The 237,814-nt window shown below is 43.8% G+C and overlaps 2 protein-coding genes across 2 annotated transcripts in view; one reads left to right on the forward strand and one right to left on the reverse strand.

Moving 5' to 3' along the window:
* The window catches only part of LOC147623124 (uncharacterized), a 2,332-nt gene extending 1,299 nt beyond the window's left edge, over positions 1 to 1,033 (forward strand). The window contains exons 3-4 of the mRNA XM_086821188.1: positions 87 to 257; positions 489 to 1,033. Coding sequence (XP_086677314.1) covers positions 87 to 257; positions 489 to 572 — 255 coding nt within the window. The 3' untranslated portion in view covers positions 573 to 1,033. The remainder of the gene's footprint in view (positions 1 to 86; positions 258 to 488) is intronic.
* Positions 1,034 to 32,954: 31,921 nt separating this feature from the next.
* On the reverse strand, positions 32,955 to 182,866 carry LOC147623125 (uncharacterized). The gene is made up of 13 exons (XM_086821189.1): positions 182,529 to 182,866; positions 167,236 to 167,309; positions 159,134 to 159,217; positions 158,777 to 158,860; positions 134,551 to 134,631; positions 89,734 to 89,826; positions 87,567 to 87,746; positions 53,522 to 53,589; positions 53,091 to 53,142; positions 33,934 to 33,987; positions 33,739 to 33,831; positions 33,461 to 33,527; positions 32,955 to 33,388 (listed from the first exon to the last, which is right to left on the reverse strand). The coding sequence occupies exons 1-13, from the start codon at positions 182,665 to 182,667 to the stop codon at positions 33,297 to 33,299; spliced, it is 1,161 nt and encodes a 386-aa protein (XP_086677315.1). The 5' UTR covers positions 182,668 to 182,866; the 3' UTR covers positions 32,955 to 33,296.
* Between the last annotated feature and the right edge of the window lie 54,948 nt (positions 182,867 to 237,814).

Here is a 237,814-nt window from a genome sequence, read left to right on the forward strand (position 1 = left end):
TTGCGGTAGAATTTGCGTAACAAACTAAACCCATATGAGCTGAATGAGACTCATGGGGCTTTTGATGTTGTTTGGCTTCTTTGCAGTTGGAGGTTTCCAACATGGAGGAGAATACTTATCACCTCCGAATACATTGCAAGAAGGGCCCCGGGGTCCTAGTGCAGCTGACAAGGGCACTTGAAGCCCTGAAATTTGAGATTGTCAATGCAAATCTCACTGCAGTCAATGATCACATTCTCAATACGATTGTGGTGAAGGTACGGACCGGGAGCTGTTAATAGTGTGACTAGCTTTATATTGTGCTTGTGATCAAAGAGTGTGATACATGCATGCATATGCCTCATCCTCATCCACATCCACATCCACATCCTCATCCTCATCCTCATCCTCATCCATGCATGCATACATATGTAATGTAATCCACACATATGTGTGGATGTGAACAAATGGATGCTGACATGTACGAGCCTGTGTCTCTATACTTGCAGGTGAATAATGAAGAAGTGCTGAAGCCAGAGGAGCTCAAAGAGATGATGTTAGAGATTGTTCCCATGTTTGGTTTGCACTTTTGATGCTCACCCTTCTGGCTTGAGTCAGAGCTGATGGTTTTGTGAAAGAAAAGGTTGTAAAGCCTCAATTCAACACCATATAGTGTTGGATGATCTACTTGTATGTTGATCTAGGGAGAGGTAAAGCAAGCTGAGGTGACAAATAAGGATGGGAAACTTGGTGTTCAGAAGAGTAGTGATGGCTATCTTAGATATGCCATTAGTAGGACTAAAATCTTCAAAATGCAAGGTTTTAACCTCTTGATTAGTAATGATGGGCTATCTTAGATTTGTCATTATTAGCACTGAAATCTTTAAAATGAAGTGTGTTAACGTTCTTGATTAGTGATGGGCCATCTTAGAGATGTCATTAATCTTCAAAATGAAGGGTCTTAACCTCTTGATTAGTTAGTATTCCCATGGTAATGTTGTAACTTATGAAGTATGTGAACTTTCTCCATCCTAGAAGTTTTCAAATTCTTGCATGTCTTTGCATGGGTGGCTTTACTCTTAAAAGGTGTTTTAAATTGAGCAGTTCTCCACCATCTTTGAATGGTACGTGTTTCCAAAAGCTGTTGGTCTTAAGTCTGGCAACCAATATTAACTGCCATGATGACATGATCTTCACAATAATGAATGCATGTGATGTGTAGATATGCATATATGTACATACATGTACACAAGTATGTACATGCATGATCTTCACAATAATGAATGTATGTGATGTGTAGATATGCATATGTACATATGTACGTAAGTATGATGTGTATATTATGTACACAATTCCTCCTCTTACTTATACACTCACTATACAGTACTTCCCCAGGTGTAAGGTGCAAGGGAAATTTATTTTTAGGAACAACATACATGCATGTCCTCTTTTTTGATGAAGCTGAAAATTGATGAGAGTAGGAATGCTTTTAAGGTAAGAATAGCTCCTTTAGAAAAGGTAGGGACTTAAATCTATTTTTAGATTTTATATATAGGAATGAACTAAAGCTGCCTTCACGAAAGGCATTTAAGGAGCGAAGGATGTACTAAATGTTTTAAGAGGCCTATTTAGGTCAGAGTCACCAATTTTTTCCTTAAAGTTCTCTATGATAATGAATGATGTGAGCGCACATTCCCGATCTCCCAATATACCAAAAATCTCCCAATATACCAAAACAACTCACAGCTACATCTATTTTTTTCATATACATCATATGCAATATGGTCTTCATGATGGGTGTGAACTTATTTTAACTAAGGCATTACAGGCACCATTTTCAAAATTTTCAAAGCGAACGTGACTTAAGATGCGAAGGCTTCGTAAAGTTTATATGAAAGTATTGATATTATCATATAAATTACCATAGATTCAATTTCACTTAAAGGGGCACCCTCTTTTTTTCTTGGAGTTAAAGTCTATGCCCATCCTTGCATCTATAGGGTTTGGGGTCCTTGTCTCTTCAAGTATAAGGGATGTGCCTAGTTATATTCAAACCTAGGCCTCTTATTTTGTTGGTAAGTTTAGGTCTATGCCTATCCTCGTATCTATAGAATTTGGGGTCCTTGTGTCTTCAAGTATACGGGATGTACAATTATACTCAAACCTAGTCCTCAACTTTGTAGGTTTGTTTAATAAATACTTCATATTCTATTTGTGCTCCAATGGAAACTTATACTTCGTATCTATCTTCAAGTTTGACTTATTAATAAATATGCTATATCGGTTATGTGCTCCATTGGGCCATGATGAGGAGCGACTCACTCATGTAATTGAGAGCCTTGGGTATTATTGAAGCTATAAATTCTCAAGGGTTTATACATAAACAAGGGGTTAGTTTTAATAGTTATAACTTGGAATCTTTTGATGCATGCATGTGCAATAGGGTTTTGGTGGTTATCTTGTGATCACTTTTACCATCGTTATGAAGTGTTGATGGAAGGTCACTTCATAGTTGGAGTTTATAATTGAAGGGCCAAAATTCGGCCAATGAACTAGAGGAAAGGGGGTGATGGTGTGGCAAGATCTATGTATGCATGTATCCAGCTCAGGTTTTAAAATTAGAGAAGCTTAAATATTGGGGTTTCAATGACCTTGATTCATGGGCCTTGTGCACAAAGCTATTTATTATGCATACATGTACTTTTAAAAAGGCAATAATGGTGCACTCTTTGAAATTAAGGCTTGTTCATGTATGGAATTTTTATTTTCACTCTTGTTAAGCATATTGGGAAGGATGCTAGGTGTAAATGTAAAGCCAATAAGATTAATATGTTTTAAGCAGTTTCAAATGTGGTTTTAGAAGGAGAAATATTTGTGAATTGGAATTGAATTAAGATTGAAAATCTGGTCTTGAATTTAGTTATAGCAACAAGGGATTTGTGATATCTCTTGATATATTCTAGATGCAACTTAAAGTGCATGATGGTGTATGTATATACGGTGGCTTTATGAATTGTGTGAATGTTGCAAGTTAAGTATATGGTTACTGTTATGGCCCATTTCTACCCCTTTCAAGAACTCTCTCTCATTCAAGGAGGAATGAAAATAGACAACCGTCGTGGGGATACTTACGTTGCTTCTAAGTCCATGATCTCCATAACCTCCGAGCTTCACTAGTGGTAGCTAGCTCCAATCTTTCAGGCCTCCCTCTTGCTATCAACTAGAGGTTTGCTACACCTCCTTATAGTAGGGACACACCTCTCTCACTCTCTACACTCTCTCACAAACTATAAAGAGGCACATATATACTAAGAGCAAGCAAGCAAGCATCTCCTCTCAACTCTCTCTCGAGCCCTATACTCACGGCTCTGCATACAAGAGCCTTGGGAGCCATCACAGAGCAGGAGTCGAGGAGAGAGATGAGGAGACTTACTCGCCGCAAAAGGCGGGCCCTCGCAAAGATACAGGAGCTAGAGATCTTCCATTTCTTCATGAGTAGAGATAGCCCTATCTCATGGCGGCACTTCAGAAAGCCCCGGACACCGACACCCATTGCAGACCCACATACATGGCACACATATGCAGAGGGCCTATACCACACGCCCCACAGTAGCCACCTATACCTCGGCCACATGAGCCTCGACCTACCACCCCACAGCTAGCTTTTCGATGGTAAAGGAAGCTATCCGTCGCCTACAACATGGACGGGCCGCCGACCATATGGGCCTACAGGGTGAGCATCTCATATATGCAGTAGATTCTTTGGCTTCTTTTCTTGCACACTTGTTTAACAGGGCACTAGCAGAGGGTTTGCATACGGAGTGGACGATGCACACCATTGTGCCGATTCACAAAACAGGGGATATGCTCGATCCGAGCAACTACAGGACGGTTATGGTTGGCCACGTGTTGGCCAAACTGTATGGTGCAGTGTAGCTTAGATTATATGCTGAGCGAGCAGGTTTATGCTCATCAGGGTAGGTAGGCTTCAGGAGAGCTTTCTCTACCATTGACCATGTATTCACTTTGAGATGTATGATTGATCAGGCCAGAGTGAGGAAGAGAAAGCTCTATTGCTGCTTTGTGGATTTCCACAAGGCATTTGACACAGTACCACGAGAGGCTCTTTCAGCGCGCGCGTGCAGTCTCTTGGCATACCAGCAGATATGACATGGGGCATCTATGCATTATATGAGCAGGTTTTTGGGCGAGTTAGATGCCCAGGAGGTATGTCCGGAGACTATTGCTAGCACCATTGGCGTGAAGCAAGGATGCCCACTTTCCCCCCACGCTGTTTGGGTTATACATTGATGAGGTGGTGGCTGACTTCATGTTGGAATTAGGGTTGCAGGAAAGCACACAAAGCTTGGAGAAGAAGAAGCAAGAATGCACACAACACAAAGTGTATTAGATTGTGTCAATGTACAAAAGATGAGTTAGCCCTAGAAGGATGGGCATATATACAAGCCGGGGGAAAAAACCTCCTAAAGAGGGAAAAAGTGCCCCGGCGGTCCTAAGTGTGTTCACACACATCACTGCCTATATATATATAGCAACAAATCCCCCCTGGGAGTGATGGTGTGAACGAGAGGCTGGCACTCATGTATAGGGGAGTGCCATGCCCGAAGTAGATCAGTCCACAAAGGGGAGCAAGCCCAAAGCTTTGCGGAAAGCTTCAAACTTCTCACGAGGAAGCGCCTTTGTGAAAAGATCGGCGAGGTTGTCCTGTGTTGGCACATAGGCCAAGCTGATCTCTCCTGCTGAGAGTCTCTCCCTGACATAGTGATAATGCACCTCAATGTGCTTTGTGCGAGCATGAAAAACTGGGTTTCTCGCAACTGCCAGTGCGCTCTGACTGTCAGTGAAGATAGAGGTGGCAGACTCCTGTCCAACACCCAAGTCAGCCATAAGCCGTCTGAGCCACACACACTCAACCGTAGCTGTGAAAGCTGCCCTGTACTCAGTTTCACAACTAGAAGTGGCCACAGTAGGTTGCTTCTTGCTCAACCAAGATATGCATGAGCTACCGAGCATGAAACAAAAACCACTTGTGGACACTCTTGTGTCATAGCAACCAGCCCAATCTGAGTCCGAAAAAGCATGTAAATCTGGCGGCAACGATCCCCCCTTGGGATAAAACAACCCAAGATGTATGGTGCCACTCAAGTAGCGAAAGATGCGTTTAACTGCCTTCCAATGCTGAGACCCTAGGCTATGCATAAACCTGCTCACCTGTGAGACTGCAAACTGAATGTCCGGCCTCGTAATGCATACATAAATGAGGCAACCAACAGCTGTCTGATAGAGTGTGACATCAAAGTGATCTCCAGCATCATGAAGACTCAACTTCAAACCTGTCTCCATTGGAGTAGCAATAGGCTTGCAATCTTCAAGGCCAAATCTCCGCAACAATGTCTCAATATACTTTGTCTGACACAAAGCAATACCTCCATCACACTGCTTAAATTGTATCCCAAAATAATGATGCAAATGTCCCAAATCTGACATCTCAAAAGAGGCATTCAAATCAGCCTTAAAATCAGCAATATGACTCTCATTTGGTCCTGTGAGCAGCATGTCATCGACATAGAGAGCAATGATTAAATGTACATCATCCACACGTTTAACATACAAAGTGCTTTCTGTTGGACTATTCTGAAACCCATGTGCAGTCAAATATGCATGTATCTTTTCATACCAAGCTCGTGGAGCTTGCTTTAAACCATATAAAGCCTTTTTCAACCTGCACACTTTGTTTTCCTGTCCTCTTTGAACAAAACCACGAGGCTGCGATACATACACCTCCTCATGCAAATCTCCATTCAAGAACGCAGTCTTTATGTCCAGCTGATGTACATTCCAACCATTATGAGCTGCCAATGCACAAATGCTACGAATGGTAGTCATACGACAAGTAGGAGCAAAGGTCTCATCAAAATCAATGCCCTTTTCTTGAGCATAACCCTTTGCAAAAACAAGTCTAGCCTTATAGCGATCAACACTGCCATCTGGCTTTCGTTTCAACTTAAAAACCCACTTACATCCAATGGCCTTTTTACTAATAGGCAAATCACACAAAGACCATGTACCATTCTTGATTATAGCATCATATTCACTTTGCATTGCAGCCAACCAATTTTTTGATTTTTGTGTCTCATTAAATGAAAGAGGTTCTTCCTCTTCACACATACTAGACACAGCCAAAGCATAACAATCTGATGCATAAGAGGCATGCTGAAAACCTGAACGAGTATGACTAGATATAGGTGCATCAATTTTACTATCACGCAAGGTTTGCACCAGCCATTTAGGCATACCTCTAGCCTGCTCATTTTCAGCCCTATCCTCAGAAATTACATCCTGTAAATCTGCATCAGAAATAGGCTGATCTATGATGTCGTTTGAAATTTGCATAGGCTGAATATTTGTCTCATTAGGACTTACATTTGAATTCCCACCTGTAAACAGAGGCAACAATGTATCAAATACATCCCGTGAGCTCACACCTGTCTCTTTGGTACATGATAACAAAGGCTGCACAGCATCTTCCACAAAAATAATATCTCGACTAATCAAGATACGCTTTGACAGCGGATGATACAATCTGTAACCCTTGCTCTCAGCACTGTAACCAACAAAAATGCATTTGACAGCCTCATCATCCAATTTTTTGCGTTGTTGCACAGGCACTAAAGCATAGGCCAAGCAACCAAAGACACGTAAGTGACCAATAGAAGGCTTCCTGCCATGCCAAGCTTCGTATGGAGTAATAGACTACAAGGCCTTAGTGGGACACCTGTTGAGTACATATGCAGCACACATGACAACCTCAAGCCAAAACGCATGTGGCAAAGCTTGGCTCTTGACCATACATCGTGCCATCTCCATGAGTGACCTGTTTTTCCTCTCAGCAACACCATTTTGCTGAGGGGTATACAGCACTGTACATTGGTGTTTTATCCCACGACTAGCCAGAAATGCATCAAACTCTTTAGACAAGTACTCCCCCCCTCGATCAGAATGGAGGGTGCCCACAGTACAATTGGATACATTTTCAACCATAAGAAAAAACTGTTTGAAGCACAAAAACACTTCGGACTTTGCCTTCAGTGGATATACCCATGCATGCCTCGAGTAATCATCAATGAAAGTCACGAAGTACAAGTATTTACCAAATGACGGAGTTTGCATAGGCCCACATACATCACTATGTACAAGTTGCAATTTGCGAGTGGCCCGCACAGAACCATCCTTTGGAAACGCAGAACGCTGCATTTTGCCCAAAATACAGCCTTCACAAACATGTTTCAATGGTGCCTCAAGAGGGGGCAATGAAGCAACCATATCAAATTTCAGCAAACGCAGCAAACTAGCAAAGTTCAGATGACCAAAACGAGCATGCCATAGTTTTGCATCAGAAACTGCCTTTTCATCAGAAACTGCATTTGCTGAATCTTCCACACACTTGTCATAAGAATTGAGCCTATATAGCCCACGAAACAAGGTGCCAGATGCAATAATCATATCACCAGAAGTCAAATCATGAACAGTACATCTGTCATCCACAAATTTGACTACAAATCCAAGTCTAGCAAGCGCAGAGACAGACAATAGATTCTTCTTTATCCCTGGCACATACAAAGCATCTGAAAGTGTGAAAGCGCTGCCATTTGCAGCAGCAAGCATAATTTTACTAATGCCCTTCACTGGGTAAGAAGCATTATTGGCACATGTGACAGTATTCCCATTAGAGACAGCCTCAAGACAAGTAAACATATCACGATGCGAGGTAATGTGTTTTGTAGCACCACTGTCAAAATACCATACATTAGAGTCAACAGAAACTGCCAAACATGCATCATGTACAGATGGGTCATACTAGCAATACACGCTAAACGCCCATTTTGTATCCTGTAACATTTGCAGAATCTGCATTTGTAGAAGCATCCGCTATTGTGGCTGCATTTGACTCTTTCTTCTTTGCCTCTTTAGCCTTTAGCTTAGGATAATTCTTAATGACATGATCATTTGCCTTACAATAGTTGCACCTGGTCTTTTTCTTGCCTTTATCAAGAGCCTTCTCAGACTTATTGTTGCTACCTGTGGAAGGAGAAGAAGTTGCAGACCTACTAATAGGAGAAGAAACAGTGGAAGGGGCTGCCTTACCACTTCTTCTCTGCCTGCTAGGCAGCAATAAATGCTTGATCAACTGCACGCTGCCTGGCCCTGTTTTGCCTGGACTGCGCTTCTTGCAAGAGCTTGTTGACTAAAGTATCATACTTGACAGCATCACGTCTGTCCTCATTAAGAAGTCTCCACGTGGAAGCAAAAGTCTGATATGTCTCAGGTAAAGCATCAAGAACAGTCTGCACAAGAGAATGATCAGGAATAATCTCACCTGCTGCAGAAATCAACTGTTCTTTGAGATCTTTAATCTCAGCAAGAAAAACATTCATGTCATCATCTTCTTGCATAATCTTCAATTCTAGCTCTTTACGCAGGTAAGCGATTTTTGCCTCGTTACGACCTGCATACAAACCAGCTAGAATATCCCAAGCCTGTTTTGCTGTTTCAGCTGAACGAATATGTGGGGTGATGTTACGTTTGACAGAAAGTGCAATCAAGGCATGAGCCTGCGCATCTTTACCATCCCAACAACGAGCTTGTTCAGCAGTGGGTAAAACAGCAGCAACAGTAGAGCTGCTAGAACCTGCAACATCCTCACCAGATCCTACATCCACAGAACCTGGACGTACATCCATACCCTGCACAATGTTCCACACTCCTTTTGCAACCAAAACATGCTGCATCATGTATGCCCAAAGTGGGTAGTTGCTGTCTCCATCCAATTTGTCATCAGCAGATAACATGCGAAATACATCATTGCTGTTATCAGCCATGGCCACTGACTGAAACTGATGCAAAAGCTACCTGTAATGAAGCAAACACTGAACAGAAAACAACTCGTGCTATGTAGCACGGTTCACAATAGAGTACGTATGCCTGTTTTGCAGAAAACTGCACTGTCGAAATTTCTGCAGAAAATGACGAAAACACCTGTGCAGAACTTGAAATGCAAAAAACGGAGCCCGAAACGACCTCAGATGCGATTTCTGAGAAGGGACCTGGAAGCGCTCGTGAAAGCTCACCTCAATCGAAGAACGTGAGTCGGAGGGTGCTGGCGGCGTAGCCCTGGGAGCCGATGCTTGCTCTGATACCAATTGTTGGAATTAGGGTTACAGGAAAGCACACAAAGCTTGGAGAAGAAGCAAGAATGCACACAACACAAAGTGTATTAGATTGTGTCAATGTACAAAAGATGAGTTAGCCCTAGAAGGATGGGCGTATATACAAGCCGGGGGAAAAAACCTCCTAAAGAGGGAAAAAGTGCCCCGACGGTCCTAAGTGTGTTCACACACATCACTGCCTATATATATATAGCAACACTTCATTACACGGGGAGGCGGAGAAGGAGTTGATTTAACAGGTACCTCAGTACATATTATGCTTTATGCTGATGATATTGTATTAGTGTCTGAGTTTCCAGGAGGTCTACAATAGCATCTACATGCACTCGATGATTTCTGCACACAGAGGGGTCTTACTGTGAACCTTGGAAAAACCAAGGTTATGGTCTTTCATACATCGAGACAGGGCAGGAGTCAGCTGACATTCACTCTCGCAGGACGCCAGGTGGAGGTGGTGACATCATACGTGTACCTAGGGGTTACCTTCTCTGCACAGCAGCCACACGCTTCACCATGGTTTCAGCACAGCCAGAGCTAGATTGACACGGGGATATGCAGCATTGGCTATGCTAGAGAGACAGTGCCACCAGGCGCATTTTCAGGACCCCTGGACGAAGGGGTGGCTATTTGACACATTAGTCACACTAGCGCTGATGTATGGAGCAGCAGTATGGGCGCCAGGCCTTGCTATCCATTGGTGGACATAGATAGAGAGACCACAGGCCCTCATGATGGCACGCATGATACGCAGCAAACTGTCAGTACCTCATGACATTATCCGAGCAGAGTTTGCTGCGCCTCCTATGATGGTAGAGGCCATATTCCAGACTATATGCCTACTAGACAGATTCAGAGAGATGCCACAGGACAGATTGTCATACAGAGCTTTTGAGGCATCTAGACAGCTGGCTGAGGCAGGAGACACAGGATCATGGTATGCACAGGTCGTCACACATTTAGACATGGATCATCTACCACCATTCGAGTATGACAGGGATGCACCACATATCCGTCTCTCTCATGGTGAGAGGAACAGAGTATTGAGACAGGACCTATGGTAGCTCTATACACGAGAGACATGGATATCACCTACACAGCCTCTTCCACCGAAGATGTACTACAGAGATCACTTCATGAGTATCACTAATGATGGATTTAAAGAGAGGCCTAGATACATGGAGGGTTTTTTACCACACGGCTCCCGAGTAGCTATTGGTTAGCTTAGAGTCTCATCACATCGACTAGAGATCGAGACTGGCAGAGCAGCACGGATCCCCCGAGGAGAGGGTATGCATATTGTGCAGAGAGGAGGTAGAGAGTGAGGAGCATTATGTATGTAGATGCAGAGCATATACAACCATCAGAGAGAGATATCCCATTTTATTCAGAGAGCCACATTCCCTACGCCAGCTCTTTGAGGCAGCAGACCAGCGCATATGGGGAGATTCATTCTAGACATACAGCGTCACACAGAGAGACATCATTACAGGCTTAGACAGCTCCAGAGGGGGGACGACAGACACAGATTACTACATTTTTTCAGAGATCCACCCCACTCCCAGCCCCTACTACACAGCAGAGAATTACTCTCCAGAGAGCAGAGACACTCACAGCCCGCAGGAGATAGAGGACACCTGGCTTTCGGACACCACGCCTATACCTGAGAGAGATGACAGAGATTAGAGCTCAGTTCCACACAGAGAGGGTGCGGAGCGACTAGCTCGCTTCAGAGTAGTAGACCCAGGCATGTTCTTTAGGGAGCTATGGACACCCCCTTCATTGATGTATACCATTTTATACCCCCAGTATGGTACACGATGGAGCTAGCTAGGTTGCATATCATGATTGTATACTCCATGCATATAGCTTTGCATTCTCCTAGTAGTAGAGCTCCATCCCCTCCCCCACTCATTGTAGTTATTGCACACCTAGATTCAGCTTTTTAGTTCAATACTTTTCCATTTTGTTGGGATGACAGAGGATACCCCATACAGGTACACTGATTTGTCTCATAGGCCGAGTTTGGTCTTTTGGAAGACGTTAATAAAATATTTCTTTCTTTCTCTCTCTCTCTCTCTCTCTCTCACACACACACACACACACACACACACACACACACACACACAAGAGCAAGAGCAAGGAGATAACAAGATCTCACTTAGCACGAAGGGGGATTGTGTGTTTGCATTATGGAAAAATGTCTTATATACATTTGGCCCTTATTCACATTCGAGCGCCCAAAGCTTAAAAACTAACTAGTAAGCTTGGTCATGGCTAGCTTTTCTCATAATATTACAACTTTTATAGTGCCTTTTCATGACATTTGTTGCTACTCTCGTATGTGGTAGAGAGTGCTGCTCAACCCCAATTTGTCTCCTCCCCTTCCCTACATGATGCAAGTTCTGTCCTAACTGTGTTGAAGGGCTTAAGGCTTGGTTGCCAAGTTTAAATCTGTAATGGTTTCTTCTAGATTGAAGCTTTCATAGTGCTCGCCTGAATTATGCATACGGGGTCGAAAATGTTGTATCTATCATGTTTTGAAATGTCACATACATAAGCCCTGGGGGCAAGTAGCAAAGACCATGATACTAATACATGATTTGTTCCTCTTCGGGGATCTTATTTATGTCGACGAAGCATAGAATTTCTTTGCCATAATTCTCCACAACCTCTTTTTTTTTGGTTGAGGAGTAACACGATTAGCTTCATAAATCTGCATGATGATGCTACAATTCCTAGATTGGGTATCCTCGAGGCTCCATGCTCTTATACATAGTATGAGATATTATCGTTGGCTCTCTATGTTATTAAATCTTGCTGGCTCAAACAAGGGGAAACATCTGAATCTTTCTTTATTGTAGTTGGATCGGGTATCCTTCTCCATGTTCTTATCCATAGCATGATATATATTGTCGCTAAGCTCTTTATGTTATTCAATCTTGCTAGCTCAAATAATGAGAAGTTATAGAAAACATGAGAATCTTTCTTTGTTGTACCTTCTTTTCATTAGCATGTATAGTGGGTACAACAATGGTGAGGCAAGTCCACTCTTATAAATCTACCAAAATTCTCAAATTGTTAAGAATTCTTTTCTCCACTCTGGCTAGATACCAAATTCATCTATCTTGGGGTTGTCATCATTAGGTGTTGCTTTTTCCACCATCAGTGAAAGCTATAAGCTATCATAAATGTAACCATGTGTATTTCTAACAAGTCATGTAACTATGGATTAACTAGCTTCATCGCTGCAATTTCCCATAATGTACCCTCACCACTCACCGCCATAGGCATCAGCTCTTCCCATTCTAGAATCAGGGCCCTGATTGGATATGGCATGTATGGGACTTCATCTAGATTTAGATGTCGACTTCATTGCCACACGAGCATTAAGAATGGGGGTTGTCAAGGTGGCAATCAAATATTCCCTTAAAAGGGGGTATAAAGTTAAGATCCCTCTAGTACAAGAAAAGTACATAGAAATCGGCACCAACTACCACCATTAATGCACTTTTGGATCGCTGATCTTGAATTCAAATTATGAGCTTGACCTACATTCAATCCTAATTATCGCAGCTCGAGTCCGGATTGCCGATCCGAATCAAAGATCGTCCTAGTAAATCAGACCGTTTCTTGTTCGAATAGGACGATTCCATTTCAGATTGTGGACATTTCTCGATGCCGTCGATCTTATCTATAGATATTCAGATCATCAATCCAATTCTTAGATCATTAAAATATTTACATTACTAGATTTTGACATCAGCTTGTTTAGATCCTTGACTATGCGACCGTTCAACATCCATCTGTCATTTAGATTAGTGAGATGATCTGATTGGATTCCAAAGAGAGAAAAAAGCAAGAAAAGACAAAAAGAGTTCATAATTGCATTGTTTATATGCATCATGCATGTTCCTTATTCTCTTCTATAAGTTTATTTCTTATCAAAAAATCTTGATACAAAACATTTAAAAAGACCATAAAAACCCATTAAAAACTCAAAAATCAAAAAAATCAAAAAAGTCCATAAAAACCCATTAAAAACTTAAAAATCATAAAATCGTCATAAAATAAAATTTTCAAGCGATTTTGGTACTGGATCAAGTGCTTGTTGCAATCAAGTCAAATCATTGCCCAATCATAATCTAACCCGGCCTTTAAATATGAGACTTCATTTCACGCTCTCCAACTTTATGCTTCAACTTTAGTACATAGTGATATGAGACTGTAGTAGAATCGACCTTCCTCATTATGCCAGACAAGAGTCCTTCATAACTTAGAGCTTCCGTAAATGAGAATGGAGCCAGGTGAGCGTCAAGTATTCATGGGTGAATCATCAAGAAGGGCTAAGAATCTTGTCATACTAGAGAGAGACGAGCCATCAATGAGAAGGATGGGAAACAAGTTCAAACTCAAACGATAAATGACCTATATGATATAACGCTATGAAACTATAAAAGTTCCCATATACATTGACCATAATGGGGTGCTCTTAGAGCGATGGTGACTGTCAGCTCTACTATGCCAAGGCATAACTAGAGATCTTGGTTAACCCAAATGGATACGAGTTCAATGTAGACCGAGAGGTAAATATGTACATCCCAATGGAAGACTCCTCCAATATCTGAATGTTTTGTGTGCCAATAGGGGCACAAGGACCTCATAGAGTCCTTGAGAGTTCAACAGCTTGCATAGAGCTAATTGTGACTCAACCCTCCAAATGTGATAGATAGGTTATTTTTGAGGAGAGTTAGTGTTAATCAAGGTGATATAGGCCAATACAAGGATGCCCATGGAAACTTCTTTAACATCACCAACGTACATAGGGATGTAGAGAGAAACCACAAGTGTCTGGACGTACCTCTAGTTAGTAGGTGTTATCATCCTGCCATTGATACATACATACCAAGAGTGGCGAGGAAGTGAGAAGGATGGAAAGGTCTGGGCAAGGGGGAGTTTTTCCATCAAACATGATCCTAGAGCATAGGACTTCAAGGCCAAGAGAACTGAGGTTTTCCCATCAAACACGAAACTAGAGCATAGGACTTTAAGGCCAATTGAAGTGAAGAACTCTCCTGAGGAAATCACCTTGAGAGTAGAAAGACAAGATTTTTTTAAAAACTCCAAAAGGGAAACAAATTGTAGACCTGAAGCTGAAGTCAAAATTCCCTCCATGTTAGACCCAACACAAGAGGAACATTTGGCTTCCACCAGGGATGAGAACCATAAGGTGAGAGCCTTTGAAAAGAATCATATCGAAAACCCCAATTGAACCAATAGTGCCAATTCAATTAGGATGGGGAACCATGAGGCTTGAGAGCCACAACAATAGGGCCTCAAGGGTACCAAACAACTCATGGAGCACCATTATATCCAATGATGCATATATAATGACGTATTTAGACTTGGTATCCCCTGAAGAACAACCAAAAGAAGCATCTTTTGGGGTGCCATCCTATGGATATGTGGGATCATTCTATACTCAGGTACCTCCCAAAATGGAACTAGGCATATGGCCACAATGGCCCTTCAACTGACTAGGTTGAGAACTCACATAACCCAAGAGATAAGAAGAAACATTGATGTTATTCTAGCATTAATCAAACCAATCAGGGGATTGAGGGAGGTATTGAAGTATGATTATCCTAGGATAAGACTCTCTCTCATAGCAAAGCTGATTTTGAAGTTTAATGGAATGGGAGATCCCTACAGCCATCTAGCTACTTTTAAAAACAAGTCTATACTATAGAAAGGGTGATTGATCCTCAAACTAAGACATACGCTTTTGGCTTAACTTTAGAGATAACACCTTTCTCTAGTTTTAATTACTATAAGCCTCCTAAAGAGAAACCATGGAAGATTTAGAGAAAGCACTTATGACATGATTCTCTAAGAGGGGTGTCAAGTATAGATAAATAACTCACCTTCACCAATTTAAGTAGCTTGAACATGAAATCATGAGAGATTGCATCAACAACCATATCAAGAATTTGAACAATAGGTGCCCTACTGAGGGAAAACTGTGCCAAACCACGTTGATATTTTGCTACTCTTGGAAGGGTTAAGGAGCAAGCAACTATATGATGTGTTGTATGCCACAAGCCATTGAACTCTAATGGAGTGTTGCTTGGATTCCATAGAATTTGATGAAATATTTACTCGTATCCCTACCACAAATAGTCTAAGGTCAAAATCAGTGACCAAAATAGAGCTCGATGTTAAGAGACAAGGTTTAAAGAAGGATGAGGGACCCAAGGGTGCCGAAGACATAGTGACATTGTGAAGCTGAACTAAAAGCTAAACCAAGAGAGTTGAGTGTTAAAACCCTAGGATCTCTCTAGATAATTGTTATGCATAAACATGCATAAATCAGGCATAAACTCATCCACCCAAGCACCCCCGAGCACCCAAGGGATGCACACATGAATTATAATGAAGTACATCATACCTTTACCTTGATGTCCCATACCATCAAGAGGTATAACTCCAATCCAATAGCATGAAGATATAGTGTGAAATGGTAGGTGAATAGTTATGATTCTCTACACAAGAGAGCATAACATTAGCTAGCCTCAAGATAACATCACGAGACCATAGCCTAGGCATCCCTTGAGAGTGTGCCCCATGCCCCTGTTATATAAGAGGGCCCTCAAGTGACTCTTGACTCTCCATCTCCCATGTGTGACCCTTGGATGCCTGACCCTAACCTTAACCCTTAAGGTTAGTCCTAACCCATGCTCACAAGCCTAATGTGGGTTAGCCTCCTAGTATATGCACACATAATGTGCATATAACATACTTTCCCTCTCTCAAAACATTCCACTCTTGTAATGAAAAGAAGGAGAATTACGCTAAACAATCTCAACCGACTCCCAAGTCGAATCCTCTATTTCCCTATCTTTCCACCTAATTTTAACCTCACGGATTAGTTAACTACAAAGTTTTCTTTCCTTGAATTTAAGTACCTTATCAGGTTCATGTGGAACATAGGATAATTCTTCAACTTCAACGAGTTCTTGAGGAGTAACTATGTTATTCTCACCTCCCAGTTTTCCTTTCAATCTATTGATATGAAAGACTGTATGAATTCTAACATGTGGAGGTAGTTTAAGTTCATATGCAACCGTGCCAAATCCGATGTATAAATCGAAATTAACCGTGCCAATCCGATATATAAATCGAAATTAACCACAATATCTAGGAGATAAATTCAAGCATTTTCCTATTGACAGTCTGAGATTATTTAGGAATATTTAAATAAACCAACTCCTGGTTCAAAAGACCAAGTTGAGCGTCCTCTATCAGTAGAACCCTGCCCTATCCTCAGCACTCCTGATAGAATCCTGAGCTTTGGTCAGCATTTCCTGCATATCACGCAAGAAATCTCTCGATGCATTAAGCTCGATGTCTTTAAGACCGACATCAATAGGTACTTTGGGTTGATACCTATACATAAGCATGAATGAACTAAAACCAATAGCTGTATATTTAGAACTGTTATAGGCAAATTCCATCATTAGAAGATACTTTTTCTAATTTGATGCTTTCTAGAGGCATATACACAAAGCATATCCTTTACAATCTGATTCATACACTCTGTTTGCCCACCATCAGACTGTGGATGATCAGAGGAATTCATACTCAAAGTAATTTCCTCATTGTAAACCATTCGCAATAAAGTCATGGCATTATAACAGCAGGTTCCATGTATCCATCGACGGCCCGATGTACCCCACATCTTCTCATAGAATTATCGGCGTCCTGAGTTACCCATATCAACATAGAGAGTCATCAATGTCTTGATGAGTCACAAATGCACATCCATAAACCATCAGGTTGACTGCATAAATCACCTAAAGTACGGGACTAGAGAAAGAAATGCCAACAAAGGAAGAATCCAAATTTCCTTAATCCAAACACAACAAGATAAACTCGTTGAACTCTAAAGAAAGAGATTTCAACAAGTGAAAATGTCGACGAGATTACACTCATCAATACATGCAGGCTATAGATAAAAAGAAGTTTATCTAGAGAGAATGCCTACACTATAACTTCTAGTGAATTCAGAAAATGAGACTATCTTTGAATGTTGAGGTCAACATGCCAAGTGATGTAAGCAAAGCAACAATCCTGAGCCCAAATTATCCCATAAGATAATATATGTGAGGGATCGCTAGCATCCCATACCACCATGATACCCCCCATACATACCTTAACAATTTAAAACTCCCTAGTATGTCGTCTAGGAAATATAAATAAAATCCTGTATAAAAGGAATAAGATGACCTTATTCTAGACTTTCACATAGTAAAACCTGTCTCTATATACCTGAGACCACATCAAGGAATAACTCTTTCCGAGTACTTCATTAGAAAAGAATTTGAATTATTGGTACCTTTCTAATGATAACTATCCAAAACACAATAAAGTTAGGGTAGCTCACCTAGACACATAAGCAACTAGGTATCCAAGTTGGAATATGTACAAAAGTACAAGCAATATACTCCAAGATTAAGTGCAAAAAACGAAGGCAAATGCTACCTTCAAAGCACATGATATTATCCAAAAGATCAAAAGATCCTTATAAAACCATGGATAAAAGCATAGAAGCTCCTCAAATCCATGAAAACCATAGTTGATCATAAAAATCAATGCATACCATCTAATGGACATTAATCATGCCAAAAGAAGCATTAAAATTGGTGGCCAACTCATCAATCCAGAGTATATGAACGTGGTGTCGTTCAAGCAAAACTCCAAAGTAAGCAAGTGAAACACGTGTGTAGCACTCATTAAAAACCCCTAGACACAAGTGATGTAGGTAGAACCTAATGAGTCCAAATAAAACTTGAAAAATATCTAATCATATCCACCAAAACAAACAGATCAACTAACCCATGATAGAATTTGTCTTAGGCTTAAGAAATTAAGCATAGACCACACTTAAACAAGTGCAAAATAAATTATGGGAAAAGTATCAAAGGTGAAACACACTTTGAATGCAGATTCTAGCCATCATTGAAGAAATTAAGGAATATGTCCAAAAAGAACCGCTAAACAATGGTGAAAATATTGTTTAGAATTAATCCAAACAAAAATAACTACTATAATACGAGATACAATCGTATTAATAATATATAAATAATCCACAACAATCTAATGTCAACAGTATGAGAAATGTACTTCAACATTAAATAACCCTCGAAAATATTAAATTCTTGAGAAAAATAATTATCATGATTTTTCTAAAATTTTTCTTAATTTTATAAGGCCTCAAAATACGATAATTTTGAATACCGCCAAACTTATATTATGGCATTCTAAACCTATATTTTTTTAGAAAATTTTTAGCAATTTAATTTGCCAAAATACCATTGATATTTTATAAATACTAATTTTTAAGATTTTTAAAAATAGTTTCTAGAAAATTCCTAATTTTTTCTGAGAATCCCATCGTTCACGAAATTTCCGATTCCGCCCAACAATTCTCAAATCCAGTGAAAATTTATAATTTTAATGGATTCTTTAATTTTTTGGGTCAAAAAATATATTTTAAAATGAATTTGAATGGTCATGGGTGCCCGGGTCAAAAAATATATTTTAAAAGGAATTTGAATGGTCATGGATGCCCTAATGGATACACCACATGCCAAACACCAACCCCACATTTTTCAAAAATTTAAAATAACCTTTGTATATTTTTTTACTAATTTTTAAGAATTTTTAATTTACCCCGAACGCATTTAGAATATGAACGGTCAAAAATTTCAGAATCCCAACGGTCTTCTCGGAATACGGAAAGCCAACAGTTTTGGGAAAATGAAAAGACAAAAAAAATCAGAATGTGAAGGATCAAAAGTTTTCGGAATCCGAAAGGTCAAAAGATTTTCCGTAATTCGGAAAGCCAAAAGGGTTCCAAGGAATGCGGAAAGCCAAGAGATTTCAAGAAGATAAATTGAGAAATTTTTCAGAGATTTTTTTTCTCCCAAATCTCATATTTTATCTATTTTTCTAGCTTTTTTTTTTCAAGCTTTTTTGAAAGCATTGAAAAGCTTTTTAATAAAAAAGAAATCTCTTTTTTAAAGATTTTTTAAACTTTTTTTTAAAAAATAATAAAGCTTTAATACAAAGCTTTACAAAAATTTTCTTAGGGGGGAGGGGGTATTTTTTCACCCGACGGCTGCGCGCAGCCTCCCCCCCCTGGCGTGCGTGCAGAATTGAGAGAGGGAGAAGGGTCTCCCTCTCCACTCTCCTCTCTCCTTCTTCTCCAAATTAATCTTCACTCTCCACCTCTTCCTTCTCTTCTCTCTTCTCTGTTAATTAGAGAAGTTAACATTGGATTTAAAAAAATTAATCATAATTAATAATATTAATTATGATTAAAGTTTAATCAAATTATGCCAACTAAGAGGTGTTCTCTCACGGGTGGGAGGAAAATAGAAGAGAAAATTCAGGTTTGAGAGACGAAGAGGATCCCACGCACACGGGAGAGCATTTCATGCATCAACATGCTGCCCCTACTGCATTCCAGCAAAAAATCGACAGAAAATGGGTAGAACATCCGTGGAAAATAAAAAAGTATATTGAAACCATAAAAAAGTACATTTAAACCATAAAAATGCTTAAAAAATTTCTAAAAAATTAGAAAAAAATTTCTAAAAATTATAAAAATTTAGGGAATCCATTCTACCAAAAATATCCACAATAAAATATGTGGTATTTTGATAAAACTTTCCATTAATGCTTATTTTAAACCACAAAAAATAGCATAAAACTCACGAAATTCTCCCGCAACGTCGATTCATCCATTGAATAGTAGTAACACGCGTGCCAACCGCCATATCGATGATCCACGTGCAAATCATCAACACAAATCTATAAAATAATATTTTTATTTAGTAAATATTAAAATTTACTTCAAAAAATGCTAAAAAATTACAATAAGAAAGAAAAAATAATAACAATTAACTAGAGATTGTTTTGATACCACTACTAAAACCCTAAGATTTCGCTAGATAATTGTTATGCATAAACATGCATAAATCAGGCATAAACTCATTCACCCAACCACCCCCGAGCCCAAGGGATGCACACATGAATTATAATGAAGTACATCATATCTTTACCTTGATGTCCCATACCATCAAGAGGTATAACTCCAATCCAATAGCATGAAGCTATAGTGTGAAATGGTAGGTGAGTAGTTATGATCCTCTACACAAAAGAGAGCATAACATAACCTAGCCTCAAGATAACATCAAGTGACCATAGCCCCTTGAGTGTGCCCCATGCCCCTATAATATAGGAGAGCCCTCAAGTGACTCTTGACTCTCCATCTCCCATGTGTGACCCTTGGATGCCTGACCCTAATCTTAACCTTAAGGTTAGTCCTAACCCATGCTCCACTAGAGCTTGTTCCCATGCTCCCATGCTCACAAGCCTAATGTGGGTTAGCCTCCTAGTATATGCACACATAATGTGCATATAACATTGAGCCACTCTCATTTAGCTTCTAGATAAGAAATGATGTGGTGTGCTATATTTATATTTATAGAAGCAACCACAAATCCCATGAATGACCAATCCTTAGACAGAGAGAAAATCAATGGTGTGGTATTGTGAAAGATAGGAAAATCATGAATCAACCAACTACTACCACACCCAACAAATGATGAGGATGACTAGAGTGCCATCATTGCTGACACCCCCACAACCATTAGCTTTGCTAGCACCACCTCTCCTAGTGGTCCTCTCAGTGGTGTGTAGATGCAAGCTTACCCAAGCAAGAACTAGATTACTGTCAGGAATCCATATAGGGACATGGAGATTCCACCTCCAGTGTTACCTTCTCAACTAGCCCTGCCAAGAACCACCACTCCCTACCATCATTCCTATGAGGGTAGTCTTTAGATTTTTGCCAATTATCAATGAACCTCCTAACACACCTAAATTCTATGTTGAGTACCTTGGCTGTACGATTGATGGCACCACATGGCCCAACTCGGACATTTATTGACGCAGCTGACCACCTTAATGCAAATAGTATTAGAGGAGCTTACATAACTGAGGGATATCAATGCACTAAGGTGAGCTAACCACCTTAACGCAAATAACATGAGGAGCTTACCTAGATATCCGATGCTAGACACACGTCATCGAACCATCTTAATGCAGATAGCATCAGAGGAGCTTACTCGACTCAGGGATATCAATGCACCAAGGTGAGCTGCTTTGTTAGCCTGCTTTTTAGATACCAAGGCTCTCATTGAGTGGCCAAATGCCCAATGAGAGCTAATCTAGAAGAAACAATTGCTAACCCACCAAAGTTGGGTTATGAATAGATGGTGTACAAACTGTGGCATTGATCATTTGATTAGACTACCCTCTTGAACAAAAAAATCTAAATCCCTCAATGAATACATCATTTCCTGCCAATGGGGTTAGGGATAGTTAGTGTGTCATGTCTAACATCTTTTTCAGATGACAAAAAGAAAGTCCCATTGAAGATTGTGATAAGGGCCCAAGCCAAGAAATTGAAAGATCAGACAGCTTTGTCTATAAATTTTTCCACATCAGAAACCTAAAAAAGGAAAAAAAAGATGGAAAAGAAAGAGTAGGTAACAAAGGGAAGACACATGCAAAGGAGTCTACAATAGGATCTTTTGAGCTAAAAACTTCCCAAAGTTCTAAGGCGTGGAAAACAATACCAAAAAGAAAGACCCTAGGGACCTACCGGGCTATCTTGAGATTGCGGATGTTCCCAATTCCTCAACTCAAATCATCTTAGAAGAAGAGTGGGGAGTGGGGAACCCTGACGAACCAATACTCATAGATAAAAAAACTCATGGAGAAAGCCCATAGAGCATTGCAAGAAGCCCATAGGGACGAGAGGCATAAAATAGGCTAGGAAGATCCATAATATATTGAGGTTGAAGATGTTCCAAAACCTTGTATTCAAATCACTTTGGACAAGGAATGAGGGATGAAAAGTAGTGATGGATCCATCTTGATGGATAAAATGGACAAACTCTTGGTAATGGCCAAGAAAGTTATGAAAGGACGATACAAAATGAGACCAAAATATGAGGACCCTCCCCAAAAAGCTACAAGAATACCCTAACTTGAGAGAGGATATCTTAAGGTTAAGTGAAGCACATGACTCAATATTGGGGACTCAATTAGAAATAGAGGGGCCAATCATGATATTTTCACAAAAATTCCTACACCAAGACCTCTAGAGGTAATCCTAGAAGCATCTCATGAAGTTATTGTCTTGATCCAGGAATCACAAAATGATCAACAATCAAAGGACCACTTAGGACAACAAGGGGAAAATGCAGAGGTGCTAAGAGAACTTTAAACCAAAGAGGAAAGCTTAATGAGCCTTTAGGGTGAGAAGACATAGGAAAATTGAGACACTACGTGGGAAATGGGAGATTCATGAGAGGTCACTTGCACTCAAAGAATCCATCCTGATAGTAAAAGTTAGTGTCAAAGGGAAATGAGTCAGAGTGGGTGTTGGTGTCACCACTACAGCCATAGTGGGTGCTGGTGGCATGATAGTCAAAAGGAAACTTATTAAGGACCATGCCTTTATACATCGGCTTAGAAGAAGAGTCAATGACCATAGCCACAATAAGGCCAGAACTTAAAGAAGGAACAGAAGGCTTGAGAGTAATCCTCTTTGCCAGTGTGAGTATCTCTATGGATGAATACTTAAAAAGGTAACCAAAAGATTGGAATAAGGTCCGCTAAAGGTGAAAAGTCAACTTAGGTCATTAGGTGATGCGAGTGAGATCGACTAGGAAATTAAGAAAAACTTGGTGACTATATACAAATATGTGCTTGGTTAGTGTAGTGGGTAAATACTTTGAAAGTGATGATATGAGTGCCACCATTCGAATCAAATTGGAGGGGCGTGACCCCATGACTGTATACCTAGATGGAGGGGAAGGAGTGAGCATAGCTACCAAAAACATGCTCAAAAAACTTCTGACCCCGGCTCGAAAAACAAAAAAAAACTACCCAAAACATGTGGCAAAGATGGGGAAGCAAGCCCCTCAAACCTTCAAAAATAATCCTCAAATTAGGTGATTGTAATTTAGGAACGTCTCTATAGGAATTTTGAAAGGAGTGAAAGTAATGTTGTGCGACCTAGCCTACAATCACACATTTGCTATTATTGACTTTGGAAGAAGGCCCACCAATTATGATAGCGTTATTATCCATGACTAGGGAAGAGATGACATCTACCTCCCCACAAGGACAAAGAAGGCCCACCAATTATGTTGTGCAACCTAGCCTACGATGAGCATAAATTTGCTATTATTGACTTTGGAAGAAGGCCCACCAATTATGATAGCGTTATCATCCATGATTGGGGAAGAGAGTCATCTACCTCCCCACTAGGAGGATAGTACCATCAAGGTGGTGAACCTAAAGAACCATTCCTATAGAGATGTGACCACGACACTTATCAAATTTGATATGATAGTATGTTCATAGAGCTTAAACATGAGAGATGAATCAAGGAAGAATCACAAGAAGCAAGTTCCAATGATAGTGACTAAAGATGAGGACTAGAGAGACAAGTCTCCTTACATTAAAGGAACTACAAGATAACCCCTGAGGAGGATACTGATATAATAGAGTTACTCAAGGAGTACACGGATGTATCTGCTTGGAGCTACTTAGATCTCAAGGGAGTCCCTCCAAAAGCCTGCCAACATATGATTCCATTGGTGTGGACAGTGCAAGGCTAGTTAAATAAAAACCTTACACATGTAATGAAACTTATTCCACTTATTTCAGTAGGTTTTATATACGAGATTGAGTACACAGATTGTGGTCAAAGTACCAAAAAAGAACGATAAGATCCACGTATACTTGTACTTGAAAAAGGTAAATGTGGCCACGGTGAGAGATCATTACTCATTGTACTTGAAAAAGGTAAATGTGGCCACGGTGAGAGATCATTACTCATTGCCTTATAATAAACATGTGCTTGAAAGGGTGGCAAAAAAAAAAGCATACAACTTCTTAGATGATGGATTTTTAGGATACAAATAAGTATCAATAGATCCCAAAAACTAACATAAGACCATCTTGGCTAGAGGAGGATGGGACCTTTGCATATAAGGTAATGCCATTTGGACTTACAAATGTGCTTGCTCTACATTTTAAATGAATTATATCCATTGCATATAAGGTAATGTCAGTTTGACTTATAAATGCATGCAAACGACTAATATCCATTTCATATAAGGATTTGCTCTATAAAAATTCTTAGAGGGCCTCATGAAACTCTTCATGAACTTAAAGTTGAGAAGACATCATATCCCTCATTCTGCAGAAAGTGTTCATAAAGAGATGTAGATACTATAGGCTGTGCTTGAACTCATAAAAGTGTAAATTCATGGCTAGGAATGGTAGAGTCCTAGGAAATGTGGTGTCTAAAAATGGGTCCATAATTAATGAAGGAAAGATCTGAGTTAGAACTTGTGAGACCAGAAAGTCCAAAGGCTATCCAAAGGTTTATGGGGCACATGGGGTATTATAGAAGATTTATATTCATGTATGCCCAAATTGCTAGACCTCTATATGCTCTGTTGGTTTGTTTTGTTTGCACAGAGAAATGTGAGGAAGCACTCCCTAATCTAAAGTGACTAATCTTAGCTCCAATTCTAAGAGCACCAAGATGGGATACTATCTTCCATGTGCATAACATTGACACATTGACTTATGCCATAAGATACATATTAACTCAACCAAGAGAAAAGAACATGGATTTCCTAGTTTGCTACACCAGTAGACAATTAAACGAGCGAGAGAATAACTATACAACCACAGAGAGAGGGTGTGACGATGGTTTATGCCATAAAGAAGTTTCCATTATCCTTTGAAAAAATGGTTTGTATTTTATGTTAACCATCGTGTTGCTTCTTTTTAGAGTTTGATTTTACTGACTCACTAAGAAAAGATTCAACACATGTAAGAGCTTAACCATCTATCAAGGATCTTGAGTGGAGAACCACCAATGGGATTTGAGGACAATATTCTGGATGCTCTTATATTCCAAATTAGTTTAGTACCAAGATGGAGCTATAAGATTGCTCAATTCTTGAGCCATGGTGAATTCCCATTGAAGAAATCTATATCCTTAAAAAAGAAGAGATAATAAGTCGAGGTAATAGAACCCTATGTTAAATTTGCACCAATGTGATGAGTTATGGTGGATCAAATGCTAGAATTAACATCATTAGAAAAGAGATTAGATGATAATTAAGACATGATTAGTGAGTAATTAATTGATAGCTTAATGTAGGCATGGATAATCAAAAACCAGCAAATTCTCATTAGGCCAATGCCTCAATTTATAGAGTCTACATCCAAGCATCTAATCCCACTGATTTCTCCTTGATTCACTTCATCTCTTTTGCTTGATTCTCTCCACCTCTCCCAGAATATCTCCACACCTCCTAAATCTCCTCATGCTACCCTTTATTCTCTCCCAGTAGATACTTCTCATCTTTTCACAGCTTCTCTCACATTTACAGATTCTCTTTTACATCCTCTTGCTAAGGGCTTGTTCCCGCACACACCCTATTCACTGGTATATTTCAACACCTCCCCTCAAGTGAATACTCCTAGCACACCTGGAATCTATACCAAGTTTTCCTCTTACTTGATAGTCCGCGACCAGTGCCTCAAGTCCCTAAACTCATAGTCCTTGACACACTATGTGTTCAAGGCTACTACAAATGCCCGTGACCTTGACTAAAGTACTCACACATACATCTACCACATGGCCTACATCATCGGTGGTTTTACTCTGTTGGGGCAGGTTACATTGGGTTATGGGGTTTCTCTGTCTCTCTCCCCCTCTCCCTCTCCCTCTCCCCCTCTCTCTCTCTCTCTCTCTCTCTCTCTCTCTCTCTCTCTCTCAGAAAAGATGATCTGACTCCACTTTCTTAGGAGCCTCCATGAAGTTTGCCGATGTCGTTTTCCTGCTCCACTGGGTTTGCTGTAGCAGTCTCTTGCCATGTGTCCTGGCTTTCCACAGTTGTGGCAAGTGAAGGTCCTTCCTCCTACTCTGCCTCTTCCTCGTCCTCGTCCTCGAGAGAATCTTCCTTGGGTGAAGAATTCTTTTTCTTCTCTTGCTGTTGAGTCCAGCCATTTCTTCTCTTGCTGTTGAGTCCAGCCATTTCTTCTCTTTGCCTCTGGTCTCTTGCTCTAGTAGAGCTCCTTCTATCTCGTGTAGCTTCAATTCAGGTACATTCTTTAATGTTGCTACAATGTTTTCTTCAATTCAGGTACATTCTTTGTCCACACTCTTCAGAAGCACTGCTAGTGCCTCATCATCTTCTACCTTTTTGCTAATAGCTGCTAGTTGTTGCTTAATGCTTTTATATCTGTTCAAGTGTGTGATTAAAGGTTCACTTTCCTTCATGTCCAATTTGTAGAATTGCATTAACAGATTTATCTTTGAATTTTTAGCTTGTGTGCCAAATTAAATGCTTAATCTCTGTTTTACCAAAGTCACCTGCTGTGCAGATTTGATGAAGAGCTTGGATCTCACTGTAGACTTGATCAAATCAAAATCTTTCTTCACCAGCTTGTAAAGCACCCTTGAAAACCCGAGCCAAGAGAAATTAGAGCCATTTCATCTAGAGCAGACAAGATCTCATTTTTTCCTCAAAAAAACGACGCTGAAAAATTAGCAAAAATCAACAGATGTAGACGGCGGTTTGGCGATTTGTTTGAATGGGCTGAAGCCTTGGGAGTATGACTATGTATGGCTAAGAGCTTGGAGGCTATTATTAAGCCTCGAGGGAGATCAAGCCCCTCCACCAGCTGGGGGTACAGAAGCTCTTTGAAAAGAAGAGGTAAAATTTGATTATCTACTAATCTTGATTAGCTAGGTGATTAGCAAGATAATGGGCTCATAAATTTGATGGATTCTAGGCTAGGCTCTGATACCATGTTAAATTTGCAGCAATGTGATGAGCTATGGTGGATCAAATGCTAGAATCAACATCATTAGAAAAGAGATTAGATGATAATAAAGATATGATTAGTGAGAAATTAACTGATAGCTTAATGTAGGCATGGATAATAAAAAACTAGCAAATTCTCATTAGGCCAATGCCTCAATTTATAGAGTTTACATCCAAGCATCTAATCCCACGAATTTCTCCTTGATTCACTCCACCTCTTTTGCTTGATTCTCTCCACCTCTCCCAGAATATCTCCACACCTCCTAAATCTCCTCATGCTACCCTTTATTCTCTCCCAGTAGGTATTTCTCACCTTTTCATAGCTTCTCTCACATTTACGGATTCTCTTTTATAGCCTCTTGCAACGGGCTTGTTCCCGCACACACCCTATTCACTTGTATATTTCAACACCCTATACGTTTATCTTGGGACATCTTTATAAAAACAGAGAGATAATATTGTGTGTGTGAGCATGAGAGAAAGCAAGAGGGAAGTAAGAAGAAACAAGTAATTAACACTAATCATTCGCAAACCCTAATTCTAAGCACACCACACATGCTAGATTCGAGTTACAACAGAGAGGGAGAGAGACAACACTCCACTTCTATTGCAAACAAGAGAAATTGGCTTTTACAATTCCAAGCCTTCTCCCACTAGGCGGGCCCGGGAGTAAGTGACCCAGGATGCCCAAAACATAATTACAAGGCCTTTCTCTATGGATTGGCCAATTGACCAAGATCCTCTTGTCTGTCCTTCGAAGCTCACTACCTTGGAGCGTCTTTAGGGAGTTTCCTTCATCAAATGACGGGATTTATATTATATAGTGCCAGTGCCCATTACATAACTGTGCAGACATAATTGTCGTAGAAATGTGTTAATCAATGTGGTTAAGTGCTTGGTGGTCTGTTTTGACCGTGAAAAACTTTCCATAAAGGAAAGGCTTCCAATGTTTGAGCGCTCTGATCACACCCAAAAGCTCTTTGTCATAAACCGAATAATTATATCGGTGACATCCAATTTCTACTATAGCATACCATGGGTCTATTGTCCTGCTAAAGAACTGTACCTATGGCTACATTGGTGGCATCAGTAATGCCCTCGAAAGGTTTATCCCAAGATGCCAACTTTAGAACGAGCACTTCTGAGGTTGCTTTCTAGAGTGCACGGATTGGCATTAAGCGCCTTACTTGTGACTGTGACTTTTTGTCTACGAGTTTTCACTCCCTTGAGCAAGTCGGTGAGAGGTGCTCTGTAAGATTGAAAAACTGGTGAACATACGTACTATAGGCTTAGTAAATACCTTTGAAAAAACAGATCATTTAGACAGTCTGAGGGATGTCCCAATCCAAGATCTCTTAAACCTTTGAGGAGTCCAATCGAATCCAAGCCGAACCGATGATATAGCCCAAGTATTAAACCTCTGTAACGTCAAAGATCGACTTTCTGGCATTTATATAGAGCCATTATCTCGCAAAAGTTGCAAGACTTTCTCCACATCTTTCTCATGCTGCTCCGCAGAGTGGCTTAGAATATAAGTATGTCATCAAGAAATATGAAAACACACTTACCAATGAGGACTGCGAAAATCTTAAACATCACTTTATTGAAGGTTACAAGTGCATTGGTAAGCCCAAAGGACATGACTACGAACTCGTAGTGACCATGCTCTGTCCGAAAAGTTGTTTTTAAAACGTCAGCTTAAAAAATGCGGACCTGATGGTAACCACTCTTGAGATCGATCTTAGTGAAAAGATTTGTACTGTCTAAATGCTCCAAAATGTACTCAATCCTTGGCATATGAAACTTATTCTTAATGGTGAGTTTGTTTAATGTCTTGTAGTCTACGCAAAGGCGTGCAAACTTGTTTTTGTTTTTGATAAATAGCATGGATGCAACAAATCATGAGAAAGATGGCCGAATGAATCCGGCTCGGAGGATCTCAGATAACTACTTTTCTAGCTCGCCCTCTAATGTCTTGAAAAGATGATAGGGGAACCTACTAGGAGGTTCTGATCGAGGGACCAAATCGCTATGATGGTCCTCAAGATAGGATGGAGGGAGGCTGGACGAGAGATCATCCCTAAGCATAATGTCCTGGTGTCTAGATAGGAGGTCTTTCAGTTGTGGGACCGGAGATGAGATAGCCGCTATTGATAAGGTAGAGGCTGTCTGAGCATGAACATAAATTAATGCTCTTTCTGCTCCCTTGCAGATAGCTCGTAAGGCCTGGAGATGAGAAATCAATGAGATGCCAAGAATGCTTCTATCCCCACGAATCATGACGAGCTCAGCAAAACCTTTATAGATAGTAAAAGTGTCATGCTCCCAATTGGAAATAGGCTCATATTGACAAAACCATTGGATTCCTAAGATCATGCCACACCCCAAAAGAGGCAAGACAATAAAATCTCGTTGGAATGAGGCCTTTTGAACTACAAACGAAAATTGTTGTGCCTTTTGAGATATGTGGTGCGAAGACCAGAGGTGTGAACCTGTCCACATCCAAATCATAGGGCACCAAGCTCTTTGTCATAAACCGAATAATTCTCTCGACGACATCCAACTTTCTACTATAGCATGCCACAGGTCTATTGTCCTACTGAAAAACTGCACATATGGCTACATTACTGCCATCAGTAAACCTCGAAAGGTTCATCCCAAGATGCCAACTTCAGAACGAGCGCTTCTCAGGTTGCTTTTTGGAGTGCACGGAATGCACCAAGCGCCTTACCTGTGACTGACTTTTTGTCTACGAGTTTCCACTCCCTTGAGCAAGTCGGTGAGAGGTGCTACAATGTTGGAAAATTGGTAAACATACGTACTGTATGGTCTTTGAAAAAATGGATCATTTGGGCGGTCTAAGCGATGTCCCAATCCAAGATCTCTTTGAAATCTCTTTGAACCTTTGAGGGGTCCAATCGAATCCAAGTGGAACCGATGATATAGCCCAAGTATTGAACCTCTGTAACGCCAAAGATAGACTTTTTGGCATTTATATAGATCCCATTATCTCGCAAAAGTTGCAAGACTTTCTCCACATCTTTCTCATGTTGCTCTGCAGTGGCTAAGAATATAAGTATGCCATCAAGAAATATGAAAACACACTTACTAATGAGGATTGCAAAAATCTTAGACATCAGTTTATTGAAGGTTGCAAGTGCATTGGTAAGCCCAGAGAGCATAACTACGAACTCGTAATGACCACGCTCTATCTGAAAAGTTGTTTTTAAAATGTCAACTTAAAAAATGTAGACCTGATGGTAACCACTCTTGAGATCGATCTTAGCAAAAAAAATTGATACCGTCTAAACGCTCCAAATTGTACTCAATCCTTGGCATATGAAACTTATTCTTAATGGTGAGTTTGTTTAATGTCTTGTAGTCTAAACAAAGGCGTGCATACTTGTCCTTTTTTTGGACAGATAGGATGCGTGCAACAAATGAGAAGGAAGATGGCCGAACGAATTCGGCTCGGAGGAGCTCAGATAACTGCTTTCCTATCTCGCCCTCTAATGTTTTGGAAAGATGATACGAGAACTTGCTAGGAGGTTTTGATCGAGAGACCAAATCGATATGATGGTCCTTAGGATAGGATGGGGAGAGACTGGGCAAGAGATTGTCCCTAAGCATAATGTCATGGTGTCTAGACAAGAGGTCTTTTAACTGTGAAACTGGAGATGAAGATGAGAAAACGACTATCGATGAGGTAGAGGCTGTCTGAGCACGAACATAAATCAATGCTCTTTCTGCTCCGTGGAGGTGGGAAACTGCTACGTGGACTTTGTCTTGATGATCTGTTAGCTCTACCAATGGAAACTAAGTATTAAACTGATTAATAAATTGATTGACAACTAAAATGATCACACTTATCATCATACTTACTAAAATTTGGTTGAGTCTGGATAACGGTTGTTGATGTCACGGGATTCTCGTTGGTGACGCTTATGGGTGGAGAAACTAAAGAGAGGTGCATTTGATATTTCAGATACACGGCCTCCTTTTTCCGTTGGTATTCGAGTAACATGCGCTCTCGATCGAGCTCTCGTTGGTGCTCCCAAGCGATGAGTTCAACTTGACACCAATCGTGTTCACGCTTGCGTCGGCCTTCCTTAGTCCCATCTGTCTGCTTTTTCTTCCCGTCGTCTTGCTTCATTCTCTCGTCTTGTTCTTCCATCTGAAAGAAGAGGGTGACGAAATCCAAGATAATTGGAGGAATGGACTTTGTTGTTGTTGCCTCAAGAGTTGGAGGCACTCCATAAGAAGCTAGTTCTGTGCCCGGTGTAGAGCTGTAGTATCTGTAGTAGGAGGAAGAGCAAGGTCTCCTTCAAGGGAGACTTCCTATTGCTGATGTGTACTCTCCTCTATAGACATGTTATTTAAGTCGATGGTCATGCCGGAGCGAAGTATGGCCATCCAAGGATGCTCTCACGCTAGGATGTGGTGTGTGTAGACAAGCTAATTCTGATACCAATGTAACATGCATTAGAATTATACGTAATGAAGGATCATGACGAAGGATCTTGTCACACAAAGTCACACCACCTTATTTATCTTAAGTTTTGCAAGTCTTCAACAATCCACTTTATCACTTCAAAATTTAAGAGATGAGAGAGAAAGAGAGATAGATCTGTATACCTTATTGAGTCCCAAATTACTCACTGAAAGACTCCCTTCTATTGCTAGGAGTATTTGCTTTGTTATCTTTGAAGAGAATGAATGAAGGACTGACTTGGAACTATAGATAAGACAAACACAAGACCTTTGAAAGACCAAGAGTCGGGCCAAACTGTACATGGCTGTAGAAGCACCAATCTCAAGTCTATGCACTCTTCCAATGGAATATAAGAAGGCTGCAAATCTGAGGCTAAGATAAGGGACTGATCTAGGCTGTGTTATGTACTATGAATGAATGAGAATTTTGCGTTTTACCTTCACCAAAGTGGTTATAACAAAACGATGAAAAAATATAAAAAAGTAAACATATATATAGTAATGTATTATAAATATAATAATTTAATATAAAAATAAAGAATATATATATATATATATATATATATATATATATATATATAGAGAGAGAGAGAGAGAGAGAGAGAGAGAGAGAGAGAGAGAGAGAGAGAGAATATATAATAATATTATATATAAGCACATTCACACATACGTACACGTAAACAGTCACACGTGCATGTGGAGTGTGTGTGTGTGTGTGAGAGAGAGAGAGTTATATTAAAATACCATGTGGGTCTACGAGACCAAAAGTGATACAATAGTGTCCATGTCATCTCATCATGGTACAAAAGAATACAAAGACGAGAGCTATGAGCGTGGAATGTCAAATCCGGGCCATGCGATACAAAGTGGGACAATCATCATCATATAATCTATGGAGCTAACCCCCCGGTATGGGGAGGGGGCCGTCAAGGATATCGAGCATGGGGTGCGAGAAAAGAGAGAGAGAGAGAGAGAGTTTTTGGGGGTGTGAAGAGTGTTTGTGAGACAAGTATGAGAAGAGAGAGTGCATGTGCACGTATGTGTGTGTGTGTGTGTGAGAGAGAGAGAGAGAGAGAGAGAGAGGGTTGTGTCTGTGCACGTGACAGAGACAAAGAGAGTGCATGTGAGAGAGAGACACATATATGGGTCTATGTGAAAGAGTCGTGCTAATCTGTATGAAGGATGCAAACCATAACAGCTAGCAAATCAACGGGATCAATTGGAGATTAAAAACAATTCAGGATTCTAAAAGTTGTTCACTCTTTTTAGAACAAACAGATTGTCTTTCTAACTATGGCACAACATATCCCGGAATGGGCCAGTTTATGTCTCTTGCCCATATAAGAAGGCAAACAGACGGCATCAGCAGATGCAACAGTGCATGACAAACAGAGATTTTTTGCTAGGGCTGTTCAAGGGTGATTCCACTCAGAACTCAAAATTGCTTTTTGATGCGAATGGTATACACCCGACTCTTGAAGACTACTTGCAAGACCACATTCTGCCTTTTTATATGTGCAGCCAGACAAGTCATCCATCTGCTACCTTGAGTCAACGCTTGATTGCAACCCTTTACCACTCAAAATCAACTAAATTTACCTATTTCCATCTTCTTCTTGATTGCTCTGTGGCCATGGTACACAAATGCATCGATAATCCCAGAGACCGTGAAAACTCCTGCAAAGAGATAACCCACGTTAAGCTCTCTTCTCAACTGTGTACAGTTACACTGGAAGGAGGAGGAATTACCTCCAACAATCGCACAAACATTGGTCAAGAAATGCAGAAAGGAGGTTTTTGCCTGATCAAAGTTCACCTGCGCATGCAAACAAATTGAGTCCAAACAAGTGGCTATCATACGCTGTTTCCTTTCTGGAGTGGGGGGGGAGATTTTCTATCTTTCTTAACTAATCTTTAACTTAGCAAAAAACAACTATCGCTTACACTGCCTTCTACAAGGCAGAAGGTCCACACAAGAAGCTCACGTACCACCAGACACATCTACAGTAACTTAGGCAGAAAATCACCTTGATAGGAGATAAATCATAGAAAAAGAACACTCCTGGCAGAGCCCGACTCATCCCAAACTCTACTGGCCGAAAGTGTTCCGTCACTGAGAACTGCAAGCTCAAAGACAGAAAAGAGACAATAGATCAGTATTCAGCACACAAGCCAGTCAAAGATTGTCTACGTTTCTGTTGAATCTTATGGCCGCAGAATACCTGGTTCGTTTGGATCTTATGGCCACGGATATCTCTGTACACGGTAGGAACCACCTGACCATACAAACAAGCAGTCAGCATACTACTGATTTGCATACCCTTTAATAAGACCATTGCAATTTGTCCTCTATACGAGATAAATGTAGCCCTCTAGGTTATTCTCTGGATGTCTCTAGCTAAAGCAGAGGAAGAGTAGACCCAGACCAGGTAAGAGGAAGGGTGGAGAACATGTGAACTGCACGACAAAACCAACATCATCGAGCAAGATGGGCAGTAAAGATTTGCAACAATACTGCTTTCAAAGACAAGATAGTCTTTCCCCTGCTCCTTGCAACATGGCATTCATCAGCTCCAGCAGTTACATGCATGTGTCACATGCCAGGGCTACTTGCTAGGGGGGTTTAGCAGAGTAATCAGCACTATGTATGTTAGGGGGGGGTCTTACTATGTATGTATATCCCTTAACAGATTCTTAAAAATTGGTGATTGTCTTCTTGCAATTAGACACCTAACTTCCAGCCTTGTTTCACAATACAAATTTTTTCACCTTTTGGGCAGCTTGTTTCTCTACTTAGGCTGCCACTGGTAGTTTGGTCTACTCTCATGAAGCAATGCTCAATTGTTCCTGTTTTCAATTTCTTAAGCTGCTTATTTGGTGTAATCTTTTCTGTAAGACTTTCCAGGAGTCCATGGGAAAACAGGAGTCCATGGGAAAATCCTCCATAGCTCCCCTGAAGCAACAAGTAAACCTAATCCTAGAAAATTGAAATGTGCAACATCTTATATGCTCTAAATGAAGCTCCCTGTATGCAGCCTGAGACTGCCAGCTCACAGAGGCATTAGTTTAGGTACAAGTCCACCTGATTCATTTGACAGTCTTAAAAAGAAAAAGTATTAGCTTTGTTTTGTAAATACAACTATTGTAGTAGTTTCAGGTTATTTCTGTGTGCTTGTGTTTTCGTTAAGATTCATTGCATTAATCATCTTGTTAGCACCTGTAAATGACCAACAGCATTACATTTGGTATCAAAGCCTAAGGTTTTAAAAAAAATATTATTTTCCACATTCGGTTTGTGTCGATTGCATGGTTAGAGGTCAGCCCGAGAGTTTGGGAAAAGTTCTCCTTCGGGTTCCCTTTGCTTCTTTTTTTTTTGAGTTTTCAACATTTCTTCATCATGGCCACAGGAGCAGATAGTGGCCGTGGCCTTTTGGGCAGCTTGTTTCTCTACTTAGGCTGCCAATGGTATTTTGGTCTACTCTCATGAAGCAATCCTCAATTTTTCTTGTTTTCAATTTTGTAACCCATTGAAGCTGCTTATTTGGTGTCGTCTTTTCTGTAAGACATTCCAGGAGTCCATGAGAATCCCTCCATAGCTCCCCTCAAGCAACAAGTAAACCTAACCCTAGAAAATTGAAATCTGCAGCTTCTTATATGCCCCAAATGAAGCTCCCTGTATGCAGCCGGAGACTGCCAGCTCACAGAGGCATTAGTTTAGGTACCATGTCCACCTGATTCGTTTTACAGTATTAAACATAAAAAGTATTTGCTTTGTTTTGTAATACAACTATAGTAGTAGTTTCAACTTTCAGGTTATTTCTGTGTGCTTGTGTTTTCGTTAAGTTTCGTTGCATTAATCATCTTGTTAGCACCTGTAAAGCCTAAGGTTTCTACAAAAATATTATTTTCCACATTCCGTTTGTGTTGATTGCATGGTTAGGGGTCAGCCCGAGAGTTTGGGGACAGTTCTTTGCGTTGTTTTGTAATACAACTTTAGTAGTAGTTTCAGGTTATTTCTAAGTGCTTGTGTTTTCATTAAGTTTCATTGCATTAATCATCTTGTTAGCACCTGTAAATGACGAATAGCATTAGATTTCGTATCAAAGCCTAAGGTTTCTACAATAATTTTCTTTTCCACATTCAGTTTGTGTTGATTGCATGGTTAGGGGTCAGCCCGAGAGTTTGGAAAAAGTTCTCCTTCGGGTTCCTTTGCTTCTTTTTTCGAGTATTCAACATTCCTTCATCAGTCAAGAGTGGAGAAACCTCTCCTGAACCCTGCCTGCCCTGATGCACGTATGACCTCTCTCTCTGCCCATCTACTCAACTCCTGCTCAAGAATAGATGCATATAATCTAGCCAATGTGTGACCAATCATGATGGTACGATAATTCCCAGGAAGCATGGGATCCCTTGACTTGAAGATAGGCACAATCGTGGACATATTCCAAGTCTCAGGAAAACCCTCACACATGGCTCGGTTAAACATCATAGCAATAAGCTCTGCAAGCATATCTCTGGCATGAATAAAGTGCTCTGCTCCCAAACCATCATGATCATATGCTCTCCCATTCCTCATCATGTCAAAATAGCTTTCCTTACCATCTCAGCAATAAAGAAAGCACATGTCTCAGGGCATGGCTCCGATGGGTCTGGCAGGGGCGGCTGTCCTGGTGCTGTGTACAGGGATGCTGCATACTCACCCCAAATCTCTGTGGAGGTAATGGCTGGTGATGGTGAATGCTCATGGAATAGTCTCCATGCCTCGCCTGAGTCCTGACTCATAAATAATTGATACAAATCCCTCTCTAAACTGAGCAAGATAAGCCCTCTTCTTCCGTCGCACTAGGCGCCCGAAGGTAATCCGTGACTGTCTGTGAGTGGTAACACCCATGAGCACCTCTCTCTGTAATCTGATCCTCATCTCTCCGCACTCCTCATCATACCAAGTGTTCTGGGGCATGTTCCCAGATCGTCTCCGTGTCGGCTGACTATGGGGATATGCCTCTGATGCTGCAGCATGAAGCATCTCTATCAATATCTGAGTGAGCTCATCTAATGGCCGTCCTCGCTCCTCGGCACATAAGTGTCTGTATATCTCATCCGTGTACACGGTGTCAGTCTCCCTTGTAAAGGTATAACGAGTGTGTGTGGAGACATGTCCCAATGGAGTTGGGTTGAACTGAAATGTGAGAGTGAAGGACAAGATAGCATGATCCACTCCTACTCCAACCGGCCTAGTGCCTACCATAAAATCCTGAAAAGAGGGAATGAGATTGGGCTGAGCCATAACATAGTCCACTGTACTAGCACCATGCCGATGTGGAAAGCTAGTGAAACCGCCCGCAATCGGGAATCTCTGTAGGCCATTCAGGATGGCCAATCCATGTGCAGTCCCCATGTCTATCAAATACCGCCCATACTCAGTGTGTTCCTCATCCTGTGAGAGTCTAGATAGGCCCATATCCCTAACATCAAGCTCCTCTGAGCTATCATAAAATACTGTCTGGTTATAGGCGGTACTGGCACTGAAGTCCCCCAGGAGAATGATGTCACCATCCCTGGAGAACTCCCAAATGTCATCATCCAAAATAGAAAAGGGAGACTACCCGCTAGGTGATGCATACATTGATGTACTAGGAGCAAAATAGCATATAACAATGTAGAGAAATCTACCCGTCTCCGCCCTCAGTCTAACCCACATGTACCTAGCCTGCTCATCTCTGTGGACTATATGTATCAGTGGCTGCAGCTCCTCTCTAAACAATACTGCCACTCCTCCTGAGCCTCATCCTCTATGCTTTGAACGAGTCTCCTGTCTACAAGCTGTCTCCCATCAGTATCCACTAACATGTGGCATGGACTGTCTAGGAGCCTGATGCGTCTCACAGTAGAAGATGATGTCCCTCCCAGTGAAACTATCCTCAAAAGCCCCTACATCAAGGCGTAGAGATCCATTACAATTCCAAGTAGCAACTTTGTAGTCCCATAGGTCTCGCGCCGTCATGAAGAGCGCCTCTCCATAATCACCACTCTACCATCTCTATAGAAGGCCACTTTCCCTTTCTCTCGGGCTGCCCTTATCTCGGGCATAACTTCTTTCATGTGGGCAAGTTGCGAGAGTGTGAGGTCATCTCCAAGAAATATTCCCGTCTTCTTGAGTGTAGGACGTCTCTTCAAGAAGTCCTTCGCTTGCATGGAGGGGAAACGAATGATAAGTGCTCTCTCCTTAGAAGATTCGCCACTACCTTCTCTCTTCTTTCCCACTCTCCATGCCTTTGTGTGCGTGGCTTCAATGCCCATCATAGAGAAGAGCTCCTTGGTTTCCCCTTCCGCATCATCACGGTCTTTTAGACCGGACACTCGTACATGTAAGGCCCGGGTCTTCCTCCTTTGCTCCTCTTCAAGGGTCATGTTGATGATAGTGGGAGTGGGGATGGGTGGCGATTCTTTACCTTTCCCTTTCTTGGCGACCTCAATCCATTTCTCCGCCTCGTCCATCTTCTTTTGTGTCTCTATGATCACCTCCACCCATGTAGATATCTTCTCTTTATGTTGCTCCTCCTCCTCTCGAATGATCCTCATTTGTTCCTTGATGGTATTCAGCTCTTCAATAAAGGAGGGCTGAAATTTTCCATCCTCAAGCTTGCCTTGTGAAGTGGCTTCCAACTCCTTTTTGAGGGCTGAGATTTCAGCTGCTTGACTTTTAGCATGCAATTTGGCCTTCACTAGTTCCTCCTTTAAGGCTGAAATCTCAGCCTCTTGCCTCGATGTTCTCTCTTCGAGCTCTTGGATTTTGTCAAATCCCTTCTCGAGTTTGGAGAGGCGGTTTACGATTGTGGTAACGGAAGAGTCGACCATCTTCTTGTTTTCTTTGATAATTGTGCTGAGCTTGTCCTCCACCTTCACGAGCTCCTCTTTAACTCCGGTCTTGGCCATGACTTTTTGCAGTACTTCCCACAGCTGAAGGGGGGGGGGGGGGGGGGGGTCAAGCCATGTAGAGAAAAGAGAGAGAGAGATAGTGTTATGTTGCTGCCTTGGGGGCCTGAGGAAGGGTGGGTGGGAAAAGAGAGAGAGATAGATCCTAGAGGGAGAGGCTAGAGCCTAGCCTCTAGGTACTAGGTAGTAGGCCCTAGAGGGCGGGACTCGGGAGAGGGAGAGAGGTAGGGGGAGAGAGAGAGAGAGAGAGAGAGAGAAAGAGAGAGAAAATGAAATGAAATGTTATATTAACGTCTTCAAAAGGCCAAAGTGACCTATGAGACCAAAGTTACAACCATATGACATCAGATACACTATCTGGAAAAGAAAAGAAAGGACTGAAGGTAAGTATCTAGCCCTACAATACATCAGTAGGGAGCATCCGGAAGAAGCAACTAGGGAGAGTGGGAAGCTAATGCTACTAGACAAAATGGGGTACATGAGTACATGGATACATGAATACATGATGAATATGGGGGAGTACAAAAGTGACAGTGAGTACAACAGTATATGGCTGGAGTGGTAATCATCCTAGGAGCTCTAGCATGGGTCTCTGAGCATAGTTACACGCCTCTATCTCTCTCTCTCTTGTGCTGTGATTTTTTGCACTGCGTTTTTTGCTCTTGTGTTCCCAGATTTGGTCATCATCTCCGCTGCGTATTCTGACATGGTATCAGAGCCTAGGCTCTAGATAGTTCTTGGGATTTGTGTGAGCAAGCTGTTGTGTTGCTGATTGGTGGACTGTTTTCAGGAAGAGGAGAAGCAAGAGGACGGCGGGCTGATTTGCTGGACAGCCACTTGCAGGTTTTAGTTCTTCTTTGTTCCCACCCACCCACCCTTTTCAGAGTACATCCCCGCAATGGCAGATCTGAATCGCTGATCACAATAGTCCATGACTCTAGCCAGTGGTCCAAATCCCTCTCTGAAAAGGCAATGGTAGCGCCCTCGAATCTCATAATATGCTGTGCAGCGACAGATGTAGTGCTCCTCCGTCTCTGGCTCTATCCAACAAATCTGACATATCCTGTCCCCTGGAGGTATGCCTCTAAATCTGCCTGTCTCTATCTCTAACTGATGTGAAAAGGTGCGGATCTGCCCAATGGCACACCTCAATCCATGGGACAAATGGGTATCCATGTAGCTCGGTCTACGTATAAAGCCATCCTCAGTGGTGCGGAGAAGATGGTCTCTATAGAAAGCCATCTTCGTCCCTAACTCCTACGAGGGCTCTAGCCATGTCCTCCTAGTGTCCAACTGAATGAGGTCCTGTCTGATGACTCTACTAATCTCAGAATGTGTCAAGGTGAGAGGGTGTGCCTCTAGAGAGTACTGGAAGGGTGGAAGTCTGTCTAAGCTGAACCCGTGGAGCTCAAACCAGGATGCTATCTGCGCATACCAACATGAAGTGTCTCCCTCCATGGCTAGCTGATGAGAGGACTCTAAAGCAAGTCGTGCGTACCGGTGTCGGGCAAGCTCCCAGGTGCTATGAATGAAGGACACTGATCTGGCGAGAGCCTCGACTACGATCGGTGGTGCTCCCATCTCGGGTCGGATAATCTCATGGGGTGCCGAGGCCTTAGCCCGAATCATCCTCGAGATCATGGACACCAGTGGTTTCTCCATCGATCTCCATCCATCATATGTGCGTCCTGATCGACTATGACGATCTAGGCTAGGCCCCTAGATCTGTACTCCATATAGCATAGCCAATGTGACCAACGTGTCAAATAGCCACAGCTTAGTGCGTGGCTCCTGAAACTGTACCTGTGAGCACATCCTCTCTAGACCTCCTAGTGCTGCATATCCTCTAGTCAATCTGGCCTCTGCTGCCCCCCTCATGGAAAATGTGGGCCCAGTGAACACCACTCCAAGATATGTGTATGAGTCAACATACTCCACTATCTCCTGCCCATATGTGAAAATAGGCGCTGATCTCCAGACCCACTGAGCTGTAGTGTTAAACACCATAACCTTGGTCTTACCAAGGTTAACTGAGAGCCCACTGTCCTGTGCATAAGCATGTAAAGAGATAGGCATTCAATTATGGGTGGGTGAGTAATTGTCTGGTTCTACCGATTCCAGTGGTATGTCGTGGAAGATATGTATGATGGACAAAATGATTATTGTAATCTGTTACTGGATATCATCAGCATATAAGAGCAGAGGCATCCAAGTGCCAGCCAACTGGGCTCCTCTGTCCCCTCGTGTCCCAATATAATCAGAGATCTCATCAATGTATAGTCCAAATAGAGTCGGAGAGAGCGGGCAGCCCTGTTTCACCCCTATAGTGGAGTGTACTGGCTGGGAGAGACCCTTTGAAGTCCACACCTGCCCAACTACTGTCTCATAAAGTGCCATAATACCCCAAATGAGCTCACATGGAACCCCCAAGTCTTGCAGCCTGCGCATCAGTCGAGCTCTGGGCACTGTGTCAAAGGCCTTGCGGAAATCCACAAAGCCACAGTAGATCCTCCTCCCATGTGCTCTGCCCTTTTCAATGATAGCCCTGAGGGTAAAGATATGATCCAAAGTAGAGAATCTCCTCCTGAAACCGGCCTGTCCCTGAGCTCGGACCCCTTGTCTCTCTGCCCATCTGCTCAACTCGTGCTCAAGAGTAGAGGCATATAGCTTGGCCAGCAAGTGACCAATCATAATGGTGCGGAAGTTAGTCGGCAGGCTCGGATCTCCAGACTTGAGTACCGGCACAATCGTGGAAGTACTCCAAGTCCTAGGAAACCCCTCACACATGGCTCTATTAAACATGAGAGCTAGCAAGTCTGCAATCATATCTCTAGCATGTATGAAATGCTCGGCTACAATGCCCTCATGATCCTGTGCCCTCCCTGTATGCAATCTGTTGATGGTCCTCCTCACCATCTCTGCTGTGAAGAAGGTAGAAGTGGGTGGACAAGGCTCTGGAGGGTTCGGTAGTGGTGGCTGCTCTGGTACTGTGTAGAGGGAGGCTGCATACTCACCCCATGTATCTGGAAAGGTAATGGCCGGAGGCGGGGGGTGCACCCTAAGCAATCTCCAAGCCTCCCCAGAATCCTGACTCAAAAACAACCGATAGATGTCTCTCTCCAGCCGAGCTAAGAGAGAGAGAGAGAGAGAGAAAGAAAGAAAGAAAGATTTTTTTAACGTCTTCCAAAAGACCGAACTCGGCCTATGAGACAAATCAGTGTACCTGTGTGGGGTATCCTCTGTCATCCCAACAAAATGAAAAAGTACTGAACTAAAAAGCTGAATCTGGGTGTACAATAAGTACAATGAGTGGGGGAGGGGATGGAGCTCTACTACTAGGAGAATGCAAAGCTATATGCATGGAGTATACAATCATGATATATGCAACCTAGCTAGCTCTATCCTGTACCATACTGGGGGTATAAAATGGTATACATCAATGAAGGGGGTATACACAGCTCCTTGAAGAACATGCCTGGGTCTGCTCTGAAGCGAGCTAGTCGCTCCGCACCCTCTCTGTAAAACTGAGCTATAATCTCTGTCATTTCTCTCTGGTATAGGAGTGGTGTCCGAAAGCTAGGTGCCCTCTGTCTCTGCAGGCTCTGAGTGTCTCTACTCTCTGGAGAGTAATTCCCTGCTGTGTAGGGACTGGGAGTGGGATGGATCTCTGAAAAAATGTAGTGATCTGTGTCTGTCGTCCCCCCTCTGGAGCTGTCTGAGCCTGTAACGATGTCTCTCTGCGACGCTGTATGTCTAGAATGAATCCCTAGTATGCGCTAGTCTGTTGCCTCAAAGATTTGGCGTAGGGACTGTGGCTCTCTGAATAAAATGGGATATCTCTCTCTGATGGCTATATATGCTCTACATCTGCATACATAATGCTCCTCACTCTCCACCTCCTCTCTGCACAATCTGCATACCCTCTCCTCTCGGGGGATCCGTGCTGCTCTGCCAGTCCCGATCTCCAATCGATGTGATGAGACTCTAAGTTGACCAATAGCTACTCGGGAGCCGTGTGGTAAAAAGCCCTCCATGTATCTAGGCCTCTCTATAAATCCATCATCAGTGATACTCATGAAGTGATCTCTGTAGTATAGCATCTTCGGTGGAAGAGGCTGTGTGGGCGATATCCATGTCTCTCGTGTATAGAGCTGCCATAGGTCCTATCTCAATACTCTGTTCCTCTCACTATGAGAGAGACGGATATGTGGTGCATCCCTGTCATACTGGAATGGTGGTAGATGATCCATGTCTAGGCCATGCTGTGAGAACCAATGTGTGACCTGTGCATACCATGATCCTCTGTCTCCTGCCTCAGCTAGCTGTCTAGATGCCTCAAAAGCTCTGTATGACAATCTGTCCTGTGGCATCTCTCTGAATATGTCTAGCAAGCATATAGTCTGGAATATGGCCTCTACCATCATAGGAGGCACAGCAAACTCTGCTCGGATAATGTCATGAGGTACTGACGGTTTGCTGCGTATCATGCGTGCCATCATGAGGGCCTGTGGTCTCTCTATCTGTGTCCACCAATGGGTAGCAAGCATAGAAACATGGGACGGGGAATGGGAACGGGGAACGGGAACGGGGACGGGGCAAAAGGCCGTCTCGGGGACGGTGAAAAAAACGGCAATCTGAAAACGATTGTTTTTTTGCAATTTTTTTTAACACACTTGATTTACACTTAGAAACCAAGACATTAAGCACAAAATTGCACCAAAAAGAGGAGAAATGCATAGTCGTATTAGCAAAAAACTATAATGGGACGCCGATGGCGTGATAAACAAAAGTGAGTGTACAATCTAAACAAAAATGCCAAATGGCATAATGAAAGGCCCAAGGAGGGTGTACACTCAAGGCAAAATGACTAAGTGCCAAGATACAAGATTGCTAGCAAAAAAGTGGGGCAAGAGTCGAGACTCGAGACTCTAGACTCAAGAGACTAGGCAAGAGGCTGAAAAGGGTGAAGATCAATCGTGACCTCCTCAGTGAAGTCCTCCATAGGCTGGTCCTCAAGTGGAGGGGGAGGGGAAGGTGGGGGGGACAATGCCTCGGGCACAACCTCAAGCTCCTCTAAAATCTCGGCCCTCTGCTGATCAGAGAGATGTGGGTCCTGCTGTGCCTGCTCCCATTCGGTAAAAGAATCTGCCTTCTTTGTCAAGCCCTTGCAAAGCATTCGCAAGTTGGCACTGACAAATACCAAATCATTTGCACGCTGTACACCAAGGCGGTTCCTCTTCTTAGAGGCAATGTGGCTATAAACTGACCAGAGTTGCTCTAGGCAACTGCTACTGCAAGCCTGCGAGAGTACGCGCACAGCAAATTCCTGCAACTTTGGAGTTTCCGCACCATAATCCTCCCACCAAAGTGCAGACCCTATCTTGAAGCGGTCCGCCTGTGCATCTGCCAAACCAAAAGCCCCCCGCTTCTCTCTATAAATCTGCAATTGGTCCTTGATTGTGCAGCGATCCTCCTCACTAGTGTAAAGGCGATCCAAGGTTTGTCGAAGGCCTTTGCTCACCTCTTTGTCCTTGTGTTGCCCTTTGCCTTGAAACTCAGGATCAACAATGTAGGCAGCAGCATGGAGGGGAGAGTGGTAGGCTTGCCACCTTTTCAAACATAGGGATTTGACCTGTTTATAGTGAGGCTTGACTTTGAACATTGCTTTTAGCTTCTCTGTCATGCGATCCATTGCCTCGTACACTTTGCCAATGCATGGTTGAGTGGAATCCACTACCCTAAGGAGATCAATAATCGGTTGCACCATCTCCACAAGCGCCTTGGCCTCCTCCCACCATGCCGCATCATCCGCCCTTTCCCTGCAAAATTTGCCGACCGTCGTGGAAGCCTCTGAAGTGCGTGCAAACTCATCACTGAGGAAGAGTCCCCTCAATGCCCCGCTACATGTACACAAGCGGCCTAGCATGAGAAAGTTGAATGCAAACCTCGTCTCGGAATACTTAAGAAGAGAGAGGCTTGACTTCTTGGAAAACTCGTGCTGCACCCTTTGATGGTTGAGGACAAAGGTCACTATTTTGTTGGCACACGGTGATGCGAGGATAAGTTGCTTGGAGAATTGTCCCCGCCGCCCTATTTGCCGGTTCTCCATCCGCACATATGGCAATGACATTCTCCGCCCCCACCGTCTCTAGTGTTGTTGCCCACTCCGCAGCAAGTATCTCGGCACTCTTCCCCGTCCCGGAAGCATCATGGGACTCGACAAAGTATGTCTCCCCTCGTGAGTAGGCAACAACTCCATGGTTGGAGCGCTTTCTAGTGTCACTCCACCCATCAACGACGAGGGTAACACCATTTTCAGCCCATTGCTCTTTCATGTGGTTGGCCGCCACCTCCACGCTTGCCTTCTCCTTCTCAAGGAGAGGTGCGGATGGTCTCCGAAGAGGAGGGAACATAAGAGGGTCCATACTCCGCTATCAATTTGCACATGGCCCGAAAGTATGGAGATCTATCCAAAACACCATATGCAAAACACAAACAAAATTCAGATTTTTACCATCATTTAGTCTTTTAGTGTTTAGAGCATGATATTTGAATAGTACATGAGCAACCCTACGGCCTAAAGTATAAACGCATAATACATAATAGTATAAATATTAAATAATAATACATATGCATAGTGCCAAGGACTTACCGTGCCGCCCGAAATGCTATGTGGTCATGAAAGAAGAATCGTGCCACCGCCATGTCCACCTCCTCTTTCAATTGAGGGTTCCAATTCTCATCAAGAGTACTTTGGCGTCCCCGGGAAGCGGATGCCTCTCTCGATGAACGAGGTACATGCGGCATTGATGTCCTCACAAAGGATGTGGGGTCGACGGCCACTTGAGGATTGCGTTTTGCCAACTCGGCCGCCTCATAAACCACAAGCTTTTCAAGGAGCTCCTTCTTCTTCTCGGCCGAAACCTCCTTGCAAAATTGCACTTCGTTGCCGGGCTCATGCAAGAAGTGAGCACGCACTTTGTGGGCACCGCCGGTTCGCTTGTAGCCGCAAAGCTTACATACCCATGGTCTTGAACCACCCCCTTGACCGTATTGCGAGCACTCTACCTCATCCCACCAACTCCATCGATGTACGGCGGACCTCCTCCTTCGTGATGGAGCGGGTGTTGAAGTGGTGGAGGCGGCGGCGGACCCGGGTTGAGGAGAGAAAGGGGTTTGAGAAGAGGATGCCATAGTGATAGAGTAGAGCTTGAGATGGATGGTAGAGCTTGAGAAAGAGTCAAGACGGAGAATCGGGATGGAGATGTTGGAGAAGGAGAGCTTGGACAATGGAGAGGGTGAGCTTGGAGAGGGAGAGCTTGGATGTTGGAGAAGGAGAGGTTGGAGAGGGTGAGCTTGGAGAGGTTGGAGAGGGTGAGCTTGGAGAGGGAGAGCTTGAGCCTTGGGTCTTGGAGAGGGAGAGCTTGGAGAGGAGAGGGCTTGAGGAGGTAGAGGTCTCTTATATAGAAGAAGAGGGGAGCCTGGGAGAGAGAGACTCGAGAGAAGCTTTGGAGCCTTGGAGGAGTGGCGCAAGGGCCAAACGGTCATGACAGATAGCCGTTGGCGCCCCGCCAACGGTCAAAAATGCCGCAACGGTCTGTTTGACCGTCCCCGTACGGACAGGGAACGGCGTTCCCGGCGTCCCCACTTCGCCGTCAGGTTTCCGTCCCTGTTCTGCCATCCCGCGGACGTCCCGCCCCCGTCCCATGCGCTCCTCGTCCCTAGGGTCCATTCCCCCCGTCCCATGTCACTATGGTAGCAAGGCCTGGCGTCCATACCGCTGCTCCATACATCAATGCCGGTGTGACTAATGTGTCAAATAGCCACCCCTTCGTCCGGAGCTCCTGAAAATGCACCTGGTGGCACTGTCTCTCTAGCATAGCCAATGCTGCATATCCCCGTGTCAATCTAGCTCTGGCTGCTGAACCCATGGTGAAGCGCGTGGCTGCTGCAGAGAAGGTAACCCCTAGGTACACGTATGATGTCACCACCTCCACCTGGCGTCCTGCGAGAGTCAATGTCAGCTGACTCCTGCCCTGTCTCGATGTATGAAAGACCATAACCTTGGTTTTCCCAAGGTTCACAGTAAGACCCCTCTGTGTGCAGAATACATCGAGTGCATGTAGATGCTGCTGTAGACCTCCTGGAGACTCAGACACTAATACAATATCATCAGCATAAAGCATAATATGTACTGAGGTACCTGCTAGATCAACTCCATCTCCGCCTCCCTGTGTAATGAAGTCAACCACCTCATCAATGTATAACCCAAATAGCGTGGGGGAAAGTGGGCATCCTTGCTTCACACCAATGGAGCTTGAGCTTGAGCCTTGAATGATGAGAGAGGGAGAGACATTGAGAGCTCTTATACAAGGGCCAAGACTCAAGCATGGAGGTGCAAGCCTAAAGGGATCCAAGGGCCAAGGCCATGTGGCCCATGGCACATGTGACATGTCCAACTTCCAAGGGCCAAACGACTACAACAAACGGGCGAAAGACACACGCGAAAAAACGGGCGCAAAAAAAACGAACCAAAAAAAACGATAAAAAACGACGATTTTTCTAGGTCCGTTTCATAGCTGTCCGGTACAGTACGGTATGCCGGTACGAAATCCGAGTCGTTTCACTAGACCGAAACGTCCGCCGGCCTGAAAGACGTTTCGTATCCGTTTTGCTCTGCTCGTTTCGTCCCGTCCCGTGCTTTACGTACCTGTGCTACGGTACGCGTCCCACGTACAACTATGACATATATCATAGAAGTCCCATAAGCAGATGTATTGTCAATTGTCAGTACCTTCGAGTGAAACAAAAAGTACACCAAGCAACCTCTAGATAACATCCGAGCTTGTCTTTAACAAGGGAGCGGACTACACCCCTCTTGAGCATCAAGCAATGCTCTAGAACTATGCTTTGTTGAACCTGAATGAGCCGTAGCAAGAGTCGGCTTCAACTCAAAGGCATCAAGATAAAGCTGCAATACATGAGATGAATCTACTAAGTCATCCACTTGGCATCCATAAGTGAATAGTTCTTAAACTTCACAAGATAGCGACAGGAAACTTTACCTCGTACCTTTCTTTCCTTGTGTGCCAGTATTTGCTCGGGAATAAGAACCTCATCAAGTTCCTCCACTTCCAGCTGAGCCTCATTTGATACATCCTCAGGCACATCCCCTCGGAAAGGCCTAAGAAGACACACATGAAATGCATTGTGAATCCTCCAGTGATCTAGTAGCTTCAAACGATAGACTACCTCACCGATCTTTTCCAATACCTCAAAAGGTCCATAATAGCGCATGTTCAACCTAGGGAATAAGCACTCTTTATCCTTCATCTTCTTGAGCCTGGCTTTCTCAAAACGCAAAAGAACCCGGTCGCTCACTACAAACTCTAATGCACGCCTATGACGGTCTGCTGCTTTCTTTTGCTTTTGCTGAGTTCTTTGGAGTGCCAACTTAACTCTCTTATAAGCTTCATTCCTACTCTCCACATACTAGTCAACCTGAAAGATCTTATCCTTTGTGTGCAAAATGAATGGTACCTTCTTCCCTCCTTCCACAATCTCAAACGGTGCCTTGCCCGTTGAGGTATGGACGGTGTTGTTATAAGCGAACTCCACCAAGGAAAGATACTTTTCCCATCGTTGCTTGTGCTCTGACACATAGCACTTGAGAAGATCTAACACTTTGGAATTAGCCTCTTCCGATTGCCCATCTGTCTAATGAGGATGAAACGAGGATGAAAACTTGAGAGTTGTACCCATGTTGTCAAACAATCCTCTCCAAAATAAACTCATCATCCATGGATCACGATCACTGATGATAGACGAAGGCATGAACAACTTCACCATGTGATCTACTTTGATCTTCTTACGCATGGGAATAAAATGGGCCTGTTTACTGAACCTGCATATGATAGTCCAAATGCCATCATTCGCTGTTTGTATCCTCGGAAGATAAAAAAATAAAATCCATGGCAATGCTCTCCCATGGTCTATCTGGAATAGATAAAGGCTGAAGTAACCCTCGTGTCTTTTGACGGACAAACTTCACTTTCTGGCATATAATGCATTGCCTAACAAAAGCATCAACATCACGTTTCAAGGTCGGCCAATAAAAGAAAGCCTCAACTGCCTTTGCCATGGCCTCAATGCCCTTATCACCTGCAAACGATGTAGTATTGACTTTCAATCATAACCTTGAGCCGGAACTGCTTGGTAACACATAGTCTACCATGCATTAACAAAAAGCCATCCCTAAGATTATAATGATCGTGTCGTTGACCCTCAGACACCTGATCATAGACCCTGGTAAAATCCTCATCTTGCGCATACTGCTCTTTCATCTCATCAAGCTCATGATGATAAGCAAGTGAAACTACTGAGACCTGTGGCTTGTGTGACAAAGCATCTGCCACAACATTCTTTTTGCCTTCCACATGCACAATCTGAAAGTGGAACATAGACAAAAAGTTGGCCCATCTCATATGCTTCTCAGAAAGCTTAGTCTGCGTGAGGAAATAACACAAGGTCTAATGATCTATCTGCACATTGAAATCAGTCCCGAGCATATAGTGTTTCCATGTAGAAAGAGCATGAATTACAGCTAACATCTCTTTCTCATAGACCTATAAATGCTTCTCGTCACCCTGCAAAATGCGACTCTCATACGCTATCACATGTCCTTCCTCCATGAGAACTTCCCCAATGTTGTTCCGACATGTATCACACTGGACAACAAAAGCCTTTCAGAGATCCGGTAATACCAATACGAGATCCGAAGTAAGCTTTTCCTTAAGCTTCTTAAAGGCTGCAATTTTCAACAAAAGCCTTTCGGAGACCCGGTAATACCAATACGGGATCCAAAGTAAGCTTTTCCTTAAGCTTCTTAAAGGCTGCAATTTTCCGATCAGCCCATTGAAACACAATTTCCTTCTTTGTCAAAGCATCGAGGGGCGAAGCAATCTCGGCAAAATATTGTATGTACCACCTATAGTAGGAACATAATCCCAAAAAGCTACGTACGCCATGCACGATCCTCAAATCTGGCCACTTGAGAATTGCTTCTACCTTCGAAGGATCCAAATGGACTCCGTCTTTGGATACGATATGCCCCAAGAAGTGTATTTCCTCCAAGAAGAATTCACTCTTCTTGCCATTTATGACCAACCTATGCTTTCGGAGTTCCTCAAACATTGTGGCCAAATGTTCCCTATGCTCCTCCTCTGAGCGTGAATGCACAATCATATCATCAAAGAATGTGCCCACAAATGCTCGATGAGGCTAGAAAATCCTATCCATTATCCTGTTAAAGGTGACGGGAGCATTTGTCAAGCCAAAGGGTCACATCCCGAGGTGCATGCCCTGACTCCTCAGTTTTCTAACCAGTGCTTTTCCTGTTGAAACCCCAGTGAGTAACGCATTTGCTATCATAGTATTCTCTATCATATGCGATATATCTATTACTCGGGTCTTAATGCAATAGTCATGCACTTCCTTGGGCAACCCACAAAAATACTTCTGAACCTACTCAGACAATGGCACTACATTATAAGAAGTAACTAGGAGTAAAGCTTCCCAAAACTTCTTGTTATAATCCTCCAGATTCTCACACTTCAATGCATCTGTAAACCGGCCTCGTTCTTCAGACAAAACCAAAGGGCGATGCAAAAACAAACTTGCACACAAAACACTTCAACACTATCGAGGATCTAGAAAAGTAAAACAAACAGGGGGAGCTAGAGTGCTCCTGCAAATAGTACACGGACACCGATTGGCCCCAAAAACGCAACGGTGCCCCTTGCAGTATTTCTTTAATTGATTATAAGAGAGCTTTGATTACAATAAGGCTGGAAACTCAACCGTTATAGTAGAACTCCTGAAGCCTGTAAAGACCCTGCATCATGGCTTCTTGTCCACTCGGCATCCAATTCATGTTGGACCTTTTCTCGGGCATGTATTGGTCAGGTACAACGTTTGATCCGAACTTCTTGTGGGCCAAAAGTGATAGGCGGCCAGCTAGGGCTAAGGTGGCATGGAGAGTGATCATTCAGCCACGTAGTAGAGGGGGGCTTGGCCTCATCGATCGCGCTATACAAAGCCATGCCCTGCTGGGCAAGTTGATTGTCAGAGGACTCCGAACCGTCGGTGAGCCCTGGAAGGACTTCCTCTTGGCCCAGATTTCAGCCGGCACTCCGAGCCTCGGGGGCCCGTGGCCGCAAAGTACTAGATGGATCTTCACAGAGATGCAAGCCCGTGGTTTTAGCCCAACCTTTGACGACAGATTCGCAGTCAGTCTACTTCATGCTTGGGATCATCTCAGGCCAGCCCTCAGACAGTGTGTTCCAATTGCCTCAGAAGAGCAGCTTCGGCAGCCCTTGGTTTGGAACCCCCTGATCCGTTTACCCAATGGCCACATGCTAGGGGCCCGACCACATATATCCTGGGGCACCTTGAGCATGGGTTGCACACAGGCAGTTACCTCAGGAGGAGCAAGAAAGAGGCCTGACAGGAATCCGGGGTAGAGACAAGCTCAACATCGACATAGACCCCGCTATTCCTCAGGAGTGGCTCACTCTTATTCGAGACCCGACCCCCCCGTGTGGCTAGGCGTGTTTACCAGACACGATATTCTTGTGGTAGTCCATGGAGCAGATGAGGACACTGGTCTGCTCACTTTCTCTATTGGATCCCATGGTAGACTAGAGAGATCAAAGCACCCTTGGAGGATCTCAGAGGCTGCACCTTGCAGGGGGTGAGGGTGATTGGTTTTCGAGCACGGGAATGGCACATAGATCCAGCACCGGCCAAGGTGACTAGGGAGAGATTATGGCAACTATGGATTTGGGAGTGCCGACCTCTCTCGTGGCTGCAGTGGGACCTGGGAGAGTGGACTTCTTCTTTGCATATATAGCGCGGCTTGGCTGCAGGATCCAGATGCCCAAGATAGATGGCACTCCAGCAGCAGCAACACACTGGCAATCTCAGGGCCTATCACAGCTCTTCCTTTCATATTTCTGGAAGAGGCTTCTGGACAGCTTCCGGCCAAGGAAGATCACTCTCTTTCTTTGGCTGATGGCACACAGGAGTTTGGCGGTCGGTACTTAGCTAGCAGTTGGAGGTCGGTCTGCCCGAGGTGTGGCCACCCCCAGGAGTCTCAGCAACATTGCCTTTGGGATTGCCCGAAGGCTCAACACGTTTAGCAGCGGATTCTCTGCATCTTCACTAGGGATAAGCATCGACCCGGATCATCACTTTGGGTCCTGTAGCTTGGGCCATTGAGGCTAGAGTGGTGAAGACTTATGAGGAGGATGGGGGAGGACTAGTCCTTCAGGTCTCCCACCATCGTATTGCAACAGTACCAGTCACAGCCCCACAGACAAGTGAGTGGCAACCAGGCTCCTGCCAGAGATGGGAGATTTGCAGCAGCATAGCAACCTGGCACATTTGGCGTGCTAGATGCAGCGAGGCCATCGAGGATACCCACACTCCGCTAGTTGAGACCATCAGGAGCATATGGCTTGATATCATTCACACCCTCCGCGGTCAGTGAGGGAAGCTACAGGGAGGTTCTAACCGCATGCGGAAGCGGCAAGAAACCTTCTTGAGACTTTGGAGGCCTGGCCCTTTCCTCACAGATAGAGGCGGTCACCCCATTTGGCACAGACCTCCCGTGTGGTTGTTCCCCCTATGGCTTGATATCAGTCACACCCTCCACGGTCAATGGGGGAAGCTACAGAGAGGTTCTGACCGCATGCGGAAGCGGCGAGAAGCATTCTTGAGACTTTGGAGGCCTGGCCCTTTCCTCACAGATAGAGGCGGTGACCCCATTTGGCACAGACCACCTGTGTGGTTGTTCCCCCCCCTCCCACTATATGAGATAGCCTTCTCCTCACAGAGCGGCCAGCCGGAGGAGAAGCATCTCTTCCCTTTGGATCGCTTGTTTCCCGCCCTTATATCAGGCGAGTTTGTATCTACCCCGTCCTAGTTGTACTTAGCCACCTTGTGGCTGATTTTTCTTTAACTAATTGAAGGATCTTTTTCCTGGAAGAAAAAAAAAAGAACTCTTCAAGTTCAATCAATTGCATGCACTAAGCATGCCTTGATCATAAAGGCTTCCCCATCCCATGTAACAACTATCTACTGTTCACACAGACAATTTGCTTGGCCTGCTACTCGCTACTCTCTTTCATTGACTACCAAGGACTCTCCATTCGATGTGCTACAGAAGTTTGGGTTTTCAGGTGCTCATCTTGATTTCTCCTCATAAAACATGTCTTTTGATTGATGTCTACTGATCAAAAGGAGGTCGACTTCACCCTCCAAAGAATCAGAAAGCTTGAAACTAATGACGTATGTCCCCAGGATTTGATTGTTGTCCTTACGTATTTAGCAAAAGAAGGTACAGGCAGTTTCTAGAAAAATCTTAGCAAGGGTCAGCTTGTACCTTTATAAAATATTGGTACATGCCAGTCGGTGTCATTTGTATACGTTGGGCCCTGCATTTGATGAGAACAAGAAGCAGCTCTTAGTGACTTGAACCACTCACCCACATAGTAATCACAGTTGACAGAATCCATGTTTTCTTTACAAAGCATCAGGGCCAGGCCATAGATACTTAGAATCTGTGTGTGTGTGCCAGAACCCTGTACAGATTATTCCAGACACCATATGCAAGAGTAAAAACCAGTTTCAATCTTAGGCAGGATACACAACCAGCCCGCCCAGCAGCAAGGACCCATGCAGGCTGCTCATCGGGGATGGATGGGCATGGGCAATCTTGCTTGTCCAATTCCCCACCCATCGCATGAGCTGGATAGATCGTGTTTCCAGCCTTAGTTTCATGAGTTATAGCAAGCAAGAAAAAAGTTAACTAACCCATCTAGCGGATTTACAACCCCAGGGAAGTGAGGCCCAAAGCTGAGCTCATTGATTTTGTGGCTAACCTGAAACAATCATTTCCCATATTAATACAAGAGGAACACAATTCACAAATAAACCACTGTGTATTACCATCATAAACATGAGTTCCATTGCATGCGTGCACATGTAAGACTGATGCATATCTGCAGAGTTTACATAGAAAAAGATTAAATTGTTATCTGCCCATGCATACGAACCATAGCTGCATGAAAATGCTGTTTACATGCCTAAAACGCCGTTTTGGAGTTTACATACTTTTGTACGTTTGCTTGGCATTCAAACCATTGGAAATGACAATGGCTGGAGTCAACCAGCAGAAGACACCCTTCCTTAGCCGTACTTATAATTTATTTTTTTTTAAAGGATGCCACTTTTTATCAAAACATCATTTACTTGCATATGTTTTTTTATGGCTCCAAAAAACGTCACTTTTAAAAGATGTTTTTTAAAAGCCCAAAATATTTAACAAAAGCTAATCCAATCATTACCTTGGCCTCCTCACATCATGTTCGAGCAGGTATGTCCCACTGTTGAGCTCTTGTCGAGCTTCACCGGTTGGTGTCTTGTTGCTAGTGTCAGCCTCTAAGGTATGTTTGGGCACCTCTCCCTTGTCATTTCCAAAATTTCGCTTCTAAGTATGTTCGAGCACACATTCTCCTCTTCCTTCTCACTTTCCAAAATTTCCTTTCTACTTCTTGCTTCCCCCTCCTCTCACTTCACTGCTGCCTGCTACCTCTTATTGCCCCCTTCTTCCCTTCTACCTCTTCCTGCCCCCTCCTCTCTCTTCATTACTGCCGACATGTCAACTCTTGCCAAGAAAAGAGAGAAGATAGGAAAATTGTGAATCCCCCCAACTCTTCTCCAGATCTCACGGAAATCGTGGGGGAGTATTTGAAGCTGGGACTCCCTAAATGATCATACCAGGGAACACTTTAGTCCCTGCAGCTATTTCTGCAAGTTTTGTGGAGCCAGGTCAGATTATGGGGAGTGAGTGATACGTTCCTAAATTTTCATTATCAACTCAACGGGACCAACGATTCCCTGTCAAAAGTCGTCAACATATCAAACGTAACGGATCCTAATGAAGTCTGAATTATCAGAGTCCATGGAGGATAGCCCCTACGCTTTTGGTTCTTGCATTGGGGGGCATAATTTCCTCAGTTTCCGGCATGAACTAGGAGAACTGACCTTACGGCCAGTCCTTTTCATGGGGGAGAGAAATTTCAAAATTTCACCATTCATCACTCTCTAGCAGTTTCCCAAAAATGGGAGATTTGCAAGTTGGGGAAAATTGCAAATCCCCTAAGAAATTGGGCAATTTTGTCTTGCCGGATTTTCAATTTCCCTTTTCTCATGGAATCTTACGACCCTGTGTTTTTCTCTGGACAATATGCAGGTGTGCACGGGGACATGGACAGTGTGAATGGCATCAATTTGGAGTTAAAAAGGAAACCCATGAGGGGACAAAGAGAATTTAATTTAAAAGGTTTTATAACCTTTGGTGGCCCAAAAGCTAATTTGGGAGGCTACTCTACTTTTGGGGGGGGGGCGGGGGGGACACGCCACTTTTTCTCTCTCATGCTTTTTGGGAGGCGCCAGCTGCATCTTCCGGCGTTTGCTTTTTCTCTATTGGAAGGGCTGGCTAAAGCTACACACGCAGGACCTTTTACTCTCTCTCTCTCTCTCTCTCTCTCTCTCTCTCTCTCTCTCTCTCGGGTGACTTGTGGGCTGCAGGGAAGCGCAGGGCTGAACAGCACCAACACAGGCTGTCCCTTGTCTCTTCGGCGACTAGGGAAGTGAACCAGGCTGGCGGGCTGGGCTGCAACGCTCAGACATGCTTTTTCCCTCTCTTGATACAAGTCGGGTAGAAGCACGCACAGGGCCTTTTCTTTTGTGCAACAGACCGGCGCGCTGAACTGCCATGTCTCTCTCTCTCTCTCTCTCTCTCTCTCTCTCTCTCTCTCTCTCTTGCTAGGAGGCGGGGCTGGATTGAGCATGTTTTCTCTCTTTGAGGACTGGCAGGGCTGGACAGCACCCTTGCCCATGCGTTCTTCTTTCTCTCTCTCTCTCTCTCTCTCTCTCTCTCTCTCTCTCTCTCTCTCTCTCTCTCTTTTGGGAGGAGGGGTTTTGGCAGCTTGGAGAGTGGAATCCAGGGACTTTTTATGGGCTGTTTTTGGTTGGCAGCAAATTCAGCTATGTGCTTGGGTTTCCGGCTGCAAGTACAGGTCACTTGAATGTGTTCCTTGGCATGGGTGTGATGCAAGCTCGCATGGCTGCATGCTTATGGAGCAGATTGTTTTCTTCCTATTGGAAAGGAACAGAGGGACCTACATTTATGGGCATCTCTATGTTTCCAGATGTTTCATGAGGGAACAGGTAACTAGATGTATGCTGTTGTTGGCACTGTTGTTGAATGATGCTATGAATGGTTCTATATGGAAAGAGGACAAAGGTTTCAAAGGGGTACAGGCCTAAGGGTTTCACGTGGAATTAGGTCGTAGGTTTCTCAAGGAAACATGTTTATGGTTCTCCAAGAGATAGGTCACATGCAGACAGAAGGTACAGCAATGGACACATGTTTTGTTACGACCCTGTGTTTTCCTCTGGACAGTATGCAGGTGGGCACGAGGACATGGTGGACAGTGTGAATGGCATCCGTTTGGAATTGAGAAGGAAACCCATGTGTGGACAGCCCCAAGTGTGAAGGGGACAAAAGGATTTTAAGTTTAAAGGTTTTATAACCTTTGGTACAAAAGGATTTAAGTTTATAAGGTTTTATAACCTTTGATGATTTAAAATAATAAGGGATGCGCTTTTTGCTATTGTTTCTAGTTTTTGCTTTCTAGAGAAAAGCAGGCTGTTTTTGAGGCGCCTCATTATTATTAAAAGCGAAAGGGTGGTAGAGTCGAGGGGCACACTTCTCCTTGGATGGCTGGTCGCCAGAGAGCACAGGCGACACCCACAACTACAGGGCAGGGTGTTCTCTTGGTGAAAAGCAAGGCGGGCGCAGGAAAGCGAGCTTCTTCAAGTCCACGACAGGGGCGGCTTTCTGCAATGTGGAGCAGGCCGCATCGCTGGGGCATCTCCCAGGCCAAACCGGACAGGCTCGGGTCCTTGGACCAGCAGGATGGGAGCGGGCTTCTGGACAAGCTCTTCGGGCACCCTTCGCCCCCTTCGCATTCGCCTTCTTTTGTCTCGTGCTAGCGTCGCACCGGGCCTCGTGGGCTTAAGAGGCTGCTCGGCGCTCTCTGGATCTACGCTCTCGGGACTGTGATTGAGGAGACGAGATGTGGCTAAGAGGCAGGCTGCAGAGTTCTTTCATGGGCAGGTGCACAGAGGGCTACATCGCGAGCCTTTGTGGTGACAAACCTGTTCGTCTGGAGTGCTACAGTGTTTGGTTCAGAAGACACTCCATGGGAAGGCCACGATGGAAGCTGTTTTGAAGGCCGGTTTCATGTCCTAACCAAGAGAGCAAGGGTACTATGAAAAGTGCCTTGGCTAGCAAGTGGTAGGACTTGGATCATGGGACACATCCAAGGTAGACTTGCAAGAGAGCAACAGCGCCATGAGAGGTGCCGGCTAGCGAGTCTTGAGCCTTGTGTGTGTGCGAGGCCCTCGAGCACTTAGCAAGCAATCATTTGGAAGACCTCGGTGAAACTACAAGGGATCCTGTTGGTGGGATTCTACAAGTTGTACTTTGTACTCAAATTTGATTAAATTAAAGAAATACCGGAAGGGGCGCCACTGCGATTTGGGGCCAACCGGTGTCCGTGTACTTTTTGCAGGAGCACTCTAGCTCCCCCTGTTTGTTTTCCTTTTCCAGGTCCTCAAAGGTGTTGAAGTTTTTTGTGTGCGAGTGTTTGTTTCACTGCCCATCAAGTTTCTGAAGGCCGGTTTCGTGCTTGGTACAGCCTTGCTACTGATTGGACAGGGGACAAGGAATCCATGACAGAGATGGATAGTACCCTTGGAAGGTAGAGAAGGTTGGCACAGGTGTGTCGAGTGTATGGTATGTTGTGCTGTGATGCGAGATCTCTTTTGGGAGAGTTTGTGAGTCCGTGTTGTGATGCAGAAGCACTGGATGTGTCAGGGTGTGATGCTGTTCATAGGGTGAGAGGCTATGGATGGTTGTGGCAGCCCTGATCATGGGAGAAAGCTTATGTATGCAGACTCAATGTGTGAGAGTCTTTTGATGTGAACAATGGCTGGACTTGTTTGTGGATGCCGAGTGGATATGAAGCCATGATGCAGGGTCTTTGCAGGCTTCAGGAGTTCTACTATGACGGCTGAGTTTCTAGCCTTATTGTAATCAAAGCTCTCTTATAATCAATTAAAGAAATACCGCAAGGGACGCCATTGCGTTTTGGGGCCAATCGGTGTCCGTGTACAGTTTGCAGGAGCACTCTAGCTCCCTCTGTTTGTTTTCCTTTTCTTGGTCCTCAAAGGTGTTGAAGTGTTTTGTGTGCAAGTTTGTTTTTGCACCGCCCTTTGGTTTGGTTTGAACGCCCGAGGCCGGTTCACAGAATCCTTGAAAATTAGAGAAAATTGAAAATCCCCTATGCAATTGGGCTTACAAATTAGGGAAACTACAAAGTCTTTAAGAAATTAAGCTAGAAAATTAAGTAATTTGCGTATCCCCTAGGAAATAGGAAAAAATTGCAAATTCTCCAAGAAATTTTTTATGAACTAAATTTTTATGCTATTTTGCAGGGTGTGTTTGGGTTTAATTATTTTGCACAGAATAGAGCTAATTTTTTCTATTTTCTATGTGGGTTTAATCATTTTGCACACTTCTAAAAGAAGTTTCAATTTTATAGTGTGGTATAGAGAACTTAGCTACACACAACCCATTGTACTTGTCCGTTTTTGCTAGTCAGATACTCTATTACTTTGGGCGGGGCTATTTGCAATCGGACAAAGCAGTGAAGACGCATGCCAATGGAACAAGTGGGATTGTCTATACGAAGCCTTGCACACGCCTCACAAATCCCGTGCGCCCATGTTAAGGAAATTTGTCATTAACCGTGGGGAAAAACCACCTCAAACAAACTCTCTTGAAAAGGAACAACCAATTTTGTGGAGGTAAGTTATTGATTCCTTCCTTCCATGCCTTTTCCCAAAACTATCAAGAATTTCAGTTGAAGTATTGGTGTTTTGATGGGATGTACAAGATAACTCTTTTTTCATTCGATTCACATGGCTCCCAATGACAACTCTATATGGTGGGCACAAATCATTGTATCGGAGGAGTACAGAAGTGGGTCAAAGAAGTTTGAATGCAAGTGCTGTGGCTGCCTACGCACAGACACAAGGGGGCAAAGGCGAAGCCGTGCAGGGGCTCGGCTAAAGGGGGGGGGGGGGGCGGCGGCAGTGGGGCTTTGAATAGGTGCAAGGGGGGAGCTCCAACTTCAACTTGACAATCGATGTGGAATGTTGACCGTGTTCATAGCCATATCCTTGAGATGAAAAGTAAGGGAATCACAATATGTCGAAAGGTTTCGCCTCAAAAGAAAGTAGAGTTGGAAGATTTTGGCATCGAAGGAGCCAATAGAAGGTCGCCCTGTAAGGGCACGCCCGCCGACAACTAGTCCATATATGCCTCTTGGGTCTCACTATGTCAAGTCCTCCTAGTGTGAGCCAAGTTGATAGTGGAGCCCAAGGAGGGACATTTGCAGCTAATGCACACACTAATTGGGTTAGGATGCTCCTATAGTGCAAGGCACATTGAAATCAGCATTATAGCCCCACAAGGCAGATGCTACAATGGCCCAGTTTTTTTTTTTAATGCCATATCATTTAACGCAACTAGAACATCCACATATAGGGAAATGGCAACATGTATTGCAGCAGCTGGCCCATTCTATGTTCCTCCCACTTATGATGCCATTCGCGAGAACCTATTGTTGGCTAAGAAGGCATCTTTGCAGGCAGCCTTGTTGCCTATCAAGGAGAGTTTGGGATCTCCTTGATTGCTAATGGATGGAAAAATGCAGGTAAACATTCGGTGCAAGGTATTCTTGCCTACTCTAGAGGCAAGAAATACTTTGTGGCCTCTATGGATCATTCAGAGAGAGGAAAGTCTGCACAAGTAATTTTGAGCTATGGGATGAGGGAGTGCAGCACGTGAGTCTACAACATGAATCATTGGAGATGGTGAAAGTTCTAAAAGAGCTGCAAGAAGCAAGTTATACCTAGATGAATCAAGGAACATGCCCAAATTCACCTTATAAGAATGTGCAATTTATAACCCTTCCACAAGACAATAAACCATCAACTCCATCATGCATAGTATGGACTGGATACTACGACATCCCCACTAACGTCATCAGTGCCCAATAGTGGGTGTAGAACTTGGTATCAATATATGCTCCCACACACACAACCCCCACACGCAGACACACACACACACACACACACACACACACACACACACACACACACGTAACAGCATACATTCATACAAAGGTCTATGTATTGGGTTTCTGTCAAAGCTCCGAAGATACAGGACAGACTCAACCACACTGAAGTCTAGCGCTAAGGATCATAACAAATAGAAAGAATTATTACAACAAAAAGGTAGTTGATAGGGCCATGCACCACTAAAGATAAAAAGAATTGACACAATATCAACTGGTTGCAACCTGGACGAAAACTTCACAATGTGAAATTTGCATGTCCGCTAATACAGCATAAAGATATACCTAGATGAATCCAAGAACATGCCCAAATTCACCTTATATGAATGCATCATCCATAGTATGGACTGGATACTACGACATCTGTAACTTGGTTGAACACAATGCTAATCAATACACTTAAATACACTAAGATTTGAAGGACACTTGCTCAAATACAAGAAGTAAATTGCTGAATTGACAAGAGGCACACAATGAGCCGGAACGGCCGACCCCTCCCTTGAGTAAATTGTATTACTATTGGAGAAATTCAAAACATAGCTTCACGGGCATCCATTGCCAAATCCTCCATGCCAATGCATATGAAATTCAGCATTTAGAAAACAATGGTATGTCGATGTAGATCACCAAGGAGCTGCCTTGATGCCCGGCCCGACTTCAGTGCCCATATTCTCTACCATTGGCTCTATGTTCTACCAAGCAAGGTAGCAACATCTTCAAGAGCACATAGGACAAGAGAAATACTACACAGGGCGGCTAAACAAGGAGTCCTGCCCTTCTACTGAGTATGACAACACATTGTCCAATTAGCTTACCAGTCTTCATAGAAGTTGTTGCAAGCGGAAGCCTTCGCGTTGGAAGCTTTAGAAGTGTTGATATCTTCGATTTGCCGCAATCCTTCGCGACAAAAGTCTTCAAGAGGATGAAGGGAACCTTGGGAAAGCTTCCCCTATGGTTCAACTTGAGAAAGGAAGGCTGAAATTAGGGTTTTCAGCAAAAAGACCAGAAATTACAGCAAAAATGAGAGCTGTTTTGCTGAATTTCAGTCATTGGGAGTGAGTAGGAGAGTGATTAGCACTTGGAAACACTCTTGGAAGCTTGGAAAACACCCTAGCAAGTTGGGTATGGCTATGGAGAGCTTGGAAATGGAGAGAAATGGTGGAAAAACAGAGTTTTCAGCCTCCAAAAATCCTCATGAAGAGAAAACACGAATTTCTCTTAATAAGTAAGTGAATTGGGGTCCAATCAGGTGAAGGGACATGGGGAGATGCCCATTTATGAGTAAAAAGGGAGGATCAGGTCCTGGACATTGAGTCTTGTCCGCCTCGGGACTTCAGTGAGTGTGAACTTGGAAGCGGTCATAATTTATAAGTGACTTTTGGGCGCCCAAACTTTAATGAAGTGGGAACGCACTCACTTATAAATATTGGCGAGCCTAGATTGGGTAATACTTACCACCTGTTCACATGCCACACAACCATGTCAGCAGACAGTTTCACACGCACGGTTCACGGCGGGCGGGCGTCCCCTAGCCCGGAACTACACATAGGTCATGCAGGCATGAAAACAGCATGCAATTTCATTTGCAGGCAAGCACATAAAGATGCTATGCAATGCAGCATTGGCATGAGCAATTTCCGTTCATGAAACCATATAAGACCAGGCGTTTCCAGGTAAGTATATGCGATACCAGACCCAGTGGAAAGCCAATCCTCCAGGCGTTTCCGGGCATGTACACAAAGGCACAAGTCCCAGCGGAAAGCCAAGTCCTCCAGGCGTTTCCGGGCATGTACACAAAGGCACAAGTCCCAGCGGAAAGCCAAGTCCTCCAGATATTCCGGGCATGATAACATCAAGTCCCAGCGGAATATCATATCCAACTATACAGCATGACACGTGTCAATCACCTGCATAGGCATATTCCATAAGCCATGGACACCAATCCAATATGTACATAGTGTGAAAGCAAGAGTGAACCATTTGGGTGGCCAAATGGTGACATTAAGACCAGGCGTTTCCAGGCAAGTATATGCGATACCAGACCCAGTGGAAAGCCAATCCTCCAGGCGTTTCCGGGCATGTACACAAAGGCACAAGTCCCAGCGGAAAGCCAAGTCCTCCAGACGTTTCCGGGCATGTACACAAAGGCACAAGTCCCAGCGGAAAGCCAAGTCCTCCAGATATTCCGGGCATGATAACATCAAGTCCCAGCGGAATATCATATCCAACTATACAGCATGACACGTGTCAATCACTTGCATAGGCATATTCCATAAGCCATGGACACCAATCCAATATGTACATAGTGTGAAAGCAAGAGTGAACCATTTGGGTGGCCAAATGGTGACATTCCCCCCCGCTTCTAAACAGTTGTCCGCAACTGAAATGCATCCAAATATGTCTGAAGCACATGCGGGCAATCTTTGAAGAACTCTTCATCTACCCATTTAGCATCAATGGGAAGATAGTTCTTAAACTTCACAAGGTAACGCCTCACAACTTTGCCTGCAGCAAGCTTGCGTTCCTTGTGATACACAATTTGCTCTGGCTGCAAGATCTCCTCAAGCTCATCCACTTCTGGTGGATCCTCAATGACCATTTCACTGGGCTCCGGCCCTACATACTTGCGAAGGAGACTCACATGAAAAGCATTGTGTATGTGCCAATGACTAGGTAATGCCAATCTGAAAGCCACTTCATTGATCTTCTCGATCACTCGAAAAGGTCCATAGTACCTGGTTGCAAGCTTAGGATATGCACCCTCTTTGCCAGGCCTCTTTGCAAGTCTTGCTTTCTCAAATTTCAGCAATACCCAATCATTCTCTTTAACATCCAATTGCCTTCTATGCTTGTCGGCAGCCTTTTTATGCTTGTCTTGTGACCTTGCAATGGCTGTCCACACCTGAGCAAAAGCAATATCCAAGTCTCTTACATACTCATCAGCTGCAAATATCTCATCCTTTGTGCGAAGGATGGGTGGCAAAACCACCTTACCATAAACAATCTCAAACGGGGCCTTTCCCGTAGATGCATGCACAGTGTTGTTGTATGCAAATTCCACAAGCGGTAAGTACTTCTCCCAAGAAGACTTCTGATCCGCCACATAACATTTCAAGAGATCCAACACGGCTGAATTTGCAGCCTCACTTTGCCCATCCGTTTGAGGGTGATAAGCTGATGAGAAGTCCAATTTGGTACCCATATTATCAAATAAGGCCCGCCAAAAGAGACTTGTAGTCCTGGGATCTCTATCCCCCACAATGGACTTCGGCATTCCATGATGTTTGAACACTTGTGCAAGATATATTTTAACCATATGCTCAGCTTTGATGGTCTTTTTGACCGGCAAGAAATGAGCTTGCTTGCTAAACCTGTCCACAATTGTCCAAATTGCATCATTACCCTGTTGGATACGTGGCAAGTCCATAATGAAATCCATTGTAATACTTTCCCATGGCTGCGTGGGAATAGGCAATGGCTGAAGCAAACCTGGTGCCTTTTGCCTATCAAATTTGACCTTTTGACAGGTGATACATGCACGTACATGTGCCTCTATGTCCTTCCGCATACTTGGCCAAAAGAAATACCGCTCAATCATGTGCGTAGTAGGCATTATGCCTCTATGACCAGCATATGGAGGAGCATGGCACTCATCCAAAACCTTTTGCCTCATGTCAGACACCACACATAGGCAATTATCTTTCATGAGATAACCCTCTTTGATCACATATGAGGCATGTGCATGACCAGCCATCAAATCAGCCCAAATAGTGGCAAAATCAGCATCTGTATGATACAAATCACGCATGGTAGACAAGTCCCCATGAGAGGCAACCGAGATAGCTGTTACATACGGCTTTCGTGACAATGCATCGGCCACTACGTTCTTCTTTCCCGGGGTGTGCAAGATCTGAAAATGAAACATAGAGAGGAAATTGGCCATCCTCATATGCTTCTCTGACAATTTAGTTTGAGTAAGAAAATACCTCAAACTCTGGTGATCTGTCTTCACAGTGAAATCAGCCCCAAGAAGGTAATGTTTCCATATAGTAAGTGCATGAATTACAGCCAAGAGCTCTTTCTCATAAATGCCAAGAGATAGCTCTGCATCATGCAATCTACGACTCTCATAAGCCACGGCATGTCCCTCTTGATTAAGGATAGCCCCTATGCAATTTCCAGATGCATCACATTCCACACAAAAAGGCTTTTGCAAATCCGGAACGATCAACACTGGACCATGAGTAGTTGCATCTTTCAATTTGAGGAATGCACATTAGTCCATTTGAACACGGCCTTCTTCTTTGTCAAATCATGCAAAGGAGAAGCAATCCATGCAAAGTGCCGAATGAACCTGCGGTAGTAAGAGCATAATCCAAGAAAACTGCGGGTCTCATGCACTGAACTCAATTCGGGCCAATTCCGAATTGCATCAATCTTTGCAGGATCCATCCGCACTCCATCTTTGGACACAATATGCCCAAGATAATGTATCTCTGACAAGAAGAACTCACTCTTCTTTGCATTTATGAAGAGTTTATGCTTATGGAGCTCTTCAAAAACAATAGCCAAATGAGCTTTATGCTCTTCTTCGGTCTTCGAGAAGACTAGGATGTCATCAAAGAAGACACCTGTAAATTTCCTGTACCCACGGAATATGCGATCCATCATTCTATTGAATGTAGCCGGGGCATTTGTAAGACCAAAAGGCATAACAAGATACTCATAAAGCCCAAATGCTGTCCTGAAAGCAGTTTTGTGTACATCCTGAGGCACTACACGTACTTGATGATATCCACTCTTGAGATCAATTCGGCTAAAGCATGCCGATCCATCCAACTTGTCAAGGATGTCATCTATGCGTGGAATCGGAAACCGATTCTTGATGGTAAGCTTATTCAAAGCTCTATAATCCACACACATACGAAAGGATCCATCCTTCTTTTGAACCAAGAGGACGGGTGAACAATATGGGGAAGAGCTTGGCTGAACCAAACCCTTCTCAAGAAGCTCATTTACTTGCTTCATGATCTCCTCTTTTTGGGATGCACTTACACGATAGGCTGGCCTATTAGGTGGTGAGCTACCCGGCACAAGATCAATGCGATGATCCTCCGGTCGTACAGGTGGTAACTCATTTGGTAACTCATCAGCAAAACAATCATTGTGCTCTTGCAAAAATTTCAGCCTATCATTACTAAGAGTGTTTACATGTACATTATTTTTCTCAACATGATCTCGTACAAAAATCAAGTACGCGAAAACACTCTTTTTCATTACTTTCTTAATTTGTACATGAGATACAAGGGGAATAGTATCACCCTCTTCACCAGCATCAATTACATGTTCTCGGCCTTTATGCATGAAGGTGATCCTGTTAGTCTTGTAAGCCTTGCACGGATCAATACGTGTATGCCAAGGCTTTCCAAGCAATACATCACAGCCATTCAAAGGCGCCACAAGAAAATCCTCATGATCCACATAGCCTTGAATGTGTATGCGCAACTTGCCAAAAATAGGCATGACCTGCACTTCTCTACCAACAAAGGCAGCCCCTGCTTCAATTTGAGGACCCATGTCCTCCACTTCAATACCCAAAGCAGCTGCCATCTGAGTGGATATGAAATTTTCAGATGCACAATCATCAAACATGAACAAAGCGGGCTGATCTTTGAGCTGTCCCCAAGCTTTACATACAACCCTATCTTTGCTATCATGTGAAGTGTTGCCCTGCACATCCGGAACCATATGCACATTAGGCTTCGGTACATTAGCATTTTCAGCTTTGTTCTTCTTATTTAGGCATGCTTTTGCCATGTGCTCAGTGCTGCCACAAGTAAAGCATTTGCCTTCACGCATATATTGCTCCTTCTTCTCAACACTAAGACCAAAGTTTGCCGGCTTATAAGGACGCTTGTTAGCAAACTTATTTTCAGCTTTTGGACCTGATTTGGCTTGGTTTTGGTCCCTTTTAGGTGGCTGTCCATCATTTTGCAGGTTTTGGACAGCCCTCTCTTTGCCTTGAAATGAGGGTTTAGCCTTATTGGATCGACTCAATTTGAGTTCCAATTGCTCGGTGGCGGCTGCGGCTACGGCTGCGATTAATTAGTGTAAGGTATGACCAGGATACATTTGTAATCCCGCTTTGTACACGGGTTGCAATCCCGATTGAAACCTTCTCTTCCTTTCCGCCTCGGTGACATGCATAAATGGAGACACCTCCAAAAGCACTTTCCAAAACTTTTGTACATATGCATTTACCGATTCCCCCTCATTTTGCTTTACCCAATCCCACTTCATTGTTATCTCATTCAATGCATTGGGAGGCAAGAATTGAGCATAAAACCTCTCCTTGAACTCTTCCCATGATCTAACGGGATTCGGTGAGAGCTTCTCCGTGAGCCACCAATGGGCAGCAGTGCCTTTCATGAACATGCTTACATGCCGGATCATGGATTTCTGAGTGAAATCCTCATCACTGAAAGCAATATCAAACTGGGCAATAAAAGCAAGTGCCTTTGATGCATCGTATTCCCCATGATATGTGTCAAACTTCACAGATTTGTCTCCGGCTTTGAAGTCACGAGACTTTGATGCATGTGTGTGCATCTCAACATGTTTTCCCCCATGTTTGTCCATTGGGACAGTCCCTCTAATTGGCATCATTTTTGGACCAAAAGGTGATGCATAAGGCATAGATACATGTGCCCTGTAAGCATGAGGCATGGCTGGCTCCTCAACATGCATTGATACATTTTCAGCCATAACTTCTCCCTCACGAGCACACTCGAAGGCATGAGTGGCATGAGAGATACGCGGAATACCTGCACCAACAGAAAATTGCAGCCCATGTTGCATGTGTTGTGCATGTACATTTTCAGCCGGCAATGGCATTTGACATACATTTTGACCACTGCCATAAACATTGTATCCTTCACGGGCTACATGAGGTATTCCTGCATGGCGTGAAGTCACTGATTGTTCCTCTCCCATAGCATGGAGATTCATCCTCTTAGACATAACTTCTTGTTCGGGCACTTGTAAGGATTCCAAGACATGTGGGATGGTTGCCTTTTCTGCATAGGCATCCTCGGTACGAGCCAAGTATGCACGTGCTGCATCCCTCGGTTGCATGTGCAACTCTTGAGCAATCATTGCCATTGCATGATCCATATAAGATTCAGCTTTCTTGGCCTTCAAACGGTCATGTACCAATGGATCCTCGCGGCTATAGAGATTCAATTCTTCTTGTTGTGCATGGAGAAGAGCCTGCATACGAGTAAGTTCAGCCCTCAAGACTATGGACTCTTCTTCTTGCATCTTCTCTTTGCCATGGGACGGCTGTCCCACATATTCATGTTCCCTATTGTGCACCACATGAGTTTGCTCATCCTGTAAAGCATTGGAGGCATGCATTTCATTGTCCCTACCTCTTGTATTAGCATCTCCAACATTCATTGTATGGCTGTCCATAATGTTCTAAGTGTAGAGATAGCTAGTGTTCACGGTGATTGTCTCTCACGATAGAAGTGAAAGAGAACCGTATGCTCTGATACCAATGTAACTTGGTTGAACACAATGCTAATCAATACACTTAAATACACTAAGATTTGAAGGACACTTGCTCAAATACAAGAAGTAAATTGCTGAATTGACAAGAGGCACACAATGAGCCGGAACGGCCGACCCCTCCCTTGAGTAAATTGTATTACTATTGGAGAAATTCAATACATAGCTTCACGGGCATCCATTGCCAAATCCTCCATGCCAATGCATATGAAATTCAGCATTTAGAAAACAATGGTATGTCGATGTAGATCACCAAGGAGCTGCCATGATGCCCGGCCCGACTTCAGTGCCCATATTCTCTACCATTGGCTCTATGTTCTACCAAGCAAGGTAGCAACATCTTCAAGAGCACATAGGACAAGAGAAATACTACACAGGGCGGCTAAACAAGGAGTCCTGCCCTTCTACTGAGTAAGTAATGACAACACATTGTCCAATTAGCTTACCAGTCTTCAAAGAAGTTGTTGCAAGCGGAAGCCTTCGCGTTGGAAGCTTTAGAAGTGTTGATATCTTCGATTTGCCGCAATCCTTCGCGACAAAAGTCTTCAAGAGGATGAAGGGAACCTTGGGAAAGCTTCCCCTATGGTTCAACTTGAGAAAGGAAGGCTGAAATTAGGGTTTTCAGCAAAAAGACCAGAAATTACAGCAAAAATGAGAGCTGTTTTGCTGAATTTCAGTCATTGGGAGTGAGTAGGAGAGTGATTAGCACTTGGAAACACTCCTGGAAGCTTGGAAAACACCCTAGCAAGTTGGGTATGGCTATGGAGAGCTTGGAAATGGAGAGAAATGGTGGAAAAACAGAGTTTTCAGCCTCCAAAAATCCTCATGAAGAGAAAACACGAATTTCTCTTAATAAGTAAGTGAATTGGGGTCCAATCAGGTGAAGGGACATGGGGAGATGCCCATTTATGAGTAAAAAGGGAGGATCAGGTCCTGGACATCGAGTCTTGTCCGCCTCGGGACTTCAGTGAGTGTGAACTTGGAAGCGGTCATAATTTATAAGTGACTTTTGGGCGCCCAAACTTTAATGAAGTGGGAACGCACTCACTTATAAATATTGGCTAAGTCCTAAGGGCTATTTGAGCCTAGATTGGGTAATACTTACCACCTGTTCACATGCCACACAACCATGTCAGCAGACAGTTTCACACGCACGGTTCACGGGCGGGCGTCCCCTAGCCCGAAACTACACATAGGTCATGCAGGCATGAAAACAGCATGCAATTTCATTTGCAGGCAAGCACATAAAGATGCTATGCAATGCAGCATTGGCATGAGCAATTTCCGTTCATGAAACCATATAAGACCAGGCGTTTCCAGGCAAGTATATGCGATACCAGACCCAGTGGAAAGCCAATCCTCCAGGCGTTTCCGGGCATGTACACAAAGGCACAAGTCCCAGCGGAAAGCCAAGTCCTCCAGGCGTTTCCGGGCATGTACACAAAGGCACAAGTCCCAGCGGAAAGCCAAGTCCTCCAGATATTCCGAGCATGATAACATCAAGTCCCAGCGGAATATCATATCCAACTATACAGCATGACACGTGTCAATCACCTGCATAGGCATATTCCATAAGCCATGGACACCAATCCAATATGTACATAGTGTGAAAGCAAGAGTGAACCATTTGGGTGGCCAAATGGTGACAACATCCCCACTAACGTCATCAATGCCCAATAGTGGGTGTAGAACTTGGTATCAATATATGCTCCCACACAGACACAAACACACACACGTAAGACATACGTTGTCTGCGAAATATATCGTATCTTCTACACACCTTCCATGGCCCATTGTCTAAACAATCTTTGAAAGACACTCGAAGGCTTGAATGGGTCTCTCCGTTGATTCAGGGTGGTAGGGAGATTGTGGGTTTCATCACCTGGTACCCACGGTGACTTCCACATCAACCTCCTCCTCTCTCAATGAATTGTCTAATCTCAAAAAGGAACTTGAGGACGTCAAGGCATCTCAACAAGGAAATGCAGTGATGGCCACTCTCAAGCGGAAGATCAAGGAGCTGAGAAGGGAAGCCATCGACCACCACCATTATATTTTGGTTCAGTATCGTAGGTTTGCCGAAAAGGATATTCTGAGTTGAGAACTTCTTAATGTTGTGGCACTTGTATAAGGTAAGACATGTGCTTATGCAACTTGTGGTTTCGTAGAAGTGGACTTGGAACTTGAGTGGCACTTCCACACGAATATTGGTCTACAAACAAGGTCTAGACACTACTTTTGGGGATGACATTTGCCATAATGTTGCTATTACACATCCAATTGTATAGTACCGTAATGGGGGTGTAATATGTGATACATAGGCGATGGCAAGGCAAAAATACCTCGGAGCATTATCTCCGAGTGTGAGTGTAAGTGAGCTAGCAGCTCCTGGATATGGTGCTGATGTCGAGCCCGTATCTCTGTGATCTCCCTCTGATGTAGTCTGGGAGTCTGGTAACTTGGTGCTCTTGGTCTCCATCTGGCTCGGAGGTCCGCAGCGCACTGAAGTGTAACCCCCTCCTGTGTCATGGTAGGCACTAGCATAGATCTCTGGAAGAAATCAATGAGCTGGAGCTGTCGCCCACCTCTCCCTGTGGTATGAGTCTGTAGCAGTCTCTCTCTGTGGCGTTGTGTCTCTAGAACGAACTGGCCAAATCTGCGCTGATCTGCGGACTCCATGATCTAGGGGAGTGAGGGATGTCCACTGAAGATGGTGGTGTATTTCTCTCTAATGACACTATATGCTCTGCATCTACATACATAATGCTCCTCACTCTCAACCTCCTCCTGGCATAGTTTGTGTAACTTGGTTGAACACAATGCTAATCAATACACTTAAATACACTAAGATTTGAAGGACACTTGCTCAAATACAAGAAGTAAAATTGCTGAATTTGACAAGAGACACACAATGAGCCGGAACGGCCGACCCCTCCCTTGAGTAAATTGTATTACTATTGGAGAAATTCAATACATAGCTTCACGGGCATCCATTGCCAAATCCTCCATGCCAATGCATATGAAATTCAGCATTTAGAAAACAATGGTATGTCGATGTAGATCACCAAGGAGCTGCCTTGATGCCCGGCCCGACTTCGGTGCCCATATTCTCTACCATTGGCTCTATGTTGCCCTTCTACTGAGTAAGTAATGAAAACACATTGTCCAATTAGCTTACCAGTCTTCATAGAAGTTGTTGCAAGCGGAAGCCTTCGCGTTGGAAGCTTTAGAAGTGTTGATATCTTCGATTTGCCGCAATCCTTCGCGACAAAAGTCTTCAAGAGGATGAAGGGAACCTTGGAAAAGCTTCCCCTATGGTTCAACTTGAGAAAGGAAGGCTGAAATTAGGGTTTTCAGCAAAAAGACCAGAAATTACAGCAAAAATGAGAGCTGTTTTGCTGAATTTCAGTCATTGGGAGTGAGTAGGAGCGTGATTAGCACTTGGAAACACTCTTGGAAGCTTTGAAAACACCCTAGCAAGTTGGGTATGGCTATGGAGAGCTTGGAAATGGAGAGAAATGGTGGAAAAACAGAGTTTTCAGCCTCCAAAAATCCTCATGAAGAGAAAACACGAATTTCTCTTAATAAGTAAGTGAATTGGGGTCCAATCAGGTGAAGGGACATGGGGAGATGCCCATTTATGAGTAAAAGGGGAGGATCAGGTCCTGGACATTGAGTTTTGTCCGCCTCGGGAATTCAGTGAGTGTGAACTTGAAAGCGGTCATAATTTATAAGTGACTTTTGGGCGCCCAAACTTTAATGAAATGGGAACGCACTCACTTATAAATATTGGCCAAGTCCTAAGGGCTATTTGAGCCTAGATTGGGTAATACTTACCACCTGTTCACATGCCACACAACCATGTCAGCAGACAGTTTCACACGCACGGTTCACGGGCGGGCGTCCCCTAGCCCGGAACTACGCATAGGTCATGCAGGCATGAAAACAGCATGCAATTTCATTTGCAGGCAAGCACATAAAGATGCTATGCAATGCAGCATTGGCATGAGCAATTTCTGTTCATGAAACCATATAAGACCAAGCGTTTCCAGGCAAGTATATGCAATACCAGACCCAGTGGAAAGCCAATCCTCCAGGCGTTTCCGGGCATGTACACAAAGGCACAAGTCCCAGCGGAAAGCCAAGTCCTCCAGATATTCCGGGCATGTACACAAAGGCACAAGTCCCAGCGGAAAGCCAAGTCCTCCAGATATTCCGGGCATGATAACATCAAGTCCCAGCAGAATATCATATCCAACTATACAGCATGACACGTGTCAATCACCTGCATAGGCATATTCCATAAGCCATGGACACCAATCCAATATGTACATAGTGTGAAAGCAAGAGTGAACCATTTGGGTGGCCAAATGGTGACATTCCCCCCCGCTTCTAAACAGTTGTCCGTAACTGAAATGCATCCAAATATGTCTGAAGCACATGCGGGCAATCTTTGAAGAACTCTTCATCTACCCATTTAGCATCAATGGGAAGATAGTTCTTAAACTTCACAAGGTAACGCCTCACAACTTTGCCTACAGCAAGCTTGCGTTCCTTGTGATACACAATCTGCTCTGGCTGCAAGATCTCCTCAAGCTCATCCACTTCTGGTGGATCCTCAATGACCATTTCACTGGGCTCCGGCCCTACATACTAGCGAAGGAGACTCACATGAGAAGCATTGTGTATGTGCCAATGACTAGGTAATGCCAATCTCAAAGCCACTTCATTGATCTTCTCGATCACTCGAAAAGGTCCATGCAAGCTTAGGATATGCACCCTCTTTGCCAGGCCTCTTTGCAAGTCTTGCTTTCTCAAATTTCAGCAATACCCAATCATTCTCTTTAACATCCAATTGCCTTCTATGCTTGTCGGCAGCCTTTTTATGCTTGTCTTGTGACCTTGCAATGGCTGTCCGCACCTGAGCAAAAGCAATATCCAAGTCTCTTACATACTCATCAGCTGCAAATATCTCATCCTTTGTGCGAAGGATGGGTGGCAAAACCACCTTACCATAAACAATCTCAAACGGGGCCTTTCCCGTAGATGCATGCACCGTGTTGTTGTATGCAAATTCTACAAGCGGTAAGTACTTCTCCCAAGAAGAATTCTGATCCGCCACATAACATTTTAAGAGATCCAACACGGCTGAATTTGCAGCCTCACTTTGCCCATCCGTTTGAGGGTGATAAGCTGATGAGAAGTCCAATTTGGTGCCCATATTATCAAATAAGGCCCGCCAAAAGAGACTTGTAGTCCTGGGATCTCTATCCCCCACAATGGACCTCGGCATTCCATGATGTTTGAACACTTGTGCAAGATATATTTTAACCATATGCTCAGCTTTGATGGTCTTTTTGACCGGCAAGAAATGAGCTTGCTTGCTAAACCTGTCCACAATTGTCCAAATTGCATCATTACCCTGTTGGGTACGTGGCAAGTCCATAATGAAATCCATTGTAATACTTTCCCATGGCTGCGTGGGAATAGGCAATGGCTGAAGCAAACCTGGTGCCTTTTGCCTATCAAATTTGACCTTTTGACAGGTGATACATGCACGTACATGTGCCTCTATGTCCTTCCGCATACCTGGCCAAAAGAAATACCGCTCAATCATGTGCGTAGTAGGCATTATGCCTCTATGACCAGCATATGGAGGAGCATGGCACTCATCCAAAACCTTTTGCCTCATGTCAGACACCACACATAGGCAATTATTTTTCATGAGATAACCCTCTTTGATCACATATGAGGCATGTGCATGACCAACAATCAAATCAGCCCAAATAGTGGCAAAATCAGCATCCGTATGATACAAATTACGCATGGTAGACAAGTCCCCATGAGAGGCAACCGAGATAGCTGCTACATACGGCTTTCGTGACAATGCATCGGCCACTACATTCTTCTTTCCTGGGGTGTGCAAGATCTGAAAATGAAACATAGAGAGGAAATTGGCCATCCTCATATGCTTCTCTGACAACTTAGTTTGAGTAAGAAAATACCTCAAACTCTGGTGATCTGTCTTCACAGTGAAATCAGCCCCAAGAAGATAATGTTTCCATATAGTAGGTGCATGAATTACAGCCAAGAGCTCTTTCTCATAAATGCCAAGAGATAGCTCTGCATCATGCAATCTACGACTCTCATAAGCCACGGCATGTCCCTCTTGATTAAGGACAGCCCCTATGCAATTTCCAGATGCATCACATTCCACACAAAAAGGCTTTTGCAAATCCGGAACGATCAACACTGGACCATGAGTAGTTGCATCTTTCAATTTGAGGAATGCATCTCTCTCTACATTAGTCCATTTGAACACGGCCTTCTTCTTTGTCAAATCATGCAAAGGAGAAGCAATCCATGCAAAGTGCCAAATGAACCTGCGGTAGTAAGAGCATAATCCAAGAAAACTGCGGATCTCATGCACCGAACTCAATTCGGGCCAATTCCGAATTGCATCAATCTTTGCAAGATCCATTCGCACTCCATCTTTGGACACAATATGCCCAAGATAATGTATCTCTGACAAGAAGAACTCACTCTTCTTTGCATTTACGAAGAGTTTATGCTTATGGAGCTCTTCAAAAACAATAGCCAAATGAGCTTTATGCTCTTCTTCGGTCTTCGAGAAGACTAGGATGTCATCAAAGAAGACACCTGTAAATTTCCTGTACCCACGGAATATGCGATCCATCATTCTATTGAATGTAGCCGGGGCATTTGTAAGACCAAAAGGCATAACAAGATACTCATAAAGCCCAAATGCTGTCCTGAAAGCAGTTTTGTGTACATCCTGAGGCACTACACGCACTTGATGATATCCACTCTTGAGATCAATTCGGCTAAAGCATGCCGATCCATCCAACTTGTCAAGGATGTCGTCTATGCGTGGAATCGGAAACCGATTCTTGATGGTAAGCTTATTCAAAGCTCTATAATCCACACACATACGAAAGGATCCATCCTTCTTTTGAACCAAGAGAACGGGTGAACAATATGGGGAAGAGCTTGGCTGAACCAAACCCTTCTCAAGAAGCTCATTTACTTGCTTCATGATCTCCTCTTTTTGGGATGCACTTACACGATAGGCTGGCCTATTAGGTGGTGAGCTACCCGGCACAAGATCAATGCGATGATCTTCCGGTCGTACAGGTGGTAACTCATTTGGTAACTCATCAGCAAAACAATCATTGTGCTCTTGCAAAAATTTCAGCCTATCATTACTAAGAGTGTTTACATGTACATTATTTTTCTCAACATGATCTCGTACAAAAATCAAGTACGCAAAAACAGTCTTTTTCATTACTTTCTTAATTTGTACATGAGATACAAGGGGAATGGTATCACCCTCTTCACCAGCATCAATTACATGTTCTCGGCCTTTATGCATGAAGGTGATCCTGTTAGTCTTGTAAGCCTTGCACGGATCAATACATGTATGCCAAGGCTTTCCAAGCAATACATCACAGCCATTCAAAGGCGCCACAAGAAAATCCTCATGATCCACATAGCCTTGAATGTGTATGCGCAACTTGCCAAAAATAGGCATGACCTGCACTTCTCTACTAACAAAGGCAACCCCTGCTTCAATTTGAGGACCCATGTCCTCCACTTCAATACCCAAAGCAGCTGCCATCTGAGTGGATATGAAATTCTCCGATGCACAATCATCAAACATGAACAAAGCGGGTTGATCTTTGAGCTGTCCCCAAGCTTTACATACAACCCTATCTTTGCTATCATGTGAAGTGTTGCCCTGCACATCTGGAACCATATGCACATTAGGCTTCGGTACATTAGCATTTTCAGCTTTGTTCTTCTTATTTGGGCATGCTCTTGCCATGTGCTCAGTGCTGCCACAAGTAAAGCATTTGCCTTCACGCATATATTGCTCCTTCTTCTCAGCACTAAGACCAAAGTTTGCCAGCTTATAAGGGCGCTTTTTAGCAAACTTATTTTCAGCTTTTGGACCTGATTTGGCTTGGTTTTGGTCCCTTTTAGGTGGATGTCCATCATTTTGCACGTTTTGGACCTGATTTGGCTTGGTCTTGGTCCCTTTTAGGTGGCTGTCCATCATTTTGCAGGTTTTGGACAGCCCTCTCTTTGCCTTGAAATGAGGGTTTAGCATTATTGGATCGACTCAATTTGAGTTCCAATTGCTCGGTGGCGGTGGCGGCTGCGATTAATTGGTGTAAGGTATGACCACGATACATTTGTAATCCCGCTTTGTACACGGGTTGCAATCCCGATTGAAACCTTCTCTTCCTTTCCGCCTCGGTGACATGCATAAATGGAGACACCTCCAAGAGCACTTTCCAAAACTTTTGTACATATGCATTTACCGATTCCCCCTCATTTTGCTTTACCCAATCCCACTTCATTGTTATCTCATTCAATGCATTGGGAGGCAAGAATTGAGCATAAAACCTCTCCTTGAACTCTTCCCATGATCTAACGGGATTCAATGAGAGCTTCTCCGTGAGCCACCAATGGGCAGCAGTGCCTTTCATGAACATGCTTACATGCCGGATCATGGATTTCTGAGTGAAATCCTCATCACTGAAAGCAATATCAAACCGGGCAATAAAAGCAAGTGCCTTTGATGCATCATATTCTCCATGATATGTGTCAAACTTCACAGATTTGTCTCCGGCTTTGAAGTCACGAGACTTTGATGCATGTGTGTGCATCTCAACATGTTTTCCCCCATGTTTGTCCATTGGGACAGCTCCTGTGACTGGCATCATTTTTGGACCAAAAGGTGATGCATAAGGCATAGATACATGTGCCCTGTAAGCATGAGGCATGGCTGGCTCCTCAACATGCATTGATACATTTTCAGCCATAACTTCTCCCTCACGAGCACACTCGAAGGCATGAGTGGCATGAGAGATACGCGGAATACCTGCACCAACAGAAAATTGCAGCCCATGTTGCATGTGTTGTGCATGTACATTTTCAGCCGGCAATGGCATTTGACATACATTTTGACCACTGCCCCCCATAAACATTGTATCCTTCACGGGCTACATGAGGTATTCCTGCATGGCGTGAAGTCACTGATTGTTCCTCTCCCATCGCATGGAGGTTCATCCTCTTAGACATAAGTTCTTGTTCGGGCACCAGTGGGGATTCCAAGACATGTGGGATGGTTGCCTTTTCTGCATAGGCATCCTCGGTACGAGCCAAGTATGCACGTGCTGCATCCCTCGGTTGCATGTGCAACTCTTGAGCAATCATTGCCATTGCATGATCCATATAAGATTCAGATTTCTTGGCCTTCAAACGATCATGTACCAATGGATCCTCGCGGCGATAGAGATTCAATTCTTCTTGTTGTGCATGGAGAAGAGCCTGCATACGAGTAAGTTCAGCTCTCAAGACTATGGACTCCTCTTCTTGCATCTTCTCTTTGCCACGAGACGGCTGTCCCACATATTCATGTTCCCTATTGTGCACCACATGAGTTTGCTCATCCTGTAAAGCATTGGAGGCATGCATTTCATTGTCCCTGCCTCTTGTATTAGCATCTCCAACATTCATTGTAAAGCATTGGAGGCATGCATTTCATTGTCCCTGCCTCTTGTATTAGCATCTCCAACATTCATTGTATGGCTGTCCATAATGTTCTAAGTGTAGAGATAGCTAGTGTTCACGGTGATCGTCTCTCACGATAGAAGTGAAAGAGAACCGTATGCTCTGATACCAATGTAACTTGGTTGAACACAATGCTAATCAATACACTTAAATACACTAAGATTTGAAGGACACTTGCTCAAATACAAGAAGTAAAATTGCTGAATTTGACAAGAGGCCGGAACGGCCGACCCCTCCCTTGAGTAAATTGTATTACTATTGGAGAAATTCAATACATAGCTTCACGGGCATCCATTGCCAAATCCTCCATGCCAATGCATATGAAATTCAGCATTTAGAAAACAATGGTATGTCGATGTAGATCACCAAGGAGCTGCCTTGATGCCCGGCCCGACTTCAGTGCCCATATTCTCTACCATTGGCTCTATGTTCTACCAAGCAAGGTAGCAACATCTTCAAGAGCACATAGGACAAGAGAAATACTACACAGGGCGGCTAAACAAGGAGTCCTGCCCTTCTACTGAGTAAGTAATGACAACACATTGTCCAATTAGCTTACCAGTCTTCATAGAAGTTGTTGCAAGCGGAAGCCTTCGCGTTGGAAGCTTTAGAAGTGTTGATATCTTCGATTTGCCGCAATCCTTCACGACAAAAGTCTTCAAGAGGATGAAGGGAACCTTGGAAAAGCTTCCCCTATGGTTCAACTTGAGAAAGGAAGGCTGAAATTAGGGTTTTCAGCAAAAGACCAGAAATTACAGCAAAAATGAGAGCTGTTTTGCTGAATTTCAGTCATTGGGAGTGAGTACGAGAGTAATTAGCACTTGGAAACACTCTTGGAAGCTTTGAAAACACCCTAGCAAGTTGGGTATGGCTATGGAGAGCTTGGAAATGGAGAGAAATGATGAAAAAACAGAGTTTTCAGCCTCCAAAAATCCTCATGAAGAGAAAACACGAATTTCTCTTAATAAGTAAGTGAATTGGGGTCCAATCAGGTGAAGGGACATGGGGAGATGCCCATTTATGAGTAAAAGGGGAGGATTAGGTCCTGGACATTGAGTCTTGTCCGCCTCGGGACTTCAGTGAGTGTGAACTTGAAAGCGGTCATAATTTATAAGTGACTTTTGGGCGCCCAAACTTTAATGAAATGGGAACGCACTCACTTATAAATATTGGCTAAGTCCTAAGGGCTATTTGAGCCTAGATTGGGTAATACTTACCACCTGTTCACATGCCACACAACCATGTCAGCAGACAGTTTCACACGCACGGTTCACGGGCGGGCGTCCCCTAGCCCGGAACTACACATAGGTCATGCAGGCATGAAAACAACATGCAATTTCATTTGCAGGCAAGCACATAAAGATGCTATGCAATGCTGCATTGGCATGAGCAATTTTCGTTCATGAAACCATATAAGACCAAGCGTTTCCAGGCAAGTATATGCAATACCAGACCCAGTGGAAAGCCAATCCTCCAGGCGTTTCCGGGCATGTACACAAAGGCACAAGTCCCAGCGGAAAGCCAAGTCCTCCAGGCGTTTCCGGGCATGTACACAAAGGCACAAGTCCCAGCGGAAAGCCAAGTCCTCCAGATATTCCGGGCATGATAACATCAAGTCCCAGCAGAATATCATATCCAACTATACAGCATGACACGTGTCAATCACCTGCATAGGCATATTCCATAAGCCATGGACACCAATCCAATATGTACATAGTGTGAAAGCAAGAGTGAACCATTTGGGTGGCCAAATGGTTACAGTTTGCATATCCTCTCTGCTCTAGGGATCGGTGCTGCCCTACCTGCCTCAATCTTAAGCTAGTGTGATGACACTCTGAGCTGGCCAATCGCCACTCGGGCACTGTGAGGCATGTACACATCCATATATCCGGTCGATGAATGAATCCATCCGTTGAGATACGAATAAACTAATCTCTGTAGTATAGCATCTTCGGCGGTAGAGGCTGACTGGGTGTAATCCAAGTCTCATGGGTGTATCGCTGTCATAAATCCTGCCGAAGGACTCTGTTCCTCTCACTATGAGAGAGCTGGATGTGTGGTGCATGTATATCATACTCGAAAGGTGGCAGGTGATCTATGTGGAGACCATGCTGAGTGAGCCACTGTATCATCTGTGATTACCATGATCTCCTATCTCCATTCTCTGTGAGCTGCCTGGACGCCTCAAAAGCTCTATGTGAGAGTCGATCTGATGGCATATCTCTGATCCTCTGTATGAAGCAGATCGTCTCGAAGAGGGCCTCTACTAGCATAGGAGGTGCAGCAAACTCCGCTCGGACAATGTCATGTGGGACGACGGAGGGTTTGCTACGGATCATCCGTGAGAGCATGAGAATCTGAGGCCTCTCTATCTGAGACCATGTGGAGGTGGCGAGCCCAGGTGCCCATACTGCTGTAACATACATCAAAGCAGGGGTAACTAGTGTGTCAAACAACCACCCCTTCGTGCAAGGATCCTGGAAGTGCACCTGGTGACATTGTTTCTCTAGCATGGCCAGAGCTGCATACCCTCGTGTGAGTCTATCCCTGGCTGCCTGTGCCATAGTAAATCTTCTTGGCGGGGTCACGAATGTAATCCCCAAGTACACATATGAGTCTACCACCTCTACCTATCCTCCTGCTAGTGTGAAGATGGCTTGTCGTCTAACCGGCCCTGAGGTGTGGAAAATCATGACCTTGGTTTTCCCAAGGTTCACTGTAAGTCCCCTCTGTGTGCAAAAGTCATCGAGTGCATGGAGATAATGCTGTAGTCCCATCTGCGACTCAAAGACCAAAATGATATCATCTGCATATAGCATAATGTGGACTGTGGTACTTGAGATGTCTACCCCGTCCCCACCACCATGAACAATGACGTCAGCCACCTCATCAATGTATAGCCCAAATAGTGTACGAAAGAGTGGGCATCCTTGCTTCACACCTATGGTGCTAGCAATAACATCAGATAGCCCCCCGGGGCATCGTATGCGCCCGATGACCTACTCATATAAAGCATAGATGCCCGAGACCATCTCTGATGGGATCCCCAATGACTAGAGGCACTGGAAGAGAGTCTCTCGTGGCACCGTGTATGAGATTGACCGCAATATGAGAGAGAAAATGAAATGATATATTAATGTCTTATGAGACCAAAAAGGTTACAACAATTGGTGGATCTGATACAATGTCTGTGTAAGAAAAGCTAAAACAACTAAACAACTAATTGAAACTAAAACAACAACTATGGGGAAAAGTAAGGTACTAGGAGCTCCTAATGGATAACATCTGGGAAGGAAAACTCCAGCAACAAAGGTAAGCATCATATACATCACTATCCAAAGATGTCTCTCATCGGTCGATGGCGGATATCCTCAATGTCCTCCATGGTGAGTACTCTGACTGGACGTCTCCCATGCCGTGCTAGTATGGTCCTGATCCTCTGTTGTAGTCTCCACCGGTGTTGAGATGGGCCTCTCATCTTGGGGCGCCTGGACCGCCCCAGCTCTATAGCCCGATCAAGCAGTGTACCTCTGGTGCGGCTATGCTCTGGGGCTAGCTGCAATGCCTGCTAGCCTGACTGCTCAATCTCTGGTCGAAAGAAGTCTGTAATCTGCCTCTGCAGGTGTCTCTCCCTCTCTCATCCCCTCCCTCTCAAGAGACCCTCTCTATGTCTACGCAGCTCCAATGGGAGAGAGAGAGAGAGTCTACTTAGTACTAAAGACCCAATGGACCTATGAGACCAAAGTGATACAATAATGTCCATGGCATATCTCATCATGGAATGAAAAATAAAATAGAAACAAAACATTAACATAGTTATCTCATTGGGGTGATACAAAACTGTCCATGGAAACTCATCATGGAATACTAGGAACATAGAAACATGAGAGCGGCATCAGCTCCCAGTAGATGGTATACCACTCTCCAAAATATCAAGCATGGGGCTAATGAGTATGGCCGAGAGGTCTCCCTCAGCTATGTCACGTGGAAAGGTAGCTCGATGGCGGTGGAGCATGTCCTGGATCTAGAGTTGATGAGGGGATCGTGACCAACGGCCAGGGGCATCAGGCACGCTAGAGTGCGGAGGCCCGGTCCGAGGTAACTCCCCTCAGGCGAGGTAGGTCTGGAGCAGCTCGAGGTGGGTCCACAAGATCCACTATATCGGTGTCCTCCATCAGAAGAAACTGGTGATGGTTGGTTGGCGAGAGAGACGTATTAGTCTTCAAAAGACCCAAAGGCTCTATGAGACCAAAATGATGTGTACATAGTGTCCATGAAATCTCGTCATTGATTAAATAAGAAAAAGCAACAGTAAACTAAAACTGAAATCTGAAAGCTAAGATCTCAGACTCTCAGATTATACAAGATGAAAAATCTAGATCCTAATATGTTAGGTATAGGGTACAATAAGTAATGGGATATGGGAGAGCTGAATAAAAACAGTCAATCAACCCTATATGCTGGGCAAGGGCCCATCCAAGATGTCCATCATGGGTGATACAAGAAGGGGCGAATATATATATATATATATATATTTGTGCTAGCTTTTGCGTTGATTTCATTTCTTCACGCTTTTCTTGCAACTTTACAAGCTTTTCCCAAAAACAATAGACTAAGGTCAATAACCTTAAAGTGCGTACTAACTCCCCGGGCACCTCAAATATTAGTGTGTGAATGCTTTTACTCCTGAGGAGCCTAAAGGATAAATTGTCCAGCCTTTGTTAAAAAACTTGTCTTCCCTTTTAATAAAGAAGTGAACACGCACAAAAAAAACTGTTTTTGGCTTGTTTTCTACACAACTAACCTTCCAATCAACTCAAGGGCCTGTCAAGCACACGCCCCCCACATATTTGAAAGCACAAGTCGTATTCTTGCGCGCCCACTAATAAATGCCAGTAAATCTGGTAAATTCGGAAAACGATGACAAGATCCCTGCTCCAAGTTTCACAGCCTTCGGGCAATCCCAAAGACAACGGCAATGCAACTCCTAGAGGACACCACCACAACTGCATGAAGCTGGCCAGCCTGAAATGGCTAATCACATGCCCCTCGCACAGCTACGGTGAGCGAGTAAGAAGAGAGTAATCTTTTGAGGTCAAAAACTCTCCCACTGTCGACGAAAAGACTCTAAGAGAAAGAGAGAGAGAGACCTTGGACCTACTAGAAGGCGGCAGCAGCTAGAGTGCTATCTATTTAAATGCGGAGGCTTGACCTGACCAGGTATTAAAAATAGGGGACACCAAGGCCCTCCGGCTGAATAATGGTGTCTTGCTAATACCACTCTATAAGCGAATCCTCGGATCACATATTGCAATACTCAAGTCCTCTGGCTCTCACCTAGCCAATATGAGATTCCTCTTGTAGACCTTGCTAATAGAATTCATAGGGGACGCCAAGGCCCTCCGGCTGAATAATGGTGTCTTGCCAATACCACTCTATAAGCGAATCCTCGGATCACATATTGCAATACTCAAGTCCTCTGGCTCTCACCTAGCCAATATGAGATTCCTCTTGTAGACCTTGCTAATAGAATTCATAGGAACGAACTGCTTACTATCCAACTCTCGACCGACACCTAACCCTAATTCTAGTCATCCAAGAGTTGAAATAGTTGAATCTAGCTCTCATCCAAGAGTTGAGATAAGACATCTAGTCATGAAGTGCAACAAGTTCTACCTAAACAACCCTAGCACAGAAACACGGCACAACTTCCTACCATACCAAATGGCATCTTGCATTGGTTGTGGGCCACTTAGTGCAAACAATTCTAGGATTTTGTTAGGTTTAGGGTTAGCAATGAAGCACACAAACCACTCTCGACTTGCAGAAGGAGAGAGCAATGAAGCACACAAATCACTGTCGACTTGCAGAAGGAGAGAGTAAAACAACACGATGCACACAATAATGAGATAAGGGTGGAAATACAAAAGAGACCCTTTGGTGTGAAAAAAGAGAACCGGTGTCCCTCGTTCACATGGTCACTACTATAAATTTCACAAATACCCCTTGTAGTGATTAGCTTCTCTTCCATGACGAATATACAAAGAAGATTAAAGAGGTCTTGGAGTTTCCAATGCATGTTGAGAAAAAAGACAATTTCTCAAAGTGAAGTAGAAATATCACCTTAGCTATGTGACATTCATTTTAACAAATGTTAAATGCTTAGGCTTTACTCTAATGAATGAGATCCATATAGTTTTTTTTTCAAACTCTACCAAGGAAAGAAAAGAAAATGTTATTACATTAGCAATAACATTAATCTCATTAGTACTTCTCAAGTGAATAAGCTGCTTTGCACATTATAATCAAAAGAGTTTATTAGTATGTTTAAAAAAAGAGATTTATAGCCTCAAGGTCCTTGTGTGGTTCTCATTATTTCAAATCCTTTTAGATTGTTGTTCTAAGGTTATGTTTCTTTTTGTGTTCCGAGCACCCTAGCAACGCATGAATAAAATGCCTTCTCATATTCTAACAATTCAAATCCTTTTCCCATTGATGAAAGGTTCGAGTTGGAGGCCCTTAGGCATCAAGTTAGACGCTATCGTGATGAGACAGCAGAATGTATGGATGTTGTATGTATGTTGTGTCTTGACAAATAGTTTTTGTATTCACGTGCCCGTTTGTGACATTCCTATCAGAGCATGAGTTTCTTTCTCTTCCCGAGAAAGGATGATTCTCGAGCATATAGAAAAATTTGGCTAAGCATACACAACAGATAACATGAGCACTCACACTGAGCAACTTGAGCAGGAGAGGGCACATGCAGAAGGATATGTTGAAATCGCTCATACTCCTCTTGAGCAGGAGAGGCATATGTAGAAAGGACAATTGGAACTGTTCATGCAGATCCCATTGATGAGAGGTCTGAGTCGGAGGCCCTTAGGTGTCAAGTTAGACGTTATCATGATGAGACAGTAGAATGTATGGATGATGTATGTATGTTGTGTCTTGACAAATAGTTTATGTATTCATGTGCCCATCTATGACATTGGTATCATTATTCATAGGATGAATTTCTTTCTCTGCCTGCGAAAGGACGATTTTCGCGCATATAGAAAAATTTGGTTTCAGCATGCACTTGCACGTATAGCTAGGGTTTCAGCATGTGCTTGCAAGTACAATTAGGGTTTCAACTTGTACTTGCAAGTACAATTAGGATTTTAGCATGTACTTGCAAGTACAGTTAGGGTTTTGGCATCTATTGTAGATACAGTTAGGGTTTCAAATTTCAATAGGTACCCAGTGAGGTACAATAGGGTGTAGGCGGCTACAGCAAGTACTTGCAGGTACAGTAGAGTGTAGGTGGCTAAAGCAGGGCAGCAAAGGGGAACACCTGAGAGAGAGTCCACTTGCAAAAGGAGAAGTTGGGAATGATGCGCCAACTACCAAATGAGAGATAGGATGAGAGAGAGCAATCATGGGAGAGGTTGGTGAAAGAGATGAGAAAGGGGTCCATTGTCTATAGGACGCAAGGCACTCCTTTAATGAAGGTGGGCACCTCTATAAGGTGCCCCCTCATTAGAGTCCCACGAATGGGTTTTAATGGGTTAAGAGGGTGCTCAAGGCTTGGACAAGCCATACCTTGGTCCTTGGGCCCTGGGCACTGCCCAATGGTGGCTGGTGCCGAACTTGAAAGAATGTGAATTGCTAAGGTTATAAAGTCTTATAGAAATAAACAAAGGTTTAAATGAATACTTAACCACCTGTTCACATGCCACAAACCATGTCAGAATACACGGCATTCCCACGGTTCACAGGTGGGCGCCCCCTACCTGTGAACTGGACACGTCATAGCAGGCAGTTACACAAAAACTAGCCACACGAAATTGGTCTCAAGCACGCAAAGATACGTGCATATGCATTATGCAATGGATATATCCCTCGTTCCCGGAACCTGTAAATAGCAGGTCTTCACAACGAGCACAGAACTGGCTCAGTGGGAAGCCTAGACTGGGATCCCTGACTATGGATTCCACATTCTAGCCACACTACGTGTGACACGAGGCCTAGCCTCTCGTAGGTGATGGGGGTCCTAGCTTCGGTACGGGTGACACAAAGCTCCCTGGCCTCCCGTACCTTGGCATGAAATAGAGGAAGACCACTTGGGCAGCCAAATGGTGACATAGATATCATCCATACCCTCTGCGGTCAGTGGGGGAAGCTTCAAGGAGATTCCGATCGCATGCGGAGAGGTCGAGAGGCCTTCCTCTGCACCTACCAGCAGGGCCCCTTGCTCTCGGATAGTGCCGGTGACCTCACTTGGCACTAGAGGCCACCGGTCTCTCTCTCTCTCTCTCTCTCTCTCTCTCTCTCTCTCTCTCTCTCCGCGTGGTCAGGATGGATATCATCAGAGTGGACACAGAGAGGACATGGACTAGCCCCCTTGAGCCCTTGGGCACGAAAATGACTCATTACAAGAGCCATTTTCTACACCTCTCACCGAATGATTTTATCACCCGCCCGGCATACATGGATGTACACCTATCACATGGGATACGTTGTGCCATTGGACAGATCCGGACCTCATCACACCAGCTGCGGATTGAGACAAGGCGATATGTGCATCAGATCATGGATGACCGCATTTGTCAGCTATGCTACCAGGAGGTAGAGACAGAGGAACACTACATTTGCCGATGTACAGTCTATTATGAGATCCGAGGGAGATATCACTGCCTCTTCCGAGAGGGTTTTGGGCTGTTACGCAAGGTCATGGAGTTTGAGGATCAGAGATGCCTCGGATTGTTTCTACTTGAGCTCAGGAGACACAGAGAGACCCTCTTGGCAGACACGAGGCCGAGCCATGATGTACCTAGACAGAGGACCCTGGCAGATTTCTTTGGCACCAGCACCAGCAACCCAGCCCACACACCTCCTGATACCTCCTCCATTGGGCCATCAGGGCACCGACCACGCTCCCAGGGAGTCACCACTGATAGAGCAGTTATCTTATGCCGTGCTCGTCAGCCACGCCCACCAGGATCCCGACCACGGCATCCTCACCATCGCCAGATCAGAGCCATTATTGCTCGGCATCGGAGGCGCCTACCTCGCTTCTACGACCTCTCCATTCTAGACAGCCCCATGGCGGAGATACTTGATCTAAGGAGAGGGCAACAATTCAACTGATCAGCATACATGGATCTACCTGATATACATTTTCCAGTATTTTCCAGTATTTTCTACTCAGTATCATCTCGGAGTCTTACAATTTCGTTCTTATAGCTGTAGGACAATCAGTTTATTGTACTTTTTAGTCTTGTTCTCTTTGATGAGACACCAACTTCAGATGTACTCTCAGTTTTGGTCTCATAGGCCACTATGGCCTCTTAGAGACGTTAATATATCATTTCATTTCTCCCCCCCCTCCCAAGTAGTTCCCTCTGAGAGCAGCCAGCCATGGAGGGGACTACCCTCCCCAGTGTTTTTCCTCGTTTGGAGGCTCTGAGCATGTACTTTAGCCTTCAGCTGGTTTTTCATATAACTAATTCCAGATAAAATTGAACAATCATCCACAGAGATACCAGAACTAGGTCGCAATGGGCCCGAAATCCAAACCCCCCTCCCTTGTGTCCATTTCTGCTCCACGCAAATTTGCTACTGATTTTGTCCTGACGCAAGGACCCACATTTCCAAGAGTGCCCAACACCAGACTTCATTGCTCTTTGGTTCCTAAATTGATCATTCTCATAGTCGGAGTAGCTGTAGCCCCTCATAGGTGCTACCCTGTGTGCAAACCCTAGTATACATTGAGACTCAACTCAACCACACACCCTGGAAACATAGGTCTGCTAACCCTCACTCTCCTATGCTACCTTGTAAATCTCCTCAATTGTCTTGGCACATGCATCTGAGGACTGATGCACATGACATTTAAACCATGGCAATTCCATCAGAGAACCACCACTCCTGTGTGCCTGTCACCGGTGCCTCATGCATCCACACAAGATCTGCACTAGACTACGATGTAGCTAAGAAGAAGGTCGTCTTCTGGGCTATAGCCCAGTGGTACCGGCCTTGCCTCCCAAGGAAGGGAACTGAGTTCAAATCTACCCTAGTGACATCTAAAATCAGTACTCACTCTCACGTCAAAAGAAAAAAAAAACCTAAGTAGGAGGCACAATTGTACACTTTACTTGATGTCATCACTCTTTCAAGCACACCGGAGAAAGCCTAGTGTTTCCACTAGCTACAAGTAACGTCTTCTTGGAGACGTTAAACAAGTAAACAGCAAGAGTGATTGGATGTAGCAAACACAGACAGTCAAGCAGTCCACTGCTCAAAGTCGAGTAAGGTCGACAGGCCCTTGCCGAAGTGCCTATCACACTCCACTGGCCAGAAGGCCATAAACACAACATGTAGTTATGACCTCTTATGTGCAGCGAAGTGAGGTTGCAAAGAGCAGAAGAGCTTACATTAAAACTTTCTTTCTGGAATGCCAGAAGATCGTGGACGTGCATATTCGACTGCTGAAAGCTTTTCCCAGGAGCAAAGTGGAAGTTTCCGGCTACTTTGTTCACCTCCAACGAGCCATACACATTGCATCCTTCACCCTCTTCATCCTTGATCTTCTGAAGCCATCCCTCCCTTTTGCACTATCAACAACAAAAACCCAACAAAAAAGCGAAACTGCTCTCAGCACAGCAGCTACGCAAGTAATGACAACAATTGTGCACCAACACAATCACAGCTACAAGCATAACACCAATGCGTAACCTATACTTAAATTTTGTTAAACCTCAAAATAAGCAATGCAAAACAGACGAATATATAACAGCATGCAAAAATGCACATAAATAGACATGTACAAGGGTTGACTTGTGCTCCCATAGCCTTGTATGAGCAGGTTCCACATGTCACACACTTCCAGAGAAGTGACTACGGAGACTAGGAGCACCGTTGGTTTCAAGCAAACCGTACAAGAAAATCTTTAGAAATATGAGTGATACTACCATCTATATATCCTTAGTGTAAGTCTTAGTGAGGGTTGCTATGTCTAAGGTTATTAGAGCCTAGGTTTACTAGAGTGAGCTCAGTGAAACTCTGGGTGGAGTCCCCTTGATCCTAGGCAACTCCCATTGATGTAGGGGAGGTGAAGTAGATGTACGAGAGGTGGAGAGGATTGTGGATCAAGGCGCCTACCTCTATAAAGCCTATATTATAAGGTCCCCACACTCATTTTGTATGTGTGAGAGCCTAGCTTATGTGTAACCACTTGGTGATTACTGCAAGCTTAGTGTTACCTTGTGAATCTTGCTCTTGCACATGGTTTACTCATAGTATGTGTGTTATCATTCGATCATGCTTCTCATTAGCTTAATCTTTCTTGATTAGTGCTAATCTTGCTTAGTTCACATACTTAGAGTTTGCATTAATCTAGTGAGTATTGCTCCATGAATCACATATTGGTTGGCCCATTCTCATTAGAAATTGCTTACTGAGCTTCATTTTTAATAGAAAATGCCACAACCTCAACTGGTCTTGCTGGAAATGAGTCAAAAGATACTTGGAAAACTCCGAATCCAAAAGTTCACACATCAAACAGAGTGTCCATTTGTGCAGGGAAACGGCCAGAACTGAGAAAAATCCAAGTCTTTATCAGGGTCAAAGCTCATGAAACCTCAGCCTGAAGATGATGCATGTACCAGACTGGGATCTTTCAGGGTAACTGCACTGTAATTAGTTCCATGAATTTCACTGCATTCATTCATCACTCCATATACCGCTTACAGATGGGCTCATAAGAAGAAACCCGATTACCAGAACATAAGCTGAAAAATGAGAAACAGACATAAAGGACCCCCAAGGCCTGCAGCACCATAGACAAAAAGGATAAAAGAACCTGAGCCAATATGTTGTAAAAGAAAACCAGACCAACCGCATTTCCCAGCAGATCTACAGAAAAGACAGACCTACATTTCCCAGCAGATCTACAGAAAAGACAGACCTACATTTCCCAGCAGAACTAAATCGTTTTGGTACTTTGAACCACCCAGGTTGATTGAAGCAGAGGGGCAGGCTTAGGAAGGAAGGGCCCACCGTTTCTCTCAGAAGAAAAGGACACTAAGTGCAAGTGAAAGGAGTCCCAAACATGGGTTTCTCTCCCCTTTAAACAATATGATAGAATGTACCATTGATGGTTTTGTAAAAAACTATGTCATGTGACATAGCTGTGAATCACACCAAACCCTCCATAGTGCAACCATTTCTAGCCGAATCACCACATAGAGAAATGTTTCTAGTGAGTCAACATGTAAGAAACACACTTCCCATAATACCAGCAAAGAAGTTGTTTGCTTAAAACAGGTGGGCTGAAGCAAAAGGAGAAGGAAGCAAGATAAAGAGACACATGATGCAAACGTAAATTTGATACCTAAAAATCTTCAGAAACTACCAACAAACTACTCAAGAAGTTGTTTGCTTGAAACATGCTGGGTGAAACAAAAGGAGAAGAGAGCAAGATAAAGAGACACATGATGTAAACAAGTATCTTCAAAAACATAAAAGACTCCTATATTTTCTCAAAACAAAACAAAAGCAAACAGTTATTACATTCTTTAGAAACCAAATTTAGAATTAAACCTGATCAATCATGTCTGGATTAGTTAGTGCCCAGCCTTTCCGTCTATAAGCTTCCCGAACCTCTTCACATGAGTTGCAACAATCATCATCTGACTGTAATACATACAAGAAACATATATTAGACTCCGAAACCAAAACCTTATAGCAAACTCTCTCTCTCTCTCTCTCTCTCTCTCTCTCTCCACCATCAAATCGGTTCTGGCCGAGGCCGGTATCATCATTAGCTGCAATATCTCACTCTACACAGGATCATCTGTTCATCACATGTACTATCACATGTTTTCTTTTTACTTTTTCTTTCAATTTTCCATGGCTCAGTATATCCATGGTACCATTGTATTACTTTTGGTCTCACAGGCCCTTCGGGTCTTCCATAGACGTTAATCCCTCTCTCTCTCTCTCTGTCTCCCCTTACGCCGCACAGCATGGCCAGTCACCGTACTTACCATTATATGAGGATATCATGGAGTTCTCACAGTTGGGGGAAGTCCTCCTACTCGGGGATTTCAACGCCAGGACGGGACGTCAGCAGGTCCCACTACTCGATCTACACGACCCTATCAGACTACAGGAGCTGGACATCACTGAGAGGGGGCTGCAGCGATCATCACAGGACCGTGAGGAGGTCACAGTGTCCGGGAGATATTTCTTAGAGCTGGGTGCTGCACATGGTCTCGTTATCTATAACGGGATGTCCCGATGGCCCTCCACCGGCGCCCTCACCTCCTTCCCTCGCTCAGGAGGTACTAGCACTGTGGACTACCTTATGGGATCTCCGTCTTTGGCACACCTTATCCCCGACTTCTCCATTCTGCCACCCCCTTTTGAAGCTGACCATGCCTACCTCTCTTTCACTCTTACCTGCACACCACCCGTCCCTCCACACCAACTCCCCCCATCTCACATTACACTCAGGTCCTCTTTGATCACGCGCTTGACCTTGTTTACTCCAACCACATCTACCGCCAACTCCAGGATGTGGAACCTACTGTCCCCCTATCCACCCTCACAACACAACTCACCACCATACTCCACACATCCGCCATAGCTTCTTTCATCTACACGCGGCGGTCTACCTCCAAGCCACCTTGCGGTTCCATGCCCCAGAACTGTTGGTATGATGACGAAAGTCGGGCCACACGCTCCCGTCTTAAGCATGAGGTACGGATTGGGCAAATCACGAAGCGCCAAGCGCAACGGATTTCTCAACGGCTCACCCGACGCAAGAAACGGGAGTTCTATGCTCGGAAAGAGGATGAGTTATACCGACTTTTCTTATGGCCGAGCTGCAAAGAGGCATGGAGGAAACTCCGAGAACATCGCCCCCCCACACCTATCACCTGCCCAGACACATGGCACTCCTATGCACGAGACACATGGCACTCCTATGCACGCTCCCTCCATCATATCCCCCATCAGCCACCCCTACCCCCACCACCTCCACCTTCTTCACAAAGGGCATGGTCCTCAAGGCCATTCGAAGACTACGCAATGGGCGAGCCCAAGATCATGAGGGACTCATTGCCGAGTACATCTCGCATGCCCATGATACCCTAGCGCCCCTACTAGCCTACGTGTTCAATAGAGCCCTTTGTGAAGGATTTCCACCCTCTTGGTCTACCAACACCATCACCCCCATCCTCAAAGCCAGAGATCCACTTGATCCTAATAACTACGGGACGATCATGATTGGCCATACATTGGCCAAACTCTTATGGATCAGAGCTCACTTCATTTGCAGAGAGCCAGGGATGCAGAGCCTCAGGACAGGCTGGCTTTCGGAGGAGCTACTCTACCCTTGACCACAGCTTCACCCTCCGTGCCATCATCGAGGAGGGTAGAGCATGACACCAGAGGATTTACTCTACTACTTTGTGGATTTCCGCAAAGCTTTTGATACTGTACCCCAAGCCCGCCTCTTACACCGTCTACAGGAGATCGGAGTCCCATCTGACATGGTTTGGAGCATCATCACCCTCTATGAGTCCGTCACCGGACGAGTGAGAGCCCCAGGACGTACATCACAGGAGATTTCCAGCACCATTGGGGTGAAACAGGGCTGCCCTCTATCACCCACTCTTTTCGGCCTCTACATTGATGAGATCTCGAGCTTCATTGATAAATTAGGCAGGGCTGGTCCCACACTGGCAGGCATATTGATCCCCATACTACTTTATGCAGATGACATCGTCCTCCTCTCAGACTCAGCCTAAGGGCTTCAGAGACAGTTGGATGCCTTACATGACTTTTGCACTCAGCGGGACCTGTCTGTTAACCTTGGTAAAACCAAGGTAATGGTCTTCAATACCTCCCACCTCGTCACATCCAGATTGAGCTTCACATATAGAGGGGATCCTGTGGAGATTGTCTCATCCTATGTCTACCTTGGTGTCACTTTCAGTGGCCCACGCTTTACCATGCTTCCCGCAGCACATGCTAGAGTGACACGGGGATATGCAACCTTGAGCTTACTTGAGCGGCAATGCTTCCAGGCACATTTCCAGGAGCCCAGGACAAAGGGCAGGCTTTTTGACACCCTATGTATGGAGCAACTTTCTGGGGGCCAGATTTATCCGATGAGGATTGGCAGCGAGTTGAGAGGCCCCAGGTCATGATGTTCTCCCGTATGATCCGCAGCAAACCATCAGTCCCACACTAGATTATCCAGGCAGAGTTTGTTGCAGCCCCGATGGTAGTGGAGGCACTCTTCCAGACAATCACGTACCTTCATCGCATCAGTCACATGGATCCCCACAGGTACCCAAGGCTTGCCTTGGAGTCCTCCAGACAGCTAGCACTTGAGGGGCACTCTGGGAGTATGGTATGCACTAGTTTCCACTTGGTTCTCAATATATGGGCTCTGCATGGACTGCCTACCCCCCCTTCAGTTCAATTTGGACTCCCCTTTTTTCCGGCTGTCTCACGAGGATGCTAACCGGGTTATCCGGTCAAATCTTCTTAGCCTCTACACACATTGCACATGGATCACACCCCCGAAGCTCCCCACGAAGATGCACTTTTAGAGAGACCACTTCCTCACACTCACTGAGGATGGATTCATCAAGCAGCCGGGCTACTTGAGTGTTCACATGTCCCATGCCATGTGGATTGCGATTGGCCAGATACGGGTTTCTTCCCACCGCCTCAGAGTGGGGACAGGTAGAGCTGAGCGCATCTTCAGAGCCGGGAAGCTCGTACGGACACCCAGAGAGGAGAGGATCTGCAGACTATGCCACACAGAGGTTGAGACGGAGGAGCATTACATATGCCGCTGCCCAATATACTATGAGATCCGTGGGAGGTTTCACTGTCTATTTTGTGAGGGGTTCGGTCCACTCTCCAGGATCATTGACTTCCAGGACCAGCGTTGCCTGGGCCTCTTCCTGCTTGAGCTCCGCAGACACAGGGACACCTTCTTGAGACACAGGCCCCCGCCCCCTCCCTCGGCAGCCAACCATCACCAGTTTCTTCCGGACCCAGGAGGTGGAGGACACCGACATAGTCGATCTTGCGGACCCTCCACGAGCTGCTCTGGACCTACCTCGCCCGAGAGGAGTTACCTCGGACCAAGCCTATGCACTCCAGCGTGCCCGACACCCTCGACCCCCCCGTCGGCCACGATCACCTCATCAGCTCCAGATCCAGGACATGCTCCACCGCCATCAAGCTACCTTTCCATGTGACATAGCTGAGGGAGACCTCACGGCCATACTCGTCAACCCCATGCTTGACATTTTGGAGAGTGGTATACCATCTACTCAGAGTGATGTTGCTCCCATGTTCTTATGTTCTTAGTATTCCATGACGAGTTTCCATGGACACTTTTGTATCACCCCAGTGAGATAGCTATATTTATGTTTTCATTCTGTTTTATTTTCCATTCCATGATGAGATATGCCATGGACATTATTGTAACACTTTGGTCTCATAGGTGATGGGGAGAAAACAGAATTAGGGTTAGGTCATGTGGGAGACATACACAGAGAAGCACAAGGGAGAGAGAGAGAGAGAGAGAGTTGTGGGGATAAGTCAACTCATGAGGCATGAGTGTGTGACTCCCCTATCACACATGTATATTGCACTAGTACACATAGTGCACTTAGTACATTAAAAGTACTAAGTGTACTATGTACTATAACTTATGGGCTTGTACACACTATAAGGGTGGGCATAGTGCCTTTACCCCAACAACCTCCCACTTAAAGGCAAAGTGCCCTTAAGTAAAGGAAAAGAAAAAATCAGCATGTACATGATAATATACAAGGCCATATCAAGGCTGAAAATGGCCTCATCCAATGCCCATCAAGTGTCTGCAATGAGCAAACCGCTCCGGAGGCAAACTCTTCGTCAGCAGATCAGCCGGGTTGTCATCCGTATGAATCTTAACAAGCTGAATTTGCTTGTTCTCTATCACCTCTCTGATGAAGTGATACTTCACATCCACATGCTTCGTCTTTGCATGAAAGACAGGATTCTTTGCCAACTGGATGGCACTCTGACTGTCACAATGCAACAATGGAATATCCCCTGTATATCCCAAATCAACCACTAACCGAGATAGCCATAATGCCTCCTTGCAAGCCTCTGTGGCTGCAATATACTCGGCCTCTGTAGTAGATAAGGCAGTGCACTTCTGCATCCTGGATATCCATGACACAGCACCTCCTGTGAATGTAAACACATAACCGGTAGTAGACTTCCGGTTATCTGGATGACCGGCATAATCCGAATCCGTGTAACCATGCACTAATGCATCCTGTTTGCCAAAACAAATGCACAAATCCTGTGTGCCCTTCAGGTATCTCATGACACCTTTCACTGCTTCCCAATGCTTCTTGCCAGGGTTGGCCATGTATCTAGAAACCACTCCCACTGCAAATGCAATGTCCGGCCTAGTAGCAACCATGGCATACATGAGATTGCCACAAGCTGAAGCATACGGAACCTTGGCCATATCAGCCCTGTCTCTATCCGACTGTGGGCTGTCCATAGCACTGAGTTTCACATATGGAGGCAAAGGAGTACTAGTCTTCTTCCCCCCGTCCATATTGAACCTCTGCAAAACTTTGCCAATGTATTCCTTCTGAGACAAATACAACACATGCTGATTTCTGTCCCGAAGTATCCGCATACCCAAGATGTGATTTGCATCACCCAAATCCTTCATATCAAAGGTTTGATGCAGCCTCTGCTTCAAGGCATCCATCTCTTTACGAGATTTCCCGGCAATCAACATATCATCAACATACAAGATGAGGATCAATAGACTGCCATCCAAAGCTTTCTTGGTGTATAAGCAGTGATCTATGTCACTTCTCCTGAATTTCTAAGATTTCATGAATGTATCAAATTTATGATACCATTCTCTTGGTACCTGTTTGAGTCCATAAAGACTCTTTTTCAGCTTGCATACAAGCTTCTCTTTTCCACTCACTGCATAACCCTCTGGCTACTGCATATATATCTCCTCATGGAGATCACCGTGAAGAAAAGCAGTCTTCACATCCATCTGAATCAAGTCCAGATCATCATGTGCAACCAAAGCTAACACAGCTCTAAGTGTGGTCATTTTGACCACTGGAAAGAAGATCTCCTCAAAGTCCACACCATATTCCTGCTTGAAGCCCTTAGCCACTAACCTGGCTTTGTATCTTGGCTTAGCATCTGATGCAACTTTGAGCCTGTATACCCACTTGCATGGCAAAACCTTCTTGCCTGCAGGTAAATGCACCAACTTCCAAGTTCCATTTTTATGCAGAGAATCCATCTCTGACTTCATGGCACGCTCGCATAGAGCCTTGTCTACCCTCTGTAAAGCCTCCTTATAACATGAGGGCTCCCCACAGTCAATGAGCATCAAGTAGTCAACCCCTGGAACAAACCTGTCAGGGGCTCTGGAGGGTCTAGTGGACCTCCGTACCCAATGACCATCATTTGCAGGTTGCTGTCCAGCCTGCATATCACCCATTGGTGGCTCCTGTTCCATGCCATAAGGCTGAAAAATCATGCCCGGTATCTCCTCTAACTGTGGTATATCCATAGGGATATCTACTGCCATATCTGGCTGTCCATTTGGACCATTTTCAGCACCATTTAAGGGCTGGTTTTCCTGCTGTAATGGCTGATTTACAGCCCTTTGTTGTTGTCCATGATGTCCATCATCATCAAAGATGACTCTGCCAAGCTCCTGTTGCCTTGCAGGCTCCTTATACATGCATGTTTCATCAAAAATGACATCATTGCTGCGTATGATCTTTCTATTCATGGGATCCCAAAGTCTATACCCCATTTCACCTCTGTCACCATATCCTAGGAATATGCATTTGTGAGACTTAGGATCAAGTTTGGTGCGCATTTCCCTGCGTATGTGCACGTACGCAACGCAACCAAACACTCTCAAGTGCTTGTATGACGGAGGCTTCCCTGTCCATACTTCTTCTGGCACTTTCCCACCAAGCCTCGTGTTAGGTGACCTATTTATAAGGTGAACGGCTGTCATAACAGCTTCAGCCCAAAAACCATGAGGTAATGCAGCATGTGACAACATAGAACGGACCTTCTCCTGTATGGTCCTGTTCATCCTCTCTGCTGTCCCGTTTTGTGGAGGATCATAAGGAGTAGAGAGCTCCCTCTTGATGCCTTTAGCATCACAAAAGTCCTGAAACTGTTTGGACATATACTCTCCACCATTGTCGGAACGCAAAGCCTTCAGTGTTTTGCCAGTTTGATTCTCAACATGAGCAACAAACTTCTGAAACACTGAGAATGTATCACTCTTCAAACGAAGAGGATAGACCCACACCTTGCGTGTGGCATCATCTATAAAAGACACAAAGTATTTTGCCCCTCCCAAAGAAAGCTGAGGCATCTCACATACATCTGTATGCACAAGCTCTAACTGAGCATCTTTCTGTCCAAGAGCTTTCTTGTGGGGGCACTGTAGTTGCCTACCATATATACAATGCTCACAAAACTGAAAACTTGAAAACTTTAGAGAAGGCAAGTAACCCAAACGAGACAATTGCTCCATTCCTTTGACACTCATGTGTCCCAACCGGCTATGCCACATAGAGATTTCCGGCAGCTCGGTTGCATTTACATTAGCATGGTGACAAACACCTGCATGCATAAAGTAAAGAGTGTCCACCTTAGAGCCTCTGGCAACAACCAGTGAGCCCTTACTAATCTTCCACTTTCCACTACCAAATGTGGTAACATAATCAGCATCATCAAGCTGTCCAGTAGAAAGCAGGTTCTTCTTGATCTGAGGCACATGCCTGACATCATGGAGCATAAGCTGTGAGCCATCTGAAAACACAAGCCTCACATCACCTCTGCCAAGAATCTTGCATACATGGTTATCACCCAAATAAACCACTCCACTCCTTCATTGCCAGCAGTATACCTGACAAACAAGTCTCTGCAACCTGTGACATGAAAGGAGACACCTGAATCAATGATCCATGAGTGCATACCATGACCACCTGTAAGAAGTGAATGGGCATCAAGTGAAGACGTAAAGAGGACCTCATCCTCACTGCCACCTGCATGTGACACATTGATTTCTTCAATCTTGACTCCACTTTTGCCCTTTGGCTTTACATCTTTGGCTTCATCCTTGTCTTTGTCTTTGCCTTTTCCCTTTTCTTTTTGATCATTTTTCCATTTGTAGCATTGCTTTTTAATGTGTCCCTTTTTGCCACAATAATGGCATTCCAAATCCTTTTTGGAGCGAGACTTGCTCCTTCCCCGTTCTTGGCTTTTACCCCTTTGCTGGGATCTGTCACTATTTGGGCATTCTCTGCGCTTCAGGCCTATGGACGAGTTCTGTAGGATGGACTGGCATCTTATGGTTGGGGACTTATGTCTACACCGAGAGCCAGTAGGCTGGATATATGGGTTGGGATTGTGTATCTGCGCCCAAATCCAGAGTGTGGTACCACGGACTACAAGCTAAATGAATAGGGAGACTGTTCAATGCATCCTTGCATAACATGTTTGCAAGTTAAAAATCCTGTCTTTGCATGAACTATTTGATTGCATGCAAGATTTGTTTGTGTAGTTCACATGTAGGGGACGCCCTCTTGTGAACCGTGCGAGTGAAACTGTATTCTGACCTCGTTTGTGGGTTGTAGACAGGTGGTAAGTACACCACTTTACTCTTTTATGAGTTAAAGCAATGTATTCTTTGTTTTGCAGGTCCACACTTTAATGAGTGTGTCCGCTCAAGTTATAAGTGAGATTGGGCGTCCACACTTCATTAAAGCTCGGGCGGACAAACTATAAGTAAGAATAGACTAGAATTCCCTTCCGGTCGGCTAGGCGAGTGTCCAGGCACCCTTCCCACTAAATTTGTGTGGAAAAGGGATGGTTATGGACTGGGTGGCAGTATGAGGACCTGCCACCATGCTATTACTCATTTTGAAAATTACCTCTCTCTACACTCTCTCTCTAGAAATAGGCGCCCCCCTTCAAGAGAGCCTATTTTTGTTATTCTCTCTAACTTTTTGCTTGGTGAGAGTGCTGATTTTCATTCCCTCTTGCTCCCAGCTCCAATGGAAAGCTTGAAGATTCTTCCTTTCACAGTTAAGCCTCCAGTTGCTCACCTTTTCACTCTATCTCTCTCTTCTAAATGAATATGGAGTCTCCTAACCATTCTACCGCCCCCAAATTCTGCTGAAACCCTAATTTTCAGAAACCCTAATTCTGCAAAAACCCTAATTTTGGAGGAAACCATACCAAGCTGTGCCCCTTACTCATAGGCATCTAAAGAGCCCAAAATGCCCAATTTTGGACTCATATAACCTGCTTAAAACCCTAAAAATCAGAAACCCTAATTTCAGCCGGAAGTGGAAAACGGTCACATTCAAGCTGTAGTTCGTCCGCACGGAGGTGGAGCTCGACATTGATCGTCCAATACTTGGTAAGAGCATTTTGCAAGCAATTTTCAATTTGAGATTCGAATGCTTTGTCAATATGGTCTCCTATGTCTCGGTCCTGGCACACACATGTGTATGTGTATGGATGCCAGTGGAGCATAGCTGCGTTTGACAAGCTTCAAGGAATCAAGGAACGAAGCTACTCTCAAGTGAAGCTATGGATTCCATCGTCTACGACAAATTTGTTTGCAATGCTGTTTTCATGATCATGGATGCACTTGAACAGTTTGGCATGTGAATGCCCGTGAGGCTTGTAACAGTTTTCCTTGATAATAAAATCTATTACAAGGGGGGTCGGCCCTTTCCGGCCCTAGTGCAGTGTGCAAAAATAAAATTCAGCTTCTTACTCTATTGTGTTGCGCCATTTAAAATTGTTTAATTATGTTAATAGCTTAAGTGTTTGCCAAGATTGTGCTCAACCCCGACCGGGGGAATCTCATTGGTATCAGAGCCTAGGATCTTCCTCCTTTCTGTGTGGAAGACGGTCCTAATCTAGCTTACACTAGCTGTTAGCATTCTTAAGCATTATGGCGAGCCAAACAGGTACTTCACGGGATGTAAATCCAAGGAAGAGTACATATGTGAAGCCAAGAGGAGACAATGTGCATGATGATACTCAAATGCATGAACAATACACTGCTGAAAATGTTTTTCTTGGGTCACATGATGGTATTGCACATGCCGGACAGCCATCTTATGTTAGAAGGGAAGGAAATGCAACTCATGTATATATGGGACAGCCATCCCGAGGTAAGGAGAAGGCTATACAGAGTGATGCACATGATGCTATGCAGGCTGAAATTGCAGACCTCAAAAGGCAATTATGTATGATGCAAAAACAACTCAAGGATATGCATGAAGACTCACAGTCAAGGCATGTATCTCGTGTGTCAAAGCATTCTCCTTTTGTGAATGATGCATTGGAAAATGTTGCCATGGAATTGGGGGTTCAACCAAGAGATATGGCTGTCTCTTACCTCATGGGACAAGGTGATGTAGTTACTCGAAAGGAAGGAGGGCTTAGGTTTAAAAAGCCTCCTTTTATGAATCAACATGCAGCTGAAACATCAAAGCTTAAATCTATTGTGCGACAGGAAAGAGAAGAGGCGTCTGCTACCTCTCATCATGCCTCTACCGCACATGTTTCTCCTCCCCACAGGTCATCTATTAAAGCTCATGAAAGTCTTCTCAAGGAACCGACTCATAAATCAGCCCCTCCTCATGATGGAATTGAGCGATATGTTCCTACTAATGAAGCAAATAAGCAACCAATCGAGAGAGATGAAGAGGAAACGCATCAACATAAGAAGAAGAAGACTAAAGAGTTTACTGCAGGTGACAAAACAGTTAAGTTTGAGTATTTTCATGGAGAATATGATTCTACCAAAGCTCTATCTTTTATCTCCCAATTTGAAATTGCTTTTCATGAGGGAGAATTTTCAGAATCATCAAAACTCAGACATGTGGGCATGTACATGAAAGGCACTGCTGCTCATTGGTGGTTGGCCGAGAAGCTTTCCGGCAACACCATTTCCACATGGGCTGAATTCAAACAAAAGTTTTATGATCAATTTTTGCCTCCAAATTTTACTCAGGATATATGCAGGAAGTGGGACAGGTTGGAGCAAAAAGAAGGGCAATCCATTACCTCTTACGTCTCCAAATTTTGGGAGGTATTAATGGAAGTGTTACCCTTCATGACCGTTACTGAAGAAGAAAAGAAGAGGAAATTTGAGTCAGGATTGCAACCCATCTTCCAAAGAGGACTACAAATCTATCCAAACCAAACTCTTCGTCAACTCATAAACTCGGTCTTGGCTTCCGAAGAGCTTAATGTCAAATGGGTGCAATCTAGAATTGACCAAAGCTTGGGCAAGGGTAAGGAGAAAGCTGGTTTTAATGTGCAAAAGGGTGGACAGCCCTTTAGAAGAGATTTCAAAGCCATGCACAAAGCTGAAAATTCAGATTTGAAGGATGTAAAGCCCCCTCAAAGAGCTGAAAATGCAAAAGAAAAGAAACCGTGGCAGAAAAAGGGTGTTTATGGCTTGACTCCTCAACAAAGGGTACAATACATTCGTGAAGGCAAATGCTTTAGATGTGGTAGTAAAGATCACATCTCTCCACAATGCCCTAACAAGAATAAGAAGCCAGAAGAGCCTAAAGTGCATGTCAACATGGTATATGATGTACAGGGCAACACGGGACATGCAAACATGCATAGAATGGTATGCAAAGCATGGGGACAACTAAAAGACCAGCCAGCTTTATTCATGTTTGATGACTGCTCCACTGACAACTTCATCTCCACTGATATGGCTGCTGCCTTGGGGATTGAAGTAGGTGACATGGGACCCGAAATTCATGCATGTTCAGCTTTTCTGGAAAAAGATGTGAAGGTTACACCCCTTATTGGAAAGCTGCGAATGCATATCCAAGGATACCTCGACCACGAGAACTTTCTCGTTGCCCCTCTTAGTGGATGTGATGTATTACTGGGAAAACCTTGGCATGCACGCCTTGAGCCTACCAAGAATTACAAGACCAACAAAATCACTTTTATGTATAAAGGTAGAGAGCATCATTTAGATGCAGGTGTGTCGGGTGATACTATCCCCGTTGTATCTCATATACAAATCAATAAAGCAATGAAAAAGAGTGTTTCTTCGTACTTGGTTTTTGTACGTGATAATGTGGAACACAGTAATGTACATGTGGACACTCTTACTAAAGAGAGGCTGAAATTTTTAAGCGAATTCGGGGATTGTTTTGCTGACTCTTTACCTAATGTAATGCCTCCTTCACGGCCAGAAGATCACCGCATTGAATTAGTTCCAGGGAATTCACCTCCAAATAGGCCAGCATATCGTGTTAGTGCTTGCCAACAAGAAGAGATTATGAAACAAGTGGGTGAACTACTTGAGAAAGGCTTGGTGCGGCCTAGTTCTTCGCCATTTTGTTCACCCGTTCTTCTTGTACAAAAGAAAGACGGTTCATTCCGTATGTGTGTGGATTACAGGGCATTAAATAAGATTACCATCAAGAATCGGTTTCCCATACCGAGGATTGATGATATCTTGGACAAGCTGGATGGATCATCTTGTTTTAGTCGCATTGATCTTAAAAGCGGTTATCATCAAGTGCGAGTGATGCCACAGGATGTACATAAGACAGCTTTTCGCACTTCTTTTGGTCTCTATGAGTATTTGGTTATGCCATTCGGTCTTACAAATGCCCCGGCTACTTTCAATCGCATGATGGACCGAATTTTCAGAAATCATAGAACTTTTACAGGTGTGTTCTTTGATGACATTCTTGTATTCTCCAAGAATGAGGAGGATCACAAAAAGCACTTAAGAGTGGTCTTTGAAGAACTAAGGCAGCATAAGCTTATGATCAACGCCAAAAAGAGTGAATTTTTCCTTTCAGAGATTCACTACTTGGGACACATAGTATCAAAGGATGGTGTACGAATGGATCCTGCAAAGATCCAAACCATCAAAGATTGGCCAGAACTTAAATCTATTCATGAAGTCCGAAGCTTTCTTGGTCTATGTTCATATTACAGGAGATTTATCTTTCACTTTGCAATGATTGCTTCGCCATTGCATGAACTCACCAAGAAACGTCCTATGTTTAAATGGACAGAGGTTGAGATTAATGCTTTCAATAAGCTCAAAAATGCCATTATCACAGGGCCAGTCTTAATCATTCCAGACTTGCAAAAGCCATTTGTGGTAGAATGTGATGCTTGTGGCAATTGCATTGGAGCCGTCTTAAATCAAGAAGGACATGCCATTGCATTTGAAAGCAGGAGATTGCAAAATGCTGAACTTACTCTTGATGTTTATCAGAAGGAATTATTGGCCGTCATTCATGCTCTCACAGTATGGAAACATTACTTATTGGGAGCTGAATTTGTTGTCAAAACTGATCACCAAAGTTTGCGGTACTTTCTTACGCAAACTAAACTCTCTGAGAAACAAATGAGAATGGCCAATTTTCTCTCAATGTTTCATTTTCAGATTTTGCATACTCCTGGCAAGAAAAATGTGGTAGCAGATGCATTGTCCAGAAAACCATATGTGGCTGCAATTTCGGTTGCTTCTCATCAAGACTTGTCTACTATGCGAGAAATATACCATTTGGATGCTGATTTTTCAGATTTATGGGCTGATTTAATGACTGGTCATACACATGCTTCTTATGTGGTCAAAGATGGTTATATCATGAAGGATAACTGCTTATGTGTGGTTTCAAACATGAGACAAAAAGTTTTGGATGAATGTCATGCACCACCTTATGCAGGGCATAGAGGGATACTCCCTACTACTCAAATGATTGAGAGATACTTCTTTTGGCCAGGTATGAGGAAAGATATAGAAGCCTATGTACGTGCATGTGTCACCTGCCAAAAGGTAAAATTTGATAGGCAAAAGACTCCTGGTTTGCTTCAGCCTTTGCCTATTCCGGACCAGCCATGGGAAAGCATTGCAATGGATTTTATTATGGATTTGCCCCGCACCCCAAATGGCAATGATGCAATATGGACAATTGTGGACAGGTTTAGTAAACAAGCACATTTTCTACCTGTCAAAAAGACCATAAAACCAGAACATATGGTCAAAATTTTTGTGTCACAGGTATTTAAACACCATGGTATGCCCAAATCAATTGTGGGAGACAGGGATCCCCGAACAACAAGCCTCTTTTGGAGAGCTCTTTTTGATAACATGGGCACAAAGCTGAATTTTTCTTCAGCTTATCATCCTCAAACGGATGGACAAAGTGAAGCTGCAAATTCAGCCGTGTTGGATTTGCTTAAATGCTATGTGACAGATCAAAAATCTTCTTGGGAAAAGTATCTACCGCTTGTAGAATTTGCATACAATAATACGGTACATGCTTCTACAGGCAAGGCCCCATTTGAGATCATTTATGGCAAAGTGGTATTGCCACCTATCTTACGCACAAAAGATGAGATATTTGCTGCTGATGACTTTGTCAGGGACCTTGATATTGCCTTTTCACAAGTTCGGACAGCCATTGCACGCTCTCAAGCAAAGCATAAGAAAGCTGCCGACAAGCATAGAAGGCAATTGGACATTAAAGAGAATGACTTGGTATTGCTAAAATTTGAGAAAGCTAGACTCAGGAAGAGGTCTGGCAAGGAGAGAGCATGCCCAAAACTCTCTACCAGGTATTATGGACCCTTCAAGGTGATCAAGAAGATCAATGATGTGGCTTTTCGACTTGCTTTACCGGATCATTGGAAGATTCATAATGCATTCCATGTGAGCCTCTTGCGCAAATATGTGGGACCGGAACCTTAGGAACCGGTTATGGAAGATCCACCAGAGGTGGAAGAGCTGGAAGAGGTATTGCAGCCAGAGCAAATTGTGTTTCATAAGGAGCGAAAGTTTGCAGGTGGCAAACTCCAGAGGCGCTACCTTGTGAAATTCAAGAACTATTCTCCTATGGATGCAAAATGGATGGATGAAACATACTTCCAGGAGTATCCGCAGCTCCTCCAAGCATATTTGGAAGCATTTCAGTTGCGGTCAACTGTTTAGAAGCAGGGGAGGATGTCACTATTTGGGCATTCTCTGCTCTTCAGGCCTATGGACGAGTTCTGTAGGATGGACTGGCATCTTATGGTTGGGGACTTATGTCTACACCGAGAGCCAGTAGGCTGGATATATGGGTTGGGATTGTGTATCTGCGCCCAAATCCAGAGTGTGGTACCACGGACTACAAGCTAAATGAATAGGGAGATTGTTCAATGCATCCTTGCATAACATGTTTGCAAGTTAAAAATCCTGTCTTTGCATGAACTATTTGATTGCATGCAAGATTTGTTTGTGTAGTTCACATGTAGGGGACGCCCTCTTGTGAACCGTGCGAGTGAAACTGTATTCTGACCTCGTTTGTGGGTTGTAGACAGGTGGTAAGTACACCACTTTACTCTTTTATGAGTTAAAGCAATGTATTCTTTGTTTTGCAGGTCCACACTTTAATAAGTGTGTCCGCCCAAGTTATAAGTGAGATTGGGCGTCCACACTTCATTAAAGCTCGGGCGGACAAACTATAAGTAAGAATAGACTAGAATTCCCTTCCGGTCGGCTAGGCGAGTGTCCAGGCACCCTTCCCACTAAATTTGTGTGGAAAAGGGATGGTTATGGACTGGGTGGCAGTATGAGGACCTGCCACCATGCTATTACTCATTTTGAAAATTACCTCTCTCTACACTCTCTCTCTAGAAATAGGCGCCCCCCTTCAAGAGAGCCTATTTTTGTTATTCTCTCTAACTTTTTGCTTGGTGAGAGTGCTGATTTTCATTCCCTCTTGCTCCCAGCTCCAATGGAAAGCTTGAAGATTCTTCCTTTCACAGTTAAGCCTCCAGTTGCTCACCTTTTCACTCTATCTCTCTCTTCTAAATGAATATGGAGTCTCCTAACCATTCTACCGCCCCCAAATTCTGCTGAAACCCTAATTTTCAGAAACCCTAATTTTGGAGGAAACCATACCAAGCTGTGCCCCTTACTCATAGGCATCTAAAGAGCCCAAAATGCCCAATTTTGGACTCATATAACCTGCTTAAAACCCTAAAAATCAGAAACCCTAATTTCAGCCGGAAGTGGAAAACGGTCACATTCAAGCTGTAGTTCGTCCGCACGAAGGTGGAGCTCGACATTGATCGTCCAATACTTGGTAAGAGCATTTTGCAAGCAATTTTCAATTTGAGATTCGAATGCTTTGTCAATATGGTCTCCTATGTCTCGGTCCTGGCACACACATGTGTATGTGTATGGATGCCAGTGGAGCATAGCTGCGTTTGACAAGCTTCAAGGAATCAAGGAACGAAGCTACTCTCAAGTGAAGCTATGGATTCCATCGTCTACGACAAATTTGTTTGCAATGCTGTTTTCATGATCATGGATGCACTTGAACAGTTTGGCATGTGAATGCCCGTGAGGCTTGTAACAGTTTTCCTTGACAATAAAATCTATTACAAGGGGGGTCGGCCCTTTCCGGCCCTAGTGCAGTGTGCAAAAATAAAATTCAGCTTCTTACTCTATTGTGTTGCGCCATTTAAAATTGTTTAATTATGTTAATAGCTTAAGTGTTTGCCAAGATTGTGCTCAACCCCGACCGGGGGAATCTCAGGATCTCCCACGTGCATTCATTGCATTGGACTTTCCAACAGAGTTGTTTTTCCTGTTCATCTCTTCTTGAAGAAGAGCACCCTCAACATCTGCATATGACAGCATAGCATGCGAATTGCTAGTGGCTGTCCTGAATGTGTCCCAACTCTCTGGCAAAGTGCATAACAGAAAAGTGGCTTTGAACTCATCGTCCATTGCCAACTTTTGATTAATGACCTGGCTGACAATACCATTAAACTCATTTAGATGGGCTGTCATAGACGCCCCTTCCTTCATCTGAAGACCTATGAGTTTCTTCAACCAATACACTTTGCTTGAGGCACTTTGTTGGGCATACAAGTCCTGCAATCTCTGCCACATTCCCCAAGCTGTCTTCTCTTCACGAATGCTGAAAAGTAAAGAGTCTGACACAGACAACATGATAGTAGATCTTGCCAGCTCATCCATATCTTCCCACTCTTCAGCAGTAAGAGAAGCGGGCATTACACCCCTTTCTTTGATAGGCTTGTGCTGCTTTTTCTGAAGCAACACATTGTAGCACTGGGTTTGCCAAATATCATAATTATGCGAGCCTTCAAGCTTCTTGATGTGAAGCAATGAAGAGCTCTCACCTGTGGTTGCCATAGCAATATGCAACCTTTAATGCCTGACTCCCTGCAAATGTGCAAACACTGCACCAAAAGCACACAAAGTGCTCATAGTTGTTCTCCCAAGCTTTATCTCCCACTGCGGAAGCAAGAATGCAACTTTTCTCCCACTTTATGTGATGAAAACACCAAAATCTGGTTGCTGCAGATTTTGGACAGCACCTTAAATGTGCTCTTTTGCCCTTCCAAAGTACTGTACAGCAGTACCAAGTGCTCACCTGTGATGTACCAAAACTGTACCGGCAAGTACAGCAGCTGAAATTGAACCTTTTCCTCACTCAAATCAGTGTACAGCCATGCCAAAAGTTGTACAAATCTGTACCAAAACTGTACCAGCAGGTACAATAGCAATAAATGCTCTCCTGGCTGTCCAAATGAGTAAAAATCAGACTTTTACAGTCCTGTACACTGCATACAACAGTCCCGAACAGAAATTGGGCAAAAGCCCCTTGACTGCAAGCTGATTTTTGAGGATTCAAGGCATAAATGTCTTGCCTGCTGCTTTGCCAAGCTCAACAAGCATACGGAACCTTGGCCATATCAGCCCTGTCTCTATCCGACTGTGGGCTGTCCATAGCACTGAGTTTCACATATGGAGGCAAAGGAGTACTAGTCTTCTTCCCCCCGTCCATATTGAACCTCTGCAAAACTTTGCCAATGTATTCCTTCTGAGACAAATACAACACATGCTGATTTCTGTCCCGAAGTATCCGCATACCCAAGATGTGATTTGCATCACCCAAATCCTTCATATCAAAGGTTTGATGCAGCCTCTGCTTCAAGGCATCCATCTCTTTACGAGATTTCCCGGCAATCAACATATCATCAACATACAAGATGAGGATCAATAGACTGCCATCCAAAGCTTTCTTGGTGTATAAGCAGTGATCTATGTCACTTCTCCTGAATTTCTGAGATTTCATGAATGTATCAAATTTATGATACCATTCTCTTGGTGCCTGTTTGAGCCCATAAAGACTCTTTTTGAGGAAAATACCTTGTAATTTTCTGATTTTTCTCTGATTTGCAGGCGGGTTGATGAATTTGGTGCTGATGCAGAAATTGATGCTCTGTTGCAGAAGGGGGTGATTACACTGCTACAGCTTGTGAATCCATGCTCCAGGGTGTTGGCTCTTCTCTGCTGTGCGCTGGAACTCCATGCAAGTATGCTGCCTTGCTTCAGGGTGAGCTTCTTGAGGTAGCTTCACAACATAGGAGGTCTTCCTTCTCTGCTTCGTAGCTTCAGCGCACCTGTGCGACTAGTCTCTGATATCACTGACGAGAACCTTCTCTTCCTTCTAGCTCATGACTCAGATGAGTTTAACCGTTGGGAAGCAGTGCTGGACAAGGTGGTAGTAGGGACCTTGGCGAGACGCGAGGCGCCGTAAAGGGTCTCTTCGAACCGGTTTATCCTCTTCGCGTTGGGTTCGCGCAGGTCTCCTTTTGCCACGTATTCGCCTTAGGCTGCTGTGCGCTTCGCTCGCCTAGCTTGTTGACGTATTCGCCTAGCGCCAGCCTTCGCTCACGCTTCGCCTGGCTGCTGACGTCTTCGCTTAGCGCCAGTCTGGCCTATACCAGGTATGCGCCTTGTGGGATGCTACACGTCTGTCTCTCTCTGCAATTTACGCAGGTTGCAGCTGAATCAGGTCGACAGAGCTACAGAGAGGATACAGGCAGCTCCAAGAGGGATTCAGCAGGCGACCAACGTGACAGGGCTGAATACGACCAGAACAGAAGGACAGAAATCAGCAGGAGCCATCAAGGAGAAGAGGGAGGGACCAAAGCTCTGATACCAGTTGATGGGGAGAAAACAGAATTAGGGTTAGGTCATGTGGGAGACATACACAGAGAAGCACAAGGGAGAGAGAGAGAGAGAGAGAGTTGTGGGGATAAGTCAACTCATGAGGCATGAGTGTGTGACTCCCCTATCACACATGTATATTGCACTAGTACACATAGTGCACTTAGTACATTAAAAGTACTAAGTGTACTATGTACTATAACTTATGGGCTTGTACACACTATAAGGGTGGGCATAGTGCCTTTACCCCAACAATAGGCCCATTGCGTCTTTAGTAGTAAACGCATAATATATCTTTCTTTCTTTCTTTTCTTCCTCTCTCTCTCTCTCTCTCTCTCTCCATTGGCCCAAACAGTAGCGCCCATATTGCTATATTCTGACAACATTATCTTGATCTCAGATTCAGCCCAGGGTTTGCAGAAACACTTGGATGCATTGGACAGATTTTGCAGGGAGAGAGACCTTACAGTCAATTTGTGCAAAACGAAGGTTCTGGTCTTCAACGCATCTTATACCTCACAATTATCTTTCTTATTACAGAGAGGCCCCAATGGAGATTGTGCAAAAGTATGTATATCTTGGAGTCACTTTTACAGGTCCCAATGGAGATTGTGCAAATCCATGTATATCTTGGAGTCACTTTTACAGTCCCTCAGTTTTGCATGACCATGGCTGCCACTAACCGACTAGCAAGGGGGCTGGCCCGTCTGGAGAGCGAGTGCTTTGAGGCACATTTTCTAGAGCCCCATACTAAGTGTTGGCTATTTAACACTTTAGTACGACTAGCAACTATCTATGGTGCGGCCTTCTGGGTGGGAGTCCTAGGGAAGGATGAGTGGAGGAGCATAAAGAGGCTACAGGTGATGATGTTATCATGCATGATCAGGAGTGAGCCATCTCTACTACATGACATTATACACGCAGATTGGTTACAGATGCCCTCTCTCAGACCGTCACTTACATTCATTCAGCATGAATACACTCTTGACAAAGATCCCCTAGTCCTCAATGCAGTTATATCGCAAGAGGCAGAGGGAGCGGGTGAAACAAGCTGGATTGCCCTCCTCGTTGACATGGCCACCACCATTACCGACACATGCATGGTATTCGGAGGTAGTGATGGACCATCTCTACAGCCTCGATCGACATCTCACGACATGAGATCAAGTGGATCATCCGGTTAGATCTACTCTTACTACACATACATCAGTCATGGTGATACATACAAATACACATGTCACATGCTATGAAGTATGTGTATCACAATTGGCCAGCTCAGGGTATCCTCCAATCGCCTCAGACTAGAGATTGGCAAAGCCAAGGATATCCCACACCAAGAGAGGATATGTAGAAAGAAAGAAAGAAAGAAAGAAAGATATATTAACGTCCTGTAGAGTATGCACCACATGACCAGTAGAGGGTGAGGCCCATTATATATGTTTAGTCGTCCAACTTACTACAAGATATGGGGGAGATTCCCTGCCTTTTTTTCCAAGAGGGATTCGGGCACTCACACATGTGAGACAGTATGAGATCCTGCACAGATGGAGCTAAGATGACACAAGGATGTATTGCTGAGGCAGCACAGACAAAGATAGGTAGCCTCGAGAAGACACTTGGCTAGAGAGACATCACAGATTTCTATGGTATACATGCATCCACATCAAAGTACACCACCCATACCAATGCCTCTGCTCCGACATCCAAGCCCACCACCCATACTCACGCTTTGGCTCCCTGCCATAAAGGAGTTATAAGCGAGAGCACTCAATCCTTTCTAAAAGCCAAACGCCCACAACCCAGAGGATCACGACCCTCCACCACACAAAGACAGATCTTGGAGTTTCCCCGCAGACATGACATGCTCCCATCATAGATGCCTCACACTGTTTTTGCCATGAGATTGGTACTCGCTAAGGAGGGATTTAGGATAATCGTCTGCTATCTCGATGTATGCACACATACGTGTTTCTATTTTTCTCATTTCTTTTTCAGTTCTTTCATGGCTTAGTATATCCATGGTACCATTGAACTACTTATGGTCTCATATTTCGACCTGACCATTAGCTCGCCACTAGCCAACTGCCACATTGCAAAGGCGCTTGTCCTAAAAGCTGTGCATCCTGCGTGTCCTGTAATTCCACCGGTCAGTGTGTAACATGCAGCGGAGGTATTCGTAATTGAGGATCCTGTCACACAAATGCTCACACTGTCTTCTGTATCCTCACTTTCGCGAGTTTAGCAATCCACTTTAAGACTTCAAACTTTAAGAGATTTGAGAGAAAGAGATGGAAACTGTACACCGTATGGGGTCCCGAATTACCCACTGAAGGGCCCCCTATCCCGTTACCGGAATAGTATTTGCTTTATTATCTTTGAAGAGACTGACGATGGACTGACGATAAGCCAAACGCAAGATCTAGGAAGACCAAGAGTCGGGCTGAACTGTACACGGCTGTAGAAGCACCAATGATGTCCAAGTTCGAGCCTATGCACTCTTCCCAATGGAATGAGGAAGGGCTGCAAATCTGAGGCTGAGATAGGGGCTGTTTGGGACTATTCTAGGCTATGTATGAATGAATATGAATGCTGAGTTTTACCTTCACCAAGTGGCTGTAGCAAAACGATGAAGATATGAATGCTGAAAACTGTATGTATGCTGAAAACGCAAAGGGGACTGAAGGCTGAATGCTGTAGATGTTGTGTTTTACTGCATAGAGGCTGAATTGCTCAAGCGTTGATGCTCCTAGATGCTGATGAGGAAAACGCTGAGGTGTGAGGTGCTGAATTCTGCAATCGCTTTATGCTCCTTGTGCTGAAGGCTCCAAACGTTGAGTGCTTCAAGGCTGAATGAGATGAATTAATAAATGGATGATATGCTGGGCCATTTATATGGGCATGGGGTGCTGGTCGGCTAGCTACAGGGCTGGCCGACTGCACTTGTCCAATAAAAATATATAAATGATGTAAAAAATGCCCAATAAATGCTGTAAATATGGAAATTGGATAAATTCTGATGGCTGCTAGATGATATCTGAAGGCTTCTGCAATGGTCTAGCTGGCCTACATGCATATGGAATGAATGCTATGCATAAATGCACACATGTCCTGATGCAAACTCTAAGGCTTCTACTGACTCTACATGCATGAATGCATCTCTTCAAGTGGGTTAAGGGACTTGGACTGACTGACTGACTAAGGTTGAGTATGACCTACGTAGCTCGTGCCTCACTTATCCTGAACTGAGGATTACAATGGGGTCACGACGTACGACAATTATCATCCTAAAAGGTACTAATATTGTACAATGTTGCATTGATGACGATGAGCCAGCTTGTCACCATGCACTACAGTGCAGAGTGCATGTGACATTCCCTCCTGCTTAGCTAAGTGGCAGGTTCATGGCTTCCAAGTAGTCTGCCAACAACTCGGGGTACTCTTGAAAGAACTCCTCGTCTAGCCATACAGCTTCGTGGGTACCTCGATCTCGGAACTTCGTATAGAACTAACGTATCCATCGACCGGAACCATGCTTCCAACAATGAAGAAGGATCTGCTCAGGCTCGATGACTTTCGCTTCGTCTACCACGTCTAGTTGCTGTTCATCTGAAACATCAAAAACTTCTGGTCCAACATATGGTTTTACCCAAGAAACATGGAAAACATCATGCATCCTCCAACTGTTAGGCAATTTCAACTTCATGGAGACATCACTTAACTTTTTAACTATTGGAAATGGTCCAAAACTACGGAATGAAAGCTTGGAACAACGTTTGCCCACTTGTTTCAATCTTTGTTTCATGATGCGCAGATAGACCCAATCCCCTTCCTTGAAGTGGACATCTCGTCTTGACTTATTTGCCTGTCTGCTATTAGCTTCCTCTGCTTTGGTCAAGCGGTCCTTGACTAACTCAATGATTTCGAAAAATGCTTCCGTGGTTTTATTAGCCTCTGGAGATGGAGACACCAATCTCGTCAAAAGAGGAGAGAAACGGCGACAAAAGGCTGCTTCATATGGAGTCCGTCCGACACTGGATGAATGAGTATCCTTCAAGATAGCTTGGACCAATGGAAGATAATGTTTCCATTTGGACTGTTGGTCATGACAATATGACTTGAGAACATCAAAGGCCAACCGGTTATAAATTTCTGTCTGGCCGTCTGTCTGTGGATGGAATGCACTAGACAATTGTAACTTAGTTCCAAAGTTTTCGAATAATGCCCTCCAGAAATGCGAGGTAAACTTGGAATCCCTATATGAGGTGATGGTGCTAGGCAAACCACAAATTGGGTACCAATGTTTGAGAAAAAGACGGGCTACGTCCTCAGCTGTGGCCGTATGCTTTGCATGGGATGAGCATGCAAAATTTACTAAAGCAATCCACAATGGTAAAACACTGAATGTTATAGGATCCGGTGGATGCTGGTAGAGGCCCTATAAAGTCCATAGATATGTCGATGAAAGGTCCGTTGGGAATAGGCAAAGGTTGAAGTAACCCAGCCTTCTTTGTATATGGAACCTTTACTTTTTGACAAATCTTACAAACTTGAATATGTGAATATACATCACGCCTCCTTTTTGGCCAATAAAAGGACCATTCTAATTTCTTGAGGGTACTGTTGATACCCCTATGTCCTCCAACTAAGAAGTCATGGACATCATGGAGAAGAGCTGATCGCTTTTCCCGAATGACACAGAGGCGGTTCTTGAAGAAGAACCAACCGTTCTGTACTGAATAATGGCCACGCTCATAAGTGAGGGCCAAATTATATTGAGTACCAAACTCAGGGGAGTCGATATATTGGTCTTTCATGCTATCTAAGTCCTTCCCCGTGATTTCAAGAATGGTAGACTCCTGGACTGCCTGGATGTTGTCCTTTCGACTAAGAGCATCTGCTACTGGGTTATGCTTACTAGGGATGTACTCAATCATTCCTCCAAACTGTTGGAAGAGTAGACTCCACCTGGCTTGCCGATCACTCCACTAGGCACTTGGCATGGTTTGAAGCCACTTAAGTGCTTGGTGGTATGTTTTAACTGTGAAGACCTTTCCATAAAGAAAAGGCTTCCAATGTTTGAGCGCTGTGATCACACCCAAAAGCTCTTTGTCATAAACCGAATAATTCTTTTCAGCAACATCCAACTTTCTACTATAGTACGCCATGGGTCTATTGTCCTGCTAGAGAACTGCACCTATGGCTACATTGCTTGCATCTGTAATGACCTCGAAAGGTTCATCCCAAGATGCTAACTTTAATATAGGCGCTTCTGAGACAACTTTGTGGAGTGCACGGAATGTATCAAGCGCCTTGCCTATGACTGAGACTTTTTGTTTACGAGTCTTCACTCCCTTGAGCAAGTCGGTGAGAGGTGCTGCAAGGTTGGAAAGCTGATGAACATGGGTGTTGTAGGCTTGACAAAGACCTACAAAAGAACGGATTTCTTAGGCAATCTGAGGAATGACCCAATCTAAGATTTCCTGAATCTTTGAGGGGTCCAATCTAACCCCATCGGAACCGATGATATAGCCCAAGTATTGAACTTCCTTAACGCCGAAGATAGACTTTTTGGCGTTTATGAAGAGCCCATTATCTCGCAAAAGTTGCAAGACTTTCTCCACATCTTTCTCATGTTGCTCCGCAGTGGCTAAGAATACAAGTATGTCATCAAGAAAGATGAAGACACACTTACCAATGAGATCTGCAAATCCTAGACATCATTTTATTGAAGATTGCGGGTGCATTGGTAAGCCCAAAAGACATGACCACGAACTTGTAGTGACTACGCTCTATCCGGAAAGCTATTTTGGGAATGTCAGCTTCCAAAATGCGGACTTGATGGTAACCACTCTTGAGGTCAATCTTAGTGAAAAATTTAGCACTGTCTAAAAGCTCCAAAATGTACTCAATCCTTGGCATAGGAAACTGATTCTTAATGGTGAGTTTATTTAATGCCCTGTAGTCTACACAAAGGCGTGCAAACTTGTCCTTCTTTTGGACAAATAGGACGGGTGCAGCAAATGGTGAGGAAAAGGGCCGAACGAATCCGGCTCGGAGGAGCTCAGATAACTGTCTTTCTAACTCGCCCTCTAAAGTCTTGGAAAGACGATAGGGAAACTTGCTAGGAGGTTCTGATCCAGGGACCAAATCAGTATGATGGTCCTCGGGACAAGATGGAGGGAGACTGGGCGGAAGATTGTCCCTAAGCATAATGTCCTGATGTCTGGATAGGAGGTTTGCTAGCTATGGGACTGAAGATGAGATAGATGCTACCGATGAGGTAGAGGCTGTTTGAGCATGAACATAAAGTAGTGCTCCTTCTGCTCCCTTGTAGATAGCTCGTTGGGCCTAGAGGTGCGAAATCAATGGGATGCCGAGAATGCTTCTATCCCCACGAATCATGACGGGCTCAGGAAAACCTTTAGAGATAGTAAAAGTGTCCTGCCCCCAATCGGGAATAGGCTCATATTGGCGAAACCACTGGATTCCTAAGATCATGTCACACCCCAAAAGAGGCAAGACAATGAAATCTCATTGGAATGAGGCCTTCTCAACTTCAAAGGCAAACTACTGTGCCTTTTGGGATATGTGGGTGCGGAGACCACTCTCAACCCGTCCACATCCAGATGATATGGTACTAATGTGCAACTCATCTTGTTAGCCAACTGGGGAGAGATGGCGTCTTCAGAACAGCCCATGTCGAATAGGACTGCAAACTGTCCGCACTTGGCAAAGCCATAAGCTCGGATGAGGCTTTTCTGTGCAGCATCGCTCTCACTCTCCTGCTTAGCATCAAATACCATGGATGGCATAGGATGCACAAAAGGTAAAAGCTGAACCGCATTGGTGGTAGTAGGCGGGGCTGGAGGAGCTCGAGATGCTATGGCAACTGCGGCAGAAGGGGCTTTGGCGGCTTGTTCCGCTTGCCATTTGTGGGAATCCTTCTTACCATGCCCTACGATGTGACAGAAAAAACATATGTTTTCTGATTGGTATTTCTTTTGCTCCTCTGGAGGAAGATAACCTCCAGTAATGCTTGCCTTAGCCTTTTCATCGGGGGTTTTCATAGGCTTAGATTCTTTATCCTTCTTACCCCCTGAACTAGAGCTATTACTACCGTCCTTCTTAGCATCTTTAGAAGATGCATTACCTTTCCCTGGCTGTGCAGCAGATTGCTGCTGCTGGGGTTTGGTACTGGACTGGGATGATTGCTTGGGCTTGTCTCCATTCATCTTCATTTCCTCATTTTGAGCGAGAGTCAAAGCCTGGTCATATGTACTGGGTTCACCGTTACAAACTGTGAACCGGATGTTGGGATTCAATCCACGAATGAATTGCTCCATCTTGGCTTGCGCAGATAGCCCTAATTGCTGTGCTAATGTAATAACCTTTCCGAAAAACTGAAGCACTAGAGACCCGTTCTGTCTGAGTCCATAGAACTCATCTGCCAAACCGGTCATATACTAGGGCAAGGAAAATCTCGTCTTCAGGTCATGAACAAACGTATCCTAGCTAAAAGTTGTGACACCTGTGGTCTGGTCTGTATGAAGATTAGACCAATGCTGCCACCAAGTGACTGCCTTACCTGTAAGGTGGGGAGCCACTACGTGGACTCTATCCTGTGGATCTGTGATTCTAGCTAATGGAAAATGAGCAGTAAATTGATGAATAAACTGATTAACTGCTAAATGATCATACTTACTAAAATTTGGTTGACTTCAAATGACGGTAGTTGATGCTGCAGACTGCTAGTTGGTGGCACCTGAGGCTAGGGAAGCTGAAGAGAGGTGCTGGTATCTAAGATGCATGGCCTCCTTTTCCCTTTGGTGCTCGAGTAACATACGTTCTCGATCGAGCTCTTGTTGGTGCTCCCGAGCAGCGAGTTCAACTTGACGCCAGTCTTCTTCGATCCTGCGTTGGGCTTCCTCGTAGTCCCGTCTCTGCTTTTCCTTGTTGTTTTCTTGCTTCTACTTTTGCTTTTTCTTCTCTCCGTGTGGCCTCGTCTTCTCTTCTTTGTTGTTCCATCTGAAAGAAGAGGGAGATGTAGTCGGGGGCTACTGGAGGCGGAGGAGGACATGCTATTGTTGCCTCCAAGAGTTGGAGACGCTCCATGAGAAGCTGGCTCTGAGCTCTAAGTAGAGCTATGGTGTCTGTTGTAGTCGGAAGAGCAGGGTCTCCTTCGGGGGAGACTTCTTCTGGCTGTTTTCAGATTTCCCGTTCGGTGAGGCAAGGATGTCCCCTCGCCCCTTTATTGTACCTCAGTGTAGCTGAGGCTATGAGCAGGTTTCTTTGGGCTCCCTGTCATGTGCACAGTGTGTATCTACCGTGTGCTACACGTACGCAAGACTAGTTTCGAGGCTTGGGGAAGCTTGGAACTAGGCAGGCTCATTGACGAGCTGAGTTAGGGATATACTAACGGGCGCCCGCCCGAGTACTTGGGTGCCCGCCCGTTAGTATATCCCTAACTCAGCTCGTCAATAAGCCTGCCTAGTTCCAAGCTTCCCCAAGCCTCGAAACTAGTCTTGCGTGCGTGTAGCACACGGTAGATACACACTGTGCACATGACACTCCCCCTGGTGTTGTGGGTCTCAGGCTGCCTTTATGCACGAAGGAAGAGTTTTTGGACTCTGAGTTAACAGATGATACGGCGTTGTTCCTTGAGGCTTCATATGCCGCAAAAAGAGACTTGTAGTCCTGGGATCTCTATCCCCTACAATGTTGAATGGACTTCGACATTCCATGATGCTTGAATACATGTGCAAGATATATTTTAACCATATGCTCAGCTTTGATGGTCTTCTTAATTGGCAAGAAGTAACTTGCTTGCTAATGAGGTGATAGCTCAAGTGGTGAAGGCATAGTGACATGGGACGGGGGGAACGGACCCTAGGGATGGGGAGCGCGTGGGACGGGGGCGGGACGTCCTCAGGATGGCAGAACGGGGACGGAAAACTGACGGCGAAGTGGGGACGCCGGGAACGCATTCCGGGAACGTTCCGGGAACGCCGTTCCCTGTCCGTACGGGGACGGTCAAACAGACCGTTGCGGCATTTTTGACCGTTGGCGGGGTGCCAACGGCTATCTGTCATGACCGTTTGGCCCTTGCGCCACTCCTCCAAGGCTCCAAAGCTTCTCTCTTGAGTCTCTCTCTCCCAGGCTCCCCTCTTCTTCTATATAAGAGACCTCTACCTCCTCAAGCCCTCTCCTCTCCAAGCTCTCCCTCTCCAAGACCCAAGGCTCAAGCTCTCCCTCTCCAAGCTCTCCTTCTCCAAGCTCACCCTCTCCAACCTCTCCAAGCTCACCCTCTCCAAGCTCTCCTTCTCCAACATCCAAGCTCTCCCTCTCCAAGCTCACCCTCTTCAAGCTCTCCTTCTCCAACATCCAAGCTCTCCCTCTCCAAGCTCACCCTCTCCATTGTCCAAGCTCTCCTTCTCCAACATCTCCATCCCGATTCTCCGTCTTGACTCTTTCTCAAGCTCTACCATCCATCTCAAGCTCTACTCTATCACTATGGCATCCTCTTCTCAAACCCCTTCCTCTCCTCAACCCGGGTCCGCCGCCGCCGCCTCCACTTCAACACCCGCTCCATCACGAAGAAGGAGGCCGGCCGTACATCGATGGAGTTGGTGGGATGAGGTAGAGTGCTCGCAATACGGTCAAGGGGGTGGTTCAAGACCATGGGTATGTAAGCTTTGCGGCTACAAGCGAACCGGCGGTGCCCACAAAGTGCGTGCTCACTTCTTGCATGAGCCCGGCAATGAAGTGCAATTTTGCAAGGAGGTTTCGGCCGAGAAGAAGAAGGAGCTCCTTGAAAAGCTTGTGGTTTATGAGGCGGCCGAGTTGGCAAAACGCAATCCTCAAGTGGCCGTCGACCCCACATCCTTTGTGAGGACATCAACGCCGCATGTACCTCGTTCATCAAGAGAGGCATCCGCTTCCCGGGGACGCCAAAGTACTCTTGATGAGAATTGGAACCTTCAATTGAAAGAGGAGGTGGACATGGCGGTGGCACAATTCTTCTTTCATGACCACATAGCATTTCGGGCGGCATGGTAAGTCCTTGGCACTATGCATATGTATTATTATTTAATATTTATACTATTATGTATTATGCGTTTATACTTTAGGCCGTAGGGTTGCTCATGTACTATTCAAATATCATGCTCTAAAGACTAAAAGACTAAATGATGGTAAAAATCTGAATTTTGTTTGTGTTTTGCATATGGTGTTTTGGATAGATCTCCATACTTTCGGGCCATGTGCAAATTGATAGCGGAGTATGGACCCTCTTATGTTCCCCCCTCTTCGGAGACCATCCGCACCTCTCCTTGAGAAGGAGAAGGCAAGCGTGGAGGTGGCGGCCAACCACATGAAAGAGCAATGGTCTGAAAATGGTGTTACCCTCGTCGTTGATGGGTGGAGTGACACTAGAAAGCGCTCCAACCATGGAGTTGTTGCCTACTCACGAGGGGAGACATACTTTGCCGACTCCCATGATGCTTCCGGGACGGGGAAGAGTGCCGAGATACTTGCTGCGGAGTGGGCAACAACACTAGAGACGGTGGGGGCGGAGAATGTCATTGCCATATGTGCGGATGGAGAACCGGCAAATAGGGCGGCGGGGACAATTCTCCAAGCAACTTATCCTCACATCACCGTGTGCTTTTGCATGGCCCATTGCCTCAACAACCTTATCAAAGACATAGGGGCCTTGGATTGGGTTGCACCTGTCATTGAGGGTGCCAACAAAATAGTGACCTTTGTCCTCAACCATCAAAGGGTGCAGCACGAGTTTTCCAAGAAGTCAAGCCTCTCTCTTCTTAAGTATTCCGAGACGAGGTTTGCATTCAACTTTCTCATGCTAGGCGGCTTGTGTACATGTAGCGAGGCATTGAGGGGACTCTTCCTCAGTGATGAGTTTGCACGCACTTCAGAGGCTTCCACGACGGTCGGCAAATTTTGCAGGGAAAGGGCGGACGATGCAGCATGGTGGGAGGAGGCCAAGGCGCTTGTGGAGATGGTGCAACCGATTATTGATCTCCTTAAGGTAGTGGATTCCACTCAACCATGCATTGGCAAAGTGTACGAGGCAATGGATCGCATGACAGAGAAGCTAAAAGCAATGTTCCTCTAAGAAGAGGAACCGCCTTGGTGTACAACGTGGCAAATGATTTGGTATTTGTCAGTGCCAACTTGCGAATGCTTTGCAAGGGCTTGACAAAGAAGGGAGATCCTTTCACCGAATGGGAGCAGGCACAGCAGGACCCACATCTCTCTGATCAGCAGAGGGCCGAGATTTTAGAGGAGCTTGAGGTTGTGCCCGAGGCATTGTCCTCCCCACCTCCCCCTCCCCCTCCACTTGAGGACCAGCCCATGGAGGACTTCACTGAGGAGGTCACGATTGATCTTCACCCTTTTCAGCCTCTTGCCTAGTCTCTTGAGTCTAGAGTCTCGAGTCTCGACTCTTGCCCCACTTTTTTGCTAGCAATCTTGTATCTTGGCACTTAGTCATTTTGCCTTGAGTGTACACCCTCCTTGGGCCTTTCATTATGCCATTTGGCATTTTTGTTTAGATTGTACACTCACTTTTGTTTATCACGCCATCGGCGCCCCATTATAGTTTTTTTGCTAATACGACTATGCATTTCTCCTCTTTTCGGTGCAATTTTGTGCTTAATGTCTTGGTTTCTAAGTGTAAATCAAGTGTGTTAAAAAAATTTGCAAAAAAACAATCGTTTTCAGATTGCCGTTTTTTTCACCGTCCTCGGGACGGCCTTTTGCCCCGTCCCCGTCCCGTTCCCCGTCCCATGTTTCTATGGGTGAAGGTGTTTGCCTAGCACCAAGAGGTCCTCGGCTCAAAACCTCCCTTGGTGCTTTCTCAGCAGCATCGCCTACGAGCGGATAAATAAGCGCCTATGGGTGGGTGCCTATGGGCGGTGAAAAATTGGTAACTATGGGAGAATCTTAGGCCAAAGGCCAATTTGGGGGGGGGGGGGGGGGGGGGGGGGGGGGGGGGGGGGGGGAAAGGAAGTAAGCTTTCTTGCTAAACCTGTCTACAATTATCCAAATAGCCCTGTTGGATCCGTGGCAAGTCCATAATAAAATCCATTGTAATGCTTTCCCATGGCTGCAAGGGAATAGGCAATGGGTAAAGTAGGCCTAGTGCCTTTTGCCTATCAAATCTCACCTTTTGACAGGTTATACATGCACGTACATGTGCCTCTCTGTCCATCCGTATACCTGGCCAAAAGAAAAACCGCTCAATCATATGCGTAGTAGACATTATGCCTCCATGACCAGCATATGGAGAAGCATGGCACTCATCCAAAACCTTTTGCCTTATATCAAACACCGCACAAAGGCAATTATCTTTCATAAGATAACCCTCTTTGTTCATATAAGGCATGTGCATGACTAGCCATCAAATCAGCCCAAATAGCAGCAAAATCAGCATTCGTATGATATAAATCACGCATGGTAGACAAGTCTCCATGAGAGGCAACCGAGATAGCTGCTACATACAGCTTTCATGACAATGCATCTGCCACTACATTCTTCTTTACTGGGGTGTGCAAAATCTGAAAATGAAACATAGAGAGGAAATTGGCCATCCTCATATGTTTCTCTCACAATTTAGTTAAGGTAAGAAAATACCTCAAACTCTGGTGATTTGTCTTCACAATAAAATCAGCCCCAAGAAGGTAATGTTTCCATATGGCTAATGCATGAATTACAACCAAGAGCTCTTTCTCATAACGCCAAGAGAAAGCTCTCCATCATGCAATCTACGGCTCTCATAATCCACGGCATGTCCCTCTTGATTTAGGACAGTTCCTATGCAATTTCCAGATGCATCACATTCAACACTGAATGGCTTTTACAAATCCAAAATGATCAACATTGGACATACGTAGTTGCATCTTTCAATTTGAGAAATGCTTCTCTCTCTACATCAGTCCATTCGAATTTAGCCTTCTTCTTTGTCAAGTCATACAACGGAGAAGCAATCTATGCAAAGTGTCGAGTGAACCTACGGTAGTAAGAGCATAATACAAGAAAACTACGGATCTCATGCACTGATCTCAATTCATGCCAATCCCGAATAACATCAATCTTTGCAGGATCCATCCGCAGTCCATCTTTGGACACAATATGCCCAAGATAGTGTATCTTTGATAAGAAGAACTCACTCTTCTTTGCATTTATGAAGAGTTTATGCTTATGGAGTTCTTCAAAAGCAATAGCCAAATGAGCTCTATCATAGTTGTCAGGTACAATACCGTACGGTTCGTACAATATGAAACCGTACGGGAAAATACAATATGATATAAATTTGTTTCTTATCGTACGATAAAATACGGTATTTTAAAAAAATACTTATAAACTTAGGTATTTCCAATTCGAGATATGGAGTATTTTAAGGGGGAGGGAAGCATCATAGTACAAAGGAAACTCAAATAGCCATAGACAAGCAAAAAATAAGATCATTACCTCCCAAAAAATTTGAATTTTTCAAAAAAAAAATCGAGAAAAATAATTTTTTTTCTAGAAAAATCTGTACGAGTCTGTACAGGATCGTACCATATGGTGTTCCATATGGTATGGTGTCGTACGCCGTACGGAAACAACTATGATGCACTATGCTCTTCTTCGGTCTTCAAGAAGCCTAGGACGTCATCAAAGAAGACACCTGTAAATTTCTTGTATCCACAAAACATGCGATCCATCATTCTATTGAATGTAGCCGGGGAAATCGTAAGACCAAAAGGCATAACGTGTGTGCTTCTCTAAGCTCCCCCCACCCTACCTGCTCGTCGCCTGCCCCCCCGCCCCAGCCCCCCCCCCCGGCCTCGCGCACGCCTCTCCCCTTCTGCCGTTGTTTCGCCCCCTGCGCCCGTCTGTCCTGCCCACCTGTCCTACCCGCCTCCCCTCCGCGTTTCTACGCCCCCTCCCCAGCCCCTCCTCTTCTCCCCCCCCCATTCCCCTTTCTTCCTTCGCTGCCCTACTTCCCTTCTCCCTGCGCCTCCCCCACCCCACTTTCCTAGTTTTTCTGCTGCCCCCCGTCCCCCTCTCATCTCTACGCCTCCCCCCTGCCTCCCTTTTCCACCCCCCCTCCCCACCGTTTTTTCTCTCTCCTCTCCCGCCTTCACCCCCCCCCCCTCTTCCCGGTTCCCCGCCTTCCCTCCTTCGTGTATGCTCCCCTTTTTGCTCTGCTCTCCCTCTTCCCGCAAGTTGATTTTTCAAGATCTTCCGAGCGTTCTTCATCTTGACAAGTCTTGTTGGCATTTTTGGTCTTCACCCCCAAGAGGACTCCATGGCAACCGCTCCGTCTTCCCTGACTGAGGCTGCCGTTGCTTGCTTATCCTTTTCTCAAGCGCACCTTCAGATCCTCGCCACGTCTGTTGGAGCATTAGAGGCCTCCACCCTCATTTGCAAAATTGTTGGTAGCCACCTTGCGCGCGGACAACTTAGAGATCTTTTACATGCGAGCCTCATTGATGCACCAGTAAAGATCACAGACTCTGGGGCGTGGCTACTACTAGGTGAAGTTCGACTCGCAAGCGGCGTCAGACTGAGTCATGCAGCTGAGCCCCCTTGCATTGCATACGGCACAGGCCCTCTGTGCACAGTGGCAACACAGCTTCAACCCTGCGTCTAACCCACTTGATGCTTTGTTGGGTTTCCAGTGACAGTTTGCTTCCCTGACCTTAGGAAGGAATACCTTCCTCTTCTCCCGGTGATTGGTGGTGCCAACGGGAGAGTGATGGAACCCCCCCCCCCCCCAACTGTTGCCTCAGCCCTTGTACGGGTAGCCGGGATTCCCATCCCTCCGCATATGTGTTGCCTTGCCGGATTCAATGCCACATGTTATATCTATCCAAGGTCACCACGAAACGTTTCACTATCGAAACGAAACGATGCTGAAACGATTTATTTTGGAACGAAACGTTTCAACACCAGGTAGGTGGACAACGAAATGTTGGACCGAAACGATCATATACATAAAATGTGAAGGTACTGGCCATTAGTTATAAGATGATATTAGCATATTTATCATCAGTAAACAAAGAAGACATACAAAAGAGAAGAGAAAAGAACAAATAGGATGAAAGAAGGAAAGAGAAAGAATTATAAAAGCTTTAAAAAAACACAAAATCACAACCTTTTTCCCCACATGAAATGGTATGGTTTCAATGTGCACATGAAACGTTTCAACACTAAAACGTGAAACGAGTTTCAAAGCCACCGAAACGAGTTTCATGGTGAACATGTATCTATCCAATGCCTCCGGGAGGACCCCATCCTTCAACGATGAGTGGAGTATTCAAGCCGCAAATGACATAGCTGGCAAAGAGTGGCAGACGGTTGGCCCGCGCCCAAGCTGTCAACCGACCACCAGGGCTGAGCACCGTCGACGTGCGCGCCAGGCTAGCAGAGCACAAGAGGATTCAGTTCTGTTAAAGAACCGTTTTGAGCATTCATTACAGCACCCACCCATTGGTGATGGCCCCCTCCAATCACAGAGCGGGCCCCTCCGAATTGGCGGCCCATCCCCTTCGAGAGCCCTCCCCTAACTCTCAGTGCCTAGTGAGGCCGTTAGACCCCACCGTGCCCCCAGTGAGCCTCTCCTAGTAGCCTTCCTCTCCGATGGATCTCTCCCATCAGGACCCCTCTCCGGCCTCTCTGTCCTCGTCCACCTCCTCCCTCGTCCCCTCCCCCTCCTCGCCCCCGTCTTCACCTGCAGCAGTTCCTTCAACCCCGTCCTCCACATCAGAGCCCACCCTCCTCTCTCCCTCCTCGCCCGCGTCTTCACCTGCAGCAGTTCCTTCAACCCCGTCCTCCACATCAGAGCCCACCCTCCTCCCTCCCTCCACTTCTCCAGAGCACTCCCATCGCCCCCTAGCAACCCCCGCGACCCAAAGCAGAGGCAGTCGACGAGTTCCGTTCGCCGCTTGATTCACCCTTTCTCTAAGCCAGATGAGATTCTGGCGGCATACAAGAGAGGTGGTTCCCCCCTCTCTTCGCTCCTTATTGACTCCATTCACTCGGAGGTGTTGGCGGAGGGAGTGACGGCACTAACCAAGGGCAAACGGGCTTCGAGTCTCTTTCTTTCTTCATCACTGGGACCTCATGGAAGGCGGCCTTCGAGCTGCATTCAATGAGATTATGCTCACAGGTGTCATGCCAAAGAGGCTCTCACAGGGTTTGATACACTTGATTCCTAAGGAGGGTGGTGACACATTGGAGATCTGGCAGTGGAGACCCATCACTCTTCTAGGGACCACCTATAAGATTTGGCCAAGGCCATCAACAGGAGACTTTAGCCCTTTCTACCAAACTTGATTCATGAAACGCATACCGTCTTTGTTCAGGATTGGAGCATTATGGACAACATCTTCACCTTCTCGGAGCAGACAACTTCGGCCTGGATGCAACTACAGGACCTCATAGTGCTACTCCTAGACTTTGAGAAAGCTTATGATAGGGTGGATTGGAGCTTTCTAGAGTGCATGATGAGCCGGATGAGATTCCCCGTGGAGTGGTTTTTGGGGTCTCAGGACTTTACTCGGCCTCGCACAGCCAAGTTCTCATTCAGGGAGCCCGTGGCAACAGATTCCCCCTTTTCCGCTCGGTACTGCAAGGCTATCCTTTGGCACCTTACCTCTTCCTATTCGTCGCCAAGGCCATGAGCAGTTTTTTCTCAGCCACGAGACCAATTACGTCTCCCCCTTCGCACACAGAAGGAGCAGCTTGACTCAAAGTTTGCAGATGACACAGCGGCGTTCCTTTCAAGAGATGTGGGGAATCTCCAGAGATTCGCGGTGGCAATCGAGGTTTTTTGCCACGCATCAGGAGCACACATCAACTGGCACAAGTCGTGTGGTTTTTGGGTAGGCTTTACACTCGCCCCAACTCGGCGCCCAGTTGAGGCTTTCCAATGGATCCCGAGGGGCACTCCAATTCGCTATCTTGGTTGCCAGGTGGGCATTGATATCTCTCCAAAGCAACAGCTCGCCCCTCTTCTTTTGAGTATTCAAAAGAAGCTTTTATACTTAAGTTCTGCGAGGCTCTCCCTAGCAGGTAGAGTGGTGGTGGCGAACTAGGTCCTTCTTGCCACCATGTGGTACATCACGTCATGATGGGCCTTCTCTCAAGCATGTATTGGCTAGGTACAGCGTTTGATACGGAACTTCTTATGGGCCGGCAGTGATGGGAGGCTAGCCAAGGGCAAGGTGGCATGGACAGTGGTCATTCAGCCACGTCGTAAAGGGGGGCTACGCCTAATTGATACTACTATTGAGAGACGTGCCCTGCTGGGCAAGCGGATCGTTAGAGGACTCCTTCCCGGTGGTGAGCCCTGGAAGGACTTCTTCTTGGCCTAGATTTCAGCCCGCACCCTGCGTCTTGGCTGCCCTTGGCCACAGAATACCAAATGGATTTTCACAAAGATGCAGGCCTGCAGTTTTAGTCCAGCTTTTGAGGACAGATCTGCAGCCAACTTACTTCGAGCTTGGGATCACCTCAAGCTGGCCCTTAGGCAAATAGTTCTGGCAGCCTCAGAGGAGCGGCTTCAACAGCCTTTGATCTGGAACCCCTGATCCATTTACCCAATGGCCACATGTTGGGGGTCCGACCTCATGTATCATGGGAAGCCTTGAGCATAGGACCAGCCAAGTCCCTTGGACATTGGATCGCACATAGGCAGTTACCCCCGGAGGTGCAAGAGAGAGGCTTGACAGAGGTCCGAGGTAGAGATAGGCTCAGGACTCAGCTATCTCTCGGGAGTGGCTGACTCCTATCCCAAACCCAACTCCCCCAGTGTGGCTAGGTGTGTTTACCAGACATGATATTCTCATGGTGGTCCACGGAGCAGATGAGGGCAATGGTTTGCTCACTTTTTCTATTGGATCATGGTAGATTAGACAAATCTGAGCTTCCCTTAGAGGATTTCAGTGGCTGCACCTTGCAGAGGGTGAGGGTGAGGGTGAGGGTGAGGGTGATTGGTTTTCAAGCACAGGAGTGGCACATAGACCCACCGCCGACCAAGGTGGCCAGGGAGAGATTTTGGCGGTTGTGGATATGGGAGTGTCGACCTCTCACGCGCTTCCAGCAGGACACGGGAGAGTGGACTTGCCATGACCCCGCTGATTGGGAGGAGACTCTGGATGCCCCCTTCCTTGCATTTACAGCGCGGCTAGGCCGCAAGATCTAGATGCCAGAGATTGATGGCATCCCGACACCAGTCGCACATTGGCAATCTCACAGGGCCTCTCACAGCGTTTCCTTTCAGATTTCTGGAAGAGACTTTGGGGCTGTTTTCAGCCTAGAAAGATCGCCCTCTTTCTTTGGCTGATGGGACACAGGAGCTTGGCGGTCGGCACTTGGCTGGCAGTTGGAGGTTGGCCAATAGCTTGCTCGCGGTGTGGCCACCCTCAAGAGTCTCGTGACATTGCCTTTAAGGCTCTGCAGATTCGGTAGTGGATTCTGTGCATCTTCACTATGGACAGGACCTCGACCCAGATCATTATATGTGGTCAAGGCTTATGAGGAGGATGGGGGAGGGCTTGCCCTTCAGGTCTCTCACCATCATACTTCGGCAGTACCAATCACAGCCTCACATACAAACCACTGATGACCAGGCTCATGCCAGAGATGGGAGATTTGCAGTAGCATTGCAGCCTGGCACATTTGGCGAGCTAGATGCAGCGAGCCCATAGAGAGTGCCCACACTCCGCATGCCGAGTCCATCAAGAGCATTTGGCTCGACATCATTCACACCCTCCACGGTCAACGGAAGAAGTTACAGGGGGGTCATGACCACATGCGGAAGCGGCGGGAAGCTTTCTTGAGGCTCTGGAGGCCTGGCCTTTTTCTGACCGATAGAGGTGGTGACCCCACTTGGCACTACAGACCACCTATGTGGTTGTTTCCGCCCCCCCTCCCCCTGTATGAGATAGCCTTCTCCTCAAACAACGGCCAGCCGAAGAAGAAGTGTCTCTTCCCCTTACGATCATTTCATTCGCGCCCCATACGGGAGGCGAGTTTGTATCTAGCCCTTCGTGATCGTATCTAGCCCTTTGTGGCTATCTTTCATTAACTAATAGAAGGATCTTTTTCCCGAAAAAAAAAAGACCAAAAGGCATAACAAGATACTCATAAAGCTTAAATGTTGTCTTGAAAGCAGTTTTATGTACATCCTCAGGCACCATACGCACTTGTTGATACCCACTCTTGAGATTGATTCACCTAAAGCATGGAACCAGAAACCGATTCCTTCTTAAGACTATGGACTGTTCTTCCAACATTTTCTCTGTACCACGGGACAGTTGTCCCACATATTCCCGTTCCCTAATATCCACCACATGAGTTTGTACTTCCTATAAAGCATTGGAAGCATGCATTTCATTGTCTCCACTTCTTGTGTAAGCATCTTCAGCATTCACTATACAGCTGTCCATAGTACTGTAAGTGTAGAGATAGCTAGTGTTCACACTGATTGTGTTTCACAATAGAAGTGAGAAAACCGTATGATCTGATAGCAATGTAATTCCACCGATCGATGTGGAATGTTTGGTCGAACACAATGCTAATCAATACACTAAAATTTAATGGACAACAAGCACAATACAAAATGTAATTTGTTGAATTGACAAGAGACACACAATGAGTCGGAACGGCTAGCCCCTCCCTCAAATAGTGTATATTAATCTTGGAAGAATCAAGTACATAGTGCCATGGGCATTTCTAACCAGATTTCCATACCAATGCATATGAATACAATATTGCAAACAATATGGTTGTCGGTGAAGATCTGCAACTCACACTACCCTCTCAAGTGCCCATTCTACTCTCCATCGTTCTACCAACACACAATAGAAACAATCTACAAGAGAGCACATAGGACAAGAGAACACTACACAAGGTATGTGAACATGGAGTCCTTCTCCTCCCTCTTGCTACTTGCTTCCATAATTGAGTATTAAAGCTCACCAATTTGGCAAGTAGAGTCGATGACAACAGAAGTCGGAAGCATATGGAGTGTTGAAATCTTCCATCTTTCACGATCCTCGCGACAAAAGTCTTCAAGTGGATGAAGGGAACCCTAGGAAAGCTTCCCCTATGGTTCAACTTGAGAAAGGAAGGCTAAAATTAGGGTAATCAACCAAAATACCAGAAATTAGAGCAATATAAGGACTGTTTTGCTGAATTTCATTGGGAGCTTGTAGGAGAGTGAATACCACCTGGAAACACTCTTGGAAGCTTGGAAAACACACTAACAAGCTTGGATATGGTGTTGGGAAGAAGAAAGTGCAGAAAATATAGGAAAAGACCACATGAAGGAGGGCATCAACTTCTAGAGAGAGAAAGAAGAGAGAGATGATGAGATGCCCACCATGGGTGCCAGGCAAAGAGGAAAAGTCAGTTGAGGTGCAAGCTAGGGTGGACACATGGCCGGTTTCTCTCTTTGAACAAAGGGGATAAGGTTTGGGCGGTGGCCATTGAGCTTCGTCCACCTCGACACATCAGTGTGTGAAAACACAGGACTGGTCATAATTTATAAGTGAGTTTTGGTCGCCCAAAACTTAATAAAGTGTGTACACTCACTTATACTTTAATGCTAGATTCTAAGGCTGGGTTTTGACCAATACTTACCACCTGTCACATGCCACATAGCCATGTCAACAGACACTTTCACACGCACAATTTATGGACGGGTGTCCCCTTACCCAAAACTACACATTGATCAAGCAAGCATGAAAACAACATGCAAATTCAATTTGTAGGCAAGCACATAAAGATGCTATGCAATGCAACATTGGTATGGACAATCCCTGTTCAAGAGACTATTGTAACTATTTGGTCCCCCTAGCTCTATTTCACATGATGAAACCCATGCCCGGACACCAAACATGTGGAAGAAGACATGTGGACAAGGTCCATAAGGTTTGATTAAGAAAAAGCACCATTCTTGGTCAAAAAGCAAGAAAAAGCAAAAAGTCAAATAGGATTGACCGTGAGCCAAGCACACCATTGGAAAGAGGAGATTGAGCCAGACCAAAAAGCTAAAAAGTGTTTTCTCAAAAAGCAGCTCTAAGGCCAAAAAGCAAGGCCTTAAAGCCAGAAAAGCAAAGCACCAAAAGTTGAGTCATGTTTTATTAATAAAAGTAAAAAGAGCAAAAGCAAAAGCCAAAAAAGAAAAGCGAAGCATAAAAAGGCAAAGTAAAAGCATGAAGGCTTTTTGGCAAAAAGCAAGGTCTCTTACAAGTATAAAAAGGATTGGACTTCTCTTGTAGTACCATGAACAAGATCATTGAAGATTAAAGGAGATCATGGAGTGTGTGGGGGCATCATTATGATCATGGAGAGCTTCTTCTTCGCCATCAACACCTTCACCAACTTGCTTTTCAGATGTACGGTCAGCCCTAGACTTGTATGGGCATATGCATGGGCGATACAGACCCATGTACGGAGCTGTATGGAGCTGTACGGACAGAAATTTCAAAAACCCTAAAAATTTCAGAAACCATTAAACTACTCCGAAAATCCTTGAAACTTTTGGATGTTTTTATCGTCCCAAAAACAATTAAAATAGGTTTTATATCAGTTCTCTTGCCAGAAAGAGCTTTTCCATGGTTTTCTTCATCGACAAGGTTGTGGGAGTGGTGGAGATTACTCATGGGAACTTGGACTACTTGAACTTGGATTTGAACTGGATATGAACTTGGACATAGAGCTTGGACATGGAACATGAAGCTTGGACATAAACATGGAACCTGGACATATAGCTCGGGCATGAAGCTTGGACATGAACATGGAACTTGGACATGGAACATAGAGCTTAGACATGGAGCTTAGATTTTGGACTTGGATCTAGATTTGGATCTGGAACTAGAATTTGGATACGAACTTGGACTTGGATATGAACTTGGATTTGGATTCATTGGATTTGGATATTGGATCTGGTACTACCATACTAGCCCGGTGAGAGATACTTGTGGGTCATCCCCGTGGTGTGCTCGGCATCAAGGATCTTGTGCCTCGACAACGACATGGACATCGACTTGGATACCTACATCGGCATATCTGTTTGTTTTGTATTCATTGATTGTATTGATCCTGGCCAGTGTGCCCGTGGATTGTTCCTGAATAAATTCCTGAAAGAGAGTGGAGCATGTTCCCCGCTCAATGTGGTGTACTGTGCAAGATACCTATTCCCTTCTCTCTCTCCCCTCTCTCTCTATATATATACCTAGATGAATCCAAGAGCATGCCCAAATTCACCTTTTAGGAGTGTGCATGTTACATACTCATGGTAGTCAACCCACAATCCTATATAACTATTAGCTCCATTATGCATAGTATGGACTAGATACTACGACATCCCCACTAACGTCATCAGTGCCCAATAGTGGGTGTAGAACTCTCTATCAAGATATGCTCTCACACACGCACTCCATACACACACATAAGAGCATATATTCACACAAAGCCCTTCATACTGAGTTTCTGTCAAACCTCCAAAGATGCAAGGCAGACTCAGCCATAATGAAGCCTAGCACTAAGGGAAGTAGCAAATAGAAAGAATTAGTACAGCAAATAAGTAATTGATAGGGCAAATGCACCGCTAAAGATAGAAAGAATAAGCACAATATCAACTGGCCGCAACTCGGACGAAAACTTCACAATGTGAAATTTGCATGTCCGCTAATACGGCTGAATTATATACCTAGGTGAATCTCTATCTATATCTCTATCTCTTGGACACGTGGTTGAGTCTGTCACGGCACGCCCCGCTGGGCTTACAGTGGTATCAGCGCAAGATTTCTCTTGAAGAAACTTTCTTGGGGTGACAGAGCCATGGTGAGAGCAGAGGGAGACCAAGGGCCTCATGAAGGGAATAACAAAGAGGCTGATCCAGGACTTCAGGATGGAAACCAGGGTCATCAGAAGAGTATCATGACTTTCAGCAGTTCAAGCAATTTCTCAGAGACGAATAAGTCCTTGTTTGGAGAACCAAGAGGGAACAGGATCAAAGAAGGGCTCAAATGTTTGAAGATTTCATCAAGGATCGAGGCCACCAAAACCAAAGGAGTTGAAGCTGCTAAAGCTTATCTCAGAAGGATCTAGAGCTACTTGGTCTATTTCTCGTGGAGGAGACAAGGAGGCCATTCCTAGGCCTGCTATCTCAGAGGCAGTTTCCTCAAGACAGGTAAGGGAAAGGAAGGCAAAGGAGCTAGAGAGATCAGAAGATCACCAAATTGACATCATGCCAAGAAATTCGACAAATGGTTTGCAATGGTGCTTAAAGCTATGAGATCTTTGTGGACCAAAGCTGAAACAGAATCCTTTTGAAGCATCAAGACTTTATGCTAGCAAAGGACCAGTGTTGGATATTCTAGACCTTTTTTGTGGTTGAACATGATGAGCTTGCATTGGAGCAGTTTTGAACCAGAAAGGCCATGCTATGGCCTATGAACGTCAAAGACAACAAGGTAGCAAATGCATTATCTCGGAGACCCTTGAGCCATGAGGTTTCTATGGGTTACCATATGGATTTCACTTTGTGAAGGATCCTTATGCTACCAAAGAGGATTTCAAGGATGTTTTGGAACAGATTGTAGAATACAGATTTGGTGGCTTTTTATGTCATCAATGATACAAACCCAGGTAATGTGAAGAGTGCCATGCTCCTCCATAAATGGGGCATAGAGACACCTTGACTACACTTCAAGCTTTGGAGAGCTATTTCTATTAGCCTACTATGAGGAAGCACATTGAACTTTATGATTCAAGAATGTTTGTTTTGTCAGAAGGTCAAGTTTGATCGACAAACACCAGCAGGATTATTGTACCCATCGAATGATCTATGGGAGAATATTGCTATGAATTTTATCTTTCGATTGCCAAAGTTAGGGAATGATGGTATATGGACCTTTCAGGATACCAACAAGATCAACCATGTATGTCATCAGTTGGACCTTTTCGATCATTGGAAGATATATAATGTTTCCGTGACAGCTTATTGAAACCACGTACAGGTTATCCCCTGAGGAACTTGTTTTGAAGGATCCATCAAGGGTGCAAGAGCTAGAACAGATTGTGTTTCATTCTCTGAGAAAAAGAGGAAAGATCGTGGTTAGAAAGTTCCTCTTGGAATTCAAGAGTTATTCGCTCTTGGACGTGAAATGGATGCTAGAAGAGTACTTCTAGGACTATCCAGATATACTTCGAGCTTATGAAGAAATGGTTGGTCTAGATGTATTTGAAGTACAGATATGGACGTCTTATGATCAAAACAAATTCAAGCGGGAGGGATTGTGCCTCTAGCTCTCTTCATTGTACATATATATATATATATTGGATTGGAACTGACCATTATTCTACTTATAATGGTTACTTGGACATGCTCTAGTGGGTGGCAATGATGTCGGATAACCCAAGGAGCAAGATTTGTATATAAGAGGCAACGATGCCACATGACCCATTGGACGACAACGATGCCACATATATTGGACTTTGTAGTCGTGCGGTCATTGCGACCAGATGGCCCAAATGACTGTATTGGATTTCGCAGTCGACGGTCATTGCAACCAGATGACCCAGATGACTGTATTCGATTTCGCAGTCAAGCAGTCATCGCGACTAGATGGTCCAGATAACTGTGTTGGATTTCGCAGTCGGGCGGTCCCATTCTTGGTCAAAAAGCAAGAAAAAGCAAAAAGTCAAACAGGGTTGACTACGAGCCAAGGGCACCATTGGAAAGAGGAGACTAAGCCGGACTAAAAAGCCAAAACAAAAAGTAGCTCTAGGGCCAAAAAGCAAGGCCCTAAAGTTGTAAAAGCACAAATCAAGAACTTAATAATATTTAATAAAAAGACAAAAGCAAAGCAAAAGCATTACTTTTTGGCAAAAAGCAAGGCTTCCCCAAGTATACAAGAAGCATAAGTCTCTCTTGAGCATCAAGTTGAAGAAGAACCTCTTCATCGCGTTGCCATCTTCGTTCAAGCGTGGAGATTATCTTCTTCATCATCATCTATGAACCAAATCATGGAGTTTTTCATCGCTACCCGCTGATTTCAAAGCGACTCCAACAATTGCAATGCCACGTCACCATCTTCTCGTGCGACTGTACGGATCCGTACAGCTGTATGGACTGTACGGACAGAAATTTTTATAAACCCTGAAAATTCCAAAAACCCTAAAAACTGCTTTTTGGAGTTTTCATCGCCCGAAAACCATTAAAAACGGGTTATATATCAATTTTCTTGCCAGAAAGAGCTTCTCTAGGGTTTTTATCATCGACAAGGCTATAGGAATTGTGGAGATTATTCATGGGATGAGCGAGTGGATATAGAGCTTGGACATGGAACTTGGACATGGGCATAGAGCTTGGACATGAAAGCTTGAACTTGAGCATAGACATGAAGAACTTGGACATAGAGCTTGGGCATGAAGCTTGGACATGAACATGGGACACAAAGCTAAGACATGGAGCTTTAATTTTGGACTAGGATTTGGACTTGGACTTTGGACTTGGATTCATTGGACTTGGGATCCATTGGATTTGGATACTGGATCTAGTACTAGCCCGGTGAGATACTCATGGGTCATCCCCGTGGTGTGCTCGACATCAGAGATCTTGTGCGTCGACATCGACATCGACTTGGATATCCTACATCGGCATATTTGTTTGTTTTGTATTCATTGATTGTATTGATCTTGGAGAACGTGCCCGTGGATTGTTCCTGAATAAATTCCTGAAAGGGGTCGGGCCTGTTCCCCGCTCAATGTGGTGTACTGTGCAAGATCCCCATTCCATTTTCTCTCTCCCCTCTCTCTCTTTATATTTTTATCTCTTGAACACATGGTTGAGTCTGTCACTACACACCCCGTTGGGCTTCCATATACCATGGTGCGAGAATAATTTTGCAATGAAGACAAGATGGCAAACACAGCATGCCAATACAAGTGCACAACAGCAATTTCTTTAAGAGTGACGATTTTTCCCATGACCAAGGTTACCTTAACCTGTTTTTCTACAATGAAAGTACACTATCGTGTAAATCCCACTACAGCACAAAGCACACTTTAAAAACTCCCACAATACACCACGAAAAGACTAAGATATTTGTTCATCTCACTAACAAGAAAACTTCATCCCAGACCCTAACCTCCATAAAAGGATAGCAAATCAATGGTTTTACATACAAAAACATCAACACTACCCAATGAGTATTCACAACTACGAAAATGATCAAATGTACCTGTTCAGCTCCAAAGCAAGATCCACAGTAAGTTTCATTGTGTTCAAGCCTCCCACCATGCTTTTGCAAAGGCTGGTCCATCTACACAAATAAGCAAGCCATCAAAGTATAAGCATCTCCTCAATTGACAAAATCCAAATCTGATACAAGATGTATAAGTCTACTTTTTATGCACCTCTAAGTTAGTTATCATCACACCAGGACGAAAACCCATTGATCAAAAAAGATGCTGTGTACAATTTGCATAGGATAACCAGAGCCTCTCCCAAGAACTTACCGCTACTCTCTCTTTGCAATGATCGAGCAATATGAAGAAGGTACATAGGTTCCCCCTGTGAGGTCTTAACATTTTGGTTTGTTAATGACATGCAGGCTTGCACCTCATTTCAATGCAAGAGAACTTTAAAATGCTTGTACAAAGCTTTTGTTAAGATTGCAGATCATAGGTGCAAGTACATGTCAATGATGAGCTCTAAGCATATCTAGTCGGATCTCACATGTAAGATTCAGTTTGATGTGTCAAGGTTTCATTTGCCTAACTACACATCCTGTATTGACAGGATTCCTCAAGGACGGGTGCGTATTTAAATAATACGCAGGGCTATGCTTGACATGGAAAATAAGAGGTAGAAAGGCCCAAGGGGATTCCCATCAAATTAAGGATTAAGGTGAAAAGTAATTGGCCACATGGCAAGCATTGAGCAAGGGGAAGTGCGGCCTAGCATGTCATAGAAGCCATAAATTATGGAAATACTTCCACGAAAGAATCGTGTATGAAGAAAGGGGCAACTATAATTGGGTAGAAAACGAGAGAAGAAAACCTCTAATTTAAGGTTTACTCTTGATTGAGCTTATCGGCTATTAATCTCTTGATAGCTGCATTAGGCTTTTATGAACTGCATACTTGTGTTGAAAAGATGGATAACCAAAGCTCACCATAAAGAATTACAACAACAATCGGCACTTTTAGAAGTGATAAACAACACGATTGTAATCTTTTTAGCGTGGAAACATAGCGACTCAAAGGGCTAGGTGACCGAAGTACCCGCATCCTAGAACCATTCTAGGCCTGATTCATAGGAGCATCACCCTTGGCAGTTTTCACAGTCCCCCCTGGCTCCTAACATGGGTTTAAAGGACACGACTTTGGTTATTTAGGTGAACACACACGAGATACTAGGATAAAAGCACACAGAAAAAAGATAGATAGTCAATTTTTGGAGTACTACTCTCGGCAGAGAACCCTTATTACAAACATAGATAGAGATGAAGGGGAAATTTTCAAAAGAAGAATCTGGGCCCAGAAGTGACCCCCCTCGATGAAAAGCTGGGACAGGTTGAAGTGTCGCTTGCGGGGTCGTTTCCATGGAATGGCAACTTGTAGTACAATAAATAAAATCGATGAAGTGCTGGATAGAGAAATCAATGCCCTCCCATGAATGCACACCGTAGTGGGATGTGACAACAAGGCCAAGGGCCAACAGTTTATACTGCAATTTGTTTTTATCGTACCCAAATCTACTAGTGCCCGAATATGAGTCACAAGTGAGAACACGTGCAAAGTTTTTTAAATGTCCGGACCATAGTAAGAAAAGGCTGAAGATTAACCCTAAGGGTATCGAACCACTAAAACATTATCCCAACCTTGTGCAAGGATAATCAACAAGTGGTGCATGAGCGGCTACAGACTTGCTGCAATTGCATGGAGCATCGTCTCTCTGATGCTGAGGATGACGATGGTGTACTGCACTACCGCGACAGGGCTCTACCTCCTTAACAGCTGATTTGTCTGTGGCGCGCTGCTTTCACTTTGAGCTTTGATTGACTGTTGCTCTGTGCCCACAATGCTACGAACTTTGCCCTCTCTTCTACTTTCTCTTCTGCACTATCTGTGCGTATGGCCTGAATTTGTGTGGCTGCCCCTTGCTGATTTACCTCGTACACAGCAGGGCTTGGGCTTGGGCATCCGTTTGCTTGAATGCAACTCCTTACTCCTCCTGTTTGCGAAGTCCAAGCACCTTTTGTGTGCGCTATTCAGCTTGCTGTTGCTGATTTCACCTCCTTGTCCTGGATCTTGTTGCTGCTTGTTGGTTCTCACCCACCTTCTACAAGCTCTTCACAGTTGCTGGCTATGGCGAACACGCTCACGATGCAGCAATTTTCTTTCACTTGAGCTGATGTGTTTCTCGGTGACCTTGCATCGAGCATGTGTGTGAGCCTTCTGTTTGCACACAGGTCTGCTCTGATGCTCTTGGGCTGATTGCAGGCCGGCTTCAATGAGAGGGTCTCATTTCGGACTGCTCCAGCCCTCTTCTCTCTTGACTTGGTTGCTCGTTCCTCTGCATTTTCCATATGCTAATGCTGCTTCAAACCTTTCTTCCGAGATGCCAAGTACATGTGCTTGCTGCTGCTGCAAGTGCACAGCTGTTTTGGGTGTCCAACTTATGAGTCAGCACAGGACAAGGAGCAATGAGGCAAGCAGAGAAGTAGATTAAACAAAGAAGAGACAAAGCTTAAAATATATATATATATATATACACTAAATCAAATGAAACTAATATATCCTAATCTAATGGAGTAGATGAAGATTGAATTGTGCACCTTAAGCGCCAATGGATCATGGCTCTAATACCATATTGGATTACATGGTTGAACAACTATGGATCTAGAGAGAGAAAGTAAGAGAGAAACAATGACTCAATGAATAAGACACACAATAAAAATGAATACATTGCATAATAGAAAATGAGGTACAATGGGTATATAAGGATGTGGAGAGAGGATAGATGTGATGTAGAGAATGCCACATAGGCACACATATCCATCACAAATGATAAGATAGGATAAGTGAGTTGGCGGGAGTTCACTCACGGGCAGACAAAATAAGTGGGTGCACATACGAAGCTCTGAAATACCCAACAGACACGACCAAATACTAGATACAAAGTGGACTAGATTGGTCCTCAATGGCCATGCCACAACATGGGCATCACGGTCACAAATAAGCAAACAAACGGAATGAGCCTCACTGGCTATACCATGACTCCGGTATATCACATTTCACATGAGCCGTGGGCCATACCACAACACGAGTATCACGCCCAGTTGTTCACCCACTTGAAAACTACGGTAGGAAGGTGTACGAATGCCAAAATTGAAAAGCGTACATGTATGTGTTGCCTCTTATGGCATGAAGGCTTTATACAAAGAAGCATAGAAATCTAAGTGTGAATAGCTTCTTACAAAAGCTTATGCATGAAGAGAACTATGTGCAAAACCTTTCTAATAAACCTTTGAAAAAATAATCTGATGAAGATTCATTGAAACCCAAAATTGGCCGTTGTAGACAGATAAGCACGGATCAAAGCCTCCAAACAGTCGCCATCGCCGATTTATAGATACTGAAGCTCGTCAATGTTGATGGATCTGGATTTACTAGTCGATGTTCTACTGAATCTACTTGATGGAGTCTCCCTTCTAATGAGTTACGCAACTTTGCGCCTAGTGTATGCTTCACAAAAGAATGTTGCAACTCTAAAAGAAGACAATAGATTGTCAGTGCCTTTTGATTACACAATCGATGAAGCTGCTGCTTCATAGCATTAAGACTTAATAGCTTGTTAACAATATTCTAAGAGAGGAATTATGTCCCAAGCCTTTTAAAGAAGATGGTGAACAAGCTCGAAACCAATCTATTGTCATGGTCCTTGGACTTAAGTTGGAATGGCAACATAAATTGAAGTATAAGTAAACTCTTAATAATGGGTAATAATTACGCCATTAATCATAATGCTAAGCCTATGCTACCTGCTCTGATACCAACTTTTGTAAATTGGAGAGCAATAGATTACCTAATCCTAATCCTAATCTACACACTAATCACTTAATTATCTACATTTTTGTAAACATGCAAGAGAACAATACAAAAAGGAAATTGTACGTTCTATTGTTGAATAAAGGGTGACCTAAAAAGATCTCTTTCTCCATAGGTTTCTCCCATTGTCACACAGTACTTCTTGCATGCTACTAACTTTGGACATCACATCTAATTTTTCTTTGATTTGACTTTATGCCATTCACACACTTAAGTCTAAAAACCTTTATAAGAAAATATGTTCATGGTGAGGATTGACTAAAATATACCAATAGGGGGCCCTTCCAAGGGCTAAGTGGGACCCAATCCGATTTACTCTCTCTCTTATTCTTTGTCTTAAGTGTGAATCATGAATTATTGAATGCTGAATTTCTGCTCTAACCAAGTTAACCAATCCTACTCCAAGCTTCCCAGGTAACAGTGGTATCTGTTGGAATTGTTCACACTTTGGTAGTGAAAATGTGTTTAGGAGGTTAGGATTAATTAAAGTGCATAAAATGCTGTTATAGCACTTATTCATAAATGACACCTACTAGGACACCTAGCACTTAGGATTAAATAAAGTGCATAAAAATGTTGTTATAGCACTTATTCATAAATGACACCTACTAGGACACCTAGCACTACACATGTAAATTAAGCTTTACACTTGGCACATGTGTGGTTACTTAGCAATATGGGCCTAAGACCAAGCTTTGTAATAAAAGGGATATCAACTTTAATAAAAGTATGCATTGTCACGACTCTAATTAATCACTTTGTTTATCCTAATCTCTCATTAATCTTGATTAAGTGTTAATCTATTGTATCCCTCTGTGTAGCTCCTCATAGGTCATTATGGCCTTTTGAAGACGTTAATATAGCATTTCATTTCATAGGTCATTATGGCCTTTTGAAGACGTTAATATAACATTTCATTTCATTTCATTTCTCATAGGTCATTATGGCCTTTTGAAGACGTTAATATAACATTTCATTTCTCTCCTCGGCATTAAACCTAACAATTGCTATCAAAGTTGGGCATTTTTGTTCGCGAGACGAGATCAGTTGAGTACATCTGTAGCTTCCATCAAGAGGCTTTTTGGTCTCATAGGTCATTATGGCCTTTTGAAGACGTTAATATAACATTTCATTTCTTTCCTCGGCATTAAACCTAACAATTGCTATCAAAGTTGGGCATTTTTGTTCGCGAGACGAGATCAGTTGAGTACATCTGTAGCTTCCATCAAGAGGCTCCATCAGAAACTTTGTCAATCATCAGTGATTCTGTCATAGCTTCCATCATCTACTATAGGTACTCTATTGTCGGGTCCGTCGTGCAGGCCTGAAGTGTGTCATCTCTACATTGCCCTTCGCCAACTCCAACAGCTATTGCCCCCCTTGCTGTCTCTCACATCTTGTCCAATACAAGTGCCGCAAGCTTCACCTAGTCGTTGCCTTGATTCGCTTTGCAGAACTCGTCACCACCAACACTCAGTCTTATGGTGGCTCTGAACACCCACTCGACAGAGCTGCCCATGTTAGCAACAAGCCACATCTGCATAAATTCATCAACTGATCAATCGTCAAGTATAAACCAACATGATTTTGGGGCTTTTAGAATTATCATCAATTAGCAATAATTGGAACCATTCTGCCTGCAAAACAAATTGAGGGCTTTCAATCCTCAACAAAAATTGAGAATTTCGTTTAGCAAAATGGCTTTTTGTTTCGGGCTCTGATTGAAGCCTCTACAAGCCTTCTACAAGGGTTACATCAGCATTATGAAGACTAGCATTGGGGATTTTAGTTAATTTTTTGGGATTTTGTTCATGGTTTCTATCAATTAGCCAAGGATTCAGACAATTTGACGATTTTGTCAAGCTTTTGTTCAATTAGCCATTTAGGGTTTTCAGGGCTTCTGTCTCTTTAGCCAATTAAGGAGTTCATTGAGAGGGCATCTCGTCAAAAAATTTGGGAATATCTTGGTGGATTTCAAAGCTCTCAATGCACTTCCATCACTTAATGCATTCAGGAGCATTATTTCATTTCAATAAGCATTTTTTGTATTTTCTTATCTCCATATTCAATTTGGGTGCTACAAACTCTCAGCGCGCACGGGGATTCTTTCTATTTAAAGAACTTACTATTTGTAGTTAAGGGATTCTATGATTGTGTGTGGGAATTATGACACAAGCAACTCCAGATGTGTTTGGGATCCTATCTTATGAGGATAAGTTGGATTGACTCCAGCTATTCATTGTGGAGTTTCATGCTTAGGAACTTGCTTGCAACAAAAGGGCTCTGGGATAGTGTATCAAATGATGACACTAGGCAACCCATTCTCCAGTCACTCACTCCTCCACGGCAAGCTACGGCAGCTCAAGTGGTAGCTAGAAGAGATCCTTCAGCACCTATTCCTCTTCCTACTCCTATGTAACATGCAGAAGCTTACAGACAGGATTATAATTGATAATGAACATTCAGCATCTTGGTTCTTGACAATAGCACAATGTAGCAGAGAAAAGAGCGCAAGAAAGAGAGAGAGAGAGAAGAAACGAGTACACAAGATAGGGTCCCAAATACCCTCTGAAGGGGCCCCACCAAGATTGGTGTATTTGCTTTATTGAATAATGTAAAAGGCTGACTTCTTGGAAACCTTCCTTGGCTGGAAACATCAGCCTGAAGATGTCCTATTCTTGACCTTCAAGTTCACCTTGTGTTAGCCTCCCTTTGGCTGTCCTGGCCCTTGGAGTACTTCAGCACTTTGTGAATTATGACATGGTTTTGCCCTTTGCCAAGCCCATGCTTTTATAGGAAAATAATATGCTGGTCAATCTGCTAAGAAGGTTGTCAACCTGGTACTAAATACTCCACAACTAGATCAAACACCATTAAATAGGCACCTTTTCACACGTGTCTTCATGGGCTGGCCGACATGCTACTACCGACTAAGTCCTGGCCCTCCTATGGGCTGGCCAACTATAGCATTAGCCCCTATGGGCTGGCCAACTCTGGCCTATGCGGCATGCCCTTCCATGGGCTGGCCGACTGTGCCTAGGGCCTTTGTGGGCCCAATCAATAGCCCATGGGCTGCCCAATGGTAGCCCAAGTGTAGGGCAGCATATACATAGTCTATGGCCCTGCACTTCCTACTACATGCATCTGTATGCTACTTCAGTGCCCTTGCATCTAGCTGAAAGCCTACCAATGCTTGGAACACCACATCATCATTCTAGAGGGTGACTCACAGTACGGACTGGCACTGCTCCATGTGCGGGACATGCACACCATGTATGCAACTTGTACACCTGACCATGACTATCTAGTGGACTCTTGGCTGACTCGTCCTGCACAAGGGTTCACAAAGGGCCAGTAACCACTCTCAGATACTGCACCTACTGTTGTACATATATGTCCACTTGGCATCCAAGTGCCGGATGCACGTGACATCCCCCTCTTCTTAACTTGACAGAAGCTCCATAGCCTCAAGATAGTCCATCAATAATGCTGGATAAAATTCTTGTCAAGCCAAACCGCTTCATGTGTCCCTCGAGCCTGAAACTCCGTGAGTAACTGTCTTTGTCTTCAGTCAGAGCCATGCTCGAAGTGATGCAAAAGGATCTTCCATAACTTCGGCTTTGTCCACTATGTCATTCATCGTGGACAATGGAGAGAGGAGGGGGATAAACACACTCCGAGCGATTGAAACCGAGCAGGAAACATCTATGAGCGAGTGCAAAAAATCCAGTAATCAGATTTTCCAATGATAATATTAAAACTTTCATTTTGTGTGTTAAATTCAAGAAGCCAAAAGAGCAATATATCTTTTAGGATTAGCTCCTTATCGGATTTTCCTACGTCCTCTACACACGTAAGAGGATGCATTAACTAGTCATTCCTACATCCTCTACACATGTAAGAGAGTGCCCATAATGATTATGACTAGATAGATAAAATATACAACTCTCTTGCCACTATACGTTTGTCTACATTTTTCCTATCACTGCTTTATTCTCTATAGCAATGCATTAGTCTTAGTACTCCATTAATTTGTGTATACCTCGACTTGTGCATGGGTATTGTTACTCATTTTTACAATTTTCTTATGCAAGGAAATAGCACATAAAGTTTTACCCTTCTCTTATTTAATTTTTAAAGATGAATTGGGGTTTTATTGTATGTGCCTTGAAATAACAACCAAAGAATGTGATGGTAATTATTGTGAAATCTCAATAATGTCAAAAACTATAACTGTTATGTCAATGATTTGTTCTTCTCCACATGCATGTGCTATATTACTTTATCACTTAGTGTATACCTCACTTCTAAATTCACTATAATTGTTATGTCAATGATTTGTTCTACTCCACATGCATGTGCTATATTACTTTATCACTTAGTGTATACCTCACTTCTAAATTCACTCCTAAATTCTCTCACATGCAAGCTCCTAACACTATTGGTTGAATTTTGTGATTGTAAAATTTACATGCATGAGAATGGCCATAATGAGTATGAAATTCCCTTAGGATACAATTGTCCTTATGCTTTTTCCACTATTAATAGATATTTGAGGCTAGTAAACCCTTTTAATATTGGTTTAATAATTAAAATATGAGTTTGTGATGGAAAAAACTTAATTCTTTTTAAAAATAACTCTCAAGGTAATGCGCATCAAGAAAATCCCCAAAGATACGTTTCCAATGCTCAAAGATAAAAAAGGTATGCCATGATGGAAATCCTTTTTTGGTTTAGAGCTCCTCTAGCTCGCATGTGGCCCATCAGAAGCTACCATTATCTATAGAGCACCTGAGCTCTCAGTTACATAGATGCCCTGACAAGATCATTGCCATGAAGTGAAAAAAATCTAGGAAGCAGCCCGCGTCGACTACCATTATCTATAGAGCACCTGAGCTCTCAGTTACATAGATGCCATGACAAGCTCATTGCCATGAAGTGAAAAAAAACTGGGAAGCAGCCCGCGTCTTGTCATGGCATCTATGTAACTAGATAATGGTAGCTTCTCATGGCCACATGCTCCAATTTTTTGTCGACGCGGGCTGCTTTCCAATTTTTTTCATTGCTCCAAAAAAGAGTTCTAGCTTGCTTGCAAAACGAGGTTAAGCCAACTAAATCAGATCCACTTTCAGTAAATCAACAACATCCCAATTTGTGGAATTCTGAGCTTTTGCAATCAAAATGTTTGTGTCGAATAGTATGTATAAGAATTGTTTGATTTCTACGCATAGTGAAAATATATACGTCTCTCTCCCTGTTGTGTGCTTCCCCACCCTGTTGGGTGCTTCGCTCTGCTCGCCGCCCTCTCTCCCGCGCACCGCCCTCCCTCTCTGTTCGCTTCCGCCGCCCTGCTGACCTGTCGCCTCCCTGTCACCGCCCTGTTCGCTTCCACCGCCCTCCCTGCCGCCTGCTGGCCTGTCGCCTCCCTCTCTCTGTTCGAACCTGTCACCTCCCTTTCTCTCTCTTCGAACTTGCTGCCCTGTTCGCTGTTCGCCGCTTTCTCTCTCGTAGCCGCCCTCTCTGTTCCCTCTCTCTAGTGCCAGCAGTACTGCTGGCACTATGCTGGCCCGCCTCTCTCTCCAGTAGGGTGTGGGCCCCCCTTGCACAGTACTCCTGGCAATATGCTCGCCTGCCTCTCTCTCCGGTAGGGTGTGGGCCGGCCCCTCTTTACCAACCCACCCTTGCTCAGGCCCCCCAGGCAGCAACATAACTCTCTCTCTCTTGCTTCTTCCATGGCTTCCCCCTTGCGCAACCCGACGAAGGCGACCTTTATGGTCACAAACAAGAGGATAACAAATGTGGAAAAGGAGATGAAGGAATGGAAGGCGGAGATGGAGGGATGGTGGAAGGAGAAAGCCAACTTTCTCCAAATGGTATTCAATGAGGGTAAGCGGTGGAAAGAGGAGGAGGACCTCATAGCACAATTCAAAGACCTTCACGGGGAAGTCAACATGCTCAAAGGCGTAATTTCAGCTCTTCAAAGGGAGCTTGCAGAGGCCAAGGCAAATGGTGGACTTGAAGAAGGTGAAATTCAGCCATCCATGATAGAAGAGCTCAAGGTTATCAAGGAACAAGTACGGGCAATTAAGGAAGGAGAGAACCAACACGAAGCAACGACTTCCTCATGGGTAGAAGTCATCACCAAGACTCAAAAGAAGATGGATGAAGCGGAGAAGTAGATAGAGGTCGCCAGGAAGGGTAAAGGTAAGGAGATAACAACCCCTACACCTACAATCATTAACATGACTTTGGAAGAGGAACAACGAAGACTTACACGTGCTTTGTATGTGAGGATTACCGGCCTTAAAGACGGGGATAAAGTTGAAGAGGAGGTGAAAGAGCTTATGGTGTTGATGGGGATTGACAGTCCGGCACACGCAAAAGCCTGGAGAGTGGGCAAAAAAAGCGGAGGCAACGGGGAAACATCAAAGGAAAGAGCTCTCATACTTCGCTTCCCCTCTATTGAGGCGAAGAAGGAGTTCTTGAAGAGACGACCCACTTTAAAGAATACAGCCATTTTTCTTGGTGACGATCTTACTCTTTCACAGCTTGCACATATGAAGGAAGTCATGCCAGAGATTAGGGCGGCAAGAGAAAAGGAAAAGATAGCATTTTACAGAGAAGGGAGGGTGGTCATCGTGGAGCGACGCTCTACATGACCGTGCGAGACCTATGGGACCAAATTAAAGCTGGCAGCCTGGAACTGCAATGGATCCCTCAGACTTGATGTAGGTGCCTTTGAGGACAGCTTTAGAGATAGAGATATAGTCTTCTACTCGGAGACTCACCAGGCCCCTGGTCAGATGATGCCACAGGTGACAGGGATACAGATGCGAGACAGCTTGCAGAGTAGGGACGAGATCGGTACACAGTAGTAGAGGATGAGGGGGGGTGGCAGTTCTTTTCAGGGAGGAGCTGCAACCGCTTCTACACATTGTTCGGAGAGATGATTAGGCCAGATATATGTGGGTGAGACTGAGGGCCGACACAGGCAGACTCCTGTATATTGCCATATGCTATTTTGCTCCTAGTACATCGACATATGCAGCACCTAGAGGCAGTCTCCTTTCTCTGTGCTAGATGATGACATATGGGAGTTCTCTAGGGATGGAGACATCATCCTGTCAGGGGACTTTAATGCCCGGACGGGCAACCGCCAGACAGCCTTTTATGATACCTCAGAGGAGATGCTGAGAGAGCTGGACACTCTAGATATGGGATTAGACAGACGCTCACAGGATGTGGAGTGCACAGAGTATGGGAGATATTTGGTAGATATGGGGACTGCACATGGGTTGGCCATACTTAATGGCTTGCAGAGGTTTCCGTCAGCAGCTGGATTTACTTGCTTTCCAAATAGACATGGTGCTAGCACAGTGGATTATGTTATGGCTATGCCGAGCTTTGTTTCATGCATTGAGGACTTCACAGTTGGATCTCGGCCCATTGGGGTAGTAGTGGATCATGCATTGTTGACATTGACCATCTCTTTTCACTTTACCATAGCTCAGAGGACACGAGGGGCAGATCACACTCGATATACTTTTACTTCAGAGACTGATGCTGTCTACACGGATGGGATTTATAGACGTTTGTACACAGAGGAGCCAGGGAGACCTTTGGAGGAGCTGACCCATATACTGACAGAGACTTTACAGGATGCAGCGAGAGAGGCATATCCACATACTCAGCCTAGACAGAGACAGCGTTCTGGATGTATGCCCCAAAACAGCTGGTATGATGAGGAGTGCAGAGAGACAAGAGCCCGACTGCAGCGGGAGGTTGCTTTGGGAGTCACTACTCACCGACAGTCACGTATTGCCTTCCGGCGCCTTGTGCGAAGGAAGAAGCGGGCCTTCCTTGCTCAGCTAGAGCAGGAATTATACCAACTGTTCTTGAGCCAGGATTCGAGGGAGGCTTGGCGTTTGTTTCATGAGTCCTCCCCTGCTTTGGCCATCACTTCTACAGAGGTCTGGGGTAGTTATGCAGCATCTCTATATACAGTTCCTGGACAGACACCTTTTCCTGACCCGCCAGCACCATGCCCACAGACATGTACTTTCTTTACCGCAGAGATGGTAAGGAAGGCCATTGATAGGATGAAGATTGGGAGAGCATATGATCATGATGGATTGGTCGCTGAGCACTTTATTCATGCGAGAGACATGCTGGCAGAGCTTCTAGCAATGATGTTCAATCGTGCTATGTGCGAAGGCTTACCCGAGACTGGGAGTATGTCCACCATCGTGCCTATCTTCAAGTCAGGGGACCCTATGGAGCCAGGAAATTATCGCACTATTGTGATTGGTCACACACTAGCACGATTGTATGCATCCATTCTTGAGCAGCAGTTGAGTAGATGGGCAGAGAGAGAGGGCATTCGAGCAGAGGGACAGGCACGGTTCAGGAGAGGTTTCTCTACTCTTGACCACATCTTGACTCTGCGGGCCATTATTGAGGAGGGCAGGTCGCATGGGCGACGGATTTATTGTAGCTTTGTGGATTTCCGCAAAGCATTTGACACAGTGCCCAGAGCTAGATTGATGAGGCGATTACAGGAGATGGGGGTACCCACAGAGCTCATATGGGGGATTAGGGCTTTATATAGATCAGTTGCAGGACAGGTACGCACCCCAGAGGGGGTCTCTACGTTGGTTCACTCCACTATAGGAGTGAAGCAAGGTTGCCCGTTATCTCCTTCATTGTTTGGTATGTATGTGGATGAGGCTTCTGACTACATTGAGAGATTGGGGGACAGAGGAGCCCAGCTAGCAGGTACATGGATCCCACTATTGTTATATGCTGATGATATTGTGTTGATCTCTGACTCCCCTGAGGGTATGCAGCGTCATCTAGATGCTTTACATGAGTTTGCACATGATAGTGGATTGTCTGTCAACCTTGGCAAAACCAAGGTTATGGTGTTTAACACCACGCCACAGTGGGTTAGGCGATCAGCTCCCACATTTACATATGGGCAGGAGATTGTGGAGTATACAGATGCATATACATATCTTGGGGTAGTATTCAGTGGGCTAGTGTTTTCGATGAGGAGAGCAGCGGAGACTAGATTGACTAGAGCACATGCAGCCCTGGGTGGTTTGGAGAGGATGTGTTCGCAGGTTCAGTTTCAAGAACCTCGAACGAAACTTTGGCTTTTTGACACTCTAGTGACATCAGCTGTGCTTTATGGAGTGCAGATATGGGGACCTTCAGTGGGCCATCACAGCGCAGGCGGGTGGAGAGGTATGGAGAGGCCTTTGGTATCTATGATTGCTAGGATTATTAGAGCCAAGGCCGTGGTACCTCATGAGATTATTCGAGCAGAGCTGGCGGCTGCCCCTCTGGTGATTGAGGCTCTTACAAGATCAGTCTCCTACATACATGGCTTGTGGTTTCTCCCCCGAGACAGATATGCACGCCTCGCCCTTGAGTCCTCCCGACAGTTAGCTTTACAGGGAGACATGGCTTGTTGGTATGGACAGATGACATCTTGGTTCTAGGCACATGGTTTTAGCATGGACAGATTGCCTCCCTTCCAGTATTCTCTGGAGGCACCCTCTCTCACTCTCACACGGACAGAGATTACCAGACTCATCCGTCCAGATTTAGTTTAGCTGGACATTAGGACATGGATACAACCGACTGAGGAGCTGGGCACGAAGATGGCTTTCTACAGAGAGCATTTTCTTCAGCTCACAGTAGATGGTCTCATGCAATACGATGTGCTATTGGTCAAATTCGCACATCCTCACACCAGCTTGAGATTGAGATTGGCCGATATAGAGGTATACCAGCTGAGGCCAGGATATGCCAAGTATGCCATGGGGAGCCAGAGACAGAGCTGCATTATATATGCCATTGTACTGCATACTATGAGATACGTGGTCGTTTCCACTGTTTATTCAGAGAGGATTTTGGACCACTTTCCAGAGTCATGGGGTACCAGGACCAGAGGTGTTTGGGATTGTTCTTGCTTGAGCTACAGAGATATAGAGATAACCTGCTTAGGCGCACAGAGAGCCAGACTCACGGGCACATTACAGACTTCTTTAGTCCACATATCACTGCGCCAGATGGACCACAACAGCAGCAGCAGGACATGGATACCGCCCACACCAGCGGTACACTGATTGATCGTGCGATTGAGCTTGGGTGGTCCAAACGCCCACGACTACGGAGGAGGGCATCCCAGCATAGACGGAGGTTGCAGCGGCGGATTCGGATTATTCTTGCGAGGCATGCGGGACACCCAGTCAAGGTGCTGACCACAGAGGATATTGAGGAGATCCACCAGCGTCCGATGCGGCGCATATTATGACCTCCATAGTGTACCCCCCGTCTCACACCTCCATAGCGTACCCCCCCCTCACTATATTCACACCCTATAAGGGTTTCTGTTTACCTTCCAGTTCCAGTTTCATTTTCTAGGTGCCAGTCGTATCATCTTTATTTTTCATTTTCTGGTTTTTTTTAATCCAGACATTGTATCAGATCCACCTTGATGTAACTTTTTGGTCTCATAGGTCATTATGGCCTTTTGAAGACGTTATATTCATTCATCTCTCTCTCTCTCTCTCTCTCTCTCTCTCTCTCTCTCTCTCTCTCTCTCTCTCTCTCTCTCTCTCTCTCTCTCTCTCTTCCAGAGATCTATCCCAGTGCTTACCCTGACACAGGAGGGGGTTAAACTTCAGCGCGCTGCGGACCTCCGAGCCAGACGGAGACCGAAAGCACCAGGGTACCAGACTCCCAGACTACATCAGAGGGAGATCACAAAGATACGGGCTTGACATCAGCACCATATCCAAGAGCGGCTAGCTCACTTACACTCACATCCGGAGATCATGCTCCGAGGTATTTTTGCCTTGCCATCACATATGTATCACATATTACACCCCCATTATGGTACTGGTTGGAGCTAGACAGATCTGCATTGCATTCTTGTATACCCTACGCATATAGGTTGCATAATGAGCCAATGCTCCATCCATCACACCCCCCCCCACTAGCTTAATACTTTCTTAGTTTATTTCATGTTCATTTTGTCCTTTTTTTTTTCTGGACATCCAGAAGACATCAACAGTTGTACATTGATTTGCCTCATAGGTCGTGTTCGGCCTCTAGTAGACGTTAATACAGCTCTCTCTCTCTCTCTCTCTCTCTCTCTCTCTCTCTCTCTCTCCATTGCAACAGTAAAGTCAAGTCAAGACAACAACATAGCTGCTTGTAAACCAAGCAACGTATATCATTGTTGCACGTGTAGGTGATTCTAGTTTCCACGTTGTTGCATAGATGCCTCATTTACTCCGTATGTTGTATCAAGCCCCTTTGTTTAGCTACATTCCAAGGAAGAGGGAAATGGAGATGGACTTGCTTCACCCCTCATGCAAATGTCTCATGCATGCATGTGGTTTGGTCAAGTGTCCATAATACTAAAGGGTACTAAAACAAGAAGATTGAAACTCAAGCTTAGAGAGGATGGTTTTAAAACCATAAAAATGTAGTGAATAGCTACAATCACTTGCAAATGAATGAAGATAAGCTCCTATACAAGAAAATGCAAGTTACCTGACCTATCGCTTACACATGAATAGTGTAACTCACTCACAACGAGACATATATCAACAATAATGCACTACAACGTAGTGTGTAGCCATACAAATGTGGGGACGTAGAATAGAAGTGCATGTGTAGAGTAGGTGCCACACTAAGTCACTAAGTCAAGATAATCCCATGTGTCACTATCAAGGAAAGTTCTTAAGAAGCTTCGCAAGTCAACAAGATCTGATTGCCATGTGGGTGGGTGGTGCAAAGCCAATAAAGGTACAAACCAAATTAGGTGCAAACCAAATTAGCCAAGTGTGCTAATATAAAAGTCTACTTCAATATGTACTATAAATTTCAATGCACGAGCACGGCATTGAGCTTTTATACCACAGTGACGTTCCATTAGTCCTTTTTTTGGCTTTATCGCTTTCATATGGAGTGGTGTCTCTTCTGTGACTCTCTTTTTGATTGTTCTATTGAATACGAAGTAGCAAATATACTCGAAATCAGTGGTGTCATTTCTGTGACTCTCTTTTGGTTGTTCTCTTGAATATGAATTAGCAAATATTAAAATGGTCAATTAAATATTATGAGAACCATCCTTCAGTTGGTGAATGAAGGATAATATTATGAGAACCATCCTTCATTTTTCTCATAATATTAACATTTGCTAGCAACCATCCTCTTGAATGAATACTCTATTGTCCAGTCCCATGTTTCCTCGAGGTCCTTGTTGTCATGACATGTACAATTTGAATTCTATTTGGTTTTTATTTGGTTCATCGCTCTCACATGTGTTGATAGATCGTCAAGATGAATCAATGCTTGAAAACCACATGGTTGTAGGGTGAGAAAGTGTTGGTTGTTTCAACTATTTTTGTAATCATTTCAGTGCTCTGAGTATGTTGAGTGATTCACCTTTTATGATTGCCTGTTGAATTGACAACTCTTAAATGACAATACGTGTTGATACATTCAGGAGCTATTACAAGACCTAGTGGTTTGGATGGATGTGGGGATCCATCACCTTCAGCACTATATGGTTTTTGTAGTCGCTCGAGTTTGGGGCTTGCTCGGTTATGTTCGCTCAGTGTCTTGTAACACTCAAAGAGGAGGTCCTGTATAGGGCTTCAACCAACTGACATGGAACACATCATGCATGGTCCAACTGGGAGGTAGCTTCAGCTTCATAGAAACCTCATTTATCTTCTTTAGGATGGGAAATGGTCCGAAGCTCTGAAACAATAACTTTGGGTATCGTTGTTTCAACCTTTGCTTCATACTTCTGAGATATACCTGATCTCCTTCCGAGAAGATCACATCCCTTCTATCCTTGTTGACCTGGCAAATATAGGCCTCCTACGCTTTAGCCAACCTCTCCTTCACAATCTCCAAAATCTCCTCGTAAGACTCCGTCAACCTCTTCGCTTCAGGCACTCAAGACGTCGTCCTCATCAAAAAACGACTGGAATGGTCTTCCAAATGTACACTTAACTTGTTGATCGTGGACATAACACGTGAGCACATCGAGCGCCAATTGATTGTAAATCTCTATCTGACCGTATGTCTGTGGGTGAAATGCATTGGAGAAATTCAACTTCGTACCAAAGTTATCAAATAATGTCCTCCAAAAATGACTGGTGAACTTCGCATCACGATCTGTTACAATGGTCCTAGGTATGCCACCAGTGGAGAACCAATGCCTGATGAACAATCTAGCAACATCTTCTGCGGTAACATTAGCCCTGCAAGGAATAAGCATAACAAACTTGCTAAAACAAGCAACAATCGTTAAACATTGCGTATTATGCTTACCCAGACTAGGAGGTAGATTCGTCACAAAATTCATAGATATATCCTGGAAAGGTCCTTCGAAAATCGACAATGGTTGTAACAACCCTACATTCTTCCTACGGGGAGCTTTCATCTTCAAACATATCAAACAGTGCTGCACATGTGTGAATACGTCTCGCCTCATTCTTGGCTCGTAAAACAGTCTATTATAAATTCTCGAAAAAAGTTGAGTTCATGTCCCTATGACCGCCTCTAATGGCATCATGGGCATCATGGATAAGAGTTGCGACCATTGTAGAAAAGCCAACCATCACGTATCAAGAAGTGGCATGGTCCTGTGGCATCCAATGCCTGTTTCCACTGAGTACCGAATTCCACGGAATCCGCCTACTTATGCTTCATCTTGTCTAGACATATACCAACAAGATCCATCCGTGTAGATTGGATGTGAAACACAGTTTTTTTCTTGCTCAGGGTGTCGGCCACTAGGTTGGCCTTGCTTGGAAGGTACTCAATCATGCAACCAAATCGCTTAAAAATCTGACTCCAGCAGTAGTGTCAATCACTCCAATTGCACTTAGCGTCGTTTGAAGCCAACAAAAAGCTTAGTGTCTTGTGTGAACCTCAAAGTCGTGCCTATAGAATAAGTGCTTCCAATACTTTAGGACTTGTATGATCTCACGAGAAGCTCTCAATCATAGACAACGTAGTTTTTTCGGCAAGAATTAGCTTACAAGACATGCAAGCAACTCAATGCCCATTTTGCTATAAGACCACTCCAATAGCGGCATCAATTATCACTTGGAATGGGTCATCCCATGAGGCTAGTGCTAAGCAAGGAGACTCAGATAATGCAACCTTGAAAGCCTATAATCCATGAGGGGTCATGTGAATACACTACCTCTGAGTCTTGATACCTTTGCGTAGATCAATGAGAGCTACCAAGACATCAAAAAATTTGTTGATATGGGTGGAATATGCCTGGAAAATGCCCACTAACGATTGAATATCATAAGCGGTTTCTAGAATCTCCCAATTTAGGATTTCCGCCACCTTTGCATGATCTAATCAAATGTCTTCGGCACTAATTATGTATCCAAAGTAATGAACCTCGAATAGATAAAACTTCGATTTTTTCTCATTGACATACAGCTCATTGCTTTCCAGCAATTTCATCACTTTCTCAACATCAATGTCATGTTGCTCTTCTGTAGCTGAAAAAATCAGTATGTCCTTAGAAGATGAAGACACACTTGCCGATCAAGTCCCTGAACACATGCATCATCATGCGGTTAAATGTAGCTAGGGCATTTGTCAGACCAAAGGGCATGACCACAAACTCGTAGTGGGCCCATTCAATTCAGAATGCCGTTTTGAGAATGTCCCTTTTCACAATTTGTACCTCATGGTACCCACTTTTTAAGTCAATCTTCAAAAATACCTTAGCTCCATTCAGCCTCCCTAATATGTAGTCAATTCGAGGCATTGAAAACTTGCTTTTCACTGTCAACATATTGAGAGAGCGATAGTCCATGCAAAATTGGGAGGCTCCATCCTTTTTTTGACAAAAAGGATCGGGGCTGCAAACAAAGAGACACTAAAGCATGTGAAACCAGATTGCAACAACTCTTGGAGTTGACCGTCCAACTCCGTTTCCATGGCCTTGCTAAGGCGACATGGAAACTTGCTAGGGGGTTCAGAACCTGGGAGGAGTTCAATTTTGTAGTCCTCCGGAGCTTTGGGAGGGGATTGTCCCAAAGAAAGATCTTCTGGAACCGGTCATGCAAGGCCTTGTACTTCTCAGAAGCACTAGCAACCGTTTGGGTGGTCTGAACATAGATCACCGAACATGGTGCACCTTTCAGAATCTCTTGTTTAGCCTAGATATGGCTAATGACCAAAAAGTTAGGTATCCCTAGCTCACATTTTATGATCACGAAAGCCTTAGATACATTTCGGGTAATCCGAAAAGTGTGCTGCTCCCAGTCAATGTCTACGATAAACTTGTGAAACCATTGTATCCCTAAGAACATCGCTCCTCCTCTTTAAACTTGCCGTGCTCCTCGGGGCTGAGCTTACCACTTGTCTTACCGGACTCAGCATTCCATTTGGAGTAAGGTGAGGTGCATTGTTCGAGTTCTTGGAGCCAAAGGTACCTGATTGGTTCTAGTTCTGGCCCTTGCCATTGGCAGCTGCTGCCTTGGCCACTCCGGGCTAGGAAGTCTTCGTTTTTCCACCATTGCATTTCATCTCAACACTTTACGCAAGCGAAAGTACCCGGTCAAAAGTCTCCAACATATGCACATCCCGTTTGATTTGCGTGCCTAAACCATAAAGGAATTGACCTTTCTTGTCCTCTTCTAATTTTTGCAACTTTAAAGCCAAGTGAGTGACTTTATGGCAAACTCAAGTACTGGTTGCGCGTTCTGGTGCAATCCTTGGTACTCATACACGAGCTGTTCAAGATAGTGAGGCGGTAGAAACCACTTCTTGAGATCCGTGACAAAATGGTCCCATTCATAGGCAGCAACCCCAAACTAAGAATTTACCTAGGCCCAATGTGTCCACCAAGAAATAGCTTCCCCTTCTATGTAGCAGCTAGCTAACACAACTTTTTCCACATCTCACTTCCTATCATCAACAAAATAAGCCTCAAACTGATGAAACCATGAGTACAAAGTTGTGGGGTAGAGTTTACCATTATACTTAGTAAAATTCACCCTTTCATGAAGGTGAGTCGAGGAAGTTGCCGCGTCCTAACATCGAGAGCTACAAGGAACCGCTCGTGCTCCATGTGTCGTCTTTGTTCCTCCTGTGCAACAACGCGACCTGTCGCTTGCATCTGAAGTTCTAACTCCCATACCTATAAATCATGTAAAGCACGGGATTGTTGTGTTAACTCCGCAATGGAGGTAGCCGAAACAGAGATCTAGGAAGGCGTTTGGGAATGGATCTCGGTGATAATTGGCGGAGGCGAGCAGACGGGAATGGGTGACGAAATATCCTAAAGAGGCATCCCCAAAGCCTGTATCGAAGCCTTAAACTCCACCATTTGTTTCCCTTGGTGCGCTATGAAGCACATAAATTCCTGGAACAGGGCGTTCGTATCACCACTCTCAAATTGGCTTCTTTATGCAATCGCTGTAAAAGAAACACTTTCTTCAGGGTTCTTTCTAATCGTCAGATTTTGCCATAGTGAAAGTGGTCAAGTTTTTCCATGACCGCAAATAAACCATCCACTATGTGTGTGGGAGACATTTCCGGTCGCTTCCAGAGGCTATAAACCAATCGTCCTTCGAGGGACAGGAATCACACCGGAATGGGAGTGCTATCGGCATCTCAAAACCAACCACACAAGCGAAAAAAAAATTGTTACTTTTTTTCTTGGTTGAATCTCTTCACCAAAAGGCAAAGCTCCGATACCAACATATGGAAGCTTATAGACAGGATTATACTTTGATAATGAACATTCTGCACCTTGCTTCTTGACGATGGCACAATGTAGCAGAGACGAGTGCGAGAGAGAGAGAAAGAAAGAAAGAAAGTTGTATTAACGTCTACTAGAGGCCGAACTCGACCTATGAGACAAATCAATGTACAACTGTCAATCTCTCTCTGGATGTCCACAGAGAGAGAGAGAGAGAGAGAGAGAGAGAGAGAGAGAGGAGACAAGTACACAAGATAGGGTCCCAAATACCCTCTGAAGGGCCCCCACTAAGGACTGGTGTATTTGCTTTTTTATTGAATGATGTAAAAGACTGACTTCTTGGAAACCTTCTTTGGCTGGAAACAACAGCCTCAAGATGACCTATTCTTGACCTTCAAGTTCACCTTGTGTTACTCTCCCTTTGGCTGTCTTGGCCCTTGGAGTACTTCAGCACTTTGTGAATTATGAGATGCTTTTGTCCTTTGCCAAGCCCATGCTTTTATAGGACAATAATATGCTGGTCAATCTGTTAAGAAGGTTGTTAGCCTGGTACTGAATCCTCCACGACTAGATCAAACACCATTAAATAGGCACCTTTTCACATCTATCTTCATGGGCTGGCCAACTAAGGCCTAGCCCTCCTATGGGCTGGCTGACTATGGCATTAGCCCCTATGGGCTGGCCAAGTGTGGCCTATGCCTTTCCATGGAATGGCCGACTATGCCAAGGGCCTTTATGGGCCCAATCAACGGACCATGGGCTGCCCAAAGGTAGCCCACGTGTAGGGCAACATAGACATAGTCTATGGCCCTGCACTTCCTACTTCTACATGCATCTATATGCTACTTCAGTGCCCTTGCCTATCCATGCTTGGAACACCACACCATCATTCAAGAAGGTGACTCATAGTATGGATTCGCACTGCTCCATGTGCAGGACATGCACACCATGTACGGGACTTGTACACCTGACCATGACTATCTAGTGGACTCCTGGCTAACTCGTCCAAGAGAAGAGCTCACAAAAGGCCAGTAACCACTCTAAGACCCTGCACATGCTCACAGACATGTCCACGCGGCATCCAAGTGTGGGATGCACATGACATCCTACTCCTAAACAACAAAGATGGGATTTCAGAGTTGCACAAGCTATGTCACTTATAGCACTTCCAGTGCGAAGGAGTATTATTCCCCACATTCGGTTTTGCAGGACAGCCAAGCGGGCTTGAGACACCTTGGAGTCTATGTATCAGACTCGGAATGAGGCTCGAGTTGCCTATTTGAAGAGACAATTAGATATTATGTCTATGCATGAAGGCGACTCTATGACCGAGCACCTTATGAAGGTAAAAGACTTGAGGGAACATTCAACAATTGCTGAACATTGACGAGATAATTCTAGACCACAACTCGTCAAAACCACTTTGAACTCACTGCCTCCCTCTTATCTTAGTTTTCACCCCTCTGAATCTCTCTATCAGAGTCTTTATGAGAGGAGGTACTTATCCTATTACCTTTGATGCGTTGAGGCTAGAGTTAATATGTCAACACTCATGGCGATGATCAAGCATTCACAGTCAGAGATAAAGGCAAAACCAAGCCAGCCATCTTCTCAAGGGAAGACTCATTAACAAAATGTGATGTTTCTAATGCCAAGAAGAAGGGCAAGTGCCATTACTATCACAAGCCTAGCCATTACATTGGTAAGTGCAAGGAGAGGATTGTCAGTGAAAAGAACAATCAGCCTAGAAATACAGTGACAAAAACCTCTAAAGAAAAGCAGGAACCAAATTCAGCTTGTTTTGTTGAACAGGATTGGACCTTCTAGTCTCAATGCCTTGGATATTCAGCACATCACTTTGGAGGAGAGGCATATTCAACAGCTTTAAGGCTGCATAAATCTTTGTACATACACACATTACCACTAAGGGAGGATTGTTGGAAATCTTTACTATATATTCAATAACTTTAAGGCTGCATAAATCTTTGTACATACACACATTACCACTAATTGGAAATGTTCACACTTTGGTGGTGGAAATGTGTTTAGGAGGTTAGGATTAAATAAAATGCATAGAAACACACTATTAGATGGGTGTTAGAGCACTTATTAGTAAATGACACCTACTAGGACACCTAGCTCTACACATGTCAACTAAGCTTTACACTAGGCACATGTGTGGTTACTTAGCAATTTGGGCCTAAGGCCAAGCTTTGTAATAAAAGGGGCATCAACTTTAATAAAAGTATGCTTAGTCTACGACTTTGATTAATCCCCATTAATCCCTTTGTTTACCCTTAATACCTCATTAATCTTAATTAAGTGTTAATCTGTTGTTAATCCCACTGTGTAGCTGCTCGTAAGCGCTCTCTGTCTCTCCTGAACATTAACCCTAACATTAACCCTAACAGTATCAAAGCTTTAGCGATTGGTCTCGAATTCAGCAAGAAATTCTTTTTTTTGGGTGTGGATGGTTTACAGTGCTCCATGGAACACATGTAGGGGCAGCCCACACTGGTCTTTGGTGTGGATGGTTTACTAGTCCTCAAGGACATCTTGTAAGAGCAGCCCACACCCCTACTGGATGGTTTCTTTGTGCTCGGGAAAAATCCTGACTACTCCCACTACAGTAACCCCAAACAAGAGAAGAGAGCAAGAGACACAAGAAGAACTTTCGGCATCTAGATACACTACTGAGAGCTGTGTGCCTACCCTCGTACCGACCCCCATTAGGATGATGTCCGACCAATTCACCCAGATTATCCAGGCTGCAGTGGACAAAGCCATTGCCAGCCAATCTCGATCGACGATTTCCCAACTCTCAGCCTCTTCTCCACTCCACCAACTCCTCGACTCCCGAGGAACTATTTGCTTTGGAATGGGAACATCATCAAACTGCTCATGGACTGGCCATGCGCCATGTGGAGCTACAGTTCCATACCCAGGTGTTGAAAATGTGCCAATATGAAGAGACACATCAACGAGACCAGGAACATGTGAACGAGCAACATATTACAGAAGAGGCACGGCGCCAGACAGAGCATGAGAGGTTCCTCCTCGCCCTTGACCACAAGACCACGTCGGTTTCTTGGAGTTCATGGAACCCTTTTCCGGAGAGGGTCACCTTTAGTAAGTACGACGGTAACCTTTGCTTTGCATCTTGGCTTCATCAGTTTGAGGCATGTTTTTCAGCAGTTAATAGGACACTACAGGATCACTATCCCTCACAGTCATCCTGGTTCGAGAAGGAGCAACTCTACCTAAGAATCCCAAGGACTGGTTTGCATGTATGTTTTTCCTACTTTGACACTTGGGTCTGAAACTGGGCCAGACTGTCCCTAACCAGATGCACAAACCAATGCAAGAAATGTCTTGTATTCCCACGCCTTTTTTTGTTTTTAGTTTTTTGGTACGGAGAAAGGAGGGGCAGGTTACCCAGATTACCTATGGCTCCTAGTGCACAGCATGGAGCACCCACAACACAACTTACAGGTGTTAAAATGTGCATGGCATTCTTTCATGTACCCTACTTTATTTTCATGTGACCTGTTTCGTCAATTATAGAAGGGAAAGTTTCCACGAACCTGAGGCCCTCCAATATTTTCTTGCTTTGGTGGCTCTACTGCCTTTCCTGTTGGGTCTAATCTCTTTTTAAAGATATTATGTTTCTGCAATAAAACACAAACCATTACTCAACATCAAATCCCTGAAGGATAACACACTCTAAATACATGCTCTGATACCACAAAATCTCACTTTAAATGAGACAACTGCTTGCTTATGTAAAACAGCAGCTATTATTATCCCAGCTTTGAAGGGATTATTAATTCCCCAACTGCTAACCCTTGCATGACTAATAGAGTATCAATCATATACCATAGCCAACTTAAGCCACCTTCGATAGAAACAAAGTTCTTTTGAATCATCAAAAGACATCTTACCACATCAAGATGCTGCTCCCCACTAATATCCATGGCGTCAAGGCTGATAATGGAGCATGCAAGAGATGGAAACGTGACATCTAACTGCATTCAAGCAGCCACAGGCAGAAGTGTCAGTCAACCTCTCATTAATCTTGGGAGGGTTGTGGACGAGGGGGGGGGGGGGGTGCGGGGAGGAGATTTTTTGTGAGAATACATTGCTACAATCATCACTTCTTTTTGAGTTGGCCAAAGGAAGTACTTGAAAATTTATCTTCATATGATAGCAATATTTATAAACTGAGTCAATTCAACCCCAAGCACATTCAAGTAAAGCAAGAAAATCATTGAAAATGTTACAAGCAAAAAGAAAATTAGACCAATCAATCATAAATAAAAGAATGTAAACTAATTCAAAACACAAAACAAAACACTTTCTATTTACATGTGTCCGTGCGCGTAACCATGGATTATCACTAATAATGAACCCTAGCCACCCGTAACCTGCATATGGCCTTTCCCCTAATCCCAAGGTTCCCCAACCCTAACCAGATTAGGCCCTAATCCCACGGATTAGTGTTAGGTACATAACAGCACATACTGTGACGCACCTGTGGAATAAGGACAGGATTGACAGAGCACAGGCCATGTTTAGGCAGCCTCCATCACAAACAAGTTGCCCCTAAGATTTCATGCATGATGCTGAGAAGGGTGGAGCAGTTTAGAGAGACCAAGCAGCTGTGTTTTCGAACCGGACAAGAGGCCAGCAGGTCGGGTAGGTTAGGCAGCAGCACAACCAGCCAACCAGCATTTTCTTTTGTATTTAGAGCTTTTACTCTCAAATTTCATATGGACATTGGGAATGCTTGCATTGTGTGCTCAAGTCTTTTACTGTCTTAAACACTCGGTCAAACATTTTGACTTTAGCCCAATTGTATTACATTTGGTATCAAAGCCTAGGGTTTATTGTATAACCAGACGGGAGAATCTAAACTCTTAAACCATTAATGCAATTACACTTAATTAACACCTTTGAACCACACCCCCAAAACTATAAAAAAGAATGCGTAAGCAACACTACACTAGGGCTAGAATGGGCTGACCTCCTCCTTGAAACATTATCTTCTACAGGCTAGCCTCCTTGGTGGGCCTGCAAAGATCATAGACATTCATCCTTTGGGGCGTGACTACTACCAAGTTGAGTTTGACTCGCCAGCGGCATCAGATCGAGTCATGCTGCTGAGCCCCGTTGCATTGCATACGGCCCAGCCTTCTTTGCACGGTGGCAACACGGCTTCGACCCCGCATCCGATCCACTGGCTGGCGTTTCACGCTTTCCCATGACAGTCTGCTTCCCAAGCCTCAGGAAGGAATACCTTCCTCTTCTCCCGGTGATTGGTGGAGCCATTGGGAGAGTGATGGAATCCCCCCCACTGCCGCTTCGTCCCTCGCAAGGGCGGCCAGGATTCCTTCCCTTCGCATCTATATTGCCTCGCCAGAGACAGTGCCTCATGTCATATCCATTCCTTGCCTTCGAGGAGACCCCATCATACAGCGGGTGGAGTACTCAGGCCTTCCCAGCCAGTGTTTCATTTGCACGCAGATGGGACACCTCGCCAGAGGTTGCCCTTGGCGCCAGTCCAAGAGAACCCCCCCGCCCTAGGGCCGCGCGCGGTGCGGTCCTCATTCAAATCTTCATCATGGGGTAGAGCAAGAGACAGGCCCTCAGCCACCCGAACATCAGGTCCCGACCGCAGACAACTCTGCTGGCAGAGAGTGGCAGACCGTTGGCCCACGCCAGGGCCATCAGCAAACCACCAGAGCTGAGCGCCGATGCCACGCGCGCCAAGCTGGCAAAGTACAAGAGGATTCGTTTCTGTCACAGAACCGTTTCAGGCATTTATCGCAGCACCCACCTGTCGGCGATGGGCCCCCTCCCCTCACTGCGAGGGTCCCTCCGGCCCTTTGGTTTGGCAGCCGTTACCCCGCCGAGATTCCTCCGTCAGTTCTCAGTTTCCAGTGAGGCCAGGTGGCCCCATTGAACCCCCGGCGAGCTCCCCTCTCCGATGGATCACTCCTAGCCGCTCGCATCTCCCTCTTCTCCGCACCCCCCCCCCCTCCTCTCTCTCCCTCCTCCATCCTCGCCTCCGACTCTTCCCACAGCAGTCTCCCCAAGCCCATCCTCTTCCTCTGAGCCTACACTCCTTCCACCTCTCCAAAGCACTCCCGCCACCCTCCTGCAGCACCCGACCTCGAGCGGAGACCGCTGGCAAGCTCCGTCTGGTGCTTGATCCATCGATTCTCGGAGCCAGTAGAGATGACCATCACCGCTTCCCCAGTGAGGGCTCTCCCACCATAGTCCCCATGTGAGCCCCCCAGGACCTTGCGGCTGCCTGTGGATTACAGTTTCTTCCTATGTCTTCCGGTGGAAGGAACTGATATTTTTGAGGAGACAATGGCTCCCATTTGGAACTGTGTGGTGTTTCATCGTTCCAAACCTTGTACGCCAAAGAGTGGCGCAATGATCTTCTCCTTTGCCTTGAGTGCAGCCCCGGAAACGGAGTGGGATTCGGAGTCAATGTGGCTGCCGCCATCCAAGGGCAGACAGTAAAGCTCTCACACCATCTTCATGATCTACGCATCACCGACGTGCTCACCCACCTCTGGCCCTTGGCTAGGATGGAGCTAGGAGGCTCAGGCCATACAAATTAGGATAGGGAGGTGGTAGAGTGGCCACACATGGAGGACAAGATCCGCGCCCACTTGGTGCGCCTTAGCCCCAAGACTGATTGCGATTATTCCCCATCAAAACCCACACCCACTCTTCGATTGAATGGCAGTTCCGATAGTTCCGCCTCCCACAGAGATTGATATGCGAATAGTCTCATGGAACATTCAAGGTTTAGGGGGGCCTCAGTGCTTTGAGAGGCGAGGCGTCCTCAGAGGAGAACTTCACAAAGCTACAGTTGGGGGACCCATCGACATTCCTTTCCTCCAGGAGCACCATCTTTCCAAGGGCATACTGGCCGCTGCAGGAAGATTTTACCAGGGAAGAGCCACACTTTTTTGGTCTCCCTCTTTTGGCCCCTCGGGGACGCAGGGAGGAGTTTGTACTTCTGTCAACGAGCAACTCTTGCTGGCAGTGACAGGCTCAGGTATCATAAGTCTCTCGGCGAGCGCAATGAGTTACAATTGGGATTGTAGAGGACTGTGTGGGCTTCCTCAATGTTCATGCCCCGCACACCACAATAGCTAGAGCCACCTTCTAGAGTACGATCTGTCGGTCCCTTCCTCAGGCTGACTTCTGGATTGAGTCAGCATCGAAGAAGGCACGGCTACAGTCTCAGAAGCAAAGTACTCTAATTGGGAGGAGTTGATCCTGGCACTCATGGGACAGGACCCTTGGCACTAGCCAAAGTTTGGGCACAGCCCTCGGAGCTTGTGCTTCTCACGTTCTTATATGAGGAGCACCGGCCCCAACCTCTCTCGGCTTGATAGATTCTATGTGGATGAGTGGGCTTGCGGTTGCGGAGGAATGGTTCGTATCTTGGCGGGCACCGCCTTCTCTGATCATGCTCCAGTTATCCTGTCCTTGGAGGACCCCTGGAGGCGGGGCACGCATGCGAGCACTACCATCCCAGACAGCCTCATTCAAGATCCAGAGATTTACACCAGGATAGAACAGATATGGGAAGGACTGGGTTTTATCTCAAGCTCTGTTGCATGTACCTTGGATGTTGGCCTTGGGGAGATTAGCAGTTTTTTGCAAGAGGCAGCACAAAGCAGATTGGCGGGATTTCGTGAGCAAAAGAGGAGCATTCGGAGGGGTCTTGCTTCTCTCCAATGTCTTGAAGAGAGTTCCCCCAACAGCCCATGGATTGAGGGTCAACTTGCTGCCGCCCATACAAAGCTCAGATCCATCGAGGAGAGGAGAGTGGGGTACAAGTACCATGCCAAAGCCTCCTTCTAGACTCAGGCTGGAGAAAGAGTCACTGTGGACTTCTTTGAGATTGCAGGCCCTCACACGCAGATAGATGGTATTCGCAAATTGCATGGCCAGGATGGAGCTATCGTCTCTGAAACCCCACCCCCCCATGAGAGCCATCACCACGGACTTTTTCAAATCCCTCCTCACAAGTGCCCCATTATCCCCTTAGGTGGTGGACACGCGAGAGCGAGTCTGGTGGCACACAAGAGAGGTGTGGTTTCCCCTACTCACACAATCTTCTTATTGACCCCCTTTACAGAGCAGAGGAGCTGGTGGAGGCCTTAACGGCTCTTCCTAGGAGCAGACGGGCTTCCAGTTTCCTTCTTCCTTCGCCACTAGGATCTCGTGGAAGGTGGCCTTCGAGCAACCTTCAATGAGATTATGTTTACAGGCACCATGCCAGAGAGGCTCTCGGTGGGTTTGATTCATTTGATTCCTAAGGAGGGTGCAGTAGGAGCACAGATCAACTGGCACAAGTCATGTTATTTTTGGGTAGGCTCTACACCCGCCCCGACTTGGCGGCCAGTTGAGGCTTTCCAGTGGATCCCGAGGGGCACTGGAGTCTGCTATCTAGGATGCCAGGTGGGCATCAATATCTCTCCGGAGCAACAGCTCCCCCCTCTTCTTCTGAGCATTCGGAAGAAGCTTTTGTACTAGAGCTCTACAAGGTTATCTTTAGTTGGTCGAGTGGTGGTGGCGAACCAAGTCCTTCTTGCCACCATATAGTACATTACTTCCTGTTGGGCCTTCTCCCGAGCATGCATTGGTCAGGTACAGCGGTTGATCCAGAACAACTTGTAGGCCAGCAGTGATGGGAGGCCTGCCCAGGCCAAGGTGGCCTGGAGAGAGTCATCATTCAACCGTGATGTAGAGGGGCCCTAGGCAACATTGACCTCTCCATTCAGAGCCGCACGTTGCTGGGCAAACTGATTGTTAGAGGACTCCTCCTCGGTGGTGAGCCTTGGAAGGACTCCCTCTTGGCCCGAATCTCAGCCTGTACCTCGAGCCTGGGAGGCCCCTAGCCGCAGAGCACCAGATGGATCTTCACCGAGATGCAAGCCCGCGGATTTAGCCCAGCGTTTGAGGACAGATTTGCAGCCAGCCTACTCCATGCCTGGGATCACCTCATGTTGGCCCTTAGGCAGTTAGGTCCAGTAGCCACAAAGAAGCGTCTTCGGCAGCCCCTGATCTGGAACCCCTAATCCGTTTACCAAATGGCCATATGTTGGGGCGCCGACCTCATGTATCATGGGGAGAATTGAGCATAGGACCTGCCACATACCTTGGCGATTCACTTGCACACAAGCAGTTGCCCCCTAAGGCTCACGAGAGAGGCCTGGCAAGGATCAGGGGTAGAGAAAAACTCAGCCTTGACATCAACTCTACTATTCCTCAGGAGTGGCTGACACCTATCCTAGACCCAGCCCCCCCCACAGTGGATAGGCGTGTTTACTAGGCATGATATTCTCTTGGGAGTCCATGGCGCGGGTGAGGGTTGTGGTTTTGCTCACTTTTTCTATTGGTCCCCATGGCAGATTAGAGTCCTCGTTGGAGGATTTCAGTGGTTGCACCTTACAGAGGGTGAGGATGATTGGATTTCAAGATCATGAGTGGCACATAGACCCCCCACCGGCCACAGTGGCCAGGGAGAGACTAGCGGTTGTGGATTTGGGAGAGCCGGCCCCTCACGCGCCTCCGGTTGGACCCGAGGGAGTGGACTTGGCATGATCCTACATATCGGGAGGAGACTTTGGATAGCCCTTTTTTGCATACACAACGCGGCTAGGCCGCAAGATTCAGATGCCAACAGCACATTGGCAGTCACAGGGCCTTTCACAACATTTTCTCCCAGATTTTTGGAAGAGGCTCTGGGATAGTTTTCAGCCTCGAAAGATCACCCTCTTTCTTTGTCTGATAGCACACAGGAGCTTGGCACGTGGTTGGCCATTGGTGGTCAACCAGCAACTTGTCCGAGGTGCAGCCACCCTCAGGAGTCTCAGCGACATTGTCTTTGGGATTTGAAGGATCAGCAGGTTTGGAAGCGGATCCTCTGCATCTTCACGATGGACAAGACCTCGACCAGTATCATTACATGGGGCACTATCGCTTGGGCCACAGAGGCTAAGGTTGCCAAGGCTTATGAGGAGGAAGGTGGGGGGCTAGCCCTTTAGGTCTCTCACCTTCCTATTTTGGCTCTACCAGTTCCAATCCCATCTACTCATCACTGGAGACCGGGCTCATGCCAAAGATGGGAGATTTGCACTAGCATTGCAGCCTGGCATATATGGAGAGCTAGATGCAGCGAAGCCATAAAGGGTACCCACACTCTGCCTGCGAAGTCCATCCGCGGTCAATGGGGGAAGTTGCAAGGTGGTTAGACCGCATGCGGAAGCAGCAGGAAGCTTTCTTGAGGCTCTGGTGGCTTGGCCCCTTTCTCACCGATAGAGGTGATGATCCCCACTTGGCATTATAGACCACCTGTGTGGTTATTCCCCCCCTTGTATGAGATAGCCTTCTCCTCATAGAGCGGCCAGCCGGAGGGGAAGTGCATCTTTTTCCACCGTTTTGATTATTTGATCCCCGCCTCGTAAATGGAGGTGAGTTTGTATCTAGCCCTTCGTGGTTGTACTTAGCCCTTCATGGTTGTTTGCATTAACTAATATAAGGCGGGCCGTGGCAATCGCCTCCCAAAAAGTGAAATTGTTATCCAAGATGCTCCTATCCTAGATGAAGCACATATGTGTGCCATGAATCAAATCTAAGAGGCTGCACCCAATAGCTGATGGCTTTGGCAAGGATTTTGTAGGCACTTCCAAGGAGGGGAATGGGGTGCCACTGTCGTATCTCCAAATGGTCACCACTCTCCTTAGGAATCTATGTGAATGATCCCCTCCTAAAGCCCCTCCAGCATGAAGCCAATGATCATGGGTGGCCCAAAAGCCATCCTCTACGGTCCGAGTGACGAAGAAAGAGGGAAACCGGGAGTCCGTCCGCTCCGAGGCACTTGCTGCGAGGCAAGGCTTCGAGGGTGTCACTCAGCTCCTCTCTCGAGAAGGGAGAGTCAAAAAATCTCTGCAGTCTGGGGGAGATTACCTCTCGTGTGTGCTGCCACACTCTCTCTGGCTAGTATGACTAGTACTCCCGCATCCTAGATTCTACTAGTATGACTAGCATGCTCTCTACCTAGTATGACTAGATGAGAGGCCAGAGTGACTGGCAGTGGTATGCTGCCAGTCTGACTGGGAACACACCCACCCACCGTACCCTAGTATAACTAGAGCCCTGTGATTTGGTACAAGTTGAGAAAACGAGAGATTTCCAAGTACATTTGCATTTGCATCACTCATGTTTGGGCAACAACTTTGTGGATTTCATAGATGAATGCCTGTTTTGATGTGCTGCATGAGAATTCAGCCCAAAATCGAGGTTGTGGATTTAGTCAAATTTTTTAACTTTGTGTGTTCACACCCTCAATAATGATGGGATGGCAAATTTTATAACGTTGTGTTACATTTGGACATAATCTTTCATATTCAGAGCTTTTACCCCTCATTTGTAGATAACTCTACAGAAGAGAGAAAGATGATGTCTTACGACTTTGTGTATGCAAGAAGTATGTTGATATTCTCAGATTTAATATCGCGTTTAGTTAGTAGAACATGAAAATGCCTGCGTTTGTGTGCTTAAGTCATCCACTATCATAATCACTTAGTTGAACACTCGCATTTAGCCCAAAAGTCTTACACGTACATATGTATGTACGTATGTACTACGGACCAATAAGTGGACACATGTACATGCGTAGGCATAGGAGTGTTAGCTGAAAACTTTTCAACAAATAAAACCTGAAAACTAAAGAACTACCCCCTCTCAACCGTCTCTACAAATGAATCTTGTTTTCCATACCTTTTTTTTTAAGAGAACCTTCAAAACCCAAGAATCCCAAAAGGGTAAACACATCTACTTAGGATCAAACGGCAAAGCTACCTCAGTGACAAACTATGAAAAAATACTAAGAATATGGAACAAACCCAATTTTTTCACAAGGCAAGTTCAACTACAAGTACCTACCACATTTGTATTACAACAGATCACATAACACGATGTGCAACTGGTTCTTTTCCGGTGTACTCACATAGATCTTAAGAGTTTCGCCCCTAGAAGTGTCCACGATCAGCTGACTTTTAGTTACGGGGTGGAGAAATAGTCCTGCATGCAGAAACTCATTGTTTACACATGTTGGCAAATGGCTAAGAACAACACTTGATTTCTACTGTCCAGAAGAAGCAAGCAAGGGAGCATTTAAAACCTCATGCATGATATTCTTTGTAAATTCATAAGCTTTATTCACATTGGTTAGGTTAAGAGAATGAAGTAGTTCTCTTCCTCTCTCTTCTTCTTCTCTGTGCATTCTCAGTGATGAGCATTACAGAACCACGCTTCACGCTTCTTTTACAAAACCCTCGAATTGATATCACAGCAGATTTCTCTTTGCTACCACAAACTAGAGCACATGTGGATAGCCACTGTTCAGCCACAACAAAAAAATCTTGTTCTGGGAAACTTGTGGATCAAATTTGAAGACTATTTTCAGCCATTAACCAGCAATTCAACCTCAAACACAAAGCAACTACTGTAACCAAACCTGCTTATCTCCGAGTAACTAAGCTATTAATCATGATTAACACCTTAAACATGAACCCCTTAATACCATTCAAACTTGAAACAACAGCAACATAACCACAAAATAAACGAAATGCTGACACCACACTAGGGCTGGAATGCACCCCTCACCCCCCCCCCCTCCCTCCCAACACACAAAAAGACCTTTTGAGATATCTTTATTATCCAAGGAGTCACTCAAGTACAAGCATGAGTGTACCAAACTGGTCACCACATTCCATGTGCGACAAAATAAATGAAAACAAATAAAATACAATGTTTCAACCTCAAGAGAATACCCCAGCTTGAGAATAGACTCAAGGGTTCTTGCTCCTCGTACTAGCTTCCACAAACTGTTACCTGAGGAGGTCTTCCACGCAGTCTTTCATAGAAGGTCTTTGTCCTGGACTTCATAAACACTGATAGATCAATCCCGATGTGGGAGATGACGTCCACACGCCTTCTTGTGCCAGGATGCTCCAGCAGCAGCTTCTCTCCAAAGCCTTGTCTTCAAGGGCCACGACTCGAACTTGAACTTTATTTAAATTTGGTTATGTTCTACCATTGAAATCCGGTACTTTTCTTGCTCTGGAAACAAGAAAGGAGTATCCAGATTTTCGCAAAAAAAAAAAATTGGCAAAGATTCTCTTTGAACTAAACACTTGAGAAGATCTCAATGGAATGCTTGAAAGAAAGACTTGCGTGTGTACAAAGATCTTTGTCACCTCTACAACCTCCCAACTTCCTACTACTCTTCTACCATGGCAGGCCCGAACTGTTCCGGAGTAATGTTGGGGCCTAAAGCAGAGGCCAAGGTATCCATACCCGAAGAGTAGATAGGGTAGTGGTCAAAAGAGAGAAGGAGTTCTGCAAGGCTTGCATCTGCAAGGCGATTTGTGCCTGACGTTCCGAAGAAGAACTTCGAGAGCAACTTTGAACTCTTGGAAATCTGATTTGGACACATAATCATCAAAAAGATCGGCATCGGTATCTTCCGTAGCCGGCAAGCCTTCACGTTCGATAAGGGGCTCCAACTCGGATTCTTGTGAAGAGAGCAAGTGGAGAGAAAATTCGATCTTGCACAAGAAAAGTGCGAGAGAACTTGAGTGCTCACATAAGGGGTTTATATAATCTTCCCCAAAAGCAACTTGAGCTTTTGCTTTTGTGTTTATATATATATATATATATATATATATATATACATATATATGTATATATATACATATATATGTATATATATACATATATATGTATATATATGTATATGTATATATATGTATATGTATATACAACTCCGAACAAAGCTTGATGACAAAGCAATTAAATGCATTTTTGTGGGCTACAGCAATGAAAGCAAAGGATACCGTCTTTATAATCCAACTACACGAAGGATTTTTGTCAGTAGAGATGTGGTATTTGCTGAAAATTCAGAACAGCCCATGGTCAGCTTGTATAAAAGCAATGATACAGGCTTACAGGACATGTTTGATGGACTTTTACCCATTGCAATTAGGGGGGATTCAGATCAGCCAGCCCCTACACAAGAAAATCCACATGTAGAACATGTGGACCAGCCAGCCATTCAGCCCCCTTCTATGGAAGAAGTGGAAGATCTTGTCAGGGAAGAGCAAACAGCCATAGACACAGCCAAGTCAGTGCCAAGATGGTTGCTGAAAACTTTGCAAGAAAGCAAACTTGCAGCTACACTCACAGGTAGAACAAGGGCTAGTTCCAGCCATGCTTTGAATGTACATCGTGGGGAGTCTGCATTCGCAATGGGTGGTCTCTTTGATTCAGAAGAGCCTTCTTCTTATGAAGAAGCACATGAGAATGAGCATTGGTTGCAAGCTATGCAAGCTGAAATTTCTTCTATCATGAAGAACAATACATGGGATCTTGTGGAATTGCCTAAAGGCAAGCATGTAATTGGAACAAAGTGGGTGTACAAAGTCAAAAGAAAGTCTGATGGTACTATTGACAGGTACAAAGCAAGACTTGTGGCTAAAGGCTACTCCCAGAAAAAGGGAATAGATTATGAAGAGACTTTTGCTTCTACTTCGAGAATGACCACAATAAGATCAGTGATTGCATTGGCTGCCCATAAAGGATGGAAAGTGCATCAATTGGACATCAAAACTGCATTCTTAAATGGGGGTTTACAGGAGGAAGTATATGTAAATCAGCCCATTGGTTTTGTAGTTCCTGGTGAGGAACATAAAGTATGCAGGTTGCACAAAGCATTGTATGGGTTAAAGCAAGCTCCAAGAGCTTGGTATGATAAGATACATGCTCATCTAACCAGCCAAGGTTATGAGAATAGTCCAACTGAAAGCACATTTGTATGTGAAGAAAACCAATGCCGATATTCTCATAGTCATCTTGTATGTAGATGACATGCTCATTACAGGTACTAGCAAAGCACAAATTTCAGATTTCAAATCTGATTTGAAAGCTGAATTTGATATGTCAGATTTGGGACCTTTACACTACTATCTCGGCATACAGTTTATGCATACAGATGATGGCATTGTTATGCAGCAAACTAAGTACATAAAAAGTTTGCTAAAAAGGTTTCACATGGATGAATGTAAGCCCATTTCTACTCCGGTAGAACCAGGTGTACGGCTTACTATGCATGATATTGGAGAGCCTTTTGAGGCCAGCATTTACAGCCATGCAGTAGGATGCCTCATTAACTTGTGTAACACGAGGCCAGACATATCTTTTGGAGTGTCTTTGTTGAGCAAATTCATGCACAGCCCAGGCACAAAGCATTGGCAAGCAGTCAAACGCATTTTTCGTTATCTTAAGGGTACCCTGGATCTTGGTTTGTTCTATCCCAGGGGGGGGCAGCTTGCAGCTTTTTGCATACAGTGATTCAGATTGGGCTGGTGATTATGATACCAGGCAATCCACCAGTGGGAATTATTTTTTTCTTGGCAGTTCATGCATATCTTGGTTGAGTAAAAAGCAACCCACTGTTGCTACATCTACTTGTGAGGCTGAGTACAGGGCAGTCTTTACAGCTACAGTAGATTGTGTATGGTTAAGGAGACTATTGGCTGATCTTCGTGAGTGTCAGCAGACACCCACCACCATTCTCACTGATAGCCAGAGTGCTATGGCCGTGGCACGAAATCCAGTATTTCATGCACGTACCAAGCACATAGAGATTCATTATCACTATATCAGAGAGAGGCTACATGCAGGGGAGATCAGTTTATCTTATTGCCCTACACAGGATAATGTTGCAGATCTATTCACAAAGGCTTTACCTCGAGAAAAGTTTGAAGCTTTCCGCAAAGCTTTGGGCTTACTCTCATACAGAGAGTGATCTGCTACCTTGTACAGGTTCACACTTCCACTACAGGGGGGATTTGTAGGCATATGCTCACTTATGGTAGTGCTATGTGTGAACAGGGCTTAACCAAGGGCACTTTTTCCCATGTGGTTTTTCCCCTTGGACATCAAGTGTGAAAGGACACTCAACATATAATATTTTGTACTTCTATATTATATGGATGTGGCACACATGCAAGGGTTGACTTGCATTTTGTGGATACCACGCTTTTGGCTCTCTCTCTCTCTCTCTCTCTCTCATTTCTGTGTGTGAGCTTCTCTACCCTGCACCTAACCCTAATGTGCAGGTTTGTGTGTGTGAGTGTGTGAGTCCAACACCCAACATTTGGCTTATCGTCGGTCACACCGTCAGTCTCTTTAATAAAGTGGATTGCTAAACTCGCGAAACTCACGGTACAGAAGACGGTGTGAGCATTTGTGTGACAGGATCCTCCAATACGAATACTTCCGCTACATGTTACAGCAAGGTGCACATGGCATTCCCTCTTGCTTAACTTGGCAGCAAGTTCAAGGCTTCCATGTAGTCTGCCAACAACTAGGGGTACTCCTAAAAGAACTCTTCATCCAACCATACTATTTCATGAGTTCCTCGGTCTTTAAACTTCGTATAAAACTGTCGTATTCTTCAACCAAAATCATGCTTCCTTCTATGGAGGAGAATTTGCTATGGCTCTATAGACTATGACTTCGGCTACGTCGATCATATTTGGTTGTTGCTCTTCTGATCTATCCTACAATGCTGGACCTATATATGGCTTCAACCAAGAAACATGAAAGACATTGTGCATACTACATAGTCCAACTTTCCGGCAACTTTAACTTTAAAGAGACATCACTTAACTTCTGAATGACAGAAAATGGGCCGAAACTTCGGAATGAAAGCTTGGGACAATGCTTGCCCACTTGCTTTAGCCGTTGATTCATGATATGGAGATATACCCAATCCCCTTCCTTAAAGTTGACATCTCGCCTGGATTCGTTGGCTTGCCGGGAATATGCTTCCTAAGCTTTGGCAAGGCGCTCCTTATCTAACTCAATGATTTCCGAGAATGTCTCAATTGTCTTATTGGCCTCTAGAGATAGTGATACCTATCTCATCAAAAGCCATGAGAACCGGCGACCAAATGTTGCCTCATACGGCGTCCGGCCAATACTCGATGTGTGAGTATCGTTTAGGATTGCTTGAACCAATGGAAGGTATTGTTCCCATTTCGACTGCTGGTCGTGAAAGGCCAATTGATTGTATATTCATATTTGGCAATCTGTTTGTGGATAGAATGCACTGGACAACTGCAACTTAGCCCCAAAATTGTCAAACAATGCTTTCCAAAAATGGGACGTGAACTTAAGATTTCTATTTGATGTGATTGTCCATGGCAAACCACCAATGGGATACCAAAACCGAATGAACAAGCAAGCTATGTCCTCGACTGTGGCTGTCTATTTGAATGGAATGAGCATGCAAAACTTACTGAATCTGTCCACAATTGTCATACACTATGTAGCCTACGAAGTCCATACTGATCTCGTAGAGAAATAGGCAAAGGCTGAAGTAACCCTTCCTGTATTGTATGAGGAACTTTCACCTCTGACATGATTGGACCTGTTGGTAGACATCCCAAGGCATTTTAGGCCAATACAATGACCTCTCTAACTTCTCCAAGGTACTGTTGATACCCCTATGACCTTCAACAAGAGAATCATGGGCATCATAGAGAAGGACTTGACGCTTTTCCTTTAGTACACAAAGACGGTTCTTGAAAAACAACCAACCATCTTGTATACTGTAGTGGCCTGGTTCTGAACTGAGGACCAACTGATATTAAGTCCCGAACGATTCCGATTCCAAATATTGTGCCTTCATGCTGTCTAAGTCTTTACCTTGAATTTCCAACACAGTGGACTCCTGCAATGTTTGGATGGTGCCTTTTCGACTAAGAGCATTGACAACGGGGTGGTTCTTACTAGGGACATATTCAATCATTCCCCCAAATTGTTGGAACAATTGACATCTAGACTGCATGTCACTCCATTGGGCACTAGGCATGGTTTGCAATCATTTAAGTGCCTGGTGATCTATCTGTGAAGTCCCTCTCGTAAAGGAAGTGCTTCCAATGTTTAAGCGCGGTCATCACCCCCAAAAGCTCCTTGTCATACACCGAATAACTCTTTTCAACGTCATCAACTTGCGGCTATAATACGGCTATAATAAGCCACTGGCCTACCATCTTGTTGTAAAACAACTCCAATGGCGAGGTTACTGGCATCAGTAATCACCTCGAAAGGATCATCCCAAGATGCCAACTTCAAAACTTGTGGCATGCGAGGGATTGATCGTAGTAAAACAACCTTAGGCTAAACTAAACTTCACTTAATGATACTTAAGAGATGGACAATGGTGTCAATGCAATGCAATGTAGCTATATTAAATAGATGAGTTACAATAAAGATCTATATGTTGGTCCTAGATGAGTATCTATCTCGGGAAGAGAGAGAGAAGCTGAATACTAATGATGAATGACTATTCCCTTCTCCAATGTTGAGGTCCACCCTTGGAATGCTAGCTTTCCTCTATTTAGGAAACAAGAGATGACTGAACTGAATGCTTATTGAATGCTGAATATGTTGGATGCTAAATTGTGGACTCCCCTTGCTTCCTAGGAAGGAAACGCTGAGAAGAGGCCATATGCTGAGATGATCAATGACTGAATGATGCGCTTCTCTTTATATGCTGGTCGATTTTGCTGACTACTATTGTCGGCCATATGCTTCTCGTCGATTGCTAAGTACTACTATCGGCTCGGACCTCACGACTGCAATAAATGCCCTAATAATGTTGTCGGCTGCTAACCAAGCCCTATCGGTTGGCTCCACAAACCACGATATGATATGATTAATGCTCTAAATGCCTATGATGCTTTACGTGCCGCAGTGGGTGCTGTAGAATCCCCCTACACTGTTGTAAATGCTGTGATAAATGGATTAATGCTTGAATGTCCTACTTAATGCTCTGTTTAATGATTATGATTGCTAATAATGCCATGTCACTTGTACACCGACTCGGTGTGCACATGACATTCCCCTCTACTAAACTGTTGCTGGGTGGTACACCTGGAAACCTTTCGACTCCTCTGTTGATCCTCCTCCGCTGAAACCACTGCCCCCTTCTAACTTCTTCTGTCGGGACTAAGGTCGACTGCGGGAGTTGAATCCTTTGAGCCAAAGACTTCTTCACTAAATCACTACGGGATCCGAATGGCAAACGCTGCGAAATCTGCTTGGAAATACCTGAGTCGCTCCACTGACCTGTCCATGAAATCTTTTCACACACCATCTCCGTCGTTCCTGAACCTCTGAACCTTCTGAGGCGATGTTGGAGCAAACTTCCGCCTTCTTATGTGGAAGAGAACCCCCTGCTGCCAATTGAATATATATATATACCTAGATGAATCCAAGAACATGCCCAAATTCACCTTTTAGGAACGTGCATGTTATATACTCATGGTAGTCAACCCACAAGACTATATAACTATCAACTCCATTATGCATAGTATGGACTAGATACTATGACATCCCCACTAACGTCATCAGTGCCCAATAGTGGGTGTAGAACTCTGTATCAAGATATGCTCTCACACACGCACTCCACACACACACACACACACAAGAGCATATATTCACACAAAGCCCTTCGTATTGAGTTTCTGTCAAACCTCCGGAGATGTAGGGCAGACTCAGCCATAATGAAGCCTAGCACAAAGGGAAGTAGCAAATAGAAAGAATTAGTACAGCAAATAAGTAGTTGATAGGGCAAATGCACCGCTAAAGATACCAATTGAAGCCCAAAACTCCATTTACTCCTTTGATGATGGATGTCATTCTTCCCCAGAGAACTCATGGGTAAAACCTATATGCCTTGCAAATGCGAGATGCTAGACTGATTGCTAGGATGACTACTATGCTGATGCAAGCCATGTGCAACCCTAAATGCTATGCAAGAATGTAGATGGATGGGTTACTGATGCATGCCTAAGGGGAAAACCCTAAGGATGGCTTGCAAGATCTTGAGAACTGGATTTAACTGAGCGGAAGCGATTAACATACTAACTTACTGAATGACTTTTGGAATGAACATGAACTAAGGCTGCTTACCCTGTAAAGCTCTGACACCAATGTGACATACAAGGGATTGATCGTAGTAAAACAACCTTAGGCTAAACTAAACTTCACTTAATGATACTTAAGAGATAGACAATGGTGACAATGCAATGCAATGCAGCTATATTAAATGGATGAGTTACAATAAAGATATAAATGCTGGTCCTAGATGAGTATCTATCTCGAGAAGAGAGAGAGAAGCTGAATATTGATGATGAATGACTGTTCCCTTCTCCAATGCTGAGGTCCACCCTTGGAATGTTGGCTTTCCTCTATGTAGGAGGCAAGAGATAACTAAACTAAATGCTTACTGAATGCTGAATATATTGGATGCTGAATTGTGGACTCCCCTTGCTTCCTAGGAAGGAAACACTAAGAAGAGGCCAGTTGCTGAGACGATCAATGACTAAATGATGCGCTTCTATTTATATGTGTTGTGATGCTGGTCGGTTGCTGACTACTGTTGTCGGCCATATGCTGCTGGTCGGTTGCTAAGTACCGATGTCGATTGGGACCTCACAACTGCAACAAATGCCCTGATAATGTTGTCGGGTGCTGACCAGGCCCTGTTGGCTGGCTCCACGATCTGATATGGTTAATGCTCTAAATGCCTATGATGCTTTACGTGCTGCAGTGGGTGCTGTAGAAGCCCCTTACACTGTTGTAAATGCTGTGATAAATGGATTAATGCTTGAATGTCCTGCTTAATGCTCTGTTTAAACTTATGATTGCTAATAATGCCATGTCACTTGTACACCGACTGGGTGTGCATGTGACAAAACTGGTGACTCAGAGGCAACTTTCTTCATTGCTTGGAATGCCTCTAAAGCCTTGCCCGTGAGACGGACACTTTCTTCTAGAGACGTGTTGGAAATTATTTCATCCCCAGATGGACTTTCCCATGCATATTCATGCTTGTATCTGGCTCCATATGAAGCCCTGCATTGGCATATCTTAGCAGAGATTTTTCAGCATTTTTTCTACCATTTTTCTGGTATATTTTTAGCATTTCTTTGCTACAGCCAAGCTGTCGGCCTGCTACAGCTGGCCGACCAGCTCCTCTCCCACATATATATAGGTGGCTTGGCTTAGCATCATTATCATCTCATTTTTCAGCTTCTACAGTGATAGGCAGCATCTACGGGACCTCCCTCATGCTGCTCACATGATGTACTACCTTTTCTGGTGATATTCAGCAGTGATCTTCTTTTCTCCTTTATGCTTGCTGTCCATATACAGTGTTGTACAGTTCTTGCAGCATTTCTGAGTGGGTATCTCAGCATAGTACCCATTCTTTCATGGTATCAGAGCGGGAAACATCTACAGGGACCTGCGTTTCTTTTCCCATGCTGCTGTTGACTGTTTACAGCATATAGGAGCTGTCTACTGCTGCATTTCTTCATCAGCAACCTGCGTTTGACAGTGGAGCTGCGGGACTGCCTCAAGTGCTGCAAATTTCTTGCTACTGTAGGCTGCGTTTTCTGCATAGCTTCTGCGTTCTGCTGTTGTTAGCTGAAATTCTCTTAATTGGTGCTGAGGATTGGAACCTTGAGATAGTCTACTTCTTCTATTTTCAGATTCCCACCCTCCCTTCCCTTTCTTTCTTCTTTCTCTTGCTGTGCACAGCTTGAGAGGAGGTTGTCAGCCGACCACATGAGACAGAGGAGGATTATTTGTCTGCAGACATGGCTTCAGGAGACCACTTCTCTATAGCCATTCCTTCTCCTATCTCTTCTCCCGCTCCATCACAACTGAAAGAATGTGCACAAGCGGAAGCAATGAACATGAGAGAGAGAGAGAAAGATTGCAAGCAAGAACTGAGCTTTATTAGCTTGAGGTTACAGAGTACAAGAGCCAGCAAATAGGGCAGGAATGATATGTAGGAATGAATAAGGGAGCAACTCTTATATACTAGTACATGAAACAGTCGGCTGTAGGAAAACAGGCCGACAGCTCCACGACAGCATAAAAGAGACACCTCAGCATGGCCAGTACTGAGTACACCGCGGAAAATGCACATGTCAACTTGTTGTCTTCAGAGAACATAATGCCACTATAGAGAGCAAAAGAAAATCTGCTTGGCTCCAAACTCAAAGTAGAACTATGAACACATCACATCCAATAACCTCGAACAAATGAACATGGAACACATCTTGTCCATAGTCTCTGCTAACCAATAGTTCTGGAACTCATCCGAACCATGAAGGAAACTTGGTTGATCCTAGAACTCATCCGGACCATCAAGTGATCTTGCCTGTCTTTATACTTGGAACTCCGACACACGGGTCCCATGCTCCAGATTTAATATAAGAGAGCTTTTGAAAGCCCCCTCTCCCGCCCACAAGCTGTTTCTGGAAGACAACACGCAGGGGGGTGCCCTTAGGATCAGAGCAAGACACCAATCATATTCTCTCCAGATTGTAAGGCCTTGGGAGAGCGGGGGTTGTCACTAGACGAGTCTGTGTCAGTGTCATGTGACTTGTCTTTGCCCTTCTTGGAAGACTTGCCCTTGTCCTTGGCTTTGCCTTTGTCCTTTGACTCACAATCCTTTGACAAGTGGCCTTTCTTCCCACACTTGTAACACCGACTCCGAACTTTCTTCTGCACTGTCGAGTGCCTGATCAGGTCCAATAGACGATGAAACTTTCAATTTCCCCTGAGAAACTAGGATGGATTCCTCTTCCAAGAGGAGAGTACACAGATCATCAAACTCGAGGGAACGTGTTGTGATCTGAACCCGCAAAGCTCGGGAAACCATGTCATAATCTGCAAGAAACCTGATGAGGAGGAGAGCAGCTAACTGAGAAGAGGTCAGGGCAGTACCCATTGCCACTAATTGGTCATGAATTACCTTAATCTTCATCACAAATGACTGCATGGAGGTCCCTGCTGTAAACTCCAAAGAAAAGAGCTGACCCAATAGGTTGACAGACCGCATTGTAGAGTCCCGTGCATATAGGTCTGTCAGCTTTCTCCAAACAGAAGCAGCACAATCCAATGTTTGCACGGCGGGGGAGACCTCTGGTGAGATGGCTCGTACAAGTGCAGAGTGAGCTTTTGAGTCTTGATTCTCCCAAGCTGAAAGTTCGGTGAGAAAGGCATCCTCCTAGTCCTGAGTCCACTTCCTAGAGCTGGTAGGGCGTTCGGGCTTTCATTCGTGGCCCTGAACAATCTCCCAGAGACCCTTGTGTGTGAACCAGACCTTCATCTGTAGCTTCCAATGATCATAGTTTGTACCACTGAGCTTGTCCTCCTTGTTCGTGCAGGAGGGACCCATGTCTCCCTCAAAGAAGCTATGTCTCAAACAACCTCTGTAGCTAAGCAATCCACGTGCTCTCTCAAGCACCTTTCCACAGGATCCAACTAGGGACTAGCAGCCACCTCTGAAGATACAGGCTGGACAGCAGCAAAAGAAACGCAAAAACACACCACCGGGAGCCGCCTACCGGATCTTGGAGGGAGAGGAGCTGATGTGCCACTTGTCTCATGCACTTACTGAATCTGCAGCTAGACCTCCTCCACTTGCCTCTGTAGAAGAAAACGCAGCCTGGGGGCTAGCCGACAACAGTTGGAGAGCTTGTAGAGCAAAAACGCAACTAAGAGAGAGAAACGCAGCCATTGTTTTGAAGGATCTACAGCCTGGAGAATCTAGGGAAGCAAAAAACGAAGAGGAAAAGATTGTGCAGTAGCCAAAGCCTAGGGGAATGATACCATGAAAGAATGTGCACAAGCGGAAGCAATGAACATGAGAGAAAGATTGCAAGCAAGAACTGAGCTTTATTAGCTTGAGGTTACAGAGTACAAGAGCTAGCAAATAGGGCAGGAATGATATGTAGGAATGAATAAGGGAGCAACTCTTATATACTAGTACATGAAACAATCGGCTTTTTGAAAACAAGCCGACAGCTCCACGACAGCATAAAAGAAAAGATGCAATATTTTAACCACCTGGATACCCTGCTCCTGCCGCTCCACAAGTGGTTCCTATTCCCAATCTTTCCTCTCTAAGTTTCTCTCCTCCAGGTCTTGCTCCCACCCCTGCCAACATACCATCCTACAATCCTCCCCAAGTCAGTGACTCCATGAAGCTTACAGCAACCAACTATCATACTTGGTCTTTCTACACTCAGTTGTTGCTAGAAGGAGCCACTGTGTGGATGGCTATCTCCACACCTCACTTGGTGGATCCTGCTTACTCGAGCTCGTCTTATCATCATCCATTGCATGACTCCATCCATACAGGCACAGTTTGTCTCCTCTCGGAGTAATGCTCTTCAGATGTGGACAGAGATCCAGAGGAGGTATGGGAGAGTTTCGACAGTTGGGAGAGTTTCGACAGTGAAGATTGCCAAATTGGAGTCAGATCTGGAGAAGCTTACCATCTCTGAGTCAAATAACTTGATTGAGAAGATTAGAGAGTTCTCCCGTATCAAGCTGCAACTTGAGGAGTACGGGAGCACCATCAACAATCCCATCCATAAACTTCTTGGTAAGTTGCCTGCTTCCTTTGATTCTTTCAGGGATAATATTTATTTCCATGATCCTCTCCCCCCTTTTGAGGAAGTCATGAGTTATCTCCATGACAAGTGCATGCTTCGCAGAAAAGGCAAGTCGGAGTCTGCTTTTGTTGCCTCTAACAAGGGCAAGGGCAAGGGCAAAGGCAAAGGCGGAAAAGGGAACTCCAACAACAAGCAAAAAGTCACCACAAAGTCATCTTCTAACGACGATGATTCTGACAATTCTAACAGCAACAAGGGTTCCAGGATGAAGGAATCTTGTGAGTTTTGTGGCCGACTTGGTCATTCTTCAGAGGCCAAATGTTTTGCACGACAGGCTGCTTCCCGCAAAGCTAAAGCAAAACAGGAGTCCTCCTCCGATGGCTCAGACACTTCACCCACAACAGATGGCTCAGATACTTCACCAACGACAGAGGAGAGTACGAAGTCTCATGCTAAGATGGCTTTTCTTGTTGTCTATGATCCCCCTGTTCTTTCATCTTCACAGGAGCAGGATGAGTACATCCTCGTGGTCACACAGGAGACTTTTGATTCAGAAGTCAGTGCCCTATTCGAGACAAAGGATTATTTACAAGAGTTTCTGATAGAGACCTTATCAGTTCCTCTAATCCCTTTGGATGAGTACCTTCCTTCTCTTGTGCTGTTTCATGCTAATGCTATTATTGCAGATTCTCTCCTCTTTCCGAGGAGGATGATGATTCTTCTACAGCGCAGGTGGATGATTTTTTTGAGATAACAGATTCTGGAGCTTCCTACTTTGGCAGCTTCTCTCCTGGCAGTTGCTTCTCCTTGATTCTCCTTCGTGTGTTTCAGAGGAGGCATCTTCCACTATCTTGGAGCCTGGTCCTACTTCAAACCTGGCAAATTCAACTATCACTAATGATCAGTTTGTTCTAGTGGTTGTTTCATTTCCTTCTTCTTGAGAGGAGGCTTCTACTTCGGTCCCAATACTTGTTCCAGGTGCAGAGGCGGTACCACATTTTTCGGACTACTAATTTCTTCGCGGATCACCTTTAATAGAGTAATTAGAATATGCAAAATGTGGAGGGAAAAGTGAGGGTGAAAATGAAAAAATCCAGCCAAGAGATTTCATCCCAATGAAATATGAGCAATATAAAAAAGCATTAAAACAAGAAACCCATCACCTCAGTGCAAAATCACACAGATCCGAGTGTATGTAGGCGACTAGTTTTTTTTGCAAATCCATCATGTAGAAGTATCAATTGAAGCTCAAATTCTACGAGCAAGTCCGCCTTGGTGGGTATAACTTTCCCCTCGCAGGATTTTTACATAGCTTCTCTGATTTGCGCAAATTTTCCCGATTTGCAGAGCTGGAAACATGTCAAAAATTGCCGTGTGGAGATCAAATTGGCTGCAAGGTTTGGGTTGTGAAGTCGCCTTATATTCAGCAATAAACTCCTAGAACAATAAGCTAATTGATGCTCTATGTAAGCCGCATAGAGCTGCTCTACAACTGACTGTAACTTGGTAATGGCAGACTCTTCTCTGAGTTTTTTATGATGATATTGCTTTTCACTGTGTTTTTTATGATGATATTGATTAACTAGATATGATTAGAGATGATAAAAATAAAGCTTGATGTGTGTACCATGCTTTGATACCACTATTGGAATTCATGGTGGATCAAAGCACACATCAATCTTCATGGTGAGAGCATCATTGGACTAAGCCAGAAAAGATTAATTTAATCACTAATTAAATGAGCATAATGACTAGAAAATGAGTGGAATGAAAGAGTTATATTTCCATCCTTGATTATTTCTTCATTGATTTCTCTTACCTTCTTACATTCTTTTACTATTGACTGCCATTTCTACCTGCTAGTATTTTACGGCTTTACCACCTAGATAAGCTTAGCACCCATTCCCATGCTAGGATGTCAATGACTTTTCAACACCCCAAGTACATCAATTTGACCAAAAGTTACAAAGGTCTTTGCTTGGTGCGCAAGCTGCATGTAGGAGGCACCACAAATGGAAGCTGGAGAAAAAACGCAGTTACAAAACAGTGTACTCCTCAGACCTGAGCTGAGTTCACAAAAAAGAAGTTGCACCTTGGGCATCTCGTGTAGTTTCTCTTGAGTTGGAGCCATGAGATCCTCCACGAGAGCTGCATGGAATATGGTACCATCATCGAGCTAATTGAAAATTTCAAATAGTTATCTCGAAATTTCAGACTCCGAGTGACAGGTTTACCAAGTGCCTAAATTCCCTTTTGAAATGAAGGAACTAGAAAGGGTGGATGATCCATTCGCATACACAAAATCTAGGGTGCATTTGCATCATGCGTAGTTGTCTTAATTAAGTGAAATCTTAAGATCTCTCCGGGTTACACTGTACTTCATTTTGAACCTTAGAGACTCCTGACCGGCAGACAGTCACTGCCAATCTGGCTCACCTGGCTCACTTAATTACATTCACTCTCAGAATCAAAGCCTCCCATCGCTTTCACTTTTGGTGCCATCTGTGACGAGCCCAGGATTTCCAAGAAGGGGTTCCCAAAACCAGCTCCTCCTTCCTTAGATGCCCCATTAGGAAGGGAAAAACCCACCAAGGTTTGCCTAAAGCTCAAGGACACATGTCTAAGATAGCTCTCAAATCAATAAACACGTAGAACCAGCAGCATGAGACGAAACAAGCATTTGATCTAGAGTGCAAACACATAGAATCAACATCATGAGACCCAAACAAGTATGTGATTAAGGGCGTACTTAGCTCAGTGAGGAACAGAAGCACCATGAAAATTGAAGATATGAGAGTGATGACACCGCCGGACAGCGATCGGCTGTAGAAATCCTCGTTGATTTTGGGGAAGGCGTCCAGCTGCCTGATCCGATTGAGGGCCTGCATGTTGTGTATGTATAACCTGCTTGCTTGCTGTCTCGCAGGAGATCCAAAACCCTAAAAGCTAAGTGCAAATACAGACTGGTTTTCTTTCTGCAAAAGAAGAAGCCTTCGCTGCAATCGCAGCTTGGCAGGGAAACGCGACAGCAACAGTCGGCATCTCTCTGGCGGCTTTCATAAGTCTATTTACATAGAGTCTCCGTTAGGCATGATTCACATATGAAAAACAAAAAAAAAACCAAAAAAAATCAAACAAATATATTTTTCCCAATTAAGTCAGAATAAGCAGACGTCTAATTTTCCTGTCAAAAATCCACACATCAGTTTTTTAACTGAATTTTTCAAAACCTCAACCATCATGTGTTGTTTGAAAAACAAAAAACAAACAAATATATTTTTCCCAATTAAGTCAAAATAAGGAGACGTCTAAAAGGAAACAAAAAATCAAAAAACAAACAAATATATTTTTCCCAATTAAGTCAAAATAAGGAGATGGTTTTTTTAGCATTGATCATAGCCACCCGCATTTCAACCCTTTAAAGGAGTGTTGAGTGACGAGTGGTGATCAATGCAAGGATGCAACACAAAGATGCAAGCAGGAAAACAAGAGACTTGACATTCTTATTTAGGGCTCTTGTAAAAAGTTCCAAGTTGTAGGTGAGTGTGGGAGTGGGCTTGAGAATAATCCCACATGGGAAGTTTTGGGAGTTTTAGGAGTTTTAGTATAAAAAGTGGCTCATTTGAGAGCTTAGGGACACATTGGGCTAAACTCATGCTTGAGCTCTCTTGAGACTAGCTCTCCCTCTTGTTCATAGAGGTGCAAGCTCTTCTCTCTCCCCATCTACACTATTGTATGAGCAATGCTCTTCTAAATCTATGCAATGAGATGATGTTTTTCTCTCTTCTCATTTCTATTCTCTAGTGTGCATGCTTCTTTGTTGATGCTAGTGGATTCTCTATTAAGCTTTGTGTGGTAGTGGATTCAAGTTTAAGGTTCTCCATAGCTTGTAGCTTATCCATGGGCAAGGCATTTCTTGAGTAGTGAATGAGAATGCATGCTTATTTCAAGTTCCATTAAGCTTCAAGGTTTGTGTGCATGCTAGGGAAGTAAGTGCTTGAGAATGAAGTATGCTTTGAGCTTGTGTATGCATTAGCTTAGCTTTCTTCTTGTATTGGATGCATGAATGAGTGGGATGATGAGTGAATGAGTTATGGCAAGATTGAGCTTGTGTGTGTAAAGTCTATGTCAAGGTAGTGGTGTTCATAGCATTTTCTCTCCATTCGTGGATAAGCTTCCGTGCACCGGTACGGGTTAAATCCCTAGCTCCGAAAGGAATGCAAATCCCATTGGATTATTTATATATATATTTTTTAAAAATAATAATAAATAAATAAATAAATAAAATTCAAAAAACTGGACACTGCGTATGCATCTACGCTCGGGAACAATACTAGGGGGACGTAACACTAGTACACCATCTAGGGTAACCACTCAAGGGAGCAGCACTCAATCGGTTGTTGGCAACTTGGAGAGCATTCTCGAGACATCTTCGGAGTCTCAAACAGAGAGCCTCTCAAGAACCGAGAGTGATATTTCAATGGACATAAACGAGTCATTTGGCATGAATAGACCGTCCACACCCATTGGTATGGCAGATTCTGCTAATCCATTTGAAATCCCAGATGGGGAGTTGATTGACAACATGAGACTCCATTTCTTGTATACAAACGCGCATGGCGGTGAGATCTACAAAGATCCAATGAGCCGGTTTGTTGTTAAAATTGCAGACATTCATTCTGCATTTGAACCAACACCATGGGTAAACTACCAAGATGATATGTACATAGGTAGAAATGGAGTACGCTACGAGGTCACCAAAAATCCTGAAACAAGTGGATGCTTTGGGTGTACTTCAACCTAGCGCACAAGCAAAGCAGAAAAAGGAGCTTCCATCGGACCCAAATGTGCCAGGAACATCGCGTTACGCCCATTTCTTTACTTGAAGAATTGTTTTCCGACAAGAATTGGGAGGATAGAAAAACGGGAAAAGAAAAAGAAACTAAGAAAAACCCATGGGACATAGTAAAAGAAATTCCAGTAGTCAAAATCAATCAAGACGACCCAATTAAAGAGGTGTATAGGGATGTGGTAGAAACCTACTATGCAACCACTAAGCACCCGAGCTTAGAGCTTCCAGTCACGCATACAATAACTGTAGAGCATCTAGAAGGTTTCACTAAGCGTGTTCATGATAGATGGGGGAACGACTTTGGAACCCTTGAATGGCCAGAGGTTAGGGCAATGACATGGAAAGGAAGACCCCTTTTCACTGAGGTGTCTACCTTAGACACGGCACGTCCAGATGAATCTGCCTTTCGAGGAGAAACACTAGCACCACCATGGGCTAGAACCCCAAGTGTGGCTCGACCAGCACCTTCCATGCGAACAACTGCTAAAGGACCAGTCTTTCCAACGATTGATCCTACGAGGAGACCCGGGGCTATTAGAGAATCTAGGGGAGAAGAAAGACCACGAGCAAGTGGATATGTACCTCCAAGAGAACCCCATAGACCAAGTGAACTGACATTTGAAGAGCCTAGATTTAGAGGCTGAGACTCATATAGGAGACATGACGATAAATATTCTAGAAAAGTGAGACCATCTGCACTGCAAAAGCTTGTCAAGAAGTATGACGGATCCGGTGACCCATATGACCATATAGCAGCTTTTAAGCAAGCTATACATGCGGAGCAAGTCACGGATACGCATACGCAAATCGAAGGATTTGGTTTGACGCTAGAGAGTAAGTCTTTATCATGGTTTCAGACTTTAGAGCCTGAGGCAAAGCGATCTTTCAATGGGCTGGAAAAGAGCTTTATAGCTGCGTTTTCAAAAATGGGAATTAAGCACGATGCGGTAGCTCAAATTTATGCTTTTAAGCAAAAAGATCAAGAATCTATACGAGATTGCGGAAATAGGCTAAAGCAGTACATCAATCGATGCCCTGACGATGAGAAGCCAAGCCAAGGGAGATTAATTTCTATCTTCCTGGAAGGCTTACGAAACAAGACGCTTCACGCTCACTTGTACGCAAAGAAGCATGTCATCTTCAATGAGTGTTGCATGGATGCCATGGATTACGATGACAACTTTGACATGACTGGCATGGGAAACCATGATAGTCATCCGGATGATAAACGTAGCTCTGGGAAGGACTCTGACTCTAGTGTGCCATTAGTTAATCCAGATCAGATTGCCGAGATAGTATTGAAAAAGATGGGGCAATACTACTTACAGACCTTCCTACCGACCCCAACCATCATACATGCATACTGTATCTACAGGTCCTTACGTCTGTGGAGGATGTGGAGGTAGCCATAAAACCGAGCAGTGCCCAACCTTCTCACCATTGGTTGGCAATCAACCAACAAAGAAGTGGTGCCAGCTTTGTAAATGGAACTACACACATGTGACTTCAGACTGCAATCACATTGCAAGGATACAAAGGGAACAAGCAAACAACTCTGCACCTAGGCAGCAAGTTGTGAACCATGAGAGAACCTTAGTTGCTCAAGAGCAAGCACGGCCGGTGCTTGCTCTTGAGAGAACCTTAGTTGCTCAAGAGCAAGCACGGCCGGTGCTAGGAGCTCAACCTCCTCCACCTGGCACAGCTTCCTTTAGATATGTGGAATATGAGAATCCTGAATTAGGTACGGAGATGGTTAGCTCTCAACCATGCTACATCGAAGTGGAGCATCCTCTTCCCTACTTTGAGAACCCAACCGGACCAAGCCTATTTCATGACTTTAATGGAGACCCAAGCTCTGATGCTTATAGGATCTCAGCCAACCAAGACTCAAGGTTATCCAGGACCATATCCTACAAAGAGACTATACCCCACGCAACAAACAGGGCCATGCTACGAATGTGGTGGACCACATTGGGCGAGAGAATGTCCAAACAAGAAACGACCCCTCTTAGCTAACATAGGCACAACATCTACGTTTCCACCTATAGAGAGGTTTTGCCAAGGGTGTAGCATTGACCATCTACCAAAGGATTGCTTGTTGAAGCCTGCGGATCTGGCAGCACAAAAAGCTAAAGCACCCCTCAACTATGTTGAAGTGATTCCATCACCCACGACATCTGAGGAGGAGAACGAACTAGTGTCGCTAAGAGTAGTGACTAGAGCCCAAGCGCAAAAGAACGTCAAAGAGGTTGTTGAGAAACCCTCTGAGATTAAGGTTCTATCCAAAGATGGAAAAGAAAGAAAGAAATCAACTCGACGTAAACCACGCAGCAAGGGGAGTAAGAAGTCGAAGGAGCAGAAGAGCTCTGATGGAGGAAATTCTATCCCAAAAGAGCTAGAAGGAATGTTGAAAACGAAACAAATAGGAGAGAAAACTCAAAATGAGATGATTTACCTCATACCAATGCAGACGAGTCAAAACCATTGACTATTGCGAATTTTGGAGATGAAATTCCTGAAACAGAGGAAGCAGTAGCAAGGGAGATGTGGGAAGCGGTGCAAAAACAAGTTGAGGATCTAGCATCTTCTGACAAGTCACCACCGTTATCTATAGTAGAATTCTCGAATCAAAGGGTTCAAGAATTTGATGCTTTATCTCTACCAGATGATGCTCAGACTGTTGTCTCAGCTCGGAGCAACAAGCTCACATGCAAGACACTGCCCTCATATTTAGGAATGTACGAAGCACATAGCCAAATCATGCGAGTACCATCAATGACACGACAACCTCATCAGGAACGAGACATAGAGAGTTTACAAGCTTTAATGTCGGCACCAGCTACGTGTACCCTTCCACTCGCAGAGTTCTTAAAGCTTAGGCCAAGATTGTGGGGAGAAGTGGCTACACAATTAACTGAGCAAGGATTGTGGAACCAGAACATCCAGGTTAAGGAGTTGTTGAAGGCAAGGGCTTCTGGGCTAATGCTTGAGCAAACAATTCCGGTTCCTGTGAACAAAGTTGGCAAGCATTGTGAAGACGATGAAGGAAATACTACGCTTCCTGTGGAGATCAACAAGATTGAATCTATAGCTATTCTAGATAGCGGAGCAGGGGTGAGTATAGCAACAAAAATTGTATGGGAAATGTGGGAAAAACCTGCAAATTAGAAGTACAAGGATGAGTTTACAATTGGCAGACGGAAATCTAGAGAGTCCCATAGGATTGCTTGAGAACATTATGGTCAAGTCATGTGGCATTGAGTACGGACATACCTTTGCTATCGTAGACTTTGGTAAGAACACAAATTACGAAGTGATCCTAGGAAGGCCATTCATGTGCCAATTCAAAGTGATTCAAGACTGGGGTTACAATTACTTGTACCTCAGACATGAGAATGTAACCACGAGGGTGAATCTGAAAAACCATGCTTATCGAGATGTGACGCACTCTCCTGTGGATGAGTTTGATTCCGCTTCTTCAAAAGCATCGGGAGCAACTATGTCTGAAGGAACTGATCTATGGATCTGTGGAGTATCTTGTCGAGACTTGTAACCTGGAAATGTTACCATAGACAGAAGTGTGACGACGATGAGGCGTATATCCCTATACCTTTTCTTGAGAACTTGATAGATCCCTTAGAATGGAACCATGTTTTAGCTACCATAGACACTTGTGCATTGCCAAGGCAAACACAGTTCTGTGATCCAGATGGGTATGACATTATTCCCGTAAGAATGCTAAGACCGATCTATGCAGAGGAACCTCAAGAAGCCCCTAGGTATAAAGCAAACAAATCATTATTGCTAGGAGATATGGTATCTATAGAGAGGAAGTATCCCCTACTGTGATAGAGACATCCTCAAAAGATCCAATGATTTGGGTGAATAATGACAATGACAATACACAAGGATGGCATGTGCCAACATCTCTCTTATATGCACAAGGCTAAGGAAGGGGGGAAGCACTTAGAATTCAAATCTGGTTACCTAAAGCAGCTCGCAAGGCAAGACCCAATGCTGCCAAGGAACATCCAAGGAATACAAAGCTAAAGAGGAGGTTCACCAAAGCCAACAGTTTCACCTCCAACAAGACCACTCAACAACGGTGGATCCCAAAGAAGGTTCTGCAAGCACAAGGCTACTACGAGGGTGCTACTACCTTGTGGCTACCTTGTGGCTACCAAAGAAGAATGCAGGGACTACTGCAGCAAAACATAATTATGTTCCTGAATCTACTCAAGAACAAAAGCAGTCAATACCACCTCACTTACAGAAACCAAATCAATACTGGAAACCACGCCTTACCAAGCCTGAAAGAGTCCAGGTGGAAACACAAGCTGACGCGTCAATCGGACATCATCAGAAGGTCTCGAACAAGAAGGGATACTCCAAACTGACATGGGAAGAAAAAGGCAAGTGGGTACCTTTACCCACTTCTATCTCAGAGGCAACACATCAGAAGGAGGACATTGCAAGCGAATCAAGTTCAGAGTCTATTCCTCAAAACACAAGCAATGTCAAAGTTTGTCTTACAAAGCCGACAACTTTCAATCAGGCTCCTACACAAGTAGACTCCCTGACTATCAATGCGTTCTTCCTACAACTCCAACTATTTGGAATGTCATCGGCATTCTACTCTTTCCCTATTCAAATTCCACCCCCAGTGCAAGACTAGCAGTTGTACTCTCTTAATAAGAACTAGAAGCCAGGGCACTTTTTCCCATTGGGTTTTTCCCCTCGGCCAAATCCGGTGTTTAGCACCAATGTTTTTTTATTTTTTGTCTTTTTAATTTTATTTCTGTTTAGTTTGTTTTATCAGAATAAAACAGATAGAAGCACCAAACTACATCGTCCGCTTCAGTACCGCAACTGACAGTCATACAATCAAGTGCAAACAATTCTTCACCAACCAGCGCTTTAACAAAAACAGGTGAACTCATGCCAATCTCTAGTGTTTTCTGTATTTTTCTTGTTGTTTGATTGTTTATAAAATTCACTTTACTAAGCATGGCAATATGCATCTCCTTTGGTCTAGAGTAGGGATAGCATTCTAGTGGCTTTAGACTTGATAGTGTAAGTTTGACCGTAATTGTTTTTACCTGTTTAGCAATGCAAAGTAATTAGTGTTTTGTGCTAAAGGTAGAGTTCCAGACCTAGGACAAAGAGACTAAATTAATCATAGGACCGTCAGTGGATATCTTGCCCTTACTGGGACATTGCTTAGGGACAATCTAATAAACCTTACATAACAAAAATTGGCATGACAAAAATAAAAGAAAAGTGTATATGTTTGTGGTATTGCCTTGTTATTCATGGTAGGCGAGGGAGGTCTATACCTTTCCCAGACCAATGCCTTGTGTAGCAAGGATAAGCCATACCGCGGGTGCGCAAACATACTCTTGAAGAAAGCCCTGTCCAAAAAGAAAGAAAGAAAGAAAGAAAGAAGAAAAAAAAGAAAAAAAAAAGGACAGAAAGGCACCAAGAGAAATGCTTGTCTAATCCAGGATGGTCGTCGTTGTGCTTAAAATATTAAACCTTAACACTAAGCAATATCAAGAGTCTGCCAATACATAATTATGTTAGATTTACTAGTGTTGAATCGACATCTTTGACTTAGCATAGGCTAGGTATACTACTTGATAGGCCCCCTCGATTAACTGTTGTCTTTTGCCTTCTAAGAAAAGAACACTATATTTGGCATAAAACATTCTTTACATTAGTTAGCTCTGCAGGTAGTAATTATTAAGGCTTGAACAAACCTATTCAATCTCTACACTGCTTCAATGTTTCCTTCCTCTAGCTAATTGGACGTTTATTGCCATGTCTTATTCAGTAAAATTGCTTGTTTCGTTATTGTCTGTCAGTAACTTTTGCTTTCAAAAAAAAACACACAAACCACCTATCGTTTTGCTTGCAGGTACACACTGGAGATGCTACTCTTCCTTGGCATCTACGCGCTCGAGGACGTGCGCAAAATAGGAAGGGGGGAATGTTGAGTGACGAGTGGTGATCAATGCAAGGATGCAACACAAAGATGCAAGCAGGAAAACAAGAGACTTGACATTCTTATTTAGGGCTCTTGTAAAAAGTTCCAAGTTGTAGGTGAGTGTGGGAGTGGGCTTGAGAATAATCCCACATGGGAAGTTTTGGGAGTTTTAGGAGTTTTAGTATAAAAAGTGGCTCATTTGAGAGCTTAGGGACACATTGGGCTAAACTCATGCTTGAGCTCTCTTGAGACTAGCTCTCCCTCTTATTCATAGAGGTGCAAGCTCTTCTCTCTCCCCATCTACACTATTGTATGAGCAATGCTCTTCTAAATCTATGCAATGAGATGATGTTTTTCTCTCTTCTCATTTCTATTCTCTAGTGTGCATGCTTCTTTGTTGATGCTAGTGGATTCTCTATTAGGCTTTGTGTGGTAGTGGATTCAAGTTTAAGGTTCTCCATAGCTTGTAGCTTATCCATGGGCAAGGCATTTCTTGAGTAGTGAATGAGAATGCATGCTTATTTCAAGTTCCATTAAGCTTCAAGGTTTGTGTGCATGCTAGGGAAGTAAGTGCTTGAGAATGAAGTATGCTTTGAGCTTGTGTATGCATTAGCTTAGCTTTCTTCTTGTATTGGATGCATGAATGAGTGGGATGATGAGTGAATGAGTTATGGCAAGATTGAGCTTGTGTGTGTAAAGTCTATGTCAAGGTAGTGGTGTTCATAGCATTTTCTCTCCATTCGTGGATAAGCTTCCGTGCACCGGTACTACGGGTTGAATACCTAACTCCGAAAGGGATGCAAATCCCATTGGATTGAGCTACACACGGATCATGCTACTCTTGCTACAAGTGTAGAGAGTCTTCCGTCTCTCCAAGGAGGATTCACCTGGGCAAAGAATTGCGTACATAATACAATAAAGATAATATGTTTTTGGTAATACACACATTATCCATTGAGGTTGCAAGATATACACACATCCGAGGAAAAAAAATATGTTTATGTAAGCAATCATGGTAAAGTGAATGTTAAATCTAAGAGAATACTTTTGGTGTGCTAAATAGTTTGGTCTTAAGAAGATGGGTGTCATGTATACTTCATATACACCCACAAATGGCCCAAGGGAATTTGATTAGGTGTATACACACACACCAGCATGGTATACACCTGCCGTTATATAGGGAAAAGCTATCCTAAAAGCCTTAGGAAAAGTAAAAGTCAAAATTTGGCTCCTCTAAGAGAAAGCTACATCTAGATTAGCCTAGCTTAGAGAGATTAACCTAGGTTTAGAGAGAGAAGTGGTAATTATCCATCATAGTAAAGTGATTAGTGCCCAAACTGGGCTTATGTTGACTTATATACAATACCCCCTTTTCACATTACACTTTAATGTGTCCATGGGCATGATCCTTTTCCCATTCTCCAAATCTCTTGGTCTCAGGCCCACATTACATGAGACCTTTTAAGCTTTGTTACAAACCCTCCCCACCCAAGAGGTTTTGTCCAACCATTGATGTACACAAATATCATCCACATGGATGGAATATGCCACTAAGGATTCATGTCTGTTGAAAATACAAGTGAATAGGGTGTGTGCGGGAACAAGCCCTTGGATAGAGGCTGTAAAAGAGAATGTGTAAATGTGAAAGAACTGTGAAAAGGTGAGAAGAATCTACTGGGAGAGAATAAAGGGTAGCATGAGAAGATTTAGGAAGTATGGAGATATTCTGGGAAGTGTGGAGATATTCTAGGAAAAGTGAAGAGGTGGAGAGAATCAGGGAAAAGAGGTGGAGTGAATCAAGGAGAAATCAGTGGGATTTGATGCTTGGATGTAAGCTCTATAAATTGAGGCATTGCCCTAATGAGAATTTACTGGTTTTTTATTATCCATGCCTACATTAATCTATTTGTTAATTACCCACTAATCACGTCTTAATTATTTACTAATCACTTTGTTAATGATGTTGATTCTAGTGTTTGATCCACCGTAGCTCATCACAATGCCCTAATTTCAACATGGTATCAGAGCCATGCCTAGAATCCATCAGGTTTATGAGCCCATTATCTAATTAATCAAGATTAGTAGATAATTAGGAAATAATCTAATTTTTAGTTATTTTTCAACTGGCCTCTGTACCCCCAGCCAGTGGAGGAGCTCCCTCTCCTTGCACACATCACATTAGGCCAAATCCTTCCAGCCATAGCTAGCCAACATCATTGGGCTCCAGCCTATGTAAGAAACGTAGCAAACCGCCCATGCAAGCACCAGATTTTCGCAGATTAAGGAGCGCCATTTTTTCTGAGCAATTTGCAGATCTTGTCTTCATCAAATCAAATCAGCCTAATTCCTCATAGCTCCAGGGGTTTTCAAGCATGCTCTACAAGCTGGTGAAGACAGAATTCAATTTCATCAAGTCTACAGTGAGATCCAAGCTCTTCATCAAATCTGCACGTGACTTTGGTAAAACAGAGATTAAGCTTTCAATATTTGGTCAAATCTTGTGTTTATTGGCTTAATCCTCTACTAGACTCATTGCTATTGATGGCTTTGAAAGCATTTGAGCTCATTTGAAGTCTAAGGCACCAGATCTAGACTCCCCGCATACTCTGTTTTCTGCACACAAAATAGTGGATTAATTTACTAATCAGTGATTAATCAGTGCTAATCACTGTATTTTGGTGCAATTGAGGGTTCAAATTAACCATTAGGTATCTGATACAGATCCCTATAACTTCATATTGCAATTCGGAGTTGGTTTGATACTCCAACCATTCCGTACAAATTGGCTACCCTTGATTTAATGTAATTTCTCGTGATTTTATGCTGATAAATTTGTTTGTAATCATCTCTTAAACACTAGATTGAGTTATAAAATGGGATCAGACACTGCCCTTGTCTAGAATAAGACAAGAGGTAAGACCTCTTGCATAAATTTGGGTTTGCATTGCATAATGACACAAGATAGACATCAAAAACCCAAAGGAACTGTCAGCAGCAGCAAAATATTGAAACATGTTGCTCACATGGAGCAAGAAGACCTGACGGACAAGCTCATGGCCCCAGCCATGAAAGAAGAAGAACATCTCCTTCCAAGAAGAAGATCCACACCAAGAAGATCTAGAGGAAGCATTGAAGGAAGACATGGACACGAGAAGAGAAGCTGCCCCAAGAAGACTGAAAGAAGAGACGGACGCGTGGAGAGAAGCTGCCACGACAAGAAGACTGAAGAAAAGAGAAGATGTGAGGCTCCAAAGAGTGAGGAGCCATGTGAAAATTTCTGAGAGAGAGAGAGAGAGAGACCCCACAACCCAATGTAACCTGCCCCAACAAAGTAAAACCACCTCTGAGCCACCGATGATATAGGCCACGTGGTAGATGTATGTGTGAGCACTTTAGTCAAGGTCGCGGGCACTTATAGTAGCCTTGGACACATAGAGAGAGAGAGTGTCAAGGACTATGGAGTTTAGGGACTTGAGGCACTGGTCGCGAGCTATCAAGTAAGAAAGAAACTTGATACAGGGTCCAGGTGTGCTAAGTTAACTTGAGGGGAGGAGACACTGGTCGCAGACTATCAAGTAAGGGGAGGCAAACTTGGTATAGGGTCTAGGTGTACTAGGAGTATTCACTTGAGGGGAGGTGTTGAAAATACAAGTGAATAGGATGTGTGCGGGAACAAGCCCTTGGATAGAGGCTGTAAAAGAGAATGTGTAAATGTGAAAGAACATGTGAAAAGGTGAGAAGAATCTACTAGGAGAGAATAAAGGGTAGCATGAGAAGATTTAGTAAGTATGGAGATATTCTGGGAAGTGTGGAGATATTCTGGGAGATATTCTGGGAAAAGTGACGAGGTGGAGAGAATCAGGGAAAAGAGGTGGAGTGAATCAAGGAGAAATTAGTGGGATTTGATGCTTGGATGTAAGCTCTATAAATTGAGGCATTGCCCTAATGAGAATTTGCTGGTTTTTTATTATCTATGCCTACATTAATCTATTTGTTAATTACTCACTAATCACGTCTTAATTATTTGCTAATCACTTTGTTAATGATGTTGATTCTAGTGTTTGATCCACTGTAGCTCATCACAATGTCCTAATTTCAACAATGTCAACTTCTTGCTCTCTTCTCGTGCCATGTATGCGTCTGGTTGTAAACTAAGAACTTTCAACATCTTGATCTCTTCACATGCCATGTATGTGGTTCAAAAAATGCATGTGTATGGCTATAAACTGTCCCCAAAGCCTTCAAAACAAGCCATAACATCTACCCCATAATAGCATAAGAGCCTCGTGTAGCTTCCACCCATTGCATCGAAAACCCAAGAGTATAGGGCTATCCACAATGAATTTACATGAAATTCTAGCAAGCTAATTCACTGTTGTTAAGCCTCATTGGACCCCTCAAATACATCCAATAGCCCTTCAAACCCTTCCAATGGAGAGACGGGTTGCCAAGAAGCTTCTTCCTTAGGTAATTCTCACCATTTGATTAAGTATTCCACCGAATTTCAGTTTGCGAAGAATCCATTGTCTTGTACCCAAAATCAATTCCAGCACATTCTCAATCATTCCCTCCTCATCCATTGGAGGTAGTTCATCTTGCACTAGAACTTCCGGCCCAAGGTAAGCCTTAAGATGTGATACATGAAACACATCATGAATCCTTGTGGATGGAAGCACCAATTAAGAAACTTCACCAACACGTCTCAAAACCTTGTATGGCCCATAGTATCGATGAACTAACTTGGTGTTTGTGTTGCCTTTCCATCTCCTCTTTTGCATTAGGATTCAACCCCTCTTGCTAATTGGCATATTCACTTTGTACCCATAAAGTACCTCAAAAGGTGACATGCTAATGCTCTTATGATGCGTACTATTATGAGCAAACTCGAAAAGCCGTAACCACTTATTCCAAACACCTTGCATATCATGGCAATAATGCCTCAAGTAAGTCTCCACCCACTTGTTCACCCTCTCAGTTTGCCCATGAGTTTCGGGAGGCAGTGCTAGGTGTCTAAACAATCCCCATGATCTCAAACAATGTCCTCCAAAATGTACTCATAAACTTCACATCTCAGTCACTAACAATTTAGTCACTAACAATTTGTTGTGGCGCTCCATGTAACTTGAACACATGATCTACAAACTATTTTACAACCATAGATGCTAAAAGTTTTACCTTGGAAGGAATGAAATGTGCTACTTTTGTCAAGTGGTCCACCACCACATAAATGCTATCCCATACTCTCCTTGTGTGAGGTAGCCCTATGATGAAATCCATAGAAATATATGTCCATTTGCCATCGAGAATGGGAAAAGGCTGAAGCAAACCATCAGGCTTATGTGTGGGATCCTTGTTTTGTTGACAAGGTAAACAACTTGTCACAACAGCATACACATCTTTCACAAAAGCATAAACAACTTGTCACAAAAGCATACACATCTTTCCACATTCCCTTCCAATAAAAACTCTTTTGCACCTTCTCTCAAAGGTCTTGAATAGCCCCATGTGCCCCCGATAATGAAGAAGAATACATCTCTTCTAACACCCTCTTCTTGTGGCTCGATGTAGGCACGAGATAAACTTTGGTTTTGGAGTAAATGAGTCCATTACGAAGCTCAAAATGTAGTAATTCATTTATTGGCGCCACGTCCTCATCCAATAGGTACTCCTCTTGGATATCCAATATCCAATCTTTATATACCTTTGAAATTTCCATGCATGTGCATGCCTATGTACGTGACAATCCATCCGCCAACATTCTCTTTCCCTTTCATGTAAGAGATTTCAAAATTTTAGCTTTATAATGTAGCCACCCATCTTCTTTGCTTGGAAGATAGTGTAGGTTGAGATAAAAAATATTGGAGCACTCTACTCTTGACAAATAAGTGACTCCCATACAAGAAGTGATGCCACTTCTTTATTGCATGAAGTATTGTTAACACTCTTGATCAAACCATGCACGACCAGCTCTTTCTCATCAAGCTTTCCGCTCTCAAATGCCAATTACTCCATGATCTTGAAACAAAACAACCCCAATTCCTCTTCCACATGCATCGACTTGAACCGTAAATGGCTTCGTGAAGTCCAGGCATACAAGAATGGGGACTGATGTGAACATTCCCTTGAGCTCTTGGAAGCTCTTGTCGGCTCTTGCATCCCATAAGAAACTAAAGCTTGTTGGTAAGAGGAGCGGTGATATGAGCATATCGCTTTACTGAACCTCCTACTTGCAAATATAATCACTTGTATCAAACTCACATCTTTGCATACCAATGTGCAATCCATCTTTGCCCCAGTAACCAATGGAACTTTATGCCACAAAAGGTAAAGCTATGGGCAGTAATTTGAGACTGCACATGGATTAGCCACTTAAACTTCATGCCACAAAGGTAAAGATATGGGCTGTAATTTGAGACTGTACATGGATACATGGATTTTGTGTTGATAAAGCTATATGTACTCCCACTATCAACCAAAACATGCGCCACCCTCCCATTTATGCATGCCTTCATCACTTGAGATATTGCATAAGGTGGCCATATTATCCTTATCATGATAAACACGCATAGGTAACGGTAACCCATCATCATAGACAATTTCATAGGTAACGGTAACCCATCATCATAGGTAACGGTAACCCATCATCATAGACAATTTCACTCTTCTTTGATCCACCCGGATCAAAAGGGAATTCACTATCATTCTCTACATCTTCAACTTCATTGTTGGCATCTTCAAAGCACTCCTCATAATTATCCACATCTTGCTTTGTGTCTTCATGGCAAGGTTCGGTGAGAATCATGCTTAGGGTCATTCTCTTGGCTTTCCAAACCTTCCAATGATCCTTGTTCCATTTGTCACCGCACTTGAAATACAAGCCCTTGTCCTTCAAGTCATTAATATAGTCTTCACTAATAACCTTGCTCTTGTTAAATGATTTCACATCAACATTTGGAAGTCTAGGAAAAGAGTTGCCAAATCTGAAATTTCCTCTCCCACCTCTTTCATAAACATTTGGGAATCTACGAGGGCATATGGAAGATGCCACACCACTTGAAAAGGCTTGCCCATAGTTGAAGTGCCAAAATCAGCCCTAAACCCATGCCTTGCTCCGCTTCCATGTGTATACTTTGCCTCATAGATCTCCACAAGAAGCATGGCCTCCTTAACGGTTCCGAGTCTTTGAACATCCACATCAACCTTAATGTTGTTTTGCAACCCTTTGAATGTTCTCAATTTTTACTCCTCACTCAAGCCTTCCACATGAAGTGATAACTTCATGAACTTGTGCAAATAATCTTTGACATTTCTCGTTTGAGTGAGATCATCCCATTTCTCCACTATCCTTGATCTATTAAGGGCTGAAACAAAAGTTATTCTCATCTCATTCTTGAAGTCTGCCCAAGTAGTGATCAAATAGCCACGAGAATTCAAGTGCCGTCACCAATCATGGGCATAGCGCTCTAGATGCAAAGTAGCAAACAATACCTTGGCCCTATCACTACAAGGGCTAAGCTCAAAGTAAAGCTCCATTTTATCAACCCATTCTTTTAACTCCTCTCATTGGTTGAGCCTTCACCTTTGAACTTAGTAAATTTTATCTTGTTCTTCACTCCCTTAAACTTGTCTTTATCACCACCTTGATGATAATCATCCGGTCTATGCTCAAATGTTAGCCTTAGAAGTCCTGGTGTGAATAGCCCTACACACGTACACTTTTTACCCTGTGTTGGCAAGGGTTTTTTCCCCGTGTGAACACCCTCTAGTATGTTAGCCAAATCAGCCCTAGGGCTAGGGATATTAGTACTTTGTACTCTACTAATTTCACATCATTATCATCGAGTATGTCCAGCTATCACTTCTAGTCTCTCTCTCCCACTCTATGCTTGCTACACTTGTGTGTGTGTGTGTGTGTGTGTGTGCAGAGCATCTACTCCCTCATCTAACATTGGTATTAGAGCTTGGTATCAAAGCGGTGTATCAGAGCTTTGTTTTAGAGTCTAGGTTTCAAAAACGCATTTTCAGAGCCTGGTTTCAGAGCTTGGTTGCAAAACCAATAGCTCCTCACCATTATTCTCTGAAGCGGCGAAGCAAGGTGTACATTGCTGGTATCATTCATTTTCCCCACCGTACATTTTGGGTGAGCTAAAATGCACTTGCCACCTTTTAGAGAATGGTGCAGGAGATTTTCTATGATTTTATGCATCTTCCTATGCATAAAATCAAAATTGATGAAAATAACTCTTTTGAACTAAAAATAGATTTCTTTATGCATCATTCTATGCATAAAATCAAAATTGATGAAAATAACTCTTTTGAAATAAAAATAGATTTCTTTATGCATCTTTCTATGCATAAAATCAAAATTGATGAAAATAACTCTTTTGAAATAAAAATAGATTTCTTTATGCATCTTTCTATGCATAAAATCAAAATTGATGAGAATAACACTTTTGGATTAAAATAAATTCTTTATGCATCTTTCCATGCATAAATCCAATTTAGTAGGAATTACACTTTTAGAATAAAAGAATTTCTCTTATGCATCTTCCCATGCATAAAAACTAAATCCCATGCATCTTCCCATGCATAAAAACTAAATCCAATGAAAAATAACTCTTTTAAAATAAAAACTTTCTTTTATGCATCTATTTATGCATAAATTCAATTCTAATGAAAGTCATACTTTTATAATAAAATAATTTCTTTTATGCATCTAATTTATGCATAATTCCATTCATGATGAGAATCACACTTTTAATATAAAAATTATCTTTTATGCATACAAATCATTTATGATGAAAATCACTCTTTTAATATAAAAGAAATTCTTTTATGCATCCATTTATGCATAAAAATCATTTATGATGAAAATCACACTTTTAATATAAAAGTTATCTTTTATGCATATGTTTATGCATACAAATCATTTATGATGAAAATCACTCTTTTAATATAAAAGAATTTCTTTTATGCATCCATTTATGCATAAAAATCATTTATGATGAATATAACACTTTTATAATCAAAATAACAATTTCAATATGCTTCCTTCTATGCATAGAATTAAATTCTAAAGAAAGTAATACTTTTTTAATAAAATATTTTTAGTATGCATTTTTCTATACCTAGGATGAAAAATAACACTTTAAGAATACATATACGATGGGAATTACTCTTTTTGAATAAAAAAAAGTAAAACTTATTTTACACAACTTTAGAAAATTTTGCCATAACCTCCTTTGTATGACTGATCATTTTTCAAATTTTAACTCTCTAAAATTAATTAGAATTTTGCCAAGAGCATTTAAATCATTCTAATGTAAACATTTTCTACTCATTTAAGAGAAACATTATGAAAAACTTGATTTTATCCATTAATCATTCATCTAGGATAAAGAATGGTTGGATTTACTAAAGAAGAGAGGGGAATGCCTTTTTTCAATGAGGCATAACATCATATTCATTATAGAGAAGACAAAAATCATAAAAACCATAAAATGAACAGAAAAAAGAGAGAATTTCCAACTTACGAAGGAATTTGAGAGCTTTCCTTTGGCTTGATGGTTTGAGGGATCTACTCTTGTTTGAAACAAGAGTGGCCACCAATCTTTAGAAGAGGGAAGGTCAAAAACTAATTAATTATGAGTAAATTCACAGTTTTTGGCTCTTGGGAGAAGCATGGTAACAGTGCAAAAAACACTATTAAGCTTCAACAAAGGGGGAGGCTTCTATTTATAGGAAAAAGTGAGCCTTTAACCAAGCAAACTGATTCTAGAATTTTCCAGATCAGTTTGGTCAATTTTTGACCATTTTTAGGTCAGTTTAGCTTACTTTTTGGAACTAGACTATTTGGAGAGAGGAGAGACAAAATATCTCAATTTTTGATCATTTTAAACTCCACCACACATATGAAGTAGGCGCCTCCTTCATGAGGGGGAATCCCCATCTTGAGGTGTCAAAAATTCATCATTTCACTAAATATCTCTTTTTTTTAAAAACTAATATCCTTGTCCTTAGTCAACTCTTCATCTTATGTGAGTATTTACTCATTTTTGGGGGGATTTTCTTTATTTCTTCCATTTATCTCCTCCACACATTTGGATGAATCTGATTGGTCTCTCAAAACCTTAATTTAAAATTTTAAGAAAATCTGGACCCCCAGGATAAGGCCTTTTGTACAGATTATAATTTATTTCGAATGCACCTTCTGAAAATCTTTTTGAACTTCCATTTCGGGAGAACTTATTTAAATACAAAGAGATATTTCTATCCAAAATTATCCAAAATCTGAATAATCTCTCTCTAGAATATTTTCTCTCTCTAGGCCAAAATAGGTAGAAACAAGATCTTTTATATTTTTGAAGAGGGATTTGACTAGAGGAGAAGATACTGGACATCCTGAGAGGCTGGGGAAGAATCTTACATTTATGCTGTGAACAAGTTATGGCACTATCTCTTGGGAAACTTATTTGTTTTCCATGTGGACCATCAAGCACTCATTTATCTAGTGAACAAAGCTTTTCTAGTGGGAAAAATGGCAAGATGGATGCTCCTACTTCAAGAATTTGAGTTCACCATCCAACACACACCCATAAAAGAAAATGCAGTGGGAGATTTTTTGTCCAGACTAGATTCTGGAGAATCTGCCTTGGGGGGTGTAGAAGATCAACTCCCAAACACCAACTTATTCACAGTAGCAGCTAAAGTGGAAGAAAACTAGTATTATGACATGATGCAGTTTCTGGATAATGGGAATTTTCTAGAAGGATACACCACTGACAGGAAAAAGAGAATTGCCTTAAGAAGCAAAAATTTCACTATGATTACTAGGTAGCTCTACAAAAGAGGCATAGACCAGATCTTACGCAGATGTGTCCCAGATTATGAGCAGTAAGCCGTGTTAAGAGAAGCACACGCGTGGAGAAATAACAACCCGAAAATTTTTGCAAGCATGCCTGTGGTGGTGGCCAATTTTCATAAGGGATTCCAATAGTGAAGCAAAGAACTGTGATTCCTATTTAGCGAATGGGTCAACCCAAAGATTCCGATAGATTGTCCATCTCACCTATACTGCCGCTATCTCCATTCATGAAGTGGGGATTGGATTCTGTTGGACCAATTAAGCCACCCACAAAAAGCAGCAGATGTGAGTATATCATTGTGGTTACCAAGTGGCCAGAAGCTAGAGCTGTAAAGAGCAACTCCGCAGAAGAGGTGGTGAAGTTCCTCTTCAAGGATATCATTGTTAGGCATGGATTGCCGATAGAAATAGTCAGTGAGGTGACAGGGCACACATTTCATGAACAAAGTAATAAAAGGGTTGATGGAGAGATACCTGATTAATCACAAGAAGTCCTCACCCTACTATCCATAGTGCAACGGCAAGGCGGAATCAACCAACAAGTTTTTAACCAAGATTCTAAACAAAAATGTAAATGCTAACAAAAATGATTGGGACTAGAAGATGGATGCGGCCCTATGGGCATTCCATACATTCTACAAAGTCTCAAGTAGGCAAACACCATTCAAGTTGGTTTATGGGTTGGAAGCAGTTATTCCCATGGAATTCGTGGTACCCAGTTTGAGAGTGGCCATTCAAGAGAAGCTGCCAATGGAAGAATCCTGGGAGAGCAGAATACATGAACTTGTAGCCTTAGAGGAAGAAAGGCAAATCAGCTCTCTAAAGGCAGAGATAGCGTAGCAAAGAAAAAAGGCTTAGACTGATAGGCATCTCAAGCACAAGATTTTTGAGAAAGGATCTTGTATTGGTCTACAATTCCAAGCTCGGAGCTCACCCTAGAAAATTCAAAATCCGGTAGATCAGACCATTCATAGTGAAAGACCCAATCAGCCAGAATGCCTTTACCTTAGAAAACTTGGATTACCTTTTTCCAAGATAGTAAATGGCTTCAGGATGAGAAAATAGAAATGCCACCTGGTGGTACTTACACTGGAAGAAGCAGAAGGACCAAGAGCCGATCCAAAGCATATGTTGTGGCATGATCTCACTAGTGGAGGTGGATGCAAAAAATTCAAAAGACCACAAAGCCACGAAAGGATGGCTAGACCGCAAAACCTGTGATCTCCGACCGCAACCAACCAGAGCCAAGACAGTAAAAAAGTGAGTGACCAAGTGTGTGCCAGCCCGATCCACGTCAACAACTCAAAAGGCCACGATGACAGCACAAGCAACTACATGGAGGACAGGTGTCACAACATCATTAAAACCCCACTCGTACGATAAGATGGGAAGACATTAAGAATGCTTTAATACCATTAAGTTGAGACGGCGGCCATGATATGAATCAAGGGTCACATCACATCGAAAAGCGAGAAGCTGAAAATGATAACGTCCCAAAAAGAAAGCAAAAAGGAGAAAACATCGCAACAAAGAACACAAAGAGTCTCAAAATGCACATTCACAATCTACCCTCTTGCTCACAACTCTTGCACCTATCTGCATCACTTTCTCAGAAAACATCACCATGCCAAAGATCAACAAGTCGTAGAGGCTAGATAAAAGGTTTGAGAAAAGCCTCTGCATGCCCATGATCATCCCATATATGAGGAAGAAAGAGCATTAGGAGTGGGCAAGGAAGTGTGGATTTGAAAAATTGTTAGTGTGCGCTTTTGCCGCACAGGTCGTAGCTGGGGACTTACCGAACACCGTATGTGAGCCACGAATGGCTACAAGCATACAACAAGGAAAGCAAGCTCAAACAGAATGCCAAAGGGTGTGTCACTCATCGCCCAACCGCCGCCTTGAAGGATTCCCACGTCGCAGTGAAGAAGGAGCCGCCGTCGCTCTACTGCCTCTCCGCCGTCGTGCCGCTACACAGTGCTCGATCGCTCTCTCACTCTCTCTCTCTCTCTCTCTCTCTCTCTCACACGCAGGTAAGGAGACCAAAGAGATAAGGCAAGAGCACTCTTGTATTCACAACACATGAGAATGAGGATTTTAGGGTTACATTTGACTCTTATAGGTGACTTGGCCGTTCACACTTGGGCGCCCATACATGGCCGACTGACCCTAACCCTTATCCTACTGATATCCAAGGTGCGCCTCTCATCGGCGATCACCCAATCCCTTTATCCTTAACATATGGTGCCGACAAGCCCGGCCCATGACTCAGAATATTTAAATTAATGACGTAAAACATAGTACGTCTCAATGTCCGCCATGGGTTAACATGCCCCCCTTCCTGATGTAGATTCCGTCCTCGGAAGCTATGGTATGGTAAGCTCGATAGGGTTGTTGTGGTGGACCGTCTGCAAAACAGGGAAGTAGAGTGAAAGTATGCTGGAATTCAAAAGATATAAAGTGTATAAATTCAAGCATGTTAGACCACAATGGATGTTGCTATGAGAACTTGGTTTAAGGGTCACATGAATGAGCTAGTGTAGCAAATTAACAGGAGTTTAAAATTATTGAAAGTAAATCAAGAGTTAGCAAGGTGTCAAAGGTTAATCAAGGTTTATAACTGGCTTAAGTCAAGGAAAATAACCAAGCTTAATAAATAAACAGATGACCACACTGTGTCTACTCTAAGAACAAGTAGTTACCACGAGCCTAGGGACACAAGAAATATCAGAGTTACAGGAGCCTTTTGCCTTTATTTTTTTTATGCACGTGATAATTTTTATACACAATGGCGACCTTCCTAAGTCAAAACTAACATCGATCCTGGTACCATGTTTAACACAAGGCATTATCCAGGAATCTATTAGCTCACTTTAGGCAAGGCTACCCCCTACCAACCAAGGCATCGGTCTGGAGTAGAATACTCCTCGCCTACCAAGTATCAATAAGGCGATAGGCCAACATTAAAGCACATCATAGACTTGTATTGCCATTTATTGTAGGCTTTTTTTTTAAATTTATTTCTTTTGATCTTCGCTCTTGAACTATAATTTGTCTTGCATCCTTTCGACAAAGGGGTAAAAGCTATGTCCTAGAGGTCAACACACACATGGCCAGGTGTCAAACATTAAGATGGTTTGACCCTAGACCTTAGACAATCGTATTCCAAGGTTAACTAAAGACGTCATGCTGCCTAGTAATATTTCCAATAAAGTTAAGCTCATTAATGATTTACACTAGCATGCAAGCAACTTCAAAAACTAAGTAGTACATTGACAATTTCCATGTGGTCATGCATTATAGTTCATGCAATTAATTGAACAGAAAAAATGGAAGAGAGTGGGTATGGAAGAATTACACCTGTATTTTGGAGATCTCCTTGATTTGACGAGACAGCTTGCAATTTGATGTAGATATATTTTGATGAACATTGCGGCAGTCTCAAGACTTGAAAGCGAACCCACCTCAAACTTTTTAACCTGTACAATCAACTAACAAGCACTATACCTCGAGAGGCACATCAGTGTGAAAATTTCAAGACTCGTTTAAGGAATCTAAACTAGAAAAAACTTGAAAACACTAACCTACCTACCAATCACCACACTACTACTGAGGATACGGTAAGAGGATGTTGTAGAGTCCTGGCTCTAGCCCTAAGGCTAAGCCTCTATCCACATCATCCAAACAAATAAAGTCAACCTCAGTAGTGCCATGAGTTTCATCCATCCATTCATCATTGTCAGATATTTCCTTTTCATTTTCCCATCCACATAAACTCATCAAGAATGTAACCATGCGAGGATAGTCATCTTGTGGAAAAGGAAAGCATTGGGCTATCGGGGATATGTCCTCTACGGAGTAGGGGTCAGTCATGGTCAATAGGCGAATTAGCCATTCTAATTCCTCAACATTTTCCTCTCTGGCTAGTACATCTATATGATCCCATTCAGTTTCAATTACAGGATAGCACATGTGGAATATCTGAGAAAGGTACAGATGATACCTCTCACCAAAGGTAGGAGTGGATGAAGTGTATGATGATCGTGCATCTGCCATATCTGCAAACACAGATATAGCATTAGTAGGTTTATGACAGGTCAACTAGTTCTTGATTGGATACGGATATTTATCCTCTTTTTGTGCTCTTACTCTTTTTACTATTTTTTGTTTTTCTTTTCTTTGTTTTGTTTTGTTTTGTTTTGTTTTTTTTAAATTTAAATGTATGAAGCTATATATATACATCCCCTTGAATTTGGCAATTACATGGTCAGGGGAGAAGGTTAAGGAGGAAGCATTAGAATGTCGAGCGTGAGTACATGCTCCCCCTTTCCTTGGGTAGATCATATTATTTGCAATGATGTTGCAGCCTCTTGGAACCAATTTGTCCAGCGGGTCATCGGTTGTGATGTGGACAGATAGCTTTTTATGACCCTTGTGGCCACATCCAATTACAGAGATGGTAGTGTACGCTCCCATTGACGAATGGAGGAAATGGTTTCCGACGATACTATTACAAGGGGAGACGTAGACTCATCGATTTTTTGTTGGGTGTTGACAAGAGTAGGTGTAGAGCATGTAGAAACTTCTATATTAGCGTGTGCCTGGCATGAGGAGCTAGAAGCTTCATGTGGCTCCCCCCTTCCTGAGCTTAGGTGGTAATGATCGATATCGTTTGGGAATCCAAACTAACTCTGGAAGAAGTGGTGCGGAGCACTCTGTTACCTTTCCCTTACCACGGTCTTGAATTGTCATTGGGGTGGCAACAATTGGTTTGCAAGGTTTTATAGGTGATATAGAGGGATTCAGCTTATGTTTAGGGACCCAAATCTGGTCATTCCCCTCGTAGTACCCTTGGGCTACTAATATTTTTTTAGGGATCCATCGGGATGTTACATTGCCCTTTCTCGGGTGGTTAGCTGCTTTCTTTTTACGAGGCTTCTTGGTGGCTGAACGAGATTGAGCAGGGGAAGTAACTGTTAACAAAGCTTTTGGGACCCATTTGTATATACTCTTTGGCATAGTAAGCGGAACCTTAGAGACCACCTTGCCTGTTTCCACTCTTGGCGTTGAAGCGTTAGAGGGATGGCAAACAATCAAAGATGGTTTTGCCACTGGGCTTTGTGATTTTTCATTATCTAATATTTGAGTGGATGACTTAGGTGCGGGATTTTGAGCGGTCAGACCTAGTGTTGGTTCTTGCGTTGTGACTCGTCTAGTTGCCCAATCGATATTGCACTTGGTGGCCATCATCCATTTGCGCCCTAAGTTTATAGTCCCTTCCATGGTACCCGCAGGCATAACCAAAAAGCTTTGAATTATGGTTCCCTTGTCATAGGCAACCGGAGTGTGCAGAATTCCTGAGACAGGGGTTTTCTTCTTGTTGATTCCTTGAACTTGGATAGAACTCTTGGATAAAGGTGGTTTTCCCAGTTGACACCACACGCCATATGATAGCAAATTGTGTTGAGCTCCTGTATCCAATAATGCATTATACAGCACCTCCCCGTAAGGACTATGTAACTCAATTGGGTATCTTAGAGGTGGGTCAGATTCCAATGCATCCTCCTCTGCTTCCTTGAAAAATACTTGCGTAATTCCCAAGTTGGCTTCTCGTTGTCGCCTAGCACGCTGTTGACGTTCTTTGGCTTCGACTCTCGCTTGTATCTTTTTAAGCTCAGCTTGTTCTTTAGCTGCCTTCTTTTGATGGATTGCATGTAACTCCTCCTGGCTCAGGGGGTGATAGTATCTTTTGAATTTACTCCCATTAAGGAATCCAATGGTTTCAACTCCGTCGAGAGTCTCCACTCTGATGGTACCTTGCGGGGTAATTTCACATACTCTATATGGTCCCTTACCAGCATATTTGAGCTTCTTCTTTTCGTTTCGCACTCCATACATCAGGACTTTATCCCCAACCTTGATGTCCTTGTCCTTTAGATGGCGATCAAACCATTTTTTCCTTCTATCCTTCTCCACAAGGGCATTGTATACAGCCAATTGTCTTTCTTCATTTAGCCGCTCAAGGATATATAGACGCTCTACTAAAGGGATTACCATCCCAACCCTCTTGAGTAGCAACACGAAGACTTGGAATGACAAATTCCCATGGCATGACTGCTTCTTGGCCATATACCATTTTGAATGGTGTGCAATTAATAGCCACTTTGTATGCAGTACGATAGGCCCATAAAGCTGTCGTAAGCTTTAGATCCCAATCCGTGCAATGAGATTCAACTGTCTTTGTCAAAACAGAGATTAATGTCTTGTTTGTACTCTAGGCTTGGCCATTCGCTTGTGGATAATAAGGAGTAGATTTACGATGGGATATCATGAAATTTGTTGTGAGCTCCTTAATCACGTCATTTATAAAATACGTACCATTATCGCTCACAAGTTCAAAAGGACAACCGAAGCGTGTGATTATATTTTCAAAGAGGAACTTGGCTGTTGTCCTCGCATCTGCCTTACGTGTCGCTTTCGCTTCAGCCCATTTGGTCATATAGTCAGTGTGGCCACAATAATATAGCGAGATTGTGTGTTTCGGGCCGCTGGGCTAATCGGACCTACAAAGTCTAAACCCCACTTTTCAAATGGTTGGTTTACTTTGATTGGATGTAGGGGCATCTGATCTTTCCTCTGGGGTTTCTTGTATCGTTGGCATTAATCGCAACCCTTCACAAAGAGTGATGCATCTTGGAACATAGTGGGCCACCAATACCCTGATTGTAAGATCTTTTGCGCAGTTAAGTCTCTTGAGAAGTGACCACCGGCTACGCCCATATGTGCCTCTTGCAAAATGTATAGATACTCATCCTCTCGGGCACAACGCCTAAGAACGTCATCCCTTCCTCTTTTATAAAGAGTCCCTGCTATCAGGCAATAGGATTCGCATTCTTTGATTAGCTTTCGAGCTAGATCTTTACGAAGCTCCTTGGGTGGAAAGCCATTAACCAAAAAGGTAACAATCTTCTCACTCCATTCAGGCATTGTCTCCACCATGAACAGGGAAGTGTTTGGTAAGTCATCATCAACCCCCGTAGGAGCCTCACCATTAGGTATGCGAGACAAATGATCAGCCATAACATGTTTTTTGCCAGGTCTCACAACAACAGTGAAATCAAACTCAAGAAGAATCAATAGCCATCGTGTGATTCTTCCTGTGGAGCATGGTTTGTTTACTAGATACAACAATGCTTGATGATCCACATAGAAAACAAACTTGGTGACAAGGAGGTAATAATGAAATTTCCTTACTGCATATATCATTGCCAACCCTTCTCGCTCCGTAGTGGTGTAGTTCATCTCAGCATCGTTCAACTGGCGACTGGCAAAGCTAATGGGATAGTCTAGCTTGTGTTCTCCAGGTTGAGTTAACACACACCCAATAGCAAAGTTTGATGCATCAATATGCACATGGAAGAGTAAATCCCAGTTAGGCATTCTCAAGATTGGAGCACTCGCCAAGGCCTTCTTTAATAGCTCATAGGCACGGTCACATTCTTCGGTCCAAATAAACTCGATGAGAAGCTTATACAATGGTCGAGCTATCTCAGCGAAGAAGAGAATAAACCTTCGATAATAACCAACGTGGCCCATAAAGCATTGGACTCCCTTGTAGTTGGTGGGTGGTGGCAGTTCCAGAATGACCTTGATTTTACTCTCGTCCGTGGAAATCCCATTTTTGGACACTATATGCCCTAAGATAACTTCGTGTTTAACCCAGAATTGGCATTTGAAAGGATTCAAGGAGATGCGATATAATCTACACCTTTCAAATATTTTTCGTAAACACATCAAGTGCTCATCCCAAGAGGAATGAACACAAAGATCATCTAAGAAAGCTTCACAGAAGTCCCTTAGATATTCCTTAAAGGCCGTGTTTATCAATCGTTGGAATGTTGCAGGTGCATTGGTCAAGCCAAAGGCCATGACGGGAAAGGCAAACACTCCAAACTCCGTGATAAATGCTGTTTTAGCTTGGTCCTCGACTGCAATTGTGATTTGATTGTAACCCGAGTACCCATCTAAAAAGCTATATGCCTCCTTGCCTGCCACTCTTTCAAGCACATGTTCAGAATATGGCAAGGGGTAATGATCCCTTCTGGTGGCTGCATTAACCTTTTTGAGATCAACGCACACTCTGAGTTTCCCATTCTTCTTTGGTACGATGACTATCGGAGAAACCCATTCTGAGTGCTCAATAGGATACATGAATCCACATTTTACAAGCTTTTCAATTTCCTCTTGTACAATCTTTGCGTACTTAGGATTCATTGGGTAGGGACGTTGCTGGACTGGTTTAGCAGTGCTAATCATTGGAATCGTGTGTTGCACCACCGAGGGTGGAACACCCTTCATATCATGATATGTCCAAGCAAATATGTCCTTGAATTCTTTGAGAAGCTTCGTAAGTGCAGCTTCTTCTGCCTTGGTGAGGACTTGAGCAATAAAAACTGGTTTAGACTCCTCACCCGGATCTGCTAAGTCTATCTCCTTAACTACCGCAGGGCCATCGTAGACACCGCTACTCCCATTGGTAGGCGTTCGTTGGGCTTTTGTGTAGACCACTTTACGTTCCCCTGTGGTAAATGATTTGAAATGCTCGGGTGCGGGGTGTAAGTCTACTGGTTCTTGTGGTGCCAGGCTTTTTTCTTTCAATTCCGCTTCCTTTTGTTGCTGAGCCAACTCTTGGTTTTGCCGCCTTCTTGTAGTACGACTTAGTTTCGGCTTCTCTTCGATTTCTAATTGGGCGACGTCATGAGGTTGCGGAATACACCACATGACACTTTGGAGGTATTGTCCCCAATTATCCGCTAACTTCCACCGATGAGCATCAATAGCTCCTACATAACTAAGCCATTCTGCAGTGGATCGCTCCTTGTTTATTGCAGTTCGTACATTAGCTTGATAGCGTTGGCGCTTATGTCTCGTTTTCTTCTTACCAAGTTTTTGATTTTTGTTTCTATCAGATTCGGACTCACTTGGTCGATCTTCACTTGTGTCCCCCTCACTTTCAGATGAACTGCAGGAGGTCACTGTCCTAGGCCTTGAGCACCTTGCTTCCACATTTGGGTGAATATTTGATTCATTTTCCCCCTCAGGCTCAGGGTCAGTTTCTTCTTGAGATTCAGACTCAGAGTTGCATTGGTCAGAGTCTCCGCTACTTTCAGTGTCAGTGGAGTTTGCCACTTTCTCGCCATCAGGAGTCAAGTGCATAACACCTATCATGTTTATTGGCACTAACGGTGGCATATCTTGCCCCTCAGGTGTTACCCAGCTTGTGCCTCTATTTCCCCATGTGTCTATGGTTGCCGCTAGGTGTACCCAATCCATGTTATCCGACTCAGTCATACCCGGTAGGACATCCATATAAGGAGAATCTTTCCCATCATCAGTCTCTTTTTTGCATGTATAGCAATACCTTAATGGGGCGGAGTGAATAGTGGTATCCGATCGATTATCGATGATAACCTTGCTTCCTAAAGGATGCGCACGACCATTCTCAAGATTAACTCGAATGACAGAGTCCTGGAATTGTAGATAGACATGGTTTTTCGACCAGTCATGCACCATTTGTGCTTCCCTCATGAAAGGACGTCCTAAGATCATTTGATATGACATAGGATGCTTGGAGAAATCCATTACAATGAAGGTATGTCGTACCTTGTATCCCAGAACCTTGATCTTAAGGTCCCTTAACATTCCAATAGGTTTAGCAATAGTTCCGTTTGCCATCTTGACCACTATGTTTGTGACCTCGAGGTGAGGTCTCCCCATGGATTCCCAACAGTTTTTAGTCACAATGCTCACTCCAGCACCACCATCAAGGATTCCCTTTAGAGTTAATCCCTTGGTAGTAATGGGGAGGGTTGCATTAGATTCGTCACCTTCAAAGTACTGTCCCAACTTGTTCACAGGTATTTCAACGATCGAGTCTTCATCTAGGTTGGGTTGTAGATCCCAATGTTCCCCTTCATCTTGAAGCGTGTCAGGTCTATCCATATTTGCAAATTATGGTAGCCCCGCCTTTAGTTCTCCATTGAGAAATGCCCGAAGAGCTAAGAATAGCTCAGGATCTTCGTATAATTTGGATATGATCGTGGTTCTGATTTCAGAGGACATGAAATCCATTAGCTTAGACACATTCAACGGTACTTTTCGAGACATCGCCCCTTGACTAGGGACTGGTGAAGATGGAATCACTTCCTCTTCAATGGGGTCAGGCATTCCCTCATCACTAAACATTCTTTCAAGCAAAAAGGGTGTTTGCCCACTTCCTGATGTCCTATCCTCACTTTCTTCTCGAATGATACTAGGTATAGCTAACGGTTTATGGTTCCTGTGAGGCTGAGCTTGCGTAGGGAACACTGTGTCTGGAATTTTTATTTTTCTCGGGTTTGGCTCCAGTTCTCTTTGTGTTTCTTCCACCAAACCCCTTAAGTGTTGCACTTGTTCAATCTCCTCAACTAGGTTTGGGTAAGTACCAATCTTTTTCTTGAGGGTTTTTGGCCCACGTGGCTTGTCTTGGGGAGTCTCAGTCAGTTTGGGTGGTCGAGAGGGCATTAACTGACTTGGTTGTGGGGTCGAGGAAGTTTCCTTCTGTTTCCCCTTGTTTATGTACTCGCTTGATTCTCCTTCATTGAGCTCCCGGGTGGGTTCCTCCCTTAAGGTAGTGGCGTTGGTCCCCATGGTTTCTATTGAATCGGAATCATCTTCAGGATCATTCATATACACGGGGTCGTCTCCTGTCCCTATGTTAGTCTTTGAACTAGGCTTGGAGCTCGTGGCATTAAGCGATCTCTTCCGTCGTGTTTTCTTTTTCTTTGCCTGAGCGATTGATGCAGTATCCCTCTCTTCAAGAATGTAGTTTTGATTTTGAAGCATTGACCGTGTAACTACATTCGCGGGTACAACGGGTGTGGTTCCTCGTGCTTGGTTGGTGACCTCAACCAAATTCAATGGCGTAATCTTGGGTGCATTAGGATTACGTGGACATTGAGCGATCAAATGATCTATGCCACAATGATTACATGTAAGTACCGGCATTCTCGATGTGCTCCCTTGATTTGGTTGCATATGAGTAGCGATCTTCTGTAGCCTATTAGGGCACTCCGCTACACGATGCGGTCCACCACACTCGTAGCATTGAAGAGGTGGTCTCCTCACCAAGGTATTAAGGTTTTGCCCTCTTGTGAGAGCAGCCGCTTGATATACAGGCTTGATTGCCCGAAATGATCCTCCATGTAGTACTGGGGAATCATTTCAAACGTATCAATCCCATATGGAGCAGTGGGGTCTATCTCCTCTTCATAATCCCCACACGCACTATGTGACTCACAACCCATCTTGTTTATTGGGGTAATCCTTGGATGTGGAGGTTGTGGTCCTAGCATTGGCGGTGGTAACGGCACAGACTGGACTACATTCGGATTCCTTGGAACTATGTGCTGTGACGGTTGCTCGACAGGTTGTGCAGGCATTAGCGCGGGTACTTGAGGTGTGTTTGACCAGGCTAGTGGTGCCTAATTTGCCAACATTCGCTTAAGTACTAGACAATCTTTAGATTGATGGCCATACTTACCACATGCATTGCAATTCCCATTGAATTTGACTCTGAATGTGGGACATTCACTCGTGCTATGTGGTCCTAAGCAAACCGAACACCATTGTTGCTCTCTCCTTGGGTACATATGGCTATTCTGAGGAGCTCGATTACCCCTAAAGTATTCTTGGAGAGCCTTAGTAAGGTCGGTCATCACAGACATTTCAGATATCTTGGGCTCCTTGGCAATAGGTTTCATCGTCATTGGCTCGTGCCCAGATAGTTGCAAACTAACAAATTTTGTCTCCGAAGACACCTTTTTACCTGCAATCATCAAGTTGTCTTCTAACTGGATTGCATTGGCAGTGACTGCTTCCCACGTTGTTAGACCTCTAATGACTAGGCCATTGTATATGTCCTCGTGGCGCAATCCTCGGATGAATCTATCGAGCAGTTGGTTATTATTGAAGCGCTCGTCGGGAGTGCAGCGAGAATTTAGATGCTTCAATCGACTTATAAAGTCTCTCACTGACTCCCCTTCCTCGTGTTCAGCTTTTTGGAGTTGAGATGCTACTCCCCAAAGCACACCCTCACGTATGTATTCTTTCAAGAACAATCTCTTGAGAGTGGGGTAGTGAGTGCGCTCTTCAACCCTTAAGGTTCGATACCAATCTCCGGCCTTCCCACTCAAGGTTAAGCCTAAGGCTTTACACTTATGCAACTCATTGTGCTCTTCCAAGGAATCACACACACTGTTCAAAGACTTCAATTTGCTTCCTAACATCCTCGTTACCACTGAAGTTTTGAGTGAGCTTAGCCACTTGTACTGCCTTGCTTCTAGGTTCTCTCTCAGGCATACCCCGCATGTTTTCCGCAATAGATCGTCCGATCGTCTGAGCAAACGCTGCGAGATCACCTAGGTGAGCAGGCATAGCTGGTGGAGGCACTTCTGGGATAGCCTGGCTGATAGGAGTTGGCGTTGGTCTAAGTATGTTGGCAAATGACGTAGGATATGATATGTAGCTAGGCCTAGCTCCTCTTGGATAAGGGTTGTGATAAGGCGATCGTGGAGCATACGCCATTGGCATACTAAGAGACGTAGGAGCTACCTGAGCATGAGTAGCGATAGGTACATAGGGTCGATAGGCACTGGCACGCACTGTTGTAGGTACTGTTCCACTAGGTAGCGATGTCGTACTAACTACAGTGGTAACATGTGCGCTTTCTGTCATGCTCATCATTGGGGTAGGCATTGTGGAGTCCTTAATGGAAAGTTGAGGCAAGGTTGGAAAGCTAAAGTTACTGCTCGTGGGCTCAACCTGCATTGAGACTCCAGGCGAAACAACATACGAAGGGTCTATGGGACTCACCGAGGGAGTCTCCACCAATTGTGATAGGGTTGGTTGTTTGGCCTTGCCCGTATCCAAAAATCTCATAGGGCCAGTGGAAACTAGGTTCACTCCCCTATTTTGCCTCTCAAATTGGATAATTCTATGAATCACCTCACATATCATGTGTTGTTGCTCCTCTAGATTAGTGGCGCTAGATGTAGATCGTAGGACTTCTAACCAACCTACATGGTATGTGTAACCCGTGTATAGGTCAGTTAGAGCCTCTGTGTGTAGATCATATTCCCAATTTTCATTGAGAAATATCCCATCCAGACTTGGTGTGCCAAACGGTTCTCTTGAAGTGGACGCAATGTCACTTCTTATGGATTGGCTTCTAGGGACCTCTACTTTAGGAAGAGCATTGGAATGTGGTAGCTCAGTAGGGCCCTCATTAAACGAAGTGGGTAGAATATCCACATGGACACTCTTTGGGAGGGTAGGGTCTACATAAGATGTGAATGGTGAATCCACTACCCCTCCTTCTTCATTTACTTCGCTTGTCGCATGTTCAGAGCGTGTAGCTCTACTAAAGGTCTCTATTAGACAACTAAACATGCTAGATCCGGGTTGTGGCGCCCACACTGGCATGTTTTGGCTTGTCTCCTCAGGGTTCTTGGTAGGGTGCCCTTCCATGGCTTCTGAGTCAGGAGGACGAGTCACTATCCACTATTCGTGGATCTTGGGTTGCACTCCCTTGGGTTCCAGCCGAAGGCCAAGATGCTAACGTGGAGGGATGGTGTGAGCCTGCCTAAACTAAAACGTTTTCTAGTGGCTCAGGCTCTAGCACCCGGCCAGAACGTAGATGCATGTGACGTGGGTACCCTACGTGCGTTGGTAATTACCCTTGAAACTCACACAAGTGGTTTCTTGGGTATTTCGCACCCCGTTTTTACTTGTTTTTAGATTGTTTTTAACTCGTTTTTGACCCCCTTACTTACGGTCGAACTTGGACTAGGGCGTGTGATAGCTCGAAACGAGCGTATCGTTCAAAGGGTCCTAGCGTGCTTTACAGCACCGTGTTTGCCTATCCGGAGCTCTCGTGGTCCTCAAAACAGTCCGGGGGGAAGGGGCAAAAGCCTATTTGCTTGTGGAGGAAAGGGTGAGGGCTTTATCCCACATGCTCACTTTACTCCTTGGGGAGTGGGCTACATATAGGGCACGACTTCCCATAAGCTCTCACTTGAAAGAAAGCTATGGAGGCTCACTCTCCTATATATATATATCAAAAGATCGACCGAGGCCGGGGTCGTGGGTCAATTGGGGTTCTTTCTTTTCAAATTTTTTTTCTCCAATTAGAAAATCTTTCCTCTCCACACGTTTGGTTCTTTCTTTAAAAACAAAATTTAATTTTTAATTTTTTATATTTTTATATTTTATATTTTCTGTTTTTTTTAGATAAGTTTTCTAGGGTTTCTTTAGGGTTCCACCTTGGCCGCGGTGCAGTTCGCACACAGCACAGATTAGGGATTCAGAAATCCCTCCCCCACGCGCAAAAAACCAGATAACAGAACGCACGCCCACACGCGGAGCGGCAAGATAACAAAAGGAACAGAAATGCAGAATACAAATTGCAGAAACAGATTGCAAAACACAGAAACACCTCAACACAACAAACACACAGTCGCTTTCCTACAGTGTAGATTAAACTTCACGCAGCAGCCGAGCTGCAAACTGGAGCTTGGTGCAGGGCAACTCCCCGGCAGCGGCACCAAAAATGTGCGCTTTTGCCGCACAGGTCGTAGTTGGGGACTTGCCGAACACCGTATGCGAGCCACGAATGGCTACAAGCATACAACAAGGAAAGCAAGCTCAAACAGAATGCCAAAGGGTGTGTCACTCACCGCCCAACCGCCGCCTTGAAGGATTCCCGCATCGCAGTGAAGAAGGAGCCGCCGTCACCGCTCTACCGCCTCTCCACCGTCGTGCTGCTACACAGTGCTCGATCGCTCTCACTCTCTCTCTCTCTCTCTCTCTCTCTCACACGCAGGATAAGGAGACCAAAGAGATAAGGCAAGAGCACTCTTGTATTCACAACACATGAGAATGAGGATTTTAGGGTTACATTTGACTCTTATAGGTGACTTGGCCGTTCACACTTGGGCGCCCATACATGGCCGGCCGACCCTAACCCTTATCCTACTGATATCCAAGGTGCGCCTCTCATCGGCGATCACCCAATCCCTTTATCCTTAACATATGGTGCCGACAAGCCCGGCCCATGACTCAGAATATTTAAATTAATGACGTAAAACATAGTACGTCTCAATGTCCGCCATGGGTTAACAGTTAGAACAAGAGGTTTAAGACCCTAACGATGGAGGGAAACATACAAATCTGTTTATGGAGACAAAGACAGTTCATATAGAGGGAAAGGAGCCCATAAAATTTTTTGAGCTTGTAGTGCATCATGCATTGGGATTACCAATGGATGGTGCGATGGACACAAATTTGAAGTCAAGGGTGGAAGAAGAAATTCCAAAGACTAGAAACATGCATTAGGTGAAGGACGTGGCGGATGAAACCCGATGGGAATAATTAACCTTTTTATTACAAAATGTCATGTTTATGGGCAAGACAGAGGATATGTTCCCAACAAGAACTACATACTACTCAGGAGGCAGGAGAAAAAATAAATTGGGCCACCATTTACAAAGAAAATCTGGCAAAGAGAGCAGCCACTTAGGCTAAGGAGAAACAACCCACAGTAATACACGCCCACCTATGAGCAATCGCTCAAGTTGCCAAGTTAGTGGATTTTCGGACAAGAGTCGTCCATGTCAGACATCAACATAAGGAAGTTGGAAGATCCTTAAAAGCTGCCAAGGTCACTTTCAGTTCTTTTGAGGATGACATGGATGATGAGGAATGGCAGAAGATTGCTGAGAAAGCCAGCAAAGAGAAAACATAGGGTAGATGAAGAGATGTTGCGTGACTCAAAAGAGGTCAAGAAACAAAGGGCAGAAGAAGAAAGAAAAAGGGAGCTGGAGGAGAGACAGAAGCAGGAAGCCACTGTGGAAGAAAGGAACAAGAAGCTTGAAGAAGAGGAAAAGAAGAAGGAAGAAGAAGAAAAGAGGAAGAAGAGAAGAAAAGGAAGGAGGAGAACAGTAAAAAAAAGAAAGAAGAAGCTCAAAAGGGGAAACTACCCATAAGAATAGAAGTGGTTATTCTAGCAGAACTACAGCCTTGGGTAGCAAATCTGGCATAGAAGGTGCAGGAAGAACTAAGCCACAACTTCAAGCTACCCGGAGAATTGGATGTAGGACTTTCTATCCAGCAGCTGCATATAAATAAAGGGCTGATGACTGTAGCCCAAAACGTTCTCTCACAAGCTCTCTCATTTGTGGAGGAGTATGAGAAGAAGGCCCAGAGCACAATCAATGAAATGTGTGCCCAAAATCATAAACAGCATGGAATGCTAGTGAACGCCATGGCTAAAGCCAAAGAGTTAGAAAGCAAATCACAGATGATGGCACAACAAAACGAGGAGATGCAGAAAAAGATTGCCATCGTAGAAAGGACCTTAGTGCAACAAAAGGAGGTGAGTGAGGGGAAGATCAGAGCCCTCATCCGTGAAAGACACCTGCTCCAAGCTCAGGTGGATGAGCTCTGTGCAAAATTAGTAGAAGCAAGAAAGCTAGCAAAGTTCTAGGCTGATACCATACAATGATTGAAGGATGAAGTGTTGGATAGCACAACAGTAGTGGCTATAGCACAATCAGAAGCCCAAGCCCTGAAGAACCAAGACAAAGAAGAGGTTCTATGCCTACCACTAGATGCCAAAGCAGCGATGATAAAAACAGCAAAGGCCAGACTTAGCAAGGTTTGGGATCAGGCGCTGCAAGCCCTGATAGAAATTCAAGAGCATATGTCTTGCAAACCGCAACAGGTCATTCATGACCTGGATAAAGATGATGATGTAGACAGGGAGCCGCAACAAAACAACAACAGCAACAACAACAACAACAGCAGTAGCAGCAGCAGCACAAGCACTAGCAATAGCCAATGGGCCAAGAGTCCCCCAAAACAAGCACTTCAGGAAAAGGAAAGAAAGTGGAAGATGAGGACCATAATCTAGCACAAGCACTGAAGGCCACCATTTGGAAAGTAGAACACTTGGAAAAGGAGGTGAAGAAATTACCTGAAAGAAATAAGGTGTTGTAGCTGGAGTTGCGGGATGCCACACCCTCTAGAGAATATGTAAATATATTGAGAGAAGCCCTCCAAGACAGAGATAAGGACAAAGATCAAGCAGAGGAGTATAAACAAAAGCTTGAAAGGAGTACTAAATTTGAAATAGACACCGTCAATGAGCTGAATGCATTGGAATCAAAAATGCAGCACTGCATGGAAAATGAGAATCAGCTCTGAGAAGAAGGGCTCGGAGATTGGGAAAGTTATAGAGCTGCCATCCAAATGCAAATAGAAGAGACAAAGTAGATGGTAGAAATGCTATAGCAGACCTAGAAGACAAGAATACAATGGAAAATAGAGCTCAGAGAAGTAAAGGAAGAAGTGGCTAGACTTCAAGTAGAATCAACAAAGGTAAAGGCCGATGCTGAGTTAGCCACTGAGAGCACAACAATGCTGTCACCCGGAGTTCCTAGAAAGGGCTATTGGTTGAGGTTCAGAAATTGAATGACGCCAACCAAGCCCTACACAAAGAGAATGAGCACCTCAAAGATTGTTTGACTGGTCAATAACTGAGCAGCTCCGTGGGCCAGCTTGGACAACCCATTTTTTGAAGCCTCACATGTGATGTTCTCTGAACTGCCGAGGGCCAACAAAGAACTACCATCATATTTCCAGAATGTAGAGAGAATAAAGTCAATGCTTACTAGGAAGCCTCTTCCCTCAGAACACCCATGCTCACAATTTTTATTCTCACAGATGCCAAAGGGAAGGAGGATGCTCCCACCTAGAATGCAACCACCCATAAGTGTCAATGTCTCACAATTTTTATTCTCACAGATGCCAAAGTGAAGGAGGATGCTCCCACCTAGAATGCAACCACCCATAAGTGTCAATGTCTAGAAGTGGGGTACTGGAGACCCACAGTGGAAAAGATGCAAAGCTCACCTATAGATGATCCAGTAGAGCATAGTGGGGGCTGATACCAATGCCATAAAAGAAGATTCTAGGGAAAACCCCACTCAGACCGGTGATAAAAGTTTTTGATCAAAAGACACCACAAACTAACAGCAGGGGTCTGGGTTGCTCAAAACAGCATCAATGCCATAAAAGAAGATTCTAGGGCAAACCCCACTCAAACCGGTGATAAAAGTTTTTGATCAGAAGACACCACAAACTAACAGCAGGGGTCTGGGTTGCTCAAAACAGCAGGTAGAAAAACTAAAGAGAATGCAGAAGCATGCCACCTACTCATATGACATATACATCTCGGACCATACTCCCTTGGAGATGTTCATAAGATTCAAAGAGAAATTTGTTAGGGCAATGGGTTTGGGAGCAGGAGCTTAAGCACCGGGCGTGCCAAGTGTTGCACCCAGCAGCTTAGTGGTGGCAAAAGGTGCCGGCAACCCACTCCCCACATCGTGAGCACTACCTTGGTATCACATGTGTGGACATGGCAAACTGTAACCACCGGAGAGCCGTTGTCAAGAACAAGAAGACTCAGCATAAAAGGGCAACTGGTCTCGTGGTGACGAGGGTTAATGATGTGTTAGGCAAGAGTAGAGATGAATGCTCAGATAGAAGGAATGTATGAAGGGAGCATTAGTTGTATGCTCTCAACTGATAGTTGATAGTTGTGTCATGAAGCTTGTTATAATAATAATACTTAGGAAATGTTAGTCTATACTGGGCAATTGCTCTGTATTAGTTTGAAATGCTAATGGAATAGAGATGATAGAGAGAGTGTGCAAGAGGAGAAGGATAGAGTGAGCAAAGAGAAGGACAAAAAGAGAGGTAGGAGGCTATAGAGATGTGAGCAAAGAGATGGATAGAGAAAGAGGGAGGATAAAGAGAGTGAGCGAAGAGATGGAGAGAGAGGGAGGATAAAGAGAGTGAACAAAGAGAACAATAGAGAGAGAGAGAGAGAGAGAGAGAGAGAGAGAGAGCAAAGAGATGGATATAAAGAGAGAGGAGGATAAGAGGAAAGAGAAGGATAAAGAGAGACGGGGAAGATAGAGACAGATATAGAGAGAGAAAGAGGAAAGATTTACTTGTTGAGATGTATTACTCTCTTTCCTAGATTTGTGTCTGAGTTGCCTCCCCTTTGCAGCTCATTTACATGGATGCTAATGGAGTTAGAATGTTACATTGTCTTCATCTTGGTGCCTTGTCACTATGCATGATTCAAGGGTTCTTTACATATCAATTTGTGTGGGATTCTACATCCTCATAGTAATGGCTGAATGTATGCCTTGCTTCCCCCACTTGACATATTTTTTCTATCAGCCCATTTCCATTGTTGATTATCACCTTGTCTACTTGAGCATTGACCATTGACCATTGACTAAGGTTCCTTTATTGATGTATGCATTCATTGAAGAGGATGCAGCAATTTGTGACTCACCAAAGAGTTCCCTTCTGACAACAGTCAGGTCGAACATGTGTTACCTCTCGACATGCATCTCATTTTGCTGATATAGCCCTTGTTTGTTTCTACATTACATGAGGAGCCACTTTCTCCTTTTGATGCATTGGAGGATGATAATTAGGTTATAGCCATGCATTTGGAGTTGGCCTCCATTGAAAAAATGGCATTGGCTGCGCATAAAGGTTGGAATGTGCATCAGTCAGATTTCCCTACTGACAGTACCCTCTATGTTCGCAAATAGGGGGATCATCTCATCATCATGAACCTTTATGTGGACGATTTTCTTATGATATTTCAGCTTTCATTGTTGCTGAATTATAGCATGCATTTGATGTTACAGACATGGGGCATTTGCATTATTATTTGGGTATCCAATTTATTCAGCGAGATGTCAGATGCCTTATTTGTCTTGGCATTTAGTATGTAGTGTCACAGTTGAGTAGTTTTATGCATTGTCCTGGCACTCGACATTGGCAAGCAGTGAAGCAGCAATGCATTTTCTTTATGGTTGACTGTCTACACTAATAGTAATTGGGTAGAATGTTATGAAACTTGGATGTCAACTTGTGGTAACTATTTCCTTCTTGGCAGTTCATGCATTTCATGAATCAGCATAGCCAACAATGGCCACTTCTAGTTGTGAAGTTGAGTACAGGGCGGCATTCACAGCTATTGTGGAGTGTGTATGGCTCCGCCATATATTGGAAAATCTTGGTATTATCAGAGTGCATTAGCAGTTGTGTGAAATCTGGTTCTTCATGATGTACGGACAAAGCACATTGAGGTGCATTATCATTATGTCAGGGAAAGGCTTCATGCAGGAGAGACAAAGTGCATTAGTAGTTGCACAAAATCTGGTTCTTCATGCATGGACAAAGCACATTGAGGTACATTATCGTTATGTCAGGGAAAGGCTCCATCAGGAGAGATTGCCTTGACTTATGTGCCTACACATGCCAATGTGGCATACGGGATTACCAAGTCCCTTTCCATGGAAAACTTTGAGGCTTTTTACAAAGCTTTGAACTTATTACCTCTACCAGGGAAGTCTGATACACCTCATGCATGTTCACACCATTCACTTCAGGGGGGTTTGTCAGCCTTGGAAGTCCTAGTGTAAATAGCCTTGCACACGGGCACTTTTAACCCCACCCTATGTTGGCAGGGGTTTTTTCCTCGTGTGAACACACTCTAGTGTGTTAGCCACATTAGCCCTAGGGCTAGGTCTACTAGTACTTTGTACTCCACTCATTGCACATCTATCATTGAGTACTTTTCACTATTGCTTCTGGTCTCTCTCTTGCACTCTGTGCTTGACACGATTGTGTGTCTCTGTGTGTGTAGGTAGAGCATCCACCTTTGGTTCTTACAAAATTATACCTTTAAATTTGTCTAAGATCCTTCCTTGCATTGAAGAGGCACCATGCATAGGCATATGTCTGGCACATTTTTTCCACTTTGATGCTCAATGCTGGAGGAAAGTTCTCATTTCCAACAATAGACCCATGACTTCTTTCACCATGGTGCATACTAGCTTAAGGAGTATGCAATGCATTTGCATATGAAGCTCCTACAAAAGGCTCGTAAGCTTGTGGCCACATTGTTTGAATGGTGCTAAGTGCATGTGAATGGTGCTAAGTGCATGTGGATGCAACATACGTCCACCATAAGCTACTTTGCCCTTGCCTGCATCTTGCCTCAAACCAATGAATCCATCGTGCAACTCCTTGCTCTAATAGAATCAAACTTGTCCACCATGAATTGAAATCTTTAGTCCAATCTATCAAGCATGTTTTGCATGAAGTACACCATGGTGTTCATGTTCATGTCCCTGCCATCCTTAGGCATTGTTGGAACATTAGCCTCTTGATGCATCCCCTCATTTGGCATTGCCATTGATCTCTTCTTGCATAGCTCCTTGGGCATCTTGTGTTGCATCTGATGTGCCTACCTCATGCTCAAGGGCCTCCTTGTAGTTTCCTTTGGGTTTGTCCTTCGGCATCATCTTAAAATGTCAATTGACCTTTGGACAAACTCCCAAACTTCGATATGAGTGATCTTTATCTCTATGGAGAGGTAAGGGAGTCTAAGATCCACGTATATGATCACCCTTGACTTGGTAAAAGCTGTAGTACTCTCTATTTTGACTTTATACTTCATAGCTAAAAATAGAAAAAAATGACCATAAATCCCCAACAAGTGATCCAAATGGAATGATCTATAGCTTCATGGAAAGCTTTTGAGGAGTACTAACAACCATATGAAAGGTTTGACTTGAGTCAAAGGACAAGTACTCTCTGTTTTGACTTTTATAAAAAAGTCAACTATGTATGATCACCGAAAGTAATGGATTGGGGAGATCAATGACTCTTCTTGAAGCTCTAAGGGAGTACTCTCAAAATATGTCAACACTTAGGCAAGATACAAAATAGGCTATGATTGAATTAGGGTTTTTGCTTGCGGTTGACCTTATCGGTTGGGATAGCAAATGGTACTAGAATTGGGAGCTTGATGGCTCTCGAGATAGCCCTTAGGGAGTACTAGGAGGCTATGCAAACACTCATAAAATAGCCCCAACCCATTTTGATAGAATTAGGGTTTTATGGTTCCGCAAAACCTAGTCAAAACTGTGAAAACCCCCAATTCAATGCACTCAAGGCATCCACTATCCATGGCACTTGTGCATAAGCTTTCCTTGATTAAGAAGGCATCAATCTGCTCAATAATGCATTAAACCTTTCCCATCAAGTGTAGCCATATAATTTTGAGAAAATTTTGCCATAGTCTCCTTTGTATTTGCATCAAAATCTCAACATGGAAACTATGAAAATACCATTGCATTGCTTTGCCAATTCATTGCCAAATTGAAACCATGCCAATACCAAATGATGGATGTCGATGACTCGCTACTTGCTGATCTCCTGGCGAAGTCTTTCCGCCTCCTTACCAAAGTTTTTTATCCAATGGCAAGGAAGTATTCACCTCCATGTACCTAATCCTCCATTTATCCGCTTTTCCAAGGCACTCACAATGGTGGATAGATGGGTTCAAACCCTTCACCTCTGCTAAAGGTAATCTCTCAACATACTAGATTCTACAAGAATTTTTGGGATTGAGATTTATATATGACCACAAGCTTGCAAGTATGTGAGAGTTCACTTACAACATAAGCACTTATAATTGTATGCCAACACAATCCATCTCAATATACAAGATTTTAATGCTGATGGTGGTGAAGCTTGAAAAGGTGAGCTCCAAATGGTTGTTTGCCAATATTTAACTTCAAACATTGCCTTGCATAATCCCCAAATGTTGTAGCCACTCTCTCAATACCAATTTTATGCAAACTCAAGATCAAATACATGCTTAATACCATGCTTAATACCATGAAGAACTCATGTCTTTGATCAAATGAATGAGAGAAAGTCATGCATTGATGTTCATTAAGCTTGATTAGGGTTGCAATTGATGAAAAGGACGAAGGTAAGCCAATTTTTTTGAAGAAATTCCCTAAATATGCAAGAAGGAATGCATGAGATCAAATGATTTAAAATCTTGGCTTAATGGAACATTAACTACTATTGAGCAAGGATTATGATGAAGGAAGCAAGATTAATGATCATGAGGATTTCCAAATCTTGATTCAATGCTTGAAATGTCTGAAGAAATGCATCCACATCAAAAGAAATGTCTCAAGAAATGCATCCACTTTTTTTCCATGTTTGCACCAATTTCCTTAAGTAAATATTGGGAAAAATCAAGAAACTTAGGAAAGATTAAGAAAATCAAGAAACAAAAAAATCCCACAATTTGTTTCTTGAAAGGAAGATGAAGATGGATCAAGAACTAAGCTTTGATACCAATGAAATAAATCTATATCTAGATTAGCCTAGATTAGCTTGGTTTAACCTTGGATTAGCCTAGCTTAGAGAGATTAGCCTAGGTTTAGAGAGAGAAATGGTAATTTTCAATTAGTAAAGTGATTAATGCCAAACTAGGCTTATGTACAAGACCCCCTTTTCACATTACACTTTAATATGTCCATGGGCATGGTCCTTTTCTCATTCTCCAAATCTCTTAGCCTTGGGCACACATTACATGAGTTTTTAAGATTTGTTACACGCTCTAAACAACACAAGAGGAAGATCACCTTCTTGTGTGCGGATTACTATGTAATAGTTTTTTTGGGGCTTATATATTATTCTGTTTTTATCTGGTGAGCACAGATTTCTTTGGAATTGAATCCAAATTTAGTTGTTTTTTATCTTTTACAAAGCTTCAAAATACATTTCTACACAACAATACAATAAACTCAATTTGATCTAGAGCGTGAAAACTTGATAAAATATTCTAAATAAATTTTTCAGTACAATATTCAATATTGATATTAGAAATTCAGAAGTATTGTTGCCATGGAGAATGTCGAGGAAGACCATATGCCATCAACCACACCATAAAGTTGTGAAGGGGAAGGATTCTTACCTGATATTTACAAAGTTAGCACTCAAGCTTATTTGAGGGAAGGCAGGTGTCAACACTCTTTCCCCCTAGTCATTGGGGTCCCGACTTCAAAGGATGATAGATGACTTTGTTATACTTAGACATCATCCAATGTGTGTATATTTTAGGTAACCATCTAAGGAGTGCTATGAACAACGAGTATATCCACAACCATTATGAAGATTTTAGGTAAACCATCCAATATGTGTATATTTTAGGAAAACCATCTTAGGAGTACTATGAATAAGGAGTATATTTAAAATCATCATGAAGATTGAATTTGAAAGGGAAGAAATTTGTTGATCAAAATCTTAAACACAAAGCATGTATGAAGAGTATTAGATATATAATGCTACCCGGTTAACAGCAAGAAGGCAGGCCCCCCATGATGAAACTTACCCAATCACGAGCATGTGAGCATCGTGGAGACCCTCAAAGCTAGAGAGTCTATGGATTGATATTGTAGCCTCCTCCCTCTTATTTGTTGTACTTACTGCACTTCATTTTGTATCTTTCTCTCAGTTTATAGCTTCTACCCCTTATTATAATACAGTGTCCAATGGTGAAACTTTGTGAGCAGGTCCGTGGGGCTGATACCCTACCAGTTGCAAATTTTCACCACCATCAGATGCCGGATGTGCGGGACAGTGTGTTGCCATCCGCCATTTTTCACATAGTGCCCCAAAGGGTCCCCTATGTGAAAAATAGCGGGTTTGGGTGGGGCATCATTATCATCCGCCGGTGATGAAACTTTGTGAGAGGGTCCCTTGAGGAGGCTACCCTGCCACTTGCAAAGTTTCATCACCATTGGACACCAAATGGGCAGGACGGTGTGTTGCCATCCGCTATTTTTTTGGACATAGTGCCCAAAGGGTCCCTTATGCAAAAAATAGCGGGTTTGGGTGGGGCATAATTATTATACGATGTCTAATGGTGGTGAAACTTTGAGGGTCCACGAGGCTTCTAGCCCACCACTCGCAAACTTTCATCACCATTAGATGCTGGATGGGCTGGACGGTGTGTTGACATCTGCTATTTTTCACATAGTGTTGTGAAAGGGTCCCCTATGCAAAAAATAGCGGGTTTGGGTGGGGCATCATTATCAATTGATGTTTGCAATCCCTAAACTCCTTGAGGAGAGCAATGAGCTCAACCTCCTCTTCCTTGGTGAGGTCTTGAGCAATGTAGAGTGAATTAGAATCTTCACCAGATTCTGCCAAGTCTATCTCCTTCACTTCAGTAGGTCTATCAGTAGACTCTGCTCTCCTCACTCTCATAGGTCCTTGTTTTACATTATTAAACACTAACTTATGATCCCCTAAGGTGTATGATTTTTAATCCTCTAGGTTCTTGTTCTTTATCTTCCTCAGCTACTTTGACACCCTTAGCCTCAGCCTCTTAGCCTCAGCATCTTGTTCCTTTTAGGCTAATGCACAGCTTTGGTTCCTTTGGGCTAAACGACTAGGTTTGGGTTAGCTAGAGACTTTCACCTAAGCTATATTAGTTGGGGGTGGTCCATAATACATGACTTTTTATAACTCTTCTTCCCAATTGGCTATAAACTTTTGATGAACTTCTATAGTACCAATGTACTATAGCCATTGTGCCATGCTTGTTCTTTCTTGTAACGTCTTGTGCTTGTTTTTCTTATAATGCTTTTGTTTGTTTTGTTTCTTCAATGTTCTTTTGCCTTGGTGAGAAGCTCCTTCATCTATTTCTATTTTTGTTTCACCTGTCTCAATTTTACTCATGGTTTGGTTCCACTCACCCGTGTTTACTTTAGTTCTGTTTTCATCTCATTTCCAGACTCCTCAACCAAGATGTAAAAGTGAGAAGTGTACGAATCAAAGTATTCTTCCCATGTGGATTGAAGCTCACTATACTCCCTAATTCCCTCATTGTTTGAGTACATGGTGCGCATCATTTGCAATGGTACAACTTTGGGAAGTTCCTCGCCATTCGTCGGTGTTACCCATTTTGATCCTCACCTTTCCAAAGTGTCTATGGTGCCATCATTTGAATCCAATTTAAATCATCACCTTCATCTAAAACTTTTGATTGGGATGGTCCCTAGCTCGTATTAGTGTCATTCTTGCATGTGAAGCAATATTGTAATGGAACGGAATTAATGGTGGTATCCAATTGATTGTGCCGAAAAGTCCACCACTACCCATAGGATGTACATGACTAGTCACAAGGTCTACTCTAGGGATTGAATCATCGAATTGCAAAAGTAGACATGGTTCCTTGCCCAATCATGGAACATTTTAGCTTCACACATAAATGGTCTTCCTAGGATCATCTCATAAGAGTTGGGCTATTTAGAGAAATCCATCATGAGATGAAGGTATGATTCACTCGATGTTTAGCACCTTTATCCTAAGATCTTGTAACCTCCCAATAGATTTCGCAGTTGTCCATCCGCCATCTTGACAACAATGTCCAGACACTTTAAGATGAGGTTTACCCATTTCTTCCCTAACACTTCTTGGTGATTAAATTCACTCTTGCACCATCATCTAGGAGTCCCATTGCTATGATTCCCTTGGCATTTGATAGAGAGGGTTGTATTAGTCTCATCACTCTCAAAGTATTGTCCTAGTTTGTTCAATGGTATTTTGACCATAGACTTGGTGTTGTCCTCATCCGTTTGAGGCTCTAGTGTAATCTAATAAGAAGGATGTTATTTATCCAGTCTGCAAAACAAAGGGTGGTAGCCTAACATTAAGTTCCCCATTAAGAAGAGATTTCAATGTAGGTAAGATTTCAGGGTCTCCACACAGATGTGTAGTGATTATGGTCTTAGTTTTTGAAGCCATGAATTCCATCAACTTAGGGATGTTCATTGGATTACTCGTCGCTTTCCTACCATACAAGGGTGCTAGTGAGATTGGAATCTCCTCCTCTTGAATGGAATCTCTACCTCTTGAATGGATTTAGGGTTCTCATACTTAAACGTTCTCCTAAAAAGTTCAAAATCCATGCTTGGGATAGGTGAGTTCTCATTGACCTCAAGGATGACACTAGGTACATCCAATGGTTTATGGGTTGTGACAAGCTTTAGGTTGTTTGGATGAACAGTTGTCAGAAGTGTTTACTTATTTTGGTCTTGGTTCTAACTTCTCCTGAGTATGTGTGACCATATACTTGAGCTCAGGAAGTTGTCCAATTATCTTACAGGGTCAGGGTATGAACCAAGTTTCTTTTTGTTTGGTTTCTTGATGGCTTGTATCCTTTTCTTTTTGGTCTCCTTGGTTTTTGTTTGAGTGTCTTTGCATTGCTCAAAACTAGCATGTGTGTCTAATGAATTAGAATCCTCATCAATATCATTCATGTAGACTAGTTCGTCAGAGGTGTTCCCAAGTTCACCCATTCCATTTTCTTAATTTTCCCCCTTTTTACGGATTTCTTTCTTCTATGGCCCTTTTTTTTTTGGATCCTCCTACTGAAGTAGCATGGTTTTCTATTTTTTTCCACAACAGGTGTGCTTTGAGCCATGCATCTCATTATTGTCTTCATAGGTGGGTTAGGATTTCTCAAAATTGATCTTTGAGTTTGAACACCCACTCCAATCATGTTGATAGGTGTGATGGTAGGACCATTCTCCTGATTTACCAACTAAAACTTTCATTACATAATCTTTGATCCAATGATCTATGCCACAATGATTAATAGGTTACAGGTGCCATGCTAAAAGATGTAGTAGCTTGGGTGATTGGTTGGTTTGTGATGGGACACTCAGAGACTAGGTATGGTCCCTTATAATGATAGTCGTGTCTTGGGTAGGGACAACTCTAGGATCTAAGAATCTGAAGCTCGTGCTAGCATTTTCTTGAGTCCCTACATGGCCTTGTGGGATAGAAGATGTGGGTGTGGGTCCATGGTATAGCCAGGTGATACTACAAAAGTAGGATCCACTGGGCTCACAAGGGGTGTTACCATTTTGCTCATTGTGGAAGCTCTTGCTTTGGATGTCTTGACTTGCATCATAGGTCTTTGGATCCTTTCATGTTCGATGATTCTATGTATGTAATCATAGATGTCCTATAAGGTTTCCTCCTTTGTTGTGTCTCCAGAGACTAATTAAACAATCTCTTTCCAACTAACACCGTGTGGATTTGAGGTGTGCCTAAATCCACAAGGGTTCTGCCGCTTGCATCATACTCCTAGTCTTCTGTAAGAAGATGTTGGTCCAAAACTTGCATGCCTAGTTCTTTCCCCTCAAGGTAGATGCAATGTTATTGTGTGTGTCTAGGCTGTAGGACACTACTTGTGTAGTCCTAGCTTGGGATTGGCTTTGGGTATACTGAGCTATTTGGATTGCTAATAGTTGTTGTGCCAATTGCAAAGTCTCTTCTTGTTTGGCTCTAGCAGCCTTGATTAGTGCCTCTACTTTTTGCACTCCTTTTAATGTTTTTCCATCAAGCATAAGCACTTGTACATGGGTGGTTTTGTTGAAGGTGCATGGATAGGGACATCAAAGTGAATGCTCCCTGCTTGTTATGATGAGACTACACCAGGTGTCTCTCTCGAGTTTACCTCAACTCCATCATGTGGTCGGTATGTACTAAGTTTTCGTTCTTCAGAGGTAGCAGTTGAGGCCGAACCTCCAAGGTAGCTAGCTACATGGTCAAAAAGACTAGTAGCTGTGTGGCTGGGGGCTGGTGAGGTGTGGTTAGGGTTCTCACTTCTTGGGACCGGGGATCCTTCCATTGACTGGAAGTCACACGAAGTATATATGGCCCCTGTTTTGCGGGTCCTTGTGTACAATGCTAAACTGGGTTTTGATCGAAGGTTTACGGCCGATAACACCTAGTATAATAGATGCACGATCGTCTAAATAGGCCTCTAATACATGTCTAGACTATAAGTGCATATGAATCTCGGCTTACTAGGGAAGCCCACTTCAAAGTTTGGAATTTTTTTGTTTTGTTTTGTTTTTTTACTTTTTATTTCTTATTTTTTTACTTTTTGCTTTTCGGGGGTGTTGTGATTTCCGATTTCACCATAATTACTCAAAAAGGAGTGTTGTGAGGATTGATAAAAATTTTCCTTTTTCCAATTTGTCTCCTTTGCTTGGTGGCCTAAAATCTTGCCCACATTTAAATGCAGCCTGCCAATCTCAAGGCTAACAGCTAGTGGACCAAGTTGTAGGGAGATTAAGCTTAATTAATTTGCATTATTAGCACTAATGCAAAAACACAGAAAAGGGACAAAACGTAGAAATCAATTTGGTTTGTAAATCCATCCTAAATCGTTGTTTCCCCTCCAATTTCTCTATATAAGGAGTCAAAATTGGGATAAATCCTATGTCCAAAACCTAATTTTGAGGTCTATGTACCCCAATTGATTCAATTTTAGCCTAATTTACTATTAATTTTTTTAATGAATGTATAAAATGAATAAAAAATATACAAAAATTGGAGAAATATGTTGAAATTAAAAGACACCCCTAATAAAAAATATTCATTACCTAAGCTAAACAAAAATTGCAAAAATTAAAATACGCTCTAATTTAAAAGAAGCAAACACTAAACATTAATTCCCTAAGCTTATAAGAAATTGTAATAGAAATTAACAAGAAATTGTAACATAAAGTAATCACAATGTAGCAAAATATACCATTTGTTGAGGGTTTCCTTCCTACATTCTTGAACCAAAAACAAAAATCTCATGAAATTAATGTACTGTGGCTATGTGGTTGAGCTATTCCCAGGTATGGCGCCACTTATGGGTGGCCCTAGCACCATGAGAAGGAAGCAAGGTGCATCCATATGTCATGGGACTTTTGTCCTTCCACACTCGGGAGCACAATAGCTCAATAGAGAAGCCAAGTCCTAGCCTAGCATATAAATGCACGGTCGGGGTGTGTCACTCACCTTGTAAACACAGGTCACCTGGGATTCTCTTAGGTAGCGTTGCTGTGCAAGCACATACACCCAAGAGCTCCACTTCGTCATCTCCACCCACCCCACTCCAATCAAAGCTCAACCCTCACTCACTCACTCTCTCTCTCTCACTCACTCACTCACACAATGGAGCACACAAGAGCTCAACTCACATAAGAGATAAGCAAGGGAGGAGAGGAAAAGAGCAGTCACTCCAATCAAAGTTCAACCCTCTCTCTCTCTCTCTCTCTCTCTCTCACTCACTCACTCACACAATGGAGCACACAAGAGCTCAACTCACATAAGAGATAAGCAAGGGAGGAGAGGAAAAGAGCAGTCACTTAGATTATGCATGAGAATGAGTGGTGAGAGTTACATTTTTCCTTTTATGTGTGGCTTCTAGGGTTTACGCTCTTGGGTGGCCAAAGTTAAAAATTAGGTCCTAGGACTTATTCGGCCCCACTCTAGCTTGTAAAAGCACCTAATCAACAACTAGTACTCTTCACCTAAGATCCTACGGTATGCCTTTAATAGACAAGTAGTGATCACACAGGCAAAATAATATAATATAAGCACGTTCCATTGAAATCTGGCATTTCCAACAACTTCAGCCAAAATTGTTGAAGATGATAAGGTGGCCGGTATTGATGTTGTGGATGTCTCTAGTAGCAGTTTAATAGTGCACATGGAAAATAATATCCCAATTGGGAGACCTTAGGATGGGTGCACTTTCTAGGGCTTTCTTGAGAGTTTTTAAGGCTTTTTGACACTCATTCATTCATTCAAAGATGACAAGTAATTTGTATAAGGGTCTTACTATGTCACCAGCATAGACCATTAAGAGTCCTTTCCGTGGTGTAGTTTTGTTTTGCATCATTTATTTTTAGCAAGCTAGCAAAGCTAATAGGGAAATCCATGTTATGCTCTCTCGGTTGTGCTAATAGAAAATAGTATCTTAATTGGGAGAGCTTAGGATGGGTGTGCTTACTAGGGCTTTCTTTGAGAGTCTTATAGGCTTTTTGACACTCATCCATCCATTCAAAGATGATAAGTAGTATGTACACCATTTTGTCAAATTTGTCTTTGACCATTTTGGAGTATTTGGGATTCATTTGATAGGCCCTATGGCCATGCTTCTTCCACAATGGGAATGGCATGTTTGACCACCTTTGGGGGTATGCCCTTCATGTCTTGAACCATTCTAGAGTATTTGGGATCCATTTGATAGGCCCTATGACTTGATGGTGGCCACGCTTCTTCCACAATGGGAATGGTGTTGGGGAACGCCCTTCATGTTAGTATATTTCCAAGTAAAGCAGTCTTGGAATTCTATGAGTAGGTCAATGATGAGGACTTTTTCTTCTTCTAGAGTTAGGTTCTTCCTAATATACGTAGGTTTGGGATCCTTGTCACGCCTTGTTGTATTAACCTCCTTAACTTCAATTGGTCCATTTTAAGATGTTCTTGGCTTCCCATCAAGGGTTCTCTTTGCCTTATCAAAGTATACAAATTGATCACTCACATTGTACATTTTGAAATACTTGTTGAGAACTTGTCTAAGGTCATCAGTATGGTGTTCTCTTAAAGGATGCATTGAGCTTCTTTTTCAGCCTATGCCAAGGCTTTGTTCTTTGCCCTTTTTTTGCAAAGTGAGAGGGTTTTATAGACTCATTAGATCTTGTAGGTTCGTCTCTCTCCATGGCCATTAACCTAATTGGCCCTTCCAAAATATTGAGCTCCTTTTGCCATTGATAGGCAAAAAGTCTACATGGGAGTCTATGGCTTTGACATATCAAAGCCAACGTTCTTTTCCTGCTTGGAAAAGATATAGATAATCCCTTTTTGATCTTTTTGGGCCCCAAGATACCACCTCTTGGTCGTGGATATCAACTTCAAATTTTGGTGCACGTTGCAGTGCTGCGTAGCACTCAACATATATTTTGAAGCAATTTCCTTGCCATCTGCCATGGCATATCTTGTGCCTGTTCTCATTGGAAGGATGTCTATAGTTGAAAGAATGTGCATACAATTCCCCAAGTGTTCTAGTTTTGGAAAAGAGGCAAACTCTAAGCTCTCACATTCCTCATCCACAACGTTTTATGGCAAGTTTGGCACATGTTTAGCTGGATGGTATTATTGGTGGTTATTGAGTCTTTAGCAAAACATCGACTCATAGGATGAATTTTCCATGTTCATAGGTTTACTTTGAGGGTTTCATTCCTTTTTCTAATGTAGATGTGGTCTATGTCCCAATCATAAAACATTTGGGTCTCTCTCACATAAAGGATCTTCCAAGAATGCACTTAGGCTGCTGGTAAAAAGTTCATCACTAGAAATGAGTGGCAAAAATGTAGACCAAAAGTCTTGATTCTCAGATTTCGTAAATAGACGCATGGGCTTTATTGTGGTCCCATAAGAGAGCTTGACTATTAGGCTGATAGTGTCAAGTGATGGTTGACCCCACTTTCCCAACACTCCTTGTTGGTAAAAATGCCGAGTCTAGCCCCTCTAGGATGGTAGTGACATGGCTATCCTTATATTTTATAGTAGGGAGGATGATATATTGATGTCATCACTCTCAAAGTAGGGAGGATGATATATTGATGTCATCACTCTCAAAGTAGGGAGGATGATATTCATGTCGTCACTCTCAAAGTAGTAGGGAGGATGATATTCATGCCATCGCTCTTGGTGAACTTCCTCTTCCTTAGTGGGTTTGTCATTATCCGACTCATCTGAGGATTCTTGAATTGGTTGTTCTTCCATACCTAGTGGCCTACTTATACCTTTGGAAAGGCTTGGTGAACTTCCTCTTCCTTAGTGGGTTTGTGATTATACGACTCATCCAAGGATTCTTGAATTGGTTGTTCTTCCATACCTACCTTTAGCTTTTCATCCATCTAATCCTTTAAGTCCTTCTACTATAGTCTTGGACTTCTTTAAAGTAAGGAGCCAACATAAATATGTACTTGGGAGGAAAGGAAGATGGTGAGTCTAGCTATGTCTCTAGGTGTTTATCCATTATCAATTACATATGGTAATGGTATATGGAATGTATATAGGCCCCTTTGAGTGTGGTATTCTTTGGTCTCATCACCTAAGACTTTGGAGGCCATGGCCTCAAGACTTTTGTCCTCATCCCCTGGTCATGGTTTTGAGTTTTCTTGGGGGTTGTGGAATGGATTGGTTCTTTTCCTGGATTTCTCTTGAGCAAGGTGAAACTGGTCTCTACAATGGCATCCTCTCTAGTCATGGACTATTAGAGGTTCATCATCCATTTGTGCTTGTGGCATGCTCTTAACTAGTTTTTTCCTCAATATGATTGGGATACTCTGTCGGCTTCTTAGGTAGGTTGCTAGGGTTAATGACTAGATCTTCTAGGTCTCTAGTGGATTGGGGATTCAATTCTTCCTTTGGAGAGGATGTAGAGATGTTGGAAACTATATCCTCACCTGATCCCTCTTGAACTATCACTTGGTCTTCCCCTTGTTCTATCTTCTTCTTTGTCTGTTGGTCTTAGGATTAACTCTAGCATGTTCTGAAACTTTGTTGGTTGGTAGGACTCGGGTTAGTTTTTTCACTCCCTTTGAGTACAAAAATCTAAAGTCTATCGGGTTAGTTTTTTCACTCCCTTTGAGTACAAAAATCTAAAGTCTATCTGGTTTCGTTGATCAGTGGCTCTCCTCCTATTTTGCATTCTAATCAAGATGTTAAGAGGAATCATTTGTAATAGTTCATCCCCGACACGTAGAAAATTAAGGCTTGTACTTGGTTTGTGCTCTTGAGATGGGCTTGGAATGGATGCTATCAATGGGCAATTCTTGTATATGTGGTCAATGCCACAATCAATACATAGCGGTACTAGCAGCTATGGGCTGGTCAATGTGCGGCTCCCATAGCCTTCTTGATGAGACACTCTCCCACCCGAAGAGGTCCCTTACAGTGATAGCATTGTAGTGGCATACAAGATCCTAAGGCATTGATGTCCCTTCCCCTATTTGATTGCATTGCAACTATATATACAGGGTAGACACTATCACCATCTTAAATGTAGTGACTTAGGATTTTACTTGGGGGCTCTTGGCCTCTAGTGGTTCTAGCTAGTTAGTGTCTCCCCCATTCCCTCTTCCTCTCCCTTAGGTATTTCTGTCAGGGTAAATTAGGTCATGGGGGCCACTCTAGGAATGGGTGGTTATTGGCGGCAACATTGGTGGTGGTAGGGAAAATTATGAAACTCTTAGAACTTCCCTTTGAGGCACATAATGCCCCAGATAAGAAGGATTGGTGAGCATCGGTCTTGCCAATGGAGCTGGCAAAGCTAGGTGCTGGGTGGGTGGAGTTGGTGCGACTAGTGGGTGGGTGTTGTCTTTGAGGTTGACTCTTATAGCAATGGGTAGTATTGTGGTTTCCTATCCTCATGTAGTAGGCACACTAGATCCCTCCTTGTCTAGGTGTCAAGTGGGAGAATTCTATGCTTGTGTGGTTGGCACGACATACTGAGCACTAGACCAATTCAGGTTTGGGGTACAGATGCGATTGACCTATGTTTACTTTTCTTACCCTAACCTTCCTTTGCTCAATCATTTGCTACATGACTATAACTGCTAGGTCTTCTATGGCTGTAGCCTGTGGCTCTTTCCCTTTATCCCCAATCTTTTTGAAAGTGTTGTGCCAAAGGATGATTTAGAAGGGGTTTTGTCACGGAGATTCCTTGAAGACATTCCCATGAAGTTATCGTCAGAGTCTAGCGGCACTTCTACATTATGACTCAAAGTTTTTATGCTTCTCTAAGACATTATGCAAGGTTGAGTTGAGATTCCTTCTACGAATATCCCAATTAATTGTTCATCAGAGAATTTGTCATTGTTAGAGCATCAAGAGTGAAGGTATCTCACTAATGTAGTCTTTGATCGATCCTTTCTCTTGCTATTTTTAACATGGTAAAGTTGCCCAACTGGGTTCCATTGGGTTTCCTATTGGGAGTACCCAATTGTGAAAGCAGTCTTCAAGGTGTCAAAGTTAAGCCTTGTCATCTGGTTTTAGAGATTGGAACCACTAACCCACCTTTGCTTCCATGATAAGGCCAAAGGCACTTACCTATATAAGATTATCAGCCTGATTTCATGTGTTGCATATTTGATCAAACACTTCTAAGTGCACAATGGGGTCTCTTGTCCCATTGAACTTGGGCATCAATTTTGCAATTTGCATAGGTTTGATAGTATTTTGGTGTCTATGTTGAGTCTAGCTATTATAGCAGGCGGTGGTGTTGCTTATAGCTATCCCCCTCCCTATTTGGGCTACTATCCTCAAGATATAGTAGGTGCTGGTGTTACTCATAGCTATCCCCCTCCCTATTTGGGCTACTATCCTCAAGATATCTTTAGTGGTGGTGGTTAGAGTAGATGGTAGTGGTGGATGTTGGGGTAGTGACTGTGAGTGATAGTATTTGGGCTACTATCCTCAAGATATCTTTAGTAATGGTTAGAGTAGAGGGTAGGTGGATGTTGGGGTAGCAATTGTGAGTGATAGTATAGGTATGGGTACATTGGTGGAGGTATGTTATATGCTAAGTGTTTCCCTTGCCTCTATGGTAAGTTTGGGTATTGTGGAGGGTAGCTATGTAGGGTCGGATTGTACTATGGTGTGTATGCTCCTCCTAAGGTTAGTTCTAGTCTAGAGCTTCTTGCTCCATGCCACAAGGTTCCTGTAGTCGTGTACCTAGCAACTTGGATTGAATCATTAGTCCTAGTGGCCTGGGTAGTTATTGATGTGGACTCGATGGTCATATTAAACCTAAATTGCCCTCCACTACTTGTACTGACATCTGATGGTATGAAGCTAGATGTAACAATGGACCTCTAAGATGTTCTAAACACTTAAAGGTTTGTGTTTTGAGAACTAGCTGAAGCCAGCTATTCTGTGACCATTCTAGTGGTAGTTCTAGGAAGGGATACTCCTTCCTCTATTAGGTTGGAGCTTCTTGTTCTTGAGCCAGAGTGGTTAGGGTCCCATATCAAGAGCGGATAATTCCTCCATGCTTGTTCTTTCTAACGGGAGGTCACTCACTTATTGGAAATTTTGATGAGTTTGACCTCATGTGATAATGTTTCTAATGATGTTTATGAAAATCCTTTGAGTAGTTGTAGGGGACTTAGGTGATCCAACTTCTTAGTACAGGCAGGTCTTTGAGGAGATATGTTTCCAATATAGGCCTCACTCAAGCTAGCATCCTCACTATTGCTCGACTGTGCATTTCCTAGGGATGCTTGGCTCCTATCAAGTCTCAAGGATTGTGAAGGGTGAAAATATTTCTCTTAAGAAGGTGCCCTTGATTTAAGGCACTCTCCTTAAGTATGGGGTTGAGTCCAAAAATCCTTCTTGACCTCGTATACATGAAAGGGCAATCAGCTTAGAGCACACCCCCTCACACAAGTCAAGGAGTGGCCGTGG

The sequence above is a fragment of the Cibotium barometz genome, chromosome 27, assembly GCF_041138505.1.
Source record: "Cibotium barometz isolate CiBa-2024 chromosome 27, ASM4113850v1, whole genome shotgun sequence".
In the NCBI taxonomy this organism is placed as follows: Eukaryota; Viridiplantae; Streptophyta; class Polypodiopsida; order Cyatheales; family Cibotiaceae; genus Cibotium; species Cibotium barometz.

Excerpts from the sequence above, each read along its gene's own strand:
- LOC147623125 (XM_086821189.1), bottom strand. The coding sequence starts at position 182,667 with ATGCAGGCCCTCAATCGGATCAGGCAGCTGGACGCCTTCCCCAAAATC. Across the intron at positions 158,861-159,133 it reads GGGAGCAGCATCTTGATGTG|AAACATAATATCTTTAAAAA; the intron begins GTAAGATGTCTT and ends GTTTTATTGCAG. Across the intron at positions 53,143-53,521 it reads GTTGTAAATCCGCTAGATGG|GGCCCAACGTATACAAATGA; the intron begins GTTAGTTAACTT and ends CATCAAATGCAG.